A 288,358-nucleotide genomic window follows, 5' to 3' on the forward strand; every position below is an offset into this window, starting at 1 on the left:
GCAGTGTTAATCGGGGACTCGACAGTAAGGGGGTCGGACAGTCATTTTTGCGGAGGTAGGCGGGAGTCTCGGATGGTGGTCTGCCTCCCTGGGGCCGGGATCCAGGATATTGCTGGTCGAGTCCCAGAAATCCTGAGGGGGGAGGGAGAGGAGCCAGAGGTAGCGGTACATGTTGGTACCGCTGATGTGGGAAGGAAGGGGGAAGGGATCATGAAAAGAGAGTATAGGGAATTAGGGAGACAGCTGAGAAGGAGGAAAGCAAAGGTAGCAATCTCAGGATTGCTGCCTGTGCCATGGGAAGGTGAGGGCAGGAATGGAGTGAGGTGGAGAATGGATGTGTGGCTGAGGGACTGGAGCAGGGGACAGGGATTCAGGTTCCTGGACCATTGGGACCTCTTTAGGGGCAGGTGTGACCTGTACACAAAAAACGGGTGGCACTTGAATCCCTGGGGGACCAATATCCTGGCGGGAAGGTTGGCTAAGACTACTGGGGAGAGTTTAAACTAGATAGATTGGGGGGAGGGGATAAAGACGAGGTGACTGGGAGCGAGGAAGTTAGCTCGCAAACAGAGAAGGGTTATAGACAGTGCAAGAGGGAGGATGGACGGGGGATAGAGAAGGGGAGAGCTCAGGCCAAAGGATTGAGATGTGTTTACTTTAATGCCAGGAGTATAGTGAATAAAGGGGATGAGCTCAGAGCGTGGATCGATGCCTGGAAGTATGATGTGGTGGCTATTACGGTGACTTGGATGTCTAAGGAACAGGACTGGATACTCCAGGTGCTGGGATTCAGATGTTTCAGGAAGGACAGGGAGGGGGGCAAGAGAGGGGGTGGTGTGGCACTGCTGATCAGGGATAGTGTCACAGCTGTAGAGAAGGTGTATGCTGTGGAGGGATTGTCTACAGAGTCTCTGTGGGTGGAAGTTCGGAGTCGATCACTTTGCTGGGAGTTTTCTATAGGCCGCCCAATAGTGACAGGGAGGTGGAGGAGCAGATAGGGAAACAGATCCTGGAGAGATGCAATAATAGCAGAGTTGTTGTCATGGGAGACTTCAATTTCCCAAACATAGTTTGGAATGTCCCGAGGGTAAGGGGATTGGATGGGGAGGAGTTCGTTAGGTGTGTTCATAGAACATAGAACATTACAGCGCAGTACAGGCCCTTCGGCCCTCGATGTTACGCCGACCAGTGAAACCAATCTAAAGCCCATCTAACCTACACTATTCCAATATCATCCATATGTTTATCCAATAACCTTTTGAATGCTCTTAATGTTGATGAGTCCACTACTGCTGCAGGCAGGGCATTCCACGCCCTTACTACTCTCTGAGTAAAGAACCTACCTCTAACATCTGTCCTATATCTCTCACCCCTCAATTTAAAGCTATGTCCCCTTGTGTTAGCCATCACCATCCGAGGAAAAAGGCTCTCACTGTCCACCCTATCTAATCCTCTGATCATCTTGTACACCTCTATTAAGTCACCTCTTAACCTTCTTCTCTCTAACGAAAACAACCTCAAGCCCCTCAGCCTTTCCTCATACGATTTTCCCACCATACCAGGCAACATCCTGGTAAATCTCCTCTGCACCCTTTCCAACACTTCCACATCCTTCCTATAATGCGGCGACCAGAACTGTACGCAATACTCCAAATGCGGCCGCACCAGAGTTTTGTACAGTTGCCGCATGACCTCCTGGCTCCGAAACTCAATCCCTCTACCAATAAAAGCTAACACACCGTACGCCTTCTTAACAACCCTGTCAACCTGGGTGCCAACTTTCAGGGATCTATGCACATGGACACCCAGATCCCTCTGTTCATCCACATTACCAAGTATCTTACCATTAGCCCAGTACTCTGTATTCCTGTTACTCCTTCCAAAGTGAATCACTTCGCACTTTTCCGCATTAAACTCCATTTGCCACCTCTCAGCCCAGCTCTGCAGCTTATCTATGTCCCTCTGTAACCTGCCACTTCCCTCCGCACTGTCTACAACTCCACCGACTTTAGTGTCATCCGCAAATTTACTAACCCATCCTTCTATGCCCTCATCCAGATCATTAATAAAAATGACAAACAGCAGTGGCCCCAAAACAGATCCTTGCGGTACACCACTAGTAACTGAACTCCAGGATGAATATTTCCCATCAACCACCACCCTCTGTTTTCTTACAGCTAGCCAATTCCTGATCCAAACCACTAAATCACCCTCAATCCCATGTGTCCGTATTTTCTGCAAAAGCTTACCATGGAGAACCTTATCAAATGCTTTGCTGAAATCCATATACACCACATCAACCGCTTTACCCTCATCCACCTCTTTGGTCACCTTCTCAAAGAACTCAATAAGGTTTGCGAGGCACGACCTAACCTTCACAAAACCGTGCTGACTATCCCTAATCAAATTATTCCTTTCCAGGTGATTATAAATCCTATCTCTTATAATCCTTTCCAATACTTTGCCCACAACAGAAGTAAGGCTCACCGGTCTATAATTACCAGGGTTGTCCCTACTCCCCTTCTTGAACAAGGGGACAACATTTGCTATCCTCCAGTCTTCTGACACAGTTCCTGTAGACAATGACGACACAAAGATCAAAGCCAAAGGCTCTGCAATCTCCTCTCTAGCCTCCCAGAGAATCCTAGGATAAATCCCATCCGGCCCAGGGGACATATCTATTTTTACCCTGTCCAGAATTGCTAACACCTCCTCCCTATGAACCTCAATCCCATCCAGTCCAACAGCCTGCATCTCAGTTCTCCCCTCGACACTGTCCCTCTCCAGTGTGAATACTGACGAAAAATATTCATTTAGTGCCTCTCCTATCTCTTCAGACTCCACGCACAACTTCCCACTCCTGTCCATGACTGGCCCTAATCTTACCCTAGTCATTCTTTTACTCCTGACATACCTATAGAAAGCTTTAGGGTTTTCCTTGATCCTACCTGCCAAAGACTTCTCATGTCCCCTCCTGGCTCTTCTTAACTCTTTCTTTAGGTCCTTCCTGGCTAACTTGTAACTCTCAAGCTCCCTAACTGAGCCTTCACGTCTCATCCTTACATAAGTCTCCTTCTTCCTCTTCACAAGAGATTCAACCTCCTTAGTAAACCACGGTTCCCTCACACGACTGCTTCCTCCCTGCCTGACAGGTACATATTTATCAAGGACGCGTAGTAGCTGTTCCTTGAACAAGTTCCACATTTCAATTGTGCCCATCCCCTGCAGTTTCCTTCCCCAACCTATGCCAGCTAAATCTCACCTAATCGCATCATAATTTCCTTTCCCCCAGCTATAACTGTGTTCAGGAGGGTTTCCTGACACAGCATGTGGACAAGCCTACAAGAGGAGAGGCTGTACTTGATCTGATACTGACCAATGAACCTAGACAGTTGTCAGATCTCTCAGTGGGAGAGCATCTTGGGGATAGCGATCATAACTCTATCTCCTTTATGCTTGCATTGGAAAAAGAGAGGATCAGGCAAGCTAGGAAAGCGTTTATATGGAGTAAGGGGAAATATGAAGACATAAGGCAGCAAATTAGAGGAGTAAATTGGAAGGAGGTATTCTCAGGGAAATGTACTGAAGAGATGTGGCAATTTCTCAAGGAATGTCTGTCTAGAGTTCTACAGGACAACATTCCGAGCAGACAGGGAGGAGTTGGTAGGTTAAAGGAACCGCGGTGCAGAACCTAGTCGGGAAGAAAAGGAAAGCATACAAAAGGTTCAGAGAGCTTGGCGAAGATAGGGATCTAGATGAGTATACGGCTTGTAGGAAGCGACTAAAGAAGGAAATTAGGAGAGCCAGAAGGGGTCACGAGAAGGCATTGGCAGGTAGGATTAAGGAAAACCCTAAGGCGTTCTATAAATATGTGAAGAGTAAAAGGATGAGACGTGAAGGAATCGGGCCTATAAAAGGTGAAGGTGGGAAAATCTGTACGGAACCAGTAGAAATGGCAGAGGTGCTGAATGAGTATTTTGCCTCGGTTTTCACAGAGGAGAAGGACCTGGTGGATGTACTGCGGGCTTGCGGTGGACTGAAAAGATTGAGTATGTGGACTTTACCAAAGAGGTTGTGCTGGAATCTTTGAATGGCATCAAGATAGATAAGTCGCCGGGTCCGGATGGGATGTACCCCAGGTTACTGTGGGAGGCGAAGGAAGAGATTGCAGAGCCTCTGGCGATGATCTTTGCGTCGTCGATGGAGACGGGAAAGGTGCCGGAGGATTGCGGATGTGGTTCCTATTTTCAAGAAGGGGAATAGGGATAGCCCAGGAAATTACCGACCGGTGAGTCTAACCTCAGTGGTTGGTAAGCTGATGGAGAAGATTCTGAGGGACAAGATTTATGAGCATTTAGAGAGGTTTAGTATGCTAAAGAATACTCAGCATGGCTTTGTCAAAGGCAGATCGTGCCTTACGAGCCTGGTGGAGTTCTTTGAAAATGTGACTAAACACATTGACGAAGGGAAAGCGGTAGATGTGGTTTATATGGATTTTAGCAAGGCGTTCGATAAGGTCCCCCATGCAAGGCTTCGAGAAAAAGTTAGAGGACGTGGGATCCAAGGGGCTGCTGCCCTGTGGATCCAGAACTAGCTTGCCTAAAGGAGAGTGGGTACAGATGTGTCTTTTTCTAAATGGAGGTCGGTCACCAGCGGTGTGCCCCAGGGATCTGTTCTGGGACTCTTGCTGTTTGTCATTTTCATAAATGACCTGGATGAAGAAGTGGAGGGATGCGTTGGTAAGTTTGCCAATGACACGAAGGTTGGTGGGGTTGTGGATAGTCTGGAGGGATGTCAGAAGTTACAGAGGGACATAGATAGGATGCAAGGCTGGGCGGGGAAGTGGCAGATGGACTTCAACCCAGATAAATGCGTAGTGGTCCATTTTGGCAGGTCAAATGGGATGAAGGAGTACAATATAAAGGGAAAGACTCTTAGTACTGTAGAGGATCAGAAGGACCTTGGGGTCCGGGTCCATAGGACTCTAAAATCAGCCCCGCAGGTGGAGGAGGTAGTTAAGAAGGCATATGGTGTGCTGGCCTTTATCAATCGAGGGATTGAGTTTAGGAGTCCGGGGATAATGATGCAGCTATATAAGACCCTCGTCAGACCCCACTTGGAGTACTGTGCTCAGTTCTGATTGCCTCATTACAGGAAGGATGTGGAAAAGATTGAAAGGATGCAGAGGAGATTTACAAGGATGTTTCCTGAATTGAGTGGCATGCCTTATGAGGATAGGCTGAGGGAGCTCGGTCTTTTCTCCTTGGAGAGACGTAAGATGAGAGGAGACCTAATAGAGGTATATAAGATGTTGGGAGGCATAGATCGGGTGGACTCTCAGAGGCTTTTTCCCAGGGTGGAAATGGCTGCTACGAGAGGACACAGGTTTAAGGTGCTGGGGGGTAGGTACAGGGGAAATGTTAGAGGGAAATTTTTCACAGAGGGTGGTGGGCGAGTGGAATCGGCTGCCATCAGTGGTGGTGGAGGCAAACTCAATAGGGTCTTTTAAGAGACTCCTGGATGAGTACATGGAACTTAATAGGATGGAGGGTTATAGGTAGGTCTAAAAGGTAGGGATATGTTCGGCACAACTTTTGGGCCGAAGGGCCTGTTTTGTGCTGTAGTTTTTCTATGTTTCTATGTTCTATGTTTCTAAAGGTGCGTACCAAAACAGGACCTTGGGTCGCCACAAAAAAATTGAAAACATAATTATGACTTTTAATTGTTTAATAGCAAGGTATTTAAAGTGAAAAATACAAATTATTTTCAAATGAATGCATTTACTGATTACATATTTATCATTTGGCTGGCTTGATCTCGCTCATAGATTTTGGTAATTTTGGTAATTTTTTGAGTTGCTCTTCAAGCTGGTGCTTTCTTTTTCTTTCCTGGTATCCGCTCTTAAATGTTCTCTTCATTGTAAACCTTCTGAAATTTTGTGAGGCCCCTGTGGATTGTGAGGCCCTAAGCTGTAGCTTGTTTAGCTTATGCCTAAATCCGGCACTGCATCAAACACTTTCACATATACATGCTGATGCTGTCTCCAGTCAATCTTGGCTTTTTAATAGGAGTACTAAATAATTTCCCAGCTCCCCACACACAATGCATTTCTCCTGTGTTCTATCCAATTGGTGGTAATGGGCATTGAACTGAGCTGAGCTAGCAATCTCCCACAAAGTCTGCACTGAACATCACTGGTGTGTAACAGTTTCAGCTCAGGGGTCTGATGCTGGCACAAAAGGTCCCTTAGAATTTCAGAGTTAACTTTGAAGAATGATTTAAGCACCGCAAAGTATTTGAACAGGTTTAGCATATTATAGGATGATACTCTAAAGTATGAAGGCGGCCTGTTGCCAGCTTCTTCTGCTCATCAACCATTCTGCTAATGGAAACAGTTTCTCCTTACTTACTAGATCAAAACCTTTCATGAGGTTGATCTATCCCTTTCGATTCTGCACTTGAAGGAAAACAAGCACAGTGTGGTGGGGGAGTTGGGCTGAGCCCTGACTCCCAAATTTGGCTTTTGGATGCTGGATTCCGCCTTCAGCTGGACACTCACTGTGGAGCATTCCTCACAGCTGCTGAGGAGATCCCCGGGATGGGTCCTCACCAACAGATGGTGTTGATGGACAGCAATGTCCAATGGATTTCCAGAAGGCATTTGACAAGGTGCCGCACCAAAAACTGCTACATAAGATAAAGGTGCACAGTGTTACGGGTAATGTATTAGCATAGATAGAGGATTGGTTAAGTAACAGAAAGCAAAGAGTGGGGGTAACTGGGTGTTTTTCTGGTTGACGATCAGTGACTAGTGATGTGCCTCAGGGATCAGTGTTGGGACCGCAATTGTTTACGATTTACAAAGATGATTTGGAGTTGGGGACCAAGTGTAGTGTGTCAAAATTCACATGACACTAAGATGGGTGGCAGAACAAAGTGTGCAGAGGATGCTGAAAGTCTGCAAAGGGATATAGATAATCTAAGTGAGTGGGCGAGGGTCTGGCAGATGGAGTACAATGTTGGTAAATGTGAGATCATCCATTTTGGTAGGAATAACAGCAAAATGGACTACTATTTAAATGGTAAAAAATTGCAGCATGCTGCTGTGCAGAGGGACCTGGGTGTCCTTGTGCAGGAATCTCAAGGAGTTGGTTTGCAGGTGCAGCAGGTAATTAAGAAGGCAAATGGAATTTTGTCCTTCATTGCTAGAGGGATGGAGTTTAAAAACAGCGAGATTATGTTGCAGCTGTATAAGGTGCTGGTGAGGCCACACCTGGAGTACTGTGTACAGTTTTGGTCTCCTTACTTGAGAAAGGATATACTGGCACTGGAGGGGGTGCAGAGGAGATTCACTAGGTTGATTCCGGAGTTGAGTGGGTCGGCTTATGAGGAGAGACTGAGTAGACTGGGGCTATACTCATTGGAATTCAGAAGAATGAGTGGAGATCTTATAGAAACACGTAAGATTATGAAGGGAATAGATATGATAGAAGCAGGGAAGTTGTTTCCACTGGCGGGTGAAACTAGAACTAGGGGGCATAGCCTCAAAATAAGGGGAAGCAGAATAAGGACTGAGTTGAGGAGGAGCTTCTTCACACAAAGGGTTGTGAATCTGTGGAATTCCCTGCCCAGTGAAGCAGTTGAGGGTACCTCATTGAATGTTTTTAAGGCAAGGATAGATACATTTTTGAACAGTAAAGGAATTAAGGGTTATGGTGAGCGGGCGGGCAAGTGGAGCTGAGTCCACAAAAAGATCAGCCATGATCTTACTGAATGGCGGAGCAGGCTCGAGGGGCCAGAACTCCTGCTCCTAGTTCTTATGTTCTTATATTTAATGTCCTCTGGTGATGGAGCCAGAAGCCCTGAATTTGGCCTGAGGTTGGAGCAGGACCTGAAGCCCTGAGTGTGGGCTGAAGTCGAACCAGGCACCATGAGGGAGAAGGAGCAGCAGCACAAAGAGAGCCCCCTGCTGAAATCTCAGTTGGGATAGTTTGGACAGCATAGAACAACATGGCCAGAATTCTACATTCCACTCCTCGTGAGTTCTGAGGCAAGTCGGGGATTCCCATTGGGATCACACCCATCCTGATCTGATCACGATTTTACGCTCAGGTTGGCAGGGCCTTGGAGAGATGCCCACCTTTGCCCCAGTTAAGGCCCTCAATCATCCACTAAAGCCTGTTCCAGCTCTGTCTCAACTTTTAGGTTGGCAGCTGGATGATAGATTGGGGGGTCCAAAATTGAATTAAGTTTGTTCTCTGGCAGCAATGGGGTGTGGGGCACCTCCATCAGAAGCCGCTGACCTCCAGACCACTCTCCCTGCTGACCTGACCCTGATCGTTCACCCCTTGTGACACCCAGGCCTCCCCTATCTACCTGCCTCACCCTTGCCACTTGCCTTTCTTCCAGATCCCAGCGCTGAATTCCAGGCAGCGGGTTGCAGTACCTCTACTGGTCACTGCAGCGCCATCCCTAGAATGCCTGGAGATCTGCAGCCAATCAGATTGACTGGCTGCTTTCCAAGTGGGGACTTTGTCCTGGTGGCAGGCAACCCTTTTTAGAGCATGAAATTGCTTTGGGCATGATAGACCCTGATGTGGAGATGCTGGCGTTGGACTGAGATAAGCACAGTAAGAAGTCTCACAATACCAGGTTAAAGTCCAACAGGTTTATTTGCTAGCACAAGCTTTCGGAGTGTTGCTCCTTCTTCAGGTGAGTGAAGAGTTGTGTTCACAAACAGGGCATATATAGACACAAACTCAATTTACAAGATAATGGTTAGAATGCAAGTCTTTACAGGTAATCAAGTCTTTACAGGTACAGACAATGTGAGTGGAGAGAGGGTTAAGCACAGGTTAAAGAGATGTGAATTGTCTCCAGTGAGGACAGTTAGTGAGATTTTGCAAGCCCAGGCAAGTCGTGAGGGTTACAGATAGTGTGACATGAACCAAAGATCCCGGTTGAGGCCGTCCTCGTGTGTGCGGAACTTGGCTATCAGTTTCTGCTCAGCGATTCTGCATTGTCGTGTGTTGTGAAGGCCGCCTTGGAGAACGCTTACCCGAAGATCAGAGGCCGAATGCCCGTGACCGCTGAAGTGTTCCCCAACAGGAAGAGAACAGTCTTGCCTGGTGATTGTCGAGCGGTGTTCATTCCTCCGTTGTCGTAGCATCTGCATGGTCTCCTCAATGTACCATGCCTCAGGACATCCTTTCCTGCAGCATATCAGGTAGACAATGTTGACCGAGTCACAAGATTATGTACCGTGTACCTGGTGGATGGTGTTCTCACGTGAGATGATGGCACCCATGTCGATGATCCGGCACTTCTTGCAGAGGTTGCTGTGGCAGGGTTGTGTTGTGTTGTGGTCACTGTTCTCCTGAAGGCTGGGTAGTTTGCTGCGGACAATGGTCTGTTTGAGGTTGTGCCGTTGTTTGAAGGCAAGAAGTGGGGGTGTGGGGATGGCCTTGGTGAGATGTTCGTCTTCATCGATGACATGTTGAAGGCTCCGGAGAAGATCGTAGCTTCTCCACTCCGGGGAAGTACTGGATGGAGAAGAGTACTCTGTCCGCCGTGTCCCGTGTTTGTCTTCTGAGGAGGTTGGTGCGGTTTTTCGCTGTGGCGCGTCGGAACTCCCGATCGATGAGTCGAGCGCCATATCCTGTTCTTATGAGGGCATCTTTCAGCATCTGTAGGTGTCTGTTGCGATCCTCCTCATCTGAGCAGATCCTGTGTATACGGAGGGCTTGTCCGTAGGGGATGGCTTCTTTAACGTGTTTAGGGTGGAAGCTGGAGAAGTGGAGCATCGTGAGGTTATCTGTGGGCTTGTGATACACTGAATTGCTGAGGTGACCGTCCTTGATAGAGATGTGTGTGTCCCAGAATGCAACCGATTTTAGAGAGTAGTCCATGGTGAGTTTGATGGTGGGATGGAACTTGTTGATGTCATCATATAGTTGTTTCAGTGATTGCTCGCCATGACTCCAAAGGAAGAAAATGTCAGCACGTTAATGCCTAACCCCGCCATCAGAAAAATTCTGGCCCAGGAGTCTGAGAAGACCTGAGGTGCAAAAGATACCCTTTGTGGTCTGGATACTATGGTAATTGAACTCATTTTGTGAAGGGAACTAGCAATAAGAGTGTTGCAAGTATGCTGGTTTCAACTTTGTGCCTTCATTATGTTTCAAATTCAATTGCAACTCCAGACCCATATTGCAAAGAGTGGGAACCATAAGTAGAAGAGAGATTTAGGATCACTAGTCATCACTTGACCTGGACACAAGGCTCCCACAGTTGAACAACAAACTCTGCAAATGGCGAATTTGACACCAGGAGTTGTATTCTTGATAGTTTCTTGTTCCTGGAGTTTGTGACCATTGTATCGGGTTCACTTCTTCGAGTTAAGCCTTTTCCTGAATGTTAGGCTTGATGCCGATTGAATAAAGGATCGCTGTGCAGGAACTTTTGTGCAGTAAATGTGCTCTATTTCTGCATTACGCTAGTTTCTCCACTCTCACCATGTAATTGGCGTGTCTCATTCCTGGTACCATTCCGGTAAAGCTCTCCTGCACCCTCTATAAGACCTTGACGTTCTTTCTGAAGCCAGCTGCCAATGTGGTGTTCCAGCAAGTGCCCAATTAATGATTTATAATAGCTTAGCACAACTTCATTATTTTTGTAACCTATCTCTCTGTTTGTAAAGCCAATGATTCTGAATACTTTTATAACTGCCTTCTCACCTTCTCTTGCAACCTTCAAAGATGCATATATGTACACCCCGAGGTGTACCTGGGCCCCTTAAAATTAAACCATTTATAATCTACATTATTCTGCTCATTCGTCCTACTAAAATGCATTACTTTACATTTTTGTGTTAAATTTCACTTGCCCCGTGCCTGCCTATTTCACCAGTTTGTCGATTGTCCTCTGGAATTCCTTTACTATGCTCCAAACTGATCACTTCATTTCCAAGTTTCATGTCACCTGCAAATTGTGAAATCATGCCCCTTATATCCAGATTTGTGACCTTAATATATCAAAAAGAGCAATATTCTTAATGCAAACCCTTAGGGACACCGCCCTATACCTCTCTCCAGTCCAAAAAAAACAACTGTTCGCCACTCCTCACTGACTTCTGGCTCTTAGTCTACATTAGTATTGAAGTGAAAACAGTAAGTGCTGGAAATATTCAGCAGGTCAGGCAGTGTCTGTGGAAAGGGAATGGATTTTTTGAAGAAGAATCATATTTAACTCGAATCATTAATTCTGTTTCTGTCTCTACAGATGCTGTCAGACTTGCTGAGTATTCCCAGCATTTTCTGTTTTTAATTTCAGATTTCCAGCATCCGGGGTATTTGACAGTCCCAGATGCATTTGTTACTAAAGTATGAAAAATGAGCTTCTGCCACTGAATGAGCCAGCAACAATATATGACCACTCTTATTCTCAAAGTGGCTTTGCAACCTTTAAAATCTCTGCTTAGTGGAATATGACAGCAGGTGCTGTAAAACGGGATGCAGCTTGGCTTTCCTGGTGCAAAGGAAGGATTCCCAATTCATTCTGCATTTCTGAAGAGGCCAAGTTCAGAGTTCTGGGCGAGAAATATGGAGTTCCAGGACAAGGTAAGGAAAAAGGAGTGGAGTGGCAATCCGATGGTGAGTACCACGGCACAGAAGATTCAGCCCATGTTGACTACAGTGAATTAGCTTGTTACACAACAACCTCAAATAAAGCACAAAACTTCCTTCATTTTACATCACAGCCTGAATTTCTGAGGTTTGCTGTCATTGTGAATCACAGCCACTTATTTTGCGTAATTCTCAGGTCTTCTGTGAACTCCTTGATCATTGCACAATTTTTTTAAACTCTTTTATGGATGTGGGGCTCACTGACCAGACCAACATTTGTTGCCCATCCCTAATTACCCTTGAGAATGTGATGGTGAGCCACCTTCCTGAACTGTTGTTGTCCATGTAGTGTAGATATACCCACAGTGCTGTTAGGGAGGAAGTTCCAGGATTTTGACCCAGTGACAATGAAGCAACAGCGATATATTTCCAAGCCAGGGTGGTGAGTGGCTTGGAGGGGAGCTTGCAAGTAATAGTGTTCCAATGCATCTGCTGCCTTTGTCCTTGTTAGTGGTCGAGGTGGTGAGGTTCAAAGGTGATTGATTGTACATGGTTACTAACTTGATCATAGAAGAATCATAGACTCCGTACAGTGCAGAAGGAGTCTGCAACAACAACAATCCCACCCAAGATCTATCTCTGTAATCCCACGTACTTACCTCGCTAATCCCACAACACTGAGGGGCAATTTAGCATGGCCAATCCACCTAACGCATGCAACTTTGGACTGAGGGAGGAAACCAGAGCATCCAGAGGAAACCCATGCAGACACAGGGAGAACATGCAAACTCCACACAGTCACCCAAGCTGAAATTGAACCCGGGACCCTGTCACTGTTGACAGCAGTGCTAGCCACCGTGCCACCCTGATCACTGCGACGTATTGTCACATCCTACATCATCCACGGTAGATATAAACAGCTGAAGGATGTTTTTTCAAAAAAGGAATCACTTAATTTAAAATATGAGCTGGGCAGCAGAAGATAACTAATACCATCAGAGACCCAGCAAAATGTCAGTGCTTGTCTTTAATGGGTTGTGATAGAACAAAGAACAAAGAACAATACAGCACAGGAACAGGCCCTTCGGCCCTCCAAGCCCGCGCCGCTCCCCGGTCCAGGATTGAATCCTGAATCCAGGATCCCCGCCCAATTTTCCAGCCTATCTACATACCAATATCCTATCCACCGAGCTGTCCCTCACAGCTACGATGCTTTGTTCATTACAACCTATTAACTCACCCCCACCCCCCTATTCCAGACCATGTGATCCCCAGGGAGAGGCGAAAACCCAGAGTGAAAACCCCAGGGCCAATATGGGGAAAAAAAAAAATCTGGGAAATTCCTCTCCGACCCCCTGAGGCGATCGAAACGAGTCCAGGAGATCACAATGGCCCTGATCGGAAAATGCTTCCCAACCCTAGTCATTTCCACTTCCATGAACACCATATGAATTCCCTGCCCCCGAGACAGGTTCCCAACTATCCTCAGTCTCGCTCTGTACTGGCACCAGCAAGATGATCATAGAATGAAGCCTTGAAACGAGAAACAAGGAACAATTAGCCCGCGCCGCTCCCTGGTCCAAACTAGACCACTCTTTTGTATCCCTCCATTCCCACTCCGGTCATATAGCTGTCTAGATAAGTCTTAAACGTTCCCAGTGTGTCCGCCTCCACCACCTTGCCCGGCAACACATTCCAGGCCCCCACGACCCTCTGTGTGAAATATGTCCTTCTGATATCTGTGTTAAACCTCCCCCCCTTCAAAGAACAAAGAACAAAGAACAGTACAGCACAGGAAACAGGCCTTTGGCCCTCCAAGCCTGTGCCGCTCCTTGGTCCAACTAGACCAATCGTTTGTATCCCTCCATTCCCAGGCTGCTCATGTGACTATCCAGGTAAGTCTTAAACGATGTCAGCGTGCCTGCCTCCACCACCCTACTTGGCAGCGCATTCCAGGCCCCCACCACCCTCTGTGTAAAAAACGTCCCTCTGATGTCTGAGTTATACTTCGCCCCTCTCAGCTTGAGCCCGTGACCTCTCGTGATCGTCACCTCCGACCTGGGAAAAAGCTTCCCACTGTTCACCCTATCTATACCCTTCATAATCTTGTATACCTCTATTAGATCTCCCCTCATTCTCCGTCTTTCCAAGGAGAACAACCCCAGTCTACCCAATCTCTCCTCATAGCTAAGACCCTCCATACCAGGCAACATCCTGGTAAACCTTCTCTGCACTCTCTCCAATGCCTCCACGTCCTTCTGGTAGTGCGGCGACCAGAACTGGACGCAGTACTCCAAATGCGGCCTAACCAGCGTTCTATACAGCTGCATCATCAGACTCCAGCTTTTATACTCTATACCCCGTCCTATAAAGGCAAGCATACCATATGCCTTCTTCACCACCTTCTCCACCTGTGTTGCCACCTTCAAGGATTTGTGGACTTGCACACCTAGGTCCCTCTGTGTTTCTATACTCCTGATGACTCTGCCATTTATTGCATAACTCCTCCCTACATTATTTCTTCCAAAATGCATCACTTCGCATTTATCCGGATTAAATTCCATCTGCCACCTCTCCGCCCAATTTTCCAGCCTATCTATAGCCTGCTGTATTGCCCGACAATGCTCTTCGCTATCCGCAATTCCAGCCATCTTTGTGTCATCCGCAAACTTGCTGATTACACCAGTTACACCTTCTTCCAAATCATTTATATATATCACAAATAGCAGAGGTCCCAGTACAGAGCCCTGCGGAACACCACTGGTCACAGACCTCCAGCCGGAAAAAGACCCTTCGACCACTACCCTCTGTCTCCTATGGCCAAGCCAGTTCTCCACCCATCTAGCCACTTCTCCTTGTATCCCATGAGCCTTAACCTTCTTCACCAACCTGCCATGTGGGACTTTGTCAAATGCCTTACTGAAATCCATATAGACGACATCCACAGCCCTTCCTTCATCAACCATTTTTGTCACTTCTTCAAAAAACTCCACCAAATTTGTAAGGCACGACCTCCCTCTTACAAAACCATGCTGTCTGTCACTAATGAGATTGTTCCGTTCTAAATGCACATACATCCTGTCTCTAAGAATCCTCCCCAACAACTTCCCTACCACGGACGTCAAGCTCACCGGCCTCTAATTTCCTGGGTTATCCCTGCTACCCTTCTTAAACAACGGGACCACATTCGCTATCCTCCAATCCTCAGGGACCTCACCCGTGTCCAAAGAAGCGACAAAGATTTCCGTCAGAGGCCCAGCAATTTCCTCTCTCGTCTCCCTGAGCAGTCGAGGATAGATGCCATCAGGCCCTGGGGCTTTGTCAGTTTTAATGTTCCCTAAAAAAACCTAACACTTCCTCTCTCGTAATGGAGATTTTCTCTAACGGGTCAACACCTCCCTCCGAGACACTCCCGGTTAACACGCCCCTCTCCTTCGTGAATACCGATGCAAAGTATTCATTTAGGATCTCCCCTATTTCCTTGGGTTCTAAGCATAATTCCCCTCCTTTGTCCCTGAGAGGTCCGATTTTCTCCCTGACAACTCTTTTGTTCCTAACGTATGAATAGAATGCCTTAGGATTCTCCTTAATCCTGCCTGCCAAGAACATCTCGTGCCCTCTTTTTGCCCTTCTAACTCCCCGTTTGAGATCTTTCCTACTCTCTCTGTATTCCTCCAGAGCTCCATCTGTTTTCAGTTGCCTGGACTTAACGTACGCCTCCCTTTTCATTTTAATCAGATCCTCAATTTCCCTGGTTATCCACGGCTCTCGAATCTTACCTTTCCTATCTTTACTTTTTACAGGCACATGCCTATCCTGCAGCCTTATCAATAGTTCCTTAAAAGACTCCCACATGCCAGACGCGGACTTACCCTCGAACATTCTCTCCCAATCAACATCCACCAATTCCTGCCTAATCCGGCTATAGTCAGCCTTCCCCCAATTTAGCACCCTGCCCGTAGGACAGCACTCATCCTTGTCCATTACTATCCTAAAGTTAACAGAGTTGTGGTCACTATTTGCCACATGTTCCCCTACCGAAACTTTGACGACCTGACCGGGCTCATTTCCCAGAACTAGGTCCAGTATAGCCCCCTCTCTAGTCGGGCTATCGACATACTGTTCCAAAGAACCTTCCAGTACGCATTTTACAAATTCCTCCCCGTCCGGTCCCCCAGCTCTAAGCACTTTCCAGTCTGTGCCAGGGAAATTAAAGTCCCCCACTACAACAACCCTATGTTTTCTGCACCTATCCAGAATCTCCTGACATATCCTTTCCTCCACTTCCCATGGGCTGTTGGGTGGTCTGTAGTACACCCCCAGCATAGTGACTGCACCCTTCCTGTTTCTGAGTTCCACCCACAGCGACTCAGTACATGACCCCTCTAAGTTGTCTACCCTCTGCACCGCGGTAATATGCTCCTTAACTAATATCGCTACTCCCCCACCTTTTTTAGCCCCTCCTCTGTCTCGCCTAAAACACTGATACCCCGGAATATTCAGCTGCCAGTCCTGTCCTTCTTTTAACCAAGTTTCCGTCACCGCAACCACATCCAAATTCCGCACAAGCATTAAGGCCCTAAGTTCGTCTGTTTTACCCGTTACACTCCTCGCATTGAAGCAGATGCACTCCAGACCTCCAGGCCCAGTCAGGTCCTCCTCCTCCAGAGTGCTCCTCTTCTTAGCTAGCCTTGCCCTGGCCCCCAGCTCGACCCCAGCCTCAGTATTTACTGACCTCCTGTTTTGTTCCCCACCCCCCTGCCACACTAGTTTAAATCCTGCCGAAACACTCGAGCAAAACTCCCAGCCAGGATATTTGCTCCCTTCCAGTTAAGGTGTAACCCATCCTTTCTGTACAGTTGCCATCCTGACTTGAAGATTTCCCAGTTATCTATGAATTTAAAACCCTCCCTCTTGCACCAGTCCTTTAGCCACGCGTTCAACTGTAGAATCTCCCTGTTCCAAGCCTCACCCGCACTAGGCACCGGGAGCAGTCCAGAGATTGCTACACTGGAGGTCTTACTTTTTAGCCTAGCACCCAACTCCCTGAATTTCTCTCGTATGACCCCCCTGCTCTTCCTACCTACATCATTTCCCCCAATGTGTACAATCACATCCGTTTGACTACCTTCCTTTTTAAATATGCTTCCTACCCTCTCGGAGACATCCAGTACCCCGGCACCAGGGAGGCAGACTACCATCCTGGATTCTCGTTCAGTCCCACAGAAGCGCCTGTCCGTGTCTCTAACTATTGCGTCCCCCACAACTATCGCTCTCCTAAACCCCTTCTTTCCCTTCCGGACCCCTGAGCCTGTCCCCGTGGAGGCGATCTGGTCCTCGTGGCTTACCCCTGGAGGGTCATCCCCCTCCACAGAATCCAAAACAATATACCTATTGTGGAGGGGGACAACCACAGGGGATCCCTCCACAGACTGCTCACTCCCTTCCCTTCTCCCATCTGTTGCCCATCCCTTTCTCTTATGGGAGACTGCCACTGGGGTGCTTTCTGGCACATCACCCTTCTGACTATTACCCCTCCTAACCGTGACCCACGTGTCTTCCTTCCGAGACCCTGGTGTCACTACCTGACTATAACTTTTATCTATGACTCTCTCATTTTCCCTAACTAAACTGAGTTCATCGAGCCTCAGCTCCAGCTCCCTTACACGATCCTTCAGGAGATGCAGTTCCACACATCTGGCACAGATATGGACTTCCGGGAGGCAAGTTGTCTCCAGGAACTCCCACATCCCACACCGAATGCAGTATACTGGCCTCCCACTCATACCAGCCATGTCCTTTTTAGTTTTGGGGATAAAACAAAAAGGGGGTGTAACCGAAGAAAAACAAACAAACAACCTTCCTCGCCGAAGCCCTGTGAGCCAAAGCCCTTTTAGCTCTCACTCTGTCCCCTGCTCACTCCACTGCCCGCTAACGACGCTGCCCGCTCAAAGGTGCGGCCTACTTTTAAACCCTCCAAAATCTTCCCAGGCTGCTGCTGGGCCTATTTCCTGTTTAGAAAAAAAAAAACCTCCGATTTTTTTCACTAATTGAACTGAAAAATAATTAAATAAATTAATTACTCTACTGCAGCCCGAGCAGCACTCCCACAGTGAGACACCAACTGTCACACTCTACTGCAGCCCGAGCAGCACTCCCACAGTGAGACACCAACTGTCACTCTCCACTGCAGCCCGAGCAGCACTCCCACAGTGAGACACCAACAGTGATCAAAGCCACTAATTTGTAGTTTAACTGGGAAAAGAAATGGAACTGTAGAATGTGATTCCAAAGCAAGCAAACGTGATAAAATCCCATTTAATAAAAACATTTTACATTCAGTTGTGAACTGATGACCTTGATTATAGCATTATTGAAAAGCCTCAGCTAAATTCTTCTAATTTATTATTGCCCTTTCTAAAGTTTTCTCTAAGTCTAAATTTTAGCTGTTTGCGATTGTAACTCTTTTGTCTACACACATTGCTGACCGAATTCTGTTTTGATCTTGTCTCAGATTGCCACAAACATTCTGATGGCAGATAACCTTTAACCTTAAATTTAACCTGATTCCTAGAAGTGGAACTTTTCGGAATCTTTGATTTTTTAATAAAAAATAATCAAAGAATCTTTCGACAGTTGCAACCTCTGAGTGTTCTGCACTGTACAGGTCAGAGAATGCGAGCATTTTCATATTTGTTGCATTGGGATTTCTTGCACTCAAGTGCTGAACAGTTTTATTGGAATTACGGGCCTGCTAATTGCCAACTCAGAATTAGCTAGGATAAAAGTTTTTTTCTGCCTGAGCATCCCTTTACAAAGCAGCTATCTTTTGGTAACTGTGAAACTCAATATTTAAAAATTAATGATTGACCTTTCACCTTTTCGAATATGTTTTCAGAGCATGAATGTAATGAAAAGCTGTAATGCTCTTCAAATAATTGGAGCTAAATTCAGAAATTGACTTTATGTCTGTCCTTATGGTTAAACAAATAGATTAATTTCTGGCTACAGCCTTAAGGCTAGGAGTCACCAGATTACTTAATTGTGATGCTTTTCAACCAGCTCAGCAAGATTTACATTTCAGGTTACTCAGGGTTTCTTTTGTTGCTAGGAAACCACATATCGCAATACAAAGGCCCACAAATAAAGGTGAGTGAGCTGGATGAATTTCAGTATCTCAGTTCTGTTTGAATTCTATGTGCTGTATGAGCATTGGACAGAATGTAAACTTACCTTTGCACCACCAACTTCCCACTGCCACGCTGAAGGAGGGAGGCCAGACGTCCGGCTTTAGGATGGACAGTCCGACTTTTGAGCACTCTGTCCTCCGCCCGGCGCCACCTCGAGCCGGACGTTAATTTGTCCTCCTTTTTTGGGTCACAATGCCCGGGTACTGATTGACGGCAGCACCGGGCCAATCAGAAGAGGAGTGGGACTGCCAATCGGATCGAATGAGGGAAGGCAGAGCTGCGCGTCGATTTAAGCATGCGCAGTGCGAGTCATGGGGAGGCAGATCAGGGTTTATCTCTCATATTGACAAATGGTAAGAGAAAAATGGTGGAGATCAGGGAGCGATGAATCTGGAGGGTGATGAGGAAGGCTTTATAAGCATGTTGTACAAGCCCAAACCCCGAAAAAGAGTTTCCTGATGTCATGTTTGCACCGAGCCAGGCCACAGCTCCAATGTTCAGCTCTGCATTAACGGCCGCCATCTTAATTGGATGCGATATGCAGTGGTGCGCACGTGCAGTGGCCATCTTTCGTGGGGCCATGTGCAGCAGTGCACATGCGCGGCTGCCATCTTTGTCCTTCTTTTTGGAAATTTGGAAATGGCCACCCTACGCTGAAGGCCCTAATTAATTAGAACTTTTGCTACTAATAAGATGCATCATGAGCCCTCACGTGCACTGTCTGCTCCTTCTCTAGGTTTCTCTCCTCCATCCCCATTTCCTTCTACTCCCAGTTCCTTATGTTGTGCTCAGCATGCAGAGAGGGGATGAGGGATGGATGACTTAACCCCACATTTTTACCCAAGTTGTTCCATGAGGCAGTGCACAATGCCAGCATTGGGAGGTGGGGGAGGGATGGCGTGGGAGGGTTGGGGGCACGATGGGAGTTGGTGGGGGTGGCACGGGTAGAGATGTGCTGGGGATTGGTGGGGGTGGTCGTGGTATGGCAGGGGAGGTGCAAAGTTAAGGAGGGTGTGGTGTGAGTAGGGGGATGGAATTGGGGGTTAGTGGTAGGATGGGGGTAGTTGGTGGATTGGAGGCTGCAGATGGCAGAGTGGGGGGGGGAATTGGTGTTTGGGGTGGGCATTTTCTTCTCTGGAGCTCACACCCCCAAGTTCACAGAGATTTGATTCTGACAGCTGAATTCAAATTGTATAGCCTCAGCTGAATTTTGTGCAGTGCACAAAATTCCCGTTTTTCCCGAGAAACATCAGTCCCATTTGGACAGCTGAAGGTTGCTGCTGGAAGATTATTTAACTCAGAGTTAGAGGACAGGTAGGAGAACCTGCCCCACAGAGAGTGTTTCTAGTCTCCGTCCCGTTGGGGAGAGTGGAAAGCGCTGCCCACAAACAAGATTCAAAACCTCCCAACCCTTTTTCAAACATTTTATTTATTTGTTTTTCTTTGTCTCCATGGTAACTTTACTGGTGGGAACCCACATTTTTACAGTCTTTTGCTGGCTGCTGAACAAAAATCAGCTCCAGAGGCAGTTCTGCTCAGCCAACCCAAGACTCAACAATACAAAGATGAATGTGATGAGCCCTAACTATACCCTGATCAGAAACATGGCACTAAAAGTGTTGATGCCCTCAGTTAGCAAGTACCAGCGCGTGGATAAATAATAGCAAAGCATGGATAATAAACCATTAGCTGATACAGCAATACCAACATCAATCCGGCAGTTACCATTTTATCCAAGAGTTGAACATCCGTTTTCAGTTTTAAAATAGGACTTTTTAAAAAATGCTAAATCAAGATGCCAGTTTTCATCTGGGTATCGCTTGACACCAGCACGTTAAAATTGGAATACACACAAAGATAACCGCAGGGATTTTAAAAGGTTTTGCTCAGTGTTTTCTAACTGGAAGAAAACGTTTTTCTTTCCATTGGAGTCTGTGAGTTGAGCAACATGGAAACTTTGCTGCACTGCTTGGATTAAAGAGATCAAGTTAGTGACTAATTGAACAATAGTATTTAAATCTCACACCACTGAAAGAAAAAAAAGCAAATGAATCAGGTATTTACTGGTAATGTATATGCACTTAGCAACACATGTGAATTCTATACAATGCAATCTGGGAAAGTGGTGACATAGTGGGATTATCGCTGGATTAGTAATCCAGGGCAATGCTTTGGGAATTCGAATCCCAACATGGCAGATGTTGAAATTTGTATTCAATAAAAATCCAAAATTAAATGTCTCATTATGACCATGAAACCATTGTCAATTTTTGTAAAAAGTCCAATTTTCCTTGGCTCAGTTCTGTAGAAGGGTCATGTGGGCTTGAAACATAAACTGTGTTTCTCTCTCCACAGGTGCTGCTGAGTTTATCCAGCATTTTCCGTCGTAAAAACCCACCTGGTTCACTAATGTCCTTAATGGAAGGAAATCTGCCATATTTATTTGGAATGGTCTACATGTGACTCCAGACCCATAACAATGTGGTTGGCTCTGCAATGACCTAGCAAGTCATTCTGTTCAAGGGCAATTAGGGATGGGCAATGAATGCTGGCCCAACCAGTGATGCCCATGTCTCATCAATGAATTAAAATAAAAATCTGTTCTTTGCAAAGATTTAAAAGCCTTCATCAAAAGAAAGATCTTGCATTAATTAGTATAATGTCTTTCATGTGCCACTAAGTGCTTCAGAGCCAGTGAGTTATTTTTGATGGAGAGTGACTGGCGTTTTGTAAGCAAAGCTGGCAGGCTATGGGTGTCCAGCAAGATCCCACAAACAGTAATGAGACAACTGGCCTGTTCATGTGATTTCTTGGTGGAGGCATAAATGTTGGCCAGGAATTTTTGCATCCACTTGAGCAGATGGGACCTTGGATAAACATCTAATCTGAAGTTCTGAAGAAGTTCTTCATTGAGCTGCTACTGTAACAAAGTAAGAAGTCTCACAACACCAGGTTAAAGTCCAACAGGTTTATTTGGTAGCAAATACCATAAGCTTTCGGAGCGCTGCCCCTTCGTCAGATGGAGTGAAAATCTGTTCTCCAACAGTGCACAGAGACACAGAAATCATGTGTTTACCCCAGTCCAACGCCGGCATCTCCACATCATGACTGTAACAAAGAGCAAAGAACAAAGAAAATTACAGCACAGGAACAGGCCCTTTGGCCCTCCAAGCCTGCACCGACCATGCTACCCAACTTAACTAAAACCCCCTACCCTTCCGGGGACCATATCTCTCTATTCCCATCCTATTCATGTATTTGTCCAGACGCCCCTCAAAAATCACTATCGTATCTGTTTCCACCATCTCCCCTGGCAACGAGTTCCAGGCACCCACCACCCTCTATGTAAAAAATCTGCCTCGTACATCTCCTTTAAAACTTGCCCCTCGCACTTTAAACCTGTGCCCCCTAGTAATTGACTCTTCCACTCTGGGAAAAAGCTTCTGACTATCCACTCTGTCCATGCCTCTCATAATCTTGTAGACTTCTATCAGGTCACCCCTCAACCTCCATCGTTCCAGTGAGAACAAACCAACCTCTCCTCATAGCTGATGCTCTCCATACCAGGCAATATCCTGGTAAATCTTTTCTGTACCCTCTCCAAAGCCTCCACATCCTTCTGGTAGTGTGGGGACCAGAATTGAACACTATATTCCAAGTGCGGCCTAACTAAGGTTCTATAAAGCTGCAACATGACTTGCCAATTTTTAAACTCAATGCTCCGACTGATGAAGGCAAGCATGCCATATGTCTTCTTGACTAACTTCTCCACCTGCATTGTCACTTTCAGTGACCTGTGTACCTGTACACAGAGATCCCTTTGTCTATCAATACTCTTAAGGCTTCTGCCATTTACTGTATATTTCCTATTTGTATTAGACCTTCCAAAATGCATTACCTCACATTTGTCTGGGACCTTAGTCAGAACTAGAGCACACACCCTGTGTATAGTTTTCACTGAAATTTGCCAAAGGTACAGCTGCTGAGTGTAGTAATTGCCAAGAAAACACATGAATGTGGCTTAAACCTGTCTGACTTAGAGACAAGGTGGTGGCCACACAAATAAAGTTGTATGCAATGATTCTTGTTACGCATCAGTTAATGCCTGCAGTAAGTTACTGAGAGCAACTTTCTTCCATCCAGCTATTGGAGGATATCAGTGCAGCAATCAGAAACCTAGCCCAACATATATCCCAAAGAATTATTGCCAATTCTCTCTACTAGAAAGAGGAACATGGTTTACAAATAAATATGAGTGATTGAGAACAAACAGGTCTATGTCACTATGGGATCCACTTCCAGAGCTGGTGATTGAAGTAGAAAAGGCAAAACTTAACCCCACAAAACAGATGGTTTTGGGACGGGTTGGTCGTGAAAGTGTTAATACTCTGAATCCTGACAACAACCCACCCACTTCAGGTTTTAGGATGGTGGGCTGATGAGTTCCAAGACAGTAAGACTCCTTGTTATTCAATGTATGGCACTTAACTGTGGAAACTCAGCAGCTAAATTCAGAATAGGATTGTCATATTTGGGAGGTAAGTGTTTTTCCATCTATCTGCTGGACCTGAGAAATACAAGTTTCTTTGGGGGTGGGCAGCCGTTGTGTGAGGCTCTGGATAAGGGCGGTAGGGTGGCCATCTTCTGGAGGTTGGGTTGAGGATCAGACCGCCACCTTGTGGAGGTCGGGTTAAGGAGTAGGGCCGCTGTTTTGTGTTGGTCAGCTTAAACGGACTGGGCCGCCATTTTGTGAAGGGTGAGATAAGCCAGCTGTCTGCCATTTTGTGAAGGGCATGGCTGGTCGCCATTTTGTCAAGTCCCACTTACCTTTTTATTTTCTTGGGGTGATCATTCTTGTTTGGATGTCAAGGCTGCTGTTTTATGCAGCTGGAATGGGGAATAAGAGCATTTTTTATGGGATGGAATGGTCAGGTGGCTGTTTTTGTGCGGGGGGGGGCGGTGGAAGACAGTCAAAAAAAAGAGTTTTAATGAGGAGTTGAAGGAAATCAGTATTAGTAGAGAAATGTTTTAGGAAAATTAATGGGATTAAAGATGGATAAAACCCCAGGACCTGATAATCTTAATCCCAGAATCCTTAAGGCAGCGTTCCTAGAAATAATAGATTCATTGGTGGTCATTTCTCAAAATTCTTTGGACTCTGGGATGGTTCCAACAGATTGGAGGGTAGCTAATGTAAGGGATGTAGACAGAAACAGGGAACCATAGACCAGTGAACCTAACATCAGTAGTAGGTAAATTGCTGGAGTCCATTATTAAGGATTTCATAGCACAGCATTTGGAAAGCAGCGGAATAATCAGGTAAAGTCAGCATCGATTTACAAAAGGGGAAAATCATGCTTGACAAATCTACTGGGATTCTTTGAGGATGTAACTAGTAGTGATGACCAGGGAGAATCAGTGGATGTGGTTTATTTCGACTTTCAGAAGGCTTTCAACAAGTTCTCACATAGCAGACTACTATGTAACGTTAAAGCGCATGCGATTGCGGGTAGTGTCTTGAAATGGATAGGAAGTTGGTTAGCAGTTAGGAAGCAAAGGGTTGGCAGAAATGGGTAATTTTCTGATTGGTAGTGGGGTGCCACAAGGATCTTTGCTAGGACCACAACTGTTCACATTATAGATCAATGATTTTGAAGAGGGAACTATCTCCAAGTTTACAGATGATACCAAGGTAGATGAGAGGGTGAGCTGTGAGGAGGATGCAGAGATGCTTCAGTGTGATTTGGACAGGCTGAGTGTGTGGGCAATCCCGCTGTTTTTTTCAGCGTGAGTTTCAAAAAGAATCTTCCACACTCTGTGCATTGTGGAGTGCACTCGCATGATTCATGCGAAAAATCAGGAGGCGTGGCCTATTCCCGCCATCTGACGAACATCTGACGAAGGGGCAGCGCTCCGAAAGCTTATGGTATTTGCTACCAAATAAACCTGTTGGACTTTAACCTGGTGTTGTGAGACTTCTTACTAAGATGCAAGTGCCAGCAGTGCTGTGCTCACCAGTGTGAGGGCCTCCAACAGCAATGCCAGAGAACTGAATTTTACAGTCAGTTTCTTTGGAACATATGAAGAGCAGTTGTTAAATAATTGAGAAAGAATTATTGCATTTATTTTTGCATATTTTTCTACTCAATGGAAGTTAGAGTCATAGAGTCAAGAGGTTTACAGCATGGAAACAGGCCCTTTGATCCAATGTGTCCATGCCACTCCTTTTTTAACCACTAAGCTAGTCCCAATTGCCCGCGTTTGGCCCATATCCCTCTATACCCATCTTACCCATGTAACTGTCTAAACGCTTTTTAAAAGACAAAATTGTACCCGCCTCTACTCCTACCTCTGGCAGCTTGTTCCAGACACTCACTACCCTCTGTGTGAAAGAATTGCCCCTCTCACCTTAAACCTATGCCCTCTAGTTTTAGACTCCCCTACCTTTGGGAAAAGATATTGACTATCTAGCTGATCTGTGCCCCTCATTATTTTATAGATCGCTATAAGATCATCCCTAAGCCTCTTACGCTCCAGAGAAAAAAGTCCCAGTCTGTCTAGCCTCTCCTTATAACTCAAACCATCAAGTCGCGGTAGCATCCTAGTAAGTCTTTTCTGCACTCTTTCTAGTTTAATAATATCCTTTCTACAATAGGGTGACCAGAACTGTACACAGTATTCCAAGTATGGCCTTACCAATGTCTCGTACAACTTCAACAAGACGTCCCAACTCCTGTATTCAACGTTCTGACCAATGAAACCAAGCATGCTGAATGTCTTCTTCATCACTCTGTCCACCTGTGACTCCACTTTCAAGGAGCTAGGAACCTGCACCCCGAGATCTCTTTGTTCTATAACTCTCCCCAACACCCCACCATTAACTGAGTAAGTCCTGCACTGGTTCAATCTATCAAAATGCATCACCTCGCATTTATCTAAATTAAACTCCATCTGCCATTCATCAGCCCACTGGCCCAATTTATCAAGATCCCGTTGTAATCCGAGATAACCTTTTTCGCTGTCCACTATACCGCCAATCTTGATGCCTACTAAATTCTCATCCAAATCATTAATATAAATGACAAATAACAGTGGACACAGCACCAATCCCTGAGGCGTACCACTGGTCACAGGCCTCCAGTTTGAAAAACAACCCTCTTCAACCACCTTCTGTCTTCTGTCATCAAGCCAATTTTGTATCCATTTGGCGACCTCACCCTGGAACCCGTGAGATTTAATCTTATGCAACAACCTACCATTCGGTAGATCCTTGTCAAAGGCCTTGCTAAAGTCCATGTAGACAACATCAACTGCAAAGTTTAACATCTAGTGTAAAAAGACATATCAACTTTTAGCTTAAAATTAGTAAGAAGACTCAAAAGCATTAGGAATCATTTTGAATTAATGCAATGCTATAAAACAATGATAAAATTGGGAGAGAAGTAGAACAGGCTGACTTTACTTAATGGGTTCCCCATCTTACGTTATTGCACAATGTTAAAACTATCCGCAAGTGGTGTAAACTATAATTTACATGCTTTCCATGCTCTCCAGATAGTTGAGGCACTGCACAAACAACCACATACGTTTGAAGTGTAATCATTGTTGTTTATCATCGGCAAATGCAGTGTTCAATTTATGCGCAGACAAGATTCACAAAAGGAGAAAACATTTAGATCGTCAGTTAATCATTTTGATGATGTTCCTTGGGGGAATCTGCAAGCTGACAAAGAGGAACACAATTGTAATTCTAATTGCATATCCCATCTTTGTAAATGTGTTTCACAAATGACTGTCAAAGCCAAACTGTCATTCCACATCCTTTTCCACTTGTCTGCCACATTTTACACTGTTGACCACGCAATTCAGCTCCAACACCTTTCCATCTTGATCCAACTGAGTGGGATTGAACTTGCTTGGTTTGCATTCTTACTTATCCAGTCATAGCCAAAAAAGCACCTCCAATGGCTCCTCTTCCTGTTCCTGCACCGTTATCTTTGGTGTCCCCCAAGGATCTGTCCCTGACCCCATTCTATTTCTCATCTACATGCTGAGTCTTAGCAACATCATCTGAAACACAATCTCCATTTTCACACGTACATTGATGACACCCAGCTCTACCTCAGCATCACATCCCTTGATCCCCTCCACTGACTCTAAATTGTCAGAGTGCTTATCTGACATCCAGTATTGGATGAGCAACAATTTCTGCCAACTAAATATTGGGAAGATCAAAACCATTGTTTTCAGTCGCTGTCACAAGCTCAATTCCTTAGCCAGCAATATCATCCCTCTCCCTGGCAACTGTCTGAAGTTGAATCAGAATGTTTGCAATCTTTTGTTCAATATGATGCTGAGATGAGGTTCTGACAATATATCTTCACCATCACTGTTTTCTATTTTCATCTCAATGACATAATCTGAATCAGTCTCTGTCTTGGCATATCTGCCATTCAAATCCACACCCATGCCTAAATTATCACTAGACTTGATTCCGGGTCAGCTTTTCAATCCTATCCTCCACGACCTGGAATTTGTTCCAATTCCTTCTGCTTGTGTCCTAATGGATACCCAGTCCTGTTCACCCGCCATCCCTGTGCTCGCTGACTTACATTGGCTCCCTTTCCAGTTAAGCTTTGTTTCAATTTTAACATTCTCATCCTTGTTTTCAAATGCCTCTGTGGCCTTGTCCCTCTCTTTGTCCTCCCCACTTCCTCACAGCTTAATGACTCCGTCTAGGGTTTTTTTTCAGAGGTTAAGTATTGAGCTCAACTTTAGCTAATACAAAGACTTGCGATCACAGTGCCCTGTTGAAAGATGTTCTTTATTGACCAACGTACACTGAGAGAGAAAGGTTTGGTTGGTTCACGACTTCTCTGAAGTTACAACACAGTGGCAATACAATACATCTTTCAAAAGACATTTTACACGCCCACTGGCTCATCCCAGTCAGAAATGAACCAATCATCATTAGTACAGGTCAATTATCATTAGTAGTGTCATGTACCTTGACCAATTACAGATATTATGGATATGTGTGGGGGTCACAGGGTAGTTGTCATGGGGGACTTTAACTTTCCAAATATTGATTGGAACCTTTGTAGGTCAAATAGTTCGGATGGGGCAGTTTTTGTGCAGTGTGTGCAGGAGGGTTTCCTGACACAATATGTGGATAGGCCGACAAGAGGTGAGGCCACATTGGATTTGGTACTGGGAAATGAACCGGGCCAAGTGTTAGATTTGGTTGTGGGAGAGCACTTTGGAGATAGTGACCACAATTTGGTGTCTTTTATTATTGCAATGGAGAGGGATAGGGCCGTACGGCAGGGCAAGGTTTACAATTGGGGGAGAGGTAATTATGATGTGATTAGGCAAGAATTAGGGGGCATAAGTTGGGAACAGAAACTGTCAGAGAAAGGAACTAATGAAAAGTGGAACTTTTTCAACGAACAAATACTGGATGTCCTTGATAGGTATGTCCATGTCAGGCAGGGAGGAAATGGCCGAGTGAGGGAACCATGGTTCACGAAAGAGGTGGAATGTCTTGTGAAAAGGAAGAGGGAAGCTTATGTGGGGATGAGGAAACAAGGTTCAGATGGCTCGAATGAGGGTTACAAGTTAGCAAGGAATGAGCTGAAAAAGGGGCTTAGGAGAGCTAGGAGGGGACACGAGAAGTCCTTGGCGGGTCGGATCAAGGAAAACCCCAAGGCTTTTTACTCTTATGTGAGGAATAAAAGAATGACCAGGGTGAGGTTAGGGCCGGTCAAGGACAGTAGTGGGAACTTGTGTATGGAGTCAGTCGAGATAGGCGAGGTGATGAATGAATACTTTTCTTCAGTTTTCACCAAGGAGAGGGGCCATGTTTTTGAGGAAGAGAAGGTGTTACAGGCTAATAGGCTGGAGGAAATAGATGTTCGGAGGGAGGATGCCCTGGCAGTTTTGAATAAACTGAAGGTCGATAAGTCCCCTGGGCCTGATGAAATATATCCTAGGATTCTTTGGGAGGCAAGGGATGAGATTGCAGAGCCTTTGGCTTTGATCTTTGGGTCCTCGCTGTTCACGGGGATGGTGCCAGAGGACTGGAGAATGGCGAATGTTGTTCCTCTGTTTAAGAAAGGGAATAGAAATGACCCTGGTAATTATAGACCGGTTAGTCTTACTTCGGTGGTTGGTAAATTGATGGAAAAGGTCCTTAGAGATGGGATTTACGACCATTTAGAAAGATGCAGATTAATCCGGGATAGTCAGCACGGATTCGTGAAGGGCAAGTCGTGCCTCACAAATTTGATAGAATTTTTTGAGGAGGTAACTAAGTGTGTTGATGAAGGTAGGGCAGTTGATGTCATATACATGGATTTTAGTAAGGCGTTTGATAAGGTCCCCCATGGTCGGCTTATGATGAAAGTGAGGAGGTGTGAGATAGAGGGAAAGTTGGCCGATTGGATAGGTAACTGGCTGTCTGATCGAAGACAGAGGGTGGTGGTGGATGGAAAATTTTCGGATTGGAGGCAGGTTGCTAGCGGAGTGCCACAGGGATCAGTGCTTGGTCCTCTGCTCTTTGTGATTTTTATTAATGACTTAGAGGAGGGGGCTGAAGGGTGGATCAGTAAATTTGCTGATGACACCAAGATTGGTGGAGTAGTGGATGAGGTGGAGGGCTGTTGTAGGCTGCAAAGAGACATAGGTAGGATGCAAAGCTGGGCTGAAAAATGGCAAATGGAGTTTACCCCTGATAAATGTGAGGTGATTCATTTTGGTAGGACTAATTTAAATGTGGATTACAGGGTCAAAGGTAGGGTTCTGATGTCTGTGGAGGAACAGAGAGATCTTGGGGTCGATATCCACAGATCTCTAAAGGTTGCCACTCAAGTGGATAGAGCTGTGAAGAAGGCCTATAGTGTGTTAGCTTTTATTAACAGGGGGTTGGAGTTTAAGAGCCGTGGGGTTATGCTGCAACTGTACAGGACCTTGGTGAGACCACATTTGGAATATTGTGTGCAGTTCTGGTCACCTCACTATAAGAAGGATGTGGAAGCGCTGGAAAGAGTGCAAAGGAGATTTACCAGGATGCTGCCTGGTTTGGAGGGTAGGTCTTATGAGGAAAGGTTGAGGGAGCTAGGGCTGTTCTCTCTGGAGCAGAGGAGGCTGAGGGGAGACTTAATAGAGGTTTATAAAATGATGAAGGGGATAGATAGAGTGAACGTTCAAAGACTATTTCCTCGGGTGGATGGAGCTATTACAAGGGGGCATAACTATAGGGTTCGTGGTGGGAGATATAGGAAGGATATCTTTACGCAGAGAGTGGTTGGGGTGTGGAATGGACTGCCTGCAGTGATAGTGGAGTCAGATACTTTAGGAACATTTAAGCGGTTATTAGATAGGCACATGGAGCACACCAGGATGATAGGGAGTGGGATAGCTTGATCTTGGTTTCAGATAAAGTTCGGCACAACATCGTGAGCCGAAGGGCCTGTTCTGTGCTGTACTGTTCTATGTTCTATTCTTTGACAGAATGGGAACAATAAGTTCCAGCAGCTTCTGCCTGACTTTCCCATGGCCACCTTTTGCCTGTTCCAGACTATCTCATCTGGTTGAAGGCTTTGTCTATTCATTAGGTCATCTGAGTTTGCTTGTTTTGTCCTTAACTTATGAATATTCTATTTATAAGGGCTGTCTAGAGTCCATGTCGATAAGAGCTATACTTCTATGGGTATGTTGTTACAGGAATGGGGTTCACTTTATTGGCTTATTTCCCATGATGCCTTAGAGCCTTGTGCCATGAGCCAAGATGTATGCATGTTCAATAATACTTTCAAAAGTACATGTTTAAATTTTCTAACTGTGGTTATATGTGTTTCTATACAGACAGCACCTCTGTAAAAATATTGTGTAAGGCAGTCTGTGATTCTTTTCCGAAGTTAATCCACTCTATTTTAATAGTCTTTGTTAGTGTTTTAATCCCAGGGTATTTCAAATTCCTCTAACACCCCGCAAGATGTGTGCACCCCAACAATTTTAACATCCCTGATTTGAATTGCTTCACATTGGTGCCTGTGCCTTCAGCTGCTTCAGCTCTAAGCTCTGAAATTCCCTCCCTAAAACTCTGAACTTCCCAGCAAAGACACTCCTGCACCCCAAAATGTCATTCAATGGCAACAGGAACAGAGTGTTAATAGCTGAGACCTCATTTGTGCAAACAATTACATAGAATTATGCAGATTATACAGCCCAGGACCAGATCATACAGACCAAATAATCCATGCCAGAGTTTATAATCCTCACAAAACTCTTCCCACCCTCTTTATGTAACTCAAATTGCATATCCTGCATTACCCTCATGAACTTTTCTATCTTCCATTTAGATGCATTTGGGTGGCACAGTGGTTAGTATGTTGTCTCACTGTGCCAGGATCTGGGTTCGATTCCTGGCTTGGGTCACTATCTGTGCAGAGTCTGCACGTTCTCCGGTGTCTGCATGGATTTCCTCCAGGTCCTCCAGTTTCCTCCCACAGTCTGAAAGACATGCTGGTTAGATGCATTGGCCATGCTAAATTCTCTCTCCGTGTACCCGAACAGGTGCCGAAGTGTGACAACTAGGGGATTTTCACAGTAACTTCATTGCAACTGTTAATGAAAACCTATTTGTGACAATAATAAATAAACTTTATTCACTTCAACTATTCCTTGTGGCATCAAGTTCCACATTCTCAATATTCTTTGGACAAAGAACTTCTGCCTGAATTCATTATTAGGTTTATTGTTGATAATGTTACATATGCAGCCCCTCGTTTTGGTTTCCTCACAGGAGAAAGCATTTTCTCTACATTTATTTGTCAAGTCCCTTCATAATTTTAAAGACTTTGATTAAAACTCAATTTATCTTGTCCAGATAAATAAGTCCAAGCCTGTTCAACCCTCCCTGATAGATTTAACTTGCAATTCTAATATTCTCCACATGAATCGTCTTTGCATCTTCTCCAATACCTCTACATCCTTCTTATAGTATGGAAAACAGAATGGTACAAAACATAGTCAGTGTGGTCTAACCAAGATCTTAATACAAGTTTTACAAATGTTGCTGCTTTTCAATTCTGTCCCTCGTGAAATGAATCAGTGCTTTGTTGGCTTTTTATATGGGTTTGTTAACCTGTGTTAGAATGTAACCGGTGACAACTTTGTATTGGATGTAATGTAATGGTAACAAGATGTAAGGGTCAGCTGACCCAGTAAACCATGGAACCAATTACAGAATGATGTAATAGTCAGCTGACCAGCTGACTCACTATAAATCAGAACCTGTGTAGAATTGTGGACAGCTTGGATTGGCCCAGGGTGAGGTCCCAAGTTTGGAGTAATGATGTTTCTTTATTAAACCCTTTCTTTGATTTATAAGTTGGAGTAAGCTTTGTTCTATTTTTATTGTCTGCATTTGAAGAGTTACTTCTGATGAGTAAATCAGCAGAGAAAAGTCCATCGTAACTTGGTGTTTGTTTTTGAAGAAGTGCTACAACTATGGCAGAAGGTAGAAGTAAACTGGTGGGATTGGATTGTCCCCCTTTCTTTTCAGATGCTGAACGACATCGGCAATGGAAGATAGAAGTGGAAATGTGGACCCTTGTTACCTCGATACCGAAAAAAAAGCAAGGTATGGCATTAGCTTTGTCACTTCCAATTAGGAGCAAGATAAGAAGCAAAGTATTTTCCGATTGGATGGCAGACGCCCTAAATAGAGAAGAAGAGCTACAGCTCCTAATACAATACTTAGATAAGTTTTGTCAAAAAGATGAGTTCCTGGAGAATTATGAAGGATGAGTGATGCTTGACAGGATTAGGAGACAAGATACCCAGTCCATGGAAGAGTATATCATGGATTTTGATAGGGGCTGTAACAGGCTAATGAAATTTAATTTGTAGATTCCAGATGCAGTCTTGGCCTTTAAGTTGTTGGACTGTGCTTGTCTGTCACACATGGATACTCATTTAGTAATAACTGGAATACAATTAAGGGGAATAGAGCCCCTCTTTGATCAAACGGCAGCATCAATAAAAACGTTTTTCGGGAAAAAGTCCTTCCCCGCCACCTTGTTCAATACAGACCGGAATACCATAGCATCCAGAATGGAGGAGTCAATGGTGACTCAACCATGTGCCAGACCAAATGGTAAAGAAGGCCTTTAACCAGAGACAGTTACGTGAATAACAAACTTAGTGTTGGAAATGGTTATAACCGATTTGAAAATGGGGAAAGAAGACCCACATGGGAGACTGATAAAAGATGACTACGCTTTGTACTATTCTGTTTTCCATGCTAGAGGGATTGTGAATCGCTGTTTCCAATGCGATTCCCCATACCACTACATTGTAAACTGTCCGAAAAGAAGAAATCGTGTCTTTGAAACCACATGTGACACAGAATATGTGGAAACCAACAGTGATGAGGATAAGGGCCATGAAGGCATTGTTTTGGTGGCAGAAAAGTTGAGTCCCATAATGAGCATCCTGATGATAGACTCTTTCCACTGTGTTGTTTTAGATAGTGGATGCATGTCCACTGTCTGCGGCCAAGATTGGCTAAATTGTTATTTAGGGTCTCTTGATCACAAAGACTGAAAGAAAGTAAAAGAACAAGATGCTTTAGATTTGGAAATGACAACACTCTAACGTCCTCCAAAAGGGTGATACTTCCCTGTAGGATTGCGGGAATCAGTTTATTTATAAGTACAGATGTAGTTTCCAGTGATATACCTTTGTTGTTAAGTACATAGAACATAGAACATTACAGTGCAGTACAGGCCCTTCGGCCCTCGATGTTGTGCCGACCTGTGAAACCAATCTAAAGCCCATCTAACCTACACTATTCCAATATCATCCATATGTTTATCCAATGACCATTTAAATGCCCTTAATGTTGGCGAGTCCACTACTGTTGCAGGCAGGGCATTCCACGCCCTTACTACTCTGAGTAAAGAACTTACCTCTGACATCTGTCCTATATCTATCACTCCTCAATTTAAAGCTATGTCCCCTCTTGCTAGCCATCAGCATCCGAGGAAAAAGGCTCTCACTGTCCACCCTATCTAATCCTCTGATCATCTTGTATGCCTCTATTAAGTCACCTCTTAACCTTCTTCACGCTAACGAAAACAGCCTCAAGTCCCTCAGCCTTTCCTCATAAGACCTTCCCACCATACCAGGCAACATCCTGGTAAATCTCCTCTGCACCCTTTCCAATGCTTCCACATCCTTCCTATAATGCGGCGACCAGAACTGTACGCAATACTCCAAGTGCGGCCGCACCAGAGTTTTGTTCAGCTGCAACATGACCTCATGGCTCCGAAACTCAATCCCTCTCCCAATAAAAGCTAACACACCGTACGCCTTCTTAACAACCCTATCAACCTGGGTGCCAACTTTCAGGAATCTATGCACACGCACACCGAGATCTCTCTGTTCATCCACACTACCAAGTATCTTACCATTAGCCCAGTACTCTGTATTCCTGTTACTCCTTCCAAAGTGAATCACCTCACACTTTTCCGCATTAAACTCCATTTGCCACCTCTCAGCCCAGCTCTGCAGCTTATCTATGTCTATCACAAAATTAAATTTGTGAGACATGATTTTCCACTCACAAAGCCATGCTGACTCTCCCTAATCAGCCCTTGTGTCTCTAAATGCCTGTAGATCCTATCTCTCAAAGTATCTTCTAACAACTTACCCACTACAGATGTGAGGCTCACTGGCCTGTAGTTCCCAGGCTTTTCCCTGCAGCCCTGCTTAACCAAAGGCATATTTGCCGCCCTCCAATCTTCAGGCACCTCACCTGTGACTATCGATGATTCAAATACCTCTGCTAGGGGACCCGCAATTTCCTCCCTAGCCTCCCACAGGTGTTCTGGGATACTTCATCAGGCCCCAGGGATTTATCTACCTTGATGCACTTTAAGACTTCCAGCATCTCCTTCTCTATTATATGTACACTCCTCAAGACATCACTACTTATTTTCCCAAGTTCCCTAACATCCATGCTTTTCTCAGTGAATACTGATGAGAAATATTCATTTAGGATCTCACCCCATCTGGCTGTGAAAAGCCTATATGAATGCAAATCTTTCTCAGTGGAAGCATCAGTTGATGTTCTGATTAATCCATTGAAGTTAGTGGAATATGCAGTATAAATTTGTTGATTGATGTATTGTTTTTGATTTGAGATGATTATGATGGTTTAAGAATCTAAGTAGGTCTGAGGTGACGAAAGCTCAGATGACCATCAATTTGAAACAGTATGAAACTATGGTATTTGGGAAAACTGTGGACCTACCTATTACAAGATCTGGCCATTATTGTCTTCCTTTAACCAAACCAAAATTATCAGACCAAAGGATTCATGACACATTAGTGTCGCTAACAGACAACAGCATGATGGACAAAAAGAAGATTATTCTGAAACTCCATAAGCAGCTTGGTCATCCAGCTCCTCCCCCCCCAGGGGATGATACGTCGCACCCCCTCTCCCCCCCGCCCCCCTCACCCCGGGGATGATCGGTCACACCCCCTCCCCTCCCACCCCCCCGAGGATGAGACGTCACAGCCCCTCCCCTCCCAAACACCCCCCCAGAGGATGAGACGTCACACCCCCTCTCCTCCTCCCACCCCGACCAGAGGATGGCCTGGGTCAGAGAGCCGTTGCAGTCTCTGACCCCGCTCTTCGGAGGCTGCAGCGGCGACTTCAGACTTTTATTTTGCAGGTCGGTAACAGCGCGGACGCGGATCGGGCCAGAAGACGGTAAAGTGGGATTTGGCAGTAGAGTTGGGCGCGCGGTTCATTAAGTTGATTTAAATGCATGCAAATGCATTTAAATCGTCGGGCCGCCCGATTCGGGCGCGCGCCGGACCCGCGCCCGAATCAGGTGTCAGTAAAGCCGCGATCTGCTCGGAATCGGGTGCAGATCGCGGTATAGGCCCGACGCCCAACTTTACCGCAATTTCGTGCCCGAAAACGGGTGTGAAGTTTTGGTAAAATCGGGCCCGAGGTGGACAGATAGAAACAAAAAAAGAGAGACCTAAGTCCTGTGGATGAGACAGTAAACCTGTGAACCCAGGAAAAAGTCACGAATCTGTGACCGAAGGTGTGTCAACAGAGAACAATGGTCTGAGAGGAGCAGCCCTGACAAAAACACTGCAGCAGAGGCCCGAGTTTAATGAGGAAGGCTAGGAATCAAACCAATGATAGGAATAGGAGTAGAAGCCCCCATGATAAGGAAGTATTGATAGCTGCAAACAAAATGGAGCTTGCAGAAGCAAGAGAGGCCAAACAAAGAGAACTGGGCAGTTGGAAGGAGTTTGGGGTGTACACCGAGGTACCAGATGAAGGGCAGCCTGCTTTATCTCTGATGCGCGATTGATTCACACGGGAGGCTAGAACGTACCCGGGAATAAAGGCTTTTATTCACTACAAATAGGAGCACACTACTCAACAATATTATCCCAGACTAAAGACTACTAGGAAGTAGCAGTGACCTTTATACTCCTGTAAGAAGGCGGAGTCCTGGGCGGAGCCGAACGGAGTGTACCACATAAACAGTAATAACAGGTGGAACACCCAACAACCCTAACCCCAACAGCAACGAGAGTAACATATATACAAGTACCCATAGTGGTAACCATCTATGGTTCACCACAATCCCATAAGTGGGTTTGGACAGAGAAAGTTTTGCAAGATGGAACGTATAAAGCTAAAGCCAGATTAGTAGCCCCGTGGGTATGAGGAACATTTGGATGGGAGAGACATTAGAGTTGTTTCACCCACAGTGGGGAAAGTGACACTGAAATTATTTTTTCGCTGTTCTAGCATCTAATAATTGGATGTATAAATCAATTGATATCAAAACAGCATTTCTACAGGGCGAAACATTTCAGAGAAAAGTTTTTTGAGGCCACCCAAAGAAGCAGGTAATACACAAGGACATTTGTGGAAATTGAACAAATGCATATATGGATTAAGTGATGCATCAAGGATTTGGTAGTTCCCTGTACAATCTGTATAGCTGAAGACTGGCTATGTCCAGTTAAAAGCAAATTCAGCAATGTTCTACTGGAAGGCTAAAGGAAAATGAGTTGGAATTTTTGTGATGCATGTAGATGATTTCCTATGGGGTGGCACAGGAGAATTTAGAGACACAAGGACTGATTAGGGACAGTCAGCACGGCTCTGTGAGTGGAAAATCATGTCTCACAAATTTGATTGAGCTTTTTGAAGGGGTAACCAAGAAGATGGATGAGGGCAGTGCAGTTGATGTTGTCTACATGGACTTTAGTAAGGCCTTTGACAAGGTACCTACCACATGGTAGGTTGTTGCATTAAGTTAAATCTCACGGGATCCAAGGTGAGTACCTAGATGGATACAAAATTGGCTTGATGACAGAAGCCCTGAAGGTGGTTGCAGAGGGTTGTTTTTCAAACTGGAGGCCTGTGACCAGTGGTGTGCCTCAGGGCTCAGTGCTAGGCCCAATGTTATTTGTCATTTATATTAATGATTTGGATAAGAATATAGGAGGCATGGTTAGTAAGTTTGCAGATGACACCAAGATTGGTGGCATAGTGGACAGTGAAGAAGGTTATTTCGGATTGCAACGAGATCTTGATCAATTGGGCCAGTGGGCTGATGAATGGCAGATGGAGTTTAATTTAGATGAATGCAAGGTGATGCATTTTGGTAGATTGAACTTACTCAGTTAATGGTAGGGCGTTGGGGAGAGTTACAGAACAAAGAGATCTAGGGGTACATGTTCATAGCTCCTTAAAAGTGGAGCCACAGGTGGACTGAGTGGTGAAGAAGGCATTCAGCTTGCTTGGTTTCATTGGTCAGAACATTAAATACAGGAGTTAGGACATCTTGTTGAAGTTGTATAAGACCTTAGTAAAGCCACACTTGGACTACTGTGTGCAGTTCTGGTCACCCTATTATGTAAAGGATATAATTAAACTAGAAAGAGTGCAGAAAAGATTTACTAGGATGCTACCGCGACTTGATGGTTTGAGTTATAAGGAGAGGCTGGATGGACTGGGATTTTTTTCTCTGGAGTGTAGAAGGCTGAGGGGTGATCTTATAGAGGTCTATAAAATAATGAGGCGCATAGATCAGCTAGATAGTCAATGGGGTAGAGAGGGAGGGGTGGGGTAGAGAGGGAGGGGGGGGGGTAGAGAGGGGGGGGGGGGTAGAGAGGGAGGGGAGTCTAAAACTAGAGGGCATAGGTTTAAGGTGAGAGGGGAGAGATACAAAAGTGTCCAGAGGGGCAATTTTTTCACACAGAGGGTGTTGTCTGGAACAAGCTGCCAGAGTAGTAGCAGAGGCGGGTACAATTTTGTCTTTTAAAAAGCATTTAGAGAGTTACATGGGTAAAATGGGTATAGAAGGATGTGGGCCAATTGTGGGCAATTGGGACTAGCTTCAGGGTTTAAAAAAAAGGTCGGCATAGACAAGTCGGGCCGAAGGGCCTGTTTCCATGCTGTAAACCTCTATGAAGCTATGACTTTAATTCGAAAATAGGGTAATTGAGAAGCTGAAAACAGAATTTAAAGTAGGGAGTCAAGCAGCTGGTGCTTTTTGATATCTTGGTCTTGATATCCGACAAAGTACCTCTGGTGTAATGATGAGTCAACAGAGATATCTAAACAGTATTGATCCCATTCCCATCACAAGAGAAAGGTCAATGGAAAAAGAGGAACAGGCCAATGAAAAAGAAACAGAATTGTTGAGGAGTATGATAGGACAGCTAAATTGGCTATGCACACATACAAGACCGGAAGGGAGCTATAATGACCTAGAGCTCAGTAATATGTTGAGGCGTGCCACAGTCAGAGAGATCTTGCAGGCTAATAAAACACTAAAAAAGCTAAAATTAGAGGAATGTGTGATTAAATTCCAGCACTAGGAGAACTGGAAGATATGAAGTTGGTTGTGTTTAGTGATGCCTCACATGCCAAGCTACCAGATGGACATTCAAGCGGTGCTGGATTCATAATAGTCCTGGTAGGTAAGGAAGGAAAATGTTGCTCCTTGGCCCAGGAAGCAAAGAAAATAAAAAGAGTAGTCAAAAGCACATTGGCGGCTTGAACCCTAGCGTTAGTGGAAGCATTGGATATGAGGATATATTTATCTGACACATTAAGAGAATTATTTTTTATCGGCACATCGGGTAAGAAAGTACCAATTGAGTGTTATGTGGACAATGTTCACTAAACAAAAAGTGTAACAGAAAAACAACTAATAATTGATTTGGTAGGCACTAAACAAATGCTGTAAAACAAGGAAGTTTCCAAACTTAACTGGGTTAGTGTATATCGTAAGAAGTGTCACAACACCAGGTTAAAGTCCAACAGGTTTATTTGGTAGCAAATACCATAAGCTTTCGGAGCACTGCTCCTTCGTCAGATGGAGTGGAAATGTGCTCTCAAACAGTGCACAGAGACACAAAATCAAGTTACAGAATACTGATTAGAATGCGAATCCATACAACCAGCCAGGTCTTAAAGGTACAGACAATGTGGGTGGAGGGAGTATTAAACACAGGTTAAAGAGATGTGTATTGTCTCCAGACAGAACAGCTAGTGAGATTCTGCAAGTCCAGGAGGCAAGCTGTGTTTGTCTTCTGAGGAGGTCAGTGCGGTTTTTCGCTGTGGCGCGTCAGAACTGTTGATCGATGAGTCAAGCGCCATATCCTGTTCTTATGAGGGCGTCTTTCAGCGTCTGGAGGTGTCTGTTGCGATCCTCCTCATCCGAGCAGATCCTGTGTATACGGAGGGCTTGTCCGTAGGGGATGGCTTCTTTAACGTGTTCAGGGTGGAAGCTGGAGAAGTGGAGCATCATGAGGTTATCCGTGGGCTTGCGGTACAGTGAGGTGCTGAGGTGACTGTCCTTAATGGTGATGCGTGTGTCCAAGAATGCAACCGATTCCGGAGAGTAGTCCATGGTGAGTCTGATGGTGAAGACAAACACGGGACACGGTGGACAGAGTACCTTTCGTCGTCCAGTACTTCCCCGGAGCGGAGAAGCTACGGCATCTCCTCCGGAGCCTTCAACATGTCATTGATGAAGACGAACATCTCGCCAAGGCCATCCCCACACCCCCACTTCTTGCCTTCAAACAACTGCACAACCTCAAACAGACCATTGTCTAGCAAACTACCCAGCCTTCAGGAGAACAGTGACCACGACACCACACAACCCTGCCACAGCAACCTCTGCAAGACGTGCCGGATCATCGACATGGATACCATCATCTCACATGAGAACGCCATCTACCAGGTACACAGTACCTACTCTTGCAACTCGGCCAACATTGTCTACCTGATACGCTGCAGGAAAGGATGCCCCGAGGCATGGTACATTGGGGAAACCATGCAGACGCTACGACAACGGATGAATGAACACCGCTCGACAATCACCAGGCAAGACTGTTCTCTTCCTGTGGGGGAGCACTTCAGCAGTCACGGGCATTCAGCCTTGGATCTTCAGGTAAGCGTTCTCCAAGGCGGCCTTCACGACACACGACAGCGCAGAGTCGCTGAGCAGAAACTGATAGCCAAGTTCCGCACACATGAGGACGGCCTAAACCGGGATGTTGGATTTATGTCACATTATCAGTAACCCCCACAGCTTTCCTCCTGGACTTGCAGAATTTCACTAGCTGTTCTGTCTGGAGACAATACACATCTCTTTAACCTGTGTTTAATGTTCCCTCCACCCACATTGTCTGTACATTTAAGACCTGGTTGGCTGTAGGATTCGCATTCTAATCAGTATTCTGCAACTTGATTTTGTGTCTCTGTGCACTGTTTGAGAGCACATTTCCACTCCATCTGACGAAGGAGCAGCGCTCCGAAAGCTTATGGTATTTGCTACCAAATAAACCTGTTGGACTTTAACCTGGTGTTGTGAGACTTCTTGCTGTGTTCACCCCAGTCCAACGCCGGCATCTCCACATCATTAGTGTATATCTACAGGTATCCAAGTGTTTTACAAAAAGGGGTGCAGGTACTGGAAAGTTATTAAGAGTACTGGAGGATAGTTGTCTTAAATTATTTTGGAAAAAAAGGGAATTTGTTAGAATGTAACTGGTGTCAACTTTGTATTGGATGTAATGTGACCAATGGTAACAAGATGCGAGGATCAGCTGACCCAGTAAACCATGGAACCAATTACATTTTGATGTAATAGTCAGCTGACCAGCTGACTCACTATAAATAAGAACCTGTGTAGAATTGTGGAGAGTTTGGATTGGCCCAGGGCGAGGCCCAAGTTGGAGTAATAATGTTTTTTTATTGAACTCTTTCTTTGATTTATAATTTGGAGTAAGTTTTGTTCTAAGAACATAAGAACATAAGAAATAGGAGCAGGAGTAGGCCATCTAGCCCCTCGAGCCTGCCCCGCCATTCAATAAGATCATGGCTGATCTGAAGTGGATCAGTTCCACTTACCCGCCTGATCCCCATAACCCCTAATTCCCTTACCGATTAGGAATCCATCTATCCGCGATTTAAACATATTCAACGAGGTAGCCTCCACCACTTCAGTGGGCAGAGAATTCCAGAGATTCACCACCCTCTGAGAGAAGAAGTTCCTCCTCAACTCTGTCCTAAACTGACCCCCCTTTATTTTGAGGCTGTGCCCTCTAGTTCTAGTTTCCTTTCTAAGTGGAAAGAATCTCTCCACCTCTACCCTATCCAGCCCCTTCATTATCTTATAGGTCTCTATAAGATCCCCCCTCAGCCTTCTAAATTCCAATGAATACAAACCCAATCTGCTCAGTCTCTCCTCATAATCAACACCCCTCATCTCTGGTATCAACCTGGTGAACCTTCTCTGCACTCCCTCCAAGGCCAACATATCCTTCCGCAAATAAGGGGACCAATACTGCACACAGTATTCCAGCTGTGGCCTCACCAATGTCTTGTACAGATGCAGCAAGACATCTCTGCTTTTATATTCTATCCCCCTTGCGATATAGGCCAACATCCCATTTGCCTTCTTGATCACCTGTTGCACCTGCATCTATTTTTATTCTCTGCATTTGAAGAGTTACTTCTGATGAAACAACCTGTGATGCTCATTTTAGTGCTTTGAGTATCTGTACTCATTGCTTGAACATAGAACATAGAACATAGAACATAGAACATTACAGCGCAGAACAGGCCCTTCGGCCCACGATGTTGCACCGACCAGTTAAAAAAAAAACTGTGACCCTCCAACCTAAACCAATTTCTTTTCGTCCATGAACCTATCTACGGATCTCTTAAACGCCCCCAAACTAGGCGCATTTACTACTGATGCTGGCAGGGCATTCCAATCCCTCACCACCCTCTGGGTAAAGAACCTACCCCTGACATCTGTTCTATAACTACCCCTCCTCAATTTAAAGCCATGCCCCCTCGTCCTGGATTTCTCCATCAGAGGAAAAAGGCTATCACTATCCACCCTATCTAAACCTCTAATCATCTTATATGTTTCAATAAGATCCCCTCTTAGCCGCCGCCTTTCCAGCGAAAACAATCCCAAATCCCTCAGCCTCTCCTCATAGGATCTCCCCTCCATACCAGGCAACATCCTGGTAAACCTCCTCTGCACCCTCTCCAAAGCCTCCACATCCTTCCTGTAATGTGGGGACCAGAACTGCACACAGTACTCCAAGTGCGGCCGCACCAGAGTTGTGTACAGTTGCAACATAACGCTACGACTCCTAAATTCAATCCCCCTACCAATAAACGCCAAGACACCATATGCCTTCTTAACAACCTTATCTACTTGATTCCCAACTTTCAGGGATCTATGCACACATACACCTAGATCCCTCTGCTCCTCCACACTATTCAAAGTCCTCCCGTTAGCCCTATACTCAACACATCTGTTATTCCTACCAAAGTGAATTACCTCACACTTCTCCGCATTAAACTCCATCCGCCACCTCTCGGCCCAACTTTGCAACCTGTCTAAGTCTTCCTGCAAACTACGACACCCTTCCTCACTGTCTACCACACCACCGACTTTGGTGTCATCAGCAAATTTGCTAATCCACCCAACTATACCCTCATCCAGATCATTAATAAATATTACAAACAGCAGTGGCCCCAAAACAGATCCCTGAGGTACACCACTTGTAACCGCACTCCATGATGAATATTTACTATCAACCACCACCCTCTGTTTCCTATCCGCTAGCCAATTCCTGATCCAATTTCCTAGATCACCCCCAATCCCATACATCTGCATTTTCTGCAGAAGCCTACCATGGTGAACCTTATCAAACGCCTTACTAAAATCCATATATACCACGTCCACTGCCTTGCCCCCATCCACCTCCTTGGTCACTTTCTCAAAAAACTCAATAAGGTTAGTAAGGCACGACCTACCTGCCACAAAACCATGCTGACTATCACCTATCAATTCATTACTCTCCAAATAACTATAAATCCTATCCCTTATAATTTTTTCCAACATCTTGCCGACAACAGAAGTGAGACTCACCGGTCTATAATTCCCGGGGAAGTCTCTGTTCCCCTTCTTAAACAATGGGACAACATTCGCTAACCTCCAATCTTCTGGTACTATACCAGAGGCCAACGACGACCTGAAGATCAGAGCCAGAGGCTCTGCAATCACTTCTCTTGCCTCCCAGAGAATCCTTGGATAAATCCCATCCGGACCAGGGGATTTATCTATTTTCAGACCCTCCAGAATATCCTGCACATCCTCCTTATCAACTGTAATACTGTCTATTCTACTCCCTTGCAACCCAGTGTCCTCCTCAGCTATATTCATGTCCCCTTGCGTGAACACCGAAGAGAAATATTGGTTCAATGCTTCACCAATCTCCTCCGGTTCCACACATAACTTCCCTCTGCCATCTATAACTGGCCCTAAACTTGCCCTAACCAACCTTCTGTTCTTGACATACCTATAGAACGCCTTAGGATTCTCTTTAACCCTATCCGCCAAAGTCTTCTCATGTCCCCTTTTAGCCCTTCTAAATTTAGCAATATTCCTCCCTTGAGGAGGAATATCATTATTGTAAACTAATTTTATTAAGAACAGAATCTGGATACACATTGCACACCTATCGACTGGTTACAGCTTACATTTACATGTGTTCTCTGACTCCTAGATCAGGTAACCCAATGAAGTGCAAAGTGTTACATATTATATCTAATACTAGAGTACATTACCACAATCACTCTAATATCATGACACTATCTACCACTACCTTAAAAATATTCAAAGACTCTGCTTTCACTGCCTTTGAGGAATAGAACTTCAAATACTCACGACTCTGATACTCATCTCTGTCTTAATTAGATGACCCTTATCTTTAAGCAGTGATCTCTAGTTCTAGATTCTCCCCCAAGAGGAAATATCCTTTCCACATCCACCCTGTGACGACCCAGGATTTTACATGTTTCAATCAAGTCACCTCTTATTCTGCCAAACTCCAGTGGATACAAGTCTAGCCTGTCCAACCTTTCCTCATAAGACGACCCATGTATTCCAGATATTAGTTAATATCCTTCTAATACATTTATATCTTTCCTTAAATAAGGAGACCCATAAAGTACACATACTGCAGATGTGGTCTCGCCAATGCCTTGCATAACTGAAGCATAATCTCCCTATCTTTGCATTCAATTCCCCTCACAAATTATAACATCCCGTTAGATTTCCTAATTACTTGATGTACTTGTACACTAACATTTTGCAATTCATGCATTGGGATACCCAGATTCTTCAGCAACTCAGAGCTCTGCGATCGCTCACCATTTAGATAATGTGCTCCTTTTTAATTCATTCTGCCAAAATTGACAATTTCACACTTTCCCGCATTATACTCCATTTGTCAGATCTTTGGTCACTCACTCAGAACTCCAATGAATTAAACATGATTTTCTTTTCACAAAACCAAAATAAAATTGAAAGAATGTAATTGGTTTCCACTTAAAAATGGAAGAAATTTACCATTTTGTAAAGAAACAAATTCATTGATTTATTAAAATTATTTTTCTGTTCCAGCCTTGATCAAAAGATGAAGTTGTCAGCCGAAGCGAAAACAAATGCATGTTTTAAAATGTAGATTTTAAAGTATTGGTAGCAAGTGCTGTTAAATGGCAAAGCATTTTATTGAACCTAAAAAGGGGCAGCACGGTGGCACAGTGGTTAGCACTGCTGCCTCACAGCACCAGGGATCCAGGTTCAATTCCCGGCTTGAGTCATTGACTGTGTGCAGTTTGCACGTTCTCCTCGTGCCTGCATGGGTTTCCTCAGGTGTTCCAGTTTCCTCCCACAGTCCAAAGATATGTGGGTTAGGTGGATTGGCCATGCTAAATTGCCCTTTAGTGTCAGGGAGACTAGCAGGGCAAATATGCGAGGTTACAGGAATAGGGCCTGGTGGGATTGTGGTCGATACAAACTTGATGGGCTGAATAGCCTCCTTCTGTACTGTAAGGGTTCTATGATTTATTTATGCTTATCTGTGGCTGTTGGTGTGCATAGAGCCTTTTGAATCTTGCAAATCCCTGGAAGTGCTTCAAATATAGACACACTGCCCAGTGACCCAATGTCAGTAAAATACATCTTAATCTCCTCCTGATAACCTTTGTTTCCCTTGTCTCATGAAAACTTTATTCCTCCGTATTAAAAATATTCAATGATATTGCTTCAGTCATCTTTTGAGGTGGAGTGTTCCAAAGTCGCACAACAAAATAATCTCCTCACCCCTGTCCTTCAAGGTGACCACTAATAGATTTCCACTTGTTTCTGAAGACATCCTCAAGAACAAATATCCTTTTTACTTCCACCTTTTCCACCATTCAGAATATTTTATACTTCAAACAAGTCAAGACGCCCCCATGCAAAAATATACCCACTATATACCCATAGCAAAACTGACCAGTTGAACATTAAAGAAGCCATCATGAATGACCTAACTGGGGACTCAGAAAATGACTGTGTCACCATCACTGTTAACAAGTAGGATCTGCCTGGAGACGAGCAGGAATTAAAAGGATCCACCCCTCACTAAAAGTGCCACCTGGATATCCAGCTGCAGCGGTCAGAAATGTTGATATTTTAAAACTGAAGATATTCCTTTCTCTTCTCTGTCATTTTTCCTTGCTTATTTTTCTAGGCATTCGTTTTTTCTGGAAGTAGAAAGAGAGGGCTGAAAGGTTACCCCACATTGGCACACAATTAACCGAATTAACAGCAGCCCACCATTTACCCCCAAAACATGTATTCTACATCACAAGGTAAATGGAGAGGAAATGTCTCCCTATCTTATCCATTTCATCTCCCCAAAGGAAGGAAGAGCATAATGAGAGATTGAGACTAAATCTGCAGCTAAATTGTCCCAATCAGGCACTACCACAACAGTCATAACATCAGGTTTGTGTCCCATACCCGAGTGTGTTTTGACTGCTCATGATCTTGTGTGTCCACTGTAAAGATGCATTATCATTTCCCACAGTGAAGTAGGCTCACAGCAAAGTACAATATGTAAGGAAAAGAAAATAAAAACTTTTCAGTCTTATCAGCTGTAGTAGTTTCATCTCCATGCACCCAGAGAAGAAAAGTATCCTAGGGTTTTGGTGGGAAAACAGGGAGGGAGGTGTCCAGTTCCGCTTGTTGTACAACTTTGCTGTGTCGGGGCTTGGAGTCTGAGCCATAACCATGGTCGTGACACACTTGCATGCTTCTTGCAGCATACTGCTGGTTGAAATTCCCTTTTCAATGCTTTGATTGAATCTGCCTCCGCCACACTCTCAAGAACTTAGCCACTCGATTTTTCCCATATTGCTTTTGCTTCTTTTGCCAATTACATTCTTGATCCTTCTATGAATGGGAACCATCTCTCCCTATCTTCTCTGTCCAGATCACTCATCATTTTGAGTACCGCTATCAAATCTCCTCTCAGACTTCTTTTCTCTAAGGAAAATATCAATCTTTATAACCAAAGTTCCCCATTCTTGGAAGTATTCTCATGAATCTTTCCTGCACTCTCTCCAATGCCTTCACATACTTCCTAAAATGCGGTGCTGTTACGATCCCAGCTGCTGTTACTACTGCACAGTCAGGTCTTGGAGTGAAACCTGGCTCAAAAGATCCTATTATTTTTTGATAAGAATCATGGATGAACAGAGTCAACAGGATTACAGATGACTTTTAGCAAAAAATAAAAACATTTATTAAACAAGAAAAGATGAATAATGATAATAATAACAATGGGTATAGAAGGATATGGGCCAAATGCAGGCAATTGGAACTAGCTTAGTGGTAAAAACTGGACAAGTTGGGCCGAAGGGCCTGTTTCCATGCTGTAAACTTCTAAACCTCTAAATGCACTACAATTTCACTCAGCTATACCTTTACAGATGTACACATATTTATAAGCATAACACAAGTTACAAACTTTATTTTATAATCTAACATTCTCAGTAAGTACACAGTCCATATAAACCAATAGGCAATATATAGTCAGACACCGCTCACTCTAAAAGCAAGTGTCAGATGCCATCCAAGATCCTTATCACACTGTGAACCAATTTGTCCCACTGCCTTTCACACAAGGGTTTCCCAGCTCCATTCTCAAAGACCACTTTGGAATCTTCTCCCAAATAATGCTTCCTCTCCGATGCCTCCACAACAAAACTCTACTGCTTCACAGGTGTCAGCAACATTAGGACCACCTTGGATGTCTGGCTCTTGCTAGCTGATATCACCAGGTCTGTACCTTGCAGTCTTGTTTTTCACTGGAAGCCTCTCTCACTGCTCCTGACTTCAGTGAACAGTACCTTTGTCCAGTTCTTTGTCCCTTTGTCTTCAATCTACCTGGGACTTTCCTCTTTTAGGTTTCCTGGTGTCTGAAACTTTTTGTTCTTTAGTTTCTCATTGATGCGCTATCAATAAGGCAAAAGACTACCGATATGCCAATATAAGTGTAGGCTTTTATTCACAACAGAATCAGGAGCAGATCCCAACAAGTAACCGACCTGGACTGAACAAGGGGGAGGAGACAGCCACCTTTATACTAGGTGCTGAGGGGAGGAACCAAACTGGAAGGGGATGTGTCCAGGTATGACAAACACACACAACGGTGGTCCATATAGGACAAAGGCACAACTGAGGTCCACCACATTCACCCCTTCCTTTTAAAAAAACAACACGGGGGTGAAGCGGAAACAATATCACAAGTCCAGACGAACCAGTGGCTTGATCCGTCGTCGCGATCGTCGTAGTGCAGGTCGCAGAGTCGTCCGAGCAGGGAGCGATGTCGGCCCAGGCTCCGTACAGTGAGCGTCGAGAGAAGGCGCTGGGTGGTGTGAAGCGGACCGATCCGTCGTCCCGTCCAGTCGTCGGGTACTGCGTGGCGACGGCTCCGGCGACTCAAGCGAGCTGTACATAGGGGCGAGGGGAATGAGCAGTGGCCCTGGTGGCGTATGGGGAACAGTGGGAACCGGAGCTGGGGGGTGGGGGGCTGCAACAGGCTCTGGGCACACTACATTGGGGACAGGGACTGAGGGAGGAAGAGGCGTAGCAGTCTCCGAGTGGACAACACCGGGGACCGTGGGGCGGAAGGACGTGGTGACCTCCGGGGCACCCGCGGGTGCCAAGTCACGGACAGAAACCGTGTCCTCCCGCCCATCAGGGTACGCTACATAAGCATATTGGGGATTAGCATGGAGCAATTGGACCTCCTCGACCAAGGGATCTGCCTTATGGGTCCGGACATGCTTCCGAAGCAGGACGGGTCCCGGGGACATCAGCCAATCCGGGAGCGAAGTACCCGAGGAGGACTTCCTGGGAAATGAAAACATCCGCTCGTGAGGGGTCGTATTGGTCGCTGTGCACAAGAGTGACCTAATGGAATGTAATGCGTCCGGAAGGACGTCTTGCCAACGGCTGACTGGAAGGCCCCTAGTCCGTAACGCTAATAGAACGGCCTTCCAGACGGTTGCGTTCTCCCGCTCTACTTGACCATTGCCCCTGGGGTTATAGCTAGTGGTGCGGCTGGAGGCAACGCCTTTGGTGAGCAGGTACTGCCTCAGCTCATCACTCATGAAAGAGGACCCACGGTCGCTATGAATATAGGCAGGGAAGCCGAACAGGGTGAAGAGCTTGTTCAGGGTCCGAATCACTGTAGCCGTGGTCATGTCCGAGCAGGGGAAGGCAAAAGGGAAACGTGAGTATTCGTCAATGATATTCAGGAAATAAACATTGCGGTTAGAGGAGGGGAGGGGGCCTTTAAAATCAACGCTAAGGCGCTCGAACGCGCGAGTGGCCTTTACAAGGTGTGCCCTACCTGGCCGGTAGAACTGCGGTTTGCACTCAGCGCAGACCCTGCATTGCCTGGTAATCGTCCGGACTTCCTCAAGGGAGTAGGGCAGGTTACGGGACTTGACAAAATGGAAAAATCTGGTGACACCCGGGTGACAGAGGTCGTTATGGAGGGACTGTAGCTGGTCTAGTTGGGCACTGGCACATGATCCACGGGACAGGGTGTCTGGGGGCTCGTTGAGCTTCCCGGGCCGGTACATGATGTCATATCTGTAGGTGGAGAGCTCAATCCTCCACCGCAAGATCTTGTCATTCTTAATCTTGCCCTTTTGCCTGGTGTTAAACAGGAAGGCAACTGACCGCTGGTCCGTAATTAAGGTGAATCGTTGGCCCGCGAGATAATGGCGCCAGTGCCGGACGGCTTCCACGATGGCCTGGGCCTCCTTCTCGACCGAGGAGTGTCGAATCTCAGGGCCTTGTAAGCTCCGGGAAAAGAAGGCCACCGGACAGCCCCTCTGGTTAAGGGTGACAGCTAGGGCAAAGTCAGACGCATCACTTTCCACTTGGAATGGGATGGATTCGTCCACAGCGTGCATCGCGGCCTTCGCGATGTCCGCTTTGATGTCATCGAAGGCCCGACAGGCCTCCTCCGCCAGGGGAAAAGAGGTCGATTTTAGGAGCGGACGGGCTTTATCTGCGTAACGGGGAACCCACTGGGCATAATAGGAGAAGAAGCCCAGGCATCTCCTCAGTGCTTTGAGGGTAGTAGGGAGGGGAAGCTGCATAAGGGGACGCATATGGGCTGGGTCGGGGCCAAGGACACCATTTTCTATCACGTACCCAAGGATGGCGAGGCGGCGTGTCCGGAAAACACACTTCGCCTCATTGTATGTGAGGTTCAGGAGAGTGGCCGTACGAAGGAATTTTTGTAGGTTGGCATCATGGTCCTGCAGGTCATGGCCGCAGATGGTGACGTTATCCAGATACGGGAAAGTGGCCCGTAGTCCGTGCTGGTCCACCATTTGATCCATGGCCCGTTGGAAGACTGAGACCCCATTGGTGACACCAAAGGGGACTCGGAGGAACTGGTAGAGGCGGCCATCCGCCTCAAAGGCAGTGTATGGGCGATCCTCCGAGCGGATAGGGAGCTGGTGGTAAGCCGATTTCAAATCGATCGTCGAGAAAACCCTATAGTGCGCGATGCGGTTGACTATGTCCGCGATACGGGGAAGAGGATACGCATCTAGTTGGGTATACCTGTTTATGGTCTGGCTGTAGTCAATTACCATGCGGTGTTTCTCCCCCGATTTAACTACGACCACTTGCGCCCTCCAGGGGCTGGTGCTGGCCTGGATAATCCCTTCCTGGAGCAAACATTGTACCTCGGACCGAATGAAGGCCCGGTCATCCGCACTATAGCACCTACTCTTGGTGGCTATAGGCCTACAATCTGGGGTGAGGTTATCAAATAACGGGGGGGGGGGTGATCTTGAGGGTCGAGAGACTGCAGGTGGTGCGCGAGGGGCGCTGCCGTGACGGCGCCTTGCAGACGGAGAGCGGGGGATAAGGGCCATCGTACTGCAGGATGACGCTTCTATGATGGCTGAGGAAATCTAACCCCAGCAGTACAGCTGCGCAGAGTCGCGGCAGCACGAGGAGCCGAAAACGCTCGTAGACTGTGCCCTGTACCGTCAGCGTCACCAAGCAGCACCCGAGGACCTCCACTGAGTGAGAATTCGAGGCCATGGAGATGGTCTGGCTCCAGGGTCGCACGGGAAGGGCATATTGACGCACTGTGCGAGGGTGTATAAAACTTTCCGTGCTCCCACAGTCAAACAGGCAGTTTTCTGCATAACCATTTACCTTGATCTCCATTATGGACTTGGAGAGTTGATGTGGCTGCGACTGGTCCAGGCAAATCGATGCCACTGTTGAATTAAAGAAGAATCCATCTTCGTCGCCGTCTGATGACGTCACGGATGAAGCTTCCTGCTCAGCTTGCCTTGATGCCAGTCTCAAAGATGGCGACTCCCGCACTTCCGGTGACCGCATCAAAGATGGCGATTCCCGCACTTCCGGTGACCGCATCAAGGATGGCGATTCGCGCGCAGCCGCCGCCTGCATCAAAGATGGCCGTGCCCTCGGAGCACACATGGCTCCACGAGGCTTCAGAAGCGGCTTTGCTCGGCAGACTTTAACAAAGTGGCCTAGCTTACCGCATCCGGAGCAAATCGCGTCCTTTGCCGGGCAGTGACGCCGAGGGTGCTTAGGGAGGCCACAAAAGTAACATTTGGGCCCTGCTGGAGCAGCCATCGCAGTGGAGCCGTCGGTGGAACGGGATCCAAGGTAAGACCCGAGATTATGGGAGGCTGCTTCTAACGTTTCAGCCATCGTGGCCGTTTTCCGGAGGTCTAGGTCATCTTGTTCCAGCAGACGCTGCTGGATGTATGTAGACTCAATGACCGCAACGTAGGCATCGCGGATCAGATCCTCCGTGTTCTGAGCTGCTGAAACAGCCTTACAGTCGCATGCTCGGGCGAGGACTCGCAGGGCGCGCAGAAATTGGGCGCACGATTCTCCTGGCTGCTGTTTGCGGGTAGTTAGGAGGTGTCTGGCGTAAACCACGTTAGGGCTCTTTCGGAACTGCCCTTTTAGGAGTTCGATAGCGTCCGCGTAAGTAGCAGCGTCCCGGAAGATTCCATAGACAGTTTCGCTTACCCGGGCGCAGAGCACGTGGAGTTTAGCAGCGTCGGTGTCGATGGCCGTAGCGGTGTCGACGAATGCTTCGAAGCAGTCCAACCAATGATCAAATTTATCAGAGGCTCCAACCTCTTGAGGGTCTAATGCTAACTTGTCGGGTTTTAGAAACTGCTCCATACTAGTAACTGTTGTGAATAAAATTGATGCGCTATCAATAAGGCGAAAGACTACCGATATGCCAATATAAGTGTAGGCTTTTATTCACAACAGAATCAGGAGCAGATCCCAACAAGTAACCGACCTGGACTGAACAAGGGGGAGGAGACAGCCACCTTTATACTAGGTGCTGAGGGGAGGAACCAAACTGGAAGGGGATGTGTCCAGGTATGACAAACACACACAACGGTGGTCCATATAGGACAAAGGCACAACTGAGGTCCACCACACTCATCACTATATTGTTCAATCTGTACTGGTAGCTTCTGTGGAAAGCTTTTTGATTCTTGGTTACCTGGTTCCAGACTAAACGCAAAACTTCTGCTTTTCAGTGAGTCTCTGGTTGTTATGCAATAGCTTAGATTTTTTTAAAGACTGTATTTATTTTTACATCGTAAAACCTCAGTTACAATGCAGGCAAAGTTTAAAGGGAAACTGATCTATAGACTTGTAGGCACCTGCATTATGGGTGGCATTGTGGCACAGTGGTTAGCACTGCAGTCTCACAGTGCCAGGGACCCGAGTTCAATTCCGGCCTCGGGTGACTGTATGGAGTTTGCACATTCTCCCTTTGTCTGCATGGGTTTCCTCTGGGTACTCTGGTTTCCTCCCACACTTCAAAGATGTGTGGGTTAGGTTGATTGGTCATGCTCAATTGCGTGTTAGTGTCAGGGAGATTAGCAGGGTAATTAACCGATTTGCTATGTGGTGTTTCCAGGATAGGGCCTGGGTGGGATTGTTGTCAGTGCAGGTTTGATGGGCTCGAATGGGCTCTTTCTGCACTGTGGGGATTCTATTAACATGAGGCTAAACTGAAGTTTTAACCCTTTCATAACACACACAAATATGGAAATATAAATTAAACTTAAAACCTTATTCCTAATATCCACAAATACAAAGATAAATTATTGAAACTCTCTCTATTTCCTGACAGGTTCCAGAACTGGATGCAATGCACTAGTTGAAGCTGAACCAGTGCTTTGTACAACTTCAAGTAACCTCCATGCTCTTGTACTTTATGCCCCTATTAATAAAGCCTGGGATACTATATGCTTTATTAATCATTCTCTCAACCTGTCCTGCCACCTTTAATGGCTTATCCACATGCTCCTGCACCCCCTTTAACGTTGTACCCTTTGTGTGACATCATCATTCGAAGTTATTTCCAACAAAATGGATCATTTCACATTTCTCCACATTGTACTTCATCTGTCACCTGTCCGTGCATTCCTCCAACTTGTCTATTTCCTTTCAAAGATTTACATTAGCCTCCTCACAATTCACAATGCTTCCTAGTTTCGTAACATCCCAGATTATTGTTTCTGGAAGTTTCCTCACCAGTGAAGTTAATCTGACCCTTCTTATCATAGAATCTACGGCACGGAGACAGGTCCTTTGGCCCAAACTGGTCCATGCCGACCAAAAAGCCTATCTGAGCTAACACCATTTGCCTGCATTTGGCCCATATCCCTCTAAACCTTTCCTATCCATGTATCTGTCCAAATGCCTTTTAAATGTTGTCAATGTCCCTACCTCAACCACTTCCACCGGCAGCTCATTCCACATACGTACGGCGCTCTGTGTGAAAAAGGTACCTATTTTAGTGTCATCTGCAAACTTACTGATCATGCCTTGTACATTCCCGTCCAAATTGTTGATATAGATAACAAATAGCAATGGACCCAGCACTGACCCCTGAGGCACACCACTATTCACAGGCCTCCAATCTGACAAGCATCCTTCCACCATACCCCCCTGCTTTCTGCCATCAAGCCAATTGTATATCAATTTGCCAGCTCTCCCTGGGTTCCATGTGATGTAACCTTCCAGAGCAGCCTACCATGTGGAACTTTATCAAGGGAGTATGAAAACAGACTGACAGCTAACATAAAAGGGAATCCTAAAGTCTTTTATAGGCATATAAATGGTAAAATGGTGGTAAAAGGAGGAGTAGGGTTAAATGGCAACCAAAAGGGGGTTTTATACATGGAGGCAGAAGGTATGAATGTTTTGTATCTGCCTTTACCAAGGAAGAAATGTTACCCAGGCCATAGTAAAACAGGAGATCATTCAGACAGCAGAAAGGTTTAAAATTGATAAGGAGGAGGTATTCGATAAACTATCTAGACTTTAAACCCTAGGACCAGATGAGATGCATCTAAGAGTACTGAGGGAAGTGAGACTGGAATTTGCAAAACAGCTGGCTATAATTTCAGTATTCTTTAGACTCAAGGGTGACTTAGGAATTGTGAATGTTACACCCTTGTCCATCTGGAGTATTGTGTTCAGTTTTGGTTGCCTTGCTATAGGGAAGATGTTATTAAACTAGAGAGAGTGAAGAAGAGATTTACAAGGATGTTGCCAGGACTCAAGGGACTGGGTTATAGGGAGAGACTGGACAGGCCAGGACTTTTTCTTTGGAGCGCAGGAGACTGAGGGGTGATCTTATGGAGGTGTATAAGATCATGAGAGGCGTGGATAGTGTGAATGCATGCAGTCTTTTCCCCAGGGTCGGGGAATCGAGAACTAGGAGGCACAGGTTTAAGTTAAGAGAGGAAAGAAATAATGGAAACCTGAAGAACAACCTTTTAACACAGAGGGGTGGCATGGTGGCACAGTGGTTAGCACTGCTGCCTCACAGCACCGGGGACCCAGGTTCAATTCTGACCTCGGGTCACTGTCTGTGTGGAGTATGCACATTCTCCCCTTGTCTGCACATTCTCCCCTTGTCTGCGTGGGTTTCCTCCGGGTGCTCCGGTTTCCTCCCACAGTCCAAAGATGTGCGGGTTAGAATCATAGAATCCTATAGTGCAAAAGGAGGCCATTTGGCCCATCGAGTCTGCACCAACCACAATTCCACCAGGCCCTATCCCTGTAACCCCATGCATTTACCCTAGCTAGTCCCCCATCACTAAGGGACAATTTAGCATGGCCAATCCACCTAACCCGCACATCTTTGGGATAAATGCGCTTAAAATTTAAGAACGGAACCCTACAAATATTTAGCATAAAGGTTTACAAGTTTAAAACGCTTTAGGCGGGAGCATAGAATGATTTAAAAAAATACAAAGCAGCAGTAATTGTAGCAACAATAATAGTAGCAACATACTAATGGAAACCTCAGGTTTCCATTATTTCTTTCCTCTCTTAACTTAATATTATCCATATTTTTCCAATGAATTTAACAGAGTAGAGGTCATAGGACAGTTATCAGCCCAAACAGTACATCATCTTCTGTTTATATGACTCAATATAACTATTATTCACAAAGCAGTATCAGAATACAAAATATTAAATGTTCATAAAATACAAAGATGAGTTTTTGGAAATTATCTTTAATACATTTTACCTAAAACCAACTTGAATTAATATTTGGCTAACAATACAAAGCAGTGTGGATTTACAGTTATCGTTCATGTGCAAAATGTCCGAGTCAGTGCTGAGATGGGCAGAGTTTATGCTCAAAGATCCTCTGTTCTTCCAAACTTATAGATCAGGCTGCTAAAAAATATTAATGCATTCTGAAAGAACACAGCCAGGCCTGGATACACATTGGCCTTAGGTACAACATACGCCCCAAATAAGATCCACATGGAAGCTATGAGAGATCCAAACATTAGCATGATGCCAATAAAAAGATTTGTGCACCTGTACTTCCCAGGCAGCCATCACTGTATCCATCCCCTTGGACCTGTCCATTCGACACAGGTTGATTGACCATGCTAAATTGACCCTAGTATCAGGGGGATTAACAGGTATTTGACTCAGTAAATTGTAGGGCTCTGTGGATTATGCTCCAAAGATTTGGATGTCCACGAAACATTATCACAATCCCGGGGAAAGTTTGAACAAGGCCTTGAAAGACTGGAATGGAGCCAGAAATTTGACTTAAAGGGACATTGCTTCCAGGATTCACTGCTGCAGCCAGAGTGGATTAATCAACCACTGAAGATTACAGAGGAGTGACCACAGAATTCAAACCCTTTGTATGGTTATTGTACGGTAATATAAGTGCCAAGGAGGAATTTTACCAATTTGGATTCTGTCATGGAAGAGACTAATTTGAGGTTATTGTTTGTGCTTTTAAAAAAATGTCCACTTTCTTCTCTTCTGATTTAGACTATACATACGCACAAAGTGCTTTCATCTTTCGATAAAGTTATCTTTACAGAGTACAGCTCTGAACCTTAGTTTGACTCCACAACGTGACTCTCATCACCAATACTGAGGAAATGTCTCCTCATCTAGTTTCCTGGCATATATGTTAAGGGGAGGCAGTGGCGTAGTGGTATTGTCACTCGACTAGTAATCCAGAGACCCATGGCACATGGTGAAATTTGAATTAAAAGTCTAATGATGACCATGTCTATTATTGGGAAAACCTAACTGGTTCATTAATATCCTTTAAAGAATGAAAATATCAATAGTAATGAGAACAAGACCAAAGAATGAATCATAGAATCCGTAGAAGGAAACCATTCAGTCCATCAAGTCTGCACTGACTCTCTGACAGAGCATCTGACCCAGCCTTCCCATCCTATACCCGGGACCCTGCACATTTGCCCCACTAATCCCCTAACCTACACATCTTGGGGCATGAAGGGACAATTTAGCATAGCCAATCCACCTAATCTTTGGACTGTGGGAGAAAACCAGAGCACCCGGAGGAAACCCACGTAGACATGGGATAATGTGCAAACTCCACACAGACAGTTTCCCAAGGCTGGTATTGAACCTGGGTCCCTGATGCTGTGAGGCAGCAGTGCTAACCATTGTGCCACTGTACCATTGTGAAACAAAAAATGAAAGGAATACTTCTGTACCTGGCAACATAATACGTGCATCCACCAAAGGACAGAAACAGCTGATTGGTAAATGAAAGGCCTAGAACTTTCAATAAATAGGTGTTGCCTCAACTTTCAGCTCAACCTATCCAGATTACACTGGGTGGAATTCTCCGACCTCACCCATAGCTGGAATTTGCCAGTCCTACTGCAGTGAATGGAGTTTTGGCTGAGCGCCAAATTCTCCATTCTGGCTGGCAGTGGTGGTGAGGCGTATGACATCGGAGAATCCCGATCACTATCTTCAGTGTGCAAATGATGAAGTAACTGGTGCTCATGGTATCTATATTGTATATGCTTGTCAACCATTTAATGAGCTGGGTCGTGTTTCCTCTCCATTCTTTTTCACTAACGCAAGATCAGCTCTCAATGTCTCTTCATTAGTCGTGCCTTGCAATTCATCTTGTGTGGGGGAATTGGGTTAGTTGCTGGTTTTTTTATCTTTTGGCTCTGTGTATAAATTCAGCTCAGAATGATTCAATGAAAATTTCCTCTGCCAGCTGCCAGAGGCTTCGTTGAAGGAAGTTTGGACAATTTCTCCTTAGCTATGGATCAATGGTACAAAAACACACTTAAATCCCCAGTAATTGCCAGTGACTTGTGAAAAACATCACATAATGGTTACTTGAGCTGAGACCAAAACAACAAATTATTAGAAACTTAAGTTAAAATGGAACACTATTTCTGGAAATATGAAATTTGGCCTTAATACTCCCGCCTCGTCCGTGGCTGGGATTCTCTGGTCCGGCTGCAGTTTGGCTGTGCACCAAATTATCCATTCCCACGGTGGCGGGGTGAATGAGAGCAGAGAATTTGGACCTTTGTCTCTGCCAGAGATGGATTATTGGAGTGGCTACCAGGCTACAACCTAAAACAAAATGCTGCATTTTTAGCACAGAAAGTTTATAAAAATGCATTACATTTTGGATGGTAACATTTCAAGATTAAAAATTCAAGAAATTAACTTCATAACTTCGGTGTGGAGATGCTGTCATTGGACTGGGATGGACACTGTAAGAGGTCTCACAACACCAGGTTAAAGACTGACAGGTTTATTTGGTAGCACGAGCTTTCGGAGCGCTGCTTCTTCATCAGGTGAGTGGTGATGAAGGAGTCTCACAACACCAGGACTTTAACCTGGTGTTGTGAGACTTCTTACTTCATAACTTCAGGATACACTGGGCAGGATACACAATACAGGTGGAGGTGGTGATGAAGAAGGCATATGGTATGCTTGCCTCTATAGGATGGGGTATAGAGTATAAAAACTGGAGTCTGATGATGCAGCTGTATAGAACGCTGGTTAGGCCACATTTGGAGTACTGCGTCCAGTTCTGGTCGCCACACTACCAGAAGGACGTGGAGGCGTTAGAGAGAGTGCAGAGAAGGTTTACTAGGATGTTGCCTGGTATGGAGGGCCTTAGCTATGAGGAGAGATTGGGTAAACTGGGGTTGTTCTCCCTGGAAAGACGGAGAATGAGGGGAGATCTAATAGAGGTGTACAAGATTATGAAGGGGATAGATAGGGTGAATGGTGGGAAGCTATTTGCCAGATCAGAAGTGACGATCACGAGGGGTCACGGGCTCAAGGTGAGAGGGGCGAAGTATAACTCAGATATTAGAGGGATCTTTTTTACACAGAGGGTGGTGGGGGCCTGGAATGCGCTGCCAAGTAGGGTGGTGGAGGCAGACACGCTGACATCGTTTAAGACTTACCTGGATAGTCACATGAGCAGCCTGGGAATGGAGGGATACAAACGAATGGTCTAGTTGGGCCAAGGAGCGGCACAGGCTTGGAGGGCCGAAGGGCCTGTTTCCTGTGCTATACTGTTCTTTGTTCTTCTTTGTTCTTTGTGTGGGGGATGGGGGAAAGGATTTTAACTTCTCAAAATGGATGGTTTTGGGTGGGGTAGGATTTGAAAATTTTCAGCATCTTAAACCCAGTTAAGGGTTCCAGGATATTAATGAGCACTCCCCCAACAATCATTGATCCAATCCCAATTTCCCTATATTTGTTGTCAATCTATCTTCAACCCCTTGCGCTCGCCCTCAATTAACCCTTCCAACTGCTCTTCCCCGTTAACTTGAAAATCTTGCTCCATCAACTATTGGGATGATCATAACAGGACAAATGGAATCACTTAGAATTTTAGTCTTATCACATCTAAAATTAATCTTAAAGTCATATACATCCAGCCTATTCTAGTTTGTCCCATCATAGATCGGGTGGTCACAGTGGTGGTTGACCACCCTTCACATCAACAATCACTTTTTTGGATTTGGCGAGCGGTTTACAGCTGGATGTCATTCCTGCCACTAACACTCCCCATTTATCTGGGCTGAGGACTGGCACTGATGTATGCTGACTTGCCGGTACCGATGTCAAACAGGTCCTGGAATGGGACTTCTCGCTAAAGCAAGACAGCTCTCAATGTCTCTTCATTAGTTGTGCCTTGTAATTCATCTTGTGTGAGGAAATTGGGTTAGTCACTGGCTTTTTATCTTTTGGCCCTGTATATAAATTCAGCCCAGAAAGCCCGTCAGAGGCTTAGTTGAAGGAGGTTTGGGCAATTTCTGGAGCAACTGCAGCTCCAGATAAAGTCTAAGTAAAGAATTTTTACTTATCTGAGTGTGGAGTCAGGAAGAATGACTTGTTATCGAGTCTGTTCTTGGCCCCCACTCATCTCCTTCCCTTCTTGGAACTGAACCTAGATCAATGACAAACTCTTTTCCTACTTGTGGCTGGTGCCTTGTCTTCTTGGCATGTGACTAATCCTCTCCAGCACACAGGTTCAACACTGATAGTGCAAGAGAACTTTTAGAACATCTGTTTTGGCCCAGTGAAGGTAAAGTCGCCATAGTCCCAGATGACCATAGGCTGCTCTCTCCTTTGAGGGGGAGAGCTGACTGGTGGCGATTTAACCTGGGGATCACCACATCTCAGACTGGGGGGGCAAGGTTGAGAAGGTGGGGCCTTCATGAATAACCTCAGATGATATGGCATTCAGACATGCTCAGATCAAATGCAAACTAAATATCTAGGCTGAAATTTCAAATATGGTCTCCCAGTGATCTACACAAAGTTAGAACCATTTGTTTTAGTTCAGATTCCACCAAAACATTTTAAGATTTCCAAATCAAGGTTGAAATAAATCTATACCCTCTCAAACATTAATGTATTGCAGATGGGAATCAAAAATTCATTCTTATAGCGAAATGAATAAGCTTCAATATCAGCAACCTACAATTTGTAATTACAGGATTATAGTCTATTTTCCAGCTGTTATAATAGATACACAGTACACCTTTTGACAACAAGAGAAATTAAAAATAGGCTTTACAAATAACAAATGAGCTCTATTTCTCTAAATTATATGCAACAACTAACTTCTAGTTTTAGAGTGCAGGAAGAATAGCTGAGTCTTGCTAATAATAGAATTTTTAAAAGCTGAACTCAAAACAGGAACATTTCAAAGGTGTAATCTTCTTCATTGGTTCTTTGGTTGTGGAACATGCATCCTAATCAAACAAAACTTCAGAGTAAACTCTGCTTTCTGTTATAAAGCATCTGGGGCTTGGCTGACGCAAGTCATCATTTCTTTCTTCACTCATTTTGAGTTTAGTTAACATGGATGGACTGTAATTTATATGTAACTGTCACACTACATGCACTGTTCTTCACACTGAGAAGCTACCTCTCTTCCGTCCTTCTTCCTTCTGTTTCTTCTTCCCTCCTTTCCTTTTGTCCTCTATGCTTCTGTCCTTTCTGTCCCTCCTTCTTTACCCTTCCTCCTTTCTCTTTGCCTTCCATTTCCCTTCCTTTTCCTCCTGTCCTTCTTACTTTCCTCCCCCATGTAGACCAAAATGTCGCCTCAGGAAGCTATGGGGTCAATGCATTACTTCCTTTCCATTCAGTGTGATATACCCTCAAGCCACATGAGCTGAAAATCTCCCGTTGCAGTCTTAAACTCTTACGCTCATTTTTTCTTTCATTGCACTTGGATGCAAAGTATCATCTGGGCCCAGCATATAGAGAAAATTGGGCAGCAGATCACACGCTGGTAACGGAGCCCATTCAATTTTTCAGTCATGGAAGCTGCTACTGCAGATATACAAACCTCACAAATTCAGGATTAATGTTCCTGATATGGACTCACACAAGGTTAGAAACACTTGTTCAACTAAGATGCCGTCAAGTTTGTTAACTGAACCAGCCATATAAATTCTCTGGCTACAAGAGCAAAACAGAAGCTGGGAATTCTGTAGTAAGCAACTCACCTCCTGACTCCCCAAAGCCTGTCCACCATCTACGAGGCACAAATCAGGAGTGCGATGGAATACTCTCAACTTACCTGGTTGAGTACAGCTCCAACAATAGTCAAGAAGCTCAATATCATCCAGGATAAAGCAGCCCATTTGATCAGCAGCCCATCCACCACCTTAAACATTCACTCTCTCCACTACTAACACATAATGGCAGCAGTGTGTGCCATTCACAAAATGCACTGCAGCAATTCACCAAGATTTCTTCAACAGCACCTTCCAAACTTGCTACTTTTCCCACCTAGAAGGACAAGGGCAGCAAACACATGGAAATACCGCCATATGCACATCCACTTCAAGCCTCACATCACGACTTGTAATTATATCGCCATTCCTTCACTGTTGGTGGGGGGTCAAAATCCTGGAACACTCTAGCAACACTGTAGGTCTATCGAAACAGCAGGGGTTCCAGCATTCAAGAAGATGGCTCACCATCACCTTCTCAAGTGTAGTTACAGATGGGCAACAATTGCTGACCTTGCCAGTGATATTCACATAATCATAAACAGCCAAAAAAAAGCACTCCCAAATCAAGGTCAAACCAAATCCGCACCTTCACAAACACTAATGGAATTTCAGATAGAAATAGCATTGCTCCCCACTTGAACGGAATATACTGTAATACCCAGTAATCGACACATAATAATTACAAGATTATAACTCTTCCTCAGTTACAATCTCATGAGCAGTTCAAAATACATCAACTGACAGCTACAGCAATTCAATGTCAACTTGAAAAATGAGAAAGTAGGTCATTTCCAAAACTTGCATCCTTGCCAATAGCTTACATATACACAGTGAAGACAAATTGCCTCAGTCCAGTTAAAATCCTGAACAATGAAATTATATAGAACCCTTGAAGTGAAGAACTGAACTTGTCAAAACTTTGTCTTATCCAACTCAAGCAGGATTGCAGAGTAGAAAAAGTACTGTATCTGATTTGCTTTTCTGCCTTTCTATTATAAGAAAATGTCACAAAGTGAGTAAATAATGTTGCAGAAGATGAAACAAGTTATCCACAATACTTGAAAACAGAGGTTTAAAGAGTAACTTTTAAAGCATTATCAGTCCCTTGTTTGGGTGCAATGGAAAGGTGAATTATAAGTTCACATTCAGCATTACATCCAATGTACAGCACAGAAACTGGCCTTTTGGGCCAACTTCCAAAAATTTCTGAATTTGTGGGTGATATGAAATTTGGGAACATGGTGAACTGTTGAAAGGGTAATGTGGAACATCAAAAAAATGTCAAAATTAGTAGAATGGGCAGACAAGTAGCAAATGAAGTTCAATGTGGGGAAGTGCAAAGTGATTATTTTGGTAGGAAGAAAATGGAGAGACAATATAAAATACAATTGTATATATCAAGTACAATTCTGAAGGGGATGCAGGAGCAGAGGGATCTGGGTATATATGTGCATAAATCATTGGAAGATAGCAGGACAGTTTGAGAGACCAGTTAATAAAGCATACAATGTCCTAGGCATTATAAATATGGGTATTGAGTACAAGAACAAGAAGGTTATGTAAAACTTGTAAAAAACATTGGTTTGGTCTTAGCTGGAATACTGCACCCAGTTATGGGAACCACATGAAATCACAGAAAAGACATGAAGGCACTATAGAGAGAACAGAAAAGGTACACAAGAGTGGTTCCAGGGATGAGGAATTTCAGTTTCATAGATATATTGGAGAAATTGGGATTGATTTTCTCGGAGAAGAGATAGGGAAAATCTGTTCCCACTAGTGGAAAGATCAAGAATGAGATGGCATAAACGTAAGGCATACGTTAGGAACAAAAGAGTTGTCAGGGAGAAAATCGGACCTCTCAGGGACAAAGGAGGGGAATTATGCTTAGAACCCAAGGGAATAGGGGAGATCCTAAATGAATACTTTGCATTGGTATTCACGAAGGAGAGGGGCGTGTTAACCGGGAGTGTCTCGGAGGGAGGTGTTGGCCCGTTAGAGAAAATCTCCATTACAAGAGAGGAAGTGTTAGGTTTTTTAGGGAACATTAAAACTGACAAAGCCCCAGGGCCCTGATGGCATCTATCCTCGACTGCTCAGGGAGACGAGAGATGAAATTGCTGGGCCTCTGACGGAAATCTTTGTCGCTTCTTTGGACATGGGTGAGGTCCCTGAGGATTGGAGGATAGCGAATGTGGTCCCGTTGTTTAAGAAGGGTAGCAGGGATAACCCAGGAAATTAGAGGCCGGTGAGCTTGACGTCCGTGGTAGGGAAGTTGTTGGGGAGGATTCTTAGAGACAGGATGTATGTGCATTTAGAACGGAACAATCTCATTAGTGACAGACAACATGGTTTTGTAAGAGGGAGGTCGTGCCTTACAAATTTGGTGGAGTTTTTTGAAGAAGTGACAAAAATGGTTGATGAAGGAAGGGCCGTGGATGTCGTCTATATGGATTTCAGTAAGGCATTTGACAAAGTCCCACATGGCAGGTTGGTGAAGAAGGTTAAGGCTCATGGGATACAAGGAGAAGTGGCTAGATGGGTGGAGAACTGGCTTGGCCATAGGAGACAGAGGGTAGTGGTCGAAGGGTCTTTTTCCGGCTGGAGGTCTGTGACCAGTGGTGTTCCGCAGGGCTCTGTACTGGGACCTCTGCTATTTGTGATATATATAAATGATTTGGAAGAAGGTGTAACTGGTGTAATCAGCAAGTTTGCAGATGACATGAAGATGGCTGGACTTGCGGATAGCGAAGAGCATTGTCGGGCAATACAGCAGGATATAGATAGGCTGGAAAATTGGGCGGAGAGGTGGCAGATGGAGTTTAATCCGGATAAATGCGAAGTGATGCATTTTGGAAGAAATAATGTAGGGAGGAGTTATACAATAAATGGCAGAGTCATCAGGAGTATAGAAACACGGAGGGACCTAGGTGTGCAAGTCCACAAATCCTTGAAGGTGGCAACACAGGTGAGGAAGGTGTTGAAGAAGGCATATGGTATGCTTGCCTTTATAGGACGGGGTATAGAGTATAAAAGCTGGAGTCTGATGATGCAGCTGTATAGAACGCTGGTTAGGCCACATTTGGAGTACTGCGTCCAGTTCTGGTCGCCGCACTACCAGAAGGACGTGGAGGCATTAGAGAGAGTGCAGAGAAGGTTTACCAGGATGTTGCCTGGTATGGAGGGTCTTAGCTATGAGGAGAGATTGGGTAGACTGGGGTTGTTCTCCTTGGAAAGACGGAGAATGAGGGGAGATCTAATAGAGGTGTACAAGATTATGAAGGGTATCGATAGGGTGAACAGTGGGAAGCTTTTTCCCAGGTCGGAGGTGACGATCACGAGAGGTCACGGGCTCAAGGTGAGAGGGGCGAAGTAAAACTCAGATATCAGAGGGACGTTTTTTACACAGAGGGTGGTGGGGGCCTGGAATGCGCTGCCAAGTAGGGTGGTGGAGGCAGGCACGCTGACATCGTTTAAGACTTACCTGGATAGTCACATGAGCAGCCTGGGAATGGAGGGATACAAACGATTGGTCTAGTTGGACCAAGGAGCGGCACAGGCTTGGAGGGCCGAAGGGCCTGTTTCCTGTGCTGTACTGTTCTTTGTTCTTTGTTTGTAAGGTAAATGGCAAACTAAGTAATGGAGTCATGAGGAAACCTCTTAAGGTCTGCAATGCACTGCCTGAGAGTGTGGAGGAAAGGAATTGAATTGTTATCAGAAATGTTCGAACACACAGGATTATGGAGAGTCAGGGGAATTGGATGTGAGTTGTTCATTTGGAGAGTTTGTATGATGGGCTGAATAGCTCCTTATGTGTTGCAATAATTCTGGGAACTGAGCTATGCTGTCATTTATACTCCACAAAAGGCTCCTCTCACCAATCTTCACCAAAATGTATTCGCATCATCTACTCCTTGTGGTGGCAAGTTCCACATTCAAACATTTTCTAAGAGGTTTCTCCTCAATCCCTATTGGATTTATTAATGGCTATCTTATATTTATAGCCTCCAGTTTTTGTATCCCCATAAGTGGAAGAATCTCTGTATCTACCTCATCAAACTCTTTCGTAATCTTAAAGACCAATTATCAGGTCATCCCTCAGCCTTCTCTTTTCTAGAGTAAATAAATCCAACCTGTGCAATCCTGATGTTTTAAACTTTCAGTTTTTCTATCATCCTTATAAACTGTTTATGCCCTCTCTCTATCTACTCTATAACATATAGAGTAGAACTCCGCACAGTACTCCAAATATTCTCAAAGCAGATTTTCACACAAGTTTAACATTTCCTTCAAACTTTGTACCCCATTTGCTGATCAGTCTTGATATTATGTGTGTGAAACTCACCCCCATGTCTGCTACATGACTGTCATTAATGTGAGCAGCTAACTGGAGGTGGATACATTCAAAGCAAAACAAACTGATTGGAACACTCCAACACAATGCTCCATCTACTGGTCAAAATGAAATGAAACTATCACGACAGTGGGAGACAAGATTGGTCTGGGTAATTAAATTAACTGCTGATTCAGTGGCACTGGGCTTAGTAGCACTCATTTTTAGGGCATTATGAAACCCCTTAGGATCTCAAAATGGACACTGTTACATTCTTCTTCCTCAATATAAGCATACATGAAGATTGGAGCAACCATAAGGATCAAGGGATATGAAGGGAAGGTGGGATCAGGATATTGAATTTGATGATCAGCCATTATCAAAATGAATTGCGGAGCAGGCTCAAAGGACCAACTGGCCTACTCCTGCTTCTATTTTCTATGTTTCTAATAATGTTTCCCAGTCTGCGATTTGGTTGTGGCTTCTCGTGATATGCCACTTGTTTTGCCCTTTGTTTTCTGCACTGCCGCTTCCAAAGTGCCTTCATGTCTATTCTGTGATTTCATGTGGTTCCTATAACTGAGTGCAGTATTCCAGATAAGGCCAAACCATAGAGTCATAGAGGTTTACAGCATGAAAACAGACCCTTCGGCCCAACTTGTCCATGCCGCCCATTTTTTTAACAACTAAGCTAGTCCCAATTGCCCGCGCTTGGCTCATATCCCTCGATAGCCATCTTACTCATGTAACTGTCTAAACGCTTTTTAAAAGACAACATTGTACCCGTCTCTACTACTACCTCTGGCAGTTTGTTCCAGACACTCACCACTCTCTGTGTGAAAAAATTGCCCTTTGGACCTTTTTGTATTTCTCCCCTCTCACCTTAAATCTATGCCCTCTAGTTTTAGACTCCCCTACCTTTGGGAAAAGATATTGACTATCTAGCTGATCTATGCCCCTCATTATTTTAATAGACCTCTATAAGATCACCCCTCAGCCTCCCACGCTCCAGAGAATGTCCTCCGGTGCCACATGCTTTGCATTCGATGTTGAAAGCTGGGTACTTTGTGGGTGCCTGTATGAGGCTACACCACCCACATTGCTTATAGGCTTGCTTTTCTTGGCTATTGTGTCAAAGGTGGATAAATTTTACGTAAGGTGTAGATTCTGTCTATTCATTGGCATTACTTGCACGCACTTTGTAGGAGTACTTCCACAGTATAATCTTTGGGTTGGCCCAAGATACCTTTTCGGAACACTTCAATTGGGGTGGAAGAGTATATGCAGATAATGTTCCCTGGGAGCATTACAGTACAATCTCTACTCTGCTTTATGCCGACTGACAACAAGTCATGAGACTAATACATCATGTCAAGTACTGATTGACTGTAGTTTAAGATAGGCTTCTTTAAAAGTGCATACACATCATATCACAACATTTCCCTTTTTTCTCGCTAAAGTTTATCTTTACAGAATCAAACTATTTACATGGTAGCAAAAGAAAATAACATGCGTCTCATTATACAAAACAATACATTTACAAGTCTTTGAAACATGTCGACAGATTCGTATCCATCCAGACTTAGTTATAAACAAAATACTGCAGATGCTGGAATCTGAAACAAAAACAGAAAATGCTGGAAAATCTCAGCAGGTTTGACAGCAGCTGTGGGGAGACAATAGAGCCAACGTTTTGAGTCTACATGACCCTTCCAAACTTAGTTATGTTGAGGCTGCTGTGCGTTTTCAGAGTGCTGGTTAGGGGTAATTTTTCTGTGTTGCATCTTAGACAGTATTCTAGTCACATGGTATTCTGATTTGGCATCTATCGTCACACTGTCATGCCATTTGGTGTTCATACTTGTTGCAATCTTGGTTCTGGGCATATTGCTGATTTCTGTTGGATTCCAGGTACCATTGGATGTTGTAGTCAAACCTCTGTCCTATGTTCAGGTAGGGTAAGTTGTTACCCGCATGCTGGACATTGGCATCTTTCATCTTCTCAAATTTTTCAAGTAGTGCATCATGTTGTCTTGAGAGTATGGGCGAGTAATGACTGAGAGGTTTGTCTGAATCTTTAAATAAGACCTATAGTTTTAAGAATGGACACACAATCCAAAGATAGCTGAGGATTTAGATTCAGTCACTGTCTAAGTTGCTGGTGGGTGATACTAAGAGAAAGAGAATGGAATGACACCCTGCTTCTAGACAAGAACACCTCAAAAGCATGAAAGCCATACAGAAAGTAACTGTCACCTCCTGTTGAATTAATGGGAGCAAATTATCATCTCAACAGGAATGACATCCTGTGAGCAATGTCCCAGACTGATTTGTGGCATTTGCCCTTCTGGGAATTTACAAAGACCGGGATAAAAGCTAGCCGAAAAATTTGGTCAGAGCTGACTAGTGTTGGATGTGCCAATGTGTGACACAGGGGGAAAGACATTCCAGACCCCTGCAGGTAACTCTCTGATTGCTGGAGCAAGTCAAGTCAGCAAAGCCACAGCTGAAAAGGAAACATGGCAGCTTTTCAGCTAAATAGCAGAATACCTGAAACTAAAAAACAACAATTCATCTGCTGAAGTCAGCATTATTGGAATCACGAATCAATGGCCCTAATGTTTCATCATCTACATGAACAAGTCAAAGTCTAATTTACTTATTTTTACATTCAATTCTCATTTCCAATCTGCATGAATTAATGTACATGTGTTTTAATATATTCCTCACATTTCATAACTAATAACCACACTCTTTCTTTAACTCAAGAAAGCCTGGTTAAATTCCCTTCTTTTAAAACAAAAGTATTGGAGTGGAAAAAGGTATCTGCAAAGGAAGGGAACCTTTTTAAATTAATATGGTTGTGGCCAAGTGAAGAGGTTGAATAAAGAGAGGGAGTCAGTTCAGCTTTCCTTATTTGGAATGACAAATTTGGGGATCTTACCTGTGGACTGGTTATAACAAGGGATGCGTGTCAGTGAATGCTGTTAAATATTTTGGGGTTTTTATGTGATGTGGCTATCATGGTTGAATAGCTGGCAGCATGTACATGATGTAAGTTGTGGGTGTGAGGCTAAGTGTGCGATGGTGAACTGAAGTATATGAATGTTAGGTATGAGTCCTGGTTGGTGGAGATTGCAGATAGGTGAGTGATGGGGACCTGGTGTTTTGACCTGTATTTGAGGCTAATTATGCAGTTGGTAAGATATGATATTTGTAGAGACACTGACTTTGATTAATCTTCTTGCAACACTGCATTAAGGCATTGGGGATGCTCTAGGCTATCCAATTGCCTTCTGATCATGTCTCTGAAGACAAAGAAGATCACTCCTCTTTTCACCTCCTACACCAAGACCTCCAGTGCAGCATTCAAGAATCTAGGTGCCTATTTTCTTCTAATGTTTAACTGATCTTTGCTCTTTCCCAGGTCAGATTCAGTTGCAGAACACTTTCCAGCACTTGCTTCTCTTTAAGAAATGTAGCTCGGTTAGTGACGCACAGCCAAGCCAACAGTGTGAACAAAGAACAAAGAACAATACAGCACAGGAACAGGCCCTTCGGCCCTCCAAGCCCGCGCCGCTCCCTGGTCCAAACTAGACCATTCTTTTGTATCCCTCCATTCCCACTCTGTTCATATGGCTATCTAGATAAGTCTGAAACGTTCCCAGTGTGTCCGCCTCCACCACCTTGCCCGGCAACGCATTCCAGGCCCCCACCACCCTCTGTGTAAAATACGTCCTTCTGATATCCGTGTTAAACCTCCCCCCCCTCACCTTGAACCTATGACCCCTCGTGAACGTCACCACCGACCTGGGATAAAGCTTCCCACTGTTCACCCTATCTACGCCTTTCATAATTTTATACACCTCTATTAGGTCACCCCTCATCCTCCGTCTTTCCAGTGAGAACAACCCCAGTTTACCCAATCTCTCCTCATAACTAAGCCCCTCCATACCAGGCAACATCCTGGTAAACCTTCTCTGCACTCTCTCTAAAGCCTCCACGTCCTTCTGGTAGTGTGGCGACCAGAACTGGACGCAGTATTCCAAATGCGGCTGAACCAATGTTCTATACAACTACAACATCAGACCCCAACTTTTATACTCTATGCCTCGTCTTATAAAGGCAAGCATGCCATATGCCTTATTCACTACCTTCTCCACCTGTGACGTCACCTTCAAGGATCTGTGGACTTGCACACCCAGGTCCCTCTGCGTATCTACACCCTTTATGGTTCTGCCATTTATCGTATAGCTCCCCCCTGCGTTAGTTCTACCAAAATGCATCACTTCGCATTCAATCGCATACCATGTGGATTCAATCCCGTACTGGCTGAGGTCATGAAAGCCTACGTTTCCAAATGTGCCCCTTGCCTGAGGTGTTGTGATCCTCAGGTTAAATCACCACCAGTCAATTCTTTCCCTCAAAGGAGCAAGCAGCTTATGGTCATCTGGGGTTATGATGACTTTACCTTTATCTGATGCATGTAACCAATAAACAACACAGTTAGATAAAAGCAAAATACTGCAGATGATGGCATCTGAAACAACATCGGCACAACATCAGCACAACATCGTGGGCCGAAGGGCCTGTTCTGTGCTGTACTGTTCTAAAAACAAAAAATGCTGTAAAATCTCAGCAGATTTGACAGCATCTGTGGGGAGAGAAGAGAGCCAATGTTTCGAATCTAGATGACCCTTTGTCAGAACTGAGAGCAAAGAAAATCAACAGAGATTTATACCGTGAGGGTAGGGGGAGAGGCGGAATGGGACAAAGGGAATGTAAATGAGGATACAGAAGGCGGAAAACACAGTTAGCATTGGCTGCTCACAGAAATCTTCATAATGAACAGATAGCATGAAGTTGGTGTGCTGCCTACATCAGAAAATACGGACACATGGGATTGAGGGTGATTTAGTGGTTTGGATCAGGAATTGGTTAGCTGTAAGAAAACAGAGGGTGGTGGTTGATGGGAAATATTCATCCTGGAGTTCAGTTACTAGTGGTGAACCGCAAGGATCTGTTTTGGGGCCACTGCTGTTTGTCATTTTTATAAATGACCTGGATGAGGGCACAGGAGGCTGGGTTAGTAAATTTGCGGATGACACTAAAGTCAGTGGAGTTGTAGACAGTGTGGAGGGAAGTGGCAGGTTACAGAGGGACATAGATAAGCTGCAGAGCTGGGCTGAGAAGTGGCAAATGGAGTTTAATGCGGAAAAGTGTGAGGTGATTCACTTTGGAAGGAGTAACAGGAATACAGAGTACTGGGCTAATGGTAAGATACTTGGTAGTGTGGATGAACAGAGGGATCTGGGTGTCCATGTGCATAGATCCCTGAAAGTTGGCACCCAGGTTGATAGTGTTGTTAAGAAGGCATACGGTGTGTTAGCTTTTATTGGTAGAGGGATTGAGTTTAGAAACATAGAAAAACTACAGCACAAAACAGGCCTTTCGGCCCCACAAGTTGTGCCGAACATATCCCTACCTTTTAGGCCTACCTATAACCCTCCATCCTATTACGTCCCATGTGCTCATCCAGGAGTCTCTTAAAAGACCCTATTGAGTTTGCCTCCACCACCACTGATGGCAGCCGATTCCACTCGCCCACCACTCTCTGTGTGAAAAAATTCCCCCTAACATTTCCCCTGTACCTACCCCCCAGCACCTTAAACCTGTGTCCTCTCGTAGCAGCCATTTCCACCCTGGGAAAAAGCGTCTGAGAGTCCACCCGATCTATGCCTCTCAACATCTTATATACCTCTATTAGGTCTCCTCTCATCCTACGTCTCTCCAAGGAGAAAAGACCGAGCTCCCTCAGCCTATCCTCATAAGGCATGCCACTCAATCCAGGCAACATCCTTGTAAATCTCCTCTGCACCCTTTCAATCTTTTCCACATCCTTCCTGTAATGAGGCGACCAGAACTGAGCACAATACTCCAAGCGGGGTCTGACGAGGGTCTTATATAGCCGCATCATTATCCCCGGACTCCTAAACTCAATCCCTCGATTGATAAAGGCCAGCACACCATACGCCTTCTTAACCACCTCCTCCACCTGCGGGGCCGATTTCAGAGTCCTATGGACCCAGACCCCAAGGTCCTTCTGATCCTCTACAGTACTAAGAGTCTTTCCCTTTATATTGTACTCCTTCATCCCATTTGACCTGCCAAAATGGACCACTACGCATTTATCTGGGTTGAAGTCCATCTGCCACTTCTCCACCCAGCCTTGCATCCTATCTATGTCCCTCTGTAACTTCTGACATCCCTCCAGACTATCCACAATCCCACCAGCCTTCGTGTCATAGAATCACAGAATCATAGAAACCCTACTGTGCAGAAGGAGGCCATTTGGCCCATCGGGTCTGCATCGACCACAATCCCAGCCAGGCCCTACCCCCACATATTTTACTCGCTAATCCCTCTCACTTACGCATCTTAGGACTCTAAGGGGCAATTTTCAACCTGGCCAATCAACCTAACCCGCACATCTTTGGACTGTGGGAGGAAACCAGAGCACCTGGAGGAAACCCGCGCAGACACGAGGAGAATGTGCAAACTCCACACAGACAGTGACCCGAGCCGGGAATCGAACCCGGGACCCTGGAGCTGTGAAGCAGCAGTGCTAACCATTGTGCTACCGTACCGTGTCGTTGGCAAACTTACCAACGCACCCTCCACTTCCTCATCCAGGTCATTTATGAAAATGACAAACAGCAAGGTTCCCAGAACAGATCCCTGGGGCACACCACTGGTGACCGACCTCCATTTAGAAAAAGACCCATCTATACACACTCTCTGCCTCCTTTGGGCAAGCCAGTTCTGGGTCCACAGGGCAGCAGCCCCTTGGATCCCATGCCATCTCACTTTTTCTAGAAGCCTCGCATGGGGGACCTTATCGAACACCTTGCTAAAATCCATATAAACCACATCTACTGCTTTCCCTTCGTCAAAGCGTTTAGTCACATTTTCGAAGAACTCCACCAGGCTCGTAAGGCACGATCTGCCTTTGACAAAGCCATGCTGAGTATTCTTGAGCATACTAAACCTCTCCAAATGCTCATAAATCCTGTCCCTCAGGATCTTCTCCATCAGCTTACCAACCACTGAGGTTAGACTCACCGGTCGGTAATTTCCTGGGCTATCCCTATTCCCCTTCTTGAAAATAGGAACCACATCCGCAATCCTCCAATCCTCCGGCACCTCCCCCGTCTCCATCGATGACGCAAAGATCATCGCCAGAGGTTCTGCAATCTCTTCCCTCGCCTCCCACAGTAACCTGGGGTACATCCCATCCGGACCCGGCGACTTATCTATCTTGATGCCATTCAAAGATTCCAGCACAACCTCTTTGTTAAATTCCACATACTCAATCTTTTCAGTCCACCGCAAGCCCGCAGTACATCCACACAGGTCCTTCTCCTCTGTGAAAACCGAGGCAAAATACTCATTAAGCACCTCTGCCATTTCTACTGGTTCCGTACAGATTTTCCCGCCTTCACCTTTTATGGGCCCTATTCCTTCACGTCTCATCCTCTACTCTTCACATATTTATAGAACGCCTTAGGGTTTCCCTTAATCCTACCTTGGAGCCATGAGGTCATGCTGCAACTGTACAAAACTCTGGTGCAGCCGCACTTGGAATATTGCGTACAGTTCTGGTCGCCGCATTATAGGAAAGATGTGGAAGCGTTGGAAAGGGTGCAGAGGAGATTTACCAGGATGTTGCCTGGTATGGTGGGAAGATCGTATGAGGAAAGGCTGAGGGACTTGAGGTTGTTTTCGAGAGAAGAAGGTTAAGAGGTGACTTAATAGAGGCACACAAGATGATCAGAGGATTAGATAGGGTGGATAGTGAGAGCCTTTTTCCTTGGATGGTGATGGCTAACACGAGGGGTCATAGCTTTAAATTGAGGGGTGAGAGATATAGGACAGATGTTGGAGGTAGGTTCTTTACTCAGAGAGTAGTGAGGGCGTGGAATGGCCTGCCTGCAGCAGTAGTGGACTCGTCAACATTAAGAGCATTCAAATGGTTATTGGATAAACATATGGATGATATTGGAATAGTGTAGATTAGAGGGGCTTTAGATTGGTTTCATTGGTCGGCGCAACATCGAGGGCCGAAGGGCCTGTACTGCGCTGTAATGTTCTATAATGAATAACATAGGCCAATTATTCATCATGATTGACACAAGCATTTTCAAGGGCTAACGAATGAGGAAAGTTTCTCCTACACAATCTGCCTTTTTCATAATTCTCTTCCTCGGAAACTACATAGGCAAATATTGGAGCATAGATTCAAATGATAAAATACTGACATCGAAAGGATTTGAATAAACACCAAAGCTTACAGCAATGGTTCCCAATCTTTGATGTGTTACGGCACACCTTTACACTACATTACCACCATTGTAATGCTGAGCACTGATAGCTTCAGTTTGAGCTTTTGCAAAACCTGGCCATTCACTTGGAAAAATGTAAACAATATAAATGTGAATTGTATAAAGGGAACCTTGATTTCCTTAAAAACACAGTTCACAAATCCCTTATCCAGTTCATACAAGATTTAATATTTTGAAACAGTCAACATGAATGTTGACTGTTTCTCACCACAGATGCTGCCTGGTTATCTGAGATTTTCCAGCATTTTTACTTATATCAGATATCCAGCATTTGTATTAATTTTTTTGGCACTATTTACCTAAATTAGAAAAATGAAGTTTGAGACAAAAGCAGCAACATAATTAAAAATGAACGAGGGGAAAGCTGAAGTGTAGGACAGAAGTCTTAACATAATACTAATCTCATATTTAGGCATTATCTAAGCATGAATGATGGCTTCTTGCGAGCTATCCCCACCATACCCTCTAATTCTTTTACTCTCGTTGTCTTATATTAAGTTGATCTTTCTCTGCACCCTAGCTATGACTGTAACATTATATTCTGCATCCTCTCCTTTCCTTTTCCCCTACGCATGGCAGGCTTTGTCTGGAAATACTTTTCACTGTATCCCAATACATGTGACAATAATAAAACAAATTAAATAAAAATGAATAGATACCAATTAGTGACATGGTTTAAATATTGCGATTTTCATAACAACATATGCCATTTTTTTATATCCCTCTCACTTCTCCCAGAGTTTTTGCACCTTTTTTTCAGTTTCCATTTTTTCAGCAGGTGTATGGGGCCTTTCTCTTCAGCTTGAAGTCCCGTTGGTCATTTGTGTCGGCCTGACCACGTAAAAAATTTAAACCACACATGTGCGGGCCTTTCCCGACCGATGCCTGTTTGCTGGGCCTTGGAGATATCGACCACAGAGCTAAAAACAAAGGTTAGTTTTAGTTTAATTACATTAATTTTTAATCACTTTGAATCTTTTTCGTGGCACAATTGGGAGGGTCATCACAGCACATATTCCTTGGGAACCACTGGCTTAGAACATATGATTTGCATATTGCCAGTAATTTCTGTGATATACGGTCTGATCAATTCTCATTTTGAGTGCTGGTGCTCAAATTTATGATGACACCAATTAGACTGATTGAAGGAGATATTATTACTTAGTAAACTCATTCCCTATTTGTCAAGGTACAACACGTACTCAGCTCTTTGGGCACAAATGTGAAGCTGGTTTTGTGTAAGTGGCAACTTACTGCTTAGTTTCAGCACTGTGTGCTCAGTTATGGCAAAAAGTTGCAGATTGCTTTCATTGAGAAGACAAATATGGTTCTATGTGCCACTTGCTTTACACATGGTGGAAGAGCATGAAGAATTTCATCTCAATGTAAGGTGGCAAGAAAATGCTGTATGTACAGTGTCGTCAGTCCAGTACTAAGCACAGCACCTAACCAATGCAGGAAGATTTGGGCAGGGAGAAGCACACAAAATGGAGTTGAACTGAATGCAGTGAAAAAGATTCTAGTTAATGGAAGTGAAGCGAACTTTCATCCAAACTCTGAGTCATAAAGGCTCTATACAACATTGTAACATTACTAGGTTAGTTACACTCAACAGATCTGTGTCAATACTAAAAGATTCCATTATCTTTAACTCAAACCATTCAGGTAACATCAAAGGGAACGTAAACATATCACCTTTATACATTTGTACTCAAAAATGTATCCTTGAGGTACTGAAGATTAGTAGGGATTGTTGTGAGAATTGCAAACACAAAGCTTGTCTCACTGTTTTTGAGAACATTACATGTGCAATGGGGAATAATGGGGAACCTGTGGATGTGGTGTATCTGGATTTACAGAAGGCATTTGACAAGGTGCCGCACCAAAGACTGCTGCATAAGATAAAGGTGCACAGTGTTACGGGTAATGTATTAGCATGGATAGAGGATTGGTTAACTAACAGAAAGCAAAGAGTGGGGGTAACTGGGTGTTTTTCGGGTTGGCGATCAGTGACTAGTGGTGTGCCTCAGGGATCAGTGTTGGGACCGCAATTGCTTACGATTTACATAGATGATTTGGAGTTGGGGACCAAGTGTAGTGTGTCAAAATTTGCAGATGACACTAAGATGGGTGGCAGAGCAAAGTGTGCAGAGGACGCTGAAAGTCTGCACAGGGATATAGATAGTCTAAATGAGTGGGCGAGGGTCTGGCAGATGGAGTACAATGTTGGTAAATGTGAGGTCATCCATTTTGGTAGGAATAACAGCAAAATTGACTATTATTTAAATGGTAAAAATTGCAGAATGCTGCTGTGCGGAGGGACCTGGGTGTCCTTGTGCAGGAATCTCAAGGAGTTGGTTTGCAGGTGCAGCAGGTAATTAAGAAGGCAAATGGAATTTTGTCCTTCATTGCTAGAGGGATGGAGTTTAAAAACAGCGAGGTTATGTTGCAGCTGTATAAGGTGCTGGTGAGGCCACATCTGGAGTACTGTGTACAGTTTTGGTCTCCTTACTTGAGAAAGGATATACTGGCACTGGAAGGGGTGCAGAGGAGATTCACTAGGTTGATTCCAGAGTTGAGAGGGTTGGCTTATGAGGAGAGACTGAGTAGACTGGGGCTATACTCATTGGAATTCAGAAGAATGAGGGGAGATCTTATAGAAACATATAAGATTATGAAGGGAATGGATAAGATAGAAGCAGGGAAGTTGTTTCCACTGGCGGGTGAAACTAGAATTAGGGGGCGTGGCCTCAAAATAAGGGGGAGCAGATTTAGGACTGAGTTGAGGAGGAACATCTTCACACAAAGGGTTGTGAATCTGTGGAATTCCCTGCCCAGTGAAGCAGTTGAGGCTACCTCATTGAATGTTTTTAAGGCAAGGATAGATAAATTTTTGAACAGCAAAGGAATTAAGGGTTATGGTGAACGGGCGGGTAAGTGGAGCTGAGTCCACAAAAAGATCAGCCATGATCTTATTGAATGGCGGAGCAGGCTCGAGGGGCCAGATGGCCTACTCCTGCTCCTAGTTCTTATGTTCTTATGTTTGTAAAGGTAGGCTCACAGGTAGCAGCACTCCATATTTATCAGGTTTGTTTGCAAGGTAATGTCATTTTGGACAATAGTTTCAGCCTGATTAATTAAATGAATGTAGGGCAGTGCCCTCCTTTTGAATGCAGATATAATGCTATGGAGGGTTTAAGACCTCTCAGTGTTTCCCAATCAGTTGCAATAACAGTATTGCATTAAGTGTTCTGCAGCAATCAATGGAGAGAAAGATTTTCCACTTTGTCCTTGCAGAAGTAGCAGTTTTTTTATTAGTCCACTTGGGCCCTTTTGCTATAAGAAACCTTACCTAGCATAATCAGAAAGGAACTTCTCCTGATATGGCATATTAGGACAAAGAAACAAATTGGCTTGTAAGGCTGTCTGTACCAGCCACTTGCAGGGAAGGGACAATGGCTGAGATCAAAAGGAAGTATCAATGGAGCCAGCTCAGGTAACATCACTCACATGTAAGGTGGATTCTATCCAAACTGAACATTCAATGGATAATCTTGCCGATAATGAGGTTCATTGACTCAACAGTCCAGAAGCTAATGCCTGCAGTCCAGGAAGGAAGAAGATTGGCTCAAAAACACGCCTCATGAAGGTGAGGTTGTGTAAATTCAGAATATTATTCATCACACCTTGCTTTGAGCTATTAGGGTGGCATGGTGGCACGGTGGTTAGCACTGCCGCCTCACAGTGCCAGGGACCTGGGTACAATTCCGGCCTTGGGTTACTGACTGTCCGAGTGGAGTTTGCACATTCTCACCCATGTCTGCGTGGGTTTCCTCCGGGTGCTCTGGTTTCCTCCCACAGTCCAAAGATATGCAGATTAGGTTGATTGATCATGTTAAATTGCTCCTTAGTATACAAAGATGTGTAGGTTAGGGGGATTAGTGCATAAATACGTCGAGTTACAGGGATAGTCATGGAGGTTTACAGCATGGAAACAGGCCCTTCGGCCCAACTTGTCCATGCCACCCTTTTTTCTTTAAGTTAATCCCAATTGTCCGCATTTGGCCCATATCCCTCTATACCTATCTTATCCATGTAACTGTCTAAACGCTTTTTAAAAGACAAAATTGTACCCGCCTCGACTACTACCTTTGGCAGCTTGTTCCAGACACTCACCACCCTCTGTGTGAAAGAATTGCCCCTCTTGTATCTCTCCCCTCTCACCTTAAACGTATGCCCTCTAGTTTAAGACTCCCCTACCTTTAGGAAAAGATATTGACTATCTAACTGATCTATGCCCCTCATTATTTTATGGAACTCTATAAGATCACCCCTCAGCCTCCTATGCTCCAGAGGAAAAAGTCCCAGTCCCTCCAGCCTCTCCTTATAACTCAAGCCATCAGGTCCCGGTAGTATCCTCGTAAATCTTTTCTGCACTCTTTCTAGTTTAATAATATCCTTTCTATAACTGAGTGACCAGAACTGTACACAGTATTCCAAGTGTGGCCTCACCAATGTCTTGTACAACTTCAACAAGACGTCCCAACTCCTGTACCCAATGAAACCAAGCATGCTGAATGCCTTCTTCACCACTCTGTCCACTCCACTTTCAAGGAACTAGGAATATGTACCCCTAGATCTTTTTGTCCTGTAACTCTCCCCAACGCCCTACCATTAACTGAGTAAGTCCTGCCCTGGTTCAATCTACCAAAATGCATCACCTCGCATTTATCTAAATTAAATTCCATCTGCCATTCGTCAGCCCAATGGCCCAATTGATCAAGATCCCGTTGCAATCTGAGATAACCTTCTTCACTGTCCACTATACCACCAATCTTGGTGCCATCTGTAAACTTACTAACCATGCCTCCTATATTCTCATCCAAACCATTAATATAAATGACAAATAACAGTGGACCCAGCACTGATCCCTGAGGCACACCACTGGCCACAGGTCTCCAGTTTGAAAAACAACCGTCTACAACCACCCTTTGGCTTCTGTCATCAAACCAATTTTGTATCCATTTAGCTACCTCACCCTGGATCCCATGAGATTTAACCTTATGCAACAACCTACCATGCGGTACCTTGTCAAAGGCCTTGCTAAAGTCCATGTAGACAACATCAACTGCACTGCCCTCATCTACCTTCTTGGTTACCCCTTCAAAAAACTCAATCAAATTTGTGAGACATGATTTTCCACTCACAAAGCCATGCTGACTGTCCCTAATCAGTCCTTGTGTCTCTAAATGTCTGTAGATCCTGTCTCTCAAAATAGGGCTTGAGTAAGATGCTCTGCCAGAGAGTTGGTGCAGACCCGATGGGCTGAATGGCCTCCTTCTACACTGTAGGGATTCTAGGATTATTAATAAATTGGCTATTCAAAGCTGTTAGCATGTCAGCTGAAGAATTACGCTGAAAGTAATCTCTCTAATTTATAGTCTGACTCTTGATCAGTGCTGTAGTTAATACACAGCATCTATTAACACTGACCTACGGTGATGCACTGAATTGCCCGTGTAACTTTGCTGTTCAATTAAGTTCAGTAACTCTGTCTTTAATGATTTGCTGTTCAACAGCTAGGTAGCCAATTGCACTTACATATAACTTTAAATGTCCATGTATTTAACTGTAAGTTATGATTTATTACAAATAAATGGTGCTTAGTGTATGTCCAGTGGTCTAGCTTCAGGGTAACTCAGCTGAGAGTTATTACATTTGTTTCACTTTGATTTTAATTGAGTTAAATGCAAGACAATTCAGGAGCTAAATCAGGCATCATTCATGCCTAAATCTGTAGAGTTAAAACTCAGATGATTCCTTAGTAAGGAGCTAAAGGAGGGCATGGTGGCATAGAGGTTGACACAGTGCCGGGGACCCGTGTTCAATTTCCGGCCTCGGTTGACTGTGTGGAGTTTGTACGTTCTCCTCGTGTCTGCATGGATTTCCTCTGGGTGCTCCAGTTTATTCTCACACTCCAAAGATGTGCAGGTTAGATAAATTGGCCATGATAAATTGCCCCTTCGTGTCAGGGGGATTAGCAGGGTAGATATGTGGGGTTACAGGGATAGGGCCTGCGTGGGAATGTTGTCGGTGCAGACTTGATGGGCTGAATGGCTTCCTTCTGCACTGTAGGGTTTCTATGATTCTAAGTGGTCTTGTTCCTGCACAGCAAGGTACAACCTGGAGCCCGTCCACATGGCAATGTCAATGCTGGGAAAATGACTGAGATTCCCAACTTTTATGATACTACAAGCTTCCAGGCCAGAATTTCAGTCAACTGCAAATTGGCAGTGACACTGCGGAAATGGATAGGAAAAGTTACATTGAAATAGAACAGTTAACCACAGCAAACTGTTTGAAAGCAGACAGGTTATCACTGTGGGACAGGAAGAAATGCTTATATATCTAAACCGCTGGAAGACAGCTTGGAAATACGCTAACCAAACAATCGTCCATCTTGTATCCAACTAACAATCACAGGCACGAGTGACAGTATACAAGCCCTGAGAAGTACCCACCCAGCCAGGTGCTTCAGGAAAACACCAAAAGGGAAGTGTCCCAGAGAACCAGAAAATCTTGGTCCAAAGTCACTCCTAGGTGATCTGCAGTCATCTCAGATCGACCACCTGAGGGGTAACTGTATGGTTTAATTGAAACTGCTTTGCTTAAAATTCTCAATAAAGGTGTTGAATTTAATGTGGAATTGTGTCGACTGTAATGCTCAGTCTCTGAGTCTAAGAAAGAGATAAAACCGCCAACATAATAAAACATTAAAAATATTCTCTTGAACTGTGAGCCAAATTTTCTCTAGACTTTTTTCCCCTTTTAACTGGAACAAAGAACAAAGAACAATACAACACAAGAATAGGCCCTTCGGCCCACCAAGCCTGTGCTGAGACATGACGCCTTCCTAAACGAAAGATCTTTTGCCTCCAGGTGGTCCGTATCCCACTATTCCCTGTCTATTCACATACCTGTCGAGATTCTTCTTAGATTTTGCTATTATATCTGCTTCTACCATCTCCCCTGGCAGCACATTCCAGGCACTTACGACCCTCTAATGAAATTGCCTCTCACATCTCCTTTAAACTTTCCCCTTTTGACCTTGACATTTCTACCCTGAGAAAAAGACTCTGACTACCCATTCTATCCATACCTCTCATCAGAACAGATGCAACAGAAACAGAAGCAAGGATGATGGAAAAGAACCTGTACAAGAGGCGAGATAGGAGGAAGTGTAAGAGTGTAAGAGTAAAACTGGCTCAACCATGGCTAACAAGGGAAATCAAGGATAGTATTAAAGCCAAAGAGGAGGCATATGAATTGACCAGAAAAAGCAGCAAGCCTGAGGACTGGGAGAAATTGAAAACACAATAAGAAGTCTCACAATACCAGGTTAAAGTCCAACAAGCCACTAGCTTTCAGAGCGCTGCTCCTTCATCAGGTGAGTGGATTTCACAGAACATAGAACATAGAACAGTACAGCACAGAACAGGCACTTCGGCCCACAATGTTGTGCCGAGCTTTATCTGAAACCAAGATCAAGCTATCCCACTCCCTATCATCCTGGTGTGCTCCATGTGCCTATCCAATAACCGCTTAAATGTTCCTAAAGTGTCTGACTCCACTATCACTGCAGGCAGTCCATTCCACACCCCAACCACTCTCTGCGTAAAGAACCTACCTCTGATGTCCTTCCTATATCTCCCACCATGAACCCTATAGTTATGCCCCCTTGTAATAGCTCCATCCACCCGAGGAAATAGTCTTTGAACGTTCACTCTATCTATCCCCTTCATCATTTTATAAACCTCTATTAAGTCTCCCCTCAGCCTCCTCCGCTCCAGAGAGAACAGCCCCAGCTCCCACAACCTTTCCTCATAAGACCTACCCTCCAAACCAGGCAGCATCCTGGTAAATCTCCTCTGCGCTCTTTCCAGCGCTTCCACATCCTTCTTATAGTGAGGTGACCAGAACTGCACACAATATTCCAAATGTGGTCTCACCAAGGTCCTGTACAGTTGCAGCATAACCCCACAGCTCTTAAACTCCAACCCCCTGTTAATAAAAGCTAACACACTATAGGCCTTCTTCACAGCTCTGTCCACTTGAGTGGCAACCTTTAGAGATCTGTGGATATGGACCCCAAGATCTCTCTGTTCCTCCACAGTCTTCAGAACCCTACCTTTGACCCTGTAATCCACATTTAAATTAGTCCTACCAAAATGAATCACCTCACATTTATCAGGGTTAAACTCCATTTGCCATTTTTCAGCCCAGCTTTGCATCCTATCTATGTCTCTTTGCAGCCTACAACAGCCCTCCACCTCATCCACTACTCCACCAATCTTGGTGTCATCAGCAAATTTACTGATCCACCCTTCAGCCCCCTCCTCTAAGTCATTAATAAAAATCACAAAGAGCAGAGGACCAAGCACTGATCCCTGTGGCACTCCACTAGCAACCTGCCTCCAGTCAGAAAATTTTCCATCCACCACCACCCTCTGTCTTCGATAAGACAGCCAGTTACCTATCCAATCGGCCAACTTTCCCTCGATCCCACACCTCCTCACTTTCATCATAAGCCGACCATGGGGGACCTTATCAAATGCCTTACTAAAATCCATGTATACGACATAAACTGCCCTACCTTCATCAACACACTTAGTTACCTCCTCAAAAAATTCAATCAAATTTGTGAGGCACGACTTGCCCTTCACGAATCCGTGCTGACTATCCCGGATTAATCCGCATCTTTCTAAATGGTCGTAAATCCCATCCCTAAGGACCTTTTCCATCAATTTACCAACCACCGAAGTAAACTAACCGGTCTATAATTACCAGGGTCATTTCTATTCCCTTTCTTAAACAGAGGAACAACATTCGCCATTCTCCAGTCCTCTGGCACCAGCCCCGTGGACAGTGAGGACCCAAAGATCAAAGCCAAAGGCTCTGCAATCTCATCCCTTGTCTCCCAAAGAATCCTAGGGTATATTTCATCAGGCCCAGGGGACCTATCGACCTTCAGTTTATTCAAAACTGCCAGTACATCCTCCCTCCGAACATCTATTTCCTCCAGCCTATTAGCCTGTAACACCTTCTCTTTCTCAAAAACATGGCCCCTCTCCTTGTTGAATATTGAAGAAAAGTATTCATTCATCACCTCGCCTATCTCTACTGACTCCATACACAAGTTCCCACTACTGTCCTTGACCGGCCCTAACCTCACCCTGGTCATTCTTCTTTTCCTCACATAAGAGCAAAAAGCCTTGGTGTTTTCCTTGATCCGACCCGCCAAGGACTTCTCATGACCCCTCCTAGCTCTCCTAAGCCCCTTTTTCAGCTCATTCCTTGCTAACTTGTAACCCTCAATCGAGCCATCTGAACCTTGTTTCCTCATCCCTACATAAGCTTCCCTCTTCCTTTTCACAAGACATTCCACCTCTTTTGTGAACCATGGTTCCCTCACTCGGCCATTTCTTCCCTGCCTGACAGGGACAAGTGGAAATGAATAGGGTTGGGAAGCATTTTCTGATCAGGGCCAGTGTGATCTCCTGGACTCGTTTCGATCGCCACAGGGGGTCGGAGAGGAATTTCCCAGATTTTCTTTTTCCCCATATTGGCCCTGGGGTTTTCACTCTGGGTTTTCGCCTCTCCCTGGAGATCACATGGTCTGGAATGGGGGGGTGGGGGTGAGTTAATAGGTTGTGATGAACAAAGCATCGTAGCTATGAGGGACAGCTCGGTGGATAGGATATTAGGATGTAGATAGGCTGGAAAATTGGGCGGGGATCCTGGATTCAGGATTCAATCCTGGACCGGGGAGCGGTGCGGGCTTGGAGGGCCGAAGGGCCTGTTCCTGTGCTGTATTGTTCTTTGTTCTTTGTTTGACATACCTATCAAGGACACCCAGTATTTGTTCCTTGAAAAAGTTCCACTTTTCATTAGTGCCTTTCCCTGACAGTTTCTGTTCCCATCTTATGCCCCCTAATTCTTGCCTAATCGCATCATAATTACCTCTCCCCCAATTGTAAACCTTGCCCTGCCATATGGCCCTATCCCTCTCCATCGCAATAACAAAAGACCACCGAATTGTGGTCACTATCTCCAAAGTGCTCTCCCACAAACAAATCTAACACTTGGCCCGGTTCAAATCCAATGTGGCCTCACCTCTTGTCGGCCTATCCACATATTGTGTCAGGAAACCCTCCTGCACACACTGCACAAAAACTGCCCCATCTGAACTATTTGACCTACAAAGGTTCCAATCAATATTTGGAAAGTTAAAGTCCCCCATGACAACTACCCTGTGACCCCCACACATATCCACAATCTGCTTAGCAATTTCTTCCTCCACATCTCTATTACTATTTGGGGGCCTATAGTAAACTCCTAACAACGTGACCGCTCCTTTCCTATTTCTAACTTCAGCCCATATTACCTCAATTTGCAGATCCCCCTCCAAGTGCCTTTCCGCAGCCGTTAGACTATCCTTGATTAACAATGCCACTCCTCCACCTCTTTTACCAGCTTCCCGACACTTACTGAAACATCTAGTTCTGAACTGAAACATTCAGTTCAGAAACGGGGCATATAAAGGCACTTTTGTCTTTAAATGACACAAGTCATTGTGTCATTTGCACTTGGAATATAGTGTTCAATTCTGGTCGCCACACTACCAGAAGAATGTGGAGGCTTTGGAGAGGGTACAGAAAAGATTTACCAGGATGTTGCCTGGTATGGAGGGCATTAGCTATGAGGAGAGGTTGGAGAAGATTATGAGAGGTATGGACAGAGTGGATCGTCAGAAGTTTTTTCCCATGGTGGAAGAGTCAATTACTAGGGGGCATAGGTTTAAGGTGCGAGGGGCAAGGTTTAAAGGAGATGTATGAGGCAGATTTTTTACACAGAGAGAGTGGGTGCCTGGAACTCGTTGCCGGGGGAGGTAGTGGAAGTGGATACGGTAGTGACTTGTAAAGGGCGTCTTGACAAGTACATGAATAGGATGGGAATAGAGGGATATGGTCCCCGGAAGAGTAGGGGGTTTTAGTTAAGTCGGGCAGCATGGTCAGTGCAGGCTTACAGGGCCGAAGCGCCTATTCCTGTGCTGTAATTTTCTTTGTTCTTTGTTTGTGAACTGAACTCCCACTCACCTGATGAAGGGGCAGCGCTCCGAAAGCTAGTGGCTTGTGCTACCAAATAAACCTGTTGGACTTTAACCTGGTGTTGTGAGACTTCTTACTGTGTTCAACGCCGGCATCTCCATATCAGAAATTTAAAATCCAGCAGAGTACAAAGGGTTTAATTCAGAGTGGAAAATAGAATACGAGAGTAAGCTTGCAGAAAACATAAACATTGACTGCAAACGCTTCTATAGATATCCGAAAAGAAAAAGACAGATGAAGACAAGACAGTTCGAATCAGATGAATTCATAATGGGCAACAAAAAGATGGCAGAGCAGCTGAACAAATCGGCCTTCATTGAGGACACAAGTATCTTTCCAGAAATACTAGGGGACAGGGGGTCCAACATGAAGGAGGAACTGAAGGAAATTCTTAGAATCATTGGATGCCTACAGTGCAGAAGGAAGCCATTCAGCCTATCGAGCTTGCACCGGCAGCAATCCCACCCAGGCCCTATTCCCGTAACCCTGTATTTACCCTGCTAATCCCCCTGACGCTAAGGGGCAATTTAGCATGGCCAATCAACCTAACCCACATATCTTTGGACTGTGGAAGGAAACTGGAGCATCTGGAGGAAACCCACGCAGACATGGGGAGAATATGCAAACACCACACGGACAGTCAATAACCCAAGGCCGGAATTGAACCCTGGTCCCTGGCGCTATGAGGCAGCTATCCACTGTGCCACCATGCCACCCCAACAAAATTGAGATATGGAAATCAGTTGATCATGAATAGGTGTAGCAGTGGCTTTGGACTTCCAAACCATTCTGGGTGGACAATGTAATCACTGACCATGAGATCCAAACTGTCATTCGATAACAAATCTTTTGCTCAAAGCACCAGGAAGAAACCAGTCAGTCTGAAACCCACAGAACACGAGGGACCATTCCTCTAACCAGGACAATAGAATCCTGCCTAACAATCCAGCAACTCAGGCAGTGTAAGGTGGACTAATTTGTTTTCACCTGCCAAGATTCATCTGTACAGAAACTCAGCAATAACCTTGTCTGGAAATCCAAACACTTTCAACTTCCATTAATCTCTGAAGACAGTGAGGAAGAACCCATCCAGGCCCGTACATGTACACTTTAAATGAAGCAATCTTCTTTTATTATTCTAACTACCTGCTTCATTCCATAGAATCTATCTAGTGGTTAGTGTTATCCCTTGGGTTTTGTGCTGTCAACTGCTATAAGGGGTGAAAAAAACAACATGTGAAGGTTAGGTTTTCACCCAAGGGACACAGTGCATTCAGTGAGAATGACTATATGATACATACATCATGTTGCAAAATGATTGGGGTGAGATACAACGGTGCATGGATACTTGGGAAGTGCTGAAGTATATAGAGAGTAAAAGTTGGGTGTTGAACATTAAGTGGATATGAGAAATTGTGGGATTCAGTATGCTTAGCAAGGCAAAGTAAGGGTTGGAAGGAGGAGAAGGTTTAATCAGACCACATAAGCGAAAAAGGGAAAGCATTCGCTCCCTACGTTGCACAATGCTCCTGCTGCTTACCTCCTGAGCGACTTCCAACTATATTCCTGGTGAATTTCACAGGTGTCTTCTCCCTCCAGCTCCTGACTGCACCCAGGGAAGCATCATTAAGTTTGGGTGCTGCCCTTCTCTCTCTGGGCAACATTCATTCTGAACTCCTCCAGTTATAATTTACGCACTGTCCCTTTAGATATAGCTGGGACTGTGAGTGAACAAAATGTCTTCTATGCAGCTTTGAGATGTGAAATCTAAAAGTCAAAATTTGTTCCCCAATCAAACTGTAATTACAGAATTCATTGCACTATCTTGACTTCTGTGTTTTGCTCACATATTTTCACTCCCACCCACCCCACCCCTAACTTTCCATATCCCACACAGAAGCTGCCTTTTTATTTTAATATCAGGGCCAGTCAATTGTTTATTGGGAATGCAGTAATGCAGAAGCACTGTATCTACTATCTGGGCAATTATATCTCCATACTAAAACAAAACCAAAATACTATAAATGTTGGAAATCTGGAACAAAAACAGAGAATGCAGGTCAGGCTGAATCGCTGGAGAGAGAAGCTGAGTTTTAAGTCTTTTTTTTTCATCCCACTTGTCATGTAATCACTCCTGCATTCCAGTCTATCACCGATTTTCCCGATTTGATATTTTCCCCTGCCTCCCTTAGCTGATGATTGTAAATGTCTTTCCAGGTCAGATGAAAGGGCATAAGCCTGAAACATTCGGCTTCAATTGTAATTCCCCCAACCCTCCATGCACCCCCCTCCCCCTTGAACGACACTGGGGAGTTAAAGTAACAAGACCACCCTACCCCCACCGATCCCTAGCTTTTCTCATTCTGAATCAATTCTTTTGAACAGGCTTGCAGGACATCCACAGGAAGCAAACAGTGTTCATCCTTAAATATAGAGATTATGTCCAATAATGCCATCAGGATCTAATCTGCCATTTTAACCAGAGGCTGGTTTGAGGGACATTATCAGCTCCTCAAAAAGCAAATTCTGCCAGGAGCTGAATCCTGAGACAGAAATGGCTCAGTGGGTGAATTTAAAATTTGTGGGCCAAGACTATTCCTTTGGGACTCACACTGAAGCCTTGAGGCAGGCCATCCCAACCCCCGCTCTTGTTTGCGACTAGACCCTCCCACTATTTTTAGAGCCTCCCCCATCCTGAGATCAAAACCAGACCTCCCCCTTCCACAAACTAGTGACAATCACTCCCACAGATGGTCCTAGCCACTCCACTCCACATACCAATTACCACATTCATCCACCTCCCAGTTGTAACCTTGATTCTCCCAATTGCCAGCACTGCACATGTGTGTCTTCAATTTCTACCATTGTCAGGCTGTATAGGACCCACATAATCAGGTGCAAGGGAGGGGGTGGGATGGGGATTTTGTTTGGATATTTAATTGACATTCCTCCGTCATTGTGAGGTTAGAACCTTGAAACTCCCAACCTAACAGAACAATGAGTGTACATTCACCATACAGGTTTCAGTGATTAAAGAGAAAGAGTCTCCACTACCTTCTTATGGGCGATGGACAATAAATGCTGGTGACATGCACTTCCTGAGAATGAATTCATAAACTGCATCATTTTTTAAGAAAAAGATGACATTCACTAAAAGGCTTTGAAGTGTGGACTCTAATGTACTGAAAAGATCCTTACAATATTTCTTCAAAGGATGGTGTCCTTCGTCGGCAATGGAAATAAAAGTTTCAGTATGAGTTCACTATTTCATTGAAAGGAAATTAATTCTAATCTGATTATTTATAACAGGGAGAAGGGAAACTATATAACAAATGGAAAATAAAAACAGTCCTTTTGAACATTAGAGACTACTCTGAAAGGTGGTGAGTTATGAAGATATTGCAAACCTCATCGTTCATCTGTGTGCCTCATCCCCAACGATATTTCTTTGGGGTCTTTTATAGCACCTACAGCTTCCATTCATGCTGATTTGTATGTACCACATTGGGAATAGGAGTAGGCTCAAGTCTGTATCATGGCTAATCTGAATGTGGTCTCAAATACCCTCTCCTGTCGACCCCACCTCCCCAAACCTTTGACTCCCTTGTCAGTCAACAATCTATCTCATCCAGCCTTGAATATATTCAATGACCCAGCTTCCACTGCTCTCTGAGGAAGCAAATTCAACAGGTTAATGGAGAAAGAAAAATCTCCTCATCACAGTCTTAAATGGGAGACCTCTTGTACTTCAACTGTGCCTGCTAATTCTAGTCTTGCCCATGAGTGGAAACACCATCCCTGTCAAATCCCCTCAGGAGCTACATGTTTCAATAAGAACGCCATTCGTTCTTCTAATGCATATAGCCCAACCTTTCTTTTTAAGATAATCCCTTCATACCAGGAATCAGTCAAGTGACTCATCACTGAACTGCTGCTAATGCAATTTAATCTTTTTTTGAGAATGGAAACTTAAACTGTACACAGTACTCCAGTACTCAAAATGGGACATCAATAAGACCCTGCAGAGGTGTAGCAAAACTTCACTACTTTTATATTTCATTCCCTTGGCAATAAACTACAGTATTCAATTTGCCTTCCAAATCATTTGCAGTGTCTTGTGAGAATGATTTTTAAAAAATATTTCTGGGAGAAATATTGTGCTATTCTGTAGATTAGGCTGTGAGTGAGTGAGTGAGTGTATGAGTGAGTGTAAATTATTTAATTAAGCTGGGCAAAGTTAATGGAGACCATGGCCGTGATTCTCCCAAAAAAGTTCTAAGTGTCATATTCGCAGGAAAACTGGTGTAAATCACACAGTTTTTTTCAGTGTGACTTCAGACAAGAATCTCCCACACTCTGTGCAATGCAGAGGTCACAATCGGGAATATCATTAAAAGCTTGGGGGCGGGGCCTATTCACGCCAGAGGCTGACAGTTCTGGGTCTCTGCGCAGTGCTGCCCCTCCACACACCCCCCTCTCCCCCCCCACCCCCCCATGGCCTGATCGCGGGGGTCACCACCTCCCCACTGCCTGAGCCACTGGGGGCCCCGATTGCCCTCTCTTCACTCCAGCAGGGTCGTCTCGCCAGTTCCCTGAAAGTGGGGAGATAGTCTGAACACCGCCTGTTTAAAATTGTACTGGTGGGGTGGGAGACGTTAGCGGGCCCGGTGAATTCAGTCCCCAGCCAACTAACATATTGAAATTGAATTTCAAGTAGAATTTCCATATCAGCCCTGCCTCCCAGCTGATTTCTGGCACTGTGCAGATGCCGCCAAAAATCCGGGCCTGGGAGGAACAATCGCGGAGCAACACTTGTGGGAATCCCACGAATCGGCTGACACGCAATTCTCCTGGCCTGCCGCGCTAAAACATTTTTGTCTGGAAGAGTTGAGGGGAAAGGAGTAGCAATGCTAAATGCATGCACTTGAAATGAGCTGATGGTTAAGTGGTTTGAAAATCAAATAAATAAGTGAGAGTTAGAAAATTGCATTAGGGGATACATAGAGACTTTAAATTAAATTCCCTCAAATTAATGGAAAGTAAAAAGCTTTTGCAATTGAAAAGGTTTCGTAAGTAAAACAGGGAAGGTTATTGGAGCCATAGGAAAATATTTTGGAAAAATTGCGTTCAAAGAAATGCTTGGGTTAATGAAGTTGTAGATGAAAGGGAAAAAGGATGTTTAAGCTCCAGTTTGTGATAAAGTGCAGTTTGTATCAGCCATCCGGTCAAGCCAAAAAAATTTGTGTCTGAACTGTCATGAATCATAAATCATTTTAAAATCAATTATATTTGTGTTTGTGGGTATTAGAAACAACGTATATCTTTAGGTAAGTCTAATTTAGTGTTCTCGCATAAGAAAGGGTTGAAATTACTGTTAGCTCATGCTAAACAAAGGTGCCTACATGTCTATGGGTTTTGGTTTCATTTCAAACTGTATCTGCATTATAATTAAAGGGTTTACGAAATGAAAGTAAACAAGGTTAATTAAAGAAAGACTAGACTGTTGCTTAGCAATCAGGGGCCACCTTAGATTAAAAAGAACTTTTGAATTTAGTTTTAAGCTGAACCCAGAACTATGGAACTAGGAAAAGCAGATTTCCCAAAAGGATAAAAGACAGTCCAAGAACCAGGGAGCTGGGACGAAATGTATGTCTCAGGAAGACAGTTAAGTTAAAGGAACAAAGAACCAGAAATTCAACAAAGTCCTGTTCAGCAGAAGTCAAGTAAAAGGCAGCAAAAGTGCTCTGAGTTGAAGAAATAGCTCAAGTACCAGATTTAAAGTCAGCCAGGTAAGAAGCCAAACATCTGAGGTAAATCAAAAGCTCGGTAACACCTTAATACAACCTGTGAAGTAGTGGTGCTCTTTTGGCATGGCTCTGTATCTGAGAGATTGCATGGAAGCTTGAATGCTGATGTGCTTCAGAAGAGAGGAATACTGAAAGGAAAGTTTGAAATCCTGGAAGTAGAATCTTGTTGAAGACATCCAGGTGAAAGCATCTAAGAGAAAGTATTATGTGGGAGAAGATTCTCAGGCATGTTTTGAGTGATGATTGGAAACACTCATGTGGAAGTCAGAGTTCCAGTGACATCAGTTGGCTCACAGTGTGATAAGAAATGATAAGAAATCCACAGAAATTGTTTTTCATGGTATCTGACACTTCAGTGTTAGTGTATCTGACCACATTTCACCTGTTGGTTTACATGGACTGTAAACCAATACAGAGAACAGTAAGATACTTGTGTTAACTTGTGTTAACTTAGTTTGTTTACATCTGTGAAGATATAGGTGAGGTGAAACAGTATTGTATTATAGTCAATCTTTACATGTTTAATAAATGTTTTATTATTTTGTTAACAGTTAATTTCCAGTCCTGTGATGCTATTCATTTATGTCTCTAAACAAAAAATAAGAGTTACTGTCCATTGAGCCAGCATTTCATTCTAGGACATGACCGTTCAGCAGTAACATCAGCTGAGATTGTAACAGAAGATCTCTTGGATTTCCACAGCAGAGTGGAAGTGAATTTGAGAGGTTGTGTGCTATGCCTTTATCAGAGCAACAGTTTTAAGGTTCCACTTGTTGAACAAAGGCTTAAGCAATCGCCATTAACAATAGCAAAAAGACCAGTCACTATAACTGTCACATAAACAACTTAACATCTTTAAAAATTATGATAATTGATTTAGGGAGCTGAGCTACCTTAGTTACTCTCTGTGGGCACTGGATATTAGTGCAATATATGAGAATTCCTATGAAGCGTTTATTTATTTTTTCATTATTTATATCATTTCCAAGACTGTCTGTGAAGGAGGATTATGTTATTCTGGTTTAGAAGATGGTGCATGTGCCAATTAAACTGCCACAATAGATATCAAATCATGAAACATTTCAAATGGCATTAAAATTATTTAAATTGATTTTGCAGGACACATATGGTTTCAGATTATTATTCATTAAAATGCACCACTGCCAGTATGAAATATATTTAAAAAAAACTTTCCTGTATCCATGGTTTTCCATTGCCATCTGTTTCTAACTGATACCTTTACATTCAGCCAATTAAGTAAACAACAATTTGAACCACATCTTTTTCATCCAGCTGTATCTTTCAAATAATTGTCATGAGCACACAGGGCTGAGCTGTCTTTCATTGTGTTATCAAATGTTGCGACTCTATCTTCTGCATTTGCTCTTCAACATTTCACACATGTGAGATGCTGAGAGCATGAATATTTGTGGGGGTGCTCCTGCTGGTCCACTGTACCTTCAGCAGCTGAGTCTCAGAAACCATGGAAATTATGGTCCGTGGTTTTCCTGGGGATTCTGCTGTTCTTCCTCCTGAATGTATTTAAAACGCTGCAACTCCTAATGCTGATTGGGCAGGCACTGGGAACAGTTTCCTGCTTGTGCTGCATCTGCTGTTTTTTCCTCACTGACACATTACTGTGTAAGAAGTTTAACAACACCAGGTTAAAGTCCAACAGGTTTATTTGGTAGCAAAAGCCACACAAGCTTTCGGAGCTGCAAGCCCCTTCTTCAGGTGAGTGGGAATTCTGTTCACAAACAGAGCATATAAAGACACAAACTCAATTTACATGAATAATGGTTGGAATGCGAATACTTACAACTAATCAAGTCTTTAAGAAACAAAACAACGTGAGTGGAGAGAGCATCAAGACAGGCTAAAAGGATGTGTATTGTGTCCAGACAAGACAGCCAGTGAAACTCTGATATTCGGGTAAGCGTTCTCCAAGGCGGCCTTCGCGACACACGACGGCGCAGAGTCGCTGAGCAGAAACTGATAGCCAAGTTCCGCACACACGAGGACGGCCTCAACCGGGATATTGGGTTCATGTCACACTATTTGTAACCCCCACAGAGTTTCACTGGCTGTGTTGTCTGGTGACAATACACATCTTTTTAGCCTGTCTTGATGCTCTCTCCACTCATGTTGTTTTGTTTCTTAAAGACTTGATTAGTTGTAAGTATTCGCATTCCAACCATTATTCATGTAAATTGAGTTTGTGTCTTTATATGCTCTGTTTGTGAACAGAATTCCCACTCACCTGAGGAAGGGGCTTGGAGCTCCGAAAGCTTGTGTGGCTTTTGCTACCAAATAAACCTGTTGGACTTTAACCTGGTGTTGTTAAACTTCTTACTGTGTTTACCCCAGTCCAACGCCGGCATCTCCACATCACATTACTGTGTGCCAGTCAGTGAGTGTCAGTGCTTGTTTGCACCTCCTGTCTGCCTCATCATGTGCCCACATGTCCACTCCCTGCCACACAACAACCCCCTCCTGCCCCACACCTCAACAGACCCCTCTGGAATGTCAGCCTCGATTTTTGTGCTCAGGTTCTGCCTGGAATATGGAACTTAAACCCAAAACCTTGTGACTCAAGAGGTGTGAAGGCTACCAACTGAACACAACTGATGTTTCATGTTGACGGCCTTTCAAGAAATACATTTGATTTTAGCCAAAGGAATTGTATGAGATTCACAAAATTGATCTCTGATTTAGTGCCATAGCTGCAAGGCAATGGCTTTGATGAAGGAACTTGAATACCCAACACCTTTGGTGAAAATGACAAGTTCTTTAAAGAATTTTGAAGGGAAATGAATTGATTTTCGGTGAGCATGCTTTCATGCAAGCTCAAAATATTGTTAAGCACCCTGTAGGAATTAGACTTTGAGGTTAACACAGCAATCCAGTCCCAGAGATCTAAGTACCAATTCCTTCGACAGAATCGGCAGGAGTAGAAATTCAAATTCTGTTTAGTTATTTTAATTGTATCTTTAGTTATTTTTTCTTAATAACCTCACTAGAGGCTGTCGTTACATTAATATTTCCAAATTGACTGAAGGCTGTTGCACAGAAGTTCTTATCTATTATGATTTACAATCATTGGAACTCATTTAATTTAAAAGGAGCTTTGACAAACAGAATTTTCTCAATTCCTTACTTTTAAGAATTTTATGAATATTCTTAGCCACTTGTGCAGGAAATTGCTATCTCAGTGCTCTGCAGTGAAGAGATGCTGAGTGGAATTCATTCCCTAGGCAGGGTAATGAAATTGTGGATCGAGGGTGGTGCTGGATGGTGGTGGTGGTTTACAGGGTGGGGAGTGAACCACTCTAACTTTATGCACTTGCTAAGTAGCTAGATTTTGTGCATATCCTCCTGTTCTGTAAAGGTGTGTTTGTGTATGTGTGGACAGAGACCAGATAAAGAGAAATACCTTTGGAAGAGGGAGTGAGACAACTTAACCGATTACTCTGCAGGTTCATGCTGTCAGTGACTGAGATAGGCAGACCAGAAGATGTGATCTGCCAGCCACGCTGTCTTAGCTACCTCTGGTAGATATCCTCCATTTGGCCCAAGTATCACTGGTCTATGATGGGAAGGATCACCAAGGGGGGTAAAAGAAAGAGGAATTTCACTTCTCAAGAAAGGACCTTTTAAATTATCCAACTATGTTGTCAGGAGTTCCCCAAAAGCAGGAAGGAATCTGAAGGAAATTCCAGTTTTTTAAAATTCATTTACAGGACGTGAGCATCACTGGCTGGGCCAGCATTCATTGTTCATCCCTAACTGCCATCCATTTCAGAGGGCATTTGAGAGTCAACCACATTGCTGTGGCTCTGGAGTCACATGTAGGCCAGACCAGGTAAGGAAGGCAGGTTTCCTTCCCTGAAGGATATATTAGTGAACCAGGTGAGTCTTGTTAGATTCAAGAATTCGTCGACACCCCGTGGTCTCTGGTACAAGCATACGAATTTATTCGGAGTTCCTTCTCTCTGTCTCTTACAAGATGTTCAGACTCTTACGAGTATTATTATACATTATTGTAGAGAATACCCATCCACATTCATTGGTTAATTAAACATATCTGTAGACACAAGCTCACTTACAAGATAATGGTTGGAATGCGTGTCTTAACAGGTAATGAAGTCTTTACAGGTACAGAAAATGTGAGTGGAGAGAGGGTTAAGTACAGGTTAAAGAGATGTGAATTGTCCCAAATCTCACTAGCTGTCCTGGCTTGAGACAATTCACACCTCTTTAACCTGTACTTAACCCTCTCTCATCCCTTTAAATACCAGCATTGTGATTGCGTCATGTGGTTCCTCATCATGCCCACTGATGTTAATTGGATGGCAATCTGGTACTAAAATTGTAAAGTTGCTGGGTTGTATGGAAATGATGACAGTGGACTAACAGGTCCATTTACTTTGAAATCTTACATGCTGTGTGTCTGTCCTTGTTCAGGGAAAACTTCCATGCTACTAACATGTCACTTCCTATGTACAGTAAGAAGTTTAACAACACCAGGTTAAAGTCCAACAGGTTTATTTGGTAGCAAAAGCCACACAAGCTTTTGTCAGCTTCCGAAAGCTTGTGTGGCTTTTGCTACCAAATAAACCTGTTGGACTTTAACCTGGTGTTGTTAAACTTCTTACTGTGTTTACCCCAGTCCAACGCCGGCATCTCCACATCATGACTTCCTATGTACACATCACCACAATATGCACATAACCACCCAGTCTACAAAAATGATAACATGTCATAAAGCCACTGACAGATGCATTAAACACACTTCCGACCTTCCCACATGATATTGGAAATCCCAAAACTCACTTCCACTCCCTCAGTTCCTGGGTAAAATTAGGGCAAATGAAAACCCCACATATCTTTACATCAATGGGTGGTCTCGATGGATTTTAACAACGATTCCGAGCTATCTCTTGCACAATAACCTTCTGAGCTTGGAAAAATCTTACCCTCGTAGCTTCATGATTAAAAACCTATTGTTCTTTGTAGCTCTTTCTCTGTCTTTTTGTGTTTACAAACTGAATGGCAGGCTTATGATAGACCTGATAGCTCTGCTGATTGCCTGGGATAAAGGAACTATCAATACAAGGCATATAATGTGTTTATTAATTGCCAATGCAGGCTAACAAATTGATCATTGAAAACAAGGTTTGGGGAATAATTAGAATCTCAACCAACACCTTTTTTAAAAAACAACTTGTGTGATTACACACTACTTTAAAAGATAACCTTTAATTGTAATTTTGAGCTGAAGGTCATCCAGTCACAATTCTTTATCTAAACTATCTCGGCCTTTTGGCTCAGATCAAGTGTAGTTATGCGGATGCTGCACTTGGTTGGGGTCGTTGGGTTGCATTTAAGCTTCATTTTCATATGAAGCAATTTTTAAAAGCGGCATCTCGGCCTTTTGGCTAAGATGCAAATGAGATCAAGCCTTGGAGGAGGAGAGTCTGCACCTACTCCAATCAGCTTGGCTCATGTAGATCAGGCCCAAGACAGGAGTGGAGGCCCTGTCTTGTCAGCTTGGATCGGAAATGTCTCAACTTGTTGAGACTCTGAATTGGACTTGATTTGATTGAATAGGAAAAGTATTTTTAAAAATTTGTATCAGCCTGAGTGAGTCAATCTGCCTTGTGACAATGTATGACACAGCAGACAACTTCTGCTGTCGGTGCTCTGGAATTTATTCCTTTTTTTTCTCTCACTTACTGTAGCAGCTTTCTTGTTAGTTTCTGTGGGAATTAAATGAATAAGAAAGGTAACGTCAACCTCTTCGGTACGTATACCTCAAAAATGAGAAACATTTTTTGATATTTGTGCATTATCATTTAGTCAGCAGATCTATGGGTATAGGTCCATCCATTTTTTTAAAAATTCATTTATGGGCAGTTAAGAGTCAACCACATTGCTGTGGGTCTGGAGCCACATATAGGCCAGACTAGGTAAGGATGGCAGATTTCCTTCCCTAAAGGGCATTAGTGAACCAGGTGGGATTTTACAACAATCGACAATGGTCATCATTACACTTTTAATTTCAGATTTTTTTTATTGAATTCAAATTTCAGCACCTGCCATGGCGGGTTCCAACCCGGGTTCCCAGAGCATTACCCTGGGTCTCTGGATTACTAATCCAGTAACAATACCATTATATCACTGCAGCTTTAGCGAATGAGTTCCAATGATAGCTATTGTCTCTTCCTCCTCATGGTTTAAGAAGTGAAAGCTTGTTGTCTCTCCTCCTGTTGCTCACCATTCTGAATTTGTGAGAAGCATTTGCAACCTGTACAAGTAAATAATGCACATTTTTATTAACCAAAACTGCTTCAGTTTACAACTATTTGAGAATTTTTAATTACTTCTCTTCAGGAGTTGAAACAAAGCAAATGAGGACAGGTATTGTTGGACGGGTATTATAGAATTTAATTTAAATTTTCATCTGAACCAAGACCTAATCTGATCTGCAGAATCATTCAGTGAATAAGTCGTGAATCTGTGGAATGTACTCCCTCAGCGGAGTGTAGTACTGGTTCATTCAAATGCAAATTACATCGATCTCTTGCAGAAAATAATATGTTGTGATACAGTTTGACATTGAATAGAAGTGGTTAGACCCCACTTGGAGTACTGCGCGCAGTTCTGGTCACCTCATTACAGGAAAGATGTTGAAGCCATTGAAAGGGTGCAGAGGAGATTTACAAGGATGTTGCCTGGATTGGGGGGCATGCCTTATGAGGATAGGTTGAGGGAGCTTGGTCTCTTCTCCCTGGAGAGACGAAGGATGAGAGGTGACCTGATAGAGGTTTACAAGATGTTGAGAGGTCTGGATAGGGTAGACTCTCAGAGGCTATTTCCAAGGGCTGAAATGGTTGCTACGAGAGGACACAGGTTTAAGGTGCTGGGGGGTAGGTACAGAGGAGATGTCAGGGGTAAGTTTTTCACTCAGAGGGTGGTGGGTGAGTGGAATCGGCTGACGTCGGTGGTGGTGGAGGCAAACTCGTTGGGGTCTTTTAAGAGACTTCTGGATGAATACATGGGATTTAATGGGATTGAGGGCTATAGATAGGCCTAGAGGTGGGGATGTGATCGGCACAACTTGTGGGCCGAAGGGCCTGTTTGTGCTGTGGCTTTCTATGTTCTATGTTCTATGTTTGCAAGATTTAAACCCATGAGCTTAAAGGCAGTGTAATGTGGAGATGAAACTGGTTAACAGACTGAAAGTAGAGAATAGTAATAAATTGTTGGCCCAGAGTTTTGTTCCCGGGTTAGGTGCACAAAGATGGGGGAATTCCCGACTCTGAGAACCTGACCTTTACAAATGGCCATTCGCAGTTCAGATTTTCCTTCTGGGGCTGATGGGCTGGTTTAGATTTTGAGAATTCCCACTCACCTGAAGAAGGGGCTTAAGACTCCGAAAGCTTGTGTGGCTTTTGCTACCAAATAAAGCTGTTGGGCTTTAACCTGGTGTTGTTAAACTTCTTACTGCATTAGATTTTGAGGCCACTGTTCTCTGAATGAATGCAGAGGCTGCAGGTTGTGGAGGAGGACTGGGCAGATGGCCTGCCTCTCCACTCCGGCACTTTGTTCAGTTAAATTTTTTAAAAAGATTAAAATGAGAAATAGTCTTCCAACCCTCACCCTCATTACCCCCACAAACTCCCCATACTCCATGCATGCCAACCTGGACACCACATGCACAACCCATGGCCCCTCAACTATGGCCCCTCAACCCATGTCAACCAGTGTTCTTCTATCCACATCCCCATGGCCTTTTATAGCCTCTAACCCAACTTAATGTCAACTCATGCCCCAACCAACATCCTTTTGCCTTACCACCACTCCCCCCATGTCAACTCACCTAGTATCATTTCACAGTTCATTGCCAGTTTTGTCAGTTCCAATTTGTTTAATCATTTTTATGCACATGGGGAGGTGGTGACGGTGTAATGGTACTGTCACTTGACTAGTAGTCCAAAGATCCAGGGTAAGTAATGCTCTGGGGACCAGGGTTTGAATCTCACCATGGCAGACAGTGAAATTTGAATTCAATAAAAATCTGGAATTAAAAGTCTAATGATGAAACCATTGCCGACTGTCACAAAAATCCATCTGGTTCACAAATGTCCTTTAGGGAAGGAAATCTGTCACCCTTACCTGGTCTGGCAACCTGTGACTCCAGACCCACAGCAATGTGGTTGACTCATAAAAGCCCCCGAAAACAGCCTGTGAAACCACTCAGTTCAAGGGAAATTTGCGATGGGCAACAAATGCTGGTCAAGCCAACAAAGCCCACATCCCCCAAACGAATAAAAAAAAGGTTTACCTTTAACAATCCCAAAGGGTAACTTAGCTCTCCCAAAGGTGCTCTAGAGCATATCCAAAGGAATACCTCACCTCTCCAAAGAGTAGAAGCAGATTCAACACCAACTTTCAGAGGGAATTAATTATGCATCATAGAGATTTACAACACAAAAGATGGTCATTTGGTCCATCCTGTCACTGCCAACCAAGAAAGTGCTCTCCAACCTAATTGAGCTTTCCAGCCCTCTGTCTGTAGGGCTGTAGGTTGCAGCACTTCATGTGTAGGAAAAGCATTTTTTAAATGTGATGAGGGTTTCAGCGTCTACTATCTTCAAGGCAGTGAGTTCTTGGCCCTAACTGCCCTCTGGGAGAAAAAAACTACTCAATTAGAATAATAGAATATGTGATGACTCACCTGAGGAAGGGGCTTAAGGCTCCGAAAGCTTGTGGCTTTTGCCACCAAATAAACCTGTTGGACTTTAACCTGGTGTTGTTAAACTTCTTACTGTGTTTACCCCAGTCCAACGCCGGCATCTCCACATCATGACTACTTATTCATAAAGGCCAGAGAGGTCCTCCACCCAATCCTCCCTGCACCCCACAGGGGAAAATAAACCAAATTGTAAAAATGCCCACCATACATCTGGGCAGTCTTGGGGTGGGCGTAGCACCCATCTTAAAACCATGGCGACCACGACATCATTGCCAGTGGCAGGGCCTTCCAGGCCTGCCTATGCAGGTGTGGCAGCGGCCAAAGCCCCCACCACTCCCAAGGCCCTGCCACCATTCCATTTGATAACTAAACAACTGGGTGGAAAGTGCTACGCCCACGCCAACATGACCATCGAGGCTTGTGTCAGGGCAATGGCTGGGGTTGTCAGCCCCTCAGCCATTGTCGCGGCCTCAAAGATGTACGGCAAAGCCGTAGTTATCCTGAGGATCGAGCGGGTGGTCCACCTCGCCCTGGAAAAGGGGCTCAGGGTGGGTGGGGCGTTCCTGGCAGTAGACCTTCTGGAGCCAACCGCCCAGAGAGTTGTCTTATCGAATGTCCCGCCCTTTATCCCCATTGAGCTCCTCCTCCCCCATCTCCATCTACTGGGGGAGGTCAGGTCCCTGGTGGTACTGATCCCGCTCGACTTTCGGGACCCCACCCTCAGGCACATGTACTCCTTCTGCACCCTTTCCAATGCTTCCACATCCTTCCTGTAATGCGGCGACCAGAGTTTTGTACAGCTGTGACATGACCTCATGGCTCCAAAACCCAATCCCTCTACCAATAAAAGCTAACACACCGTACGCCACCTTAACAACCCTATCAACCTGGGTGCCAACTTTCATGGATCTATGCACATGGACACCGAGGTCTCTCTGCTCATCCACACTACCAAGTATCTTACCATTAGCCCAGTACTCTGTATTCCAGTTACTCCTTCCAAAGTGAATCACCTCACACTTTTCCACATTAAACTCCATTTGCCACCTCTCAGCCCAGCTCTGCAGCTTATCTATGTCCCTCTGTAACCTGCAACATCCTTCCGCACTGTCCACAACTCCACCGACTTTACTGTCATCCGCAAATTTACTAATCCATCCTTCCACGCCCTCATCCAGGTCATTTATAAAAATGACAAACAGCAGTGGCCCCAAAACAGATCCTTGCGGTACACCACTAGTAACTGAACTCCAGAACTCCACCAACCACCACCCTCTGTTTTCTTACAGCTCGCCAATTTCTGATCCAAACCGCTAAATCTCCCTCAATCCCATGCTTCCGTATCTTCTGCAATAGCTTACCGTGTGGAACCTTATCAGATGCTTTATTGAAATCCATATACACTACATCAACTGCTTTACCCTTATCCACCTCTTTGGTCACCTTCTCAAAGAACTCAATAAGGTTTGTGAGGCACGACCTACCCTTCACAAAACCGTGTTGACTATCCCTAATCAAATTATTCCTTTCTAGATGATTATAAATCCTATCTCTTATAATCCTTTCCAAAACTTTGCCCACAACAGAAGTAAGGCTCACCGGTCTATAATTACCAGAGTTGTCTCTACTCCCCTTCTTGAACAAGGGGACAACATTTGCTATCCTCCAGTCTTCTGGCACTGTTCCTGTAGACAATGACGACCCAAAGATCAAAGCCAAAGGCTCTGCAATCTCCTCCCTAGCCTCCCAGAGAATCCTAGGATTCTACTGGGGGAGGTCAGGTCCGAGGTGGTACCGATCCCGCTCGACTTTCGGGACAAAGTCACCCCTCATCCCTCCAGGGGAACTCAGGACCTTTGTAAAAGACCACTCTGGTCGCTCTGACGGTGTCCAGCTGGCCCTCGACTGGTCGGATCTGACGCTGCTCGTCAGGTCCGCACAGGCGGCATCTTGCGCCACTACTCCCTCTAGCAATTAGATAAGTGGTGACGGGAACACAAAGCTTAGAAACCCTACAACACAGAACGAGGCCATTCAGCCCATCAAGTCTGCACCGACCACAATCCCACCCAGGCCCAACCCCCATTTCCCAACATATTTACTCACTAATCCTTCTCACCTACGCATCCCAGGACACGAAGTGCAATTTTAGCATGGCCAATCAACCTAACCTGCACACCATTGGACTGTGGGTGGAAACCGGAGCACCCGGAGGAAACCCACGCAGACACGAGGAGAATGTGCAAACTCCACACAGACAGTGACCCAAGCTGGGAATCGAACCCAGGTCCCTGGAGCTGTGAAGCAGCAGTGCTAACCACTGTGCTACCGTGCCGCCCCAAAAAAATAAACCTGTTGGACTTTAACCTGGTGTTGTGAGACTTCTTACCAAACTCCACACAGTCAGTGACCCAAGCCGGGAATCGAACCCAGGTCCCTGGAGCTGTGAAGCAGCAGTGCTAACCACTCTGCTACCGTGCCGCCCCATGGTAGCACTGTGGTTAGCTGCTGACATGAAGGTGACTATAGCCAGCCTCAACATCAACAGCAGCAGTGAGCCACTCCGCAGGTTCCAGAACTTCTCGGTCCTCCGGGATGGGAAGTATGCGGTGTGCTTCCTGCAAGAAACCCGTACCATTCCGGAAGATGAGATCCGATGGCTCCTGGAGTGGTGAGGGGGTGTCCACATGAGCCACCTCATGCTCGCTTCTAGTGGGGTGGCTATCTTGTTGGCCCCGCAATTTCTGCTGGAGATCTTGGGGGTCAAGGAGCCTGTGCCAGGCCGATTGCTGCACTTGACAGTCTGTGAGGGAGGCGTGGTCATTCACTGCCTGAATGCCTACGCCCCGCCCGCTGGACCACAGCAAATGACTTTCTACGAGAAAGTGTCCGCTCATCTCGATACCATCCAAGGGGACGAATGCATCGCCCTCGGGGGGGGGGATTTCAACTGCACCCTCGAGGCATGGGACTGCACCGGCCCCTGGCTGTGCACCCTGGCAGTGGTGAAGTTGCGGGACCTGCTCGGGGCACACGACTTGGTGGACGTCTGAAGACATCTCCATCCTTGCTCCATAACCTTCACTTATGTGAAGCTGAGGCGGAGCATCCAGACTCGACCGCCTCTACATTTCGAGGGCGCAAGCGTCCAGCGTTCCGTTGGCTTCCATGCAGCAGGTGTCATGCTCGGACCATCACGTGGTGTGGGCGGAATTCGTTCCGTCTCGTGTCTGGCGGGGGGGGGGGGGTGTCTGCATACTGGCACTTCAACAATCTGCCGCTGGAGGACGAGCGCTTCCTGGACTCGTTTCATTGTTTCTGGGCCGGCTGGAGAAGGAAGCGGGGAGGCTTCCCCCTCCTTGAGGCTAAGGTGGGACGTGGGCAAGACTCACATCCGTACCTTCTGTCAGGAGTACGTGAGGAGGTCGACAAAGAGGCGGAAATCCAGGCTCGAGGAGTTGGAGCGGGAGGTTTTCAACATGGAGGCACGTCTCAGTCAGCCCGACGTGGACCCAGCCCTGTGGCTGGTATACAGGGAGAAGAAGGGCACGCTGCGGGACCTGCAACTTGCCGGGTCCCGCGGCGCGCACGTGAGGTCGCGGCTCCAGTTCCGCGTGGACCTGGGCCGTGGCTCCCCCTTCTACTTGCTGGAAAAAGAGTGGGCTAACCGTCAGCAGCTCCTTACGCTGCTGGCCGACGACGGTTCCCCCGTCTCGGATCCGGAGGGCATCAGGGCTATCGCCTGAGATTACTACACCCTCTTCTCTCCGGATCCATCCAGTGAGGATGCCCGCAGAGTTTTGTGGGAGGACCTGCCGCAGGTCAGCCTGGAGGGTGCCGGCAGGCTTGATGCCCCAAAAGCCTGGGGGAGCTGACCAGCGCCCTTGACAGCCTCCAACAGGGCAAAGCACTGGGGTTGGACGGGTTGATTGTGGAGTTCTTCAGGGCGCTCTGGGATGTCCTGGGGAATGACTACGCGCAGGGGTCCTGGGGGAGAGCATTGTAACCGGGGAGATGCCCCTTTCGTGGCGCATAGAAATCATAGAAACCCTACAGTACAGAAAGAGTCAATTTGGCCCATCGAGTCTGCACCGACCACAATCCCACCCAGGCCCTACCCCCATATCCCTACATATTTTACCCACTAATCCCTCTAACCTATGCATCTCAGGACACTAAGGGGCAATTTTAGCATGGCCAATCAACCTAACCCGCACATCTTTGGACTGTGGGAGGAAACCGGAGCACCCGGAGGAAACCCACACAGGCGTGAGGAGAATGTGCAAACTCCACACAGACAGTGACCCAAGCCGGGAATCGAACCCAGGTCCCTGGAGCTGTGAAGCAGCAGTGCTAACCACTGTGCTACCGTGCCGCCCATCAGGGCCGTGATTGCCCTGCTGCCAAAGAAGGGGGATCTCCGCCAAATTAAGAACTGGTGCCCAGTCTCCCTCCTCAGCACGGACTACAAAATCTTTGCCAGGGCCATGTCATCACGCCTTGGCTCCACGCTGGACCACATAATCCTGACCAGTACTGCACGGTCCCGGGTCGTTCAATACACTACAACCGAGTCTAAAACTAGAGGGCAATTGTTTCACACAGAGGGTGATGAGTGTCTGGAACAAGCTGCCAGAGGTAGTAGTAGAGGCGGGTACAATTTTGTCTTTTAAAAAACATTTAGATAGTTACATGGGTACGATGGGTATAGAGGGATATGGGCCAAATGCGGGCAATTGGGATTAGCTTACTCCATATAAACGCTTTCCTAGGTTGCCTGATCCTCTCTTCCAAATCATTTATATATATTACAAATAGCAGAGGTCCCAGTACAGAGAATCATAGAATCATAGAAACCCTACAGTGCAGAAGGAGGCCATTCGGCCCATCGAGTCTGCACCGACCACAATCCCACCCAGGCCCTACCCCCATACATTTTACCTGCTAATCCCTCTAACCTACGCATCTCAGGACTCTATGGGGCAATTTTTAACCTGGCCAATCAACCTAACCCGCACATCTTTGGACTGTGGGAGGAAACCGGAGCACCCGGAGGAAACCCACGCAGACACGAGGAGAATGTGCAAACTCCACACAGACAGTGACCCGAGCCGGGAATCGAACCCGGGACCCTGGAGCTGTGAAGCAGTAGTGCTAACCACTGTGCCACCCCTACAGAGCCCTGCGGAACACCACTGGTCACAGACCTCCAGCCGGAAAAAGACCCTTCGACCACTACCCTCTGTCTCCTATGGCCATGCCAATTCTCCACCCATCTAGCCACTTCTCCACTTCTCCAGTCTCCATTACAGAGACTTGGACGTCTCAGGGTCAGGACTGGATACTCCAGGTGCCGGGATTCAGATGTTTCAGGAAGGACAGGGAGGGAGGCAAGAGAGGGGGTGGAGTGGCACTGTTGGTCAGGGATAGTGGCACTGTTGATCAGGGATAGTGTCACAGCTGTAGAGAAGGTGTATGCTGTGGAGGGATTGTCGACAGAGTCTCTGTGGGTGGAAGTTCGGAGTGGGAAGGGGTCGATCACTTTGCTGGGAGTTTTCTATAGGCCGCCCAATAGTAACAGGGAGGTGGAGGAGCAGATAGGGAAACAGATCCTGGAGAGATGCAGTAATAGCAGAGTTGTTGTGATGGGAGACTTTAATTTCCCAAACATAGATTGGAATATCCCTAGGGTGAGGGGATTGGATGCGGAGGAGTTCATTAGGTGTGTTCAGGAGGGTTTCCTGACACAGCATGTGGACAAGCCTACAAGAGGAGAGGCTGTACTTGATCTGATACTGACCAATGAACCTGGACAGGTGTCAGATCTCTCAGTGGGAGAGCATCTTGGGGATAGCGATCATAACTCTATCTCCTTTATGCTTGCATTGGAAAAAGAGAGGATCAGGCAACCTAGGAAAGCGTTTATATGGAGTAAGGGGAAATATGAAGACATAAGGCAGCAAATTAGAGGAGTAAATTGGAAGGAGGTATTCTCGGGGAAATGTACTGAAGAGAGGTGGCAGTTTTTCAAGGAATGTCTGTCTAGAGTTCTACAGGACAACGTTCCGAGCAGACAGGGAGGTGTTGGTAGGTTAAAGGAACCGTGGTGCACGAAACCTGTGCGGGACCTAGTCGTGAAGAAAAGGAAAGTGTACAAAAGGTTCAGAGAGCTTGGCGAAGATAGCGATCTAGATGAGTATAACAGCTTGTAGGAAGGGACTAAAGAAGGAAATCAGGAGAGCCAGAAGGGGTCACGAGAAGGCCTTGGCAGGTAGGATTAAGGAGAACCCTAAGGCGTTCTATAAATATGTGAAAAGTAAAAGGATGAGGCGTGAAGGAATAGGGCCTATAAAAGGTGAAGGTGGGAAAGTCTGTACGGAACCAGTAGAAATGGCAGAGGTGCTCAATGAGTATTTTGTCTCAGTTTTCACAGAGGAGAATGTACTGGATGTACTGTGGGCTTGCGGTGGACTGAAAAGATTGAGTATGTGAACTGTAAGAGGTTGTGCTGGAATCTTTGAATGGCATCAAGATAGATAGGTCCCGGGTCCGGATGGGATGTACCCCAGGTTACTGTGGGAGGCGAGGGAAGAGATTGCAGAGCCTCTGGTGATGATCTTTGCGTCGTCGATGGAGATGGGAGAGGTGCCGGAGGATTGGAGGATTGCGGATGTGGTTCCTATTTTCAAGAAGGGGAATAGGGATAGCCCAGGAAATTACCGACTGGTGAGTCTAACCTCAATTGTCGGTAAGCTGATGGAAAAGATCCTGAGAGACAGGATTTATGAGCATTTAGAGAGGTTTAGTATGCTCAAGAATACTCAGCATGGCTTTGTCAAAGGCAGATCGTGCCTTATGAGCCTGGTGGAGTTCTTCGAAAATGTGACTAAACACATTGACGAAGGGAAAGCGGTAGATGAGGTTTATATGGATTTTAGCAAGGCGTTCGATAAGGTCCCCCATGCAAGGCTTCTAGAAAAAGTGAGAGGGCATGGGATCCAAGGTGCTGCTGCCCTGTGGATCCAGAACTGGCTTGCACAAAGGAGGCAGAGAGTGTGTATAGATGGGTCTTTTTCTAAATGGAGGTCGGTCACCAGTGGTGTGCCCCAGGGATCTGTTCTGGGACCCTTGCTGTTTGTCATTTTCATAAATGACCTGGATGAGGAAGTGGAGGGATGGGTTGGTAAGTTTGCCGACGACATGAAGGTTGGTGGGGTTGTGGATAGTCTGGAGGGATGTCAGAAGTTACAGAGGGACATAGATAGGATGCAAGACTGGGCGGAGAAGTGGCAGATGGACTTCAACCCAGATAAATGCGTAGTGGTCCATTTTGGCAGGTCAAATGGGATCTACACCTGATCACCTCCTCAAAAAATTCAATAAATTTGTTAAGCATGAGCTCTGACAAAACCATGCTGACTATCTCTTATCAACACTTGCCTCTGAAATGGAGATATATTCTCTCCTTCAGAATTTTCTCCAATAGTTTCCCTACCACTGGCGTGAGACTCACTGGTCTGTAGTTTCCTGGTTTATCTCTATAACCCTTGTTAAGTAGCAGAACCACATTAGCTGTTCTACTCTCGATCATCAGTAAAATGATGGAAGAGTCATCAAAAATGTTATCAAGTGGCACTTACTCAGCAACAACCCACTCAGTTTGTGTTCTGCAAGGGGCTCTCATCTCCTCAACTCTTTACAGCCTTGTTCCAATATAGATTTATAAAAAGCTAACTAAAGACGTGGGATGACAGTGACTGCCCTTGACATCGAGGCAACATTTGACCAAGTGTGGCATCAAATGGCCCTCGCAAAACAAAGTCGATAGGAATCAAGTTGAAACTGTCCACAAGGTAGAGTCATATCTAGTACATTGGAAGATAGTTGTTTGGAGGTCAATCACCTCAGTCCCAGGACATAACTGCAGGAAATGAAGGAGTACGATATAAAGGGAAAGACTCTTAGTACTGTAGAGGATCAGAAGGACCTTGGGGTCCGGGTCCATCGGACTCTAAAATCAGCCCCGCAGGTGGAGGAGGTGGTTAAGAAGGCGTATGGTGTGTTGGCCTTTATCAATCGAGGGATTGAGTTTAGGAGTCCGGGGATTATGATGCAGCTATATAAGACCCTCGTCCGACCCCACTTGGAGTACTGTGCTCAGTTCTGGTCACCTCATTACAGGAAGGATGGGGAAAAGATTGAAAGGGCGCAGAGGAGATTTACAAGGATGTTGCCTGGATTGAGTGGCATGCCTTATGAGGATGGGCTGAGGGAGCTTGGTCTTTTCTCCTTGGAGAGACGTAGGATGAGAGGAGACCTAATAGAGGTATATAAGATGTTGAGAGGCATAGATCGGATGGACTCTCAGAGGCTTTTTCCTAGGGTGGAAATGGCTGCTACGAGAGGACACAGGTTTAAGGTGCTGGGGGGTAGGTACAGGGGAGATGTTAGGGGGAAGTTTTTCACAGAGGGTGGTGGGCGAGTGGAATCGGCTGCCGTCAGTGGTGGTGGAGGCAAACTCAATAGGGTCTTTTAAGAGACTCCAAAAAAGTTTTTGTGTCTCTGTGCCCTGTTTGAGAGCAGATTTCCACTCCATCTGACGAAGGAGCAGCGCTCCGAAAGCTAATGGCATTTGCTACCAAATAAACCTGTTGGACTTTAACCTGGTGTTGTTAAAACTCTTACTGTATTTACCCCAGTCCAACGCCGCCATCTCCACATCCAGTTGTGTAGCCAGATACTGATTTAAGATGATCGGTTCCAAAATAAATGGCTGGAGATGAGGAATTTTATTTTTACCTCAGTAGATTGTAATGATCTGAATTGCATTGCCTGAATGGATGGTGGAATAACCACTTTCAAAAGGAAATTGGATCCCTACTTAAAAAAAACAGCAGGGCTATAGTGAAAGAACAGAAAAGTGGTACTAATTAGTTCGATCTTTTAGAGTGCTGATTGGTATAATATGTCAAATGGCTTCCTTCTGTGCTGTATGATTTTATAATTCTGTGAATCTAAATGTGAAATGTTGCAATTTAGAAGGAATAATGAAGCAACACAAACTAAATAGTACAATTATAAACCAAGCGCAGGAGCAGGGAAACCTGCACATTAATCTTTGAAGATGACAGGAGATGTTGATAAGGTTGTCATAAAACATATGTGCCAGGGATTAAAGGTCACTCCCGCCTGGTAGGATATTACATAGAATAGAATCATAGAATCTACAATGCGGAAGGAAGCCATTTAGCCCATTGAGCCTGAACCAACAACAATCTCACCCAGGTCCTATCTCCATAACCCCATATATTTCCCCTCCTAGTACCCCTGATACTAAGGGGCAATTTATCATGGCCAATCAACCTAAGCCGCATATCTTTGGAGTGTGGGAGGAAACCAGAGCACCTGGAGGAAATCCAAGGAGACACGGGGAGAACATGCAAATTCCACACCGACAGTGACCCAAAGCCAGAATTGAACCATCCTCGTCGGGAATGTATTTAGGGGCGGCATGGTAGCACAGTGGTTAGTACTGCTGCTTCACAGCTCCAGGGACCTGGGTTCGATTCCCGGCTCGGGTCACTGTCTGTGTGGAGTTTGCACATTCTCCTCGTGTCTGCGTGGGTTTCCTCCGGGTGCTCCGGTTTCCTCCCACAGTCCAAAGATGTGCGGGTTAGGTTGATTGGCCATGCTAAAAAATTAGTGTCCTGGGATGTGTAGGTTAGAAGGATTAGTGGGTAAATATGTAGGGATATGGGGGTAGGGCCTGGGTGGGATTGTGGTCGGTGCAGACTCGATGGGCCGAATGGCCTCTCTCTGTGCTGTAGGGTTTCTAAGTTTCTAACCCGGGTCCCTGGCGCTGTGAGGCAGCAATGCTAACCACTGTGCCACTATCCGCCCCAATTACGACAGTGGTTGCTGAACTTGATCATTAATTAATAACTCTTATTTTAAAAGCTTTTATTTTACAAACATGTACTCTGCAACATGCCAATGAAGTCAAGACACAATTTTGTACCTTATCAGAAAAGAAGCCAACATTCAAATTTAGAATGGACATGAGTTCATACTGAGGTAAACGGCAGTTTAAATGGCCTGCCGTGCGTGTGTGTCTGTGTGTGTGTGTAAGTAAAACGCTGGGTGCTAAAATCCTAGCCAATGGGATCCTAAGCTTTATAAACAGCTTTCTTTTTACAAATATGTACCCTGCAACAGACCAACAAGGTCAAGACACAATTTTGTACTAACAAAAGAAAAGAAGCCAACATTCTTAATTTAGAATGAAAATTTATGATTGTCCATACTTTCTGCAAGGGTGTGCAGGATCCTGAACAGAAAGTCTACTCTTGTCCAAATTAAGGCGCCTAAGTGGCCACTTAATCAGAGCTAACATTTTGATTCTGTGTGACTATTCTACAGAATTAAGGAATGCTGGGAGAAATGTGATGGATTTAATATTGTTTAAGAGGTGGTAGAGTAGCTGGATCAGAATAGAAGGTCAGTGAGAGTGAGAACCAGGCGAGATTTGACAAAATATTGTATGAGCACAAGACAGAGGGAGTGTTAATGATCATGTCAAACACTGAAGGTGCCGATATTTATTGGCTGTAATAATTCCGGTTCACAAGTATGGTAAATAAACATTGCAATTGTTATTCAGTTAAGAGCAAAACAAGAAATGTTACTGGTGTAAGCGGACACAAATTTCTTTGATTCCTTAGATAAATATTTCTCAGAATAAAATCAAATAAATGAAACAGGACAAAGCAGCACCCAGGCACAAAGTGTGAACAGCAGGTCTTTTAAAACGCAGAAACAAGGCTGACAAAAGGACTCAGGAAGCCCTTATCAAACACTTCAGAAGGCCTCTGAGACCTGGAAGACTTCCTGATATCCAATTAAACACCTATTGTATAAGAAACTCTGGAGATCTCAAACAATTATCACCTCCCTTGACTGGGCAATCACCAGACTTAACACATCAACCACAGAATGGTCAGAGTCAAATACTGTAAACAAAACATTAACATTTGAATCATACAAAGTGTCAACGTTCAAGTATAACTGTAGCCCATTGCGGCGGGCCTTCAGAGTGCTTTCGGAACAGTGCTGTTTGTGTGTCCTGATTGTACCTCCGTCGACATAAAAGCAATAAAGCTGTGCCATTGTTGAACCTGACTCTGGGTCCGTAGTGGTCGTATTCGCCCACTCGCACTAACACTGGCATAAAGGTAAGATAGCAGAACAAAGCAAAACTTAAGAACAAGTGATAGATGGCCTTGTGGGGGAGTAGCTTTGGGATGATAATAGAGAATCAAAATGGAGGAGAGAATTCATGGTCTGAAGTGTTGAACTCAATGTTGAATCCAGAAGATTGTAAAGTGCCTAATCAGAAGATGAGGTGCTGTTCCTCCAGTTTGCATTGGGCTTCACTGGAGCATTGCAGCAGAGTAAAAAGTTTAACAACACCAGGTTAAAGTCCAACAGGTTTATTTGGTAACAAAAGCCGCACAAGCTTTCGGAGCTCCAAGCCCTTCAAGGAGCTCCGAAAGCTTGTGTGGCTTTTGCTACCAAATAAACCTGTTGGACTTTAACCTGGTGTTGTTAAACTTCTTACTGTGTTTACCCCAGTCCAACGCCGGCATCTCCACAGCATTGCAGCAGGCCAAGGATGGAAATGCGGACATAACAGCAAGATGGTGAGTTAAAGTGGCACACAACAGGAATGTTGGGGTCATGTTTACAGATTCAGTGAAAGTGTTCTGCAAAGTTGTCACCGATCTGCATTTAGTCTCCCCAGTGTAGAGGATACTACACGGGGAGGAGTGAATTCAGTAGATCAAATTGAAAGAGATGCAAGTGAAATTGGCTTAACTTGAAAGGAGCATTTGGGGTCTTTATGGTGAGGAGGGAGGAAGTAAAGGGGCAGGTGCTGCACCCTCTGCAATTGCATGGGAAGGTGCTGTGGGAAAGGAATGAAGAATTGGGGGTGATGGAGGAGAGAACCAAGGTGTCAGGGAGGGAGATGTCCCTGCGGAATGCTGACATGGGAGGTGAGGGGAAACTATGTTCTAGGAGGGACATGATGATGTGAGGGCAGAGGTGTGGGATGCGGGCTGGACACGGTTGAGCGCCCTGTCATCCACAGTGGGAGGTAGGAACCCTTAGTTCAGGAAAAAGGCAGACATGTCAGAAGTGCTGTTTGCAAGGTAGCATCATCCGAAGAGATGCAATGGAGGCAGAGAAACGTGGGAGAATAGAATAGGGCCCTTACAGAAAGCAGGGTGTGAGAAGCTGTGGTCGAGGTAGCTGTAGGAGTCTTATGGTTTGTGAGCGATAGTGTGACAAGAGAAAGTAGAATCTTAAATTACCATAATAAAATAAATTTTAAAAACAATCAGCTACTGCTCCAAAAAACAAACTTTCATTTTCTTTCACCTGAAGAAGTTAGAATAAAAGCATTTACTCACAATAAACATCATATGGTTTGGTCCAGAGCTATTAATAGCTATAAATTGACTCCACATTATTTTCCCTTTTAGACAAAAGCAGGATCAGATTTTTTGATACAAGATATGGTGAGAGCAGACTAGAAATTGTGATGCACCTCTCAGGTTTTCAGGATTCATATTAGGCACCACAGTCATGTTGAGGAGCATGGTGAGAAAATGCCCAAAGAGCAGGCAATCCTTCAGCATGATCTGGACAGATTGGGTGACTGGGCAAATCAATGGCAGATACAGTATAATTTGGATAAATGTGAGGTTATTCACTTTGGAAGCAAGGACAATAAGTCATATTACTACCTGAATGGCTGTAAATTGGGAGAGGGGAGTGTGCAGCAGGACCTGGGGGTCCTTGTGCACCAGTTGCTGAAGATAAGCATGCAGATGCAGCAGGTGGTAAAGAAAGCAAATGGTATGTTGACCTTCATTGCAGGAGGTTTCAAGTACAGGAGCAGGGAAGTGTTGGTGCAATTATACAGGGCCTTGGTGAGGCCACACCTAGAGTATTGTGTGTAGTTTTGGTCTCCTTTTCTGAGGAAGGATGCTCTTGCTCTTGAGGGAGTGCAGTGAAGGTTTACCAGGCTGATTCCGGGGATGGCGAGACTGATGTATGAGGAGAGATTGACTAGGTTAGGTTTGTTTTCGCTGGAGTTCAGACAAATGAGGGGGGGATCTCATAGAGACTTATAAAATTCTAAATGGACTAGACAGGGTAGATGCAGGAGGGATATTCCCAATGGTGGGGGAGTCCAGAACCAGGGGTCACAGTATGAGGATTTGGGGTAGACCATTTAGGACAGAGGCAAGGAGACATTTCTTCACCCAAAGAGTGGTGAGCCTGTGGAATTCATTACCACAGGAAGCAGTTGATTCCAAAACATTGAATGGCTAGATAAAGCACTTGGGGCAAATGGGATCAAGGTTTATGGGGAGAAAGCAGGATTAGGCTATTGAGTTAGAAGATCAGCCATGATCGTAACGAATGGCGGAGCAGGCTTGAAGGGCCAAATGGCCTCTTCCAGCTCCTATGTTCTATGTTTCTATGCCATATTGATCCAAGTGCTCGATAGGCATCCTACCATCCCCCCTGCATATAATCCCTGCAATAATCCCTCCAGTGCAGAAGGAAGCTATTCATAGAATCATAGTATCCCTACAGTGCAGAAGGAGGCCATTCAGCCCATCGAGTCTGCACCAACCACAATCCCACTCAGGCCCTATTCCCGTAACCCCACATATTTATCCTGCTAATCCCCCTGCCACTAGGGTCAATTTAGAATGGCCAACCAACCTAACCCGCACATCTTTGGACTGTGGGAGAAAACCGGAGCACCCGGAGAAAACCCACACAGACATGGGGCGAATGTGCAAACTCCACACAGACAGTGACCCAAGGCCGGAATTGAACCCAGGTCCCTGGCGCTTTGAGGCAGCAGTGCTAACCACTGTGCTGCCGTGCCACTGTTAATAACTGCGAATACACGTACTTATTTTTGCACCCCTCTCTATCTTGCTATCTTCTTATGTCTGTGTAATATGGCTAACATTACATATTTCCACTTGCATTTATAAGGATACATGCCTCTCAGGTAAATTAATATATATGCTCTTTGCATATATTTGTAAGAGCGCATTTTCCTTGTGTACTATGATGTCACAAGGAGTCAGTCAACAATATAGGCAGAGCTCCAAATCACACCATACTTACCCAGACATTCAAGTAATAAGTTTATTAATGAACACACGCAAGGGCATATAGCCAACTTTGTGAAAACAATAAGATTCTAGTTACCCAAGGAGGTTCTCATCCAGTCCTTAATCAAATTCAAAAAGTTTGTCACCCATAAAACACATAGTGAATTTGCAGCCAGCAGTTAACCCCCACAGAAGCCCAGCACCTTCCTAACTTTCACCCTAAGGCTTCCTCTTTTAGCAGGACTCTGCTTACATTGGCTGATAAGGTTGTGCAGCTGATCCTTGCTTGCACTGATTGTTCACCTGTGGCCATCTTGGTTGGTGTGGCTGCACTTAGCAGCCATGTTGAATGAGGGGTAGATATGAAAGTGAAGGGGCAAGTGTAAGAAATACTGCTTCTCCAGCAGCCAGCCTCTTGTGAAATCACAGTACATTTGTAAGAATATCTTCCTTGGATAGATGTGTAAGAGTACATGTTCATTGGTTACATGTGTATACATGATCCTTTGATACATTTGTAAGATGACACAACTCTCCAGTGCATGAGTGCACATGCCTCTTGGGTACATATGTGAGAGGACATGTCTCTCGTGTATGTGTGAGAAGACATTACAGAGTATACATATATTGCAGGTAGATGTGTGTGAGAACATGTCCCTTGGATACATGTGTGAGAGGACATGTCCGTCAATTCATACGTTAGGAACAAAAGAGTTGTCAGGGAGAAAATCGGACCTCCCAGGGACAAAGGAGGGGAATTATGCTTAGAACCCAAGGGAATAGGGGAGATCCTAAATGAATACTTTGCATCGGTATTCACGAAGGAGAGGGGCGTGTTAACCGGGAGTGTCTCGGAGGGAGGTGTTGACCCGTTAGAGAAAATCTCCATTACAAGAGAGGAAGTGTTAGGTTTTTTAGGGAACATTAAAACTGACAAAGCCCCAGGGCCTGATGGCATCTATCCTCGACTGCTCAGGGAGACGAGAGATGAAATTGCCGGGCCTCTGACGGAAATCTTTGTCGCTTCTTTGGACACGGGTGAGGTCCCTGAGGATTGGAGGATAGCGAATGTGGTCCCGTTGTTTAAGAAGGGTAGCAGGGATAACCCAGGAAATTAGAGGCCGGTGAGCTTGACGTCCATGGTAGGGAAGTTGTTGGAGAGGATTCTTAGAGACAGGATGTATGTGCATTTAGAACGGAACAATCTCATTAGTGACAGACAGCATGGTTTTGTAAGAGGGAGGTCGTGCCTTACAAATTTGGTGGAGTTTTTTGAGGAAGTGACAAAAACGGTTGATGAAGGAAGGGCTGTGGATGTCGTCTATATGGATTTCAGTAAGGCATTTGACAAAGTCCCACATGGCAGGTTGGTTAAGAAGGTTAAGGCTCATGGGATACAAGGAGAAGTGGCTAGATGGGTGGTGAACTGGCTTGGCCATAGGAGACAGAGGGTAGTGGTCGAAGGGTCTTATTCCGGCTGGAGGTCTGTGACCAGTGGTGTTCCGCAGGGCTCTGTACTGGGGCCTCTGCTATTTGTGATATATATAAATGATTTGGAAGAAGGTGTAACTGGTGTAATCAGCAAGTTTGCGGATGACACGAAGATGGCTGGACTTGCGGATAGCGAAGAGCATTGTTGGGCAGTACAGCAGGATATAGATAGGCTGGAAAATTGGGCAGAGAAGTGGCAGATGGAGTTTAATCCGGATAAATGCAAAGTGATGCATTTTGGAAGAAATAATGTAGGGAGGAGTTATACAATAAATGGCAGAGTCATCAGGAGTATAGAAACACAGAGGAACCTAGGTGTGCAAGTCCACAAATCCTTGAAGGTGGCAACACAGGTGGAGAAGGTGGTGAAGAAGGCATATGGTATGCTTGCCTTTATAGGACGGGGTATAGAGTATAAAAGCTGGAGTCTGATGATGCAGCTGTCTAGAACGCTGGTTAGGCCACATTTGGAGTACTGCATCCAGTTCTGGTCGCCGCACTACCAGAAGGACGTGGAGGCGTTAGAGAGAGTGCAGAGAAGGTTTACCAGGATGTTGCCTGGTATGGAGGGTCTTAGCTATGAGGAGAGATTGGGTAAACTGGGGTTGTTCTCCCTGGAAAGACGGAGAATGAGGGGAGATCTAATAGAGGTGTACAAGATTATGAAGGGGATAGATAGGGTGAACAGTGGGAAGCTTTTTCCCAGGTCGGAGGTGACGATCACGAGGGGTCACGGGCTCAAGCTGAGAGGGGTGAAGTATAACTCAGATATTAGAGGGATGTTTTTTACACAGAGGGTGGTGGGGGCCTGGAATGCGCTGCTGGGTAGGGTGGTGGAGGCAGACACGCTGACATCGTTTAAGACTTACCTGGATAGTCACATGAGCAGCCTGGGAATGGAGGGATACAAACGATTGGTCTAGTTGGACCAAGGAGCGGCACAGGCTTGGAGGGCCGAAGGGCCTGTTTCCTGTGCTGTACTGTTCTTTGTTCTTCTTTGTTATGTGTGAGAGTACCTGTCCCTCGGGTACATGTGTGAGAATACACAAGTTTTGGGGTACCTGCCACTTGGTGGCACCTCTGGGATTGTGATTGGTGCAGCCGGCAGGCAATCCTGGCCTCCCAGTTAATGTCCAATACCTTTTGATATATTCCGGTGAGCCCCGGAATATAGATTTGAACAGAATGCCCTCAAGCTTTCAGGAAGCGCTCTGGCTTTCCAAAAGTGCGCTCGCTGCAGATGTTATGCAGAGTTAGAGGGGGATTCCCCGCGCCCCCACACACACCTTCAGAGGGGAATGTCGACATTGAGGGGCTGCTGAGAGAAGCGGATTGGAAGGGCTGCTGAATGGGAAAGCGTCAGCAGCACATGAAAGTACCTCCGGGATTTGTACCTGGATCCAGCCGCAGCAGCTTCTGTTACCGGGGGTTGGAATGATATGGGCAGTGTGAGTGCAGACACTGCAGCGTTAACATACCAATTAAACGGGAGAGATGGAGAGAGCCGGCACCAACACGGAACACCCCAATGATATCAACAGCAGCCTCCAGCTCACCTCCAGCGCGGATTACGACGATGAGTTTATTCGGTATCTGTGGACGGAGTATTTGTACCCCAAAGAGTACGAGTTGGTCCTCATCGTTGGTTATATTTTAGTGTTCCTTGTGGCTCTAGTTGGAAACATATTGGGTGAGTAACACTTCCCTAGACTTTAATCCATGCGATTACTCCGCTCTAAAGGCGCTAACTCTACCTGTATTGACATTTAGACTGTAATTTACAACCTGGGGCTGCTCTATGCTACTTTACCTGTGCAGGAATGTAGACTTGTACCCTAAAGTCTGCAGCTACTCTCTGCTACTGTACTTGTATTGGGATTTCAACCATCTACCTTACAACCCGTTGCTAATGTACCTGTACTGAGATTTAAACCCTGTACTTTACGGTCCGTAGCTGCCCTCTGCTACGGTGGCACTGCTGCCTCCCAGCGCCAGGGACCCAAGTTCAATTCCGGACTCGGGTCACTGTCTGTGTGACGTTCTCCCCGTGTCCGCGTGGGTTCCCTCCGGGTGCTCCGGTTTTCTCCCACAGTCCGAAGGAGGTGCTGGTTAGGTGCATTGGCTATGCTAAATTCTCCCTCAGGATACCCGAATAGACGCTGGAATGTGGCGACTAGGGGATTTTCACAGTAATTTAATTGCAGTATTATTGTAAGCCTACTTGTGACATTAATAAATGAACTTTATTAACCTCTTGTACCTATATGGGGATTAACACCCTGTACCTTACAGCTGGCAGATTTCTGCCAATGTCCCTGTATTCTGTTTTACAAGTATACCTTACAGCTTGCAGTCATTCTATCACTACCTGTATTGGGATATAGACATGTACCTTACAGCCTGCATCTGCCCTCTGTTACTGTGCTGATATTAAAATTTAGATCTGTACATTACAGGCTGCAGCTGCTCTCCACTACTGTACCTGTATTGGCAGGTACTGTAATTTACAGCCTATAGCTGCTCTTCTCTACAGTAACTGTATAGGGATTTAGACTGTATCTTACAGCCTGCAGTTACTCTCTGCTACTGTATAGAGCTTTAGACCCTTTAGCTTACAGTTTTTATCTACTCTATGCTACTGTCCCCATATTGGCATTTTGGGGTTTGCGTCTGTACCCTACAACCTGTTCCTGTACCTTTATTGGGGTTTAACCCTGTATCTAATAGCCTATGGATGCTATCTGTTACTGCACCAGTATTGGGATTTAGACTTGTACCTTAAAACTCTGTGACTCTGTATTGGGATTTAGACCTGCTCTGCACTGCACCTTTATAAGGATTCAGACACATACCTTACAGCTGTATCCACGCTTTGCTACTGTACCTGTATTGGGATTTATGCTTGTACCTTGCAGTCTATAGGAATATGTCTGCTACTTTACCTGTATAGGATTTTAGACTGTACCTTAGGGTCTGCAGCTACTATCTGCTACTGCACCTGTATAGTGATTTAGATCTGCAGCTGCTCTCTGCTACTGTATCCACATTGAGATTTAGACCCGCACTTTATAGCCTGTACCTACTCTATGCTATGATACCTTTATAGGGATTTAGACCTGTACCTTAATGCTTGTATCTGCTCTATGCTATTGTACATTTATAGGGATTAAGACCTGTACTTTGCATTCTGCAGCTACTCTCTGCAACTGTACCTGTATTCAGAATTCAATGTGTATTTTACAGTCTGCAGCTATTCTCTGCTACTGTAACTGTACTGTGATTTAAACATGTACCTTACAACCCACAGCTGCATTACTACACCTAGTCATGATTTGGAGATGCCAGCGTTGGACTGGGGTAAATACAGTAAGAGTTTTAACACCAGGTTAAAGTCCAACAGATTTATTTGGTAGCAAATGCCATTAGCTTTCGGAGCGCTGCTCCTTCGTCAGATGGAGTGGATATCTGCTCTCAAACAGGGCATACAGAGACACAAAATCAAGTTACAGAATACTGATTAGAATGCGAATCTCTACAACCAACCAGGTCTTAAAGATACAGACAATGTGAGTGGAGGGAGCATTAAGCACAGGTTAAAGAGATGTGTATTGTCTCTAGACAGGAAGCCAGTGAGATTCTGCAAGTCCAGGAGACAAGCTGTGGGGGTTAGTGATAGTGTGACATAAACCCAAGATCCCGGTTTAGGCCGTCCTCATGTGTGCGGAACTTGGCTATCAGTTTCTGCTCAGCGACTCTGCGCTGTCGTGTATTGTGAAGGCCGCCTTGGAGAACGCTTACTCGAAGGTCAGAGGCCGAATGCCTGTGACCGCTGAAGTGCTCCCTCACAGGAAGAGAACGGTCTTGCCTGGTGATTGTCGAGCGGTGTTCGTTCATCCGTTGTCGTAGCGTCTGCATGGTTTCCCCAATGTACCATGCCTCGGGACATCCTTTCCTGCAGCGTATCAGGTTGACAACGTTGGCCGAGTTGCAAGAGTAGGTACCTACTCTTGCAACTCGGCCAACGTTGTGTACCTGGTAGATGGTGTTCTCACGTGACCTCCGGCTGGAGGTCTGTGACCAGTGGTGTTCCGCAGGGCTCCACTGGGACCTCTGCTATTTGTGATATATATAAATGATTTGGAAGAAGGTGCAACAGGTGTTATCAGCAAGTTTGCGGATGACACGAAGATAGCTGGACTTGCGGATAGCGATGAATTTTGTCGGACAATACAGCAGGATATAGATAGGCTGGAAAATTGGGCGGAGAAATGGCAGATGGAATTTAATCAAGATAAATGCGAAGTGATGCATTTTGGAAGAAATAATGTAGGGGAGAGTTATACAATAAATGGCAGAGCCATCAAGAGTATAGAAACACAGAGGGACCTAGGTGTGCAAGTCCACAAATCCTTGAAGGTGGCAGCACAGGTGGAGAAGGTGGTGAAGAAGGCATATGGTATGCTTGCCTATATAGGATGGGGTATAGGGTATAAAAGCTGGAGTCTGATGATGCAGCTGTATAGAACGCTGGTTAGGCCACATTTGGAGTACTGCATCCAGTTCTGGTCGCCGCACTACCAGAAGGACGTGGAGGCTTTAGAAAGAGTGCTGAAAAGGTTTACCAGGATGTTGCCTGGTATGGAGGGTCTTAGCTATGAGGAGAGATTGGGTAAACTGGGGTTGTTCTCCCTGGAAAGACGGAGAATGAGGGGAGATCTAATAGAGGTGTACAAGATTATGAAGGGTATAGATAGGGTGAACATTGGGAAGCTTTTTCCCAGGTCGGAGGTGACGATCACGAGGGGCCACGGGCTCAAGGTGAGAGGGGCGAGGTATAACTCAGATATCAGAGGGACGTTTTTTACACAGAGAGTGGTGGGGGCCTGGAATGCGCTGCTGGGTAGGGTGGTGGACGCAGACACGCTGGCATCGTTTAAGACTTACCTGGATAGTCACATGAGCAGTCTGGGAATGGAGGGATACAAACAAATGGTCTAGTTGGACCAATGAGCGGCTCAGGCTTGGAGGGCCGAAGGGCCTGTTTCCTGTGCTGTACTGTTCTTTGTTGTTCTTTGAGATGATGGCATCCGTGTCGATAATCCGGCACATCTTGCAGAGGTTGCTGTGGCAGGGTTGTGTGGTGTTGTGGTCACTGTTCTCCTGAAGGCTGGGTAGTTTGCTGCGGACAATGGTCTGTTTGAGGTTGTGCGGTTGTTTGAAGGCAAGAAGTGGGGATGTGGGGATGGCCTTGGCGAGATGTTCATCTTCATCAATGACATGTTGAAGGCTCCGGAGGAGATGCCATAGCTTCTCCGCTCCGGGGAAGTACTGGACGACGAAGGGTACTCTGTCCACCATGTCCTGTGTTTGTCTTCTGAGGAGGTCGGTGCAGTTTTTCACTGTGGCACATCGGAACTGTCGATCGATGAGTCGAGCGCCATATCCTGTTCTTATGAGGGCATCTTTCAGCGTCTGGAGGTGTCTGTTGCGATCCTCCTCATCCGAGCAGATCCTGTGTATTCGGAGGGCTTGTCTGTAGGGGATGGCTTCTTTAACGTGTTTAGGGTGGAAGCTGGAGAAGTGGAGCATCGTGAGGTTAACCGTGGGCTTGCGGTACAGTGAGGTGCTGAGGAGACCGTCCTTAATGGAGATGCGTGTGTCCAAGAATGCAACTGATTCCGGAGAGTAGTCCATGGTGAGTCTGATGGTGGGATGGAACTTGTTGATGTCATCATATAGTTGTTTCAGTGATTGTTCACCATGAGTCCAAAGGAAGAAAATGTCATCGATGTATCGCTCCACTCACATTGTCTGTATCTTTAAGACCTGGTTGACTGTAGAGATTCGCATTCTAATCAGTATTCTGTAACTTGATTTTGTGTCTCTGTGCCCTGTTTGAGAGCAGATTTCCACTCCATCTGACGAAGGAGCAGCACTCTGAAAGCTAATGGCATTTGCTACCAAATAAACCTGTTGGACTTTAACCTGGTGTTGTTAAAACTCTTACTGTGTTTACTACACCTAGACCAGGAGTTTGACCTGTGCCTTTGCATGTGCGAAAGAGTGACTGTCAAACCAATGAACAAGATTTTAAAAAATTTGTTGCACAGACATAATGCTGTGGATGTTGGAAATCTGAAATGAAAACAAAATCTGTTGGAGGAGGTCGCAGTCTGGCAGCATCTGTGCAAATAGATAAAGCTACCTTCCATGAAAGATTATCAAAATGAAAGGTTACTTCTATTCAGAGCCGTGTTGTCATGTCTGTGGATGTGAACATGGTCCTTGATTGCAGAGAGCTGAGTAAGTGTCTTAAAAATCGGATTTGACCGTTCCTCATTCTCCCAGTCAGAGAGATCGACCAAATCAGAGAGTTTAGCTATGCGCGTGGCATGTTCACAAGAATACCAAGTACCTAAAAGAAAAGCTGGTGCTGCCTTTACCCTTGTGTAGGTGGCTTAGCTGATTGGATTCTCTCAACTTGTCAGCACAATGGAATTTTTTGGCCCTGGTTTTTAAAAAAACCCTTTTTATTCCTGATCTTCTAGCATATCGGGTTACGGAGGCATAGTCAAAGAGTCAAAAGGCGGCATAAAACTGTGAATGCCCAAACCTGCACTTGTTTAAAGCTACAATTCAATTATCAGCTTCAAATTGCTGCCAAGCAGTTTATCATGTTCATTGACAGAAAAGTGTCAGTAGAGTAGACAGGAGGTTGGATTGGAGGCAACATATCAAATCACTGGACAGGTATGAAGAGTAAGAAGTCTCACAACACCAGGTTAAAGTCCAACAGGTTTATTTGGTAGCAAATACCATAAGCTTTCGGAGCACAGCTCCTTCGTCAGATGGGGTGGATATCTGTTCTCCAACAGTGCACTGTTGGAGAACAGATATCCACCCCATCTGACGAAGGAGCTGACAGCACTGGGAGATGAGACCCTCTTCCATAGACACGTTAACATATCATCTTGTGAAAACCATATTTCACCAATGTCCAAAATGGTACATTGCACTTCCTGAAAAGTTCACAAATTTCTTTCTCAGTCTTGTGCTGAGAAAGATAAAGCTGCCACCCACAATCTGATAACATTAATGATTGTCACTCAGGGTTAACACATAGACACAGCTTGATGCATATTACCAAGATAGGTTGAGGAAACCATTGCAGATGAGTTAAAATGTTGATGACTGGGAACAAGCAATCAGGATAATATCATTCAATCTTTTAGCAGCAGTCGGAGACTCCTCGCTATTCAAGTATGTCCAAGCTGGACATAATTGTCACAATTTTACAGAGAAATCTATGCTAAGGAATTTGATTATAGTGGAGGAAGAGTGAGTTCTGTTATATCCACTCTCTGTTTACTTTTGTATAATGCCAGAGGCAAGGAGGATCCAAGATATCTGAAGAGCTTGGCAGCTGCGGTGGATGGTCAGTACCTGGTGTTTCTCTGCTTTCAGTCTTTGTTGCAGTCCCACCAGGATTGCTAATCATGGCTTTTCATAATGGGATAGGCCTTTGTGGATCATACTTTGATGTGTTGGAGAGACTTGTGCATTGTGATACCACCGGGAGCTCTTTGTTCCTGGTAGGGCAGAGTGAGCCAGAAGTGCTGAGTGGATGATCCATTTCAACCTCTTCCAGAGTCCTCAGCATTAAATCACACGGGGTAAAAGGTGAGCTAGCTAGATGGGTGGAGAACTGGCTTAGCCATAGAAGACAGAGGGTAACAGTGGAGGGGTCTTTTTCCGGTTGGAGGTCTGTGACTAGTGGTGTTCCGCAGGGCTCTGTACTGGGACCTCTGCTGTTTGTGATATATATAAATGATTTGGAGGAAGATGTAGCTGGTGTGATCAGTAAGTTTGCGGATGACACAAAGATTGCTGGAGTTGCGGATAGTGATGAACATTGTCAGAGAATACAGCAGGATATAGATAGGCTAGAACATTGGGCGGAGAAATGGCAGATGGAATTTAATCCAGATAAATGCGAAGTGATGCATTTCGGTAGATCTAATGTAAGGGGGAGCTATACAATAAATGGCAGAACCATCAGAAGTATAGACATACAGAGGGACCTGGGTGTACAAGTCCACAGATCCTTAAAGGTGGCAGCACAGGTGGAGAGGGTGGTGAAGAAGGCATATGGCATGCTTGCCTTTATTGGACGGGGCATAGAATATAAAAGTTGGCATATGATGTTGCGGCTGTATAGAACGTTGGTTAGGCCACATTTGGAATACTGCATCCAGTTCTGGTTGCCACACTACCAGAAGGACATGGAGGCTTTGGAGAGAGTACAGAAAAGGTTTACCAGGATGTTGCCTGGTATGGAGGGTCTTAGCTATGAGCAGAGATTGGGTAAACTGGGGATGTTCTCCCTGGAAAGACGGAGGATGAGGGGCGACCTACTAGAGGTGTATAAAATTATGAAGGGCATAGATAGGGTGAACATTGGGAAGCTTTTTCCCAGGTCGGAGGTGACGAACACAAGGGGTCACGGGTTCAAGGTGAGGGGGGCAAGGTTCAACACAGATGTCAGGGGGACGTATTTTACGCAGAGGATGGTGGTGGCCTGGAATGCACTGCCAAGCAAGGTGATTGAGGCGGACACGCTGGGATCGTTTAAGAATTATCTAGATAGCCACATGAACAGACTGGGAATAGAGGGATACAAACGAATGGTCCAGTTGGGCACATGAGCAGCGCAGGCTTGGAGGGCCAAAGGGCCTGTTCCTGTGCTGTATTGTTCTTTGTTCTTTGTTCATTACAGATGTCAGTCTGAAGCCAATTCGATTTACTCCATGTGATATCAAGAAACGGCTGAAGGTGTTTGAGCCTCTCAGTTGCTGTAGAGTAAAGGAGACACGTAGATGCGGGGAGAATGTCCAATCTCCACACAGACAGTGACCCAAGCCGGGAATCGAACCCAGGTCCCTGGCGCAGTGAGGCAGCAGTGCTAACCACTGTGCCACCTAAACTGACCTCTGTAGATATATATGATCCGTAGTTTGAGGATGACTGCAGTTTTGTTGCCCCACTCTATGCTGGATTTGCAAGCCACTTGCAATTTCTCTAATTCTACATACAAGAAAATTGGCCAAAACAAATTCTTTATAGCTGCCTGGTGAAACAGAGGCTCTGGAACATAGAACATAGAAAAAATACAGCACAAACAGGCCCTTCGGCCCACAAGTTGCGCCGGTCATGTCCCTACCTACCTAGGCTTATATATAGGCTTACCTATAACCCTCAATCCTATTAAGTCCGATGTACTCATCCAGAAGTCTCTTAAACGACCCTATCGAGTTTGCCTCCACCACCACTGACGGCAGCCGATTCCACTCACCCACCACCCTCTGAGTGAAAACCTTACTCCTGACATCTCCTTTGTACCTACTCCCCAGCACCTTAAACCTGTGTCCTCTCGTAACAGCCATTTCAGCCCTGGGAAAAAGCCTCCGAGAATCCACCCGATCTATACCTCTCAAAATCTTGTACACCTCTATTTGGTCACCTCTCATCCTTCATCTCTCCAAGGAGAAAAGACCGAGCTCCCTCAACCTATCCTCATAAGGCATGCCAACCAATCCAGGCAACATTCTTGTAAATCTTCTCTGCACCCTTTCAATAATTTCCACATCTCTCCTGTAATGAGGCGACCAGAACTGAGCACAGTACTCCAAGTGGGGTCTGACGAGGGTCTTATAAAGCTGCATCATTATCTCCCAACTTCTAAACTCAATCCCTCGATTGATGAAGGCCAGCACACCATACGCCTTCTTAACCACCTCCTCTACCTGCGAGGCCGATTTTAGAGTCCTATGGACCCGGACCCCAAGGTCCTTCTGATCCTCTACACTGCTAAGAGTCTTACCCTTGACATTATACTCCTTCATCCCATTTTATCTGCCAAAATGGACCACTACACATTTATCTGGGTTGAAGTCCATCTGCCACTTCTCCGCCCAGTCTTGCATTCTATCTATGTCACGCTGCAGCTTCTGATATCCCTCCAACCTATCCACAACACCACCACCCTTCGTGTCGTCGGCAAACTTACCAACCCATCCCTCCACTTCCTCATCCAGGTCATTTATGAAAATGACAAACAGCAAGGGTCCCAGAACAGATCCCTGGGGCACACCACTGGTGACCGACCTCCATTCAGAAAAAGAGCCATCTACAACCACTCTCTGCCTTCTGCAGGCAAGCCAGTTCTGGATCCACAACATGTTGAGAAATTCCCATACTCTGGCAGCCACCTTTCTCAAAAGGTTACATTCCTGTAAGGATGAAGGATAAGTATGGCAACTTTTGGGAACCTTGGATAACGAGAGATATTGTGAGTCTAGTCAAAGAGAAAAAGGAAGCATTTGTCAAAGCGAGGTGGCTGGGAACACACGAAGCAAGTGTGGAATACAAAGAAAGTAGAAATAAACTTAAGCAAGGAGTAAGAAGGGCTAAAAGGGGTCATGAAAAAGCATTGGCCAACAGGATTAAGGAAAATCCCAAGGCTTCTTATACATACATAAAGTGCAAGAGGGTAGCCAGGGAGAGGGTTAGCCCACTCAAGGACAAGGGAGGGAATCTATGCGTGGAGCCAGAGGAAATGGGCGAGGTATTAAATGAGTACTTTGCGTCAGTATTCACCAAAGAGGACTTCATCATAGAAAATCATAGAAACCCTACAGTGCAGAAGGAGGCCATTCAGCCCATCGAGTCTGCACCGACCACAATCCCACCCAGGCCCTACCCCCATATCCCTACATATTTACCCGCTAATCCCTCTAACCTACGCATTTCAGGACTCTAAGGGGCAATTTTTAGCATGGCCAATCAACCTAACCCGCACATCTTTGGACTGTGGGAGGAAACCGGAGCACCCGGAGGAAACCCACGCAGACACGAGGAGAATGTGAAAACTCCACACAGACAGTGACCCAAGCCAGGAATCGAACCCAGGTCCCTGGAGCTGTGAAGCAGCAGTGCTAACCACTGTGCTACCGTGCCGCCCATGGATGTTGAGTCTGGAAAAGGATGTGTAGATAGTTTGAGTCATGTTGAGATCAAAAAGGAGGAGGTATTGGGGTTCTTGAGAAACATTAAGGTAGAGAAGTCCCCAGGGCCTGATGGAATATACCCCAGAATACTGAGAGAGGCAAGGGAGGAAATTGCTGGAGCCTTGAGAGAAATCTTTCTATCCTCACTGGCTACAGGGGATGTTCCAGAGAATTGGAGAATAGCCAGTGTTGTTCCTTTGTTTAAGAAGGGTAGCAAGAATAATCCAGGTAATTACAGGCCGGTGAGCCTTACATCAGTGGTAGGGAAATTATTGGAGAGGATTCTTCGAGACAGGATTTATTCCCACTTGGGAATAAGTGGATGTATTAGTGAGAGGCAACATGGTTTTGTGAAGGGGAGGTCGTGTCTCACTAACTTGATCGAGTTTTTTGAGGAAGTGACGAAGATGATTGAGGGTAGGGCAGTGGATGTTGTCTTCATGGACTTCAGTAAGGCCTTTGATAAGGTCCCTCATGGCAGACTGGTGCAGAAGGTGCTCCACTGCTTCAATGGGCAGAGAATTCCAGAGATTCACTACCCTCTGAGAGAAGAAGGTCCTCCTCAACTCTGTTCTAAACTGACTCCCCCTTATTTTGAGGCTGTGTCCTCTCGTTCTTATTTCGTTTCTCAGTGGAAAGAATCTCTCTGCCTCTACCCTGTCTAGCCCCTTCATTATCTGATGTGTCTCTATAAGATCTCCCCTCAGCCTTCTAAACTCCAATGAGTACAGGCCCAATCTACTCAATCTCTCCTCATAAACTAACCCCCTCATCTCCGGTATCAACCTGGTGAACCTTCTCTGCACTCCGTCCAAGGCCAATATATCCTTCCGCAAATAAGGGGACCAAAATTGCACACAGTACTCTCGTTGCGGCCTCACCAGTACCTTGTACAATTGCAGCAAGACCTCCCTGCTTTTATACTCCATCCCCTTCGCGATAAAGGCCAACATTCCATTTGCCTTCTTGATCACCTGCTGCACCTGCAAACTGAGTTTTTGCGATTCATGCACAAGGACTCCCAGGTCCCTCTGCACAGTAGCATGTTGTAATTTTTCACCATTTAAATAATAGTCCATTTTACTATTATTCCTTCCAAAGTCAACGTTATACTCCATCTGCCAGATCCTCGCCCAGTCACTTAGCCTATCCAAATCTCTCTGCCGACTTTCCGCATCCTCTACGCAATTCGCTTTCCCACTCATCTTTGTGTCATAAGAATATAAGAAATAGGAGCAGGAGTAGGCCATCTCGCCCCTCGAGCCTGCCCCGCCATTCAATAAGATCATGGCTGATTTGAAGTGAATCAGTTCCACTTACCCGCCTGCTCCCCAGAAGTCCATCTATCCGTGACTTAAAGATATTCAATGAGGTAGCCTCTTAGTGGAAAGAATCTCTCCACTTCTACCCTATCCAGCCCCTTCATTATCTTATATGTCATCCGCAAACTTTGTTACCCTATACTCGGTCCCCTCCTCCAGATCGTCTATGTATATGGTAAACAGTTGAGGCCCCAGCACCGATCCCTGCGGCACGCCACTAGTCACCAACTGCCAACCATTTATTCAAACTCTCTGCTTCCTGTTAGATAGCTAATCCTCAATCCACGCTAACACTTTACCCCCAACTCAGTGTACCCTAATCTTCTGCAGCAACCTTTTGTGAGGCACCTTATCGAACGCCTTCTGGAAATCCAAAAACACCACATCCACCGGTTCCCCTCTGTCAACCGCACTCGTTACATCTTCATAAAAATCCAGTAAATTCGTCAAACACGACTTTCCCTTCATGAATCCATGCTGCGTCTGCTTGATCAAACCATTTTTTTCCAGGTGTCCTGCTATTTCTTCTTTAATGATGGATTCCAGAAATTTCCCGACTACGGACGTTAAGCTAACTGGCCTGTAGTTACCCGTCTTTTGTCTACCTCCTTTTTAAAAATGTGGCGTCACATTAGCTGTTTTCCAATCAGCCGGCACTTCCCCAGAGTCCAGCGAATTTTGATAAATTACAACCAACGCATCTGCTATTACTTCTGCCATTTCTTTCAGTTCCCTGGGATGCATTCCATCCGGGCCCGGGGACTTGTCTACCTTTAGTCCCATTAGCCTACCAAGCACTACCTCTTTAGTGAGAGTAATCGTTTTAAGGACCTCACCCCCTACAGTCCCATGACCGTCAATTTTCGGTAAGCTATTTGTGTCCTCGACCGTGAAGACCGACACAAAAAACTTGTTTAAGGCCTCGGCCATTTCCTCGTTTCCCATTATTAAATCCCCCTTCTCGTCTTCTAAGGGTCCAACATTTACTTTAGCTACTCTTTTCCTTTTTATATGTTTGTAAAAACTTTTACTATCAGTTTTTATATTTTGTGCTAGTTTAGTTTCATAATCTATCTTTCCTTTCTTTATCGCATTCTTAGTAGTTCTTTGTTGTTTCTTAAAGCTTTCCCAATCTTCTAATTCCCCCACTAGTTTTGGCCACTCTGTACGCATCGGTTTTTATTTTAATACTCTCCTTTATTTCCTTAGTTATCCACGGCTGGTTATCCCTTTTCTTACATTCCTTCTTTATCACAGGAATATATTTTTGCTGAGTACTGAGAAAAATCTCCTTAAAAATCCGCCACTGTTTCTCAGCTGTCCTACCAACTAGTCTGCGCTCCCAGTCTACATTAGCCAATTCTGCCCTCATCCTATTGTACTCCCCTCTGTTCAAGCTGAGGACACTGGTTTGGGACCCTATTTTCTCACCCTCCATTTGTATTAGAAATTCAACCATATTGTGATCACTCATTCCAAGAGGATCCCTCACGAGAAGATCATTAATTTTACCTGTCTCATTACACAGGACCAGATCCAAGATAGCTTGCTCCCTCGTAGGTTCTGTAACGTACTGTTCGAGGAAACTATCCCGACAGCATTCTAAGAACTCTTCCTCAACTCTGAAGGACTTGAGTCAACCAATCAATATGCAGGCTAAAATCCCCCATGATTATTGCTGTTCCGTTTTTGCACGCATCCATTATTTGCTTGTTTATAGCCCGACCCACCTCAAAGTTATTATTTGGGGGCCTATCGACCACGCCCACCAGTGACTTTCTCCCCTTACTATTCCTTATCTCCACCCACAATAATTCCACATTATGCTCCTTAGAGCCTATATCATCTCTCACTACCGCCCTGATGTTATCTTTAATTCGGTAAGAAGTCTCACAACATCAGGTTAAAGTCCAACAGGTTTATTTGGTAGCAAATAACATAAGCTTTCAGAGCACTGCTCCTTCGTCAGATAGAGTGGAAATGTGCTCTCAAACAGTGCAAACAGACAAAATCAAGTTGCAGAATACTGATTAGAATACAATTCCTACAACCAGCCAGATCTTAAAGGTACAGACAATGTGGGTGGAGGGAGCATTAACCACAGGTTAAAGAAATGTGTATTGTCTCCAGACAGAACAGCTAGTGAGATTCTACAAGCCCAGGAGGCAAGCTGTGGGGGTTACTGATAATGTGACATAAATCCAACATCCCGGTTTAGGCCGTCCTCATGTGTGCGGAACTTGGCTATCAAGTTCCTTTACCTTTGATTTTTTAATTCCCCATACCCCTGCAGCCTCCCCCCCCCCCACCACTATTTAGTTTAAAGCCCTATTTACATTGATAGCCAAGTTCCGCGCACATGAGGACGGCCTAAACCGGGATGTTGGATTTATGTCACATTATCAGTAACCCCCACAGCTTGCCTCCTGGACTTGCAGAATTTCACTAGCTGTTCTGTCTGGAGACAATACACATTTTTTTAACCTGTGTTTAATGTTCCCTCCACCCACATTGTCTGTACCTTTAAGACCTGGCTGGCTGTAGGATTCGCATTCTAATCAGTAATCTGCAACTTGATTTTGTCTGTTTGCCCTGTTTGAGAGCACATTTCCACTCCATCTGATGAAGGAGTAGTGCTCCGAAAGCTTATGGTATTTGCTACCAAATAAACCTGTTGGACTTTAACCTGGTGTTGTGAGACTTCTTACCGTGTTCACCCCAGTCCAACACCAGCTTCTCCATAGAACATAGAACATAGAACAGTACAGCACAGAACAGGCCCTTCGGCCCACGATGTTGTGCCGACCTTCATCTGAAACCAAGATCAAGCTATCCCACTCCCTACCATCCTGGTGTGCTCCATGTGCCTATCCAATAACCGCTTAAATGTTCCTAAAGTGTCTGACTCCACTATCACTGCAGGCAGTCCATTCCACACCCCAACCACTCTCTGCGTGAAGAACCTACCTCTGCTATCCTTCCTATATCTCCCACCATGAACCCTATAGTTATGCCCCCTTGTAATAGCTCCATCCACCCGAGGAAATAGTCTTTGAACGTTCACTCGATCTATCCCCTTCATCATTTTATAAACCTCTATTAAGTCTCCCCTCAATCTCCTCCGCTCCAGAGAGAACAGCCCCAGCTCCCTCAACCTTTCCTCATAAGACCGACACTCCAAACCAGGCAGCATCCTGGTAAATCTCCTCTTTCCAGCGCTTCCACATCCTTCTTATAGTGAGGTGACCAGAACTGCACGCAATATTCCAAATGCGGTCTCACCAAGGTCCTGTACAGTTGCAGCATAACCCCACGGCTCTTAAACTCCAACCCCCTGTTAATAAAAGCTAACACACTATATGCCTTCTTCACAGCTCTATCCACTTGAGTGGCAACCTTTAGAGATCTGTGGATATGGACCCCAAGATCTCTCTGTTCCTCCACAGTCTTCAGAACCCTACCTTTGACCCTGTAATCCACATTTAAATTTGTCCTACCAAAATGAATCACCTCACATTTATCAGGGTTAAACTCCATTTGCCATTTTTCAGCCCAGCTTTGCATACTATCTATGTCTCTTTGCAGCCTACAACAGCCCTCCACCTCATCCACTACTCCACCAATCTTGGTGTCATCAGCAAATTTACTGATCCACCCTTCAGCCCCCTCCTCCACATCGTTATCTTTAATTAACAGAGCTACCCCACCTCCTTTTCCTTCCTGTCTATCCTTCCAAAATGTCTGATACCCCTGGATATTCAGTTCCCAGTCCTGGTCACCCTGCAACCACGTTTCTGTAATGGCCACTAGACCATACCCATTTGTACTGATTTGTGCCATCAACTCATTCACTTTGTTTCGAATGCTGCGTGCATTCAGGTAAAGTGTCTTTTTGCTCGCCTTTATATGGACCTGATTTGTTAGTGCATTGTCTTGATTGCACGCTCTGTCCCTACCTGTCGCAAACTGGTTATCCTTCCCCAGACCATCTCCTTGCACTGCGTTGACCACCTCCCTTCTCGTGTTTGTCACTTTTTTTACCGTGCCTAAGCCCTTGACTCCTTTAACTAGATGAATGTCCTCATCATTAACTTTCACTCGTACCCTCTCCTTTACCTTTGATTTTTTAATTCCCCATACCCCTGCAGCCTCCCCCCCACCACTATTTAGTTTAAAGCCCTATTTACAGCCCTGGTTATACGATTCGCCAGGACTCTGGTCCCAGCATGATTCAGACGAAGACCATCCCATCTGAACAGGTCCCATCTTCCCCAATACTGGTGCCAATGTCCCATGAATTCAAACCCATTCCTCCCACACCAATCTTTGAGCCACGCATTTACCACCTCAATCTTATTTACCCTGTGCCAATTTGCTTGTGGCTCAGGTGGTAATCCAGAGATTACCACCTTGTTGGTTCTGTTTTTTAATTTGGCTCCTAGCTTTTCATACTCCCTCTGCAGAATCTCTGTTCCTGTTCTGCCTATATCGTTGGCACCTACGTGGACCACTACAACTAGAGTCTTACCCTCCCACTCCAAGTTCGTTTGCAGCCCAGATGAGATATCCTGGACCCGAGCATCAGGCAGGCAACACAACCTTCGGGATTCTCAATCATGGTCACAAAGAATGGTGTCAATGCCCCTAACTACACTGTCCCCTATTACCACTACATTTCTTTTTCTTTCCTCCACCTGAACGGCTCCCTGTTGCCGTGGGCAGTTTGCTCGTCCTCCTTGCAGTCCCCGTTCCCGTCCACACTGGGAGCAAGAATCTCAAACCTGTTGTACAGATTCAGGGACTGAGGTTCTTGCAACTCTACCTTCTGGATCCCACTTCCTGCCTCACTCGCAGCCACACCCTCTTGTCCATGACCCCCGGCTGAATTAGTTAGTCTAAGGGGTGTGACTGCCTCCTGAAACACAGTGTCCAGGTAACTCTCCCCCTCCCTGATATGTTGCAGTATCCAAAGCCCAGACTCCAGCTCATCAACCCTGAGCCGGAGTTCCTCAAGCAACCAACACTCACTGCAGACATGCTCACTGGGAACCACAGTGGGGTCCACCAGCTCCCACATCATGCAGAAACAACACATCACATGACCCTCCATCACAATTACCTAGTATAAGTTATTACAAAATAAGAAATAATCCTACCTGCTTCGCCCGTTTCTGCCTAAGGCCGATGAGCCAAAGCCCTTTAGCTCTCACTCTGCTCCCTGCTCACTCCGCTGCCCCCTAACGAAGCTGCCCGCTGGATAGTGCGGGCAGCTTTTAAACTTTACACGCTAAAAAACCCTTCCCAGCTCACCCCACGGCCCACTTCCGCTTTACTTTTAAAGTAACTTTCTGAACAAAAAACAAACCCCACGAAAAACTAAAAATTAGCCAGTCGCTTACCTTCACTCTCCCGCCACAAATCGATCCTCCTCTCAGCTTAGTTCCGACGAACGCTGAGAGGTCCGATTCTTTCCCTAACAACCCTCTTGTTCCTAACGTATGTATAAAATGCCTTAGGATTCTCCTTAATCCTGTCTGCCAAGGACATTTCGTGACCCCTTTTTGCCCTTCTAACTCCCTGGTTGAGTTATTTTCTACTTTCTCTGCATTCCTCCAGTGCTCCAGCTGTTTTTAGCTGCCTGGACCTCATGTATGCCTCTTTTTTTTCTTTTTGATTAGACCCACAATTTCACTGGTTATCCACGGCTCCCGAATCCTACCTTTCCTATCCTTCCTCTTTACAGGCACATGCCTGTCCTGCAGTCCTATCAACTGCTCCTTAAAAGACTCCCACATGCCAGATGTGGATTTACTCTCGAACAGCCTCTCCCAATCAACAGCCACTAAATCCTGCCTAATCCGGTTGTAGTTCACCTTCCCCCAATTCAGCACCTTACCCATAGGACAACACTCATCTTTTTCCATTACTATTCTAAAGTTTACAGAATTATGGTCACTATTTGCCACATGTTCCCCTGACCGGGCTCATTCCCCAGTACTAGGTCCAGTATAGCTCCCTCTCTAGTTGGACTGTCCAGTGCTCCAGTTTCCTCCCATTGTCCAGAGATGTGCAGGTTAGGTGGATTGGTCATGCTAAATTGTCCCTTAGTGTCCCAAGATGTGTATGTTAGAGGGGTACGTGGGCTTCTGGGGATAGAGCAGAGGGTGGGCCTGAGTAAGATGCTCTGTCAGTGAGTTGGTCCAGACTCGATGAGCCAAATGGCGCCCTTCTGCACTGTAGGGATTCTATGATTCAATAATATCATACTTAATTCACAATAAATCAGAATCCCTGTACTGATAAATGTTGCTTTGTTTAGTTAAGCAGTTTAATGTATGCTGGCAATGAGAAATGAACTTCAGTCACCCTTAACCAGCTGTTCTAACCCTTTAAGGTTTTAAATGTTGCTGCCGTGGGGCAGTCAGTTCTAAGGGAGAGAGGAGGTTAACAATCAGAAGGACTGCTCATGCCCGCTGGCTGAAAATCTGCAGGGATGCCTGGGCACACCACTACAGGGAGGGCAGACTTGGTTAAGTCCATTTCTCAAAGCCGCCGGCAAAAAATGAAAGAATTGTTGAGTGACTTCCAATGTTCCAATGAGACAGGGAAGTTATGGTAGGTTACAGGAACCGTGGTGTACAAAGGCTGTAATGAATCTTGTCAAGAAGAAAAAAAATGCTGACAAAAGGATCAGGGAGCTAGGTAATCTTGAAGAGTATACGGCTAATAGGAAGGATCTTAAGAAGGAAATTAGGAGAGCCAGAAGGGGTCATGAGAAGGCCTTGGCAGGCAGGATTAAGGAAAACCCCAAGGCATTCTACAAGTATGTGAAGAGCAAGAGGATAAGATGTGAAAGAATAAGACTTATCAAGTGTGACGGTGGGAACGTTTGTATGGAACCGGAAGAAATAGCAGAGGTACTTAATGAATACTTTACTTCAGTATTCACTATGGAAAAGGATCTTGGTGGTTGTAGTGCAGACTTGCAGCGGACTGAAAAGCTTGAGCATGTAGATATTAAGAAAGAGGATGTGTTGGAGCTTTTGAAAAGCATCAAGTTAGATAAGTCGCCGGGACCGGATGAGATGTACCCCAGGCTACTGTGGGAGGCGAGGGAGGAGATTGCTGAGCCTCTGGCAATGATCTTTGCATCATCAATGGAGACGGGTGAGGTTCCGGAGGATTGGAGGATTGCGGCTGTTGTTCTTTTATTCAAGAAAGGGAGTAGAGATAGCCCTGGAAATTATAGACCAGTGAGTCTAACCTCAGTGGTTGGTAAGTTGATGGAGAAGATCCTGAGAGGCAGGATTTATGAACATTTGGAGAGGTATAATATGATTAAGAATAGTCGGCATGGCTTTGTCAAAGGCAGATCATGCCTTACGAGCCTGATTGAATTTTTTGAGGATGTGACTAAACACATTGATGAAGGAAGAGCAGTAGATGTAGTATATATGGACATCAGCAAGGCATTTGATAAGGTGCCCCATGCAAGGCTTATTGAGAAAATGAGGGGGCATGGGATCCAAGGGGACATTGCTTTGTGGATCCAGAACTGGCTTGCCCACAGAAGGCAAAGAGTGGCTATAGATGGGTCTTATTCTGCATGGAGGTCGGTCACCAGTGGTGTGCCCCAGGGATCTGTTCTGGGACCCTTACTCTTTGTGATTTTTATAAATGACCTGGATGAGGAAGTGGAGGGATAGGTTGGTAAGTTTGCTGATGACACAAAGGTTGGAGGTGTTGTGGATAGTGTGGACGGATGTCAGAAGTTGCAGCGAGACATAGATAGGATGCAAGACTGGGCGGAGAAGTGGCAGATGGAGTTCAACCCAGATAAGTATGATGTGGTTCATTTTGGCAGGTCAAATAGGATGGCGGAATATAATATTAATGGTAGGACTCTTGGCACTGTGGAAGATCAGAAGGATCTTGGGGTCCGAGTTCATAGGACGCTCAAAGCAGCTGTGCAGGTTGAGGCTGTGGTTAAGAAGGTGTATGGGGGTGTACTGGCCTTCATCAATCAAGGAATTGAGTTTAGGAGTCGTGAGATAATGTTGCAGCTATATAAGACCCTGGTCAGACCACACTTGGAGTACTGTGCTCAGTTCTGGTCGCCTCATTACAGGAAGGATGTGGAAGCCATAGAAAGGGTGCAGAGGAGATTTACAAGGATGTTGCCTGGGTTGGGGAGCATGCCTTATGAGGATAGGTTGAGTGAGCTCGGCCTTTTCTACTTGGAGAGACGAAGGATGAGGGGTGACCTGAGAGAGGTGTATAAGATGTTAAGAGGTATTGATTGAGTGGATAGTCAGAGGCTATTTCCAAGGGCTGAAATGGTTGCTACGAGAGGACACAGGTTTAAGGTGCTGGGGAGTAGGTACAGAGGAGATGTCAGGGGTAAGTTTTTCACTCAGAGGGTGGTGGGTGCGTGGAATGGGCTGCCAGCAACGGTGGTGGAGGCGGATTCGATAGGGTCTTTTAAGAGACTTTTAGATAAGTACATGGAACTTAGTAAGATAGAGGATTATAGGTAAGCCTAGTAATTGCTAAGGTAGGGACATGTTCGGCACAACTTTGTGGGCTGAAGGGCCTGTATTGTGCTGTATTTTTTCTATGTTTCTATGTTTCTATGACTGGAAGGCATGATGGAGGGTACCTGGTGTTGGTCAGGGTTATGTTTGCAGCTATTGAAGTTTGTGGTAATAAGGTTAGATGGAGTAAAGCAGGAGGAGGTTGATATCATAGAGTATCATAGAATCCTACAGTGCAGAAGGAACCCATTTGGCCCATCAAGTCTGCACTGACCACAAACCCACCCAGGCCCTATCCCTGTAACACCATTTATCCTAGCTAGTCCCCCTAACACTAAGGGGCAATTTACCTATTGGGCAATCCACCTAACCCGCACATCTTTGGACTGTGGGAGGAAACCGGAGTGCAGGAGGAAACTCATGCAGACACAGGAGAATGTGCAAACTCCGCACAGTGACCCAAGTCGGGAATCGAACTGGGTCCCTGGCGCTGTGAGGCAGCAGTGCTAACCACTGTGCCACCTGTCGAGCATCTCACCAGTATGGACCAGTTGAGCTGAATGGCCTGGTTATTATGTAATTCAGAATGTTGTAAAAGTGGTATGAACAGTTTAATTTTAGCAAATACCCTTGTGCTTTGAATTGCTTGGGTCGCAATGGGTGTAAGTTCATTTCAATAGCAAACCAGCAAAATTACTTTGCTGTCACACAAGATTCGTCTAATTGCTGCTGTGTTGGCTACCCCTTTCCTCTTTTTTTTAGGCTAAACTAACACATGACAGAAGGTGAGATGACTTTCCCAGATCTGTGTGCTGTGCGAAGAAGGGTGATACAGACTCGAACCGTTAACTCTGTTTGTCTCTCCACAGAGGCTGCCAGACCTGCTGAGTTTTTCAAGCATTTTCTGTTTCTTATTGCTATTTGAGAAGTTACTTGTGGATGATTTACCTAGTGAGACCTTAGAACAGAAGCGATAGTGGGTGTGAAGGCAATTAATACTAGCCAACAGCCTGGCTAGTATACTTTCTTAAGTGGTTTAAAAATTATACATTCAGCATAGCCCACAAAGTCACTGCCATGTGTCATTGCAGGCAGCCCTTAGCATCTCTCCTGCTCTAGCATATGAACTCCTGACAGTCCTTTCCCTTTTTACAGAAGTTAGATACAGTTCTATCTTGGAGGCAGCAGCCCCAAATACACTTCAATATCAGTGAATATAAAAATCTAAATGTAATATCCTAATTATGTTAGAGGTTGTGTGTTTTAAAGAAAAATATGTGGTTTTCACATGTAGGTTCAAAATAACAACGGATTTATTGCAGGAGCTGTTACATGTACAGAGAAATTGAAACTACGGCAGAAGCCTGTGAAACAACCCAACCACATCACCATCAAACCAGCTCTTAAATCAATTATGCAACCACTTAAATTTGTGTTTAGAGTTATATATTAAAATAGCAGTACCAGAGACACACTGATTCAAGGCAGCATAGACACCAGGTTAGAGATGGGATAACAAGATTATGTCAGGGTAGTAAGGAAGGGCCAGGTGATGTGACTATCAGCCAGCAATGTTCAGACATTCAGATACCATCAGGCCCAGCTCAAAATGGAGAATGCTGCTCTTTGCAGTACCTGTCATGAGTCAAATTGTTCCTGGAATGAGATGGAGGGAGTGCTGCAATCTTCCTCTGTCATGCACTTGGCTTACTCTCACTGTGACCAACCTTGGTGCCAATGTGACTGACACTATATCAACATCCATGACAGATGCAGTGGAAGTTTCCACACCTAGAAAACTTGAAGCCTCTCATGACGAATCGCCCATTGGCTGCCAATACTATGCAGTGACAAGGCAGGATATGATTAATGCAACTGGAGCATCATAGCAAACGTGAATAAGAAATTTCAGGCTAAGAGCATATGAGGTCAAAATGGCAAATAATGCAGAAGTGGGTAGCACTGCAGCACCTGGATACACTTTTATGATGTGTATTAATAGAAGTGAAATTACTAAGATCATTTAAACAGAAGCAAACTACAGTGGATGCTGGAAATCTGAAATAAGAACAGAAAGAACTGGAAAACGCAACAGGTCAGGTAGCGTCTGTGGAGAGAGAAAAACAGAGTTAATGTTTCAGATCGATGTCCTTTTGATTAGAACTGGAAAAAGTTAGAAATCTAACAGGTTGTAAGCAAGTGCAGTAAAGGGGGATGGGAGTAGAAGAACTAAAGGGAAAATCCGAGGCTGAAAAGCAAGAGCGATTAAATGACAAAAGGGACAATGGTAAAAAAAAGGTTGGTAATGCAATATGTAAAGAAATGAGAGTTGGTCAGTTTAAACGGCAATCAAGGGATCATTACCAAAAATTGGTGTCTAAAAATGGGAGCAGTGGTTCTGATCTGAAGCTGTTAGATTCAATGTTGAGTTTGGAAGGTTGGAAAGTGCTGATTGATGAGGTGCAGTTCCTCTAACTTCTGTTGAACGTCATTAGAACAGTGTAGGAGGCCGAGGACAGAGAGGTCAGTGTGGGAATGGAACAGAAAACTGGCAAGTGACCAGAATCTTGGGGTTACAGTGGGCAGAGCAAAGGCGTTCTGAAAAGATGATCCCCCTCCCCTCCCAATCTACCTTCAGTCTCCCCAGTGTAGAGGAGACTGCATCTTGAACAGTGAATAGAGAATATTAAACTCACAGGAGTCCAAGTAAAACACTGTTTCACTTTGAAGGAGTGTTTGGGGCCTTGGACGGTGGGAGGTGCAGAGGAAAAAGGATATGTGTTGCATCTTGCATGGAAAAGTGTCAGCGGAAAGGGAAAGGATGGGGCAAGGGATTGAAGAGTATATCATGCAGCAAGTAGGAGAGAGAGGCACTGTTCGGGAGGGTGAGTGAGTGGCAGGGTGGGACAGGGAAGTGATGGGCTGGAGGGTCAGTTAATGGGAGGGGGGGAATGAGAGGGTTAATGAGCAGGCAAGTTTGGGAGAGAAGTGGTGTGCAGGAACGGTGGCAAGTGGGAGAAGCACGAGCAGGATGGTCAGGGAGGGAGACGGTGAGCAGGAGAAATAAGGAGCAGGAAGTCAGTTATTAAGAGTTAGTAAGTTAATAAACACAATAACTGCACACTTAACTTTTTTTATGTTTTTGTACCAAGGTACGTTTTTGAAGAAATAAATCGCAATGGTGGTAGTTATGTATTTAAAAATTTTTCCAATATCCCAATTGGCCCTGGTGATTTTTTAGTCAATACTACTGCTTTCAAGGAAGTGTGACAAAATGCATCAGGTGAGTGGGAGTTGGGTTCACAAACACAGCATATGTAGACACAAACTCTATTACAAGCTAAATGGATGGAATGTGAGTCTTACCCAGTGAAGTGAATCCACATCATAGATATTGATTGACAGCCTAGCCTCAGAAATGAGATGGAGGAAAGGAACAGTTGGAGGCAGGTAGAGTGGTGGTGAGGGAAGAGTGAATTGATGAAGTCTTCAAGTTTGGGGGAAAGAGCAGGAAACAGCATCGATACTGTCATCGGTGTATCAGAAAAGGAGGTGTGGGAGGGATGTTGAATCCAGCTGGTTCAAAGAATCCCATTTATTTTGCAGAATGTTGTTCAATGGAAGAATGAGTGAAGCCAGGCAGAGCAGGGTGATGCTGGATGGGGATTAACTGGACCTCAATTCAAGAAAGAAGTGAAGAGCTCTCACTTCGTAATTGGAAAGTGGTCATTAATAGCTATGTCTGCAACTGACATGCAACAATCAAGTGGGACAATGAGAATAATTATGGAGGATTGAAATGGAATGAGTAAAGGGAAAATTTATTCATCTGAGAGGATATTATGGGAATTCCCATTGTTTTTGTATCTGCATGTTCTTTCTTGGAGAATAGTGCAATGATGGGAGGGACTGTGTCATAGGGTGGAATTTTCCCTTCTGGGACTAAGTCCCATGACGTGGACAGGGGCAGGGGCAGAGAGAGTTTGCCACTGCGAAGACTGTGGAGAATTTGCACTGTATCGTGTGACCTCAGCTTCATTGATTATGCAGTCGGGAGTTTCCCAATGCTTTTCATGTTGGGGTGGGCTGGATGGCATGTGCCCCACTATTGTATCCATGCATCATATTTAAATGACACCCGGACATCAACTTGCCCACCATGTTAACTGAGGAGCGGGCCTAAACACTGCAGGGAACTCCAGTGCCCAAATTCAGCGACGTCTCCCTGGGCTTCCTGCTCGTCCAAGTGGAGACCAGGCAGGACTTTCTCTGTCCAAAGAATGGGGGGAGAAGGAGTCCGAGTAGAGATATGAATGTGGCATGGGAGTAAGTCCCAGGGCCATCAGTATTTAGGGTCTCCATCAGAGTACTGCCCTGCAATGCTGAAAAAGGATGAATGACCTCATTTGCGCCGTCAGGGTAAATGAACCCTCAACTGCTCACATTCACCTCAGTGAAAGGTAGTGGGGATGTGGGCCTCAGTGGCAATATGATAAGGTGATGCCTCATAGCTCCATCCACTCAGCAGGTGAAGAGGCCACTGTGGGAGCCTCACCTTTCCACATGGGCAGCTCGCATATAGTTTGAGAAGGGTTGGGGGTGGGGTGGAGGAAGCAACTCGGGCATTAAGGGCACCAGCAAGCACTGCTTTTGACAAGCTTCCATGAGTCTTATCCTTCTTTCTGCATGGGCTCACCACTCTGGAGGATGCTCACCCAGAACCCTTGTGGACAACATGCACTGCATCAATCAGATGACACACAATGGGTTATTTATAAGACTGGAAACAGGGGAAAGATGCCTGAAATCCAATTGCTTTCAACCCCATCTTCGCTCTGGGCAGGAGAAGTAAAGGCCACAATAGAAGAGAGGAAGAAGGCAGCAGGGGTCGCCCATACTTAAAGCAACCAACCGACTTGGAATAGTGGGCTGCCAGCTGGCAGGGACAAATCAGAGCGATTGGCTTGCAACGTCCATCCAGTAAGGATCCATGCAAGTCATAGGAACCCAGGATCATGATCATGTTATAGACAGCCCATGCAGTCTCCTGCTCTCTCCTCTATCACTTCCAGGTGTCAACAGGAAGAGAGCAAGGCCAGAAAGTGAGGAATCCCTGTCCAGCATGCACAAGCACGGAGAGGAGTGAGGACATCGCTGATAAAAGTGCACGTGTAGTGGCATCGCAACAGACACCAGCAGCCTCTGCCAGCCCAGAGATGCACACCGCGGTGGATAGTGGTTCAAGTTTAGGTAGGTGGTGACTGCACAGACATGTGCCCATAGCAGGAGGAGGCAGAGTCAGCCAAGCTCATCAGTACTTGGAGGAATGTTAGTGAAGAGGCATCTGCAAGGTCCGAGTCCAATGGTGGACCTCTGGAATCGGCCTTCCAAGCGTTGCTGGGTGGGCAGCAAGAGACAAGAACATTGGGCAGATATGTCAAAGGCCCTTAGCAGGGTGGCATGCGGGGTGAAAGAGTCTGTCTGCCTGCAGGTGAATGAAGTTTTTCTATGTTTCTATGTTCCTTAACCTGGACATCATAGAGTCAGAGGTTTACAGCATGGAAACAGGCCTTTCGGCCCAACTTGTCCATGCCGCCCTTCTTTTTTTAAACCCCGAAGCTAATCCCAATTGCCCGCATTTGGCCCATATCCCTCTATACCCATCTGATCCATGTAACAATCTAAACGCTTTTTAAAAGACAAAATTGTACCTACCTCTACTACTACTTCTGGCAGCTTGTTCCAGACACACTCCATCCTCTGTGTGAAATAATTGCCCCTCTAGACACTTTTGTATGTCTCCCCTCTCACCTTAATCCTATGCCCTCTAGTTTTAGTCTCCCCTACCTTTTGGAAAAGATATTGACTATCTAGCTGATCTGTGCCTCTCATTATTTTATAGACCTCTACAAGATCACCCCTCAGCCTCCTACGCTCCAGAAAAAAAAGTCCCAGTCTATCCAGCCTCTCCTTATAACTCAAACCATCAAATCCCGGTAGCATCCTAGTAAATCTTTTCTGCACTTTTTCTAGTTTAATAATATACTTTCTATAATAGGGTGACCAGAACTGCATACAGTATTCCAAGTGTGGCCTTACCAATGTCTTGTACAACTTCAACAAGACGACCCAACTCCTGTATTCAATGTTCTGACCGATGAAACCAAGTATGCCAAATGCCTTCATAGAACATAGAACATAGAACATTACAGCGCAGAACAGGCCCTTCGGCCCACGATGTTGCACCGACCAGTTAAAAAAAAAAACTGTGACCCTCCAACCTAAACCAATTTCTTTTCGTCCATGAACCTATCTACGGATCTCTTAAACGCCCCCAAACTAGGCGCATTTACTACTGATGCTGGCAGGGCATTCCAATCCCTCACCACCCTCTGGGTAAAGAACCTACCCCTGACATCGGTTCTATAACTACCCCCCCTCAATTTAAAGCCATGCCCCCTCGTGCTGGATTTCTCCATCAGAGGAAAAAGGCTATCACTATCCACCCTATCTAAACCTCTAATCATCTTATATGTTTCAATAAGATCCCCTCTTAGCCGCCGCCTTTCCAGCGAAAACAATCCCAAATCCCTCAGCCTCTCCTCATAGGATCTCCCCTCCATACCAGGCAACATCCTGGTAAACCTCCTCTGCACCCTCTCCAAAGCCTCCACATCCTTCCTGTAATGTGGGGACCAGAACTGCACACAGTACTCCAAGTGCGGCCGCACCAGAGTTGTGTACAGTTGCAACATAACGCTACGACTCCTAAATTCAATCCCCCTACCAATAAACGCCAAGACACCATATGCCTTCTTAACAACCTTATCTACTTGATTCCCAACTTTCAGGGATCTATGCACACATACACCTAGATCCCTCTGCTCCTCCACACTATTCAAAGTCCTCCCGTTAGCCCTATACTCAACACATCTGTTATTCCTACCAAAGTGAATTACCTCACACTTCTCCGCATTAAACTCCATCCGCCACCTCTCGGCCCAACTTTGCAACCTGTCTAAGTCTTCCTGCAAACTACGACACCCTTCCTCACTGTCTACCACACCACCGACTTTGGTGTCATCAGCAAATTTGCTAATCCACCCAACTATACCCTCATCCAGATCATTAATAAATATTACAAACAGCAGTGGCCCCAAAACAGATCCCTGAGGTACACCACTTGTAACCGCACTCCATGATGAATATTTACTATCAACCACCACCCTCTGTTTCCTATCCGCTAGCCAATTCCTGATCCAATTTCCTAGATCACCCCCAATCCCATACATCTGCATTTTCTGCAGAAGCCTACCATGGTGAACCTTATCAAACGCCTTACTAAAATCCATATATACCACGTCCACTGCCTTGCCCCCATCCACCTCCTTGGTCACTTTCTCAAAAAACTCAATAAGGTTAGTAAGGCACGACCTACCTGCCACAAAACCATGCTGACTATCACCTATCAATTCATTACTCTCCAAATAACTATAAATCCTATCCCTTATAATTTTTTCCAACATCTTGCCGACAACAGAAGTGAGACTCACCGGTCTATAATTCCCGGGGAAGTCTCTGTTCCCCTTCTTAAACAATGGGACAACATTCGCTAACCTCCAATCTTCTGGTACTATACCAGAGGCCAACGACGACCTGAAGATCAGAGCCAGAGGCTCTGCAATCACTTCTCTTGCCTCCCAGAGAATCCTTGGATAAATCCCATCCGGACCAGGGGATTTATCTATTTTCAGACCCTCCAGAATATCCTGCACATCCTCCTTATCAACTGTAATACTGTCTATTCTACTCCCTTGCAACCCAGTGTCCTCCTCAGCTATATTCATGTCCCCTTGCGTGAACACCGAAGAGAAATATTGGTTCAATGCTTCACCAATCTCCTCCGGTTCCACACATAACTTCCCTCTGCCATCTATAACTGGCCCTAAACTTGCCCTAACCAACCTTCTGTTCTTGACATACCTATAGAACGCCTTAGGATTCTCTTTAACCCTATCCGCCAAAGTCTTCTCATGTCCCCTTTTAGCCCTTCTAAGCTCGCTCTTCAACTCCCTCTTAGCCAATCTAAAGCTTTCTAGTGCACTACCCGAGTGCTCACGTCTCATCCGAACATAAGCCTCCTTTTTCTTTTTAACCAACAAAGAAACTTTTTTGGTGCACCACGGTTCCCTAGCCCTACCAATTCCTCCTTGCCTGACAGGGACATACCTATCACAGACTCGCAGTAGCTGCTCCTTGAAAAAACTCCACATGTCGGACGTTCCCAGTCCCTGTAATCTCCTAGTCCAACCTATGTTTCCTAATTCTCTCCTAATAGCCTCATAATTACCCTTCCCCCAGCTAAAACCACTGGCCCGAGGTTCATGCCTATCCCTTTCCATCACTAAGGTGAACGTAACCGAATTGTGGTCACTATCACCAAAATGCACACCAACTTCCAAGTCTAGCACCTGGTCTGGCTCATTTCCCAGCACCAGATCCAATATAGCCTCACCTCTAGTTGGCCACTTCTTCACCACTCTGTCCACCTGTGACTCCACTTTCAAGGAGCTATGAACATGTACCTCTAGATCTCTTTGTTCTGTAACTCTCCCCAATGCCATACCATTAACTGAGTAAATCCTGCCCTGGTTCAATCTACCAAAATGCATCACCTCGCATTTGTCTAAATTAAACTCCATCTGCCATTCGTCAGTCCTCTGGCCCAATTGATCAAGAACCCATTGCAATCGGAGATAACTTTCTTCACTGTCCACTATGCCACCAATCTTGGTGTCATCTGCAAACTTACTAACCATGCCTCCTATATTCTCATCCAAATCATTAATATAAATGACAAATAACAGTGGACCCAGCACTGATTCCTGAGGCACACCGCTGGTCACAGGCCTCCAGTTTGAAAAACAACACTCTACAACCACCCTCTGTCTTCTGTCAAGAAGTGGAGATGCCGGCGTTGGACTGAGGTAAGACTGTTCTCTTCCTGTGGGGGAGCACTTCAGCGGTCACGGGCATTCAGCCTCTGATCTTCAGGTAAGCGTTCTCCAAGGCGGTCTTCACGACACACGACAGCGCAGAGTCGCTGAGCAGAAACTGATAGCCAAGTTCCGCACACATGAGGACGGCCTAAACCGGGATCTTGGGTTTATGTCACACAATCAGTAACCCCCACAGCTTGCCTCCTGGACTTGCAGAATCTCATTGGCTGTCCTATCTGGAGACAATACACATCTCTTTAACCTATACTTAATGCTACCTCCACCCACATTGTCTGTACCTTTAAGACCTGATCAGCTGTAGAGATTCGCATTCTAATCAGTATTCTGTAACTTGACTTTGTGTCTCTGTATGCCCTGTTTGAGAGCAGATATCCACTCCATCTGACGAAGGAGCAGCGCTCCGAAAGCTAATGGCATTTGCTACCAAATAAACCTGTTGGACTTTAACCTGGTGTTGTTAAAACTCTTATTCTGTCAAGAAGCCAATTTTGTATCCATTTAGATACCTCACCCTGGATCCCATGAGACTTAACCTTATGCAACAACCTACCATGCGGTACCCTGTCAAAGGCCTTGCTAAAGTCCATGTAGACAACATCAACTGCACTGCCCTCATCTATCTTCTTGGTTACCCCATCAAAAAACTCAATCAAATTTGTGAGACATGATTTTCCACTCACAAAGCCATGAGGACTGTGTGGTGAACCATAGATGGTTACCACTATGGGTACTGAACCATAGATGGTTATCACTATGGGTACTTGTACATATGTTACTCTTGTTACTGTTGGGGTTAGGGTTGGGGTGTTCCACCTGTTGGTATTGTTCTGTGGTACACTCCGGTTGGCTCCGCCTTCCTATAGGAGTATAAAGGTCACTGCACTTCCTAGTGACCCTTTAGTCTGGGATTGTATTGTTAAGCAGTATGCTCTATTCTTATTGCTAATAAAAGCCTTTATTGCCCGGGTACGATCCAGCCTCCCGAGTGATTTAATCGCGCATCAGACTGTCCCTAATCAGTTCTTGCATCTCTCAATGCCTGTGATGCGCGACAATCAAGCACGAGGTACAAGGCTTCAGCGATTGAAGGCTTTTATTGACAAACAATGGAACTATCTAAACACGAGTACACCATTCCAGACTGGAGGGGTCCCGCCTGAGCAGAGGGTCTTATACCTCTCCCCAGGAGGCGGGGCCCGACCGGAATGTGCCATAACAGCATCCACCACAGGTATATTAATCCCACAGTGTAAACACCCTAACCCAACAACAACATTATAACAACCCCACAGTGTCAACACCCTAACCCAACAGTAACATTGGAATAACCCCACAGTGGTAACCAACGATGGTTCACCACAGCCTGTAGATCCTGTCTCTCAAAATGCCTTCCAACAACTTACCCACCACAGATGTGAGGCTCACTGGCCTGTAGTTCCCAGGCTTTTCCCTGCAGCCCTTTTTAAACAAAGGCACAACATTTCCCACTCTCGAATTTTCAGGCACCTCACCTGTGACTATCAATGATTCAAATATCTCGGCTAGGGGACCCGCAATTTCCTCCCTAGCCTCCCACAATGTCCTGGGATACACTTCATCAGGTCCCGGGAGTTTATCTACCTTGATGCGCTTTAAGACTTCCAGCACCTCCTTTTCTGTAATATGTACACTCCTCAAGACTCCCTATTTATTTCCCCAAGTTCCCTAACATCCATGTTTTTCTCAATAGTAAATACTGATGAGAAATATTCATTTAGGATCTCACCCATCTCTTGTGGATCCGCACACAGATGACCTTGTTGATCCTTAAGAGGCCCTACTCTCGCCCTTGTTACTCTTTTGTCCTTTATGTATTTCTAGAAGCTCTTTGGATTCTCCTTTGCCTTATCTACCAAAACAATTTTGTGTCCCCTTTTTGCCCTCCTAATTTCTCTCTTAACTCTACTCCTACACCCCCTATACTCTTCAAGGGATTCACTTGATCCCAGCTGCCTATGCATGTCATGTGCCTCCTTCTTCTTCTTGACCAGAGCCTCAATATCCTGAGTCATCCAGGGTTCCCGACTTCTGCCAGCCTTGCCCTTCACTCTAAGAGGAATGTGTTTACCCTGAACTCTGGTTAACACACTTCTAAAAGCGTGCCACTTACCAGATGTCCCTTTGCCATCCCACAGACTCCGCAAATTAACTTTTGAAAGTTCCTGCCTGATACCATCAAAATTGGCCTTGCCCCAATTTAGAATTTTAGCTTTTGGGCCAGACCTATCATTCTCCATAGCTATCTTAAAACTAATAGAATTATGGTCACTGGTCCCAAAGTGATCCCTCACTAACACTTCTGTCACCTGCCCTTCCCTATTTCCCAAGAGGAGGTCAAGTTTTTCCCCCTCTCTCGTCGGGCCATCCACATACTGAATGAGAAATTCCTCCTGAATACACTCAACAAATTTCTCTCCATCCAACCCTCCAATACTATGGCTGTCCCAGTCAATATTGGGAAAGTTAAAATCTCTGACTATTACCACCCTATTTTGTTTGGAGCTATCTGTAATCTCCTTACATATTTGCTTCTCAATTTCCCGTCGACTATTTGGGGGCCTATAGTACAACCCTATCAAAGTGATTTCCCCCTTCTTATGTCTCAGTTCTATCCATATAGACTCAGTGGCCGAATCCGCGGATATATACCCTCTCAGTACGGCCGTGATATTTTCCCTAATCAAAAGTGCAACTCCCCTTCCTCTCTTACATCCTCTTCTATCTTTCCTATAGCATCCGTACCCTGAAACATTGAGCTGCCGGTCCTGCCCCTCCCTTAGCCATGTTTCAGTAATTGCTATAATATCCCAGTCCTATGTACCCATCCATGCCCTGAGTTCACCTGCCTTGCTCGTCAGGCCTCTTGCATTGAAATAAATGCAGTTTAATCTGGACTTCCCTTGCTCTCTCTCTTGCTTTTGCCTGATCTGTCTGGTACTAAGATTACTGACACTGCCTTTACTGCTCTCTTTAACTTCTGTGCTGTCCTCAAACTTCTCTTCTGTCTCCCTACTGCTTTGGATCCCACCCCCCTGCCAAACTAGTTTAAACACTCCCGAGCGGCTCTAGCAAATCTCCCTGCCAGGATATTAATCCTCCTTCAGTTCAGTGTAACCCATCCCTCTTGAACAGGTCAGTCCTTCCCCAGAAAAGATCCCGATGATCCAAAAATCTAAATCCCTGCACTCTGCACTAGCCCTCAAGACATGCATTTATCTGCTTAATCTTCCTATTCCTACTCTCAGTAGCACGTGGCACCCGTAGTAGTCCTGAAATTACTACCTTCGAGGTCCTGCACTTTAGCCTTCTGCCTAACTCTCTATATTCACACTTCAGGACCTCATTCCTTTTCCTACCCATGTCGTTGGTACCAATATGTGCAACGGCCTCTGGCTGCTCACCCTCCCCCTTAAGAGTGTCCTGCAACTGCTCAGAGACGTCCTTGACCCTGGCACCAGGGAGGCAACACACCATCCTGGAGTCTCGATTATGGCCACAGAAACTCCTGTCTGTGCCTGTAACTAGCGAGTCCCCTATTACTACTGCTCACTTACTCTTTGCCTGACCCTGAACCACAGCAGAACCAGTTGTGGTGGCACAGGCCTGGCTACTGCTGGTATCTCCCCCTGACAGACTATCCCCCTCAACGGTATCCAAAACAGTATACCTGTTGAAAGTGGAATAGGCACAGGAGACACCTGCCCTACCTGCCTGCCTCTCTTGGAGGTCACCCATCTACCTGTCTGAACCTCGGTTGTGACAACCTCCCTGTAACTAGTGTCTATCACACTCTCTGCCTCCTGAATGCTCCACAGTGCATCCACCTGCCACTCTAACCAAACAACGTGGTCTGTGAGGAGCTGCAACTGGACACATTTCCTGCAGACAATGTTGTCAGGGAGACTCGATTGCTCCCTAATTTCCCACATCTGGCAGGAAGAGCATACCACTACCCTAACTGCCATACTGTCCTTATAAAGGTAAAAGGATAAAAGAATCTCAACTCACCTCTCCTTGCTTGTGGTCCTCCTGCTGACCTTTTTTTATACTTTTCCAATTCAATCAAATCAAGTCCAATTCAGAGTCTCAACAAGTTGAGACATTTCCGATCCAAGCTGACAAGACAGGGCCTTCACACCTGTCTTGGGCCTGATCTACATGAGTCAAGCTGATTGGAGGAGGGGGAGCTTTCCTCCTCCAAGGCTTGATCTCATTTGCATCTTAGCCAAAAGGCCGAGATGCCGCTTTTAAAAATTGCTTCATATGAATATGAAGCTTAAATGTAACCTAATGGCCTCAACCAAGTGCAGCATCCTATCCATACTACACTTTTTTAAAAAATACTTTTCCAATTCAATCAAATCAAATCCAATTCAGAGTCTCAACAAGTTGAGACATTTCAGATCCAGGCTGACAAGACAGGACGGGAGACCAAAACCACCCTGTCCTGGGCCTGATCTACATGAGTCAAGCTGATTGGAGAAGGGGGAAGGATCCTCCTCCAAGACTTGAGCTCATTTGCATCTTAGCCAAAAGGCCGAGATGCCGCTTTAAAAAATTGCTTCATATGAACATAGAACATAGAACATAGAAAGCCACAGCACAAACAGGCCCTTCGGCCCACAAGTTGCGCCGATCATATCCCTACCTCTAGGCCTATCTATAGCCCTCAATCCCATTAAATCCCATGTACTCATCCAGAAGTCTCTTAAAAGACCCCAACGAGTTTGCCTCCACCACCACCGACGTCAGCCGATTCCACTCACCCACCACCCTCTGAGTGAAAAACTTACCCCTGACATCTCCTCTGTACCTACCCCCCAGCACCTTAAACCTGTGTCCTCTCGTAGCAACCATTTCAGCCCTTGGAAATAGCCTCTGAGAGTCTACCCTATCCAGACCTCTCAACATCTTGTAAACCTCTATCAGGTCACCTCTCATCCTTCGTCTCTCCAGGGAGAAGAGACCAAGCTCCCTCAACCTATCCTCATAAGGCATGCCCCCCAATCCAGGCAACATCCTTGTAAATCTCCTCTGCACCCTTTCAATGGCTTCAACATCTTTCCTGTAATGAGGTGACCAGAACTGCGCGCAGTACTCCAAGTGGGGTCTAACCAGGGTCCTATAAAGCTGCAGCATTATCTCCCGACTCCTAAACTCAATCCCTCGATTAATGAAGGCTAGTACGCCGTACGCCTTCTTGACCGCATCCTCCACCTGCGAGGCCGATTTAAGAGTCCTATGGACCCGGACCCCAAGGTCCTTCTGATCCTCTACACTGCTAAGAATGGTACCCTTCATATTATACTGCTGCTTCATCCCATTGGATCTGCCAAAATGGATCACTACACACTTATCCGGGTTGAAGCCCATCTGCCACTTCTCCGCCCAGTCTTGCATTCTATCTATGTCTCGCTGCAACTTCTGACATCCCTCCAAACTATCCACAACACCACCTACCTTGGTGTCGTCAGCAAACTTACCAACCCATCCCTCCACTTCCTCATCCAGGTCATTTATGAAAATGACAAACAGCAAGGGTCCCAGAACAGATCCCTGGGGCACTCCACTGGTCACTGACCTCCATGCAGAGAAAGACCCCTCCACAGCCACTCTCTGCCTTCTGCAGGCAAGCCAGTTCTGGATCCACAAGGCAACAGCCCCTTGGATCCCATGCCCTCTCACTTTCTCAAGAAGTCTTGCATGGGGGACCTTGCATGGGGAAACACATGAAGCCTCAGTGTAACCTAATGACCTCAACCAAGTGCAGGCGATCCATACTACACTTGATCTTAGCCAAAAGGCCGAGGAGAACGTAGGGAGGGAAACACTTAAGTAGTGTTTGGGGTTTAACTGTCCTTTCACAGCAGCTCCTCCACAAACTACCTTCTGGTTGCAGTGACTGCACCTATGCAAATGTTACCTGCAACCGCCAATCATCTTTGCCACTCTGCTGCCTTCACCTGGACACTTGCTTTCACTCGAAGTAGGAAGGTGTCTCCCGGAAACCCATCTTCTGGTCGCAGGCCATTATGAGGGAGGATGGCAGACTCCATGGAGAAACTGGTTCAGCAGACTCTTCTGGAGATACACACAGACCTGCACTCTATCACTGTCACCATGTGTGAGCTTCTGCAGTGGCTACACACGAGGAGAATTGAGCATCTTGACCTCTTTCCAGGTGCCCTGGCCTCAAACCTTCTGGCAGGAGCCTTCAGGCACCCAAAGGGAGGAGGCTCAGCACTTAAGACTCTCTAAGGGTGTCTGGCTCTTTTGCATGTGACCCCCTTCAGCTTTGTCCTCTGTGACCCCACCATACACCCCCATGCCCCTTCACCCCTCTACGTTCCCAATGCCTATTCACCGCCCTACACCCCACAATACTCCATCCACCTCTCTACACCCCCAATGCCCTTCACCCCTCTACACTCCCATGCCCCATTCGCCCCTTTACACTGCAATGTTCCTTCTCACCTCTACACTAATGCCCCTTCACCACCCTACAACCTCCAGTGCCCCTTCATCCCTTTATATCCCCATGCCCCTTTACATCCCCCAATGACCCCTTCAGCCTACTACAGCCCCCAATGCTCCTTCACACTACACCCCATTCACCCCTCTACACCCCTATACTCCCTTGCCCCTTAACACCCCCCATATCCCTTTGCCCCTCTACACCCCCATGCTGCTTCACCCCTCTATACCTCCCCATGCCCCTTCACCCCTCTATACCCCCCATGCTCCTTCGCCCCCCTGCATCCCCATGCCCCTTCGCCTCTCTACATACCCCATGCCCCTTTGCCCCTCTACACCCCCATGCCCCTTTGCCCCTCTCCACACACCCCCATGCCCTTTCACACCTCTGCACAACTCCTGCCCTCCTCCTAGCAAAGCTTCAAGTTCAGTCCTGTTGCCACATCCTAGTTTTGGGGTGCTGTGGATGACTCTAATATGTAGTTTTGCAACAGTTGAAACTTTGTCAAGAATGTTTTATGTGAGATATTTTTGTGGAGATGCTGTCGTTGGCCTGGGGTGGACACAGTAAGAAGTCTCCCAACACCAGGTTAAAGTTCAACAAGTTTATTTGGATTCACGAGCTTTCGGAGCGCTGCTCCTTCATTGAGTGAATACTTCAGCGCTCTGAAAGCTCGTGATGCCAAATAAACCTGTTGGACTTTAACCTGGTGTTGTGAAATATTTTTATGTTCGATGTCTTGGTCATTTGGCTAAAAGAGGACGATTTACTGCCAAACATGAGCACAATCCTGAGGTGTAAGTAGATGCTATGAACTTGAGAATAAAATCCTTCGAGCACAGCCCATCCTATCCTCCCACTCCATAGTAACTCACCAATTCCACATTGCTGGCACAATTTATTTTTCTGTGCCCCCCCCACCGCCAGTTGCCCAGGTCTCCACACCCACCCTTCTGCTGCTTTACTCATATGCTCCCTGTATATTCCTCCCATCCCCCAGCACAGACCCTTCCCACACACTAGTCCCTCCTACATCCTTCCACTTATTGTTTGAAGGGCAGGCAATTCTGCTCATATGCACTCCTTCAATGGCCACAGCCATCACACAGCACAGTTGTTCACCCTATCAGAGGGTAGGCTTCACACAGAAATAGTGGTGGGGATGAGATGGTTAGAGGCACGGACAGGCGGTTCTGCGGGCGCGAACGAGACTCCAGGATAGTAGTCTGCCTCCCTGGAGCCCGGGTACTGGATGCCTCCGAGAGGGTAGGAAGTATATTAAAAAGGGAAGGTAATCAAACAGATGTAATTGTACACATTGGTGAAAATGACGTAGGTAGAAAGAGCAGGAGGGGTCATATGAGAGCAATTCAGGGAGATGGGTGCTAGGCTAAAAAATAAGGCCTCTAGGGTAGCAACCTCTGGACTGCTCTCAGTGCCTAGTGCTAGTGAGGCCAGGAACAGGGAGGTCCTACAATTGAACACGTGGCTAAAGGACTGGTGCAAGAGGGAGGGTTTCAAATTCATAGATCATTGGGAAGTCTTCAAGAGAGGATGGCACCTGTACAGAAAGAATGGGTTACACCTTAACTGGAAGGGCACAAATATCCTGGCTGGGAGTTTTGCTAGAGTGTTTTGGCAGGGTTTAAACTAGTGTGGCAGGGGGGTGGGGATCAAAACAGTAGGTCAGTAAGTACTGAGGCTGGGGTCGAGCTGGGGACCAGGGCAAGGCTAGCTAAGAAGAAGAGCATTCTGGAGCAGGATGACCTGAGTGGGCCTGGAGGTCTGGAGTGGATCTGCTTCAATGCGAGGAGCATAATGGGTAAAACAGACGAACTTAGGGCCTTAATGCTTACGCGGAATTTGAATGTGGTTGTGGTGACAGAGACATGGTTAAAAGAAGGACTGGCAGCTAAATATTCCGAGGTATAAGTGTTTTAGGCGAGACAGAGGAGGGGCTAAAAAAGGTGGGGGAGTAGCGGTATTAGTTAGGGAGCATATTACAGCGGTGCAGAGGGTGGACAATTTAGAGGGGTCATGTAATGAGTCGCTGTGGGTGGAGCTCAGAAACAGGAAAGGTGCAATCACTATGTTGGGGGTATACTACAGGCCACCCAACAGCCCACAGGAAGTGGAGGAACGGATATGTCAGGAGATTCTGGATATGTGCAGAAAAAATAGGGTTGTTGGAGTGAGAGACTTCAATTTCCTTGGTGTAGACTGGAAAGCGCTTAGGGCTGGGGGTCTGGACGGGGAGGAATTTGTAAAATGCGTACTGGAAGGTTCTTTGAAACAGTATGTAGGTAGCCCAACTAGAGAAGGGGCTATACTGGATCTAGTTCTGGGAAATGAGCCCGGTCAGGTCGTCAAAGTTTCAGTAGGGGAACATGTGGCAAATAGTGACCACAACTCTGTTTACTTTAGGATAGTAATGGACAAGGACGAGTGTTGTCCTAAGGGTAGGGTGCTAAATTGGTGGAAGGCTAACTCGTCACTGGACACAGGTGAGGTCCCAGAGGATTGCTAATGTGGTCCCGTTATTTAAGAAGGGTAGGAAGGATAACCCGGGAAATTATAGGCCGGTGAGCTTGACGTCCGTGGTCGAGAAGTTGTTGGAGAGGATTCTTAGAGATAGGATGTATGCGCATTTAGAAAGGAATAAACTCATTAACGATAGTCAGCATGGTTTTGTGAGGGGGAGGTCCTGCCTCACTAACCTGGTGGAGCTTTTTGAAGAAGTGACTAGAATGGTTGACGAGTGAAGGGCCGTGGATGTCATCTATATGGACTTTAGTAAAGCGTTTGACAAAGTCCCTCATGGTAGGTTGGTCCAAAAGGTTGGATCTCATGGGATAAAGGGGGAGGTGGCTAGATGGGTGGAGAACTGGCTTGGTCACAGAAGACAGAGGGTGGTAGTGGAAGGGTCTTTTTCCGGCTGGATGCCTGTGACTAGTGGTGTTCCGCAGGGCTCTGTATTGGGACCTCTGCTGTTTGTGATTTATATAAACGATCTAGAAGAAGGTGTAACTGGGGTGATCAGTAAGTTTGCGGAGAACACAAAAATGGCTGGACTTGCAGATAGTGAGGAACATTGTCAGAGGCTACAGAAGAATATAATTAGGCAGGAAATTTGGGCAAAGAAATGGCAGATGGAGTTCAATCCAGATGAATGCGAAGTGATGCATTTTGGTAGAACTAACATAGGGGGGAGCTATACGATAAATGGCAGAACCATAAAGGTTGTAGATACGCAGAGGGACCTGGATGTGCAAGCCCACAGATCCTTGAAGGTGACGTCACAGGTGGAGAAGGTAGTGAATAAGGCATATGGCATGCTTGCCTTTATAGGACGGGGCATAGAATATAAAAGTTGGGGTCTGATGTTGCAGTTGTATAGAACGTTGGTTCGGCCGCATTTAGAATACTGCGCCCAGTTCTGGTCGCCACACTACCAGAAGGACGTGGAGGCTTTAGAGAGAGTGCAGAGGAGATTTACCAGGATGTTGCCTGGTATGGAAGGGCTTAGTTATGAGGAGAGATTGGGTAAACTGGGGTTGTTCTCACTGGAAAGACGGAGGATGAGGGGTGACCTAATAGAGGTGTATAAAATTATGAAAGGCATAGATAGGGTGAACGGTGGAAAACTTTTTCCCAGTTGGTGGTGACATTCACGAGGGGTCATATGTTCAAGGTGAAGGGGGGGAGGTTTAACACGGATATCAGAAGGACATATTTTACACAGAGGGTGGTGGGGGCCTGGAATGCGCTGCCGGGCAAGGTGGTGGAGGCAGACACACTGGGAACGATTAAGACTTATCTAGATAGCCACATGAACGGAGTGGGAATGGAGGGATACAAAAGAATGGTCTAGTTTGCACCAGGGAGCGGCGCGGGCTTGGAGGGCCGAAGGGCCTGTTCCTGTGCTGTATTGTTCTTTGTTATTTGTTTTGTTCTATAGCCGGATTAGGCAGGAATTGGTGGCCGTTGATTGGGAGAGGCTGTTCAGGGGTAAGTCCGGGTCTGGCATGTGGGAGTCTTTTAAGGAACAGTTGATAAGGCTGCAGGACAGGCATGTGCCTGTAAAAAGGAAGGATAGGAAAGGTAGGATTCGAGAGCCGTGGATAACCAGGGAAGTTGAGGATCTGATCAAAAAGAAAAGAGAGGCGTACGTTAGGTCCAGGCAACTGAAAACAGATGCAGCTCTGGAGGAATACAGAGAGAGTAGGAAAGAACTCAAACGGGGAGTTAGAAGGGCAAAAAGAGGTCACGAAATGTTCTTGGCAGACAGGATTAAGGAGAATCCTAAGGCATTTTATTCATATGTTCGGAACAAAAGAGTTGTCAGGGAAAAAGTCGGACTTCTCCAGGACAAAGGAGGGAAATTATGCTTAGAACCCAAGGGAATAGGGGAGATCCTAAATGAATACTTTGCATCGGTATTCACAAAGGAGAGGGACTTGTTGACCGGGAGTGTCTCAGAGGGAGGTGTTGACCCGTTAGAGAGAATCTCCATTACAAGGGAGGAAGTGTTAGATTTTTTAGGTAACATTAAAACTGACAAATCCCCAGGGTCTGATGGCATCTATCCTAGACTGCTCAGGGAGACAAGAGATGTAATTGCTGGGCCTCTGACGGAAATCTTTGTCTCTTCGTTGGACACAGGTGAGGTCCCTGAGGATTGGAGGATAGCGAATGTGGTCCCGTTATTTAAGAAGGGTAGCAGGGATAACCCGGGTAATTATAGGCCAGTGAGCTTGACGTCCATGGTAGGGAAGTTGTTGGAGAGGATTCTTAGAGACAGGATGTATGTGCACTTAGAACGGAACAATCTCATTCGTGACAGACAGCATGGTTTTGTAAGAGGGAGGTCGTGCCTTACAAATTTGGTGGAGTTTTTTGAGGAAGTGACAAAAACGGTTGACGAAGGAAGGGCCGTGGATGTCGTCTATATGGATTTCAGTAAGGCATTTGACAAAGTCCCTCATGGCAGGTTGGTTAAGAAGGTTAAGGCTCATGGGATACAAGGAGAGATGGCTAGATGCGTAGAGCACTGGCTTGGCCATAGGAGACAGAGGGTAGTGGTCGAAGGGTCTTTTTCCGGCTGGAGGTCTGTGACCAGTGGTGTTCCACAGGACTCTCTACTGGGACCTCTGCTATTTGTGATATATATAAATGATTTGGAAGAAGGTGTAACTGGTGTTATCAGCAAGTTTGCGGATGACACGAAGATGGCTGGACTTGCGGATAGCGATGAACATTGTCGGACAATACAGCAGGATCTAGATAGGCTGGAAAATTGGGCGGAGAAATGGCAGATGGAATTTAATCCAGATAAATGTGAAGTGATGCATTTTGGAAGAACTAATGTAGGGGGGAGTTATACAATAAATGGCAGAGCCATCAAGAGTATAGAAACACAGAGGGACATAGGTGTGCAAGTTCACAAACCCTTGAAGGTGGCAGCACAGGTGGAGAAGGTGGTGAAGAAGGCATATGGTATGCTTGCCTTTATAGGACAGGGTATAGAGTATAAAAGCTGGAGTCTGATGTTGCAGCTGTATAGAATGCTGGTTAGGCCACAGTTGGAGTACTGCGTCCAGTTCTGGTCACCGCACTACCAGAAGGACGTGGAGGCTTTAGAGAGAGTGCAGAGAAGGTTTACCAGGATGTTGCCTGGTATGCAGGGTCTTAGCTATGAGGAGAGATTGGGTAAACTGGGCTTGTTCTCCCTGGGAAGACAGAGAATGAGGGGAGACCTAATAGAGGTGTACAAAATTATGAAGGGTATAGATAGGGTGAACAGTGGGAAGCTTTTTCCCAGGTCGGAGGTGACGATCACGAGCAGTCACGGGCTCAAGGTGAGAGGGGCGAGGTATAACTCAGATATCAGAGGGACGTCTTTTACACAGAGAGTGGTGGGGGCCTGAAATGCGCTGCCAAGTAGGGTGGTGGAGGCAGACACGCTGACATCGTTTAAGACTTACCTGGATAGTCACATGAGCAGTCTGGGAATGGAGGGATACAAACGAATGGTCTAGTTGGACCAATGAGCGGCACAAGCTTAGAGGGTCGAAGTGCCTGTTTCCTGTGCTGTACTGTTCTTTGTTTCTTTGTTTCTTTGTTTCAGTCTATACAGTGAGAGCTGAGAGAGGCAGACACACCCATCAGATACTAGTATTCAACTAAATGTCAACCCGGAATTCTGAGCTGGAGTTCTCGTCTCCAATCTGGAATCGTGTGCGTGCCATGAACCTTCTGCATCAAATTTAGGGATGTCACCACAAGTCAAAGGCTCAGTTCAGTGTCCTGTTGCAGAAATATATTTGTATTCAACCAATGAATTTGTCAATTTTAAGCTGATAAAATAATATTTCTCAGTACCTTACTAGATGTGGCACTATCAAATCATTAACCTGGCAGAAACATAGAAGACACAGTACAGTATACAGCATACAGTACAGAAGGATAGGGATGGCATGGTAACACAGTGGTTAGCACTGCTGCTTCACAGCACCAGAGACCTGTGTTCGATTCCCAGCTTCGGTCACTGTGTGGAGTTTGCACGTTCTCCCCGTGTGAGCGTAGGTTTCTTCCGGGTGCTCTGGTTTCCTCCCACATTCTGAAAGATGTGCTGGTAAGGTGCATTGACCCAAACAGGCGCTGGACTGTGGCGACTAGGGGAATTTCACAATAACTTCATTGCAGTGTTAATGTTAGCCTTACTTGTGACTAATAAATAAACTTTACTTTACTTCATTCAGCCCATCAAGTCTGCACCAACCACAATCCCACCCAGGCCCTATTCCTGTAACCCCACATATTTACCCTGCTAACCCTCTGACACCAGGGTCAATTTAGCATGGCCAATCAACCTAATCCACACATCTTTGGACTGTGGGGGGAAGCTGGAGAACCCGGAGGAAGCCCACGGAGACACGGAGAATGTGAAAACTCCACACAGACAGTGACCCGAGACCCCAGTCAGAATTGAACCCGGGTCGCCAGTGCTGTGAGGCAGCAGTGCTAACCACTGTACCGCCTGTTGCACTTCCATTTCAACTGATTTTGTCTTTTCATTGTGAGATTACACCACGGTTTTGCCAATGTGTCCTGAGCATGCTCCAACCACCCAGCCCACACAATATTTTCAGTGAAGTGCTACTTGGAAAGGTCTGCTTAATGAGTTGGTACCATTTGCTTCCCGATACCTGTGCTGTGCTGCACTTTCAAAGTAATGTAGGTGCATCCAATGCCAGTGTTCCAGTGCATAAGAGAAGACCTGTTATTTGATGACAAAATAATTCCTACTTTGCATGCCTCATCTAATAGTCTGGAGATACTGAGTATAGTTAAATCTGTTAACCCATCTCAATCCCTGACTATGCAGTAGCAAAACATGCAACCAGTTCCAACTATTTTTAATCTGAATGTTGACAGTGCAGATACCATCCTGATATTATTAAAATGCACACCATTAAACGCAAAGAGCGTGAAAAGGGAGAGAAATATAATTTACTTGGAGAATCCGAAATGATTTGAATGTTAGTCATTGCGTAGAGTGAATGTCTTCATTATTCAGTATATTTGAATTAATTAGATTGACTATGATGCGCTATCAATAAGGCGAAAGACTACCGGTGTGCCAATACAAGTGTAGGCTTTTATTCACAACAGAATCAGGAGCACATCCCAACAAATAACCGACCTGGACTGAACAAGGGGGAGGAGACAGCCACCTTTATACTAGGTGCCGAGGGGAGGAACCAAACCGGGAGGGGATGTGTCCAGGTATGACAAACACACACAACGGTGGTCCATATAGGACAAAGGCACAACTGAGGTCCACCACAGACTAGTAATACAACTATTTACAGGAGAGAGCTTACAATAACTGTGCTTCTGATCCATGCAGAAGAATATGCTTCAAATATGTCATACTACTGCAAAGCAGCTGTGTTTATTTTATACATGAGCATAAGAGTTTCAATTTTCTAGGTTTTACTAGTAAATGGAAATTACTTATACTCTTACTTCAATTTATTTGCTTAAACGTCATGTAAGTTTATACCTTGAGGCAAAGCAGATCAATGTGTTATTTATGTAGTTAGAAGTAATGAGAAAGAGCACACTTGTTAAGATTTTGTGACCATTACAGGATCAGATGTAAGCTGGCAAGATGGATACAGGATTGGCCTGGTCATAGAAGCCATGATGTGGAGACCTTGGCTCCACATAGACCTTGGCTATCAGAAACTGATAGCCAAGTTCCGCACACATGAAGACGGCCTCAACTAGGATCTTGGGTTCATGCCACACTATCTGTAACCCCCACGACTTGCCTGGGCTTGCAAAATCTCACTAACTGTCCTGGCTGGAGACAATACACATCTCTTTAACCTGTGCTTAACCCTCTCTCCACTCACATTGTCTGTATCTTTAAGACCTGATTACCTGTAAAGACTCGCATTCCAACCATTATTTTGTAAATTGAGTTTGTGACTTTATATGCCCTGTTTGTGAACAGAACTCCCACTCACCTGATGAAGGAGCAGCGCTCTGAAAGCTTGTAGCTTGTGCTACCAAATAAACCTGTTGGACTTTAACCTGGTGTTGTGAGACTTCTTACTGGTCATAAAAGACAGAGGGTAGCAGTGGAAAGGTGTGTTTCTGAATGTGATAAGTGTTTGTGCTTGGACCTTTGCTATTTGTAATATATACAAATGATTTGGAGGAAAATTTAACTGGTTTGATCAGTAAGTTTGCAGACGACACAAAGTTGGTGGAATTGCAGATAGCGACGAGGACTGTCAGAGGATACAGCAGGATATAGATTGATTGGAGACTTGGGTGGAGAGATGGCAGATGGAGTTTAACCCGGACAAATGTGAGGTAATGCATTTTGGAAGGTCTAATACAGATAGGAAATATACAGTAAATGGCAGAACCCTTAAGAGCATTGATAGATGGATAGGCAGAGGGATCTGGGCATACAGGTACACAGGTCAGTGAAAGTGGCAACGCAGGTGGAGGAAGGGAGTCAAGAAGGCATACGGCATGCTTGCCTTCATTGGTCGGGGCATTGAGTTTAAAAATTGGCAAGTCATGTTACAGCTTTATAGAACCTTAGTTAGGCTGTACATGGAATATAGTGTTCAATTCCGGTCGCCACTCTACCAGAAGGATGTGGAGGCTTTGGAGAGGGTACAGAAGATTTACTAGGATGTTGCCTGGTATGGAGGACATTAGCTATGAGGAGAGGTTGGAGAAACTTGGTTTGTTCTCACTGGACCGACGGAAGTTGAGGGGCGATCTGATAGAAGTCTACAAGGTTATGAGGGGCATGGACAGAAGCTTTTTCCCAGGGTGGAAGGGACAATTACTAGGGGGCATAGGTTTAAGGTACGAGGGGCAAGGTTTAAAGGGGATGTATGAGGCAAGTTCCAGTGCCTTGAACTCGCTGTCGGAGGAGGTAGTGGAAGCAGATATGATAGTGACTTTTTATGATAGTCTTCACAAATACATGAATAGGATGGGAATAGAGGGATATGGTCCCTGGAAGGGTAAGGGGTTTTAGTTCAGTGGGGCAGCATGGTCGGTGCAGGCTTGGAGGGCTGAAGAGCCTGTTCCTGTGCCGTAATTTTATTTGTTCTTTGTTCATTACATTGGAAGGAGAAGCACAGTGGGAGTGGCAGGAGGGTGGATAGGTGTTGATTAGTATAATTTTCTCTCATTTCATTGAGTGTGTACATTTGTAGATTACTGGACTTGGTAATAGCTGTCTAATATATTAATATTATCAGAGGCCTCTCCAGTCCCACAATCAGTGACATCAATAACATTTCACAGTTGGCTTTACACCAGCATCTTAGAGGTCACCGGAGCTCTTCAAACCTGGAAGAACACTTCGACCTCCCCTATGGAGGAAAGCAAGCAGTTCTTGAGGTGGTGGATGTTATAATGATAGAATACCTTGGGCTTATTAACTGTACAAGACACAAAGCACCAATCACACATATGGGATTGGGTAAACACATTGTGGGTTAATTTATTAAAACTAGGCACATGAGAACAGTTATACCGAAGTAGGAACTTTGAAAGCATCAGAACTGTGTGTGTGTGCTCTGCTCAAAGCAAAAGTGAAACTAAGACTAGATCACATGGCATGTTTCACTTCCATTGATGTCACATTGATGTCCACCAAAGGGAGATTACAACAGTTGAGTTGGGAACTAGAAATAGAATCATCATGTTTTTATGTTCACCGGCCTATTTTGTACAGACATGATTGGGATATGAAATGCTGTTAGCCGTGGCTCAATGGTAGCACTCTTGTCTCTGAACAATAAGGTTGTGCATTCAAATACCAGTCCAGAGATATGATACACAATCAAGGCTGACAACTCACAACAGCACTGAAGGACTAACAAGCTCAGCAGCCATTTTATGACTCTCACCCTTCCACTCCAACCTTATCCAGTAAACACAAGTGACCTTTTGAATTGTAATTGCCTAAACGCTGTGTGATTTTTCAGCCTCTAGATGTTTACTCAGTTTCTTTTACCCAACAAACTTTCAATTGAAAAAATAATTTCTAACACTGGAATGCAAGTGGTTTTTATGGAGAGGGAGATTGAGGAGAAATTATACAAGTTAAATGGTGCAGTTTTAAAATGGGTGAGAGAACAAAGAAACCTGTAGGGGTACTTGTGCACAAATCATTGAAGATGTGAAACCAGATTAACATAGGAGTTGACAAGGTATATGGGATCCTCTGCTTTTAAATAGAGACATACAGTCCAAGATCCAGGAAGTTATGCTACAGCCCTATAAAACCTTAGTTTCAGAACCAGCTGGGGTACTGGATGGAATTTTACTGCCCTCCCGCTTGGTGCGATATTCTAGCCCGACCCCCTCCCGAAGTCAATGGACTTTTGATCAGCAACAGGGCCATAACATTCTGCCCCCTGTGTCTAACTCTGAAGTGCCACACTTCAGGGAGTGGTTTTTTTTGAGAACACAGAAGAGATTTATTAGATTGCTTCTCAGGATGAAGGATTTTAGTTGCGTGGATAGACTGAAGAAGCTGGATTGTTCTCCTTGGAGGAGAAAAGGTTGAGAGGTGATTTGATAAAAGTGTTTTAAATTCATGAAGTGTTTAGGTAGAGTAAATACAGACAGTCTGCTTCCAATGGCTATAGAATCAACAACCAGAGGGCACATATTTAGGATGGTTGGTAAAAGAACCAGAAGTGAGATAAAGAAACTATTATCCAGCATTGAGTGGTTAGTATTTGGAATGGTCTGTCTGACAGGCTGGAAGATCTGATTTCAGTAGTAGCTTAAGGAATCAAGTTGGGTAAATATTTTGAAGCAGAAGAAAATACAAGAGTATGTAGGGAAAGCAGAGGAATGGGAATTACTGGAATGTGTTGTGAAAGAACAGGTGCAGACTTGATGTACTGTTCAATGATTCTTGTTTAAAGCAATGTGAACTCGCATTGTTTAATAAACCACATGCTGCAGCACTGAGGTAGAGGGCGAGTTTGATGTGCTAATCTAATGATCCAACAATTTCTACTCTTTTCTGCTGTGACTGAGGACGTTTTTAATCTGTTATCTCATCTCAGGTGGCCTAACAAAACATGTATTATGGTGATGATTATATTCATGTGAGACTAGTATGAGATAGCACAGTGGTTAGCACTGCTGCCTCAAAGCGCCAAGGACCCAGGTTCAATTCCCAGCTTGGGTCACTATCTGTGTGGAGTCTGCACTTTCTCCCCGTGTCAGCGTGGGTTTCCTCCGGGTGCTCTGGTTTCCTCCCACAATCCAAAAATGTGCGGGTTAGATGGAAGGGCCATGCTAAATTGCCCCTTCGTGTCAGGGGGACTAGCTAGGGTAAATGCATGGGATTATAGGTACAGGGCTTGGGTATGATTGTGGTCGGTGCAGACTCTATGGGCCAAATGGCCTCCTTCTGCACTGTATGGTTCTATGTCTTCTGAGAATATAATTTTGGGCATGCGGATAGTCAGCTTGAGTCTTCTTGCAAATCCATGAGTGGGCAAAGGGTTCAAGGGGTAAATCCAGAGCAGAAGGAGAGCAGAGAGTGATAAACAAAGGGGACTTCTTGGAAATTAAGATGCAGAAGGTCAGTTGAGACAAGGAAATAGCTGAGGAACTTAATAAGTACTTTGCGTCAGTCTTCACAGTAGAAGACATGAGTAATATCCCAACAATTCAGGAAAGTCAGGGGGCAGAGTTGAATATGGTTGCCATCACAAAGGAGAAAGTGCTAGAGAAACTAAAAGGTCTGAAAATTGATAAATCTCCGGGCCCAGATGGGCTACATCCTAGAGTTCTAAAGGAGATAGCTGAAGAAATAGTGGAGGCGTTAGTTATGATCTTTCAAAAGTCACTGGAGTCAGGGAAAGTCCCAGAGGATTGGAAAATCGCTGTTGTAACCCCACTGTTCAAGAAGGGAACAAGAAAAAAGATGGAAAATTATAGGCCAATTAGCCTAACCTCAGTTGTTGGCAAAATTCTAGAATCCATCGTTAAGGATGAGATTTCTAAATTCTTGGAAGTGCAGGGTCGGATTAGGACAAGTCAGCATGGATTTAGTAAGGGGAGGTCGTGCCTGACAAACCTGTTAGAGTTCTTTGAAGAGATAACAAATAGGTTAGACCAAGGAGAGCCAATGGATGTTATCTATCTTGACTTCCAAAAGGCCTTTGACAAGGTGCCTCACGGGAGACTGCTGAGTAAAATAAGGGCCCATGGTATTCGAGGCAAGGTACTAACATGGATTGACGATTGGCTGTCAGACAGAAGGCAGAGAGTTGGGATAAAAGGTTCTTTCTCAGAATGGCAACCGGTGACAAGTGGTGTCCCGCAGGGTTCAGTGTTGGGGCCACAGCTGTTCTCTTTATATATTAACGATCTAGATGACGGGACTGGGGGCATTCTGGCCAAGTTTGCCGATGATACAAAGATAGGTGGAGGGGCAGGTAGTATTGAGGAGGTGGGGAGGCTGCAGAAAGATTTAGACAGTTTAGGAGAGTGGTCCAAGAAGTGGCTGATGAAATTCAACGTGGGCAAGTGCGAGGCCTTGCACTTAGGAAAAAAGAATAGAGGCATGGACTATTTTCTAAACGGTGACAAAATTCATAATGCTAAAGTGCAAAGGGACTTGGGAGTCCTAGTCCAGGATTCTCTAAAGGTAAACTTGCAGGTTGAGTCCGTAATTAAGAAAGCAAATGTAATGTTGTCATTTATCTCAAGAGGCTTGGAATACAAAAGCAGGGATGTACTTCTGAGGCTTTATAAAGCACTGGTTAGGCCCCATTTGGAGTACTGTGAGCAATTTTGGGCCCCACACCTCAGGAAGGACATACTGGCACTGGAGCGGGTCCAGCGGAGATTCACACGGATGATCCCAGGAATGGTAGGCCTGACATACGATGAACGTCTGAGGATCGTGGGATTATATTCATTGGAGTTTAGGAGGTTGAGGGGAGATCTAATAGAAACTTACAAGATAATGAACGGCTTAGATAGGATGGACGTAGGGAAGTTGTTTCCATTAGCAGGGGAGACTAGGACGCGGGGGCACAGCCTTAGAATAAAAGGGAGTCACTTTAGAACAGAGATGAGGAGAAATTTCTTCAGCCAGAGAGTGGTAGGTCTGTGGAATTCATTGCCACAGAGGGCTGTGGAGGCCGAGACGTTGAGCGTCTTCAAGACAGAAATTGATAAATTCTTGATTTCTCGAGGAATTAAGGGCTATGGGGAGAGAGCGGGTAAATGGAGTTGAAATCAACCATGATTGAATGGTGGAGTGGACTCGATGGGCCGAATGGCCTTACTTCCGCTCCTATGTCTTATGGTCTTATGGTTATTAAAAGTGTGATTTAATACTCTTTTATCAGAGAGAGAATTAAAATTAAGTGAATAGGATGAGGTTTGTTTACGAGTGTTTTCTGTAGGTCTATTTTCTGTCTGTAAAATAAAGGAGCTTAACAATTTCTATTGAAATTTCCATTTTGCATTATTTCTTAATCCCTCTACAGAAAAATGGGATTAGTAACCTCAATATCAATTTCAAGATTACGAGATATTGTTAACTTCGCTGATTATGCAATTGTGTAAGTATTGGGTAGTACAGCTACATGCCTGAGTGCAAGATCCTCTGAATGCTTATGAGAATGACCACTCTTGCATCTGTGAAAATATACAGGGCAGACCCAACATTTGTAACAGAGTTTTAATACTCAATGATATAACACTCTTTTCTGCTGTGACCAAGGACATTACTAATCTGTTATCTCATCTCAGATGGCCTAACAAAACACGTATTATGATCATTAATTTAAAATTGATGCTGAGATTGAAGAGTAATTTCTTTATACAGCAGGTTGTTGGAATATGGAATGCATTACCTCAAGGTGTGGCTGAGGCAGAGAGTATTGCATGTTTCGAGTGAAAATTGAATCAAGCGGGTACACAGTTAAAATGGGATGAGTAATATCTTGTTCTGGCTCAATTCTTGCTGGTCACCATTTAATGGCACACAGGGAGTGAGGTTTTTGCAGGAAGCTGTGGGATACTACATAGATGCATGCAAATCTGCTGTGCCTGCCGTACTGTCTGTTTTAACCTTTATACGGTGGACAAATAACTGCGAGTAGATGTCTTGTTAGTACAACCAATATTTAGTTAAGACACACAATCAATAATCACCCACCCAACCCCAACAATAAGTTATCTTACAGAAAATACTAGAGTTCAAGTCCAATATAAGACCTTGACTTTGCGTGACTGGCAAGTACCCAAGCAGATATTGGCCTTTATCTGTGCGTGGTCTTGGTCGTCCTCTGCCTAGTCTGGTCCTTTGGTCTGGTCTGGCACTCTGGCTCTGGTCTTCCTTCCTTCCTCCTCGTGCTGGTCGTCGCTGGCGATGGTCACCATTGTTGTAGCCCGTTCGTGGGGTCAGAGAGAGAGAGAGATTCTTGGTTGTGCAGCACCCTTTATACCCCATTGGGTTTCGTGCTCCTTTTGGCCATTGCCAATCAATCAATCAAGACTAGATCACCCTGATGGATAAAGTCCAATCAGGTGCTGCCACACCAATCTCTGGGTGTGTCCCCAACGGCTATGTCTGTAGGTGCTGGGGGCATGTAGAATACACACCTCCCTCCAAAATAAGGGGTTACGGGACCCCTATGTCTGGTAAACAACCCAGTTTGACCAGAAAGTCTCTATTGTCCTGGAGATGACCCATATCCTGTGTATTCACCCGTCTGGGTTGCAGCCTGTTTATCTCTGTCTTTTAGGCTGCAGCCTGTCATTTTAGTTCTTGCCCAATTGTCACAGAGCACTTTACAAATGGCCATTTTAGATGGCCCGTTTGGCCACAGTCACCCCTTTGATCCTGAACGCGAAGCGTGTTGGAGCACAAACTCAGGACCAGTATCTGTCGGGAATTCCCCAGTCACTCAACAGTCAAGCAAGGCCCAGGCATTAGCATGCACAGTAATAATACATTCCTACAACATATTCCAGAAGCTCCAGACAACAACCTTCTACAAATACAAACAACCACATATTCTGAACTCCATTATTACAATAAGCTAATTACCCACAAATACAGACAATCAGATATTCCAAACACCATTATTACAATAAGCTAATTATAAACCAACATTCAAGCAAACATTAGAATAAAGTATTCGCAGATCTGAGGCACATTTTGGTGGTAGGGTTTCCAACGGCTCATTAGTACAAATCGCAAAATGACAGGCCTTCTGTAAACATTGCTCTACTGAATTAGAGGGGACCATGGCTCAAGGGCGGACTCTACGTTCTATCTCCGGGTGATCCTCTTTTTCCATCGGCTGAATTGGACTGTGAGGATGATTAGATATACCAGGGTGAACAAAATCAGTACTACCGCCAGGTGTGCCATTGTGCGAACAAGTGGATGGATTTGGATGTTTGAGCCCCAGTTCCAAAGGTCATCCCACCAAAAGGTGACTTTAATTTCTTTAATCCTCCTTTTCACCTCTTGGGTCTGCTGTACGATTTTGGTGAAGGTTCGGTGGGCTGTAGCCAATTTTGCCTGAATCAGGTCCAATTCCTTTGGCAGGTGTTTTGGCTTGTGTCATATTTCTCATGGTACTCCCCGAGAGTCTGTCGGAGTTCGTCAGTAGCGTTCAAATCTACCCTCTCCCTCTTTTGAATGTCTATTAGTTGAATGAGGCCCACCCTGGCTGGTATGTCTGGTTTGATACGGAATGTAGTGTTAGTAATGTTACAATGTGTCGCGCCGTACTGATATTGTTTCAGGGAGGTGGTGAGACAGTATCTCCCTGCTCCCTTATAAGCCACCCGAGTTATGTCTGTGTCCAGGCTACTGAGCAATTTAGGCTAGTGTTTGTTCTGAAGCCACACAGTGCATGCTCATTTAAGTAAACTGGGTACGGGCCTGCGATTATTTTGTCAGTTTGCTGACATCTGTCCAGAGTAGTGCCTATGAGCCTCCCTTCTTTCTCCACTGCGTATGGTAAAGTGCCATCATGCCCTATCCAGATATCCTCATGGATAGTCCCTATATTCTCCACTTCAAAGACCCTCAGTCCGACCCGGTCGTCAGTGATTACGGGGAGCCCTAAGATCATTCCCGGGGCTTTCCCTGGAGTCCCTTTGCAGTCGTCATTGAACCAGACTTTGGTCAACTGTCGCATCTGGCAGCCAGATAACTCGGGGTGTTTCTTACCCATAAATAGGTGTTCCATCTGTTCGTCACTAATCCAAGGTGGAACCTGTCCACCGCGTACCTGCTCTAGGTTTTCCCTTAGCTGTTCTATCATCCACTGTCCATATGCACTACATAAAGTCCGGTTCTGTTGTCAGTCATCATCCTCTAATTTTTCCCTGATAATTTGATTGATTGTCTTGGCGTGTCCTTCTAACACAGCTACCATGTGGCTGCTGGCTGTGTTCCCGGTCAGTTCCCCTTCAGCATCTTGCTGATTGTCCTCATTGATAGAACTCAGTGACTGTTCAACCCTGTTGGGTCAGAACCCTAAGTTTATTGTCCAGGTCAGCTAAATCAAGGGCGTTGATTGTTGCTACCCCTGCCCCGTATGCTGTGGCCATGTCATTGACTAACTTCCTCCTGGATCTTTCCTGTCTTTCACCCATTCCTACCTTCCGTCCTAACAGTCTGCGAGTTAAGTGGAGGTATAGTCTCTTAAGTTGGGGAGAGCACCACTCTAGCAGTTGGGTCCCAGCTATATCCACTACCACAGGTACCAATTCGTGGTGGATGTTGTCATACAAGATTTTCCATAGAACCATAGAACATTACAGCACAGAAACAGGCCTTTTGGCCCTTCTTGGCTGTGCCGAACCATTTTTCTGCCTAGTCCCACTGACCTGCACCTGGACCATATCCCTCCACACCCCTCTCATCCATGTACCTATCCAAGTTTTTCTTAAATGTTAAAAGTGAGCCCACATTCACCACTTCATCTGGCAGCTCATTCCACACTCCCACCACTCTCTGTGTGAAGAAGCCCCCCCCGAATATTCCCTTTAAACTTTTCCCCCTTCACCCTTAACCCATGTCCTCTAGTTTTTTTCTCCCCGAGCCTCAGTGGAAAAAGCCTGCTTGCATTCACTCTATCTATACCCATCATAATTTTATACACCTCTATCAAATCTCCCCTCATTCTTCTACGCTCCAGGGAATAAAGTACTAACCTTTTCAACCTTTCTCTGTAACTCAGTTTCTCAAGTCCCAGCAACATCCTTGTAAACCTTCTCTGCACTCTTTCAACCTTATTAATATCCTTCCTGTAATTAGGTGACCAAAACTGTACACAATACTCTAAATTCGGCCTCACCCATGTCTTATACAACCTCACCACAACATTCCAACTCAACACTTTGATTTATAAAGGCCAATGTACCGAAAGCACTCTTTACGACCCTATCTACCTGTGACTCCACTTTTAGAGAATTATGTATCTGTATTCCCAGATCCCTCTGTTCTACTGCACTCTTCAGTGTCCTACCATTTACCTTGTATGTTCTACCTTGGGTTGTCCTTCCAAAGTGCAATACCTCACTCTTGTCTGCATTAAACTCCATCTGCCATTTTTCAGCCCATTTTTCTAGCTGGTCCAAATCCCTCTGCAAGCTTTGAAAACCTTCCTCACTGTCCATTACACCGCCAATCTTTGTATCATCAGCAAATTTGCTGATCCAATTTACCATATTATCATCCAGATCATTGATATAGATGACAAACAACAATGGACCCACCACTACACCTCCAATCTTTGTATCATCAGCAAATTTGCTGATCCAATTTACCACATTATCATCCAGATCATTGATATAGATGACAAACAACAATGGACCCAGCACTGATCCCTGTGGCACACCACTAGTCACAGGCCTCCATTCAGAGAAGCAATCCTCCACTACCACTCTCTGGCTTCTTCCATTGAGCCAATCCAATTTACTACCTCTCCATGTATACCTAGCGACTGAACTTTCCTAACTAACCTCCCATGCGGGACCTTGTCAAAGACCTTACTGAAGTCCATGTAGACAACATCCACTGCCTTCCATTCATCCACTTTCCTGGTTACCTCCTCGAAAAACTCTAATAGATTGGTTAAACATGACCTACCATGCACAAAGCCATGTTGACTCTCCCTAATAAGTGCCTGTCTATCCAAATATTTGTAGATCCTATCTCTTAGTACTCCTTCCAATAATTTACCTACTACTGACGTCAAACTTGCCGGCCTATAATTTCCCGCATTACTTTTTGAGCCTTTTTTAAACAGCGGAACAACATGAGCTATCCTCCAATCATCCAGCACCTCACCCATGGATACCGACATTTTAAATATATTTGCCAGAGCCCCTGCAATTTCAACACGAGTCTCCTTCAAGGTCCGAGGGAATACCCTGTCCGGTCCTGGGGATTTATCTACTCTGATTTGCCTCAAGACAGCAAGCACCTCCATGACCTCCCTACTTGTTTGCCTTATTTCCATAGACTCCATGCCAGTTTCCTTAGTAAATACGGATGCAAAAAACCCATTTAATATCTCCCCCATTTCTTTTGGTTCCATAGGTAACTGGCTATCTGATCGAAGACAGAGGGTGGTGGTGGATGGAAAATTTTCGGACTGGAGGCAGGTTGCTAGCGGAGTGCCACAGGGATCAGTGCTTGGTCCTCTGCTCTTTGTGATTTTTATTAATGACTTAGAGGAGGGGGCTGAAGGGTGGATCAGTAAATTTGCTGATGACACCAAGATTGGTGGAGTAGTGGATGAGGTGGAGGGCTGTTGTAGGCTGCAAAGAGATATAGATAGGATGCAAAGCTGGGCTGAAAAATGGCAAATGGAGTTTAACCCTGATAAATGTGAGGTGATTCATTTTGGTAGGACTAATTTAAATGTGGATTACAGGGTCAAAGGTAGGGTTCTGAAGACTGTGGAGGAACAGAGAGATCTTGGGGTCCATATCCGCAGATCTCTAAAGGTTGCCACTCAAGTGGATAGAGCTGTGAAGAAGGCGTATAGTGTGTTAGCTTTTATTAACAGGGAGTTGGAGTTTAAGAGCCGTGGGGTTATGCTGCAACTGTACAGGACCTTGGTGAGACCACATTTGGAGTATTGTATGCAGTTCTGGTCACCTCACTAAAAGAAGGATGTGGAAGCGCTGGAAAGAGTGCAGAGGAGATTTACCAGGATGCTGCCTGGTTTGGAGGGTAGGTCTTATGAGGAAAGGTTGAGGGAGCTAGGGCTGTTCTCTCTGGAACGGAGAGGCTGAGGAGAGACTTAATAGAGGTTTATAAAATGAAGAAGGGGATAGATAGAGTGAACGTTCAAAGACTATTTCCTCGGGTAGATGGAGCTATTACAAGGGGGCATAACTATGGGGTTCATGGTGGGAGATATAGGAAGGATATCAGAGGTAGGTTCTTTACGCAGAGAGTGGTTGGGGTGTGGAATGGACTGCCTGCAGTGATAGTGGCGTCAGACACTTTAGGAACATTTAAGCGGTTATTGGATAGGCACATGGAGCACACCAGGATGATTGGGAGTGGGATAGCTTGATCTTGGTTTCAGATAAAGCTCGGCACAACATCGTGGGCCGAAGGGCCTGTTCTGTGCTGTACTGTTCTATGTCTATGTCATACATAGCCGACCACTCTGATCTTCAAGAGGACCAATTTTATCCCTTACTATCCTTTTGCTCTTAATATACCTGTCGAAGCTCTTAGGATTATCCTTTCACCTTGTCTGCCAAAGCAACCTCATGTCTTCTGTTAGCCCTCCTGATTTCTGAAGTAGTTTCTTGCACTTTTTATACTCCTCAAGCATCTTATTTGCTCCCTGTTGCCTATACATGTCATACATCTCTCTCTTCTTCTTTATCAGAGTTCCAATATCCCTCGAGAACCAAGGTTCCTTATTCTTATTCACTTTGCCTTTAATCCTGACAGGAACATACAAACTCTGCACTCTCAAAATTTCTTCTTTGAAGGCCTCCCACTTACCAATCACATCCTTGCCAGAGTGTGAAACTTCCTATATCTTGCCTAAGCCTGTCCTAATCCACGCTTTTTAGATCCTTTCTCATTTCTTCAAATTTGGCCTTTTTCCAGTTTAGAACCTCAACCCGAGGACCAGATCTATCTTTAACCATGATCAAGTTGAAACTAATGGTGTTATGATCACTGGAACCCAAGTGTTCCCCTGCACACACTTCCGTCACTTGTCCTAACTCGTTTCCTAATAGGAGATCTAATATTGCATCCTGTCTAGTTGGTACCTCTATATATTGATTTAGAAAATTTTCCTGAACACATTTTACAAACTCTAACCCGAGTAGACCTTTCACAGTATGGGAGTCCCAATCTATATGTGGAAAATTAAAATCCCCTACTCTCACAACTTTATGTTTCCTGCAGTCGTCTGCTATCTCTCTGCAGATTTGCTCCTCCAATTCTCACTGACTATTGGGTGGTCTATAATACAATCCCATTAATGTGGTCAAACCTTTCCTGTTTCTCAGCTCCACCCATATGCCTCGGTAGACAAGCCTTCTAATCTGTCCTGCCTGAGCACTGCTGTAACATTTTCTCTGACCAACAATGCCACCCCCCCCACCCTTCATCCCTCTGCCTCTATCCAGCCTGAAACATCGGAACCCTGGAACATTGAGCTGCCAGTTCTGCCCCTCCTGTAGCCAAGTTTCACTAATGGCTATAATGTCATAATTCTATGTGTCAATCCATGCCCTCAGCTCATCTGCCTTCCCCACAATATTCCTGGATTGCCAAACATAGCCATAATGTCCAGATGTCCAAACATCGCCCGCCTGGTGAAATGTGTCCCTTGGTCGGACTCTATGCTGCGGGGAAGACCCCATCGTGTAAACACCTGCTGGGCTAATATCTTTGCGGTGGCCTTAGCTGTGTTGGATCTAGTAGTGAATGCCTCGGCCCATTTGGTGTAAGTGTCTATTATTACCAGAATGTATTTAAATCCATTCCTACATGGCGGTAGTGGGCCGATATAATCAATTTGGAGATTTGTCCAGGGGCCTTCTACTGGGCGTGTGTGCCTTAGCTCCGCTTTTCTGGCATACCTACCGGGATTGTTCTAGGCACAAATTAAACAATTGTCGATATAATGGACAACGTCATCGTGCAGTTTGGGCCACCAACATAATTCTTTTAATCGATTGTTGTCTCTATTCCCTGATGGCCATGTCCGTCATGGTACTTGTAGATGAGTTGATTTCTATCCTGGGTAGGGACTACGTATGTGCCTGCCTTTAATATCAAACCATCTTGAATCTGTATTTTGTCTTTCCATTTCTCCTATGGGGCTGGGTAGACTCCTTCTAAAATTTGTTTTAGGGAATTGTCAGTGCGCTGCGCCTGGACCAGGTCGGCTATATTAGTTTGGCAAATGGTCACAGTGTTTACTCGCTCTCCTACAGGTGGCTGCCAAAACTGTCCTGTATGAGCACCGGCTTTGGCTCGTGCATCAGCCTTACAGTTACCAGGTGGGGAGGTCCTATGGTGGCTTCTAACCTTAATAATCCCATATGTGCGCCCTTCGGTGGCCTGCAGAACATATGTTAATAAGGGGGCTGATAGGAGGGGCTTTCCGTCCGCGGATACGAAGCCTCTGGCTTCCCATAACGGTAGGAACTCAGTCAGGCTGTTGCACACGTACATACTATCAGAGTGTATGTTGGCAGGGGTTGGAAATAGGTCTGGGTGACTCACTACGTATGCGACTGCTGCTAGTTCGGCAGCTTGAGCATCAAATGGCTGGGTAGTTTGAGGGCGAGTTCTATTAGTGGCCGTCCCTGTTGATTTTCTACATAAATGCCACATCCTGCGATTCTGGTCCCATTCTCTATGGTGGATGAACCGTCCACATAAATTCTCATGGCTGAGTCTGTCCGTTGAGTGGTTGTCTGTTTTGTTCCTGATCGTCTCTCCTGTTGTTTCAGGATAAACGGACCTGTGGGGTCCTTTGTGGCTATAACCTGACACTCATGCGGATCTCCCCCATAATTTAAATTATCTGCCAGGAACGTGGGCACTTTGGTTCGCTTTACAGTGATGTCCCTACCCTGCAGTAGTCGTGTCCAACGGGCAGCGTGGACCTGGCTTACTGAGCCGTCTTTCAGGCGGCCATCCAGCAGAAGCTGGGTTGGGGTGTGTTCAGTGAGGACGGTTATTGGGTTCAGTCCGGTGATATCGGCGAAATGTTGCACGGCTCGCGAGCAGGTGTCGTTCACACCCGGAAAAGCCCTGTCCGACTGGGTCCAATACCCGTGAGGCGTAGGCCTGGTCTACCATGTTTTTCTTGTAATAATACTGCTGAAAGTGTGTGGTGGGTGGCTGCAACTTCTAAGGCGTATGGTAGATGTGGGTCAGGGACTAGTAAGGCTGACGCTGTGGCGAGGGCGCGCCGTACATCGGTTACTGCAGCTGTGTGCTGCACAGACCACTTCCAGGTTGCATTTTTCTTTAGCAATTTGGAAAGTGGGGCTGCCTTGGTGGCGAAGCCGTCTACATGGTTCCGACAGTACCCGACTAGACCTAAGAAAGATCGCAGGGCACTCGCATCTCGGGGCAGTGGAAGGTGCACGATGGAGTCTATCCTTTTCTGTTCAATCTCCCTCTTCCCATGAGTAATCACTGTACCTCGGTATATAACCTTGGGTTGCAAAATTTGGGTCTTTTTCAGGTTGACTTTGCAGCCTAATGAGTGGAGCAGTGCAGTAATTCATCCAGCAATGTTACATGTTCCTCTTTGGTGTTAGTCTGTAACAATAAATCATCTACATATTGGAACCAAGCATTTGGGTCGGGAAAACTTTTCTAGTCCGGTAGCTAGTCGCCTGTGGAAGATGGACGGGGAATAATGCAAACCCTGTGGTAGGCAAGTCCAAGTATATTGCTGTCCTTGGAAGGTAAAGGCAAACTTGTACTGGCAGGACTGGCATGGTGATGGGGCTTGTGGCTACTGTGGGGGCCGTGAGTGGGGTAATCTTATTTAATTCCTGGTAGTCGACCGTTAACCTCCATGATCCATGTACCTTTTTCACGTGCCATATCGGCGCGTTATTTGTGGATGCTACTCATCTCAACACCCCTGCTATAATAGACGATCAATTACTTTGTCCACCTCCCTCTCTGCCTGTCTGGGGAAACCGTATTGTCTCTGTGGTTTCGGGTCCAGCCCTTCAATTAACACCTCCCCAGGTATCTGGCCACAATCATGTTTATGCCGCGCAAACACCCCATTGTTTCTTTGAAGCACCTCCCTGATGGCTGGATCACTGCTAATCGTTAAGGGATCAAACCAGAATTCCCCTATTGTGCTAACCCTATTAGCATATGTCCCGACTGGAATGATTGATGGCGCTCTGCTAATCATAGCCATCTGCCAAATACATCGATTTGCTGGATCGAATGAAAGATTACATTTATTCATATAATCGGATCCCAGGATGTGTTCAGCGTTTGGGGGAAGGTCAACTAACACCACCGGATGGTCACACACCATGTTACCTCGGCGGACCTGTACAGGGGCTGTAATGTGTCCCTCCTGCATGTGTCCTGTGAATCCACTCAGTGTAATTATGCCCGTAGTTGGCCAAGGGATGTCTGTTTTTAATTTTGATACATTTAGGGTAGTTCAGGAGCCTCCGGTATCCCAAAGGAATTCTACGAGGTGGCCTCTTACCTGCCGTTAACTAGGGGTCTCCCTACACTATCCCACCTGGTGCTACAGACCCAGGTTGGGGAGGCCGGGCACCGTCAATCTAGGGTTCCATAGGCGGGGACAGTTGGATACAGTGATGGGCTCGTGCTTACGGTATGCATGGGGTGACCGGGACCTTCCATCGGTAGTGGGCGGGGCTCTCTCTCGTACCTAGGAGCTGGTCTAACTGGTGGAGCCGGTGGTCCTGATAGTCTCGGGGACCGTGTATATGGTGGTGGGCGTCTCCTACAATCTCGGGCGAAGTGTCCTGGCTGCCCGCAATTAAAACATGTCCCTCTATCTCTCCCCGGGACTGCTGTGTAAGGTGGAGCTGTACCTCTCTGGTATTGGTGATCCCCTCTACCCTCGTTTCTCCATACTGGACCCTGGCTCGCCCTCATCGGGAGCATTCTCCCCTCCCTTTCTGACCGTGACATTGGGTCTCCCTGAACTTCCTGTTCCCAGACTCAAGCTAACCGTCGGAGAACCCATGCTTCATTGTGTGTGGTCTCTGAGGGGTCAAAATCAGTGCAGGCTTTCTTGCCTTCCTCTGTGGTGTGCGAGACTAATGTCCCAGCCCATTTGGATCAATCAGCTTCATTCAATCTAGCCCGATCTAATTCCCCATATACTCCCGTGAAGTGGATCCATAAATGACCGGCAAAGGCAGTCGTATGTTCCCCTTTCCTCTGTCTACATTTATTTAACCCATCTACAGGATCCCCTTTATTAAACCCTACCGCGGTCAATATCACTTCCCTAATTTCATTTAAGGTTCCTTCCCTGACATTTTGAGGGGTTGGCAGGCAGGCCGTACAGACTTGCTTAAGCACATGACTATCGGCTTTATTTCTTCCCTTTCATCTGGCCCATGCATTATCTTCTGCTGCCTGACATCCTCAAAGAAACTGTGTGGATCAGCCGATGGCTCAAAGGTTGTGATTTTATTTGCGATCTCAGCCAATTGTGCCACCGTAAACGGGGTCGTGTATGTAACAGCTGGGCCCTGAGATTCCTACCCAACGTTCAATCGTCACTGGGTGCATCGGTACTGGAGGTGAATCTGGGGGCACGGTGGGTATGGCTCCCCCTGGGAAAGATGATGGTGGACCCCAATCCTCGGTTTGTGTAACGTAAAGTCTAGCATTCTCCTTTAACTCTCCCAATCCGCATTCTCTATCTCCTCTTCCTCTACTGTCCCGAAGGTTCACATAAATCCGTTCAGAACCGATAATAGGGATTCCAGCCGTGAATTTTCTCGCTGGCATTTGGAGTGGTCAGTGGTGGCCTGTCTCTGTTCTTTACTGGCTTGATGGAGCGCTTTTATTGCCGCCTGCAGATCAGTGCACTTAGCTTCCAATCGTGCTACTGCCCGCTCGGCTTCACCTTTGGCCAAGACAGTGCGCTGGGCATCTTGGTAGGCTCTCTCATTCTGGTTTGAAAATTGCCCAGATGTAATAAATTTGTCTGGTTGGTTCTCTTTAATTCATCTACTTCTCTGTCCTTTTCGGCTCTTATTTGCTCTATCCTCTCCTGCAGCTGTTCCTTTAGTTTAGAAACATAGAAAAACTACAGCACAATACAGGCCCTTCAGCCCACAAAGTTGTGCCGAACATGTCCCTACCTTAGCGATTACTAGGCTTACCTATAATCCTCTATCTTACTAAGTTCCATGTACTTATCTAAAAGTCTCTTAAAAGACCCTATCGAATCCGCCTCCACCACCGTTGCTGGCAGCCCATTCCACGCACCCACCACCCTCTGAGTGAAAAACTTACCCCTGACATCTCCTCTGTACCTACTCCCCAGCACCTTAAACCTGTGTCCTCTTGTGGCAACCATTTCAGCCCTGGGAAAAAGCCTCTGACTATCCACTCAATCAATACCTCTCAACATCTTATACACCTCTATCAGGTCACCCCTCATCCTTCGTCTCTCCAAGGAGAAAAGGCCGAGCTCACTCAACCTATCCTCATAAGGCATGTTCCCCAACCCAGGCAACATCCTTGTAAATCTCCTCTGCACCCTTTCTATGGCTTCCACATCCTTCCTGTAATGAGGCGACCCGAACTGAGCACAGTACTCCAAGTGTGGTCTGACCTGGGTCTTTTATAGCTGCAACATTATCTCACGACTCCTAAACTCAATTCCTCGATTGATGAAGGCCAATACACCATACGCCTTCTTAACCACAGCCTCAACCTGCACAGCTGCTTTGAGCGTCCTATGAACTCGGACCCCAAGATCCTTCTGATCTTCCACAGTGCCAAGAGTCCTACCATTAATATTATATTCCGCCATCCTATTTGACCTGCCAAAATGGACCACCTCACACTTATCTGGGTTGAACTCCATCTGCCACTTCTCCGCCCAGTCTTGCATCCTATCAATGTCTTGTTGGTTCTGACATCCCTTCACACTATCCACAACACCTCCAACCTTTGTGTCATCAGCAAACTTACCAACCCATCCCTCCACTTCCTCATCCAGGTCATTTATAAAAATCACAAAGAGTAAGGGTCCCAGAACAGATCCCTGGGGCACTCCACTGGTGACCGACCTCCATGCAGAATATGACCCATCGATAACCACTCTTTGCCTTCTGTGGGCAAGATGTGGAGATGCCGTGGGCAAGCCAGTTCTGGATCCACAAAGCAATGTCCCCTTTCTTAATCTCCTCCTCCTTTTCCTCCTGTGCCTGCTTCGATTCCTCCAGTTCCTTACGAACTGTGTTTAATTCCTTTTCTGTTCCTAGCAGCTGTCCTAAGCAGCTCACAATGCCAATTTCTTTCTCACATTTATCTGCCCGTTTTCCCTGAACTTTCCTTAGAACATCCCAATATTTCTGCCCCATGGATCCCGGTCCCATCTCAGAATTGGCACAAGATTCTGCCCATAGCGGCCACCCTTTCTTCTTAATGAATTCCCTGATTTTTGTTTCCCATGTGGGACACTTCTCTGTCTCTGTGCTGTTTCCTGCCATTCTATATTCAACAACAAGGGATAGGGAGTTGATCAGACTGCAGGTACGACCGGCTGTGTTCCGGTCCTAATCCCTCTGGATTCTAGTAAAAACCTACGGAGTTTACCCTATCCTCCTTGTTAGTAACAATGCATGCACAATAAACAATTTCCCAAAAGCAGTTATTTGTCCAATAAGGAGTTTACACCTGTTGGCTCTGAGTTTTAAATAATTGTTCAATATAGATTCTGTGGGATTCGATATCGGAGCAACAAAGTTACTTCTTGTCGATGTCCCGGCGGAGTCGCCAATTGTTGTGCCTGCCGCACAGTCTGTTTTAATCCTTATACGGTGGACAAATAACTGCGAGTAGATATTTTGTTAGTACAACCAATATTTATTTAAGACACACAATCAATAATCACCCACCCAACCAACAATAAGTTATCTTACAGAAAATCTAGAGTTCAAGTCCAATACAAGACCTTGACTTAACTTTGCGTGACTGGCAAGTACCCAAGCAGATATTAACCTTTATCTGTGCGCTGGTCTTGGTCGTCCTCTGCCTAGTCTGGTCCTTTGGTCTGGTCTGGCACTCTGGCTCTGGTCTTCCTTCCTTCTCGGGTGTGGTGGCTCTCCTCGTGCTGGTCGTCGCTGGCGATGGTCACCGGTGTTGTAGCCCATTCGTGGGGTCAGAGAGAGAGAGCGATTCTTGGTTGTGCAGCACCCTTTATACCCCATTGGGTTTCGCGCCCCTTTTGGCCATTGCCAATCAATCGATCAGGACTTGATCACCCTGATGGATAAAGTCCAATCGGGTGCTGCCACACCAATCTCTGGGTGTGTCCAAAACGACTATGTCTGTAGGTGCTGGGAGCACGTAGAATACACATCTCCCTCCAAAATAAGGGGTTACAGCGCCCCTATGTCTGGTAAACAACCCAGTTTGACCAGAAAGTCTCTTTTTGTCCTGGAGATGACCCATATCCTGTGTATTCACCCGTCTGAACTGCAGCCTGTTTATCTCTGTCTTTTAGGCTGCAGCCTGTCATTTTAGTTCTTGCCCAATTGTCCCAGAGCACTTTACACATTGCCATTTTAGATGGCCCGTTTGGCCACAAATCTAATGCAATCCAGATTTTAATGGCCAAATGGGCCAGTCCTGTCAGTATCCAGATCATTAATTTCTGAGGTCCTTGAAGGTTGGTCAAAGATTGTCCAAAGTGAGGTCATAGGATAAAGAGAAGGTAAAATGGGCCCAGGACTCTCCCTTCTAACCCCACACATGAAACTGTCCAGATTCACACACCACCTGCTATTAACCTTGGGGCTCTGGGTATCTGCCGAAACCAATTTGCCTGGGACGGAGCTATAAGCGGAGACTGGATAGGCCTAGATTTTTTTCTTTAGAGCAGAGAAGGCTGACTGAGGACATGATTGAGGTGTTTAAGATTGAGTGTTATGGAAAGGGTGAGTAGGGTGCGGCAACCCTACTCACCCTCAACCAAGGGAACACCCCTTGGTTGAGGGATCAATCACGAGGGTGCATAGTTTTAGGATAAGGGGCAAGAGATTCAGAGGGGATTTGAGAACATTCCTTTTCACTGAGAGGGTGGTGGGAATCTGGAATACACTGCCTGGGAAGGTAGTGGAGATCGGAAACCTTACAACCTTTAAAAAGTATTTGGCTGAACAGTTGAAACATTATAACATTCAAGGATGTGGGATAAGTGCAGGAAAATGGGATTCGTGTGCCTTTAGTGGTAGTTATTGTTGGTGCAGACTCAATGGGCTGAAGGGCCTTTTCTACACTATACAATTTACTATGACTGTATGGGGGGGAATTTTCCCATCCCGCTCACCACGATAACCGTAGCAGCGGCGGGGAGAGGTGGGGTGGGGATGAGGTGGGGGTGGGGGGAGGGGTGGGGGGGAGGTTGGCAGGGGGCTGTGGACCATGCAAGGGTCCATTGACCTCGGACAGGATATTCCGGTTTTGGGGCAAGCGTGCCGGAAAATCCCTCCCTATGACTCTACCTCTTTCTCTCCATTTCAGGTGGACTAATGGGATATAAATCAGATTCATCCTTTAAAAATCAGCTCCCACAGGCAGTCATTCCCCAGAGAGTGGGACATGGTCTCTCTCCATCCATTTGCCTACCATCTCCCTCCCTGCTTCCCACCAGGAAGTTAAATTCTAGAAAGGACAAGGGAATGTGCAAGTAGTGAAAAGACTTGATTTTATCTTTGCTGTTTCTAATTTTCTTTCTTTCAGTTTGCATTGCAGTCTGGAAGAATCATCACATGCGGACAGTCACAAACTATTTCATAGTTAATTTGTCATTTGCTGATATCCTTGTTACAATTATCTGCCTTCCTGCCAGCCTGCTGGTTGATATAACTGAGACATGGTTTTTTGGGCAAGTTTTCTGCAAAATAATTCCATACCTACAGGTAAGACCGTCCTCGTTTCTCAGCAAGTGTTTATAAAAAAAGAGACTTGCGTTTATATCTCACTTTTTGCAAGCACTGGATGCCTCAAAGCTGGTCTAAAACAAAGCACACTACACAGTGCGAGCTTGAAAAAGAGCAAAAGTAAATTGTAACAATTGAAGTGGAAGCAGAAGAATGATTGAAAATCCATATCGATTAGTGACAGCCGAAGGATTGTTATTCTGTTTAATTAAAAAATTCAACAGCAGCAAAAAAGGTTTTTAATTCAAGGATGGTTCGGTAAATGATTCTTAAACAATGTGAGGGGGATGGCACCGGGGAACTTTCCTCTCCCTGTTAAGTGTAACAACATCATAAATCCATTTATAAAGAGCACATTTTGAATCTGACATCATGCACAAATCAAACCTGACTGCCTGGCTGTGGAGAGGCTCAGATTCACTCTCAGACTCCTTGATCACACAATTGGTAATGTGCTGTATTGTCCAGAAAGTTATTCAGTCCCGGGTTGAATTGACTAATCTCAGCAAGTGCTGAAATTGGTGTGCTCCGTATTGGCCCTGGCATCTCTAGTCTTGGGGGAGAGGAAAGCATGAGCCTGCATTCCTGTTCCTGGTTACTGTCTGGTGACCCTACTAAAAGGTGGCCAGGTGTGGATATCAGTTAGAAATCATAGAAACCCTACAGTGCAGAAACAGGCCATTCGGCCCATCAAGTCTGCACCGACCACAATCCCACCCAGGCCCTACTCCCATATCCCTACACATATTACCAGCTAATCCCTCTAACCTACGCATCTCCGGACACTAAGGGGCAATTTTAGCATGGCCAATCAACCTAACCTGCACATCTCTGGAGTGTGGGAGGAAACCGGAGCACCTGGAGGAAACCCACGCAGACACGAGGAGAATGTGCAAACTCCACACAGACAGTGACCCAAGCCGGGAATTGAACCCAGGACCCTGGAGCTGTGAAGCAGCAGTGCTAACCACTGTGCTACCGTGCCGCCCACACCGTTGTAGATATATTCTTCTATCCCCTGCCCCACTTCACCAGCACCCACGCCTGCCCCACCTCAAATAACGTCGTGACAGATTACTGGCTGGACATGCCAACAAAAAGATCTTCCTATCCTGCCAAAAGTGAATGGACTTGTGGCTGGCCCTCCGCATCTCGCATGGGGAGGGGGGATCCCTCCACATGGGATCGGAAAATTCCAGTTAACGTTTCAGGTCGATCAGAACCCATCATCATAATTTAACAGCGCAAGCCCCAAAATCATTGTGGTGAATCTGTGCTACACATCCTCCAAGGCCAGTTTATCATTGCTGAGGTTCAATACTCAAAACTGAATCTAGTATATGTGTTTTAACCAAGGCTCTGTACAAGTAAGGTATAATTTGCTCGCTTTTTTATTCCACCTCCGTTTAGTTAACGACAAACATTCCATTAACCTTAGAAACCCATGCACGATTGATGTGTGTGCATGGACACCCAAATCCATCTTCTCCCCCATCCTTCTGGTCTCTCACTATTAAGAAAGTATTCTGAATTGACTTTTTTGGATCTCAATTGAATGCTTTTATGATTTTTTACATTAAATTACATGTGCCTTAATTGCACCCAATTACTTAATCTGTCCATGTCTTTGTAATTTCCTGCTCCTACAGGTCATTTTGAAGGCATCCTCTACAAACTTGATTAGAGAGCTCTCTATTCCTGTACCCAAATCATTAGAATCATAGAATCCCTACAGTATAGAAGGAGGCCATTCGGCCCACCGAGCCTGCACCGACAACAATCCCACCCCAGAAACAAAGCCCACACATTTACGCTGGTAATCCCTCTAACCTACACATCCCAGGAAACTATGGGGTAGTTTACCATGGCCAATCAACCTAACCTGCACATCTTTGGACTGTGGGAGGAAACCAGAGCACCCGGAGGAAACACACACAGATACGGGGAGAATATGCAAACTCCACACAGGCAGCAACCCAACCCGGGAATCGAACCCGGGTCCTTGGAGCTGTGAGGCAGCAGTGCTAACCACTGTGCCACCATGTCGCCCATTTTCTTTCATGTTGTTATATTTTGCCAGATGGCAATGGGCGGGATGATCATTAACATACATAGCGAAAATCTCAGTGTTAGTGTAAGCCCCTGAGGAACATTACGTGTCACATCCTGATAAGCAGAGTGTATTCCCTTTCTCTGTGTTCTTTCTCCTGACCCAAGAGAATTTATATAGCACCTTTCACAACGGCTGCAAAGCTCAATGTACTTTACAACCTGTGAAGCACAGTCACTGTAGGAAATGCCAGCCAATTTGTGCACTGCAAGCTTCCACAAACAGCAATATGTTAACATAGATGATAGGAGCAGGAGGAGGCTATTTGGCCCTTTGAGCCTGCTCCGCCATTCATACGCTCATGGCTGATCATCCAACTCAATAGCCTAATCCTGCTTTCTCCCAGTAATCTTTGGTCCCATTCACCCCCAAGTGCTATATCCAGCCACCTCTTGAATATACTCAATGTTCTGGCATCAACTGCTTAATGTGGTAATGAATTCCACAGGCTCACCACTCTTTGGGTGAAGAAATCTCTCCTCACCTCCATCCTAAATGGCTTACCCTGAATCCTCAGACTGTGGCGCCTGGTTCTGGACTCCCCCACCATCAGGAATATCCTCCCTGCATCTACCTTGTCTAGTCCATTTAGAATTTTATAAGACAATGAGATCCTCTCTCATTCGTTTGAACTCCAGCGAAAACAATCCTAACCTAGTCAATCTCTCCTTACACATCAGTCCTGCCATTCCCAGAATCAGCCTGGTAAACCTTTGCTGCACTCCCTCGAGAGCAAGAACATCCTTTCTCAGAAAAGGAGACCAAAACTGCACACAATACTCGAGGTGTGGCCTCACCAAGGCCCTGTATAATTGCAACAACACATCCCTGCTCCTGTACTCAAAACCTCTCGCAATGAAGGCCAACATACCATTTGACTTCTTTACCACCTGCTGCACCTGCATGCTTACCTTCAGTGACTGGTGCACAAAGGCACCCACTGCACACTCCCTGTCCCAATTTACAGCCATTCAGGTAGTAATCTGCCTTCTTGTTTTTGCTTCCAAAGTGAATAACCTCACATTTATCCAAATTATACTGCATTTGTCATTGATTTGTCCACTCACCCAACCTGTGCAGATCATGCTGAAGGATCTCTGCATCCTCATCACAGTTCACCCTCCCACCCAACTTGGTATCATCCGCAAACTTTGAGATGTTACATTTTGTTCCCTCATCCAAATCATTAATATATATATTGTGAATAGCTGGGGTCTCAGCACCAATCCCTGTGGCACCCTGTTACTACATGCCAATTTGAAAATCACCCATTAATTCCTACTCTTTGTTTCCTCTCTGCCAACCAGTTTTCTATCCATCTCAATACACTTCCCCCGATCCCATGCGCTTTAATCTTGCACAATAATCTCTTGTGTGGGACTTTGTCAAACGCTTTCTGAAAGTCCAAATATACCACATCTGCTGGTTCCCCCTTGTCAACTCTACTAGTGACGTCTTCAAAGAATTCCAACAGATTTGTCAAGCATGATTTTCCCTTCATAAATCCATGCTGACTCTGTCTGATCCTGATACTCAATGTGGCGTTTGCTGCCAAATAAACCTGTTGGACTTTAGCCTGGTGTTGTTAGACTCCTTACTCTGTCTGGTCCTGCCACTGCTTTCTAAATGCTCCGCTGTAAAGTCCTTGATAATGGATTCGAGAATTTTACCCACTACCGATGTTAAGTTTATTGGTCTATGTCAGTGGTTCCCAAAGGGTGCGGCGCGCCACACTGGTGCGGCGAGAGAGGAGGGCAAGTGTGGCGGGAAGATTCAAGGACAATCAAAGAAACATTTAAACATGGATAGATATTTTTCCAAAGTGAGAGCAAGAGCATCAAGTGATGCTGAGGACGATGTCCCATGATCATATTATAAAGTAGTTGTGTTCTATGTTATGAATCAGGCACTGCTAGGAGTTGTTTTTTTTTGTTTTTGAATGTATTTCTTATCAATAAAAAATTTGGTGTGGCGCGAGCAAATTTTTATTCCGAAAGTGTGGCCCAGTGAAAAAAGTTTGGGAACCACTGGTCTATGTTAATGAACAGGTTAACCTGTTTTAGCTATGTTGATTGAGGGACTTTATTCACTTTCTGTAATGAGCACCAGGGAGCTAACTGGCTCTGATGAAGGGTCATCCTGACTCGAAACATTGGCTCTCCTCACAGATGCTGTCAGACCTGCTGAAATTTTCCAGCATTTTCTGTTTTTGTTGGTGAGGTAAAAACAATGTTGTGTTGTCATGCAGCTTTTATTTTATAACATAAATCACAAAAACATTGAGATAACTTCTCCACTGTCCTCCAACACAGTGCCATAAGACCCTTAACATCAACCTGAGGGGAAAGACAGGCTCTCAGTTTAATGATTCCTCCAAAAAGGAACACTTAGGACACTGCAGCACACCTTCAGTACTGCACTGGAGTGCCAGCCTTAATTTTTTATGCTCAAACCAGGATTGAAACCTTCTACTGCAGAAGTTACAAATATAGAAAAGAGATCAGGCGGCACAGTTGCACAGTGGTTAGCACTGCTGCTTCACAGCTCCAGGGACCTGGGTTCGCTTCCCGGCTTGGGTCACTGTCTGTGTGGAGTTTGCACATTCTCCTCATGTCTGCGTGGGTTTCCTCCGGGTGCTCCGGTTTCTTCCCACAGTCCAAAGATGTGCGGGTTAGGTTGATTGGCCTGTGCTAAAATTGCCCCTTCGTGTCCTGAGATAAGTAGGAAATTAGGAATCAGCGGGTAAATGTGTAGGGATGTGGGGGTAGGGCCTGGGTGGGATTGTGGTCGGTGCAGACTCGATGGGCCGAATGGCCTCTTTCAGCACTGTAGGGGTTCTATGATTACTGCCCAGGACTGACACACAAAAGTTATGAAGTTACCTCCAATTCTGTAAACTTTAATTTTTGCCAATAATCTTGCATCAGAATCCTACGAAATGCCTAATGAATGTCAAGATAGGGAGGATCCATAGTCACACTCCTTATCTACCACTTTAATGGGCTCCTCAAAGATGTTTGGTGCTCACAACTTGTTTTAATCCCTTTGAAGCAATCCAAGTAATTGTCAACAAGGCCAAATGTCCCTTTCTGCTGAATAGTTTGGTTCCTCCTGTGGCCTTGTGGTATAGGTCACTAAACTGGTAAACCACGCACTTAGAGTGATGCTCTGGGGTTCCAATTTCAAATTTCACCACAGTAGATGGTTAAATTTACCAAAAGAAACTAGTTTTAAAAGAGGCCTTAAAGATGTCCAATCTCTGACCATGTTGGTGCCAGAATCAATACCAAAATATTAAAATCAGTCCCCAGCATTGTCATGTCAGCAGAGATCGGTCAGGATGCATAAAGTTGATTTATTCAGGTAAATAGACTTGAGCAGGAGTCCCGATAAATTTCACTGCCAATGTATTTCTCCTTTTCGTGCCCTTAACTGATGTTTGGTTTTCAAAGTGAAGTTTAATAAATGTGTTCTCTGTCTTTCAGACTGTTGCAGTTTGTGTATCTGTGCTGACACTGAGCTGCATTGCGCTGGACCGCTGGTATGCTATATGTCATCCCCTTATGTTCAAAAGTACAGCCAAACGAGCACGAAACAGCATAATAATGATATGGATCGTATCTTGTGTCCTAATGATTCCCCAGGCAATTGTAATGGAATGCAACATCATGGTGCCTGAGTTGGCAAACAAAACTCTTTTATTCACCATCTGCGATGAAAAGTGGGGAGGTAAAACCAATATTGTATTCTTGGACAGCTTATGTTTTATAAAATTACTCACAAAACTACAGATGCCAGTGCTTTATTTAACATTGATATTCATGCCCATTTCGAGCTTCAAGAGCTAAAACATTCAGACCTAGTAATCATTTTGCTGTGTTTCTTTTTGTTTAGATTTTAATATTACAGATTTTTGTGTAACATCTGCTGTACCAGCGCAGCACTGAATTTCTGACCATTATTCAGTCTAGCCTGACACAACAGGACATCCCGAGGCATTATTAATCATCTGAAAAAAAGATGCAATTTTTTTTGCACAAGTAATTGAGCACTTACCGCTAACTGTTGGGAGTGCCATGTTTTCCAACATGTTAATTATACTGAAGGTGAGAAATACATTGCAGAAGTAATGGAACCAAAAAGTAAGAAGAGAAATGCTAAAAGCGTAATCTCAGATGAAGCAGAATACAAAAGACAAGAAAGGTTAATGTTTCCGAGAAACTCTTTATTAATATTGATACTGCTCCTTTTATGGGACAAGCAAAGAGGAGGAAGGTCCACACCAGGCACAGGGCATGACTTCAGATTTAACCAGTGGGAAATAGAGAGGGAGACAATAGCCATGATCTAGCCAAGGGCACAAATTCCCTAATGGTCGCTAAAGCTCATGAGCTGCCAAAAATGGGATTTGCACTGGCAAGATCTCAGTTTGAGATATTCCCAGAAAGGACATGAACCTGATTTCAGTACATTAACATATTATTAAAGGGTTCGACACCATAGCGTCCAACCATGGCACATCCTTCTCCCCCACCTCCCCTCCCCACCAGCCGGTAGTGTGATGTCATTCTGGCTAAGGGGGCAGTGTCAAGATGGCAGTGCTAAGAGGGCTCTGGCAGAGGGAGTTCCCTTTCTGCAAATTGGTATTGGGGGTGTGTTCCCGATGTCCGTCAGGGGATCCTGATGTCCGAGAGGTGGGGCAGAGGAGATGGTCTCAACGTGAGTGGAGGGGTGTCCAAAATTCCTTGGGAGCGTGGATTTCGATGTCCATGGGGGTTGGGGGCGATATTTGTGGGAGGAGGTCTCCTCGTTCATCGGGGGGTGGGGGGGGGGGGGCGGGGGGGGAGGGGTGCTCAAATTTAACTTGGAGGTTTCAGAATTCCAGCTTTGCTGGCATGTTTAGGCCCTGCCCCTCCAGCTGGCTGGGTAATTCTCACCAGCACTTAGAAATTGCATAGAGTGCTGTTAAATCAGGCGTGAAAAGGCATCTGTGAAGCTGGCGATAGTTTCACACTGGTTTCTGACCTGCTATTTGGGAAGATTTCACCCAATGGGTTTGGTAGATCACAAATTGATTTCAAAAAAACTGAAAGAAGAGGTATAAACTATTCATTACACAAAGCTCACCTCAAATGAGAATTTGATAGTCAAGGAATTAATAGACTGTGGCATCAGAATCTGACTGTATGGTGCCTGAAAAATGGCCTCCAGAAGCTCTGTTATGGCAGACAGGGAATGCACATTCATCTGGAGTCAGTCGGGTGCTTCTTTCCACATTGCAATCTGTGTCCAGGACTCCCACCCGAAAGAACCATTAGGTTCTCTGAATACTCAAGCAAGTCATCCAACATCTGTTTGAGGTTCACACTGTCATTTTGTTTGCCTTGAAAACAGCTGATGATGGGTGGGCTGCCTAGAGGAATATTAGATCTGCATGCAACCTGACCAGCATTCCAAAAATAGAGCAGTTCAGCCCACTAACAGGCTGTATTTAAAATCGGCTTACCTGATGGTGGAGTCAGAAGAATCAGAAGTGCTCTTCCTGACCCTCCATTAAAGCCACACAGGCTGTCCTTGGCCAATCTTTCCCCACTATTGCATATTACTTAGAGGTTTACAGCATGGAAACAGGCCCTTAGGCCCAATGAGTCCATGTTGCTCTTTTTTTTAAAACCCCTAAGCTAGTCCCAATTGCCCACATTTGGCCCATATCCCTCTATATCCATCTTACTCATGTAACTGTCTAAATGCTTTTTAAAAGACAAAATTGTACCCTCCTCTACTTCTACCTCTGGCAGCTTGTTCCAGACACTCACCACCCTGTGTGTGAAAGAATTGCCCCTCTGGACACTTTTGTATCTCTCCCCTTCTCACCTTAAACCTATGCCCTCTAGTTTTAGACTCCCCTACCTTTGGGAAAAGATATTGACTATCTAGTTGATCTGTGCCCCTCATTATTTTATAGACCTCTATAAGATCACCCCTCAGCCTTCTACGCTCCAGAGGAAAAAGTCCCAGTCTTTCCAGCCTCTCCTTATAACTCAAACCATCAAGTTCCGGTAGCATCCTAGTAAATCTTTTCTGCACTCTTTCTAGCTTAATAATATCCTTTCTACAATAGGGTGACCAGAACTGTACAAAGTGTTCCAAGTGTGGCCTTACCAATGTCTTGTACAACTTCAACAAGACGTCCCAACTCCTGTATTTAATGTTCTGACCGATGAAACCAAGCATGCTGAATGCCTTCTTCACCACTCTGTCCACCTGTGACTCCACTTTCAAGGAGCTATGAACCTGTACCCCTAGATCTCTTTGTTCTGTAACTCTCCCCAACGCCCGACCATTAACTAAGTAAGCCCTGTCCTGGTTCAATCTACCAAAATGCATCACCTCGTATTTATCTAAATTAAACTCCATCTCCCATTCATCAGCCCACTGGCCCAATTGATCAAGATCCCGTTGCAATCGGAGATAACTTTCTTCACTGTCCACTATGCCACCAATCTTGATGTCATCTGCAAACTTACTAATCATGCCTCCTATATTCTCATCCAAATCATTAATATAAATGACAAATAACAGTGGACCCAGCACTGATCCCTGAGGCTCATCGCTGGTCACAGGCCTCCAGTTTGAAAAACAACCCTCTACAACCACCCTCTGTCAAGAAGCCAATTTTGTATCCATTTAGATACCTCACCCTGGATCCCGTGAGATTTAACCTTATGCCACAACCTACCATGCGGTACCTTGTCAAAGGCCTTGCTAAAGTCCATGTAGACAACATCTTGACCTTTTGACTAAAATCAAATGTAGGATCAAGTTTGAGATTGTGTGTAATGTCTGTTCTTGTTAGCTTGGATCTAGTATGTCTCGTTTGTCAGGACCATGAATTGGAATTAAAATTGAATTTGTTTTTGGAGCAAGTGAGGAGCTGGATTAAGGGATTGCCCGGTCCACTCTGCACATTAACTTTGTAACCACTGAGAAAGTCAGAGTCATAGAGGTTTACAGCATGGAAACAGGCCCTTCGGCCCAACTTGTCCATGCCACCCTTATTTTTTTTTAAAAACCTTTAAGCTAATCCCAATTGCCCGCATTTGGCCCATATCCCTCTATACCCATCGTACCCATGTAACTATCTAAATGCTTTTTATAAGATAAAATATTGTACCCGCCTCTGGCAGCTTGTTCCAGACACTCACCACCCTCTGTGTGAAAAAATTGCCCCTCTGTAAACTTTTGTATCTCTCCCCTCTCACCTTAAACCTACGTCCTCTAGTTTTAGACTCCCCTACCTTTGGGGAAAGATATTGACTATCTACCTTGTCTATGCTCCTCATTATTTTATAGACCTCTATAAAGGAATAATTTTTTTAAAAGTTGAAACCTTGATCTCTATGCAACTGCTTTCGAGCTGATATCCACTCTTCCTGATCCCCTGACTCCTCCCACCCTCTTACTAGATGCTCATTAGGTTGCTTGGCAGCTCCGTGTGGCCTAATATGAAGTGTGCCTCAGACCCATCCTTTCAGTAGCGGGGGCCATCTCTGCCCCTTCTGTATGTCTATTTGGGGATGTGGCCAATCAACAGAATCAAAGTGAATAGAATGTGAACAAGTTTGAGGGAATTTGGCTGGAGGAGAAATATTAACAAACAACATTGTTTCAAGGCAACTAGAATAACTCCAGTAAGTTGTTGGCCCCTGCTGTCCATGTAGTGATGACTTGTCCATTGCCCAAACAGCCAGTCCTACCTATCTTGGTGGAGAGGGGATGAGGGAGGTGTATGGGATTATTCTGGAGTCAGGTTAGACCCAAGTTTGCATGCTTAGTGAAAGAAGATCAGTGTTAATCCTCTATGGCTCAGGAAGAGTTGTAGTGCTTTGAAATTGCAATATGTACATATTGTCCACTTGGAGCTGCTATGCAGAATCACACCAGCAGATGGAACTGTAAGGCAATGCAGATAAAGAACGGAGAAACCAAATAAAATAACCCATTGTTGCTCATGCAATTTTGTTTTCTGGTCTTTCTCTGGTTGTTCTCGAGTCCCAAGAGCCTCATACTGGCTATGGACCTCACAGGGTGACAATGAATGGGCAGCCCATTTTACAGCTCTCAACTGTTATTTCAAATGACCTCATAGAATTCATAGAAACCCTACAGTACAGAAAGAGGCCATTCGGCCCATCGAGTCTGCCCTGACCGCAATCCCACCCAGGCCCTACTCCCATATCCCTACACATTTACCCACTAATCCCTCTGACCTATGCATCTCAGGACACTAAGGGGCAATTTTAGCACGGCCATTCAACCTAATCTTTGGACTGAGAGGGGAAACTGGAGCACCCGGAGGAAACCCACGCAGACACGAGGAGAATGTGCAAACTCCACACAGACAGTGGCCCAAGCCGGGAATCCAACCCAGGTCCCTGGAGCTGTGAAGCAGCAGTGCTAACCACTGTGCTACCGTGCCGCCCGTAATAAAATTTGAGAGAGACAAAAAGTTTATGTTTTTAAAGTTTAATTTATTTGAGTCACAAGTAGATTCACATTAACACTGCAATGAAGTTACTGTGAAAATCCCCTCGTCGCCATACTCCGGCGCCTGTTCGGAAACACTGAGGGAGAATTTAGTATGACGAGTGCACTTAACCAGCACATCTTTCAGACCGTGGAAGGAAACAGGAGCACCCAAAGGGAACCCATGAAGACACTGGGAGAAGGTGCAGACTCCGCACAGACCCAAGTGACCCAAACTGGGAATTGAACCCAGACCCCTAGCGCTGTGAGGCAGAAGTGCCTGCCACCGCGCCACCCCAAAATGGACTATCTACTTGCTATCATTCATTTTACTTGCACGCTGTATCAAGATCCACCTTAGTATCTGAGTAAACAGCAAATACAAACATTTTGTGAGGAATTGATCTAATTACAAAGAGAACAAAGAACAGTACAGCACAGAAGCAGACCCTTCAGCCCACCAAGTTTGCGCCGACACAGATGCCTCTCTAATCTAATATTTTCTTGCCTCTTTGGGAACACTTGGCATCCATACAAGCTCTGGGGTTGGCAGTCTGAAACTGAGAGAGAATGTGGTCTCTACACCAGATACACTATGTGGACTTTCCAATATGTCACTTTGAAGACCGTTGAACAGGATGATGTTTCCCTGTGAGAGTTAGATACTTGACTGGCTGAAAAAAAGTCAGTCCCGTGATTTCATTAAGTAATGTTACTTGGACAGATACCACCTCGAATCCAAATGTAAAAGGGATGGTATGTGTTGCGGTAATTTGATACTGGTAGATTTTGTGGGATGATTTTTCTGTCTGGTCTTTAACATAGCTTTGTTATGAAATGACAATCAGAATGTGTCTCCAATTGTGGAACATCATTGGCTGCTCACTTGAGATCCTGCCTCCTTGTAAAGTTTTTAAGTGGAAGCAGAATAGAAATGTATACATTTCAGAGGCACTGGTTTCTGAGAAACTCTTCACAGCTCATGCAAAGTTCTAAATTTCCCATTCTATATTCCACTACCACTAAATAGCTTGGAAGATAAAAGAAATTGTTGAACTATGATCAGCTATCTTTCCTAGTTAATATGATCTTCTATGTTACAAAATACCTGCATATATTATCTTGAAATATTCACTGACAATATTTATTCACTGGAAGGACGTAAAATTTAAATTCAAACCAAATGATGGGCTAATATTATTTTAGTTGACTATTACCAGAACAGAATAATTCATTATAATTTTATTGAATTTCCAACATGCAGTTTTTATACTTCCTATTTTTTCATTACAGATGACATTTATCCCAAAGTCTATCATATCTGCTTTTTCATTGTTACTTATTTGGCTCCATTGTGTCTTATGACTTTGGCCTACTTTCAAATATTTCGGAAACTCTGGTGTCGGCAGGTGAGTATGTGACCACGCTACCGATGGGAAAATTACAGTCACTCTCACAAAGTTTGCCACAGACTTTACTTTTTCACTTACATTGCAGATACCGGGGACTTCCTCGGTGATCCAAAGAAATTGGAAGCCTCTTGCGCTGCAGTGTTCATCGCAGAAGGCTGGCAGGGTCCAGGTCAAGTCACGGACAAGTGCCGTGGCTGCAGAAATCAAACAGATCCAAACAAGACGGAAAACAGCACGGATGCTTCTGGTGGTTTTCATTTTTTTCACACTTTGCTACCTTCCAATAAGTGTGCTAAATATTCTGAAAAGGTAAATTTGGTATTTCCCAGCAGACTGGTGTTAGGATTAGGTGAGGAGGAATAGACTGATTTTCCCCTCCAGGTAAACATTTATAAATGTTGAAAAATGTACAAACATGTCCTACTTCCCACTAACGTTCACACACGCACAGTCGAACCCCAAGCATGCAGAAAAAAAATACAACTTTACAGAGTATCAAATGTTAAATCTGGCCAAGTTCTTGGGTGGCATGATGGCACAGTGATTAGCACTGCTGCCTCACAGTACCAGGGACCCAGGTTTGATTCCTGGCTTGGGTCACTGTCTGTGTGGAGTTTGCACATTCTCCCCATTTCAGCGTGGGTTTCCTCCGGGTGCTCCGGTTTCCTCCCACAGTCCAAAGGTGAGCGGGTTAAGTGGATTGGCCATGCTAAAATTGCCCCTTAGTGTCAGGGGGATTAGCTAGGGTTGCGGGAATGGGGCCTGGGTGGGATTGTGGTTGGTACAGACTCAAATGGGCCAAAAGACCTCCTTCTGCACTGTAGATTCTATGATAATCATAGAAATCATAGAAACCCTACAGTGCAGAAAGAGGCCATTTGGCCCACCGAGTCTGCACCGACCACATTCCCACCCAGGCCCTACTCCCATATCCCTACATATTTTACCCGCTAATCCCTCTAACCTACGCATCTCAGGACACTAAGGGGCAATTTTAGCATGGCCAATCAACCTAACCCGCACATCTTTGGACTGTGGGAGAAAACCGGAGCACCCGGAGGAAACCCAAGCAGACACGAGGAGAATGTGCAAACTCCACACAGACAGTGACCCAAGCCGGGAATCGAACCCAGGTCCCTGGAGCTGTGAAGCAGCAGTGCTAACCACTGCGCCACCGTGCCGCCCCAAAGTTATAAGTTAAAATGCAGATTAAAAAGAAGAAAAGTCAATGAAAACTCACTGATTGCATCCGGGAACATTGGTTCCCCAGCTGAAACAATCGGTTTAAAGTTGTGGCTGATATGTTATTTTTCCCCTGGAAATGCAGTTGAAAGTCTCTGTCTGCTGTAGGAATGTAGACGCAGTTTTAAGTCAGCAAAAACAGGGTTCAAAAACTTAGATGCACTATTGAAGAGAGAGAGAGAGTGCAAGATCACTGCTTCCTCTAGCAGCTAGAATATCTTTGCCAAATCCCAAATTTAAGCATCCATGCACAAGATTGTATCACATGACCTCTGTCCATGTCAGTTCTATCTGTACAAAGGCAAAATACTGCGGATGCTAAAATCTGAAACAGAAAATGCTGGAAAATCTCAGCAGGTCTGACAGCATCTGTGGAGAGAGAACAGGGCCAACGTTTTGAGGCTGGACCCCATCCATTTTCCAGCATTTTCCTGTTTTTGTTTGAGTTCTATCCATATGAGTTGTATATTCTAAAAGGAAGTTAATCAGTTTATGTTTATCACAGCTCCTCTTAGCCATTGTGATAGCCAAGGATGCTAACGGTCCTGCAATTAATTCCTAAATGGTTTATAGAACATAGAAAAGCTACAGCACAAACAGGCCCTTCGGCCCACAAGTTGCGCCGGACATGTCCCTACCCACTAGGCTTAACTATAACCCTCTATCTTACTAACTTCCATGAACTTATCCAAAAGTCTCTTAAAAGACCCTATCGAATCTGCCTCCACCACCACTACCGGCAGCCGATTCCATGGACCCACCACCCTCTGAGTGAAAAACTTACCCCTAACATCTCCTCTGTACCTACTCCCCAGCACCCTAAACCTGTGACCTCTTGTGGCAACCATTTCAGCCCTGGGTAAAAGCCTCTGAGAATCCACTCTATCAATACCCCTCAACATCTTATACACCTCTATCAGGTCACCTCTCATCCTTCGCCTCTCCAAGGAGAAAACTCCTAGCTCTCTCAACCTATCCTCATAAGGCATGCCACCTAATCCAGGCAACATCCTTGTAAATCTCCTCTGCACCCTCTCTATGGCTTCCACATCCTTTCTGTAATGAGGCGACCAGAACTGGGCACAGTACTCCAGGTGGGGTCTGACCAGGGTCCTATACAGCTGCAGCATTATCTCCTGATTTCTAAGCTCAATTCCTCTATTGATGAAGGCCAGTATTCCATACGCCTTCTTAACCACAGCCTCTACCTGCGACGCTGCTTTGAGCGTCCTATGAACCCAGACCCCAAGATCCTTCTGACCTTCCACACTGCCAAGCGTCTTACCCTTAATGTTATATTCTTCCATCCTATTCGACCTGCCAAAATGAACCACCACACACTTATCTGGGTTGAAGTCCATCTGCCACTTCTCCGCCCAGTCTTGCATCCTATCTATGTCTCGTTGCAACTGCTGACATCCTTCTACACTATCCACAACCCCACCAACCTTTGTGTCATCAACAAACTTGCCAACCCATCCTTCCACTTCTTCATCCAGGTCATTTATAAAAATCACAAAGAGCAAGGGTCCCAGGACAGATCCCTGGGCACTCCATTGGTGACCGAACTCCATGGTGAAAAAGACCCATCTACAACCACTCTTTGCCTTCTGTGGGCAAGCCAGTTCTGAATCCACAAAGCAATGTCCCCTTGTATCCCATGCCCCTTCACTTTCTCAATGAGCCTTGCATGGGGCACCTTATCAAACGCCTTGCTGAAATCCATATAAACTACATCTACCACTCTTCCCTCGTCGATGTGTCTAGTTACATCTTCAAAAAATTCAATTAGGCTCGTAAGGCATGATCTGCCTTGGACAAAGCCGTGCTGGCTATTTCTGATCATACTATTCCTCTCCAGATGTTCATAAATCCTGCCTCTCAGGATCTTCTCCATCAACTTACCAACCACTGAGGTTAGACTCACTGGTCTATAATTTCCTGGGTTATCTCTTCTCCCTTTCTTGAATAACAGAACCACATCCGCAATCCTCCAATCCTCCAGAACCTCTCCCGTCTCCATTGATGATGCAAAGATCATCACCAGAGGCTCAGCAATCTCTTCTCTCGCCTCCCACAGTAACCTGGGGTACATCCCATCCGGTCCCGGGCGATTTATCTAACTTGATGCTTTTCAAAAGCTCCAACACATCCTCTTTCCTAATGTCCACATGCTCAATCTTCTCAGTCCACTGCAAGTCTGCACTGCAACTACCAAGATCCTTTTCCACTCTGAATACTGAAGCAAAGTATTCATTGAGTACCTCTGCCATTTCTACCGGTCCTATACAGACTTTCCCACCGTCACATTTGATAGGTCCTATCCGTCACATCTTATCCTCTTGCTCTTAACATACTTGTAGAATGCCTTGGGGTTTTCCTTTATCCTGTCTGCCAAGGCCTTCTCATGACCCCTTCTTGCTCTTCTAATTTCCCTCTTAAGTTCCTTCCTACTAGTCGTATACTCTTCGAGATTTCTAACATTACCTAGCTCCCTGAACCTTTTGTAGGCTTTTTTTCCTTTGTGACTAAATTTCGTGCACCATGGTTCCTGTGACCTACCATAACTCCCCTGTCTCTCTGGAACGTTGCTGTGTAGAGCTCCAGACAAATTTTCCTTGAAAATTTGCCACATTTCTTCTGTACATTTCCCTGAGAAAGCCTCCTTCCAATTTATGCCTCTAATTTCCTGCCTAATAGCCTCATAATTGCCCTTACTCCAAATAAACACTCTCCTAGCTTGACTGATCCTATCTCTCTCCAATGGAGATAGAGTTATGATCACTATCCCCAAAATGCTCTCCCACAGAGATCTGACACCTGCCCAGGTTCATTCCCCAATACCAAATCAAGTACAGCCTCGCCTCTTGTAGGCTTATCCACATACTGTGTCAGGAAGCCCTCCTGAACCCATCTAAACCCCTTACCCTAGGGATATTTCAATCGGTATTTGGGAAATTAAAATCTCCCATCACGACCACTCTGTTATTATCACATCTCTCCAGGATCTGCTTCCCAATCTGCTCCTCCACATCCCTGCTACTATTGGGCGGCCTATAGAAAACACCCAGTAAAGTTATTGTCCCCTTCCTGTTGCGAACCTCCACCCACAGAGATTCCATAGTCAATCCCTCTATGGCATCCATCTTTTCTACAGCCGTGACACTTTCCCTGATCAGCCGTGACACTTTCCCTGATCAACAGTGCCACTCCCCCACCTCTTTTGCCTCCTTCCCTGTCCCTCCTGAAACCCGGCACTTGAAGTATCCAGTCCTGTCCCTGAGATAACCAAGTCTCTGTAATGGCCACCACATCACACTTCCAAGTAGTGATCCACGCTCTAAGCTCATCCATTTTGTCACTACACTCCTTGCGTTAAAATACACACATCTCAACCCTTCAGTCTGAGCGCTCCCCTTCTCCGTCACCTGCCTATCCTCCCTCTCACACTGTCTACAAGGTTTATGCGGAGATGCAATAGGGAGAAAGCTTTTTATACCTCCAGGGAGGTATTTGTTTGTGGGGGCCTCTATGGATCCTATATCTCCATAAAATAGAATGAGGCTACGTAGATGCAAACTGGCTGCCTTTGTGTTCCTTATTTAAACAATTTCATATTTGAAACCAGCTGATGAGATGTCATTAATTCCACAGAGCACATCTTTGTGACACTGGAAATATTGTTAAAATAAACGATTGCATAGCCCGAAACATTTACAAATCTCATTTCCATAAAGTTGACTTCTTAATTGACTCTGATAAAGATGCTGTCTGATGACACCTCATTTTATGAGGTCAGAAAGTTGTGTCTGTCCATCTATATTTATTGATTGATCTATTTACCTTTATATTTTAAAATATCCAGCAAAATCTAACATGTATCCAACATTATTTAAAATTCTAAAATAAATTTACAGGGGTCTGGGGAAAGAACATGAGAATAGACTAATAAAATAGTTTGCTCTAAGAGCCAGCACTGGTAAAATGGGCTGAGGGACCTCTTTCATGTTGCATCATTCTAAGATTCATAGCGTTGGGCGGCATGGTGGTTAGCACTGCTGCCTCACAGCGCCAGGAACCCAGGTTCAATTCCAACCTTGGATGACTCCCTGTGTCTGCGTGGGTTTCCTCTGGTTGCTCCAGTTCCTTCCACAGTCCGAAGATGTGCAGATTAAGTGGATTGGCCATGCTAAATATGTGGGGTTATGGGGATAGGGCCAGCGGGTGGGCCTGGGTAAGATGCTCTTTCGGAGAGTCGGGGGAAACTCAATGGACCGAATGGTGTCCTTCAACACTGTCAGGATTCTATGGATTCTATTTGAGTATGACCATGGTTGAAGGTCCATGACTTTGCTCTGAGTTTCAACCCTTAATCCAAGAGTTCTTGTCAACTGTTGCACTTCATTGCATTTTCAGACAGCTGAAGGACACTATATAAACAGTTTATTTCATGGAACCACAGTATTTTTTCAAATTTATTAGGCTACTTTGAAAATGCCACTGTTTTAAGTAAATAAATATAATTCATTCAATCTTGTGCTTTTGAAAACATTCTTGACCAGGTGACTAAAGTAATATAGCTTGTAAGATGAAAGATAAACTAATGAATTAATTAAAAACCTGACTGCACAATTGAAAATAAAGGTAATTAGAAATGGGAACTGCTCATTTGGGAACAGTATCAGTGCATTAATTTGGACTGGAGTTGGTTCTTGGTTTCCTGCCACAGATATTAATATTCTTAATGAGAGGATTAATGATCATTCTTAAATGTAGTGCATCATAACAACGCGTAGAACAGTGAATTCAGTCAAGGTATTAATAAAACGATTTTAAAAAGCTTAAGCACCAAGACATCCAATAATATCCATTTCAGACAAATACAGTGAAATCCACAACACTGATCAAAATATCAATCAGGAGGAGGATTTGGTGATCGATGAAAGTTAACAATAGTTGACCTGTAGCCAGAATCTGGAATTATTAACTAAACCTCACATCCAGTACCACATCCTATTTCTTTTGGCTTCATAATTTCGAAGCTATTCAAATTATAATTAGATCTGTATGTAACATTAAATTACCAGATTATCTTTATACATCTCTCCAACCCAGCACAGTTTATATAGAGTAAAATATCTTAATTTTTAATGTTAAATATTATTTTGACAAATATTAGAGATATTTGAATCATTGATAGTCACAGGTGAAGTGCCTGAAGAATGGAGGGTGGCAAATGTTGTGCCTTTGTTTAAGAAGGGCTGCAGGGAAAAGCCTGGAAACTACACGCCGGTGAGCCTCACGTCTGTAGTGGGTAAGTTGTTACAAGGTATTTTGAGAGAGACAGGATCTACAGGCATTTTCAGGGATTAGGGACAGTCAGCATGGCTTTGTGAGTGGAAAATCATGTCTCACAAATTTAATTGAGTTTTTTGAAGGGGTAACCAAGAAGGTAGATGAAGGCAGTGCAGTTAATGTTGTCTACATGGACTTTAGCTAGGCCTTTGACAAGGTACCACATGATAGGTTGTTGCATAAGATTAAATCTCACAGGATCCAGGGTGAGGTAGCCAAATGGATACAAAATTGGCTTGATGACAGAAGGCAGAGGGTGGTTGTAGAGGGTTGTTTTTCAAACTGGAGACCTGTGACAAGCGGTGTGCCTCAGGGATTGGTGCTGGGTCCACTGTTATTTGTCATTTATATTAATGATTTGGATGAGACTTTAGTAGGCATGGTTAGTAAGTTTACAGATGACACCAAGATTGGTGGCAGAGTGGACATTGAAAAAGGTTATCCAGGATTGCAACGGGATCTTGATCAATTGGGGCAGTGGACAGACAAATGGCAGATGGAGTTTAATTTAGATAAATGCAAGGTGATGCATTTTGGTAGATCGGATCAGGGCAGGGCGTACTCAGTTAATGATGGGGCGTTGGGGAGGGTTATAAGACAAAGAGATCTAGGGGTACAAGTTCATAGCTCCTTGAAAGTGAAGTCACAGGTGGACAGAGTGGTGAAGAGGGCATTCGGCATGCTTGGTTTCATTGGTCTGAACATTGAATACAGGAGTTGGGACGTCTTGTTGAAGTTGTAAAAGACATTGGTAAGGCCACACTTGTAATACTATGTATAGTTCTGGTCACCCTATTATAGAAAGGATATTATTAAACTAGAAAGAATGCAAAAAAGATTTACTGGGATGCTCCCAGGACTTGATGGTTTGAGTTATAAGGAGAGGCTGGATAGACTGGGACTTTTTTCTCTGGAGCGTAGGGGTGATCTTATAGAGGTCTATAAAATAATGAGGAGCATAAATCAGCTAGATAGTCAATATCTTTTCCCAAAGGTATGGGAGTCTAAAACTAGAGGGCATAGCTTTAAGGTGAGAGGGGAGAGATAGAAAAGGGTTCAGAGGGCAATTTGTTTCACACAGAGGGCGGTGAGTGTCTGGAACAAGCTGCCAGGGTTGGTAGTAGAGTCGGGTACAATTTTGTCTTTTAAAAAGTGTTTAGACAGTTTCATGGGTAAGATGGGTATAGAGGGATATGGGCCAAACATGGACAATTGGGACTAGCTTAGGGGTTAGAAAAAAGGGCGACATGGACAAGTTGGGCCGAAGTGCCTGTTTCCATGCTGTAAACCTCAATGACTCTATTAAATATAAGCAACTGTAAAGAATAACGAGCACAATAATTTGGAAATGACTCAGGTGCATTTGTTGCTAAATTTATTGCAAATTTGCTCAGTGCTGCTACATTGAATTTCTCCTTCACGGAGAAAAAGAAACAAAAAATTTACAAAACAATTGAAAATAAAGGGTTCAATGACTGCTAAAATATGAAAGCCAAATGCTGCGGATGGTGGAATCAAATAAAAACACAACATGCTGGAAATATAAACTCAACATTGGAGACAATGGTTTCAGATCCAACCGACATTGATCAAGGCTACCCTGCTGTGATATTACACACTGGATGGCCTTAACAAGACTGGGACTTCCTCCCTTCAGTGGATGGAAGTCCCGCCCTGGAGAGCTGCCAACCAATTTGATTAGTTGCAGGTCTTGCAGTCCCAGCAGTGCCTGAGCTCAGTAATGAGCACTGCTGGGACTACAAGCACCTCCACTGAAAGGATTGATGGTGATTGGACCAAGGTAAAGCCAGGGCGTTTTGGGCATGGAGCAATTGGGCACTCTCAGGATTTTGGAGGTCAGGTGGGGAGGCACAAATTTTGGGGTATCCCTGATGTCCCATCCCAAAAGATGTACCCTCTCTCTGCCCTTACACCCACATTGAAAGAATGGCTTTTGCCCTCTTGTCTATTATAACTAGAGGTGGATTGAGGCCTCTAATTGCCACTGAATTGAGCGATTAAGATGCCCAATAGGCCTAAGGGTTGGACAGGCTACGGGATATATTGCACTTATTAATGTGTAATGTTTATTTATTGGTGTCCCAGGGGGGCTTACATTAACACTGCAATGAAGTTACTGTGAAAATCCACTAGTTGCCACACTCTGGCGCCTGGTTGGGTACACTGAGGGAGAATTTAGCACGGCCAATGCACCTAAACAGCATGTCTTTTGGACTGTGGGAGGAATCCAGAGCACCCAGAGGATACCCACGCAGACACGGGGAGAATGTGCAGACTCCGCACTGACAGTGACCCAAGCCAGGAGTTGGACCCGGGTCTCTGGCATTGTGAGGCAGCAGTGCTAACCACTGTGCTGCCCACCAGGCTGGGTGGGCAGGAAGACGATGGGCTACCTACCCATCATATTTTACAAGTCCCCTGCAGGCAAAAACACGCCCAGCGCAAGGCAGTAAAATTCACCCCCTCCTCCTGGGTTTTCAGAGTAAACAACGCGGGAAGTAAATCCACTCAAAATCCCCTAGCACATGACGCTGACCTTTACTATGAGCCACATCGTAAAATCCTAAAATTATGCCTTCAAAATTAAATTTATATTTATTTCAGTAAAGTGGCCACAGAGATTGATCCAGTTTTTTTTGTTCATTCTCTCAGAGTGTTTGGAGTCTTCAACAATGTTAACAACAGAGCAACACTCTACGCATGGTTTACATTCTCGCATTGGCTGGTGTATGCCAACAGTGCAGCAAATCCTATTATTTATAACTTTTTGAGTGGTAAGTTGTCTTTTCAATTAATTTGGCTTGTGTTACTGAAATATCCAGATTCAATCCTGACCATTAGTTAGCTTTAAATTGTGCTTTGTTAAAAGATGTTGAAAAATCATCACTGCCATCAATCTGAGGCAGGCACTGGTTCCAAATCTGAGGCAGCTGCTGAATTATTAGACAGTCGAAGTGATTGGAAGGGGCAGATTTTAAAAGATGAGAAGTGAGGTAACTGAAGTGGAAAAACAAGTTGACATACAGGTCAGTCGATCAGAGATGGGCCACTTTTAAAAAGAGGTTTTCAAAATTGCAGTGTAAGTACAGTATATGCCATTACAAGCACTTCCCTCTTCAAGTTTCAGAATGCTGTGGTTCTAGGATAGACATATGCTAACACCTGATTAACAAAAAGGAAGAAATGAAGAAGTGAAAGAAAGAGACTTGCATTTACATAGCACCTTTCAGGATGTCCTCCAAGTGATTTACATTGAGGTGCAACCACTGTTGTGATGTAAAAACGTGGCAGCCATTTTGTGCACAGCAAGATCCTACAAATAGCAATCAAATAATCGCCAAGTAACCTGCTTCAGTGATGTTGGTTGAGGAACGAATATTGGCCAGGATGTCTGTGGTGAACCATCGTTGGTTCCCACTGGATAGTACTGAGCCAGGGGCTGGCCAGTAATACAAGGATGTACATATGTTACTGTTGGGTTGTGCTATTGTTGCTGTTGGGGTTAGGGTGGGATTGTTACACCTTTGTACTGTAGTGTTGTGGCACATCCCAGTCGGGCTCCGCCTCCTGGGAGAGGTATAAGAGTCCCTGCTCTGGCCGGGACCCCTTCAGTCTGGGATAGTGTATATAAGTTCTGGCAGCTTCATTACAGTAAATAAAAGCCTTTCATTTACTGAGCTTCAGGCCTTGTGTTTGAGTAGCGCATCAATGTCAGAAAGAACGCCTCTGCTCTTCTCCGACCTGGTGCTCTAGCATCATTTACATGCAGGGGGTGAAGGCCGCAGAGGCTTCATCTTAATTCCCCATTCAAAATCACAACACTAGAGGGGGCTAAACGATCCCTCCAGGGAGTAGGAAAAAGCGGTTGGGACTGTTTCCAGCTATCATACCTGTCCCCAAGGTGGGGCAGCAGTCACTCACTGGGAGGATTCTTATGGAGGGCCAGGTTCACCTCTAATTAAGGATGGCAGACAGACTCTCAAACCCACTGGACCAGAGGCCTTTCAGCTTGGAAGGAGCAGCAGGATGTCATGAAAGGTAAGTGAGAGCGAGGGCATTTCAAGATGGAAGAGTCCTCTCTCCAACTTTAAAACCTTTGAATGTAAAAATGGCTTTTGCAGACAGAACACCACTGAGGCTGTGTGTTGAGGGGGAAGGGTAGAGGAATCCTTCCCACAGGACATCCTGTACCCAGATCGGCAGTCGGCATCTCTAAGCTTGCCTGGAGCAATAGCACTCTTGGTGCCCATCTCCAGAAACCTGACTGACCTCTGCTGCCTGCAAGAACCTGGAGGTCAAGTGGAAACTCCCATCTGACCTTCTGTAATTGGCTTCCATTCTTAATGAGTCTGATAGTCTATCCATTGAAATGCAGATAGGTAGTGAAGTCAGCTCCCAATCCCAGCCTTCACAAAAATATCCTGGAGGTGGGACGGAGCTGGGAAATTAGCAAGCAGGTTAGCCAACAGCATTACTTTTAGCAGACCGCACCTGCCAACCTCCTATTGGAGCCCCAGCGGCTGCTGATAATTCAGGCCAGATTTTGTGTTTAACTTGCTGCTTAACTTGAGACACAGAACCTTCTGACTGACAGGCAAACAACTGAGACAAGGTAACCACCTGAAAACAAGTGAGTGAAGAAAACATGAAAAGAAGTTTTTAAAAAAAAAGAGAAACAAGGAAAGCAAGGAGAGAGTTTGAAGAGAGAACTTCAAAAAATATTCAACTATTTTGTATTCTCCAACACTTCAGATGTATGATGAATGTGAAGAGAGGCCAATGAATTAGCAAAGGATTCACTGATATCAGTAGGTATACTTAATAAGTACTTTGCTTCAGTGATTACAAAAGAAAGGGATATGGGGAAAGAAGTAAATCCTAACTTAATTAAAAGAAAGCTGTGAAATACTATTAAGTAGAATGGAAAGCCATTAAGATCCTTAACGTGTCCAAAGGACTTGGACTTGACATGGTACATCCAGAGATTATGAAAGAAATTGGGACCTTCGAAATTATAGATTGGGCTTCGACTGAATGTGTCTGGGAAAGAATGTGTAGACGGTTTGAGTCATGTTGAGATCAAAAAGGCGGTATTGGGGTTCTTGAGAAACATTAAGGTCAACGAGTCCCCAGGGCCTGATGGGACATAGCCCAGAATACTGAGAGAGACAAGGGAGGAAATTGCTGGGGCCTTGAGAGAAATCTTTGTATCCTCACTGGCTACAGGGGAGGTCATGATGTGGAGAGACACAGCTCTCCACATCATGATGAACACTGCTCGACAATCACCAGGCAAGACTGTTCTCTTCCTGTTGGGGAGCACTTCAGCAGTCACGGGCATTCGGCCTCTGATATTCGGGTAAGCATTCTCCAAGGCGGCCTTCACAACACACGACAGCGCAAAGTCGCTGAGCAGAGACTGATAGCCAGGTTCCGCACACATGAGGACGGCCTCAACCAGGACCTTGGGTTCATGTCACACTATCTGTAACTCCCACAACTTGCCTGGACTTGCAAAGTCTCACTGGCTGTCCTGTCTGGAGATAATACACATCTCTTTAACCTGTACTTAACCCTCTCTCCACTCACATTGTCTGTACCTTTAAGACTTGATTAGCTGTAAAGACTCGCATTCCAATCATTATTCATTATTCTGTAAATTGAGTTTGTGTCTTTATATGCCCTGTTTGTGAACAGAACTCCACTCACCTGACAAAGGAGCAGCGCTTCGAAAGCTAGTGGCGTTTGCTACCAAATAAACCTGTTGGGACTTTAACCTGGTGTTGTTAGGCTCCTTACAGGGGAGGTCCCAGAGGATTGGAGAATAGCCAATGTTGTTCCTTTGTTTAAGAAGGGTAGCAAGAATAATCCAGGTAATAACAGGCCAGTGAGCCTTACATCAGTGGTAGGGAAATTATTGGAGAGACAGGATTTATTCCCACTTGGAAATAAGTGGACGTATTAGTGAGAGGCAACATGGTTTTGTGAAGGGGAGGTCGTGTCTCACGAACTTGATCGGGTTTTTCGAGGAAGTGACGAAGATGATTGATGAGGGCAAGGCAGTGGATGTTGTCTACATGGACTTCAGTAAGGCCTTTGACAAGGTCCCTCATGGCAGATTGGTGCAGAAGGTGAAGTTGCATGGGATCAGAGGTGAGCTGGCAAGGTGGATACAAAACTGGCTCGGTCAAAGAAGTCATGATGTGGAGATGCCGGCGTTGGACTGGGGTAAACACAGTAAGAAGTTTAACAACACCAGGTTAAAGTCCAACAGGTTTATTTGGTAGCAAAAGCCACACAAGCTTTCGGAGCTCTTAGCCCCTTCTTCAGGTGAGTGGGAATTCTGTTCACAAACAGAGCATATAAAGACACAGACTCAATTTACATGAATAATGGTTGGAATGCGAATACTTACAACTAATTAAGTCTTTAAGAAACGAAACAATGTGAGTGGAGAGAGCATCAAGACAGGCTGTCTTGTCTGGAGACAATACACATCTTTTTAGCCTGTCTTGATGCTCTCTCCACTCACATTGTTTCGTTTCTTAAAGACTTGATTAGTTGTAAGTATTCGCATTCCAACCATTATTCATGTAAATTGAGTCTGTGTCTTTATAAGCTCTGTTTGTGAACAGAATTCCCACTCACCTGAAGAAGGGGCTAAGAGCTCCAAAAGCTTGTGTGGCTTTTGCTACCAAATAAACCTGTTGGACTTTAACCTGGTGTTGTTAAACTTCTTACTCGGTCAAAGAAGACAGAGGGTAGCAGTGGAAGGGTGTGTGGTGTTCCTCAGGAATCAGTGCTGGGACCTTTGCTGTTTGTAATATATATATAAATGATTTGGTGGAAAATGTAACTGGTTTGATTCGTAAGTTTGCGGACGACACAAAGGTTGGTGGATTTGCGGATAGCGATGAGGACCATCAAAGGATACAGCAGGATATAGATCAGCTGGAGACTTGGGCGAAGAGATGGCAGATGGAATTTAATCTGGACAAATGTGAGGTAAGGCATTTTGGAAGGTCTAATACAGACAGGAAATATACAGTAAATGGCAGAACCCTTATGAGTATCGATAGGCAAAGGGATCTGGGTGTACAGGTACACATGTCACTGAAAGTGGCAATGTAAGTGGAGAAGGTAGTCAAGAAGGCATACGGCATGCTTGCCTTCATCGGCTGGGGAAATGAGTTTAAAAATTGACAAGTCATGTTGCAGTTTTATAGAACCTTAGGCCGCACTTGGAATACAGTGTTCAATTCTGGTCGCCACACTATCGGAAGGATGTGGAGGCTTTGGAGAAGGTACAGAAAAGATTTACCAGGATTGTTGCCTGGTATGGAGGGCATTAGCTATGAGGAGAGGTTGGAGAAACTTGGTTTGTTCTCACTGGAACGCCAGCGGTTGAGGGGTGACCTGATAGAAGTCTACAAGATTATGAGGGGCATGGACAGAGTGGATAGTCAGAATCTTTTTCCCAGGGTGGAAGAGTCAATTACTAGGAGGTACAGGTTTAAGGTGTAAGGGGCAAGATTTAAAGGAGATGTACGAGGCAGGTTTTTTTACACAGAGAGTAGTGGGTGCCTGGAACTCGTTGCTGGGGGAGGTAGTGGAAGTGGATACTGTAGTGACTTTTAAGGGGCATCTTGACAAATACATGAATAGGATGGGAATAGAGGGATATGGTCCCCGGAAGAGTAGGGAGTTTTAGTTCAGTCGGGCAGCATGGTCGGTGCAGACTTGGAGGGCCAAAGGGCCTGTTCCTGTGCTGTAATTTTCTTTGTTTTTTGTTGTTCTATATGGCAGAGAACTGGAGGGTAGCAGACTCAATAAGCTGAATGGATTCCTTTTGTGCTATCTTGTCTATGACTCTTTGAAAACAATAACGATTTTTGAATAGAAAGGCAGAGGATTCAGAGTTAGTTACAGGTCAGTTAGTTTATCTGTAACGGTGAAGGTTTGGGAGCAGAAATTCAGGAATGCTTCTTTTTAAAGCTGGAGCAATCCCTGAACTTTAAATGTGAAGCCCAAAGTGCCCTCAATATTAGGTCTGGGGCCTTGACCATTTTGATCAAGTCATAAGGTAAGAATATCAAACCTATGTAGCCTGAATGAAAATCAGATGACTGCTAGTGTTCTGGAAGTACTGGGAATGAATTGGGAGATTGATGGTCTAGAGTCTGGAGGACTCAGAGCAGCAGCAATAATAGGACAGGGTGAAATTATTTCATAAAATAGAATCCCTTAGTGCTGAAGGAGGCCATTTGGCCCATCAAGTCTGCATCGACTCTTCAACAGAGTATCCCACCCCAGGTCCTATCCCTGTAGCCCCATGTATTTACCCCACTATTCCACCTATAAACTACACATCTTGGCACAATAAGGGACAATCTACCAAACCTGCACACCTTTGGACTGTGGGAGGAAACCGGATGAAACCCATGCAGACACGGGGAGAATGTGCAGACTCCGCACAGACAACGATCCAAGGCTGGGATTGAACCCAGGTCCCTGGTGCTATGAGGCAGCATTGCTAACAACTGTGCCATGGTGCTGCCCCATTTAGATGATGGGTTGAGAGAAAACTTCAGCTAGAATCCAAAAACCTTTGTTGTTGACATTAATTGGTCCCGAGGTCTGGCTTTCCTGAGTGCAGCCCACACTGACTCCAATATCTCGACATGTGCTTGCAAGGAACTGTAGCAGTGAACCTCAAAGCACACACTAGCTTGTGCCACTATACGCCTTTCTCCAGTTTCTGAAAGACGGATTGATTATCTATGTGATGTTATTAGGTGAAATGCAAATCAACAAAGTGGCTTACTTTGCAATTGTTCTGTGAAACATCAGGGTGGCATTTAGAATAAATCTCTCTGTTCTATGAATTCATTCACTCTCATTTCTAAAAGGATAAGATGTTGTTACAAACCTAACTATTGCCTTATTTCCAGTGATACTGATTGGCTCAATTTTAAAGAAATTGTGCTAACACCTGCTATGTCTCTTTCAAACGTTGCACTACACTATATTGTCCACCTGGTCTTTTGCTCCCTTATTCGGTGGGTTAGGTTTTCAATAACGCGAGTCATATATCAAGAATTATTGTAGGATTCCCTCGAAGAGATGGGTGTTCAGCAGGTCACAAAGTCAGTCACATGTAGTTCCTTCTTATCAGATCAGGAGATCCGTTTCTTTAAAAGGCAGAGTTGGAATAGGAATCGGGCAGGGATACCATTTAGAGGTAACAGTCTCCAGAAAATTATAACTTTTAAAGTTATGAATAGGACATGACGTCACTAAGCATGATACTATGCATCTACTGTCCTTGCTCTTCTAGGTGGTAGAAGTCGGAGGCTTGGAGGATGCTACTGACAATGCTGTCCACTTGATTAGCACCCTTATCCACCACCTTAGAACATAGAACATTACAGCGCAGTACAGGCCCTTCGGCTCTCGATGTGGCGCCGACCAGTGGGACCAATCTAAAGCCCCTCTAATCTACACTATTCCAATATCATCCATATGTTTATCCAATAACCATTTGAATGCTCTTAATGTTGACGAGTCCACTACTGCTGCAGGCAGGGCATTCCACGCCCTTACTACTCTCTGAGTAAAGAACCTACCTCTAACATCTGTCCTATATCTATCACCCCTCAATTTAAAGCTATGTCCCCTCGTGCTAGCCATCACCATCCGAGGAAAAAGGCTCTCACTATCCACCCTATCTAATCCTCTGATCATCTTGTATGCCTCTATTAAGTCACCTCTTAACCTTCTCTCTAACGAAAACAACCTCAAGCCCCTCAGCCTTTCCTCATACAATTTTCCCACCATACCAGGCAACATCCTGGTAAATGTCGTCTGCACCCTTTCCAACCCTTCCACATCTTTACTACAATACGGCGACCAGAACTGTACACAATACTCCAAATGTGGCCACACCAGAGTTTTGTACAGTTGCAGCATGACCTCCTGGCTCCGAAACTCAATCCCTCTCCCAATAAAAGCTAACACACCGTACATCTTCTGAACAACCCTATCAACCTGGGTGCTAACTTTCAGGGATCTATGCACATGGACACCCAGATCCCTCTGTTCATCCACACTACCAAGTATCTTACCATTAGCCCAGTACTCTGTATTCCTGTTACTCCTTCCAAAGTGAATCACCTCACGCTTTTCCACATTAAACTCCATTTGCCACCTCTCAGCCCAGCTCTGCAGCTTATCTATGTCCCTCTGTAACCTGCCACTTCCCTCCACACTGTCTACAACTCCACCGACTTTAGTGTCATCCGCAAATTTACTAATCCATCCTTCCACAAACAGCAGTGGCCCCAAAACAGATCCTTGCGGTACACCACTAGTAACTGAACTCCAGGATGAATATTTCCCATCAACCACCACCCTCTGTTTTCTTACAGCTAGCCAATTCCTGATCCAAACCACTAAATCACCCTCAATCCCATGTGTCTGTATTTTCTGCAAAAGCTTACCATGGGGAACCTTATCAAACGCTTTGCTGAAATCCATATACACCACATCAACCACTTTACCCTCATCCACCTCTTTGGTCACCTTCTCAAAGAACTCAATAAGGTTTGTGAGGCACGACCTACCCTTCACAAAACCGTGCTGACTATCCCTAATCAAATTATTCCTTTCCAGGTGATTATAAATCCTATCTCTTATAATCCTTTCCAAAGCTTTATCCACAACAGAAGTAAGGCTCACTGGTCTATAATTACCAGGGTTTCCCCTACTCCCCTTTTTGAACAAGGGGACAACATTTTCTATCCTCCAGTCTTCTGGCACAGTTCCTGTAGACAATGACGACATAGAGATCAAAGCCAAAGGCTCTGCAATCTCCTCTCTAGCCTCCCAGAGAATCCTAGGATAAATCCCAACCGGCCCAGGGGACTTAGCAATTCTGGAAAGGGTAAAAATAGATAACACCTCCTCCTTATGAACATCAATCCCATCCAGTCCAACAGCCTGGATGAACCTTCAACATTCACTCCCTCTATCACAGTGATTGCACTGTGTACCATACACAAGATGCAATACAGCAACTCGTCAAGGCTTTGTCAATAGCACCTTCCATTTACAACTGGTTAGGTCAGTGCTAAATATCATCTGTTTGTTCTTTCCCTCAATATAGCTTAGACCTTTCACTAAAAGAGTGGGAAATGGGGATAAGTCAATAAGCTTTCAGGAGAATATAATGTGGCCGTGGAGTTAAACTCATTTATGTCACAAAGACTTAATTAGTGTCTCAAAATCACACAACAGCTATGTAATACTTGATTGGTCAAATTTCACTTCCAGGACCGAAAACCCCACCTTTCATTTTCAAAAACAAACATGTAATATTTAACCAAGAATTAATTTTGATGTGGTTTCCACCACTTACACTATCCAACCTGATCACAGGTGACTATCTAAATTAAGCAAATGCCATGCACCATTTTCCAGTACCATGAGTCAATCACAAAGGCATGGCTCGTAACGTATTAAGCAGGCTAGCTCTTTTAGGAAGTGCAATCCCCATAATTACTGATCTCATAACTAGCTTGCTATTTTTCCGTCTATCACAGTAAGGAAACCCTTTCACATTTTCTAAAATTACCAATTCACCCACGTAATTCATTCAAAATTCCCAGTGAATATTGGGAAGTGATTATAGAGTCATAGAGGTTTACAGTATGGAAACAGGCCCTTCGGTCCAACTTTTCCATGCCACCCACTTTTTACCATTAAGCAAGTCCAATTGCCCGCGTTTGGCCCATTTCCCTCTATACCAATTTACCCATCTAACTGTCTAAATGCTTTTTAAAAGACAAAATTGTACCTGCCTCTAGTACTACCTCTGGCAACTTGTTCCAGACATTCACAACTCACTGTGTGGAAAAATTTGTCCCTCTGCACCTTTTTGTATCTCTCCCCTCTCACTTTAAACCTATGCCCTCTAATTTTAGACTCCCCTACCTTCGGGAAAATATGTTGACTATCTACCCTATCTATGCCCTTCATTATTTTATAGACTTCTATAAGACCACCCTTAAGCCTCCTACGCACCAGGGAAAAAAGTCCCAATCTATCCAACCTCTCCTTATAATTCAAACCACCAAGTCCTAGGAGCATCCTAGTAAATCTTTCCTGCGCTCTTTCTAGTTTAATAATCTTTCTATAGTAGGGTGACCAGAACTGTACACAGTATTCCAAGTGTGGCCTTAAAAATGTCTTGTACAACTTCAACAAGACGTCCCAACTCCTGTATTCAATGTTCTGACCAACGAAACCAAGCATGCCGAATGCCTTCTTCACCACCCTGTCCACCTGTGACTCCACTTTCAAGGAGCTATGAACCTGTACTCCTAGATTGCTTTGTTCTATAACTCTTCCCAACGTCCTACCACTGAGTCAGTCCTGCCCTGGTTCGATCTATCAAAATATATCACCTCGCATTTATCTAAATTAAACTCCATCTGCCATTCATCAGCCCCCTGGCCCAACTGATCAAGATTCCATTGCAATCCTAGATAACCTCCTTCACTGTCCACTATGCCACCAATTTTGGTGTCATCTGCAAACTTACTAATCATGCCTCTTAAATTCCCATCCAAATCAATAATGTAAATGACAAATAACAGTGGACCCAGAACCGATCCCTGAGGCACACCACTAGTCGCAGCCTCCAGTTTGAAAAACAACCTTCTACAACCAACCTCTGTCTTCTGTCATCAAGCCAATTTTGTATCCAATTGGCTACCTCAGCCTGGATCCCGTGAGATTTAAACTTATGCCACAACCTACCATGCGGTAGGTGCCTTATCAAAAGCCTTTCTTAAACTCCATGTAGACAATATCGACTACACTGTCTTCATCTGCCTTCTTGGATACCCCTTCAAAAAGGTCAATCAAATTTGTGAGATATGATCTTCCACTCTCAAAGCCTTGCTGACTGTCCCTAATCAGTTTTTGCCTCTCTAAATGCCTGTAGATCCTGTCTGTCAGAATACCTTTTAACAACTTACCCACTATAGACATTAAGCTCATGCCTGTAGTTCCCAGGTTTTTCCCTGCAGCCCTTAAACAAAGGCACAACATTTGCCACCCTCCAATCTTTAGGCACCTCACCTGTGGCTGTCGATGAATCAAATATCTCTGCTATGGGACCCACCATTTCCTCCCTATCCTCCCACAACGTCCTGGGATGCACCATCAGGTCCCAGGAATTTATCTACCTTGATGTGCTTTAAGACTTCCAGCATCACCTTCTCTGTAATATGTACAGTCCTCAAGACATCACTGTTTATTTCCACAAGTTCCCTAACATCCCTGCCTTTCTCAACAGTAAATACTGATGAGAATTATTAATTTAAGATCTCACCCATCTCTTGTGGATCCTTAAGAGGTCCTATTCTTTCCATAGTTACTCTTTTGTCCTTTATATATTTGTGGAAACTCTTTGGATTCTCTTTTGCCTTATCTGCCAAAGCATTCTCGTGTCCCCTTTTGGCCCCCTGATTTCTCTCTTAACTCTACTCCGACAACCCCTATACTCTTCAAGGGATTCACTTGATCCCAGCTGCCTATGCATGTCATATGCCGCCCCTTCTTTTTGATCAAGGCCTCAATATCCTGAGTCATCCAGGGTTCCCTATTTCTACCAGCCTTGCCCTTCACCCTAAAAGGAATGTGCTTACTCCGCTACTCTGGTTAACCCAATTTTGAAAGACTCCCACTTACCAGATGTTCCTTTGCCCGCCAACAAACTCCCCCAATTAACTATTTAAATTCCTGTCTGTTACCATCAAAATTGGCCTTGCCCCAGTTTAGAATTTTAACTTTTGTGTCAGACATATCATTCTCCATAGCTGTCTTAAAACTAATGGAATTATGGTCATTGGTCCCAAAGTGATCCCTCGCTAACACTTCTGTCACCTGCCCTTCCCTATTTCCCAAGAGGAGGTCAAGTTTTGCCCGCTCTCTAGTCGGGCCATCCACATACTGAATGAGAAATTCCTCCTGATTATACTCAACAAATTTCTCTCCATCCAAGCCCTTAATGCTATGGCTGTCCCAGTCATTGTTGGAAATGTTAAATTCAAGAATTTAATGAAATTAAAATTAATAATTCTGTATATAATATCTTGCATCTGGTGCTCATTTGCCTCATCTCAAAGTGCAAAATGGACATCTCACAGGCACCTGATAAGGTGGTATAACCAGTATTGGTTAAATTGAACATGTTGACGCAAATGAATAGCCATAGGAAAACCTATGTGTTATAAACTGATAGGTACAGATTGTAAACAAGCAATCTGCTCAAAACCAATTAAGTCGCTCAATGGGTTGTGAAAATAACAGCAGGGCTAATGGTACTTGGTGTTTTTTATGGTAAGTGGCAGAGCATGTTCAGGGGAGAAGCAGATGCACTGTTAAATGGGAATATGTAAAACAAAATGCTGTCTGAATTGTGCCAGTCTGCCATTAACTTCCAAAAAATGGTATCTGGGCCTTAACTCCCCCTTTTTTCTAATAGAACTTGCTCTATTTTTGCCTGTAAATTGCTCATTAAACTTGCCACAGAAAACCATCTAACTCTAATCCTAATATCATTAAACCTTGTTAATGATGTGATAGGTTAAGAACTGACAATAAATCCCTCTGAGACTGAACATTCACTATAATAATGGAGTCTCTCGTGCCTTCAGATGTTGAAGAGGAATTTTTAAAAATTGCAAAATTTTAAATGTTAAGCTCATTTTTCCTTTACTTTTTTCTCCTCTCTCTTAATCCACACTTTCTTCCTCACCTTGTTATTTTAATTTGTTTACTCTAATTCACCCTCTTTCTTATTGCTATCATTGTTCATTTCCCAAACCTTAATTCTGATTGGGTAACAAGATAACCTTGTTGTTTCCCCTATTCACCGAGACCCCGGATGCACTTTTAACAGTTCAGACAATTTTATGGGAAAAATAGTTTGGAGCTGAAGAGTGCAGGGCCAAGGTTAGACAATAGCAAACACCATTAGATTCCCTGCAACAGCAACATTTGACCCGATAATTTTCCATTCTGGAATCATTCACTGTAGAAAAAGAAGCCGTGATTTAAATAACTATTATTTTATTTACAATTTTCTCTGGTCAGAATATTTCTTCAGTTAGTTGGTTGTAAAAATGATCACAAAATAAAAGTTAAAATATTTAAAAATTAAAATATCAAATTTATAAAACTGGTCAAATCCTATCAGTTGTCCATTAACTTTTGCTCAAGAGCTATTGTCTCTTTGGGCCTAACTTCTGCCTCTTTACTGAAGCTTCCATTCTTGAGGTGCTGACCACTTGCATCATATTCCCTTGGGATAATATGACTAACATTGAACAAAAGATCCCTAGATGATGGAGATTGTGGGTTTGGGAGGTGCAGTTGAAGGAGTCTCGGTGAATTGTTGTAGTGTATCTTGCTGAGCTTGGAGAGCCGATAGTTTCCCATTGCTTTCTAGAGTCAACTTGCCAACTAATCAACACCCTTTTCTCTTGTAGTATATTTGTTGTGATTATTTGAAATTCTACATTCTTGTATTTGTCCTGATGCGTGAGAATGAAAAGCTTCCGCAACATGTCTCCCTTTTCAGCAATATTCAAGATATTTGTTATAGAGGACATGATTTCAGCAAAATATTATTCATTTTACTAGTTGTTAGTTTTGTGTTGTGCCTGCCCACTGGTGGTCATATGGCTGCCATAGCGATAATTCTATAATACATAATTTTTTGGTAAGGGATTTGAAAACAGTTTCACCTCTCCAACTCTTTCCTGACAGTACTGACACAGTTGCCAATCCACTGTCTCTCGAGTCTCTTGTCTAAATACCCATTCTTAATCTGGAACCCAGAGCAGGAAGTGTCACTCATTCATGTCCACATTGGATGGACAACACACACACACGCTCAATCTCATTTTGTCCTGTATCAGCATTCAAATTGATTTCAATGCTATCCTGTCTGGATCAACATTCAAATCCATTACACTTTGTCCTGGTTCAGCATTTGAATTAATTTCACTTTCTCTTGTATCAGCAACGGAATTGATCTCATTATCTCACCTACCAGCATTCAACAATTCTCACTTTGTCCTGTATCAGCATTCAAACCAATCACGCACAAACACATAGATTCGATTGCTGATACACAATATACATTAACGATTTGGAGGAAGGAACTGAAGGCACTGTTGCTAAGTTTGCAGATGATACAAAGATATGTAGAGGGACAGATAGTATTGAGGAAGCAGCAGGGCTGCAGAAGGACTTGGACAGGTTAGGAGAGTGGGCAAAGAAGTGGCAGATGGAATACAATGTGGAAAAGTGTGAGGTTATGCACTTTGGAAGGAGGAATGGCGACATTGACTATTTTCTAAATGGGAAAATGCTTAGGAAATCAGAAACACAAAGGGACTTAGGAGTCATTGTTCAAGATTCTTTTAAGGGTAATGTGCAGGTTCAGTTGGCAGTTAGGAAGGCAAATGTAATGTTAGCTGGAATACAAGAGCAGGGATGTACTTCCGAGGCTGTGTAAGTCTCTGGTCAGACCCCATTTGGAGTATTATGAACAGCTTTGTGCTGATCTTGTGTGGTGAACCATCGTTGGTTCCCACTGGATAGTACTGAGCCAGGGGCTGGCCAGTACTACAAGGATGTACATATGTTACTGTTGGGTTGTGCTATTGTTACTGTTGGGATTAGGGTGGGGTTGTTACACCTTTGTACTGTAGTGTTGCGGCACATCCCAGTCGCGCTCCGCCTCCTGGGAGAGGTATAAGAGTCCCTGCTCTGGCCGGGACCCCTTCAGTCTGGGATAGTGTATATAAGTTCTGGCAGCTTCATTACAGTAAATAAAAGCCTTTCATTTACTGAGCTTCAGGCCTTGTGTTTGAGTAGCGCATCAATTTTATTTTCTGTCGTTATGAGAATGGTGGGAGTGTGGAATGAGCTGCCGGATAAAGTGGTAAATGCGAGGTCACTTTTAACATTTAAGAAAAACTTGGACGGGTTCATGGATGAGAGGGGTGTGGAGGGATATGGTCCAAGTGCAGGTCAGTGGGACTAGGCATAAAATGGTTCGGCACAGACAAGAAGGGCCAAAAGGCCTGTTTCTGAGCTGTAATTTTCTATGGTTCTATGGTTCTAAACTCTCGTCGAAGAAAAAAAAAAGAGAGAGAGTATGGAGCAAATTCTGAAGCCGGAATGCCTTACGCTAGATCCATGTGCGGTGGGCGCTTCTAACACCTTCGACCACTGGCTGAAGTGTTTCGAAGACTACCTGGCAGCCTCCGCAGCGGTCACCACAGATGATGACAGACTCCGGGTCCTCCATGCGAGGGTAAGCGACACTGTCTACCTCGCGATCCGTGCGGCCACCGATTATACTAAGGCCCTCGAGCTTCTGAAGAAGCGCTATATCAAACCACCCAATGAGATACACGCTCATTATCTCCTAGCCACTCGACGACGGCAGTCTGGCGAAACGATGGAGGAATATGCGAACGAGCTCCTACAGCTAGCCAGGGGCTGTAACTGCAAAGCTGTGTCGGCTGAGCAGAGCATGAACGACCTCGCCCGAGATGCGTTTGTGGCCGGGGTCGGATCGTCGTACATTCGACTTAAACTGTTGGAGAAGGGTAACCTTAACCTTACCCAGGCCATCGAGCAAGCAGAGATGCTCGAGACGGCCTCCAAAAGCTTAGTATTATATCCGGAGGACCATGTGGAGACAACGTGGCAGGAGCAGTCGCCAATCCCTCCTCGTCCCTCGGGTTCAAAATGCTGCGTAATGGCGTGCTCACACTCGGGCCAGATGACGGCAGCAGCCCCGGGCGGCCCGCGGTGCTATTTCTGTGGGGGAGCGAAGCATACTCGTCAACGGTGTCCCGCTAAAGCTGTGTTGTGCACCGCATGCAGTAAAAAAGGGCACTATTCAAAAGTGTGCCGATCTAAACCCAGGAACGGCAGTGCAGCCTGTGATTCTTCAGAGCTCGGGTCTTAGTCGTCGAAGTCATCGCGGGGTTCGTCCACGTGCGAGGCCAGGACGACGCCATTACGGTCGACGGAGTCGGAGGAGTATGACCACCAGGGGTCGCTGAGTTTGGCGCCCTCACCCACGTGCGACTCATGGGAGCGGCCATGTTGGTCGACACTGACCACGAACGACCAGCAGGGGTCCTCCTCATCGATTTCAGCTGCGTGCAGTGGCGCTCATGAACCAACGGTGGCGTCGATCATCCTGGACAAGGCCAAGCCTCATAGACTTGACAAATCTATGATGAATATCCAGGTAAATGACCACGTGATTTATTGTCTGTTTGACAGCGGGAGCACTGAGAGCTTTATCCACCCAGACACTGTGAAGCGGTGTGGACTCTAGATTCAACCTGCCAAACAGACAATCTCTATGGCATCAAGGTCCCGGTCTGTTGCCATGCTAGGGAGTTGCGTGGTAACCTTGAAGGTGCAAGGCACAGTTTACGAGCGTTTCAAGCTCCTTGTGTTGCCGTATCTTTGCGCGCCAATACTTCTCGGACTAAACTTCATGGTCCACTTGAGGAGTGTAATCCTACAGTACGGTGGGCCACTCCCTTCACTGGCAGTGGGAAAACAGCAGCAGCCTCCAAATTGCCCAACGCGCCCCGCCTGCAGCCTCTCGACGCTGAAGATCACCACACCCTCCTTGTTCCAGAATCTTGTGCCAGGCTGCAAGCCCATCGCGACTAAAAGTAGGCGTTACAGTGCTGAGGATCGGATCTTCGTTAGATCTGAGGTTCAGCGGCTCCTCAAAGAAAGGATCATACAACCCAGCGCTAGTCCGTGGAGGGCGCAGGTCGTGGTGGTCAAGAGCGGGAACAAACCCCGGATGGTCATTGACTACAGTCAGGCCATTAACCGATATACGCAGCTGGATGCGTATCCCCTCCCGTGCATATCTGATATGGTCAATCAGATTGCGCAGTACCGGGTGTTCTCCACCATAGACCTCAAGTCTGCCTACCACCAACTTCCCATTCGCCCAGAGGACCGACAATACACGGCTTTTGAGGCGGATGGTCGCTTGTATCACTTTCTCAGGGTTCCCTTTGGTGTCACCAATGGGGTCTCGGTCTTCCAGCGTGCTATAGACCGAATGGTGGACCAGAACGGGCTGCGGGCTACCTTCCCGTACCTGGATAATGTCACCATCTGCGGCCATGACCAGCAGGACCACGACACAAATCTCCTGAACTTCCTACGCACTGCATCTCGCCCGAACTTGACCTACAACAGGGAGAAGTGTGTGTTTCGTATGCGTCGTTTAGCCATCCTAGGATACGTGGTGGAAAACGGGGTCATTGGCCCTGATCCAGACCGTATGCGCCCCCTTTCTGAACTTCCCTTACCTGCTAGTGCAAAAGCACTGAGAAGATGCTTAGGCTTCTTCTCTTATTATGCGCAGTGGGTTCCCAACTACGCGGACAAAGCCCGTCCGCTCATTAAGTCCACGACTTTTCCCTTAACGCCAGAGGCCCGATTGGCCTTCGATAAATTGAAAGCCGACATCGCGAAAGCTACGATGCATGCTGTAGACGAGTCCATCCCCTTTCAGGTGGAGAGCGATGCATCTGATTTCGCCCTGGCCGCCACACTTAACCAGGCGGGCAGGCCCGTCGCATTTTTTTCCCGCACCCTCCAAGGCCCCGAAATCCGGCATTCAGCGGTGGAAAAGGAGGCCCAGGCCATTGTGGAGGCCGTCAGGCACTGGCGCCATTACTTGGCGGGAAAACGGTTCACCCTGATCACGGACCAGCGGGCCGTGGCGTTCACGTTTAACAACACGCAGAGGGGCAAGATCAAGAATGACAAGATCTTGCGGTGGAGAATTGAACTCTCCACCTATAACTACGACATCATGTACCGTCCAGGGAAACTCAATGAGGCCTCGGATGCCCTCTCGCGTGGAACATGCGCTAGTATACAGGAGGACCGTTTGCAAGCCCTCCATAATGACCTATGCCATCCTGGGGTCACTCGGCTCTACCACTTTGTAAAAGCCCGCAACCTGCCTTACTCGGTGGAGGACGTCAGGTCAGTAACAAGGAGCTGTCGGGTTTGCGCGGAATGCAAACCGCACTTTTACCGACCTGACCGGGCACATTTAGTCAAGGCCACTCGTCCCTTCGAGAGACTGAGTGTCGATTTTAAGGGCCCCCTTCCCTCAACAGATCGGAATGTGTACTTTCTCAATATCATTGACGAGTACTCTAGGTTCCCTTTTGTTGTTCCCTGCTCTGATACGTCCGCTGCCATGGTTATCAAGGCATTCCGTGATCTCTTTACCCTGTTCGGGTACCCCGGCTACATCCATAGCGACAGGGGCTCGTCGTTCATGAGCGATGACTTGAGGCAATTCCTGCTCTCATACGGGATTGCCTCTAGTAGGACCACGAGCTACAACCCTAGGGGTAATGGACAGGTGGAACGCGAGAATGCTACTGTCTGGAAGGCTGTCTTACTGGCGTTGAAGTCAAAAGGTCTTCCAGTCTCCCATTGGCAAGAGGTGCTCCCTGATGCGCTCCATTCTATTCGCTCCCTCCTGTGTACGGCAACCAATGCTACTCCCCATGAGAGGATGTTCTCATTCCCTCGGAAGTCTTCCTCGGGGACCTCATTACCATCTTGGTTGACGTACTCAGGACCCGTCCTCCTGCGGCGACATGTAAGGGCCCGCAAGTCCGACCCGTTGGTCGAACAGGTCCATCTCCTCCACGCCAACCCTCAGTATGCCTATGTGGCATACCCTGATGGGCGAGAGGACACGGTCTCGATCCGAGACCTGGCGCCAGCAGGGGACGTAGCAACTCCTGTCACTCCCATACCCCCTGTTACAAACCCTTTATCTCTTGTTTCTTCCCCGGACACGGCGCGGGCAGCATCGGGACCATTGCTTAACCATTTTACTCCCATGCACAGCTTGCCTGAGCCCAGAAGATGTCGCCACTGCAGGGCGTGTCAGGATCCCATGGACTACCATCACCTCAGGGTCAACTGGCCTGTGAGTCCGTGGAAGAACAGCTGGACGCCGCCTTGGGGAGAACGCCACCGCAAGTGCCTACTCCGGTGTCACCGCCGGTATTGAGGAGGTCACAGCGACGGTGCGGTCCCCCTGACCGTCTGAACTTATAGACTGCTGACACTTTATTCTGTTTTTTGTACCCCGCCGGCCTTTGTTCTCAAAGGAGGGGTGAATGTGGTGAACCATCGTTGGTTCCCACTGGATAGTACTGAGCCAGGGGCTGGCCAGTACTACAAGTATGTATATATGTTGCTGTTGGGTTGTGCTATTGTTACTGTTGGGATTAGGGTGGGGTTGTTACACCTTTGTATTGTAGTGTTGTGGCACATCCCAGTCGGGCTCCGCCTCCTGGGAGAGGTATAAGAGTCCCTGCTCTGGCCGGGACCCCTTCAGTCTGGGATAGTGTCTATAAGTTCTGGCAGCTTCATTACAGTAAATAAAAGCCTTTCATTTACTGAGCTTCAGGCCTTGTGTTTGAGTAGCACATCACCTTGGAAAGGGTCCAGAGGAGGTTCACAAGAATGATCCCTGGAATGAAGAGCTTGTTGTATGAGGAACGGTTGAGGACTCTGGGTCTGTGCTCATTGGAGTTCAGTAGTATGAGGGGGGATCTTATTGAAACTTACAGGATACTGTGAAGCCTGGATAGAGTGGATGTGGAGAGGATGTTTCCACTAGTAGGATAAACTAGAACCAGAGGGCACAACCTCAGGCTAAAGGGACGATCCTTTAAAACAGAGATGAGGAGGAATTTCTTCAGGCAGAGAGTGGTGAATCTGTGGAACTCTTTGCCACAGAAGGCTGTGGGAGACCAGGTCATTGAGTGTCTTTAAGACAGAGATAGATAGGTTCTTGATTAATAAGGGGATCAGGGGTTATGGGGAAAAGGCAGGAGAATGGGGATAAGAAAAGTATCAGCCACGACTGAATGGTGGAGCAGACTCGATGGGCCGAGTGGTCTAATTCTGCTCCTATGTCTTATGGTCTTACAGGACAAGTGGTACTAATTAAAATGCTGATAAAGGACAAGTGATAGCAATTAAAATGTTGATACAAGAGAAAGTATGATCAATTTGAATGTTGATCCAAGAGAAGGTATGATCAATTTGAATGTTGATCCAAACAGGACAACGTTGAGATTGTTTCGAATGCTGATAGAGAACAAAGTGAGAACGATTCTAATGTTTATACAAGACAAAGTGAAATTGATTTGAATGCTGATACAGGATAAATGGAGAATTGTTGAATGCTGGTAAGTGAGATAATGAGATCAATTCCATTGGTGATACAGAACAAAGTGAAATTAATTCAAATGCTGAACCAGGACAAAGTGTAATGGGTTTGAATGTTGATACAGACAGGATAGCATTGAGATCGATTTGAATGCTGATACAGGACAAAGTGAGATTGGTTCGAATGTTGGTACTTGACACAATGATATCGATTTAGGGCTTAGTCTGCAGGGCTTGGTTATGAGGAGAGATTGGGGAAACTGGGGTTGTTCTCCTTGGAAAGACGGAGGATGAGGGGAGACTTAATAGAGGTGTATAAAATTATGAAAGGCATAGATAGGGTGAACGGTGGGAAGCTTTTCCCCGGGTCGGTGGTGACGTTCACGAGGGGTCATAGGTTCAAGGTGAAGGGGGGGAGGTTTAACACAGATATCAGAAGGACATATTTTACACAGAGGGTCGTGGGGGCCTGGAATGTGTTGCCGGGCAAGGTGGTGGAGGCAGACACACTGGGAACGTTTAAGACTTATCTAGACAGCTATATGAACGGAGTGGGAATGGAGGGATACAAAAGAGTGGTCTAGTTTGGACCAGGGAGCGGCGGGGCTAATTGTTCTTTGTTTCTCGTTTCAAGGCTTCATTCTGTGATCATCTTGCTGGTGCCAGTACAGAGCGAGACTGCGGATAGTTGGGAACCTGTCTCGGGGGCAGGGAATTCAGATGGTGTTCGTAAAGCAGAAGTGGAAATGAATAGGGTTGGGAAGCATTTTCTGATCAGGGCCAGTGTGATCTCCTGGACTCGTTTCGATCGCCACAGGGGGTCGGAGAGGAATTTCCCAGATTTTTTTTTCCCCATATTGGCCCTGGGGTTTTCACTCTGGGTTTTCGCCTCTCCCTGGAGATCACATGGTCTGGAATGGGGGGGTGGGGGTGAGTTAATAGGTTGTGATGAACAAAGCATCGTAGCTGTGAGGGACAGCTCGGTGGATAGGATATTAGGATGTAGATAGGCTGGAAAATTGGGCGGGGATCCTGGATTCAGGATTCAATCCTGGACCAGGGAGCGGCGCGGGCTTGGAGGGCCGAAGGGCCTGTTCCTGTGCTGTATTGTTCTTTGTTCTTTGGAGCAGTCAGAGGGTGGAGTAGCAGCTCTGAGAGTACATAAACTAACTTACCTCAGGGCTCTGCGGCCTAGTATGCAGGGAGCAGTCGGAGGGTAGAGCAGAGCAGCACAGAGTGAGTATATAAACAAACATACCTCAGGAATCCACGCCCTAGTCTGCAGGGAACAGTCCCAGGGCGGAGCAGAGCAGCGCTGTGAGTATATAAACTAACTTACCTTGGGGATTGTGGCCTTGACTGCAGGGAGCAGTTGGAAGGCAGAGCAGAGCAGAGCAGCACTGAGTGTATATAAACTAACTTACCCTGGTGATCCACAGCCTAGTCTCCAGGAAGCAGTCGGAGAGCAGAGCAGCACCGTGAGTACAGAAATTAACTTACCTCGAGGATCTGTGGTCTAGTCTCCAGGGAGTTGTCGGAGGGTGGAGCAGCGGCACTGAGTGTATATAAACTAACTTACCTCGGTGATCCACAGCCTAGTCTCCAGGAAGCAGTCAGAGAGCAGAGCAGCACCGTGAATATAGCAATTAACTTACCTCGAGGATCTGTGGCCTAGTCTCCAGGGAGTTGTCGGAGGGTGGAGCAGCGGCACTGTGGGTATATAAACTAACTTACCTCGGTGATCCACGGCCTAGTCTCCAGGAAGCAGTCAGAGAGCAGAGCAGCACCGTGAATATAGCAATTAACTTACCTCGAGGATCTGTGGCCTAGTCTCCAGGGAGCAGTTGGAGGGCAGAGCAAAGCAGCACAGTGTGTACATTATAACAATAAAAACCCTGGAAAAGTGATGTCACAGGAAAGCTGTGACCTAACTGGCTGGTAGGAAATCTGTGCTAAATTCCAAAAAACACTGCAAAACTAATAAATTAACTAAATAGAGATGGCTGTCCAGGTGATGTGCTTTATGTTGTGGGAGCTGGCAGATCCCATTGTAAGCTGCAGTGACCACATCTGCAGCATGTGTTGATTCTCGAAGAATTTCGGCTCAGAATTGATGAGCTGGAGTCTGAGCTTCAGACGCTATGACACATCCAGGAAGGGGAGAGTTACCTGGATGCTTTGTTTCAGGAGGTGGTCTTACCCAGTAGATTAAGTACCTCTAATTGGGTCAGTGGTCAGGGACAGCAGGGTGTGACTGCAAGTGAGACAGGTAGAGGAATCCTGAATGCAGGAACGGAGGAGCCTCAGCTCTTGACCTTATCCAACAAGTATGAGGTACTTGCTCCCTGTGTGGATGAGGAAAAGCGCTGTAGGGAGCTGATCACTGCACCATGGTACAGGAAGCCATTCAAGAGGGAGGAGCAAAAAGACAAGTGGTAGTTGGAGGGGATTCCGTAATTAGGGGGATTGATAGCATCCTTTGTAAGCAGGATCGAGTATCCTGCATGGTATGTTGCCTGCCCGGTGCCAGGATGAGGAACATCTCTGACCAGCTTGAAAGGATATTGGAGTGGGAGAGGGAGGATTCAGTTGTTGTGGTCCGCATTGGGACAAACAACATAGGGGATTATCAAGCACTAGGAATTAAATTAAAGACAGGTCCTCAAGGGCGATAATCTCTGGATTACTACTCGAGCCATGTTTGAATTGGCATAGGGATGAGAAAATTAGGGAAGTAAACATGTGGCTGAAGGAGTGGTATGGGAAAGAAGGATTCCATTTCGTGGGGCATTGGCATCAGTATTGGAAGAGAAGGGATCTGTACCGTTGGAACGGTCTTCACCTGAACTGATCTGGGACCAGTGTCCTAGCGGAGAGGATAAATAGGGTGGTCACAAGGACTTTAAACTAGCAAGTGGGGGGAAAGGGAAGGGTAAAACTACGGGAAGTATAATGGTTAATGGGAAGCAAAGCAGCAGGTTAGCATGTGGTGAGGAGGGTTCAACTACATGGTAAATTATGAAATAAGTTAAAAGGAAGGAGAATTTAGGAGATGCTATTATTGAAAGTGTTAGGATTCAAAAAGAAGGTATAAAAACTAGCATAAGGGCACTTTACCTAAATGCTCGTAGCATTCAAAACAAGGTAAATGAGTTGACGGCACAAATCATCATGAATCCCAGGGTGGAAGAGTCTGGGGGGCACAGGTTTAAGGTGCAAGGGGCAAGATTTAAACGAGATGTACGAGGCAGATTTTTTTTTTTAAACACAGTAGTGGGTGCCTGGAACTCGTTGCCGGGGGAGATAGTGGAAGTGGATATGGTAGTGACTTTTAAGGGGCGTCTTGACAAATACATGAATAGGATGAGAATAGAGAGATATGGTCCCTGGAAGGGTAGGGGGTTTTAGATCAGTCGGGCAGCATGGTCGGTGCAGGCTTGGAGGGCCGAAGGGCCTATTCCTGTGCTGTAATTTTCTTTGTTCTTTGAATGAGTATGACTTAGTGGCCATTACAGAGACATGGTTGAAGCGTGGTCATGACTGGGAGTTAAATATGATGTGGAGATGCCGGCGTTGGACTGGGGTAAACACAGTAAGAAGTTTAACAACACCAGGTTAAAGTCCAACAGGTTTATTTGGTAGCAAAAGCCACACAAGCTTTCAGAGCTCCAAGCCCCTTCTGCAGGTGAGTGGGAATTCTGTTCACAAACAGGGCATATAAAGACACAAACTCAATTTACATGAATAATGGTTGGAATGCGAATACTTACAGCTAATCAAGTCTTTAAGATACAAACAACGTGAGTGGAGAGAGCATCAAGACAGGCAAAAAAGATGTGTATTGTCTCCAGAGATTCGCATTCCAACCATTATTCATGTAAATTGAGTCTGTGTCTTTATATGCCCTGTTTGTGAACAGAATTCCCACTCACCTGAAGAAGGGGCTTGGAGCTCCGAAAGCTTGTGTGGCTTTTGCTACCAAATAAACCTGTTGGACTTTAACCTGGTGTTGTTAAACTTCTTACTGGGAGTTAAATATCCAGGGGTATCAGACTATTTGGAAAGACAGACAGGAAGGTAAAGGAGGTGGTGTAGCTCTGATATTTAAGGATGACATTATTGTGGTAGTAAGAGATGATATAGGTTCTATGGAGAAAAAGGTTGAATCCATTTGGGTGGAAATCAGAAATAGTAAGGAGAAAAACTCACTGATAGGCCATCAAATAACATCACGGTGAGGCGGGCAATAAACAAAGAATTAACTGATGCATGTAAAAGTGATATGGCAGTTATCATGGGTGATTTTAATCTACATGTCGATTGGTCAAACCAGGTCTGTCAAGGCAGCCTTGAGGAGGAGTTCATGGAATGTATCTGCAATAGTTTCCTCGAACAGTATGTAATGGAACCTATGAAGGAGCAAACTATCCTAGATCTGGTTCTGTGTAATGAGACAGGAATAATTAATGATTTCGCACTTTGGAATCCTCTCGGAAGGAGCGATCACAGAATGGTTTAATTTAAAATACAGATCGAGCGTGAGAAGGTAATATCCAATACCAGTGTCTTAAACAAAGGAGACTAAAATGGGATGAGGGAGGAGTTGGCTAAGGTAGACTGGGGGCAAAGACTTTATGGTGGGACAATTGAGGAACAGTGGAGGACTTTCAAAGCAATTTTTCAGTGCTCCGCAAAAGTATATACCAGTGAAAAAGAAGGACTGTAGGAAAAGGGATAATTGATATCGAAGGAAATAAAGGAGGGTATCAAATTAAAAGAAAAGGCATACAAAGTGGCAAAGATTAATGGGAAACTAGAGGATTGGGAAATCTTTAACTGTGAACAAAAAAGCTATAAAGAAAACTAAGATTATGAGAGTAAGCTAGCTCAGAATATAAAAACAGGTAGCAAAAGTTTCTACAAATATATAAAACAAAAAAGAGTGGCTAAGGTAAACATTGGTCATTTAGAGGATGAGAAGGGAGATTTAATAATGGAAAATGAGGAAATGGCAGAGGCATTGAACGGATATTTTGTGTCAGTCTTCACAGTGGAAGATCCAAATAACATATAAAAATTGATGACAAGGACCTAGAAATGATCATTATCACTAAAGAGGTAGTGTTGGGCAAGTTAATGGGGCTTAAGATAAACAAGTCGCCTGGTCCTGATGGAATGCATCCCAGGGTACTAAAAGAGATGGCGGATGAAATAGCAAATGCGTTCATGGTAATTTATCAAAATTCACTGGACTCTGGGGTGGTTCCCGCAGATTGGAAAACAGCAAATGTGATGTCACCGTTTAAAAAAGGAGGTAGACAAAAGGCGGGTACCTATTGGCTGGTTAACTTAACTTCTGTAATGGGGAAAATGCTTGAATCTATCATCAAGAAAGAAAGAGCAAGACATGGGATAGAAATTGTCCCATTGGGAAGACGCAGCATGGGTTCATGAAAGGCAGGTCATGTTTAATTAATTTATTTGAATTCTTTGAGGACATTATGAGCGCGGTGGACAATGGGGAACCCATGGATGTGGTGTATCTGGGTTTCCAGAAGGCATTCGATAAGGTGTCGCACAAAAGGCTGCTGCATAACATAAAGGTGCACGGCGCTACAGGTAATGTAGCATGGATAGAGGATTAGTTAACTAACAGAAAGTAAAGAGTGGGTGAAAATGGGTATTTTTCTGGTTGGCAAACAGTGACGAGTGGTGTGCCTCAGGGATCAGTGTTGGGACCGCAATTGTTTACGATTTACATAGATGATTTGGAGTTGCGGACCAAGTGTAGTGTGTCAAAGTTTGCAGATGACACTAAGATGAGTGGTAGAGCAAAGTGTACAGAGGACACTAAAAGTCTGCAGAGGGATATAGATAGTTTAAGTGATTGGGCAAGGGTCTGGCAGATGGAGTACAATGTTTATAAATGTGAGGTCATCCATTTTGGTAGGAATAATAGCAAAATGGACTATAATTTAAACAGTAAAAAATTGCAGCATTCAGAGAGACCTAGGTGTCCTTGTGCATGAATCGCAAGAAGTTGGTTTGCAGGTGCAGCAGGTATTAAGAAGGCAAATGGAACTTTGTCCTTCATTGCTAGAGAGATGGAGTTTAAAAACAGGGAGGTTATGTTGCAGTTGTATAAGATACTGGTGAGGCCACACCTGGAGTACTTGAACATAGAACAGTACAGCACAGAACAGGCCCTTCGGCCCACGATGTTGTGCCGAGCTTTATCTGAAACCAAGATCAAGCTATCCCACTCCCTATCATTCTGGTGTGCTCCATGTGCCTATCCTGTATACAGTTTTGGTCTCCTTACTTGAGAAAGGATATACTGGCACTGGAGGGGGTGCAGAGAAGATTCACTAGGTTGATTCGGAGTTGAGTGGGTTGTCTTCTGAGGAGAGACCGAGTAGACTGGGACTATACTCATTGGAATTTAGAAGAATGAGGGGGTATCTCACAGAAACATATAAAATTATGAAGGGAATAGATAAGATTGCCAGGTTGTTTCCACTGGCAGGTGAAACTAGAGCTAGGGGGCATAGCCTCAAAATAAGGGGGAACAGATTTAGGACTGAATTGAGGAGAAAGTTCTTCACCCGAAGAGTTGTGAATCTGTGGAATTCCCTGCCCAGTGAAGCAGTTGAGGCTACCTCATCGAATGTTTTTAAGGCAAAGATAGATAGATTTTTGAACAGTAAAGGAATTAAGGGTCATGGTGAGCGGGCGGGTGAGTGGAGCTGAGTCCACAAAAAGATCAGCCATGATCTTATTGAATGGCAGAGCAGGCTTGAGGGGCCAGATGGCCTACTCCTGCTCCTAGTTCTTATGTTCTTAGTTGAGTTGCTCAGGACTTGTTTCCCACGGGTTAATTTATGAAATGTTTTGTTACATTGCATGTTACTTTCTGAATAACATAGTTGGCTTTTCATTGAATTATATTAAAAGATGTGAGGCACGAGAAGCAATGCCTGGTGTCAAACAAAGTAAGTTTTTCACACAGAGGGTGGTGGGTGAGTGGAATCGGCTGCCGTCAGTGGTGGTGGAGGCGAACTCAATAGGGTCTTTTAAGAGACTCCTGGATGAGTACATGGGACTTAATAGGATGGAGGGTTATAGGTAGGTCTAGAAGGTAGGGATGTGTTCGGCACAACTTGTGAGCCGAAGGGCCTGTTTGTGCTGTAGTTTTTCTATGTTTCTAAAGTAATACATCATTGGCAACAAATGTACATCTTTTAAAATGTAATGACACCACAGGAAAAGTGGTACAGTTGTGGCGAACAAAAGGATTAAAAAACAGAAAGGAATGAACTTCCAATGTTGTTAAAAAGATTTTTAAACCTGAGGATTGGGAGGATTTTAGAATTCCGGGAAGGAGGATCAGAAGTCAATGAATAAATTGGAAACAGAATACAAGAGCAGGCTAGTGAGAGATATAAAAACATATTGTAACATTTCTATACATATGTATGTAGGAAGAGATTAGTGAAAGGAAATAAAGGCCTATTGGAAAAAAGACAGGAAAAATTATAAGCGACAGTAAGGGAGTAAGTGCACCAAGAGCACAATGAGAACATCGGTGAGTTGAGAGCGTGCTGAGAGTGCAGTGAGAGAACACAGTGACAGCAGCGGTAGTTCACCGACTCCTCCCTGAACTGGCACAACCCAAGTAGCTACCACTACCCAACTACCTGCCTGACAGCACCTCTTAACCTGACCCGACTACTCCCCACCCAGTCAGGCACTCACCTCTTTACCTATCTCACTCACCCTACCCACATGCCATCCTACCCACTTCACCAACCATACCCACCACCCTGCCCATTCATTCATACATCCACTCACCCATTCACTAACATTCACACTGGATATTTTAAAACTTAGATTACGGCATCTAGTGCCAAATAAAGGGAACATGACTTGTCTTTCCCCCGCTGCTCCAGCACTGAGGCTCTTCGCAGGGACTGTATGCTCCACATTTTTGAAGACGGGCTTGGAAAACCTGGCGAGGAGTATGGAATAGAATCAGGCCACAGAGCGGTGTGGCTTTCGTAGTCACGATTGACGCTCCATGGAAGACCTGGGCTTTTGTTATTCCAAATTGAAAACTTCAGTGCTTTGCTTGAAGGGATTTAAAAGGATAATGAGGGAGAGAACTAAGAATGAATATGCTCAGTGAGGATCATATTGAATTTGATTGGTAGCTCACTCAAACATTTGTTTCTTTGCCCTCTGCTTAAAACATTTATAGAAATTCCAAATACAGCTACCTTTTGTCTTTGTCCAGTTGGCAATAACTTCAGTTAGCTACCGGGCGGCACGATAGCACAGTGGTTAGCACTGCTGCTTCACAGCTCCAGGGACCTGGCTTGGGTCACTGTCTGTGTGGAGTTTGCACATTCTCCTCGTGTCTGCGTGGGTTTCCTCCGGGTGCTCCGGTTTCCTCCCACCGTCCAAAGATGTGCGGGTTAGGTTGATTGGCCATGCTAAAATTGCCCCTTCGAGTCCTGAGATGTCTAGGTTAGAGGGATTAGTGGGTGGGATATGGGGATAGGGCCTGGGTGGGATTGTGGTCGGTGCAGACTCGATGGGCCGAAGGGCCTCTTTCTGCACTGTAGGGTTTCTATCTATCTATCTATCTAGCTGTACAGGTGTCAAAAACAAATTTAATATTCTTGCTCTCTTTAAGGCAAATTCCGAGAGGAGTTCAAAACCGCATTCTCTTGTCTCCGGATGGACCATCAGACTGAGGAACGACTCGGCAGAGGTCGAACGAGTACCGAGAGCCACAAATCCTTAACCACACAGATCTGCCACTTTCATAATGTTTCCAAAACTCCAGAGCAGGTGGCACTTACAAACGTGACAACATCACGGGCCTTACTGTGATCTTACTGCAAACAACATCTGGTGACAGTGACAATATCTGCAGCATTCACCTCAGCATTGGTCTGAATCTTATGATTTACTTCAAAGTCTTGTTTCTGGGATACCACTGTAAACTTCAAAGAGTGAATGTAATTTGAGTTGCGCTAGGTGACTTGTCTATTTTTGGAATTGTAAATTGAATCAGGAAAATGCCACTTCACCCGTAGGGATGACACTTCCCCATTATATTCTGTGTTTGCAAACCAGCATCCCATCTCTGATCTCCCTTTCTCCTCCAAATTCCTTGAAGTTGCTGTTGCCTCCCAAATTCATATTCACCTTTCCCGGAACACCTTGTTTTGAATCCCTCCAATCAATATTCCACCCCCACCTTTGAACTGAAACAGCTCTCATCAGAGTCACAACTGACATCCTCTCTGACGAGAGCTCTCGTCATCCTTCTGGGGCAGCACGGTGGCACAATGGCTAGCACTGCTGCCTCACAGCTCCAGGGACCCGGGTTCGATTCCAGCCTTGGTTGACAGTGGACTTTGCATATTCTCACCATGTCTGTGTGGGTTTCCTCCAGGTTCTCCGGTTTCCGCCCACACTCCATAGGTGTACTAGTTAGGGACAATTTAGCATGGCCAATCCACCTAAGTGTCCAAGATGTGTAGATTAAATTAAACAATTTAATGTCTAATTTAATGGAAAAATGTGTGAAATTACAGGGATAGGGTAGGTGTCAGGGCTTTTTGTCAGAGGATCAGTGCAGACACGATGAGCCAAATGGCCTCACTTGCATTGTAGGTATTCTATGATTTTATTCTAGGATTCTCAATCTGTCTGCAGCCTCTAACAAAATTGAACACAACACCCTCCTACAATGCCTCCCCACTGTCATTCAGCTGGGTGGAACTGCTCGTGTGGTTCCATTCTTGCCTGTCTCATTGTAGTTGGAGAATCACTTGAAATGGCTTCTCTTTCAGTATCAAATGCCTTTTAGAAGTCCATGTACACCACATTAACAGCATTGCCCTCATCAACCCTCGCTAATACCTCTTCAGATAATCCAGAAGTTAGTTAAATATGGTTTTCCCTCTATGCTGGCTTTCCTTCAATCATCCAAATTCTTCCTTCTATCTCCATCTTGCTTTCATCTCTCTTGATAAACAGCGAAATAGCCCCTTAGTGTTTTTGGGGGGTGGGGGAGGGGATTAGCAAGGTAAATGCATGCGGTTGCGGGGATAGAGCCTGGGTGGGATTGTTATCGATGCTGAGCCGAATGGCCTCCTTCTGCACTGTAGGCATTCTATGATTCTATGCCATTAAAATGTCCAGATGATTAATATGTATCAGAAAGAGCAGCACTGACTCCTGGGGAACACTTGGAAAAACAAACAACCATTCGCCACTACTCCCTTGATAAGATCATAAGAAATAGGAGCAGAATAGGCCATTCAGTCCATCAAAACTGCTCTGCCATTCAATAGGATCATGGCTGAGGTGATTGAGGCCTGACCTCCACTTTCCTGCCTGCCTCTCACACCTTAATCCTCAAAATACTGTCTAATTCCACCTTGCTTTCTATCCCTGAACCAAGTCTGTATGCTCGCTGCTACTGCCCCAGATTCGATGGATGTCTAATTTGGTGATTCTATAGCGTGGTACTTGACCAAGAACCTTTTGAAAGTCCATATAGGGTCAACTGCATGACCTTTGTTCCATCAAATCCATTGATTTCAATCAATCAGTTATCAAATAAAATTTGTTTGAAACAAATCTGTGTCAACTGTCATTTATGAACTATTATTTTTTTCTCATGACAATTAATTTACTTTACATTGGATGGGGTGATAGTGGTTAGCACTGCTGCCTCACAGCGCCAGGGACCTGGGTTCGATTCCCACCTTTGGTGATTGTCTATGTGGAGTTTGCATATTCTTCCCGTGTCGCTTGGGTTTCCTCTGGGTGCTCCAGTTTCCTCCTACAGTCCAAAGATGTGCGGGTTAAGTTGATTGGCCATGCTAAATTGCTCCTTAGTGTCAAGGGGATTAGTAGGGTAAATATGTGGGGTTACAGGGATAGGGCCTGGGTGGGATTGTCATCGGTGCAGACTCGATGGGCCAATGGCTTCCTTCCGCACTGTAGGTATTCAATGATTCTATAACTCTGGTTTCTCAAAGTTCCCCCACCACTGACATTAAGCCGAGTGGCCTATATTTACCAGGTTTAACTTTCTCTCACTTTTGAACATAGGGTGTAAAATTTGAAAGTACCATCTCAGGTGCCTGGAAGGTTAGAAATGTTATTGTTGGGGAGTATGGGTGGGGTGGGGGAGTGCGAGATCAAAGGAAATGCTGGTTCTAAGTGAGAATGAATTGGGTTGGAAATTTTTGGATGATGGAGGCCATGGATGTAGAGAGGTTAGAGGAGAAAGAAAGGGGCAGAGGATGGTCCTGAACATGGAGACTAGAGTTAATATGGAGCAAAGGTTTGAAGGAGGTCTTAAGAGGTGTAGTGAATTGAGAGGAAAAGGAGCTGAGGAGAGAGTCACAGTGCAGAAAAACGTTACTCAGCAAGAAGTCAAATTGAACACACACAATGTGAAATCAAAGGAGCAATGCTGAGAGTTTACACCATCTGAAAGAGACAGATTAACATCACAGATGCTGCTGGATGCAATGAGTATTTCTAGTATTTTATGATATTACTTCAGATTTCCAGCATTTTGCTCCCGAAATGTTCTATCTTCTCATGAATGGGTTAACAATTGTAATTTTTGAGGGTGGGGGAAGAACTGCTCCGACCTGTATGTGTAATAGAATCATGAGTTTGTGCTTTTCTGAGTTTATATTTGATGTTACAGCTCGGAACCAGAGGAGTTCCTTCTGTAATCCTTCTCGAGCTTTCTGTTCTATGCTGTTCATCAACATGCTACAAGGAGCACTAGAGGGCAGGCTTTACCAGCTTAACATCCATACTACGCTTTTTTCACACGGCCATTTCACCAAAAGGCAGTGTCATAGAATCTGTACAGTGCAGAAGAGGCCATTTGACCCATCGAGTCAGCACTGACTTCCGATAGAGTATCTTACCTAGGCCTTCCCCCCTGGCCTATCCTTGTAAACACAGTAAGAAGTTTAACAACACCAGGTTAAAGTCCAACAGGTTTATTTGGTAGCAAAAGCCACACAAGCTTTTGGAGCCTTAAGCCCCTTCTTCAGGTGAGTGGGAATTCTGTTCACAAACATGGCATATAAAGAGACAAACTCAATTTACAGAATAATGGTTGGAATGCGAATACTTACAACTAATCAAGTCTTTAAGACAATGTGAGTGGAGAGAGCATCAAGACAGGCTAAAGTGATGTGTATTGTCTCCAGACAGGACAGCCAGTGAGACTCTGCAGGTCTATTGTACATTGTACAGGCATGGTACATTGGGGAAACCATGCAGACGCTGTGACAACGGATGAATGAACACCGCTCGACAATCACCAGGCAAGACTGTTCTCTTCCTGTTGGGGAGCACTTCAGCGGTCACGGGCATTCGGCCTCTGATATTTGGGTAAGCGTTCTCCAAGGCGGCCTTCACGACACACGACGGCGCAGAGTCGCTGAGCAGAAACTGATAGCCAAGTTCCGCACACATGAGGACAGCCTCAACCGGGATATTGGGTTCATGTCACACTATCTGTAATCCCCACAGCTTGTCTGGACCTGCAGAGTCTCACTGGCTGTCCTGTCTGGAGACAATACACATCTCTTTAGCCTGTCTTGATGCTCTCTCCACTCACATTGTTTATATCTTAAAGACTTGATTAGTCGTAAGTATTCGCATTCCAACCATTATTCATGTAAATTGAGTTTGTGTCTTTATATGCCCTGTTTGTGAACAGAATTCCCACTCACCTGAAGAAGGGGCTTAAGGCTCCGAAAGCTTGTGTGGCTTTTGCTACCAAATAAACCTGTTGGACTTTAACCTGGTGTTGTTAAACTTCTTACTGTGTTTACCCCAGTCCAACACCGGCATCTCCACATCATGACTATCCCTGTAACCCATTCACCATGGCTAATCCATCTAATCTACACATCTTGGGACACTATGGGGCAATTTAGCATGGCCAATTGATCTAATCTGCACATCTTTGGATTGTCGAAGGATACCAGAGCACCCAGAGAAAACCCATGCAGACATGGGGAGAACATGCAAACTCCACACAGACACTCACCCAAGGCGCTAATGGAACCCAGGACCCTGGAGTTGTGAGGTAGCAGTGCTAACCACTGTGCTATCTTGTCTTGAATGGGATGAAATTACAATAAACATTTCTTGACCACATAATTTTAATGTCAAGTCTGATCAACACAAGTTTAAATGCTGAATAGTACAGAGTATAGGATTGAAACATTCAGATAGCCATTATCAGGGAAAGGTAAATGGGATTCATTGATTTATCAGAGATATGTTGTGAAATACTAGTGCAAGGAATTTACTCAGGACATGGTAGCACAGTGGTTAGCACTACTGCCTCACAGCGCCAGGGACCTGGGTTCGATTCCCACCTTGGGTGACTGTGTGGAGATTGCACATTCTCCCAGTGTCTGCCTGTGTTTCCTCTGGGTGCTCTGGTTTCCTCCCACAGTCCAAAGATGTGCAAGTTAGGTGGATTGGCTATGTTAAATTCCCCTTAATGTCCCAAGATGTGTAGGCTAGGGGGATTAGTGGGATAAATATGTGGGGTTACGGAGATAGGGTGGGAGGTGAGCCTGAGTAAGATGGTCTGACAGTGAGTTGGTGCAGTTTTGATGGGCAAAATGGCCTCCTTCAGCACTGTAGGGATTCTATGATTATCCATTCTGCCACAGCAACTTTGATAAAAACCCTATTTACTGGTGAGAAGAGACTTTCTGGTCAACCCATGGCAGCAAAGTAGAAGACCTGACGTTTCTTTGATAATTTACATTCTAATTGCTTTCCTAGATACTGAGCAGACATGGGGCAAGCATAGTGCAAAAAGGAAAATTGAATTAATGTTTTTCCTCAGTCGCAGAGGAAAGATGAAATTAATTATAATGCCCCTACCATCAGAACCACACAGGCTCCAATTTACGATGATGTTTGAGAAGAAAAGAAAAGAATGAAATCACATTTAATATTGTATCTTTTGCATCCTCAGGACATCTCAGAACACCTCACGCCAATAAATTACTACCCTTTGTGGAAAGGCAGTGGCTAACTTGCACACACAAAGCCCCAAGCAGCATGGAGATAAATGACAATGCCTGATCTTGATAGTGCTGATTGAATGATAAACGCTATTTAGGACATTAAGAGAATTCCCTGCTCTTCTTTGAATAGCGATGCAGAATCTTTCACTACTTCCAACTGAGAGGAAAGATCAGGTGTTCTTTAATGTCTCACCTAACAGCCTAGTGCTCTCTGAGTATAGCACACAAGTATCAGAACAACCTTAGTTGCTTCCCCTGTAGTGGTACTTAAACCTGTGACTTTTTAAAGTTATTGCACTACATGACTGGGCACAAAAACAATAGGTGCACATATCCAACAGAGCAACAGTGACACACCAGTATACCCCAGAATACTGAGAGAGGCAAGGGAGGGAATTGCTAGGGCCTTGAGAGAAATCTTTGTATCCTCACTGGCTACAGGGGAGGTCATAATGTGGAGATGCCAGCGTTGGACTGGGGTAAACACAGTAAAAAGTCTCACAACACCAGGTTAAAGTCCAACAGGTTTATTTGGTAGCAAAAGCCACTAGCTTTTGGAGCGCTGCTCCTTCATCAGGTGAGTGGGATTTCAGTTCACAAACAGGGCATATAAAGACACAAACTCAATTTACAAAATAATGGTTGGAATGCGAGTCTTTACAGGTAATCAAGTCTTAAAGGTACAGACAATGAGAGTGGAGAGAGGGTTAAGCACAGGTTAAAAGAGATGTGTATTGTCTCCAGCCAGGACATTTAGTGAGAGTTTGCAAGCCCAGGCAAGTCGTGGGGGTTACAGATAGTGTGACAGAAACCCAAGATCCCGGTTGAGGCCGTCCTCATGTGTGCGGAACTTGGCTATCAGTCTCTGCTCAGTGACCATCAGAGGATACAGATCAGTTGGAGACTTGGGTGGAGAGATGGCAGATGGAGTTTAATCCGGACAAATGTGAGGTAATGCATTTTGGAAGGTCTAATACAGATAGGAAATATACAGCATATGGTAGAATCCTTAAGAGTATTGATAGGCAAAGGGATCTGGGTGTACAGGTACACAGGTCACTGAAAGTGGCAATGCAGGTGGAGAAGGTAGTCAAGAAGGCATACAGCATGCTTGCCTTCATCGATTGGGGTATTGAGTTTAAAAATTGGCAGGTCACGTTGCAGCTTTATAGAATCTTAGTTAGGCCGCACTTGGAATATAGTGTTCAATTCTGGTCGCCACACTACCAGAAGGATGGGGAGGCTTTGGAGAGGGTACAGAAAAGCTTTACCAGGATGTTGCCTGGTATGGAGGGCAATAGTTATGAGGAGAGGTTGGAGAAACTTGGTTTGTTCTCACTGGAGCAACGGAGGTTGAGGGGAGACCTGATAGAAGTTTACAAGATTATGAGAGGCATGGACAGAGTGGATAGTCAGAAGCTTTTTCCCAGGGTGGAAGAGTCAATTACGAGGGGGCATAGGTTTAAGGTACGAGGGGCAAGGTTTAAAGGAGATGTACGAGGCAGATTTTTTACACAGAGAGCAGTGGGTGCCTGGAACTCGTTGCCGGGGTAGGTCGTGGAAGCGGATCCAGTAGTGACTTTTAAGGGGCTCTTGACAAGTACATGAATAGGATGGGAATAGAGGGATATGGTCCCCGGAAGGGTAGGACGTTTATGTTAAGTTGGGCAGCATGGTCGGTGCAGGCTTGGAGGGCCGATGGGCCTGTTCCTGTGCTGTAATTTTGTTTTTTGTTCCAGTGTAATTAAGACATACTGTTTAAAAATGGCACAGAGGCTGAATTATGAAACAGGCACCATGTTTGAGTCAATGCCCAAGATGATGAACTTAGCAAATAGGAAACATCTGGGTATCCATATTTTCATTTATCTTCATCACTCCCGGCCCTGTAGTGAGGGAACAGGAGAGCATGCAACCATCATGCTAGCAGCATTTCCAATTTTTGAGGTCTTATAAAGGAATGGCTATGTGGGAATTTTAATGGGGTCTTCTACAAAAAGTGTTGGTCTTCTTCTTTCCTGACCGGCACACCCACTTGCATAGCATGGACTTTATCCAACAAGTGATATTATTAAAATGAAATACAAACACAGGAGGTGTACACCTATTCTTTTATCTCTTTTCTCCCACTCAATCAATAGGATGGTTTTATCTTACTCAGGGTGCCAATAAACTGTAGCTTCACTGCAGTTCAAGAATGCTAATAACACTTGGGTTTATCTATCAGCCCAACTCCTGTGACATTCATCTTAAAGGAAGTATCCCCTTATATGGTAGTCAGTCTCATCTGAGCCTGCCAGAACCAGACAGACTTCTCATCAACATACTTTTACAACATACATTGAAGAGAAACCTCCTGCTGAAAAAAGTCAAAATAGAACATAGAACATTACAGCGCAGTACAGGCCCTTCAGCCCTCGATGTTGCGCCGACCAGTGAAACCAATCTAAAGCCCCTCTAATCTACACTATTCCAATATCATCCATATGTTTATCCAATAACCATTTGCATGCTCTTAATGTTGACGAGTCCACTACTGCTGCAGGCAGGGCATTCCATGCCCTTACTACTCTCTGAGTAAAGAACCTACCTCTAACATCTGTCCTATATCTATCACCCCTCAATTTAAAGCTATGTCCCCTTGTGTTAGCCATCACCATCCGAGGAAAAAGGCTCTCACTATCCACGCTATCTAATCCTCTGATCATCTTGTATGCCTCTATTAAGTGACCTCTTAACCTTCTTCTCTCTAACGAAAACAACCTCAAGTTCCTCAACCTTTCCTCATACGATCTTCCCACCATACCAGGCAATACCCTGGTAAATCTTCTCTGCACCCTTTCCAATGCTTCCACATCTTTCCTATAATGCGGAGACCTGAACTGTACGCAATATTCCAAGTGCGGCCGCACCAGAGTTTTGTACGGTTGCAGCATGACCTCCTGGCTCCGAAACTCAATCCCTCTACCAATAAAAGCTAACACACCGTATGCCTTCTTAACAACCCTATCAACCTGGGTGCCAACTTTCAGGGATCTATGCACATGGACACCCAGATCCCTCTGTTCATCCACACTACCAAGTATCTTACCATTAGCCCAGTACTCTGTATTCCTGTTACTCCTTCCAAAGTGAATCACCTCACACTTTTCCGCATTAAACTCCATTTGCCACCTCTCAGCCCAGCTCTGCAGCTTATCTATGTCCCTCTGTAACCTGCCACTTCCCTCCGCACTGTCTACAACTCCACCGACTTCAGTGTCATCCGCAAATTTACTAATCCATCCTTCTACGCCCTCATCCAGATCATTAATAAAAATGACAAACAGCAGTGGCCCCAAAACAGATCCTTGCTGTACACCACTAGTAACTGAACTCCAGGAAGAATATTTCCCATCAACCACCACCCTCTGTTTTCTTACAGCTAGCCAATTTCTGATCCAAACCGCAAAATCACCCTCAATCCCATGTGTCCGTATTTTCTGCAAAAGCCATGGGGAACCTTATCAAATGCTTTGCTGAAATCCATATACACCACATCAACCGCTTTACCCTCATCTACCTCTTTGGTCACCTTCTCAAAGAACTCAATAAGGTTTGTGCGGCACGACCTACCCTTCACAAAACCGTGCTGACTATCCCTAATCAAATTATTCCTTTCTAGGTGATTATAAATCCTATCTCTTATAATCCTTTCCAAAACTTTGCCCACAACAGAAGTAAGGCTGACCAGACTATAATTACCAGGGTTGTCCCTACTCCCCTTCTTGAACAAGGGGACAACATTTTCTATCCTCCAGTCTTCTGGCACTGTTCCTGTAGACAACGACGACACAAAGATCAAAGCCAAAGGCTCTGCAATCTCCTCTCTAGCCTCTCAGAGAATCCTAGGATAAATCCCATCCGGCCCAGGGGACTTATCTATTTTTACCCTTTCCAGAATTGCTAACACCTCCTCCTTATGAACCTCAATCCCGTGCAGTCCAACAGCCTGCATCTCAGTACTCCCCTCAACAACACTGTCCCTCTCCAGTGTGAATCCCGACGAAAAATATTCATTTAGTGCCTCTTCCATCTCTTCAGACTCCACGCACAACTTCCCACTACTGTCCTTGACTGGCCCTAATCTTACCCTAGTCATTCTTTTACTCCTGACATACCTATAGAAAGCTTTAGGGTTTTCCTTGATCCTACCTGCCAAAGACTTCTCATGCCCCCTCCTGGCTCTTCTTAACTCTTTCTTTAGGTCCTTCCTGGCTAACTTGTAACTCTCAAGTGCCCTAACTGAGCCTTCACGTCTCATCTTAACATAAGTCTCTTTCTTCCTCTTCGCAAGAGATTCAACCTCCTTAGTGAATGTAAAATGGTGAGGGATCTTCAGCGATGAGGGAAAAGCAAATGGCTTAATATATTTATCTTTCAGAAATGATAAATGCTGTAGTTTAGTGTAATTATGCAGAGAACTAAAAGCATATAAAGAACATTTCAAAGAGATTAGCTTTAATGAGCTGCTTAATCCGTTTTATAGAGGAAGCTCATTTGAAGGCTTGTGGGAATGCATTCCAAGAGATAACTATTATACGCTGAAGACGACTTTGGAAATGTGTTTTTCATTAAGGCAGTTCAAGATTCAAAGTATCTAACTTCATCATTTTTTTCCCTAACATATCCACCCCAAACACTAATAGAAAGAGATGTCTGGTCTCTGGTACATCCTGACTTGCGGTACATGAGTGAGGAATTAAATCTGCTTCACAGCACTGTGCTGGCATTTCAGTGCCCCCTATTGAGAGATGGATTTTTAAAAAAAGTTTTTTTAAAGTTTCTTCAAATTAGGGCAGCTTTCACACAATAATCTGTGAACCTACCAAAAGCGCTGACAGGAAGATATATTGTCAGTGTTCCTTATATGTGGGAATCTGTATTTAGCAGGAAGTCCAGTGGATTGAGAGAAAACAAATGTCTTCCCTCCTACCAACAATATCTACTACATTCCTCAATGTTATTGGAAGACTCACAGGCCCTGTTACGATGCGGAGGTTGTCCCCCTTTTGAGACGTAACGCCGAATGCCCTAAAGAGGAATACCTTGCCTCGTAATCTGATGAAAGTGTGTGGGAAGGTGTAAACTGATCTTCGGTAATGTTTAGTGGTTAACTAACATAAATACCTGACACTCACTTTAAGATGAACACTTAACAATTCATTTATTTAACTAACAGGGAACTTTAACTAAACAAGTAACATACCGAATAAAGTAAGCTTCTAATGGAATGCTGTTCAAATAAGTACAATATTCATTCATTAACCAAAAAAATATAACAATAGAATTCAGTCACTCAAAATTACAACCAGGCTTTATGGATTTCGGAAACTTTTGGAGTTCTTCTGTTGATTCCTCTGTCTGTGAGTTCTTTCTGATTTGGTACCTTTCGCTAGTTAGATGGTGCGCTCTCTTAAGACATATCCAAAGCTGGCAAAAGTTGAGAACTGCTCTCTCCCTTTCAAGGCCTGAGAGGTGGCAGTTGTTAACTGCTGTTTTACCCCTTTGCACTCTTTTATACCTATGATGACCTGTCAATTTTCCTACAATAGGATTGGTCTGATGTTGTCAACATCATCGAATTCAAATCTTGTTGGTACTTGGTAGCCGAGTGCCTGCTTTAAATTGATTTGGCAAAATAAAAAAACAGGTGGTCTTGTCAAGACTTTTTGATACAAATGTTTCAGCTCGGACTCTGGATGTATTTTGCATCTTCAAGCACTGAAACAAAACACCAGCTTTTAAGAGGGACCACACAATGTTTATTTTTCCCCTCTAGCATTTTTACAGTTTTTACATCTTTGCCAACATCAAATCCCAACTTCGCAAACTCAACTTTGCAACAGGCCCATGTTCTTAACTGCTAACAATGTGACTTCAATATATGACTGATGGAGTTTGGAAAACAGAACAAAATTCACAAGACGAAGTCCCAAAAGCAAACACCTTGTGAAAGAACTGACAGAAGATCTCTGGCTTCGATCATCTGCAAAGCTCATGCATACCTTCAACCTACACCATACAAATTACGACAGATGGAAATATCCGATACACAAATGGGAAATTTTAAAATCTCATCTAATTGACAAATATGAAGGAGGCAGCATAGCAATACTCTCCACTACTCCTGAAATTACTGAATTAACCACTTCAATGTAAAATTATAGTTGTTCTATAGTTACACCAGGGATAGGAAAGGGAAAAGAACTCTGAACATATGAAATGATATTTCAGACAATATGGATGCAATTTACCCTGTCATAGCCATTAAATTTCACGAGGGGCCAAAAATGGGATTTGCGCCGGTGAAATTTCAGAATGCAGTCTTCCAAGCCCCCCTTCGATGATGCAATCAGGAAGTGTGCAAACCTGACTAAATTGAATTTTAATTCATTAGCACCTATTTAACAGGCTTAATGTTGCATCTTCAGCCATCATTGAATCTTCCCACCCACCAGCTGTGATGTCACACAGATACCAATCACTCCTGCTCTTTAAAAATGGGAACCAGACACCATGATCTCCGAGAAGGAGGCAGAAGCTGAGCACTAAAGTCTCCACTCAGCACCAGGGAGTCAAAAGGGACAGAGACCACTGTGCAGTGCCAGGTAGGGTGTCGGGGAATGTGAGAGAAAAAGGAGGCCAGCTGTCGGGGACTTTACTCATGGAGGGGGGAGGTTCGCGGTTGGTATTGGTGCTCTCAGAGTCTGCTGTCTATGCTGTGTAACTCTACTTTCAGTGCTGTGAGTTGCAGTCTGTGCAGTGCAAGTATGCAGTCACTGGCATGGGAGTCTGGGGCGGTGGTGTCTGGCGCCAGGGCATTTATGGGGCACATGGGCTCAAAGAACAAAGAACAGTACAGCACAGGGAACAGGCCCTTCGGCCCTCCAAGCCTGTGCCACTCCTTGGTCCAACTAGACCAATCGTTTGTATCCCTCCATTCCCAGGCTGCTCATGTGACTATCCAGGTAAGTCTTAAACGATGCCAGCGTTCTGCCTCCACCACCCTACTTGGCAGCGCATTCCAGGCCCCCACCACCCTCTATGTAAAAAACATCCCTCTAATATCCGAGTTATACTTTGCCCCTCTCACCTTGAGCCCATGCCCCTCGTGATCGTCACTTCTGATCTGGGAAAAAGCTTCCCACCATTCACCCTATCTATCCCCTTCATAATCCTGTACACCTCTATTAGATCTCCCCTCATTCTCCGTCTTTCCAGGGAGAACAACCCCAGTTTACCCAATCTCTCCTCATAGCTAAGACCCTCCATACCAGGCAACATCCTGGTAAACCTTCTCTGCACTCTCTCTAACACCTCCACGTCCTTCTGGTAGTGCGGCGACCAGCACTGGACGCAGTACTCCAAATGTGGCCTAACCAGGGAGGGGTTTGGGATATGAGAGTTAGGCCAGATGGATAGGATGGATGAGACACTGGAAGAGAAACCAACTCGATGTCTGCCTGGGGTTGGGTGGGAAGAGGGTGTGTGTGGGGAGGGGAGGGGAGGGAATGTCAACCTATAGATCAGCTGTCCAGGAGACTTAAGTATAGAGAGATGACAGCAATGAGCTCTTTGAATTATCTAGCCTGACTGAGCAGTGTGCCTATTAGCTCTGCCTCTTCCTGAAGGAGAAAGCAAATCATGCACTGTTGCATCCCTGAGACTCATACTTATGATATTAATTACCATCATTGCCCTTAGCAATGCCAGTTCCCCACAGTCTCAAAGTCAAGGAATTTGATTAAGCCTCAGGTTTCAGGCCTCTAATCTTGGTGGCATGAGATCAAGAGGCAAGGCGATATCTTCTCTGCCGGACCCCAACGCTTGCCACTCAGGATCGATCAGCACCACCCTACCCTCCCCCTACACCCCATCTCAAAATTTGACAAGTGACAATGTTCTCCAATACCTAACTTCACCCATGCCAACGCTGTGCCCCTACAATTCCATAGCCTTCCATTATGTCTAGGTGTGTCCCCAGGATGTACATCAGAGGTGGAGGCAGCCTATTGCCTTCCATGTCCTGTTGCCCGAGATGCCCTTGGCGGATGTCCTCTGGAGGGCTGAGACCTCGAGGGCCCCGGTCTACTTTTGGGTGGCAATGGTGTTTTATCATCACCCTGTTCTCCCCACTATGCCTGAGTTGCATTGGTCTCAGGAAGGGGGATTTAGATTGGCTAGGCGCTCCCAGGGTCTTCTGGGTGAAAGGCCCTGGGATGTGCTCCAGCAGTTCCTCCTCCCTCTGGATGCTTGTGGGCCCCTGGGTTACTCCATGGGATGGAGGTGCAGCTGGACTGGGCTCCAGAAGCCTCACCGTCATCTAGTGCTGCCAGTCCTGGAGGTCTACCATTGTCATACCATGGTGTTTAAGTCCTCAGCCGTGGTGCTATGGGACTGAGCCATGCTTCAGCCATCTCTTGCCATGGATTTGTCATCAAGCACTTGGCTTTCCATTGCACACACCACTCTTGCAAGGTTGGTTTGTGTGCAACAGAAGGCCTTGGGACTCTTCCATTCAGCTTGCAGTCACAAGATGTCGCTGACAATCCCTCCTGCTATTCATGGCTCTGCCTTTGCAGCTGAAGTATGGCACCTGCCTGGTCACAGCTGTGTCCTGGGATCCAGCAGACCTCTGACTGCCTGATCCCTGGGACTTACCTGCCTCCCCATGATGTGCATCAAAAGCAGTGTATTGCTCACCAGAGAGTGGCCCAAAAGCTTGCCTGCTACAATCTTCCACTGAAGTGCATGTCTCTGCGCTGTTGGATGATGCAGGTGATAACTCTGATACATCTTTGGTGTGACACTATCTCCTCTAATGTCGTGTTGAGGGTGGGCAGTGGGTCACTCGGTGGTCCAGCAAGGCTTATTGGGTGATGTTCCTGCAAGGAAAGGAACATGGTAATAACATATGGCCAGGGCAATGGTCTGGGATGCACAGAAATCACTTGAGATTGGCTACGTTTGAACTCCTCACTGTCGTGGCTCCTCACTTTCCCCTCGCAGGCTCACCTCTTTCTCAGCACAGGCCCACTCCATCTCCACCCCTGTGAGCTCCAGGGCTCTCTCCTCAAAAGGACTCAGGATCTTCAGCTCTGGCATCCTACTTTCAATCCTTGCCTGCTCACGGTGGTTGTGAGCAAGCTTATCCTGCAGTAACAAAAATGGGGATGATGTTAACTGGCCACCTAGTGGGTCAAATGTCGATGAAACTTGTCTTGTAAAAAAGCTACAGCTTTTGCTTGAAAGCAATTTTGTAGTAGGCACAGTGCGTGAGCAGGGAAGGGGTTGTGAGGAGAGGATTCCTGGGGGTGTGAGGAAGCTTGTGGTCATTTGGGTACTGGAGCGCTGCAAGGTGGCAGCATGTGGGCTTGAGATGACATTGAGGGGTGACAGCAAGGTGGAGTGCAGAGAGGAGACAGGAAGCATTTACCCTGGCAGAATGAAGTAGATAGTTCATCTTCTTGCAGCATTGTACCCCTGTCCTCTTGTGAAGAGTGCTGGCACTGACCAGTGCTGCCACCGTCGCTCAGGTGGGGTTGGTGATCTTGCTGGAATTTCTCCTGCCAGCCTGTGGGTAGATTGTTCCCCTTCTCTCCTCTGCGGCATCAAGCAGATGGGTGAAGGCCCCCTCCAAGAAGCAGGCTTCTTTGCTGTTATCCTCCAGGCTTGACTGTGAGCAAGAGCTGTGGAGCTGTTTAATTGCAGTAAGAAGTTTAACGACACCAGGTTAAAGTCCAACAGGTTTATTTGGTAGCAAAAGCCACACATCATGACTACCATCGAGCTGTTTAATTGCAGTGTCCCCTTGATGCAACTGCTCAGATGACCCCCAGGGTGGGCAAATCAGACACCTCATGCCACAGGCACAGCGTTTTTCAATTGGGGAATTTTTTTTTCCGAAGTGACTAAAAATTGCAGTTCAGGGCAGGTGGGTATTCACATCATTCTCGCACTGAAACTGACACTTGCTAAATTCTGGAAAAATTCTGCACAATCATTTCTGCAAAGTTCAGGTGCCATAACATTTAAGTGATGTCCATCTCCTTTTATTTTCTTTTTCAGATAATTATGCATTTCCCTTTCAATAGCTACTATAAATTCTGCTTCCACCATGGCTTGTGGTAGGCATTTTCTTCTGGAACAATCCTTTGTGTGAAAGGAAATTTGACCAATCTTTCTTTTCAGTCTTTCGGTGCTGCCCTCCAGTTAACAGCTGACTGAGTAATGGAAAGAATTTCAACCTAAAGTCTTTATTATCTTCCCCGACTGAGAACATTCTTCCTTATTCCAAAGCAAACAGCCTAATTTTCACTGTAAATGACCATTACTGTAATGACCACCCCCAGGTGAGGTTGCTCCAAGGTTGCTGATATGGGGGAGACCCCTTGATTTGTCACTGTCTTCCTCCACTCTCACACCAGCTTTTCACTCACACCAAATTCCTTCACAGTGGGACATTTGACGAGTTAGCAAATGTTACAACTTTTGCTTGAAAGCAGTTTTGTAGTTCATTCGCTTTGCAGGAGGATCCATTTCTGTTCATGGTCATCATGCGCAATCTGCTCTGCGTTGGAGTGTCTTAAATTCTCCTGCATCTTCTTTGCAACACAGCTCAGATCACCCGCCTTATTTCATGCCCTGACTTACCGTCTGAGGCAAGTAAAATGTGTGTTTCTGGGGTGAAAAATGCACAGTAAGAAGTTTAACAACACCAGGTTAAAGTCCAACAGGTTTATTTGGTAGCAAAAGCCACAAGCTTTCGGAGCCTTAAGCCCCTTCTTCAGGTGAGTGGGCTTTTGCTACCAAATAAACCTGTTGGACTTTAACCTGGTGTTGTTAAACTTCTTACTGTGTTTACCCCAGTCCAACGCCGGCATCTCCCCATTGTGAAAAATGCAAGCATGGCATTTCACAGCTGAAAAGGAGAGCTGACTTATACATTGATTATATATGCAAAAACATGATTTTGGGGCCAATAGAACTGGGTCTATCTTATGCTGCAGGTCATCTTACATGCCATGATCTATAGATAAATATTCTACTTTTCCTGCCAAAGTGGACAACCTCAGATTTTCCCACATTATACTCCAGCTGCTAAACTTTTTCCCACTCACTGAATCTATCTATATCTCTTTGCACTCTTTGTATTCTCCTCACAACTTGCTTTTCTGTCTCTCTTTGCATCATCAGCAAAAACGGCTACAAAACAGTCGGTCCCATCATCCAAGTCATTAAATTGATTATAAATAGTTGAGGAATGCCACCAGTTACAGTTTGCCAATCTGAAAATGACCCATTCATGTCAATTCTCTACTTCTTGTTTGTTAGTCACTCATCATGTTAATACACAGGTACAGTGCAAAACCAACAACCTCAGGTTCAAGTCCTTGCTGGATTTTGGATCTTACTGGTATGGGAGTTTGGTCTTATGGGTTCACTTGGACTATTTGGAGCATGGGAAGAGACAGGCGCATAAAGCTGATAACTAGTCAGCACACCACTGTATCAGCACAATACCTAACTGCACAAGCCGGTAAGCTACTTTTCTCATCGAATAATAATTTAAATTCAGACATTGCAGCTTAAAAAAATGTCCAGTTTTCAGATATCACCAGTTTTCAGAAAGCAGGATTTGAGACACTGTACCTGTATGACCCATGACGCTCTTATCTTGTGTAGTAATCCTTTTTGCAGCACCTTATAGAATGCTTTTTGGATACCAAAATATACTACAACTACTGGCTTCCCTTTATCCACCCTGCTGGATAAAGGGATATATCCTGAAAGAACCCGAAATAACTTTGTCAATTATGATTCTCCTATCGGAAAACCATGTTAACACTGTCTGATTGCACAACTATTAGTCAATGGTCAAAGGCTTGAAGTAGTCCTTATCTCAGCAAAATCCTGTCCAGAGCAGTTTACAATGATGAAGGAGTCATAGAATCATAGAGGTTTACAGCTTGGAAACAGGCCCTCCAATCCAACTTATCCATGCCATCCTTTTTTTCACCCCTAAGTTAGTCCCAATCTTACCCATGTAACTATTTAAATGCTTTTTAAAAGACAAAATTGTACCCGCCTCTACTACTACCTCTGGCAGCTTGTTCTAGACACTCACCACCCTCTGTGTGAAAAAATTACCCCTCTTGACCATTTTGTATCTTTCCCCTCTCACCTTAAACCTATGCCCTCTAGTTTTAGACTCTCCTACCTTTGGGAAAGATATTGACTATCTAGCTGATCTATTCCCCTCATTATTTTATAGACCTCTCCAAGATCACCCCTCAGCCTCCTACACTCTAGAGAATAAAGTCCCAGTCTATCCAGCCTCTCGTTATAAGTCAAACCATCAAGTCCCAGTCGCATCCTCGTAAATCTTTTCTACATTCTTTCTAGTTTAATAATATCCTTTCTGTAATAGGGTGACCAGAACTGTACACAGTATTCCAAGTGTGGCCTTACCAATGTCTTGTACAACTTCAACAAGACGTCCCAACTCCTGTATTTAATGTTCTGACCAATGAAACCAAGCATGCTGAATGCCTTCTTCACCACTCTGTCCACCTGTGACTCCACTTTCAAGGAGCTATGAACCTGTACCCCTAGATCTCTTTGTTCTATAACTCTCCCCAACGCCCTACTATTTGTGGCCAAACGGGCCATCTAAAATGGCGATGTGTAAAGCACTCTGGGACAATTGGGCAAGGACTAAAACGAAAGGCTGCAGCCTAAAAGACAGAGATAAACAGGCTGCAACCCAGACAAGTGAATATACAGGATATGGGCCATCTCCAGGACAAAAGGGACTTTTTGGTCAAACTGGGTTGTTTACCATAGGGGCGCCGTAACCCCTTATTTGGGAGGGAGGTGCGTATTCTACGTGCCCCCAGCACCTGCAGACATGACCGTTGGGGACACACCCAGAGATTGGTGTGGCAGCACCCGATTGGACTTTATCCATCAGGGTGATCAAGACCTGATCGATTGATTGGCAATGGCCAAAAGGAGCGCAAAACCCAATGGGGTATAAAGGGTGCTGCACAACCAAGAATCGCTCTCTCTCTCTGACCCCACAAACGAACTACAACAACAGTGACCATCGCCAGCGATGACCAGCACGAGGAGAGCCACCACACCCGAGAAGGAAGGAAGACCAGAGCCAGGGTGCCAGACCAGACCAAAGGACCAGACTACGCAGAGGACGACGGAGACCAACGCACAGATAAAGGCCAATATCTGCTTGGGTACTTGCCAGTCACGCAAAGTTAAGTCAAGGTCTTGTATTGGACTTGAACTCTAGTATTTTCTATAAAGATAACTTATTGTTGGTTGGGTGATTACTGATTGTGTGTCTTAAATAAATATTGATTGAACTAACCAGACGTCTACTCGCAGTTATTTGTCCACCGTATAAGGGTTAAAACAGACAGTGCGGCAGGCACAACACGTTAACTGAGTAAGTCCTGACCTGGTTCAATCTACTAAAATGCATCACCTTGCATTTGTCTAAATTAAACTCCAAGTCAATGCCAGAATAGCTAATGTCAGCATTGGAAAGCTACATAAAAGTGTCTGGGAGTGAAGAGGAATTAACCTTGCAACATTGAAAGCATACAGAGCAGTTATCCTTTCTTGTATATTTCTGAGATGTGGATAGTTTACTGCAGGAATGCAAACAAGCTACACCACTTTCACATGACCTGCTTGATTAGATGGCAAGACAAGTTTCTGATTACTGAGATTCTCGCCCTGTTGAACATGTCTTGCATCCACACTCTGCTAAAGAGAGCTCTAATAAGATGGGCAGGGCGTGTTACCAGAATGCCTGATGAGTGTTTGCCAAAAGAGCTCTTCCAATGTGAGCTAATTGAAGGAAAATGTTCATATGGAGGCCAGAAAAAGCCCTCCAAAGACATACCAAAGGTCTCACTGAAGAGTTCCAATTCACCTCCAAGACAATAGAGAACCTCACTTTATATGGCACAATCTTATCGGCAAAGCCAATGACAGCCCGTGCAACTCTGTTCTATCAGGAAACATGGGTTTTGCGAATCCAGAGCTGCAAGCATCCATTCTACACCAAAAGCATGTGTGTCCATCATGGACCAAGTAGCCATCTTCCAACCCATCACACCTGCAACTTAACTCAATGAATTCTCTTCAACAATGAAAGGTGAACACACACAATGCTTCTGGGATGAACCTACCTATCACCTCTGCCCACTCATCCCAGATAGCTGAAAGATATCAAAAGAAGCTATCTGGCAGATTGAAGGTCTCCCCCTCCTGACAATCATTTCCACTAATATTTTCCAATGCAGCGTCAAAAAATGGGCGGACCTTGCAACTGTTAATGTCGCCAATCTGTAAAGGGAATTTGCCTGCAGCCAAAGTGCCTTAATTACATTCAAGTAAACGGACAGACTCCCTGAGAACGGGGCCTACTCTGTGCACTGAAATGGGTTTAAATCAACTTCTAACCCATAGAATTTGAAAGAAACAAATTTAGAAAAAAAATAACTCCAAAACCTTTGTGCAATTTGATAAGAACTCTCAATTAATTGCATTTTTGATGTAAATTGATTGTTTGCTGATGAACATAAATCCAACACAGCTTTATAAGTTAATAATGACAGATTGAATACAATTCATGTTCTTCCAGCAACTTGTTCTTTTACTCCTACAGAGACACTAGTGATCAAAATCACAGAGTTATATAATATTACTGTGCAGACATGGAATTGAATGCAATGTGAAATTCTTTCTTTAATTCTTGGTTGCTGTGATATTTGCCACAGATGTACTAAACTCATGGCACATCAATTCACTCTTTTTCTTTTCATATGACAGGAGAAGCTTATAACATAAGGATGTTTGGTTTGATTATCCATTTGATGGCCCCTTTGAGATGTCAAGTGGACACACAGGAGGATATTCATGGACAGGCTGATGTGATGTGTTCCGTTGCCTGGGACTCAAGGTCACAATCACAATCTGGGTCTCCCTTCATCCTCCACTTGAAGGTGAGGCAGTGGCATCATGGTATTGTCACAGGGTTAGCAACCCAGAGACCCAGGGCAAGATCTGGGGATCCAGGTTCAAATCTTACAATGGCAGATGGTGAAATTTGAATTCAATAAAAATCTGGAATTAGAGTCTAGTGATGACCATGAAAAGCCATTGTCAATTGTCATTAAAAAATAAATCTAATTAATGTTCTTTAAGCAAGAAATCTGCCAACCTTACCTGGTCTGGCCTACATGTGACTCCAGATTCACAGCAATGTAGTTGACTCTCAAATGCCCGCTGAAATGAAGGGCAGGTAGGGATGTGTAATAAATGCTGGCCCAGCCAGCAAAGCCCACAATTAATTAAAAAAGAACATGGATTCAATTGAGCAATGCCCACTGACAAGGTCAAAATGTGAGGACCTCTAAAGTTGAGTCAATAATGAGGTGTTGGTTATTTATGCTGCATGCATTCCATGATTCCCTCCAGCTGGATAATGGGTTGATACCAGCTGTTGTGGTACACCTTTATGTAGATGTGGCTATGATCTATGTACATCACCTAATAGGAAATATCTTAAGGTACTGCAAAAGAGGTAGTCAGCTGTGTGTAACCATTCAAGTAAGTTGTGTTGTACACATGATACTTAATCTTCATGAATAAAGAACCCATTGTTGAATTATCAATCCCATTTAAGTGGTTGCTTCAATTTTGTTAAGTAGTTAAAAAAGGCAACACTTACTTTGTGAATATTAGCTGCTGTTTACCAGAGTGGCCAGCTCATTTGTCGAGGATTTTTCAAGTCTTTGTGAATGAAGAAGTCAGTGTTGCTCATGATTTTTTAAAATGTCATCAAATCCTCAGAGCACACAGCAAAGAGATTTTGCTAAGAGCTGAGAACACACACCAGCAACACTACAAATTAATGCATTTTGTTCATAGTTCTGTTGGTGCGTACTCTGAAAGAAAGCTCTTCACTGTCGGCTCAAGATGACCCATTAACAACTCCAGCAGGCGTATTGAGGAAAGTAATTGCTGACAAAACTTATGTAAAACAATAGCTGTACTTTTGCACTAAATAGAGGTCTCAAATCTATGCAGCATATGACAGATAAAACCCAAAACGTACCAGCCATTGTTTGCACAGGTTTATTCTTCTTGTTGCACTATAATTGCGGAAAGCTCACAGACCTGGAACATTAGTTCTGCTTTACTCTCCTCAAGTGTAGCCAGAGCTGCTAAGTATTTCCAGCATTTTTCTATTCTTGGTTAAACTACAGTTGGAGTTCCTGCCTCTGTTATAGAGGGATATTGCGACATTGGAAAGGGGCAAAACTATTCACAAGGATGATACCAGAACTGAGAGGATACAGTTATCTGGAAAAATAAAACATGTTAATGTTCTCTAGAAAACAAAAGGCTGAGGGGTCACCTGGTAGAAGTCTTCAAGATAATGATAGAAATCACTGGGGTAGACATAGGAAAAATGTTTCCATTTACAGGAAGTCCAGAACCAGAGGTCATAAATATAAGTTAGTCACCAATAAATTCAACATGGAATCAATAATAAACTTTTTTGTGGAAATAATTTGCCACTCGCAATCAGAGTAGTTGAAGGAAATTGCATAGATTCATTGAAGGGGAAGCTGGACATGTGCAAGAGCAAGAGAGGAACAAAAGGATATGGTGATAGGGTTAGATGTAGAGGGATGACAGGAGTGCTGACATAGAACACTTAGGTTGAATGATTTGTTTCTGTCCTCTTCCCAGGATGTGCTACTTCGTGCATCACAACTCATGTTACAATTTTATAAAGGGAAAATGCTATCATACCAAATCTGCCAGCCTCTCATCACAAGGTGGCAATATAGAGCAAATCACCTTCCTCTATTTACTGTATTCTTGTTTGCTAATTTTGTTTGTCATTTTTCAGCGGCATGGTGGCATAGTGTTTAGCACTGCTGCCTCTCAGCACCAGAGGCCTGGGTTCAATTTCCAGCTTGGGTCACTGTCTGTGTGGAACAAAGAACAATACAGCACAGGAACAGGCCCTTCGGCCCTCCAAGCCCGCGCCGCTCCTTGGTCCAAACTAGACCATTCTTTTGTATCCCTCCATTCCCACTCCGTTCATGTGGCTATCTAGATAAGTCTTAAACGTTGCCAGTGTGTCCGCCTCCACCACCTTGCCCGGCAGCACATTCCAGGCCCCCACCACCCTCTGTGTAAAATACGTCCTTCTGATATCCGTGTTAAACCTCCCCCCCCCCTCACCTTGAACCTATGACCCCTTGTGAACGTCACCACCGATCTGGGAAAAAGCTTCCCACCGTTCACCCTATCTATGCCTTTCATAATTTTATACACCTCTATCAGGTCACCCCTCATCCTCCGTCTTTCCAGGGAGAACAACCCCAGTTTACCCAATCTCTCCTCATAACTAAGCCCTTCCATACCAGTCAACATCCTGGTAAACCTCCTCTCCACTCTCTCTAAAGCCTCCACGTCCTTTTGATAGTGTGGCGACCAGAACTGGGCGCAGTATTCCAAATGCGGCCGAACCAATGTTCTATACAACTGCAACATCAGACCCCAACTTTTATACTCTATGCCCCGTCCTATAAAGGCAAGCATGCCATATTCACTACCTTCTCCACCTGTGACGTCACCTTCAAGGATCTGTGGACTTGCACACCCAGGTCCCTCTGCGTATCTACACCCTTTATGGTTCTGCCATTTATCGTATAGCTCCTCCCTACGTTAGTTCTACCAAAATGCATCACTTCGCATTTATCTGGATTGAACTCCATCTGCCATTTCTTTGCCCAAATTTCCAGCCTATCTATATCCTTTTGTAGCCTCTGACAATGTTCCTCACTATCTGCAAGTCCAGCCATTTTCGTGTCGTCCGCAAACTTACTGATCACCCCAGTTATACCTTCTTCCAGATCGTTTATATAAACACAAACAGCAGAGTTTGCACACTCTCCCCGTGTCTGTGTGAGTTTCCTCCGGGTGCTCCGGTCTCCTCCCACAGTCCAAAGATTTGCAGATTAGGTGGATTGGCTATGCTAAATTGCCCCTTAGTGTTTGGGGGATTAGCTAGGGTAAATGCATGGGGTTGTGGGGATAGAGCCTGGGTGGGATTGTGGTCAGTGCAGACTGGATGGGCTGAATGACCTCCTTCTGCACTGTATGATTCTAAAACCCTACCTACGATTCTAAAACCCTATGTTTCCACACAAGGATTAGAGCACCTACGCCAATTTGTGGCCATTCAATTTCTAACCTTTGGTAATGGTCTACCCATTGCCATCCATTGCACTTTACCCTCAGTTCATGAGTCTGGCATATTGAGAAGACAATTCTTTGTTGGCAGATTGCAGTTATTCCTTCACAGTCCTCCCCAGTTTCATATCCTGAAATTACAGTTGCTGGGTCTTAAGTCTCTTCAGCCTCAGGATCATGACACACAATCTCACAGTCCCTACTTTATGAGCCCTGATCTTACAGATCTCTGTGACACTACACCACATGTTCTCTGTCTCCTGATAGGTCCTTATTCATTTACAAGATGTGGGCGTCGCTGGGTAGGCCAGCATTTCATTGTCCATCAGCAGGTGGTGACAACTGCCTTCTTGAAGCGCTGCAGTCCCTGAGGTGTAGGTACACCTACAGTGCGGAGGGCGTTCCAGGATTTTACCCCAGCAACAGTGAAGGAGCAGTGATAGGTTTCTAAATCAGGATGGTGAGTAACTTCAAGGGGAACCTCCGGATGGTGGCTTTCCAGGGTATCTGCTGCTCTTGTCTGTCTAGTGCCTATTTTATCTGTAACTCTGCTTATCTTTCTTCCCACTATCTGTTCTTCACAGTGGCTAAACGGCCGTGGGATTGTTAAACCAGAAGAGATATTTACAATTTCTTATGGTTTAACAATCCCACAGTGGTTTATGAGCACTCAGACTCATTATAAATATAAAGTATTCAAGACAGCCTTTACTTCTCCATCTCCAAGCATACTGGACACAACTTTCTTTACAAATCCTTTCAGCAGCCTTGTGCATCCATCCCTCACCCACAAGCAAATACCCACCCCCATCCACTTGTGCCATCCCTGTAATACAGGGAGAGCAACAGCCCTTGACATCAAGGCTGCATTCGGTCGAGTGTGGCATCAAGGAGCCCTAGCAAAACTGGAATCAATGGATATCCGGGGCAAATTCTCCACTGGTTGGAGTCATACCTGGCACATAGCAAGATGGTTGGGGTGGGTCAGTCATCTCAGCTCCAGGAGTCCCTCAGGGTAGTGTCCTGGGCCCAACCATCTTCAGCTGCTTCATCAATGACCTTCCCTCCATCATAAGGTCAGAAGTGGGGATGTTCGCCAATGATTGCACAACATTCAACCCTATGACTTCTTACCTTAACTATTAATTGCTAATGTTGAATCTTGTCTAAAGCTTTCTGAAAATCCAGCACAGCTTCGTTTAATCAGACCCACCCTTACTAATTGCTTTAATTGGAGCTTCAGTCATTGCCCTAATCCCTTACAGCTGGGTAAAATTCCACGAGGTAAATGTGGACGTGGAGTAATTATTATAAACATGACTCTTTCAATAATGGAAAAATATTGCAATAAGCAGTAAACATGCAATAAGATCTATGCACAAAGCATAATCCAGCAATAACTTTTCCCGTGTTTGAACTAACGGAAAATTCCATAATTTCTTCATGCATGATTTATATGTTATTTCCGTATTTGGTACCTCTTTTATCATTTCTAACACAAGTTGTTTCCAGATGAAGACCACTGAATGTGAGATTTTTCCAAAAGATAGGCTAAATGTCAAATGCACTCGCAGTTTTGTTGCTCAGCAAGGTCAGTCCATTAAAGAAGTATTGTATTGAACAGGCTCCAAAAATGTACCCGGGTGAATCAACATATGTTTCACTGCCAGCCTCAAATGAACTAAACTCGCATTCTTGTGTGGGTGAGGGTTGGGGAGTTTGCCACAACCGTATATACCAGCAGCCAGAATACCCAACTGAGAAACCACAATGCAGTACATCTTTTAACCAAACATATTTCAGGCGCTCACCCAATAGTATACAATTACACAATGATCGTAAGGCACTGGTTAGCGAAGAATTCTTTGAGGATTATGTACCACACCCAGAAAAGACCAACTGTCTCAGTCCAAGCAGCTATTTCCATTTTGAGATTTTGTTTTTTTTAGTTGCATCAGTTTTCCATAGTCAACATTCAAAGCAAAATAGTCAGTAACTAAACAAAAGATATAAAAGTAGGCATTTCAAAACCTTTCAAAATCTTTTCGTTACAATTTCTGTTCTGCCTAAGAAACACTTGCACCAACCATATAGCCCATGAAGCAATAGTGTGGACAACTCAACCTGATACTTGCTGCAGAGCCGTGCAGGCACAAGACTGAGCCATGAGATCGGCACTGTGGACTGACATGAACAGGTTGCTGTTCCACAAGCACCTCATGCATTACCAACTTCACATTACCAGCCTTGAAAAAAGGGTTGGTTCTACCTACTATAGTTCACTACATAGGGTACAAGTAACATCCCAGAAACAACTGTAAATCAGGAAATGGAAGGGAGGGAGGAACTCAGAAAAATTACAATCACCAGGGAAGTGGTAGTTAGCAAATTGTCGGAGATGTGGACTGACAAATTCCCAGGTCCTGATGGGACTTCATCTTAGTGGGCAGGATTTTACGGCCTCGCTCGTCCTGAAACCAAAGAATCCCACCTGAGGTCAACGGACCTTTTCATGGTCCATCCCTTGCCCGCTCTGATTCCCATGGTAGGAGCGACAGTAAAAGTCCGGCCAAGGACTTAAAATAAGTGACTAGTGAGATAGTGGATCAATTGATTTTAATTTTCCAAAATTCACTATCGTTATCAAAGTGTCCATTAGATTGGAGAATAGTAAATATATAACTCTTTTATTCAAAAAGAGAGGGAGACAAAAAGCGGAAACTATCGACTAGTTTCTGCTTTCTGGGCGGCATGGTGGCACAATGGTTAGCACTGCTGCCTCACAGCACCAGGGACGTGGGTTCAATTCTGGCCTCGGGTCACTGTCTATGTGCAGTTTGCACACTCTCCCCATGTCTTCGTGAATTTCCTCTGGGTGCTTCAATTTCCTCCCACAGTCCAAAGATGCGCAGGATAGGTTGATTGGCCATGCTAAATTGACTCTAGTATCAGAGGTATTGATAGGAAAAATACGTGGGGTTATGGGAATAGGGCCTGGGGGGATTGTGGTCAGTGCAGACTCAATGGGCCGAATGGCCTTCTTCGGCACTGTAGGGATTCTGGGATTCTATGATTCCAGTTAGCCGAACATTTGTCAGAGGGAAATATTAGAAGCTATTATTAAATATGTTATTGCAGGGCATTTGGAAAAAATTAAGGTAGTCAGGCTGAATTAACGTGTTTTTGTGAAAGGGAAGTCATGTTTAACCAATTTATTAGGGTGCTGTGGATAAAGGGGAACTGGGGGATGTACTGCACTTAAATTTCCAGAGGTATTTGATCAGGTGCCACATTATGGGGTATTGCGGAAAATAAAAGCTCATGCTGTAGTTGCTAACATTGTTCCTGCTAGCTCACAGGAAGCAGAGAGTAGGCATAAATGAGAAACATTCTGGTTGACAAGATGTAAGAAGTGGTGTGCCACAGGAATCAGACCTCAACTTTTTATGATTTATAAACATGACTTGGATGAAGGGACCGAAGATATTTCTAAATTTGCTAATGACACGCAGATAAATTGAAAAATAAGTTATGGAGCAGACATAAGGAGGCTACAAAAAGACATAGATAGGTTAAGTGAGTGTGCAAAGATCTGGCAAATGGAATATAATGTGAGGAAATGTGAAATTGTCCATTTTGGAAGGAAGAATAATTTAAAAAAATCTAAGTGGTGAAAAATTGCAGAACTCTGAGATACAGAGGGATCTGGGTGTTCTAGCACAGGAATTGCAGAAGGTCAGTATGCAGGTACAGCAGGTAATTAGGAAAGCTCATTGAATGGTATTGTTTACTTCAAGGGGAATTGAATACAAAAGTTAGGAGGTTATGCCTCAGTTATGGAAGACATTGGTGAGACCACATCTGGAGTACTGTGTACAGTATTGGTCTCCTTATTTAAGGAAGAATGTAAATGCGTTGGAAGCGGTTGGAGATAGTTTACTAATACTTGATACTGGCAGGTTGTCTTATGAATATAGGCTGGACAGTCAATGCTTGAAACTACTGGAATTTGGAAGAATAAGAGGCGACTTGGTTGAAACATATAAGATTCTGAGGGGTCACAAGAAGGCCAAGGTGGGAAAGATGTTTTCTCTTGCCGGATAATCTAGAACAAGGGGGTCACTGTTTAAAAATAAGGCATCACCCATTTAAGACAGAGATGAGATCTTTTTTTCTCTTGAGGGCTGAGTGTTTGGAACTCTCTTCCTCAAATGACGATGGAAGCAGCCTTTGAATACCTTTAAGGCAGAGCTAGATAAATTCTTGAGAAGCAAAGGGGTGAAAGGTTATTGGGGAATGTGGAATTGAGTTTACAATCAAATCAGCCATGATCTTATTGATTGGTGGAGCAAATTTGAGGTGCCATATGGCCTACTTCTGCTGTTAATTCATATGTTCATATCTCCATACTATATTTCTTGTTCCAAAATTTATGCTGACACCAAGGCTACCCTTTCCTTTAATCTTTGCCTGCCATTTCTTCGACACATTATATATGAACCCTGTTTATAATTTGACATGCCCTTTGAGGTCCCTAGGAATTTCTGTAGTTTGCTCAATGATGTGAAACTCCTCTTTAATTGGTCTTATCCTTTTGAATTTGGCTTCCACACATCACCTATCTGTCTCACTGACTCATCTGACTCTCTTGCTGTGAGCAATTATGCAATAGAATTGAGAGCTATATTTCAGATAAAATGTGCACTAGTCTGGGGCCCAGTAGGGAATTTGAGTTGCCCTGAGAGGAACTGGTGCTGGGCCTTCTCTCCTCAGCTTTGCTGGTGGGGGTCAGATTAGCAAGTGTCTGACACCAAATTGGTCAGCTTAGAATAAAGGAGCTAGAATAATAGATTATCTTAGAATAAAAATAACATCAGAAGCACCTGATGTAACTGTGATATAATGACACATGATTAGGTAATAGAGATTTGGAGGGAGGAGCAGTCCAACCTTGTGCAGAGTTCCTAGGATGTATGTAGAGCTGTAAATAATTATTAATGGTTTTAACAAACTATAGTTTTGAGTAGCTTCTTTAGGGAAAATAGACAGACACTGAAGAACCCCATTTAGACCTTGGACACATGATAATACATAGTGGCAGAGGTCAGTGAGTAAAGGACCCAGAAAAACCCCAAGAAAAGCCTATGGACCTGACAAGCCTACTGATCTTTGAACGAAGGATGAAAGGAACAGGTGGAAGACTCGCCAAAAAAGTTGGAGCATCACAAATGCAGCAGATGCAAGCTAAGGGATAAACTTGGCATCCAGACAACGGTGGACACAGACCAGAATCAACAAATAACACCAGTGAAACAGCAACAAGTACAGAGTTTAGTGCAAACAATGGATCTACCTGCCACTCCTAGGACCTTTGGAAGCATTGAAGGCTCACAAGCTCAGCACTGAGACGATTGGAGAAAGTGGTTTTCCAGGTCTGCTTTTCGTTTGCACGAAAAGGAACAAAAGGATCAAATTACTCTACTCTATGTAATTTGACCTATTGCCAACAACATAATAATGAGATGGGGGGGGGGGGGGGGGGGGGTGTCAATAAGACTTCAAGTTTTTATGAGGAAGTCCTCTAGGCATTTGATTCATATTTTAGCATTTCCAAAAATATAATTTAAAAATGGGCAAAATTTAGCAAAACAAAAAAAAAGACCAGGTGAAGCCATGGATTCATTCATTAATGATCTATACAGACTGGCAAAAAATTGCAACTATTGTGGGATGGATTGATTCATGATCGTATTGTCATTGGGTTCCTACATGAAGCTCCATCAAATGTCTTGCAAACTAGAGAAGATCTAACTCTAATTAAGATAATACAAACTACGAGGCAAACCAAGCTCAGAAAGCAAATTAAACGTGTTCATTTACAGGGAAAGTGAGATCCCTCAGAAACAACTGAGTGAGGCCCTTCAATACATGGTCCAGAAGAGGGAAAGCACACCATATAGAAGGCACAAAAACTGGGAACAATGCATCAATCACCGTCTTTAAATGCTTTCGGTGTGGTGGGAAAAACCTGCGGGAAAAGGCTCAACATGGAGAGCAGATAGTCATAACTGGGAAATTGGAACATTTTAAAAATTGTTTATCCATCTAAAACACAGCCTGCAAATGGAAACAGAAAACTAGTGAGGCCAAACCACCTAGAAAAAGGTGGAAGAATCAAAGACAAAACAAATAACTTTCCCAGGAGAAGCAAATAAAACAGAAAATAAATGCTGGAGTATTAAACTTGAATTGCACAACCCACAGTGTTTAAATTAGACCTGGGGCAGGTGTTTCAGTTTTGTCTATTGTAGGTTTAAGCACATTACACAACAGCCCTGATTCAGTTACAAGGTCCAGGAGGGACTCCACTGAAATTCATAGGACAAGAACTGGCAAATTAAAATACAAGGATAGATAAATCATTGAACATCATACTTGGTTCTGTACATCGTACAGAACCAAGAATCACCATTATTAAGAGGAAAGCATGCTTATAATTGAAGTTGATCTATAAAGTTGATGAAATTGTTGACGAGAAGCACAGAATAACAGACAGGAATACATTCCCAAGATTATTTTACAGGCTTGGGAAAATGAAGGTTGAATACCATGTTACCCTGGGAGCTGATGCTAAACCAACATACCTCTTCACAAGAAGGAAGGTCCCTCACTCACTCTTGGAAAAAGTCAGGGTGAAATTGAACACAAACCACAGCAGGGGGTTATCTCTCCAGTAACCACACCGACAAAATAGTGTTCTGGAATGCTCATGATCCCAAAGTCAAATGACTCAATTAGAATCTGTGTGGACCTGATTCAACTAAAAAAACAATGGAACGTGAGATCCACCCAATGGCATCAGAGTCTTGCCAAACCAACTAAAAGTACCCTATTCACCAAATTAGTTCCAAACAGTGGACTTTGGCAGTTTCCTCCAGACATGAATCCAGATTGCTGACCACTTTTATAACTCCATTCCGTCATTATTACTTTAATAGATCACAATTTGGAATTGCTTCTGGTCCAGAATATTCCAGAGAACAATGTCCCAAACCTTAGGATGTATGGAAGGAGCAATAAGCCATATGAATGACATACTTGTGTTCAGCTGCCTGAGGGAACAGCACGAAGGTAGAGTGAGATCAGTCCTGGAAGTTCAATAGGATGCAGGTCTGACATTTAATGAGAAATGTGAATTTTCAAACCTATGGTTAAGCTTTTAGGTGATATTGTGCAAGCCTCAGGTATAACAGCCAACCATAGAAAACAAATGTAAACAGAGAGTTTTCACAACCCAGGAACATTACAGAGCTACAGAGGGACTAGGAATGGTCAACCAAACAATTGCGAAGGAAGCATTGGCAGCAACATTGGTGTGCAAGAAGTTCTCAGACTATGTGACGTGATTGCATTTTAAATTTAAAACTGACCATGAGCCATTAGTCACTCTTCTGAACATGAAGGAGATTGTGAAGATAAAAGCAAATTACTGCGAATGCTGGAATCTGAAACCAAAAGAGAAAATGCTGGAAAATCTCAGCAGGTCTGGCAGCATCTGTAATGAGAGAAAAGAGCTGACGTTTCGAGTCCAAATGACCCTTTGTCAAAGCTAAAAGGCATAGAAAGGAGGAGATATTTATACTATAGGGTGAGGGAATGAAAGATGAGTCATAGCCACAAAAACAAAGGGAAAGGCTGCTAATGGCACCTACATTTCTGGAGGTTACATGCGGAGTGGAATTTGAGTTGAAATCCACTTGGGGTAAGTCGGAGATGAAGACAGTCATCGAGGATGGAAATATGGCTGTGGAAGCGAGTCTTGGAGATTGTGAAGATGCCGCCTAGAATTCAATGCTTCAGACCAAGATTAATGAGGTATGATTAAGTAACTGAATACACTCGAAGGAAGTTCTAAGTGATAGAATATCAAGAATATAAGCTGAAGGTATCAGAATAGAGCATTTGAATGACATCAAGAAGGTGGAAGCTCATTGCCAAGCTCATCATTCATTATAAAGCACCTACCAGCTACTGCAAAGAAACTGCAAGAGACCAAACAAGCACATTCACTGAATAAAAACTTTTTTCATCATGTCATCTCTGTTTCTTTTACCAATCACCTTAATCTTTTGCACTTTGGTTATCAACACATCACTCATTGGAATCAGTTTCTCTTTCTTTAATTATGGTATCCGCTCATGATTTTGGTCCGTGCATTCCAGACAGGGCTGAACTCGTGTTTGGGATAAAAAATAATCAAGGTTACACAACCTTGATCAGATGCAATCTGAGGTACGAAAAGAAATGAAAGGAAGGAGAGCTAGCATCTACATAGCACCTTTCAAAACATCTGGAAAACACAAACTACTTTAGTCATTTTTTTGGCACAGCTAAAGGTAAATGCCGTGCTACCCAAATCACAAAGGTAAACTGAAAACAGCTGCCAAAAAATTTTTTTTCAATTTGCATAGTATGAGGAGAGGTTCTGAAATCTGGCAATTATGTCCCCAACTACGTGTGATGATTTTATAGTAAGGTAAATTTTAATTAAAATAGAGAAACAAAATAAAATAAAATTTCATTAAAACACTTAAGAACAAACAAAGAAGAGTACAGCACAGGAAACAGGCCCTTCGGCCCTCCAAGCCTGTGCCGCTCATTACTAGATGACTATTCATTTGTATCCCTCCATTCCCAGACTGCTCATGTGACTATCCAGGTATGTCTTAAACAATGCCAGCATGTCTGCCTCCACCACCCTACTTGGCAGCGCATTCCAGGCCCCCACCACTCTCTGTGTAAAATACGTCCCTCTGATATCTGAGTTATACCTCGCCCCACTCACCTTGAGCCCGTGACCCCTCGTGATCGTCACCTCTGACCTGGGAAAAAGCTTCCCATCGTTCACTCTATCTATACCCTTCATAATTTTGTACACCTCTATTAGGTCTCCCCTCAATCTCCGTCTTTCCAGGGCGAACAACCCCAGTTTACCCAGTCTCTCCTCATAGCTAAGACCCTCCATACCAGGCAACATCCTGGTAAACCTTCTCTGCACTCTCTCTAAAGCCTCCACGTCCTTCTGGTAGTGCGGCAACCAGAACTGGATGCAGTACTCCAAATGTGGCCTAACCAGCGTTCTATACAGCTGCAACATCAGACTCCAACTTTTATACCCTATACCCCGTCCTATAAAGGCAAGCATACCATATGCCTTCTTCATCACCTTCTCCACCTGTGCTGCCACCTTCAAGGATTTGTGGACTTGCACACCTAGGTCCCTCTGTGGTTCTATACTCTTGATGGCTCTGCCATTTATTGTATAACTCCCCCCTACATTAGTTCTTCCAAAATGCATCACTTCGCATTTATCCGGATTAAATTCCATCTGCCATTTCTCCGCCCAATTTTCCAGCCTATCTATATCCTGCTGTATTGTCCGACAATGTTCATCGCTATCCACAAGTCCAGCCATCTTCGTGTCATCCACAAACTTGCTGATAACACCAGTTACACCTTCTTCCAAATCATTTATATATATCACAAATAGCAGAGGTCCCAGTACAGAGCCCTGTGGAACACCACTGGTCACAGACCTCCAGCTGGAAAAAGACCCTGCGACTGTATCCCATGAGCCTTAACCTTCTTAACCAACCTGCCATGAGGGACTTTGTCAAATACCTTACTGAAATCCATATAGACGACATCCACAGCCATTCCTTCATCAACCGTTTTTGTCACTTCCTCAAAAAATTCCATGAATGGCTTCACACAATACTTTAAACAGTTACAAAAGATTTTAACTGAAGTACCCTCAGAGCTAACCTTTCCCTTTTCTGTTAATCAACTATCCTCAGAGATTTTAAAATCTACAGAATCCTAGTAATCCTTACCACACAGTTCCTTTGTTTTCTCAAAGGGTGTTCTCTGAAGCTGACATTAGCTGTTTCGTCAGGTGTGGCTTTTTCAACACTGTTTTTGGGAGTTTTGACCTGCTATTTTGCTGTTTTTGGGAGATCTAAGCAGCTAACCCCTCACCATACTTCCTTAAATGCATCATTTCCCTTTGACCTCTCCATTGTCTCACTCAGGGCCCGATTTTACCATTTTCATTCTAAGTGTTGAATCTGGGCGCAATTCAGGTCCGACTTGGAAACCTGCTTTCAGGTGCCCCCATATGCACTTAGCCTGAAAATAAAACCCGCGGGTCTGAATTGCGCTGTGGGCGTGGCTTAGTGCGCCTGAAACGATCGGAGCTCTGAACTGCGCATGCGCAGTGAGGAAAAAAAATTGAAAATCGCGCTCCTGTCACATCGCTCCCGGGCCGCAAAAAACGGATAAAGCGGTCCGGGAGTGATGGTCCCCACAGACATCACCCCCACCCCCACAACATAACTTTCCCTCTTATCCACCCACCCCACCCGCTACCCAGACCGGTCGTGACCCTCTGTCCCCTCTCTCCCCCACTGGTCACCCACAGAGTGGCAGCGGACCCTCCTTCCCCTGCACCCCCCCCCCTCCCAGAGATCCATCTGGCCTCCCTCCCAGTATATTTCACATACTCACAACCGAGTACTTTGACAGTTTCACTAATTAAATGCATGTGCACTATTATAGCTGTGGAATCCCTTCTCTCTGCTGCCTGTACTTGCAAAATCCACCGAGGTACATATCCAGGCCTTTATTGAAGTTGTGTAATGAAACATATAGGTGTGTGTACAAATAACCGTTGCTTGATTCAACAACCTCTGGAAATTGTGTTTAGCAACAGCCAACTTGCAGTTAATTCTAAGAGCTGCATTTCCAAGTTTAGAAGATCATTTGGGAAACGTTAATAAGATCATTTCTACTTCTTCTGAACTTGCTGGTGTAGGGGAAAGAAACAACATTCATGGCAAGTGAAATATAATCTAAGTAGCATTTATAACAGGAATGATCAGAATTAGAAATGTGATGGGATAGAATTAACTCCCCGCCCCACCCCCAGAATGATCAGGCTCCCCTCCGCCCCAACAGAATGATTGCACCCCCCCCCCACCTCTCAGAATGATCGGGTCTCACCCCCACCTCTAGAATGATCAGGCTTCCCTTCCCCTCCCCCAAAGAATGATCGGACCTCCCTCCCTCACCCCCCCCCCCCCCCCCCCACCAGACAACGATCTGGCCTTCCTCCTCCCTCCCCCACCAGAGATATATCTGACCTGCCTCCTCCTCCCTCCTCCTCCCTCACCAGAGAATGATCTGGCCCACCTCCCTCCCCCGCACCACCGATCTGAGTCAGAGAGCCGTTGGAAGCTTTGAACTTACGTCTTCAGAAGCTGGAGAGCCCGAAACAGTCCTTTGCCGAGCAGGTCTGTTTCGCGCCGAATCTGGACGCGTGAACATGATGGTAGAGGGCTGGTAAAGTTGGGCAGACAGCCCATTAATTCAATTTAAATGCAGCCATTTTCAGGCCTTGGTAAAGTGGGCATCTGCACGGATGCGGGCGCGGATCACATTAATGGCCTCACGCCTGACTTTATCAAGTTTTCGCAACCGAAAACGAGCACGACACAATGGTAAAATCGGGCCCTCAGTCTCTTTGGAAATGCTTTCTTCCCAGAGCTGATTACATTTATTTACTTTAGCTCTTGGGGGTTAAAAAAGTTGACCTATCCTATTTACTTTACTTCCTTACATCTTTTTTTTAACAATCTGCATATATCCCCTTTTGAACTAACACAATTGATTCAAATCTACTTCTGTAATTTCTTTATGTAAAATTGCTATTGACGTTCCTCTTGGTTCATTACCATATCAGAACCATTTCTTAGTGTTGGTTTAGATTCTCGCAATCACCCTGTCTCTTTCTCCAATTACATACTTACAACCCCCCAAACAGCTTGTCTTCCAGTACAGAAGAAATATGACAATGATATTACTAAACGAAAGCTAGTACGTTATCTTGACACTTTAGTAATGTAGAAAATGTGGCAGTCAATTTTCACAGGCATGAACCCACAAACAGCCTTGGAATAAAGTACAGATAATCTATTTTAATGATATTTGTGAAGGATAAACACTGGCCAAGATTCTGGGGAGAACTTCCCTGCTCCATTTCAATTATTGCTGTGCAAACCTTTCTATCCACTTGAGAAAGCAACAACTTATCCAAAAAAGTTCAGCATTTGACACAGAACCTGAGGAAGGGTATACTAACCTTGAAGAGGTGCAGTGTGGATTGACCAGAATGACACAGGAATTTAACAGATTAAGTTATAAGGACAGATTGTGTAAACTTGGCTTGCATTCCCTTGAGTTTAGATGATCTTGATCAATTGGGCCAGTGGACTGACAAATGGCAGATGGCGTTTAATTTAGATAAAATGCGAGGTGATGCATTTTGGTAGATTGAACCAGGGCAGGACTTACTCAGTTAATGGTAGGGCATTGGGGAGAGTTACAGAACAAAGAGATCTCGGGGTACATGTTCATAGCTCCTTGAAAGTGGAGTCACAGCTGGACAGAGTGGTGAAGAAGGCATTCAGCATGCTTGGTTTCATCAGTCAGAACATTGAATACAGGAGTTGGGACGTCTTGTTGAAGTTGTACAAGACATTGATAAGGCCACACTTGGAATACTGTGTACAGTTCTGGTCACCCTATTATAGAAAGGATATTATTAAACTAGAAAGAGTGCAGAAAAGATTTACTAGGATTCTACCGGGACTTGATGGTTTGACTTATAAGGAGAGGCTGGATAGACTGGGACTTTTTTCACTGGAACGTAGAAGGCTTAGGGGTGATCTTATCAAATAATGAGGGGCACAGATCAGCTTGATAGTCAATATCTTTTCCCAAAGGTAGGAGAGTCTAAAACTAGAGGGCATTGGTTTAAGGTGAGAGGAGAGCGATACAAAAGTGTCCAGAGGGGCAATTTTTTCACAGAGGGTGGTGAGTGTCTGGAACAAGCTGCCAGATTTAGTAGTAGAGGCGGGTACAATTTTGTCTTTTAAAAAGCATTTAGACAGTTACATGAGTAAGATGGGTATCGAGGGATATGGGCCAAAAGCGGGCAACTGGGATTAGTTTAGGGGTTTAAAAAAAAGGGCGGCATGAACAAGTTGGGCCGAAGGGCCTGTTTCCATGCTGTAAACCTCTATGACTCTATGATTGAGGCATGATTTAATAATAAGCTTTAAAATGATAAAAGGTTTTAATAGGGGTAAGTAAAACTATTACCTCTGATGAGGGAATCCAGAATAAGAGGACATGATATTAAGATTAGAGCTAGGCTATTTAAAATGATAATCAGGTGAATCTTCATTGCATAAAGTGTATTAGAAATCTAGAACTTTCTCTCTGCCAAGAGGGCATAGGTGTTTGAAATTTTCAAGATGAGTGTAACAGATTTTTTATTAGGCAGGAGGATAAGAGTTGAGTTACACATCTGTGAAAGGTGTGGCTATGGGTATCCGCATGGGCCCTTGTTACGCTTGTCTTTTTGAGGGGTATGTGGAAAATTCTTTGTTCCAGTCCTACCGGCACGGTAGCACAGTGGTTAGCACTGCTGCTTCACAGCTCCAGGGTCCCGGGTTCGATTCCTGGCTCGGGTCACTGTCTGTGTGGAGTTTGCACATTCTCCTCGTGTTTGCGTGGGTTTCCTCCGGGTGCTCTGGTTTCCTCCCACAGTCCAAAGATGTGCGGGTTAGGTTGATTGGCCAGGTTAAAATTGCCCCTGAGATGCGTGGATTAGTGGGTAAATATGTGGGGGTAGGGCCTGGGTGGGATTGTGGTCAGTGCAGACTCGATGGGCCGAATGGCCTCCTTCTGCACTGTAGGGTTTCTATGATGGCCCAGTCGCACAACTCTTTTTCCGTTACATCAAAGACTATATCAGTGCTGCTTCATGCTCTCGTCTGAATCTGGGAAAATTTAGTAATTTTACTTCTGAGTTCCAACCCTCTCTCACCTTCACATGGTCTTCTGCATTCTCTTCATTGACCTCTCTGTCTCTATTTCCGGTGATAGATTAACCACCAATATTCATCACAAGCCCACCAACCCCCATAGCTACCTTGACAACAGCTGCTCGCACCCTGCTTCGTCAGAGCTCCATTGAGGCCAAACTGATGTTTTATAAAAGTGCATTTAACTTCCTGGCTTTTACACACTTTCCACTATTTATAAAGCCCAGGATCACATATGTCTTTTGAGTCACTTTCTCATGCAATCTGCCCTGTCAGCTTCATCAATTTGTGCACATATATCCCCGAGTCTGTCTGTTCCCTGCAGCCCATTTAGAATTGTACTCTTAATTTGTCTTGACTTCTTGGTAATTGGCCCAATCAATTTAGTGGGTGGAGTATAATTTTAATACAATCCAGTGCTAATAACTCACTAATTGGGAGAGTGGGAAATCCAGCAGACCAGCCAGTCACCACTTATAGGGAGCTAGCAGGTTTTAAAGAGGAGGTGCATTTTTCAATGATGATCAGGGATGGTGCGCTGCTGAGATATAAAGAATAAATATATTGTTCAGAAGAAAGAATTACATTTATATAGCACCTCTTACAACCACAGGACATCACAAAACATTTTACAGCCAGTTAAATACTTTTTGAGGTGTTTTTTTTTAACATTTAGAAAGAAAGGATTTTAATAGTCTGCAGTTGAATAGCAATGCCATATATACTAATAAACATTGCATTATATTGTATTACTTGGTGCTAAACGTTGCTTGTAGAATAGCACAGACTGCTGAACTTTTAAAGTTAGCCCAAAATGTATACAAAAGATCTACTCCAATTCACAGTTGGGTCTGTGCTTCAGGAACATATAAAGAACAAAGAACAAAGAAAATTACAGCACAGGAACAGGCCCTTCGGCCCTCCAAGCCTGCACTGACCATGCTGCCTGACTTAACTAAAACATTATTCATGTAAATTGAGTTTGTGTCTTTATATGCTCTGTTTGTGAACAGAATTCCCACTCACCTGAAGAAGGGGCTTAGAGCTCCGAAAGCTTGTGTGGCTTTTGCTACCAAATAAACCTGTTGGACTTTAACCTGGTGTTGTTAAACTTCTTACTTAACTAAAACCCCCTACACTTCAGGGGACCATATCCCTCTATTCCCATCCTATTCATGTACTTGTCAAGACGCCCCTTAAAAGTCACTACCGTATCCGCTTCCACTACCTCCCCCGGCAATGGGTTCCAGGCACCCGCCACTCTGTGTGTAAAAAATCTGCCTCGTACATCTTTTTTAAAACTTGCCCCTCGCACCTTAAACCTATGCCCCCTAGTAATTGACTCTTCCACCATGGGAAAAAGCTTCTGACTATCCACTCTGTCCATGCCTCTCATAATCTTGTATACTTCTATCAGGTCTCCCCTCAACCTCCATTGCTCCAGTGAGAACAAACCAAGTTTCTCCAACCTCTCCTCATAACTAATGCCCTCCATACCAGGCAACATTCTGGTAAATCTTTTCTGTACCCTCTCCAAAGCCTCCACATCCTTCTGGTAGTGTGGTGACCAGAATTGAACACTATATTCCAAGTGCAGCTTAACTAAGGTTCTATAAAACTGCAACATGACCTGCCAATTTTTAAACTCAATACCCCGGTCGATTAAGGCAAGCATGCTGTATGCCTTCTTGACTACCTTCTCCACCTGCATTGTCACTTTCAGTGACCTGTGTACCTGTACACCCAGATCCCTTTGCCTATCAATACTCCTAAGGGTTCTGCCACTTGCTGTATATTTCCTATCTGTATTAGACCTTCCAAAATGCATTACCTCACATTTGTCCAGATTAAACTCCATCTGCCATCTCTCCGCCCAAGTCTCCAACTGATCTATATCCTGCTGTATCCTCTGATATATCTCAATACTATCTGCACTCTCTGTTGCAGAGTTCTATCGTACAGATGCAGCTCGCTTAGCTGCCATCAATCGCTTGCGAGCTTCCTGGCATTGCTTGTCTGCTGAATTGGTTAGTTTCTCACGATTTAAAGGGGTCTTAGCCTTTGCTGGTTTCTTTGGCACAGGAGGGGGCAGCTTTTTGAGGTGTTGTCACCACGTGATGTAGGAAGTGCAGCAGTCAATTTGCTGTTTGACTCTGATATAGCCGTGGAGGTTTTTTTAAATTGTTTTATAGGATGTGAGAGTTGCTGGCAAGGACAGCAATTGTTACCTATGCCTAACTGCCCCTGAGGTCAAATCTTATAAGCTGATATATCTTTATATAGTAATATTTGACAGTGTTTTCTACTGAAGTACTATTAGGTACCACTGAATAAAGTTATGATCGTCTTTGGTACGCTAGACCTGAGAAGAGAGCAAAACATCACTATCCACATTCATTACAATAACAATAAAAACATAAAATAAAGGCAATTTTAATTGTGCTATCTGATTTTGAAGTCCAAATCGTTATAACCTTCCATTTATAATTTATATCTTATCCTTTTAGATTTTAACATAGATATTCTCCTTGGGTACACTGCAAATGACTTCATGTCTTCAATGAACAAGAGTATGCCCTGTATCTAGTCAAATGTCAATATATCAAGACCTGAGCAGGGAATGCTCATCACTATTTTGCACTTTACAGTAATATATCACACATCACCATATGATCTCCTTGCCTTTGGAAGCTAAAAGTATATCACCGTATCAGATCATGGCTCCAGTTACAAACCAAGGGCTGGATATACCAGGGTGCCATTGTTCTCAACCCCTCCCCAACCACTACACATGTAGCCATTAACTGCCCACAGGCATTTAACGGCCAATTGGAAGCTCTCTAATACCGATAGTACCACTGGGAGCAATGGTCACTGTTGGTACTGCAGCAAGGTCTACAGGAATGCATACTGTGCTGGAGCAAGTCTGGGAGTCTTTCTGGGGCTAGACTATCAGGCCGGGTGAAGTGGTGGGACGTGCAGAAAGGTCAGGGTGGAAGATACTGGGGGAGTGCACACCTTGGGGTCAAGGTGGGGTGCCCTCCAATACACCAGGTGGTCTGTTAAGCGGGGATCCCCATGCCCAGGGAAAGCTGTCAGGCTGGAGGCTTGGCATGGGTCTCTTCATGCTGATTAAATACCAGTGGCAGCAGGATGAGGACCTTAAGTGGGTATTAATTGGTCACTCGATGGCCTCGATTGGCTTATGCACAAGCAGGAAGCCTGATGCCACCCATCAGATTTTATGTGCCTCTCCTCACCTTCAAACCTGCCAGCAGAGAAGCACTAAACCTCCCCACTTGCCTGGATGGATGCAACTCCAACAACACTCAAGAAGCTTGATACCTTACAGGACAAAGCAGCATGCTTGATTGGCACCACATCCACAAGCATTCAATTCCTCAGCTACCAATGCTCAGTAGCACCAGTGTGTACTATCTACAAGATGCACTGCAGAAATTCACCAAAGGTTTTTAGACAGCACCTTCCAAATGACTACTTGCATCTAGAAGGACAAGGGCAACAGAGATGTGGGAACACCACCACCTGCAAGTTCCTCTCCAAGCCACTCATCATCCTGACTTGGAAATATATCGCCATTCTTTCACAGTCGCTGGATCAAAATCCTGGAATTCCTCCCTAACGGCATTGTGGGTCAATGCACAGCACGTGGACTGCAGCGATTCAAGACAGCAGCTCACCACCACCTTCTGATTTGGTTTCATTTGATTTATTATTCATAGGATCATAGAATCTACAGTTCAGAAGGAGGCCATTCGGCCCTGCACCGATAACAATCCCACCCAGGTCCTATCCCCAGAACCACATGTATTTACCCTTCTAATCCCCCTGACACTAAGGGGCAATTTATCAGGGCCAATCAACCTAACTCATACATCTTTGGACTGTGGGAGGAAACAAGAGCACCCAGAGGAAACCCACGCAGACACAGGGAGACTGTGCAAACTCCACACAGATAGTGACCCAAGGCCAGGAATCAAACCTGGGTCCCTGACGCTGTGAGGCAGCAGTGATAACCATTGTGCCACCGTGCCGTGCCATTATCATCATATGTATTGGTATACAGTGAAAAGTATTGTTTCGCAAGGGCAATTAGGGATGGGCAATAAATGCTGATCAGCCAAAGATGCCCATATTCCTTGATTGAATAAAAAAAAACAACAGGCAAATGTATTTAACATTAAACATGTAAGTAAATGCTACTTAGCACAAGTAGTGTACTTACACTGAATACCAACTTTAATATGCTCCTGAAATGTTAAAACAACTAACTACTTCTGCACTAACAGGTCAGCATAGAATTGATCTTTAAAACATGGATTTTAATGAAACACTAACAAAGATTGTCTGATACCTGTGTATCTCTGATTAACTATTTACGAGGAGGGCATCAGTCATTTATTGCTATTCAAAGTTGCTTGAAGATTGGAACAAATAACACTATCAACCTGCTTCTCTAAATTGCCAGTCATTCACTCTTACTGCTGAGCAAGAAGATTGTAAATACAATTTCCCTTCCAGAGACTTGAGTATAAAACCTACACTGACTCTCCACTGCAGTTCTGAGGGGGTACAGCACTGTCAGTGGTACTGTCTTCCAAACATGACGTTAAATCAAGGTCACCAAGAGTATTGATAGGCAAAGGGATCTGGGTGTACAGGTACACAGGTCACTGAAAGTGGCAATGTAGGTGGAGAAGGTAGTCAAGAAGGCATACGGCATGCTTGCATTCATCGGCCGGGGCATTGAGTTTAAAAATTGGCAAGTCATGTTGCAGCTTTATAGAACCTTAGTTAGGCCGCACTTGGAATATAGTGTTCAATTCTGGTCGCCACACTTCCAGAAGGATGTGGAGGCTTTGGAGAAGGTACAGAAAAGATTTACCAGAATGTTGCCTGGTATGGAGAACATTAGCTATGAGGAGAGGTTGGAGAAACGTGGTTTGTTCTCATTGGAGCGACGGAGGTTGAGGGGAAACCTGATAGAAGTCTATAAAATTATGGGAGGTATGGACAGAGTGGATAGTCAGAAGCTTTTTTCCAGGGTGGAAGAATCAATTACTAGGGGGCATAGGTTTAAGGTGCGAGGGACAAGGTTTAAAAGAGATGTACGAGGCAGATTTTTTACACAGAGAGTGGTGGGTGCCTGGAACTCGTTGCCGGGGGAGGTAGTGGAAGCGGATACGGTAGTAACTTTTAAGGGGCGTCTTGACAAGTACATGAATGAGATGGGACTAGAGGGATATGGTACCCGGAAGGGTAGGGGGTTTTAGTTAAGTCGGGCAGCATGGTCGGTGCAGGCTTGGAGGGCCGAAGGGCCTGTTCCTGTGCTGTAATTTTCTTTGTTCTTTGTCTCTCTCAAATGGACATAAAAGGTCCAATGATAGTATTTGAAAGGAGTGCAGGGGAGTTCTTTCTGGTTCTCCAGTCAATATTTATGCGTCAAATCAACAATGTTGAGAAACAGGTAATAATCACGACTGTGTGTGGGAGCCTGCTCTGCACAAATTGGGCACAGATCCTGTATTACAATAGTGGCTACACTTCAAAAGCACTTAATAGTTATGAAAGACTACTTACATGCAAGTCTCCTCAGTTATTTTGCATTATTATAGTTTAATGATTCATACTTGACTTCCTCTTACTCAGTCTGCAGTCCATCTGCAAAAAACAATTTGGGCAACACATTTGGGTGCACATTGAAAAGGTTCAAATATCCAGCTTAGCCACAAAGAGAGCCTATTGGCAGTACCCTGGGTTATGTAGTTAGATACGCTAAGACATAAACATAAGATGTCCTTACTGCTGTGTAGGCACTTGAGAAGTTTTTAAAGCAACACTCAAAATTCTAACAATGGGGATGAAAATTGGAACTGCTGTGAGGGGATGTGGGGGCAGGTGATTGATTGTACTGGGAGCAAAGAGCCCAATGCTATTTCAAAGCCCAAACCCGATTTAAATCAAACTAACTAAACAACCGCAGGTTCGAACCCTGCTTATAGCGAGTCTGATTTGAAATGTTTACTCAGCTGCTTCAGAGCAGCCACTAACTCAAAAAACAGTCACAAATTCCGTGAGTTTAAAAGATGAGGAGAGACTAAGCCGGTTAGGATTATATTCACTGGAGCTTCGAAGAGCGAGAGGGATCTCATAGAAACTTATAAAGTTCTAACAGGGTTAGACAGGGTGGATTCAAAAAAAATGTTCCCAATGGTGGGGGAGTCCAGAACAAGGGGTCATAGTTTGAGGATAAGGGGTAAACATTTTAGAACTCGGGTGAGGAGAAATTTCTTTGAATGTGTGGAATTCACTACCACCAAATATAGTTGAGGCCAAAACATTTTCTGATTTCAAGAAGAAATTAGATATAGCTCTTGGGGCTAAAGAGATCAAGAGATATGGGAGGAATGGGGATCAGGATCTTGAATTCCATGATCAGCCATGATCAAGATGAATGGCGGAGCAGGCTCGAATGGTTGAATGACCTACTCCTGCTTCTAGTTTCTATGTTAAACAGAGACTCAGTTTGGCAGATTCAACTTGTTGCAATGTTGGGCTGGTGCTGTATCGGCCCATTCAATTGACCCATTAAAATATTAGCATGTTGCAATAGTGTGCTGTTACAATTTGACCAATCAGGATATTAGACCGTCGCAATGTCAGGACAATGCAATATTGGGCATAGCAATGTCAGGTGATAATGATATTGGCCCAGTGCAATATCATTGTGTCTTTTCACAAAACCTCAAACTTCCCAGTAATGCTGTAATGTCAGAATATTAGGTAAGAAAGGGAAGCCCCACATGTTGCAAGAAGATTCAGATTATAGCTCAATTATTCAACAACAACGACTTGCACGTATATTGTTCTTTAACATAGTGATACATCTAAATTGCTTCACAGGAACTATTATCAAAAGGTTATCTTAGAAGAGGAAAGAGGGGTTTGCAAGATGATGAGATTTGGGGAGGGAATTTCAGAGCTTGGGGCTGAAACAGCTGAAGGCACAGAAGAAGTACAAAGTAAATTGAGAAAGCACAGAAGGCCAGAACTGAAGGCGTGCAGAGATCTTGAAAAGTCACAGAGCTGGAAGAGATTGCAGAGGTGGGGGAGGTGAGGGATTTGAAAACAGTGATTTTACATTGCGATGTTAACAGATGAGGAGTCAGTGTAAGTCCGTGAGCACAGGAGTGATGAACAAATGATACTTGGTGCTAGTTAAGTTATGGGCAGCAAAATTTTAACTGAGTTCAATATTGGATGCCAGAAATGCAGTGTGACAAATCAGAGGCAGTGACAACGTCAGTAGAACTGGTGGTGGCAGAGAGCTGAGTTCAGCAGTGTACATGTTGTGTTTTCAACTGATGAGGGGCAGCATGAAGATGAAAAATAGGAGACAGCCAAGGACAAAGCATCAGCAGACTGCAGAAGTAATGATGTGGGAGCAGGAAGAGAAGATATTGCTGCTGATTAGCTGGTTAGAATTGGATAGATAGGAATGGAACCAACAGAGAGAGGACCCAGCAAGCTGGACAATGGAGGAGAGGAGTAATAGGATGTATGCTTTTGTTAACCATAGCAAATGCTGCAGATATGTCAAGAGATCAAGATAGTTTACAATGGTTACAGTCACACAGGGTGACATTTCTGACTTTGATCATTGTAATTTTAGTAGTGTGGCATAAGGCAGATATTTGAGTGAAAGTCTTCAACTTCTATTTTTTAATTTATTATTGGATATGGGCATCACTGGCAAAACCGGCATTTATTGTCTATCCTTCATTGTCCTTGGGAAGGTGGTGGTGAACTGCCTTCTTGAACTACTGCGGTCCATGTGTTGTAGATACACTCACAGTGCTATTAGAGAGGGAGTTCCAGGATTTTTATCCAGTGACAGTGAAGGAACAGTGACATATTTCAAGTCAGGATAGTGAGTGGCTTGGAGCAGAATGTGCAGGTGGTGATATTCCCATGTGTTTGCTGCCCTTGTCATGGTCATGGGTTTGGAAGGTGCTGCTTAAGGAGCCTTGGTGAGTTGCCACAGTACATCTTATAGATGGTACACAATGCTGCTTCAGTGTGTCTGTGGTGGAGGGAGTGAATGTTTATGGATGCCAAGCAAAGGGGCTGCTTTGTCCTGAATGGTCAGAGTCATAGAGTCGTGCAGTGCAGAAAAAGACCTCTGGCCCACTGAGTTTAGAACATAGAACATAGAACATTACAGCGCAGTACAGGCCCTTCAGCCCTCGATGTTGCGCCGACCTGTGAAACCAATCTAAAGCCCATCTAACCTACGCTATTCCAATATCATCCATATGTTTATCCAATGACCATTTAAATGCCCTTAATGTTGACGAGTCCACTACTGTTGCAGGCAGGGCATTCCACGCCCTTACTGCTCTCAGAGTAAAGAACCTACCTCAGACATCTGTCCTATATCTATCACCCCTCAATTTAAAGCTATGTCCCCTCGTGCGAGCCATCACCATCCGAGGAAAAAGGCTCTCACTGTCCACCCTATCTAATCCTCTGATCATCTTGTATGCCTCTATTAAGTCACCTCGTAACCTTCTTCTCTCGAATGAAAACAGCCTCAAGTCCCTCAGCCTTTCCTCATAAAACCTTCCCACCATACCAGGCAACATCCTGGTAAATCTCCTCTGCACCCTTTCCAATGCTTCCACATCCTTCCTATAATGCGGCGACCAGAACTGTACGCAATACTCCAAGTGCGGCCGCACCAGAGTTTTGTACAGCTGCAACATGACCTCATGGCTCCGAAACGCAATCCCTCTACCAATAAAAGCTAACACACCGTACGCCTTCTTAACAACCCTATCAACCTGGGTGCCAACTTTCAGGGATCTATGCACACAGACACTGAGATCTCTCTGCTCATCCACACTACCAAGTATCTTACCATTAGCCCAGTACTCTGTATTCCTGTTATTCCTTCCAAAGTGAATCATCTCACACTTTTCCACATTAAACTCCATTTGCCACCTCGCAGCCCAGCTCTGCAGCTTATCTATGTCCCTCTGTAACCTGCAACATCCTTCGGCACTGTCCACAACTCCACCGACTTTAGTGTCATCCGCAAATTTACTAACCCATCCTTCTGTAGAGAAGGTGGACGCCGTGGAGGGATTGACTACGGAGTCTCTGTGGGTGGAGGTGAGGAACAGGAAGGGGTCGGTAACGTTGCTGGGTGTTTTCTATAGGCCGCCCAATAGTAACAGAGATGTTGAGGAGCAGATGGGGAAACAGATCCTGGAGAGATGTAGGAATAACAGAGTTGTCGTGATGGGAGATTTTAATTTCCCAAACATAGATTGGAATATCCCTCGGGCTAGGGGTTTGGATGGAGAGGAGTTTGTTAGGTGTGTCCAGGAGAGTTTCCTGACACAGTATGTGGATAAGCCTACTAGAGGAGAGGCTGTACTTGATCTGGTGCTGGCTAATGAACCTGGACAGGTGGAGGATCTCTCGGTGGGTGAGCATCTTGGGGATAGCGATCATAATTCTATCTCCTTCACGATAGCATTGGAAAGAGATAGGATCAGGCAGGCTAGGAAAGTGTTTCTCTGGAGTAAAGGGAAATACAGTGTCATCAGGGAGGAAATTAGACGGGTAAATTGGAAGGAGGCATTCTTGGGGAAAAGTACCGAAGGAAAGTGGAGGATTTTCAAGGAATGTTTGTCTGGAGCTCTGCATGACAACGTTCCGATGAGACAGGGGGGTGTTGGTAGGGTACGGGAACCGTGGTGCACGAAGGTTGTGATGAACCTGGTGAATAAGAAAAGAGAGGCGTACAGAAGGTTCAGAGAGCTAGGAGGTGTTAAGGATTTAGAGGAGTATACGGGATGTAGGAAGGAGCTTAAGAAGGAAATTAGGAGAGCGAGAAGGGGTCATGAGAAGGCCTTGGCGGGTAAGATTAAGGAGAATCCCAAGGCTTTCTACAAATATGTCAAGAGTAAAAGGATGAGATGTGAAGGCATAGGACCCTTAAAAGGTGAAGGGGGAAAAGTTTGTGTGGAACCGTTAGAAATGGCGGAGCTGCTTAATGAATACTTTACCTCGGTATTCACGGTGGAAAGGGATCTGGGTGGTTGTACTGCTGGTTTGCGGTGGACAGAAAGGATCGAGCATGTGGACATAAAGAAAGAGGATGTGTTGGAACTATTGAATGGCATCAAGGTTGGTAAGTCGCCGGGACCGGATGGGATGTACCCCAGGTTACTGTGGGAGGCGAGGGAGGAGATTGCGGAGCCTTTGGCGATGATCTTTGCATCGTCGATGGAGACGGGAGAGGTTCCGGAGGATTGGAGGATTGCAGATGTGGTCCCTATATTCAAGAAAGGGAACAGGGACAGCCCGGGAAATTACCGACCGGTGAGTCTAACCTCAGTGGTTGGTAAGTTGATGGAGAGGATCCTGAGAGACAGGATTTATGATCATCTAGAGAAGTTTAGTATGATCAAAAGTAGTCAGCACGGCTTTGTCAAGGGCAGGTCGTGCCTTACGAGCCTGGTTGAGTTCTTTGAAAATGTGACCAAACACATTGACGAAGGAAGAGCGGTGGATGTGGTCTATATGGACTTCAGCAAGGCGTTCGATAAGGTCCCCCATGCAAGACTTCTTGAGAAAGTGAGAGGGCATGGGATCCAAGGGGCTGTTGCCTTGTGGATCCAGAACTGGCTTGCCTGCAGAAGGCAGAGAGTGGCTGTGGAGGGGTCTTTCTCTGCATGGAGGTCAGTGACCAGTGGAGTGCCCCAGGGATCTGTTCTGGGACCCTTGCTGTTTGTCATTTTCATAAATGACCTGGATGAGGAAGTGGAGGGATGGGTTGGTAAGTTTGCTGACGACACCAAGGTAGGTGGTGTTGTGGATAGTTTGGAGGGATGTCAGAAGTTGCAGCGAGACATAGATAGAATGCAAGACTGGGCGGAGAAGTGGCAGATGGACTTCAACCCGGATAAGTGTGTGGTGATCCATTTTGGCAGATCCAATGGGATGAAGCAGCAGTATAATATGAAGGGTACCATACTTAGCAGTGTAGAGGATCAGAAGGACCTTGGGGTCCGGGTCCATAGGACTCTTAAATCGGCCTCGCAAGTGGAGGATGCGGTCAAGAAGGCGTACGGCGTACTGGCCTTCATTAATCGAGGGATTGAGTTTAGGAGTCGGGAGATAATGCTGCAGCTTTATAGGACCCTGGTTAGACCCCACTTGGAGTACTGCGCGCAGTTCTGGTCACCTCATTACAGGAAAGATGTTGAAGCCATTGAAAGGGTGCAGAGGAGATTTACAACGATGTTGCCTGGATTGGGGGGCATGCCTTATGAGGATAGGTTGAGGGAGCTTGGTCTCTTCTCCCTGGAGAGACGAAGGATGAGAGGTGACCTGATAGAGGTTTACAAGATGTTGAGAGGTCTGGATAGGGTAGACTCCCAGAGGCTATTTCCAAGGGCTGAAATGGTTGCTACGAGAGGACACAGGTTTAAGGTGCTGGGGGGTAGGTACAGAGGAGATGTCAGGGGTAAGTTTTTCACTCAGAGGGTGGTGGGTGAGTGGAATCGGCTGACGTCGGTGGTGGTGGAGGCAAACTCGTTGGGGTCTTTTAAGAGACTTCTGGATGAGTACATGGGATTTAATGGGATTGAGGGCTATAGATAGGCCTAGAGGTGGGGATGTGATCGGCGCAACTTGTGGGCCGAAGGGCCTGTTTGTGCTGTGGCTTTCTATGTTCTATGTTCTATGTTCTACGCCCTCATCCAGGTCATTTATAAAAATGACAAACAGCAATGACCCCAAAACAGATCCTTGCGGTACACCACTAGTAACTGAACTCCAGGATGAACATTTCCCATCAACCACCGCCCTCTGTCTTCTTACAGCTAGCCAATTCCTGATCCAAACCGCTAAATCTCCCTCAATCCCATGCTTCCGTATCTTCTGCAATAGCTTACCGTGGGGAACCTTATCAAACGCTTTACTGAAATCCATATACACCACATCAACTGCTATACCCTCATCCACCTCTCTGGTCACCTTCTCAAAGGACTCAATAAGGTTTGTGAGGCACGACCTACCCTTCACAAAACCGTGTTGACTATCCCTAATCAAATTATTCCTTTCTAGATGCTTATAATTCCTATCACTTATAATCCTTTCCAAAACTTTGCCCACAACAGAAGTAAGGTTCACTGGTCTGTAATTACCAGGGTTGTCTCTGCTTCCCTTCTTGAACAAGGGGACAACATTTGCTATCATCCAGTCTTCTGGCACTATTCCTGTAGACAATGACGACATAAAGATCAAAGCCAAAGGCTCTGCAATCTCCTCCCTAGCCTCCCAGAGAATCCTAGGATAAATCCCATCCAGCCCAGGGGACTTAACTATTTTCACACTTTCCAGAATTGCTAACACCTCCTCCTTATTAACCTCAATCCCATTTAGTCTAATAGCCTGTATCTCAGTATCCTCCTTGACAACATTGTCTTTTTCCTGTGTGAATACTGACGAAAAATATTCATTTAGCGCCTCTCCTATCTCTTCGGACTCCACGCACATCTTCCCACTATTGTCCTTGACTGGCCCTAATCTTACCCTAGTCATTCTTTTATTCCTGACATACCTATAGAAAGCTTTAGGGTTTTCCTTGATCCTACCTGCCAAAGACTTCTCAAGTCCCCTCCTGGCTCTTCTTAGCTCACTCTTTAGGTCCTTCCTGGCTAACTTGTAATTTTCAAGCGCCCTAACTGAGCCTTCACATCTCATCTTTACATAAGTCTCCTTCTTCCTCTTCACAAGAGATTCAACTTCTTTAGTAAACCACGGTTCCCTCGCTCGACCACTTCCTCCCTGCCTGATAGGTACATACTTATCAAGGACACACAATTGTGCCCATTCCCTGCAGTTTCCTTCCCCATCCTATGCATCCTAAATCTTGCCTAATAGCATCATAATTTCCTTCCCCCAGCTATAACTCTTGCCCTGCGGTATATACCTGTCCTTTTCCATTGCTAAAGTAAACGTAATCGAATTGTGGTCACTATCACCAAAGTGCTCACCTACTTCTAAATCTAACACCTGGCCTGGTTCATTACCCAGTACCAAATCCAATGTAGCCTCGCCTCTTGTTGGCCCATCTACATACTGTGTCAGCAAACCCTCCTGCACACATTGGACAAAAACTGACCCCTCTAAAGTACTCGAACTATAGCGTTTCCAGTCAATATTTGTAAAGTTAAAGTCCCCCATAACAACTACCCTTACACTGACAATAACTACCACTAAAGTCGCACTGATCCCATTTTCCAGCACTTGTCCCATATCCTGACTGTTATAATATTTCAAGTGCTCATCCAAATACTTTTTAAAGATTGTAAGGTTTCTGGCCTTCGCTACATTCCTAGGCAGTGCATTGCAGATTCTCACCACCACTGAGTGAAATTTATTTTTTTCAAATACCCTCTGAATCTCCTGCCCCTCACCCTAAAAATATGCCCCCTCCTGATTGACCCCTCAACTAAGGGGAACAGTTGCTTCCTATTCACCTTGTCTATACCCCTCATACTCATTGAGTGTTGCTGGAGTTGCACTCACTCAGGCAAGCGGAGAGTATTCACCCTGACTTGTGCATGTAAATGGTGGAAAGGCATTGGAGAGTCAAGAGGTGAGTTCTGCACTGCAGCATTCCTAACTCTGACCTTCTCTTGTAGCCACAGTGTTTATATTTATAAAATGTATGACGAAGCCTTAGACAACATGGGCCACTTTCTATACCACGGGAGTCTACTGACAGTCATCGATGGTGAGGTTCAACATCACCTTCAGTGTGCCAGCACAATTTGTAGTTGCCTGAGGAAGAAAGTGTTTGAAGACCAGGACCTCAGACCTGGCATCAAACCCATACAGAGCTGTAGTCATACTGACCCTGCTACTGGGCTTTGACACAGCAAGTGAGCCCCAGGAGGGCAAAGGAAATACTTCAAAGGCATCCTCAAACCCTCCTTGAAAAGGTGCAACATCCTCTCCAGCACCTGCGAACCCCTGACCCAAAGCCACCTGAAGTGAAGGGAAAGCATGCGGGAAGGAACTGAACATCGAGTTTTATCACTCAGAGCAAGCTAAAGCCAAATGTCAACAGCAAAAGGAGCGTGTCGCAACCTGGGCCCCCCACCCACCTGCTCCTCCAACCACTGTCTGCCCCACCTGTGACAGAAACCGTACGTCACTCCACAATCACCTGAGAACTCAGTTTTAGTCTGGAAGCAAGTCACTCTTGACTCCAAGGAGATACCGAAGAATAAATAGATATATATGGCTAGTTCAGTTAGGTTTCTGGTCAATGATAACCCCAAGGCTGTTGGTAGTGGGGGATACAGTCATGGTGATATTATTGAATGTCAAGGAGTGATGGTTAGATTCTCTTTTGTTGAAGGTGGTCATTGCCTGGATGTTGTCCAGGCCTTGCTGCATTTGGACATGAACTGCTTCAGTATATGAGAAGTCATGAATGATACTGAACTTTGTGTAGCCATCTGTGAATATCCCCACTTCTGACCTTATAATGGAAGGAAGGTCACTGGAGAAGCAACTGAAGATAGTCGGCCTAAGACACTACCCTAAGGAACTCCTACAGTGTCCTGGAGCTGAGATGATTAACTTCCAACAACCACAAGCATATTTCCTTGTGCCAGTTCTGACTCCAACCAGTGGAGGGTTTTCCTCTGAATGCCATTGACTCCAGTTTTGCTAGGGCTCCTTGATTCCACACTTGGTCAAATCTTGTCTTGATGTCAAGAGCAGTCAGTCTCACCTCACCTCTTGAGTTCAATTCTTTTGTCCATATTTGAACCAAGCTGCAATGAGGTCAGGGGCTGAGTGACTGGTGGAATCCAAACTGAGGATCAGTTCGCAAGTTATTACTAAGCAAGTGGTGCTTGATAGCACCGTTGATGACCTCTTGCATCATTTTACTGATGGTTAAGAGTAGACTGATGGGGTGGTAATTGTCCTGTTTTTTGTAGACAGTGCCTACCAGGGCAATTTTCCACACTGCTGAGTGGATACCAGTGTTGGAGCTGTACAGGACCAGTTTAGCTAGGGGTGCAGCAAGTTCTGGAGCACAAGTCTTCATCACTAATTCTGGAGTATTGACAAGTCCAATAGCCTTTGCAGTGTTCAGTGTCTTCAGCTGTTTCTTGATATCACATGGAGTGAATCAAATTGGCTGAAGACTGGCATCTGTGCTGCTGGGGTTCCCGGGTGGATCTTCCATTCTGCACTTCTGTCTGAAGATTGTAGCAAATATATTATTGGTGGGGATGAGGAATATTTGAGTTGCTTAATGAAACAACTCGGTGACTTTAATTTTTTTGAGACAACTAAGTGGCTTGCTAGATGTTTTCAGAAGGCATTTAAGAATCGACTACATTTTTGTGTGTCTGGAATCTCACGAGGTGGCTTAGCAGCTCAGGGTAGCAGATTTCCTTCCCTAAAGGAAATGACAGGAACAGCATTAGAGAACTAGATGTGTTTTTATGACAATTGTTTCATAATTATCCTTTGGCTTTGAATTCTAGATTTTTTTGTTGGATTCAAATTCATCTACCATGGTGGGATTCAAACCCTGATCCCCAGAGCACTACCCTGGGTCTCTGGATTATAGTCCAGTGACAATATCAATACTCCATCACCTCCCCCAAGATGTCAATACTTGGAGTTGCAGCAAGAATGGACATGAATTTGGCAAGTGAAAACCCATTTAATCATTCTGGAGAGGAAAGTGAGGTTGAAGATGGATTGATAGCTTGTTATGACAGAAATACATAGGGTAAAATGGCATCAGAAGCTTATCTCAGGACCAATTGGATTGTTGAGATTACAAATGGTCTGGTTCAATCTGAGGCTGTGTTACAGTCCCTCGAGGGACTAGTAACATTAAAAAAGAGATTATTTTCACAAATGACCAATGAAAATAAACTGATGGACAAGATTTTACTTTTAAGACTATTTCTATAACAAACACACTAAAATCAACTTGAACAGACTTTAATTTACAAACAGCTAATACACCAAATTTAAGAAAATGTTCTACATTCACTAACTACCACAACTGAAATAACTCTTACAAAACACTTATACAATGCTAGACTTCTAGCCAATTGCCACATTACAGGAATGGTCGCACAGTCACTCTCAGCTTTGGGGTTTAAAAATAAGGGGGGAGAGTACTTGATGAGAGGAGCCTGGTTGTAATATCAGTTAGCATGAGGGTGTGGTGGTTATGAAGATGGGTAGACAGCAATCTTGTTAATGTTGAGAGCAAAAGAATGCCCTTATGAATTTAGTGGGCTCAGAGCAAGTGTGAGTGGAAATGGTAGTAAAGAAACTGGAAGAGATGTAGTTTCAGAATTGGGCAGCAGGAGTGGGGGTTCAGAGTAATTTGGCTTGGAGGAGAAATGGAAGTATAGGAGACTGCTGAAGACATATTCCCTCTTCTACATTCTGTACCCTGATTAAAATCACAGATGTGGAGATGCCGGCGTTGGACTGGGGTGAACACGGTAAGAAGTCTCACAACACCAGGTTAAAGTCCAACAGGTTTATTTGGTAGCAAATACCATAAGCTTTCGGAGCACTGCTCCTTCGTCAGATGGAGTGGAAATGTGCTCTCAAACAGTGCAAACAGTCAATATCAAGTTGCAGAATACTGATTAGAATGCGAATCCTAAGCCAGCCAGGTCTTAAAGGTACAGACAATGTGGGTGGAGGGAACATTAAACACAGGTTAAAGAAATGTGTATTGTCTCCAGACAGAACAGCTAGTGAGATTCTGCAAGCCCAAGAGGCAAGCTGTGGGGGTTACTGATAATGTGACATAAATCCAACATCCCGGTTTAGGCCGTCCTCGTGTGTGCGAAACTTGGCTATCAGTTTCTGCTCAGCGACTCTGCGCTGTCGTGTGTTGTGAAGGCCGCCTTGGAGAACGCTTACCTGAAGATCCAAGGCTGAATGCCCGTGACTGCTGAAGTGCTCCCCCACAGGAAGAGAACAGTCTTGCCTGGTGATTGTCGAGCGGTGTTCATTCATCCGTTGTCGTAGTATCTGCATGGTTTCCTCAATGTACCATGCCTCGGGACATCCTTTCCTGCAGCATATCAGGTAGACAATGTTGGCCGAGTTGCAAGTGTATGTACCGTGTACCTGGTAGATGGTGTTCTCACGTGAGATGATGGCATCCGTGTCGATGATCCGGCATGTCTTGCAGAGGTTGCTGTGGCAGGGTTGTGTGGTGTCATGGTCACTGTTCTCCTGAAGGCTGGGCAGTTTGCTGCGGACAATGGTCTGTTTGAGGTTGTGCGGTTGTTTGAAGGCAAGAAGTGGGGGTGTGGGGATGGCCTTGGCAAGATGTTCGTCTTCATCAATGACATGTTGAAGGCTCCGGAGGAGATGCCGTAGCTTCTCCGCTCCGGAGAAGTACTGGACGACGAAGGGTACTCTGTCCACCGTGTCCCGTGTTTGTCTTCTGAGGAGGTCGGTGCGGTTTTTCGCTGTGGCGCGTCGGAACTGTCGATCGATGAGTCAAGCGCCATATCCTGTTCTTATGAGGGCATCTTTCAGCGTCTGGAGGTGTCTGTTGCGATCCTCCTCATCTGTGCAGATCCTGTGTATTCGGAGGGCTCGTCCGTAGGGGATGGCTTCTTTAACGTGTTTAGGGTGGAAGCTAGAGAAGTGGAGCATCATGAGGTTATCCGTGGGCTTGCGGTACAGTGAGGTGCTGAGGTTACCGTCCTTGATGGAGATCCGTGTGTCCAAGAATGCAACCGATTCCGGAGAGTAGTCCATGGTGAGTCTGATGGTGGGATGGAACTTGTTGATGTCATCATATAGTCGTTTCAGTGATTGCTCACCATGACTCCAAAGGAAGAAAATATAATCGATGTATCTAGTGTATAGCATCGGTTGAAGGTCCTGTGCGGTGAAGAAGTCTTGTTCGAACCTGTGCATGAAGATGTTGGCATATTGAGGTGCGAATTTGGTCCCCATGGCTGTTCCGTGTGTCTGGATGAAGAACTGGTTGTTGAAGGTGAAGACATTGTGGTCCAGGATGAAGCGGATGAGTTGTAAAATTGCATCTGGAAACTGGCAGTTGATGGCATTGAGTACTGAGGCCGTTGCAGCAATGCCATCATCGTGGGGGATGCTGGTGTAGAGTGCCGAGACATCCATTGTGACGAGGAGTGCTCCTGGTTCAATCACAGATGCAGAGCCAGTTTCCACATGTACCTGCTTGATAACCTTTCCACCAATTGCAATGTCACACTGCTTTCCCGATATCCAGTTAAAATGGGAAAGACCAAAGTCACTGCCTTTGGCCACAGCAACAAACTCCAAAAACTTGCCACCAAATCTATCCCCCTCTCTGGACAACCTTTGGTTAGACCTGACTGCAACCTTGCAACTCTGACCTGATCTTCTGAGTCCATAACGTTCTCCATTATATATGAAAAAGCTTTTTCACCTTTACTTCATCACTTCTTCAATACTCTACTCTTTGTACTCTACCACAAGTCAAGTTTTGCTCACCCATCACCCATATCTCTGCCGACCCGTATTGCTTTCAAGTCCTGTAGCACTTCAAACTTAAATTTCTCATCGTTGTGTTAAACTCTCTTTACAGTATTATCCTTCCCTATAACATCCTGAAGCCCCAAATCTCTCCTACATTTATTTACTGTGGCCTCTTATCCTTTCATCTCACCCTTGGCACCCATGCCTTCAGCGATCTTGGCTCATTCTCTGGATTTCCCTCCCGACACTTCACCAACTCTCTTCCCTCTCTTCACACAAGACTCTCCTTAAAACCAACTTGTTTTTGCTCACCGCTCGTGAGCGTCTCCATCGTCTGGGCACCGCACCCAGTTTATGATTCTATGAAGCACTTTGTGATGCCTCTCTATGCTAAAGGCACTAAATAAATGTAAGTTGTTCTGTGCAACTTTAAATCGGACACGCGTTCAAATCCTGAATACGATCAGTGGATTCGCGTGAATCCCGCAGCACTTCAGTAACTTTGTTGTAAGTAAGGACTCCTCCCTATTAACCTACCTGTGCATGACATTCATGTGTGAATATTGAATGAGGAGACTATCCTAATGCCCTGTGATGTCAATTCTCCTATTTATTATCTTGTATTTCAGTGATGGCCGGGTGAATTTTATCAGTTGGTTCTGATACTTTGGGATTCTCGGTGTTAATTCACTTTCTCTGTGAGTTGGCTAGGAAGTCTGGGTGAGCTGACCGTTGCCTATCTATGTATAGACCTGATTTCCTGGAATTGTCATTGTTCAT

At 45.0% G+C, this 288,358-nt stretch overlaps 1 protein-coding gene across 1 annotated transcript; it reads left to right on the forward strand.

Annotated features, from left to right (window-relative positions):
• Positions 1 to 116,838: 116,838 nt before the first annotated feature.
• hcrtr2 (hypocretin (orexin) receptor 2) lies at positions 116,839 to 231,561 on the forward strand. The gene is made up of 7 exons (XM_078213590.1): positions 116,839 to 117,034; positions 181,361 to 181,539; positions 187,156 to 187,399; positions 193,490 to 193,605; positions 193,694 to 193,917; positions 202,879 to 203,000; positions 231,269 to 231,561. The coding sequence occupies exons 1-7, from the start codon at positions 116,839 to 116,841 to the stop codon at positions 231,466 to 231,468; spliced, it is 1,281 nt and encodes a 426-aa protein (XP_078069716.1). The 3' UTR covers positions 231,469 to 231,561.
• Positions 231,562 to 288,358: the final 56,797 nt, after the last annotated feature.

Source organism: Mustelus asterias, chromosome 5, assembly GCF_964213995.1.
Source record: "Mustelus asterias chromosome 5, sMusAst1.hap1.1, whole genome shotgun sequence".
Classification (NCBI taxonomy): Eukaryota; Metazoa; Chordata; class Chondrichthyes; order Carcharhiniformes; family Triakidae; genus Mustelus; species Mustelus asterias.

Excerpts from the sequence above, each read along its gene's own strand:
- hcrtr2 (XM_078213590.1), top strand. The coding sequence starts at position 116,839 with ATGGAGAGAGCCGGCACCAACACGGAACACCCCAATGATATCAACAGC. Across the intron at positions 187,400-193,489 it reads CTGCGATGAAAAGTGGGGAG|ATGACATTTATCCCAAAGTC; the intron begins GTAAAACCAATA and ends TTTTCATTACAG. Across the intron at positions 193,918-202,878 it reads GTGCTAAATATTCTGAAAAG|AGTGTTTGGAGTCTTCAACA; the intron begins GTAAATTTGGTA and ends TCATTCTCTCAG.